Source organism: Acipenser ruthenus, chromosome 7 (assembly GCF_902713425.1).
Source record: "Acipenser ruthenus chromosome 7, fAciRut3.2 maternal haplotype, whole genome shotgun sequence".
NCBI classification, from domain to species: Eukaryota; Metazoa; Chordata; class Actinopteri; order Acipenseriformes; family Acipenseridae; genus Acipenser; species Acipenser ruthenus.
The window spans coordinates 58,896,545-59,184,902 of record NC_081195.1 but is presented as its reverse complement, the minus strand read 5'-3'; the positions used below and the strand labels follow the sequence as shown (position 1 = coordinate 59,184,902).

The following is a 288,358-nucleotide window of genomic DNA, read 5'->3' as shown; positions in this document are numbered from 1 at the left end:
ATTTATTTTATGTTACCAATAGGCTAAAGTCAAAAGAAAGTGTGCTAGGTATTCATTTGATTTTACTACTGTACTGTATACTGTATAGGCCTACTGTACAGATTTATATTCTTACATAATGTAATGTGCAGCCTACCTAAAACACATTAGTGTTATTTCAGCGCAGTGATTTATATTTAAAATACATCGAGAATTGTAAATATATGTGTGTGCGATTTTATTGTATTGTTTTTAAACCCGACACCTCCTTATATGTCGGACAAACATGTCCGGTTTAGCGTGGGGCTACTGTATGATTATGAAAAGCTTTTGGGGGGTGAAGGTTGGGGCCCCACTATAGAATCTGATGGGATTAAACTGCCTTTCATTTATATATATATATATATATATATATATATATATATATATATATATATATATATATATATATATATATATACTGTATATATAACAATATTAAAATAGGAAAAATGAAGACCAGAATGCAGTACAGATGACGTTTGCATTTAACAAAAACAATGTTGTTTTGATTCTTGCACCCTTGCACGTTATCCTTCAGGCTCTTTCTGCTGCACCAAACCACAACTCAACTCCCGCTATTTATTTGAAGAATGTCGCACGGCTCTCGCAATGTAAGCTAGAGATCTCGCTAAGAAGACGCAACAAATATTTACATTAGTATATTGTGGCTCTTTTAACATATTTTCTCTTCGTACATACGACAAAGTGTATACTTTGCGAACTGTCTCAACGCAAATGCAAATTGCGGTATGTTTGTGCTGCGACTGGCCCATCTTAGTACACCTACCCCTTAGTCTTTCAAACAGTGCTAGTCAGGATTCTTTGGTTTTGGTTAATATGTTTTTTTTGATTGATTGGTTTAAATATTCCCCATTTGGACTCTTACATTCACCAACAGGAACTGGTTCTAATAAAAATACAAAAATAAAAACTGCTATTATGATTACAATAATTTAAAAAAATATATTTATATTATTATCTAATGTTCAATGTAAATTACCCTATATGATAATGCTGTTTTACCAAATGTTCACAGGTAGATTACAGGAAATATTGTTGCTCAATTAATTTGATGTTATGAATATTTTTCTTGTGTGGAATGGTGTGCTGGTTTATCTGCAGGTACTTCCTGTTTGTCTTAAACCCTCTGCTTTAATGAAATGGTAGTTCACACTACTGCCTCTCCTTCCTGGGGCTTGGTAACTGATATGCTGTGCTCAAAAAAGGTTACTGCACCCCTTGGTGATCTCACATCCCATACATTTGCCCAAAGCCACATTCTGATGTACTTTTAACTCATACAAGGTACATTTTATTTTATTTCTTTTTTTTAAATGTTATTTTATAAACATCAGGAAAATGTCATTAAGTTGGCACAGCCAGCTTGTTTTCAAGAGCAATCTGTAGATCCTGTGTTCTAATACAGCCATATATCAGCTGGAGGGTAAAATCACATTAATCTATGAAGACAATATGCCTTTTTGAACCAGGGTATACCATATTTGTTGAGTAATTTTCTAACTGGGACAACATTACAGTTACCTTTTCGTTCACATAAAGTCAGAAAAAAACAACATATGAATCCAAATTAACATGTATTTATACTAAAGTATACAAAAATGACTACAAAAGATTTAGAAGTGAGTAGTTTTTCGAGATTTACGATTATACTGTAAATCACTTTCACGAATCAGCCCCCAAATGTAGTCTCCCATCATGTTCTCGTTATACTGTCCTTGGTAGCGGCGTTCAAAGTCCAGTATATCCTGGTGGAAGCGCTCGCCTTGCTCCTCCGAGTACGCTCCCATGTTCTCCTTGAATTTATCAAGATGAGCATTAAGGATATGGACTTGGAGGGACATCCTACAGCCCATTGTGCCGTAGTTCTTCACCAGAGTCTCAACCAGCTCCACATAGTTTTCGGCCTTGTGATTGCCCAGGAAGCCCCGAACCACTGCGACAAAGCTGTTCCAAGCCGCTTTCTCCTTACTAGTGAGCTTCTTGGGGAATTCATTGCACTCCAGGATCTTCTTTATCTGTGGTCCGATGAAAACACTGGCTTTGACCTTTGCCTCAGACAGCTTAGGGAAGAAGTCTTGAAGGTACTTGAAGGCTGCTGACTCCTTATCTAGAGCTCTGACAAATTGTTTCATAAGGCCCAATTTGATGTGCAGTGGTGGCATCAGCACCTTCCGGGGGTCCACCAGTGGCTCCCACTTGACGTTGTTCCTCCCCACAGAGAACTCGGTCCGCTGTGGCCAGTCCCGCCTGTGGTAGTGCGCCTTGGTGTCCCTGCTGTCCCAAAGGCAAAGATAACAGGGAAACTTGGTAAAACCGCCTTGGAGACCCATCAGGAATGCCACCATTGCAGCCTCTTGATGCCATCTCATTAAAATGCAGATATGTATCCACTTAGGCAGCTGGAACTAAACTGAACTGGTGGGCTTAAGGCCCCTGTATTTATACTACTATTTATATTACTGGAAAGTTCTAGAAAGTTCTAGAAGTTACTCCAAGTTTACTCAGCACTGAATCTATCTGGAATGTTTTGGAAAATAGGCAAATTTCAAAATATCACTGTCCTGGTCACAAAAGCAAAGTTTTGGGGGAATAATAGCCATTTTCTATACTTTTGAGGCATAAGCAATTAGGAAATAACACTTACTACCCAGGAACAAAAAAAAAAAAAAAATTGTTACACAGTGAAATCAATGACTCCTCAGTGCCTCTGGCCAGAACATTAGGAGCTTGTTTACAATACAGGAAGAGGTGTTGGTGAGAACACAGCCAAGGAGAGAGCATAGTCCAGTTTCATTTCAGACATGCCTGATGTATAAAGAGTACTGATCCTAGAACCTGGGCTCCAATGTTATCGACTCGGTCACATGCAAAGCAGAATCCACATTCACAGTCATGTAACCAGAAGAGTAAGCTACCCCTGTTCTTTTTCTTTAAGGGGGGCACAACTTAAAGAAAAGGTAAAAGGTCATGCAAGGGACACATATCTTTCATTTACCACTATAAAGCACTCAATAGTGCTCATTTTAGAAATGCTAACTTCACTGACAATGACAAATGTTTCGACCATAAGTCTTTTTTAATGTCTTTAAATCAATGTATTTATGGAGTTTCTTTTTACCCTGTGAATTGTGCTCATTTTTAAACAAACCCCCAAAATTGCAAACTATAACATACATATGTGAAACAGAAATCAATCAAAAGAACTGCTGAACATGCAACAGTGTAATGCAGGGTCTGTATATTACCTTTCATAAGCATTTACTAGGGACAAAGACTGGTGATCAGTTTTATTTATTTTTTTGTTTACTGCTACCACCGCCAATGCTTGAGTGCTTGAGGGCCCTCCATTATCAGCATTCTAGGGCTGTCCTCATTCACCTTACACAGCACTGCATTAAACACAAATATAGATATTGGGAATGGAAAAGGCTGGTTGAATATGTTTTTTCTTTTTAATTGGTCCTCCTAAGTTAATAACTATCTTTGGGTAGACAACTGTCTCAGTGGCTGGACAACGGTATGAATGTACCGGTACACAACACTGGTTTGTACAGCTCTTGCATTTTTAAAATTGTATTCTTTTCCACAGTAAAATGAAACATTTTTACGACCCTACACATGTCAAGGACAAGATAAATCAACATGTTTTCAAACACTGATTGGTTTTGTCCTCACAGTGGGAAATAATAATGTATGTATATACTTTTGCCTCATCATGTATGAACAGATGTTGCTTCATCGGAAACACTGAGGTCTCATCTTGTGCAGTACACCTTGATACATCTTGTACATCTTGATGGACACCTTGGTTTACAGTATCAAAGCTGTAATAGTCAGAAATTGATAGTCTCCCATTATTTTTGAATTTATATTTTTGTTTAGTAAGAGTTCATAGTATGTAATGATTTATTTTTAAAGTGTCATATAGGGCATAGTAGTCTATAAAATGCTACTGGTAAGTATTTGTGTTGAAGAGAACTGTTTACAGATGTATATCTCTTTGAAGAACATTTTCCTTTCTTATATCCCTATCTGGATGAAATGAAAAAAAAAACATGCTGGAGCTGAGGTAATGGAAAAACAAACTAAAATACATTTGAAAGTGTTTACTGTGTTATATTACTGAGAAATAAAATAGATTAAAGTATATGAAGTAGATTCATAATGGCAGTTTTAAGAAAGACATGCTGACATCTTCTCTATTTTTCCTATGCTCCAAGCAGTGGCTTAAGAAACATTTCAACAAAGAATGCTGAACATTTTGAGGAAATCTGTTAATACAACATTAACGTTTAGGTTGTGTGTTTCAGCATGTCATTTAAATGTACCCCTAATAAATAAATAACAGACATTCTACTTACATTGTGGGGAAATTGTTACCATACATATATATATATATATATATATATATATATATATATATATATATATATATATATATATATTTATATATTTTTTTCAGTGATGTAAGTAATGTGACATTGTAAAGTAGGATTTATATACTTTTTTTCTGTCTGAAACTGCACATATATAATCCTGTTCTTGAGATGACAGCTCAAGAGCATGCCATCGTTACCACATATGTGACACCACAGGTGTGTCTGCAATACGGGTGACAACTGCTGACTTCTGTGATCAACACATAATTAACTCTGAATACAGAAAGTGCATAATGAAGTGAGCTGGACATGATGGATTGTGATCCTGGGGCCAAAATCAGCATCACCATGTCATACAGTACCACCAGGGGGGCACAGGAGGAATTAGGTAGGCCGCTAAGCACAGATAAACCTTGTGCATGCTGGGATAGGGCCATTGTAAGGTCACAGTGGGTGTCTGGCGTGCCTGATTTTGGATAACAAAAAAAAGTCATCTAACTTCAGCAGGATATCACTGAGGGGAAAAAGCCCCAGTGCTTTTATCCAGTGATCTAGCCATATATCTCTCCTTCACAGCCTTTGGATAATTTGCCCAGTTCCCCTTCCCCCACAAGATAATAAATATCATATCACAAGGATGGCAGTGCTCCTTCATGGAACACTGACTGTTTATTAGAGGCAAAAAAGTTTAAGAGAAATGCTAACAATGTTCATTAATGGCCTGCATCCAGGTTTAATGAGGCGTGTCAGTATGCGGACTGGGCAGCATCAGTGGCATAATGGTGGTGGTAAATGGGAGTAATTGTGTCCAATTGTACAGTGAAGCTTCCAGGAATGAGCCCGAACTGCCAACTGACAATGACAGAGCAATTATGGCAAGGCAAGCGAGCTGTGTCAAATTAGCACTCAGTGAGAACTCATTTTTCAGTGATGTGCTTGCTCTACAACACCACAAGTGATAGCTACTTTATTGTGAGTGATAGGGAGACCAGCTTTTAGACTGATGTTCTGATTTGTCAATAGCTGTATTTGAAAGCTTAGTGTCACAAGTATATAGAGATATTCGAGAAGAGTGGAGCGTGGCTCATGATCCGATGGAAGGACTTTGCCGGGAAGGTCATCTGTCAATGTGGCTGTCAAAGGCAGATCACACAATACGAGCAGGGAATGTTCAGCCAACTTAAGTAATTACATCTGACGGAGATTTGAAGATGTCTTCTTTTGTTGGCCTACAATGGCTGCATAATTTATGTTTGACTGCAATCAGTGCAGTCAAATGATCTCTTTTTGTTTTATTCCCCTTGCCTTACAGTTGTGAACACTATGTTACATCATTTTTTATCCAAGAATCTAGACATTTCTTTATTAAATATGGATACACATGATGCAATATGAGTTATGCTTTAGGAATATGGAATAATTTATTCTGGGTTTTTTTGTGGGAGAATAGCGAGTGGGAAGGATGAGGGTCTTGTCCTGTTGTATGTACTGTATATATATATATATATATATATATATATATATATATATATATATATATAATTCTGTTTCTTTTTTAAACATGCATAGTATTTTAGAGGGAATTTTGACCTTCCATTTGGGTCTACTACTCTACATTCTTACAAAATTATTTACATTACTATTTTTATAACTACAAAAACATTGAATCCCATTTGATGAGTTTTTGACTCAGATCCATACAAAATCTGATTTACATGTTTTTGTAAATGATCCTGTATGTAGAACAGTCATGTCTAATCCATGATCTGTTGTATTTAAACTAATAGTTCAGATGGTTTGACGTTATGTATTATTATTTAAAAAAAAGCTAACAGGTTTGTTGTTGTTGTTGTTGTTGTTGTTGTTGTTGCAATTAAAAACACCACCTAAACGTATCTGGATTTGGTCAAACATTCACATTTAGTTTTTTCAAATTTAGTTGTTGTTTTCTTATTTTAACTATTAAAAAACTTCTATTTGGATAATCGAACAGGTATTATTAACAATTACTGTACACAAGTGCAGATTAACCCGTTTTATATCACCTTGCTTAATATCATACTGCGTTTATTGCATGGCGCTGAGCAGGTGGGGTCTTTATGCCCAAAGAAAAAGATTCTACGAGTATTGGTCAGTTTCACCCTATTCCCCTGTTAAACGTGGAAGGCAAGATTTTCTTCAGCATTGTTGCTCAGAGATTGTCAGGTTACCTATTGAAGAACTGCTTCATTGACACTTCAGTACAGAAAGCCGGTATTCCAGGTTTCCAAGGATGCTTAGAGCACATCAGTGTGATCTGGTAGCAAATTCAAACAGCTAAAAAGGAGAGGAAGGAGTTTCATTTGACATTCCTGGATTTAGCTAATGCATACGGTTCAGTACCACATGAGATTCTTTGGGCAACATTTGATTTGTTCAGTGTACCAAGGACAATAACAAACTTAGTGAAGGCCTACTTCAGAGATTTGCAATTTTGTTTTTCAACTTCAGAATTCACCACAACATGGCAATGTCTAGAAATTGGAATAATGGCAGGATGCACATTTCTCCACTGGCTTTTACCATGGCAATGGAAGTAATTATTAGGGCATCAAAATGGGTACTGGGAGGAGAACGCTTGGCTTCTGGAATGCGACTGCCACCAATTAGATCATACATGGATGACATGACAATCATGACTACAACAGTAGCCTGCACTAATCGGTTATTGGGCAAACTAATCAATAACATTGAATGGGCATGAATGCAATTCAAGCCCACTAAGTCAAGGAGCATCTCTATAATTAAAGGTAAAGTAGTGGATAAGAAGTTCTACATTAACGGTGAGGCAATACCAACAGTGTCTGAGAAGCCTGTGAAAAGTCTGGGGAGATGGTATGATGGGGATCTAAAGGACAATCATCAAAGAATACAATTTAGTACAACTTTGACAAACTACAGAACTTTAAGAATCATTAAACTTCAAAAAATCAGTAAAATGTTTCTATACTTTGATACTTGCTGTTAAGGCATTGTAATAACATGCAATTTAAATGAATAAAATAGTTTCTTAGCTACTCAATAACATAAACAGGATCTCCAGCCCTTACTGATGAAATAGAAGAAAAATCAAGAACGAGGTGACTGTTTTAATTTGCTTAACTCCAACAATTTAAAGCACACAATGCTCCAGCTAAGGTTTTGGTGGTCTGAATAATTCTGTAACTTTCATTTGCCTCGGTCTGCTGGTCCTTTTTTTGACAGCTAAATCTCGTAGCCATTTTAGCATCAGAAGGTGTGTGCGTAATACACCACACGTAATTCATCAAATGATTACAGGTATATATATATATATATATATATATATATATATATATATATATATATTACAAAGTTTTGAGGTGAGATTTTGTGTTGTTTTTATAAACTACAGTATTAAATGCACTAGGACAATGGATCTGGATTGGGACACTTTATATGGGCACGGTTTATAAACCTTAAAATGACTATAGAAGTTCAAAAAGAGACTCAACAAACAACAAATCTTTTCCCCTATCATATAAAAAAACGCAAATACTGTAATAATTCTGTCTTGAATAACTCCTGTGTCTACAATAAATATCCATGACTGATAAATAAGAGACCATTGTATTTTTGTTAAACAGTCATCAGCTCTCCTTCAACTCTGGATTGGAACATTACACAGTTTGTGGTGACTTAACGGGTCGGTGATTTGGTTGTAATCCCTATATTTGCCCATCAGTTGGTCTGCGAAGGCTTAAATACCCTAGTATTCTTTTTATGTATTGCACAGCTGTCCTTTCAGTGCCTTTTAAAATGTCCCAAGTAAAATAAAAATAAAAATGGACATGACCAGGCAGCGTCAATGAGTAGCATTCTTTTGGGCCTGAATATCTGCTGTGCCTGCGTTGTTGAGAATGTGTATGGGCCTAGGTCTTTTACTTTGGGTTGTTGTGTTTATGGCTTGCCTTAAGAAAAGTGCCCTAAAGTGAGTTGCTGTGGGATGGACTGTGATACTATATATGTTTATATGACCTCAAACAAGAAGGAGAACAGGACTATCCAGTACAACAGCAGTGTGGGAAAGAGGATCTACAGCTAGCACTTGGATGTGTTGTTTATAGATTTGAAGAATTCCAAAGCTGGAGTTATGCAATGACCTTTTTGCTCAGTTTTAATGTCTTCTTATACATCTACAGAGTAACAACAATTGGTCTAAATGGAATCTTATCCATCTGTCATCTTAAGAAAATCTTTGAGGGGCATATTTCTGAAAGCCTTGCCATTTTTGCCATTTTTGCTTGATGTCAGCCATTTAAAGGAACTTCTTTACAATATAAAGGATTAACATTCCTTCAGGCTTGATAGCCTTGCTTAATTCTAAGCCTATTGATTACCTAGTAGAGCTATCGACAAAATAATGAATTTTAAATGGATCAAGTCAATTGTTCGCTTGTGGCAGTGCAGAAGCTGTAAATAGTGTGTGTGGGAATGTAAGGTTGGCAGGGATGGGGTTAAGTCTGTCCCTGCCAGCAATCACAGGTGTGGTCATTTTTCAGTTAGGTACATGAGTGCTAACTGGGGAGTGGCCACATGTATAAAAGGAAGGAGAAATCCTTCCTCTGGTGGCGGGAGTTTGGAACAGTGTGTAGTGAATGTGCAGCTTGCAGCTTGCAGCTTGCAGCTTGCAGCCTACAGCGTACAGCCTAATATTGTTTTGTTTAATATTTTTTTTGGTCCTTGAGCCTTTTTATTTGTTCCTGTTTTTGTGTATTAAAAGTGGGCAACAGCACTGAAACGGCAGCTTTTCTTGTCTCTGAGTTTCATTCCTGATGCTATCCTGCCACAACGCTATTTAAGCAATGTACATTAACCATAAAAGCGGACTTCAATAATCTTGCTATCATGTTAACTTTGACCACAAGACCATAAGAGTTCTTGTGGTCTTGTGGTCAAAGTGTATCCAAGTAAAATATTAAAAACATCATGTTTTAAAAAAACAACTGTGAACACCTGACACATTAAGCTAAAAAAAATCAAGAAAAAAATAATAATCTTTTTATACTGATATATAATAATTTTAATAATATATATTATTTTTTGTTTTTGTTTCTTTGTTTGTTTATTTGCCCATCCACTTAAAACAAAAATATGAATCTACAGTACCTGGTCATTAGTTTTAAAAAAAATGAGATAGACGATGTATATGAAATTACAATAATTTTATGACCAACCCAAAAATATATGTATATAGTTATTAAAGTTATAGTTTAGACTGTTGTCAAATAAATAAAGAAATAAGCATAAATCAATCAGCCAGTGTTATTTGTTGAAATAGGTACAATATTTCAAAGGTAATTTCTATTGCATGTTGAAACTTTTCTTTTTTATGCTTGAAATAGAGTCCAACAGTTCATGTGTTTAAGCTTGAATAGTTTAAAAGCTTGAGCAAGAGCTAAAATCTATATTCTGTCATATTTTATAAGCATTTCTGGCGAACCAAAAAACACTAACTAGTATTTCATTGGATACTGAATGCATTTATATACATAACATGTATTTAAAAGCCTAAAATATCCTACAATGCTTTGAGAAAACTTGCCTGTTTTTAAATTATTCAGGAAGTTTGCTGGTTTACTGTAAAGGGGGTCAAAATAATAGTGAGAATTATTATTTCCTATTTATTTTATATCAAGCTACTAAAAATGCTATATAAGTATAGCTATTTTTCACACACAAGTCATTCATTCATAAATTCATTCATTCAGCCATTCATTCACTGGAGTGTAATTGTGTTACCTAAAAATTGAATAGTGCATCAAAGTGGCACTTAGGTCTCAAAATTGTAATATATAACTGTCAAAATGTTTAAAAAGGAAAAACCTTTGGTTTGTCTTAACTGGAGGAACGCATATTTGTCAGCTGAGTTTTGAAATCGCGAATGTATTGCTCAAGTCCCCTGTGAGATTTTGAGAACTTGACAGGTACATATTTTCCCTACTACAAGCTCTTCTATAATGAAAACTAAATACACAAATCTTTTTTTTTCCTCTTGACAGATGCATTGTTGCCAATGGGATTTGCTTCTCAGGTCTGAGTTGTCAAGAGAGAGAAACAATAAGCAATCAAAGTTGCAAGGCTAGCTTGTATAATTAAGCAACAGAGGAACCAAGGCCACTTAATCTTCCCCCTAATGGTAAGTCCAGCACATCACAGCCTTCCTCTTGGGGGGCAAACTGTAGCCTATTTTGCAGTCACCTGTGTCCCCAATTGTCATTGCAGATTCTCTTTTATCAACTAGAGAAGTCTTTGCATGGGTTCTGGCATTAATCCATTCATCATTGTTTTGTTCCTTTAAGAATTCGCAGGGCAAACCAAGGGTCCTTCAAAAGCACTATTTATCATCTTGTTTTAAAGATAGTGGATGTGACAAACAAGCGGAATTGTATAGTACTTTACAGCTACTTGTTACATTAGGGCCTGCGTTTTCTCTGGAGGAGAGCGTATAGTATCAGGTATATAGTAGAAATGAAAGTTAGTTACGCATTAGGTCTTTTTTTAAGTGTGCATTAATGCAAAGTGTGCAGGTGTTACCCAGCTGGAATTTCAGCAAGTGCTGCTTGCGAAATAATTAGGATCTGGAACAAACAATCATGGGCTTCATGCTGATTTATAAATATTCAATACAAGTTACAGTACATGGACTAGATGACAGTGAATTGATTATAGAATGTTCCAAAGCTGCAGGCAGTGTTTAAAAGGCTGGCTCCAGGCCCGGACATTACATCGTCTCCTTTCAGATTCAACATGGCTGAAAGTGCGGCACACGGTCTGCACTCGAGCGACAGCTGGTTTTTCCGATGCAGAGTTCTGAGACATTATTGTATGTTGTGAGAGTGATGTGGAAATAGAAGGCTCTACCGGAGGAATATTGCCTTATCAATTTGAGTCGGAAGCATCAGGCTCCTGTGTATACAGTACTTTTTTTTCTCCTTCTTATTTCTGTTGTTATTAGATGTATTGTTTTATATTTTCTAGGGTTAGAAATTAAAATGTAATATTATGTTACAGCTGCGAAACAAGCCTTATGTTTAAGGTGCCAAATGTTTTATTATTATTATTATTATTATTATTATTATTATTATTATTATTATTATTAGGGACTGTAATGTTTGTGGTTTGAGTTTTCATAATGTATCTTTGTTTGCATGTGGAGGTGTTACCAGGTGTGTGCCCATGAACCTTGAAGTTGAGTCTCATTGCTACCAAGAAACTTCACAGGTCCAGTGTATTACAATGCATCCTGGATTCCACATGGATATTTGGGTTCTGGAAATTGCTTGGATTGATTGTTGTAGACAGTAAGACAATCCTTAATCTTTATGGCTCTTATATTAAAACATATTGTCACATCTCCTACAAACAGTTTGTACAGGAAAATAGTGCTGTAGAAAAAAATGTGTTGTACGTTCATAAAAGCCTTCCTCCAGGCACGTAAGAAGATCACTTTACAGGATTTAAATAACCCCGGCTACACTTTTTGTTTTCTTCAAAATGCTGTACATATTTAATTTGTGCTTTCTCTAACTGGTAGCCCTATTGTATCAGTGTATGCCATTTAGATTAAAGGTATATAAATAAGTTGGCCTATTGGTGTGTGACAAAATGCCTTTTTTTACTGTCTAAAACTTCAGAATCTCCAAAAACTGTCAAAATTATATAATCTCAGTGCAAAAAATTTTCTTCAGATTACTTGGAATTCGCAAAATCATCACAGATTATTTGTGTTGTGTGATACTGGCAATAGTGTTTGTGCTTTACTGGGACAGAAAAATCCACAGCACACTTCTTGAAGGCTAACTAAACCAAAAAGTAAAAACTGATGGTAATAAATCTTTAAAAAAAAAAAAAAATCAAATCAATAAGACCTACCCACACGTGTTGCATGTTTGCTGGACAATAATTCATGAGCCACTTATCTGTATGACCACAGCAAAACATACAAAGTGTAAAAAGCTGCAAAAGACAGGTCTCAAATTATTATTATTATTATTATTATTATTATTATTATTATTATTATTAATAATAATAATAATAATAATAATAATAATAATAATAATAATAATAATCTTTATTATTAATATAGCACCTTTCACAATACAAATGGCCACCAGCAGCTTCACATGGATACAAATTTGACAAATATTAATAAGAAAACAATATAAGCCATCCGGATGACGAAGACTCGGAGTTGAACTAATATGATGTTTTTTTTTTGTTTTTTACAACACTGAAGATTAGTTTTATTGATCAATGGCACTGGTAAGCTTGTAACTTGCTTATTTGAAAGTGTAAAAAATTTAATTTTCACTGTAATATTTGTTATATTTCAATGCCTGTTATTGTGATTGTTATTGTTAATGTTAATGTTATTCTATAGCCATATGTTCGGTAATTCGAGAGAAGGGATAGTGCTAATGTTCAGTCTTTACTGGTAATGGTTAGAGACAAGAGAATCATAATAACAAATATAATAATAACGAGTAAACGATAGAATAGTTTAACAATTGTGTTTGTAAACAAAACAGTATTCATGCAGGTTAAACAAATACGTATAAATGAGAAGAAACATGTGTAATTGTGGCAAATTGTGTTGTCCGGTATTGTGATGGCCTGTAGCGACAGCTATGGATCGTGTCAACCGTCTAATAAATAACAAACAGTACAATTAGACTTGACAAAACAAGCAAACACTAAACACTCATGGTTATTTTACTTTCGTCCTTCAGCATTTCTCTTAACCATAAACAAAGGAACAGATCACCAAGCCCCGTCCCCTATTTCTACCTTCAGTCACGCCCCCTTGGTTAGCGAGTGTAGCCGTATCTCATCCAATCCGCGGTTGCCACATCGCTTTCCCTCTGGGGCAATGACTTAATGTACCACAGCTGAGCCCCCCGTTCTAGATGGCCGACTTCCACCTAACCCTGGGAATGAATTGTCAGGCCATGCAGTCCAGAGCACTCTGTTCCCTTTACTATTATTATTATTATTATTATTATTATTATTTATTTCTTAGCAGACGCCCTTATCCAGGGCGACTTACAATCGTAAGCAAATACATTTCAAGTGTTACAAGTAATACAATAAGAGCAAGAAATACAATAACAGCGCCCTCACAGGTCAGGAGGGAGGTTTATCACCAAGAATCATTCTGTCTCTGTCACAGTAATTTATTTAACATTATTTAATGCCATTTATTTCCTTAGGGAGCAGTAGTACTATTAGGTGGTCAGTCGTGAGTTTGTCTTGTGAATGTCAGCCATTGTGTACAACCTGATAGTCATTTGCAATCTGACTGAAGTATACATTATGAAAATAAATATTTATACCTGTCAACACTAGCAAGTTCTGAATAATTTTTAACAAACATCGGCTACAAAAGGATTACTGTATATCCCGATAGCTCGTCCATGTGTGTAGGCTATCGTTCCATAAAAATAAAAAATAAAGCAGTTCACCAAATTTTAGGCCTGCTTTTCAGTCACGTATGTGAACGCACAAAGGCGCCTTAAAAACGCAAATGTGAACGGGGTTGCAGACCTAAATATGGGGCGGCCCAGGGCCAGCCCAGGAAGAGGGTCTTAGTCCCGGTAAAAATTCTAGCTGCAGCATCTTGTATAAGTTGCAGTTGAGATATAAAAGAGCTATGAATACAAAGAATAGGGCATTACAATAGTAAATTCTAGAAGATACAAAAGCATGCATCAATCTCTCCGTATCTGAGTGGGGAAAAATACTTCTCAATTTGGCGATATTTCTTAGATGATAAAAATACATTTTAGTAATATTCCTGATGTGTGTCTCAAAAGAAAGATCTGGGTCGAAGATCACACCTACATTTCTAATTTTGTCTGTAAGTTCATAAGAGAAGCAGCCAAGGAGTAAATCAGACATATTTGTTGCTTGTTAGATCCCAGTCATCTTTTTTATCTGAGTTTAGCATTAAGAAGTTTTCAAACATCCATTTTTTTATGTTAGCAAAACAGGTACTCAAAATAATTACAGCTGAGGTGTCACCCTGTTTCAGGGATGAATATAGCTGTGTATCATCAGCGTGGCAATGAAAATTAACCCTGAATGATTTTGCCCAGAGGCAGCATATACAAGAATTGAGCCCTGTGGGACCCTCCTCTATTTTAACAAATTGCAACCTGTTCGAGAGATAGGATCGAAACCAAGACAGAACATCTGACAAACATCTTACCAGATTTTCAAGGTGATCAATTAAAACAGAAACCCAGCTGAAATTTCTCATATATGTCATGAACTGCAAGCAATTTGTTAAGGTGCTTGGCAACTACTCTTTCTAAAACTTTATACAGAAATTGAAGATTTGAAATAGGCCTGTAGTTATTAAGAACATTGTGTGAACAATCTGTTCTGTATTTTTGTGTGGTAGCCAACTGGCAGCATGAGAGGTGACACCGAGGCACTTGGTAGGGTTGAAGAATAGGCATTTTTATTATTTTCTTAAACAAAAGTTCAAAGTCTCAACAGAACGTTTATGAAAATAAACAAAACAAAAGAAACCCTGCCCACTAATCTCACTTCTTCAACCCTCTCTACTGCTTGCACGAGCTGTCCTCGTTGCAAGGAAAAACATGTTGCTTTAGCAAAGAGACCAGTCCAAGTTCCATCCCGACGCTGCTGGTAACAGTGAACCTGGTCTCGGAACAAAAGTCTTGCCAGGTAAGTGTCAATGGTTCACTTTCTTTATAATCCACAAGGGCTGTTGGGAAATGTAGTTTGTAATCCTTTTCCAGGGGAACAGGTAAGTCTTCCAAGTAATCGAACCCTTGGTCGCCCTCTGCTGGTGAACACTGACATTAACAGCCTGCTGCTTGGCTGGATCCTGACGAACTAAAACAAACAAATAAAACACAACTACCACCGTCCGTGTGGTTTGTTTCCTTCCTGGGATTAAGCAACCAGCCTCACTCAAATAAAACACAGTCCATGAAAAGAGTGTAGTTGCTTAAAATAACACGTAGACTAACAGTCCACAAAGCACAGGCTTTTATTAACTCAGCGCGTGCACACTATAGCGCTGGTATAAAACTTTGCCTGTTTAAACTTATTCTGTTTGGCAACAATTAATACAGCTGTAGAAAACGGGTTGAACACTGCATACAGCAGGCGAGTAAGCAGGTGAGTAACAGTCCATTTCATACGGTGACTTTCTTTTAAAACAGGTACACACAGAACGCTGTCTTTCTTTTCAAAGAAACCAAGCACAAATGGATCCCGCAAGTCTGCGGTCTCAGTTACTCACTGAAGAGATCTGTTTGGCGAGTGCACCAGCTCCACTTCATTCCAGGCTGCAGACGCGTTGCAGCTTCCTCCGGCCAGACCACAATATAAGCCCTACTCGCTTTTTATTTTGCAGTCACTCCACACAGGTACCTTCGGTTCTGGAATAAAGTAATCCTTTCTGGTCACCAACACTGTCGCCCTTTTTAATCTCTGTTCCCGTACTTCTGCACAACGAAGCACGCTGCTCTCATCTCTGTTCCACACCACTTAAACAGTTGCGGTACAATCTGTACCCAGCTAATGAAACGAACCGACAACACCACTCGGTCTTTCAAAGTTGCTGCTATACAAAAAGTACCTTTCACAATTACGTCCCCCTTTCTAATTGCTGACCTGCCTTTTAAACCCCCTGGATTCCCGCGGACATGTCACCTGACTACTGATCTTCGGAATCCTGGGAGTTGAAGTTTCTTTATTTATTATCCCGTTCTGCCAACGTAACGCCCGTCTCTCTAGTTTTGAGCTTTGGGGGAAGATATCAGTATCCCCACGTTCCCGATACCTTCCTCGTGCGCTCAACACTGACGGTCTGTTACAATTGTGATCTAAGGTAGATTTCTTGAGCAGTGGTTTTACTATTGCAGTCTTGAAAGAGTTAGGAACAACACCTGATAAAAGGGAGCTGTTAACAATATTTAATGCTGTGGTATTTATTTTGGCGAATACTTCTTTAAAAAGTGGAGTAGGGATAGGATCAAATGCACATGTAGCGGATTTCAACTTCTTAACTATATTAGCCAGATCCATTTGACTATTCAAAGAAAAATGCTCAAAAATGTGGATTGGTATAGTGCGGCCAAAGGTAGAAGTGGCATAGTTTGATGACACATCTAAATTTGGTACGAATATCTGATTCCTAATGTCAGTAACTGTTGAATATCTGATTCCTAATGTCAGTAACTGTTGAATATCTGATTCCTAATGTCAGTAACTGTTGAATATCTGATTCATAATGTCAGTAACTGTTGAATATCTGATTCCTAATGTCAGTAACTGTTGAATATCTGATTCATAATGTCAGTAACTGTTGAATATCTGATTCCTAATGTCAGTAACTTTTTTGTTAAAGTGATTCATGAAGTCATTACAAGTTACCGATGATTGAACAGACTGGGGGAGGATTAGTTAGCTATAGACATTAGCTAACAGAAGTAGAAATTTAGGATCATTCTGGTTTATTTCAATGAAATTTGAATAATACGCTGATCTTGCTCAGGATAGTGCAGCCCTATATTTAAAAACATTATCTTTTCAAATTAAATTATGGACCTGAAGCCTAGTAGCTCTCCATCTACGTTCTAGTTTGTAACACGTGTGTTTGTTCATAAGTGTTGTGTCATTAAACCATGGGGAGAATCTTTTTATACCCACTTCTTAATTTTATAAGATGAACAAGAAGAGTGAATGCAGCTGAGAGACGATGGGTGTAAATGAGACACAATATCAATCTGCGTATTTGGAGAAATCAAACAGACACATTTTTTACTGTGATGACCGCAAGGAGTAGAAAATGATCAATGATCAATAACCAAGCAAAGTTACCAGGATAAATGTTAAAAGCGCAATGCAATTACCAAAGTGTTATGGCAGGCAGTACACAATGCTTATATTAAATTAGATTTGAAAAGTCTATATAGGATTACATACTGCTGATATTGAATTAACACTACACCATATGAAAAGACATGAGGCCATTTTTTTTCTTTGAAGTTAATGATGATTAGACTCACATGCCATATTCTGTACAAGTGCTGTGAACTGAGTCTTCTTCAGATAACTAGAATTAAAGTGAGCAAAAGCCTGCTGCACACAGCCCGACTCAAGCCGACAGATTTAGTTCCACAGGTAAAATAATTAGTCTTGAATTGTTCTGAGTGACACGACATGTGTACATTTGAATTGTTGAATTTACCTTTTTATTATCAATCTACTGGCAGCCTATATTTTCTTACTGCACAAAACAGAAACCGGTGCGTCGATCTCCAGTAGGTCACAAATCACAAGCCCCTAGATCCACACGTTGAGAAAAAAAAAAAAAAAAGTCAAATAAAATTCAACAGGTTGGATTTTATTTACCACATGCTAAAGTGTAGTAGACAAACTATACAAAAACTCAAACACTGCCTGAAACCTAAATTAATAGGCTAAGCACTTCTTTTGGTTGCCTTGCAGCGCTGTCTCCGCCGTCTAATCAGCATACGATGCCATGCATAATATGAGGGTCGCTATGTTGGGCTAAGTTAATACAAAAATGTGTACAGGGCAGCATTAATTAAATCTGCATACATAGTAATCACCAGTATCTAGTCGTGATCAGTAATTCAGTCTTAGCAGTGTGCGACACCCAGTCGGGAAAAACTCAATTCTGACCTCAAACCAAAACTGATTACAGAATCTGTGCATACTCAGATGAGATGAGTCGGGGCGGCTTGAGTCGGGCTGTGTGCGGCAGGCCTAAGCTGTTTGAAATTCAGTTCCGGGTTTAGGCTCCCAGAAGTGCAGGCCTTCAGGATCTCAGGATCATGTCCATGCTTAACTATATCTCTCACTACTTAATTTTACACAACTGCCTTGTTTTGGATTTATTCCCTTTGTCTTTAACTGGATCCGACCAAGAGGTTTATTGTGCAAAGCAACCTTGCATGCCAATGCCCATATAGCCTTACAAAATAAACTCTTTATAAAAAGGTCAGTCTGATGGTATTAGACTAAAATCACCACTTGGCTCAAATGAAGTCTCATCTCTGCTATCAATAATAAGCCAACAAGACTTGTGTTGTCTTAATAATTCCAAAACCCTCTAGTAATTTAATAAAGCACTTGTGTCCCTCTGTCCCTATGCAGAAGGATAACCATGGCCTAGAACAGATGTTATGTAGTTAAAATGGCCCACTGAGATGAAGTTTGTAACAAAGACTATTACGTGATTTCACCATTAACACTAATGGGATGTTACAGCGATTTAGAGTGTTTTTAATGGTTCCCAGGTTGTGCTCTAATGGTGCTCTTTTTATTAGGCGTATACCATGAATCTGAATGGCGCTGTTGTGAAATCTCACTGTATGTTTTTTGTACTATTTACACTGTGCAAACACAGGGAAAGCAGTGTACTTGTTGATGCATGGTTTCTTCACGTTTTGAACTCAAATTGTTGTCTTTTGCTAATTATTCCCCACATGAGATGTGACAGGCTCAACCAAAATGCTTCACTGGAACATGTGTGCTAATTCCCTTCTGAATAATACAGAACAAAAAAAGACAAAAGAGCTTGGGGAATCAGAAGATATTTGCTTTAGACGAGACATTCAGAGACGCAGTCACATTACTTGTGTATTTCAGTTAATCTTTTTAAACTATTTCATCTGTCATCAAAGTTATTTAGCCAGATATAACTTTTGCAGCATAAAAGGCTAAACTAATCAGCTCTCAGTAGTTTCAAAGGTATCCCACAGTACTGTATGTGTATCGAGCTGACTTTCTCCATGAGAACAACTGGAAGTGCAAAGAGGGCTCTGTACATTTTTCTTAGTAATTGCTAAACAAACAAAAAAAAAAACACATTTACAATAATGTGTAGGAACATACAGGAAAATGTGAGACATGCGAAGCGATGCATATTAAAGAAGACTAACTGGAATTATTTTGTTAGCTCTTTTCCTTTAAACTGATTGTGCTGTATTACATATTTTGTATACATCTTCAATACTTAAATAACTTTCCATTCTTCTTAATTACCATGGACATTTAACACATAGGATTAGATACATTGATCTTCTACATTGAACAGCATGAGGTTAGGCAATTGAAGTTACGTTTTTTGTTTTAATGACATGTGCTTATTCTGTAAGTGTCCCCACTTAACTTACATAGTGACACTTTTGACCTACACTCATTTATATTAAATACAAATGACCCATTGAGGAATTTACCCAAATCCTTTTTAAATCCACTCCGAGTACTAAAGAATTGAGCAGACTCTCCAAGGAGCAGGGGGCACTTTTTGACACAGGTCTCAACAGATTGAACTATGAGGGGACACTATAGAATGTGTTGGACGAATAACATTACCACATCATAGCTAGATTCAAAGGCCCTCGCTCAGTTTTCTATCCCTTTACTGTAAGCCACAAGTAGCCATAGGCATTTAAAGAGAGAGCCCAGAGGATTGACAGGCTTGGCAGCCATTACACGCTGGATTGAATACTAGATTACTCCAAAGTGGCTTAGGGTCAAGAATCAGTGTGTTCCCTTTTGGCACTCAATGACTTTAATACCCTTACTGTATTAGTCAATTACTTTAAAGCTGCTGATCTAGCCCCCCTGCAGTTTACTCTGGACATTTGAATTGCTCCCATCTGCTTTTTAGCTGTCAAATCACTGCAGTCATTCCAAACACCAAACCAAGAGATATGCCTGCCACAATCATCAGCTGACCCCTTTGAGTGTATTTTTCAATAGCAATGTAATAATTACTGTGACATAAAATTGTGTATATTAAAATGCTTTTGGAGTTTTTTTTTTTTTTTTTTTAATGGATTACCTTTGGGCACATAACAACGTCAATTACAGAAACCAAGAAATTGAATTATTAGTGGTCTATAGAGGGACATAAAATAAGAAAAAACAGCTATTATTTGTCTAAATTTCTGTATTTTTTTCTTAAGGAAGTGAGTAATGAAAACTGAACTTCATTGCACATGACAATAACTTAAAAGTGTTGCCAGTTTCATAGGTCATTCAAGTGGCTCACATGAGTTTAGACCTTTGATAATTGGAGGGAGGAGTGTTTCATAAGCCATAAAATAGGAATAAAAAGGAAAATTGCTGTACAAATTGACATGCATTAAAAAAGCTGATGTTGGAAGTTCTGTGAATGTGGATTCTACACAATAGCAATCTTACCTTAAGTGTTTTAAGTAACGCAGACAAAATAAGTTTGAATGACATGCCAACCATACAACTGTAAAAAAAAAATGTTAATATAATAATAATAATAATAATAATAATAATAATAATAATAATAATAATACTTTTTAGCACTATGAATTTTGCATATTGCAAAGACAGGATACTGTACAAAAAAAATTAAATAATGAAAGATGTGCTGGGCACAACATATAATTACCAATAAGATGTTATACATTTCCATAAAACGCTTACCTTGTTTCACATTAATTGGTGGCTGTTTTATTGTGTAAAATGTTGATAAAGAGCATTTATTCTAAAACCAAAGAGAACGGCCCTGGGTTAGTAGCTTGCAGCAGAACCTGTCTAGCCTTTGGTTGCTTGTGGTATCAGATGATTTAGCAAACAGTTAAACTGTGGTGTAACTAATTAGGATGTGTTCGAATGGGAAAGGCCTGCAGGGTCTTCTCAAGGTCACATCAGCCTCACAGAAGCCAGGCAATAAATTTAAAGTTTAGAAAAGCAGTGAGCAAAGGGCCCAGTGAAAATTAAGATTAAAAATCCCTGGACTCTTCATTTTGTGCTTCTGGGAGCTACTGATCTAGACTTCCAAATCCGGTTGTCAACTCTACTCTGGGCATTAAGTGTTGTAATTTATGTTAACTTCCGAAGCAAGTGGAAAACATATATATATCTCATATCTCATCTCTCTCTCTCTCTCTCTCTCTCTCTCTCTCTCTCTCTCTCTCTCTCTCTCTCTCTCTCTCTTAAGTGTTGTAATTTATGAGAGAGAGAGAGAGAGAGAGAGAGAGAGAGAGAGAGAGAGAGAGAGAGAGAGAGAAAAAAGTTTACATACCCCAGTGGAAATTTATAATTGTCTCGAAAACAAAGAATTCTAGGAAAAATCCTTTGTAGCAAAAGTTTTGTTTTTGTGGATGAGGAAAAAAAGGTACAAGAAATAGATGTCTACAGTTATTAATTTCAGCAAATGTTTTGCAAAACTCCGAACATGCTAATTCAAAAGTATTCATAACCTGACAAGGAAAATTAAATTAATAGCTAGTTGAGGCACCTTTAGCAATAATAACCTCTTTAAATGATTAGGATATTTGTCAATGAGCTTTTGGCATGATTCTGTAGTGATTTTTGATCATTCTTCAGTGCAAAATTGTTCCAGTTCATTCAAATTCTGAGGACTTCTCTTGTGCACAGCCTTCTTCAACTCATACCAAATATTCTCAATTGGATTTAGATCAGGACTTTGACTAGGCCATTCCAGAACCTTGATTCTATACTTCTTTAACCATTCTGGAGTAGATTTTGATGTGTGCTTTGGATCGTTGTCGTGTTGAACGTTCAGTTGCGCTTTAAACCAAGTTTTGTAGCAGAGAGTTTCAGATGATTGGCCAATATCTTTTGGTATGCTATGGAATCCATTAGAACAATAGTTATTTATAATAGAAACCATAGTTGAAATTGGGATACTCAAATGCTTGGCAATCTTCTTGTACCCTTCACCAGCTTTATGACAATAAATCGTTTTCTGCCTAAGGTCTTCAGATGGCTCTTTACTTTTTCCCAAATTGACTTACTGATAATGACAGCAATCACCCAATTCCTAACCCTTTTATACATTTGACTGGCTTTTAGCTTAATAAAATACATATGAAGAGTACTTTTAGAGCAATTTCTTTAAACGTTCACCTATAATCCAGCATTTTCTAGACTTTTCTAGAATTAGGTTCTACATTATCATATTTACATTTCTAGCACCTTGTAGACAATACCATCATACCATGCTGAAATTAATAATTGTAGACATCTATTTCTTGTAACTTTTTTTCCTCATCCACAAAAGCTAAACTTTTGCTACAAAAGTTTTTTTCCTACATTCTTTGTTTTCGAGACATTTTTAGAACTTATAAATTTACATTGGGGTATGTAAAGTTTTCACTACAACTGTGTATGTGTGTGTGTGTGTGTATATATATATATATATATATATATATATATATATATATATATATATATATATATATATATATATATATATATAACCTAAAACTAAAGAAACAGTATCAAAAACCATTTGTGCTAAACCTGGTTTTCAGTCCAGAATCAATCAGACTGACTCAAGGTCTTTTAGACTGGCCATGTGTGAAATAAGATGCACCAGCCTTAGCTGTCTTCATTGTTTCCAAGAGTGCCAATCCCATGCTATCATAAAGTAGTGATTATATGACTTTCTGAGGTTTAGGAAGAACCGACACATCATCGGCAAGTGACATCAACCCATTCTACTTCAACAACTACTGTAGCAAAATTATTGTAAATAGTATCAACTCATTTGAATTTACAATTACAGTGCTTTGGTCTGGGTTTAGTACAATTGTTTGCAGTGTTCATGCAGATAAGATTAGCATGTCATTATTCCAAGACGTTGTCCCAGCAAAGTCTTGCATTCCAGTTCTGGAGTACAGGAAGTACATGCAAAATTGTGAAAAAAAGCTCTTTATATCAGGAATTCCAGGTCTGTAATAATGATCATCCACTAACAGGGTTTCAACCTGAGACACTTGTTACTAAAAGAAAATATAAAAACTAAGGACTAAATAATGCGGCTATGAAAACCAGAAAAAAACTGAAATGGTCAACGGGTAAAGTTTGAAGAGAAAGAGCCATGCTGAAAATGTATAAATTATCCTTATTTTGAGTCAAAAAGCATCAACACAAAGGCACTTGGCAACATAAACTTGACAAAGTACTGGCACACTTTCACTTATACCTACACACAATTTGTTTTTAGGATATTGCGTAGAAAGTACTGTAACTACCAAAAGGGAAAAACTGCAAAATGAATAACAGTTAGTTAAGGCATTTCCCAGTTTTGTGCTTTTCATAATTTCTGACACCCAAACTCTTCTATTTAAACTCTTTGTACACCCATTACCCTGGTGCCACCTTGCCCCCCCACCCTCATGCCAAAATAATATCACCTTCAATATCAGCTTCCCGCCTGTCCACCTTGACCCTCCTCAAGCTAAGCCAAATCAAACCCGACTGTAGAATCTCTTACTGTCTATGTGACTGTCAGAGCAGACGTGAGGAAAGCACAACATTTTGAAAATGTATAAAAAATCTACAAGACTTTCAGGCAGTTTCTAATGATTTTTGGTAACCGTTCACATCCAGTAATGCCCTCTAATAGCATTTTCATTGAAATTTTGAGCTGTTAAAGTCTGTGTGTCTAGTTACAGAAAAAAACCCTCTCCTTAACCCCTTATCTTCCTAGCCTAACTGAAGACAATACTTTTAGAACCTTATAAGCGTTATATATATATATATATATATATATATATATATATATATATATATATATATATATATATATAAGAAAATTAACAATTGACCCCTCAGTTGAATCCTTTTGTCAGGGTGTTGTTTGACAATTTTGCTGTTTGTCAAACAACTATTGATTTTATGGTAGGTTATGGTGAAATGCATTTAAATATGTTGTTTCTACAATACTGGAACAATTCTCTTATATTGTGTATACACACACATCTAAACGGTGGGGCCGATCTAAATGCTTCTGCCATTAACATCAATAAAATTTGACTTTTTCTGATGTTTCCCATATGTTTACAGACAGTAATACACTTAAAAAGACTCACATGTATGTTTGATTTTGCACAGCCTTGGAACCCAAAAGCACCTACACGTATTGGAATTAACTAAACAGTGGCAGCATTTACATCTGCACGGTTATCAATTTCATGCTGTAGATATTAAATAAAGCAAATCCTCTTTCCATCTTTAAGAAATATGACTTGAAATACATGCTTTTACATTTGAAATGATAGTGCTTCCACATAGTGTGTATTCACAAATCCACTGGATGTTTGAATACCCCAAGTGTGTGTAAGATTTGCTGTCATAATTGATTCACTGTAAGGGTGTACTTACAAACATGTTTAGTTTTGAAAGATCCACCTGCCACATGAGGCCTCAAGATTGTAAGCACACTGTGTTGCTGTATCTGGTCTATACGCAAAAGAAAACCTGAGTGTTAAATAGCAGAAAGCCATCTGTTGAAATGCAATAAGCAGCAGCCAAGTATGTCTGGCCATGTTGATGTCAACAGGGCAAATCTGCTGAAGGGATGTTCGGGCATAAAGGTATTAAATAGCTTGGCAATATTCATTATTTATGTTCGGTGGATAAAAACAGCCAATTGGCTTGGCCAATGATCTGCAGTCTTACTGATTGGTAAGTGGGCTGCTTAATTGAGGTCACATTCCAAATGGGCATTTCAGGTCTATTTTTACATTGGATTTTTAATAGTTATTATCATCACCAGATCATGAAAGCTTAATTACACTTTTGGTTTATCCTGCAAAAGGTTGGTATTACATTGGTAAGTTTGTTTTAGACATGTTATGGTATTGTGGAATTTTTCATAAGCATGAATATTACTGTTTTTACATTACAAACATAGTTAATATCAGTCTAAGCATCTAATTCAAATAACTTTTATCTGGGGAAAAAAAGCATTTTAGAGAAATAAGAATTCATACAATAAACAAAGCAACCATGGGCCATTTTGGTGATTTGATGAACACAATATTAATGATAAAATCTAAATACAAATAGATCCACATACACTATTTTCCCTCCTAAAAGTTAATTTAATTGGGCCCTAAAGTGGCTTCATGAATATCATTGTATTTTATTCATAAAAACAGACTTTAAATAACTCATGAGTTAAAGCTAATAGGGCCTAGTGTGTATTTATTTTGCAGGCATTTTTTATGATCACTTATGAATAACTGTAACCACTATAATGGATACAGTTATAAATATGCTCTTTGGATTAATTCTTAGATATACTAATGGTATTGCACAAGTAAAAAGTAAACCAGTTATTTGTTTTGCATGATCCTTGACTAAAGAATTATTCATATACAATTATTTGAACCTCTTGTCATATGTTAAATCAAGTTATGCTGGGGTTCTGTTTTTTGTATTCAATGAACACCCAGGACCTTTCACCCCGGTGTATGTAACCTTTTTTATGCAATAGGGATTTGATCTGCATTCGTTGTTGTATTAAGAATAGTTAAATGACCGTTTAGGAGAAATATTCCTTCAGCCTTTGGACCTGGTGGGTAATGAGTTAGTTGACACCCAGCCATATTATTTCTTTATAATAGCGAGTGGTAAAGCAGTATGGCAGGGGCACACTGTGCACATTAAGTCTTTCCATTCATGATAAGGTCACCGTTAGAGATGATTGTGGAGATCAGCTCCTTCTCAGACAGACACACAATTAAAGAGCATGTCTTGGCTGATGCTTGGATTTTAACAGCCACATGTCTTGCAGTATATTTAAATTGTAACAAAATAGGATATGCCACAAAAATTGCATGTGGATATAAAGGGTTAATTCACAGCAAAATATAAAGAATAATGAACACCAAATTGTTCTCAATTTGTTAATACTAATTTTATTTACAAAATGTAGGAAAATGTATGTGTATTATATACAGGTTGTGCATTTTTCACAAGATTAGCAGTATATTTAGGTCATTGTATTCTATGCAGTGTGCAATGGTGTTTTAATTGGGTAGAGTGTTATGCTCAAAGTGCAAATTATACAGGAGATGTTCTCTAACACAGGTTGGTGATTTGCCCCATTTAGAAATGCTACAGGAAGATTCCCAGAATTTTTTTTTTTGATGGAATAGATATACCTTATTCCTTCGAATTTAAGACACCCTTGAATTTAAGATGCAGCCCAAATTTCACTCTCACTATTTGAAGAAAAAATAAAACATCAAATAAATATGCATTTACAAAAATCCAACCTCAATTTATGCATACAGAGGCAGTTTGCGGCTGTCTGCTATCACACAGAGCATTACAGTTATGTGCTGCTTCTCATTTCAAGTTGTGATTACTCACACCTGTTTTTCTCCCAATTTGTGAACTGTGGTATTGACTGGCATGTTGAAAAATACGGGGGTCTGATCAACATTTCTGATCTGTCCAAGCTGGTACTGTTTGTTAGAAATGCTGAAATTGTAAAATTTCCTCAGGAAGCTAATGACGCTTCTTTGAAAATGGCTGCCTGTATGTCATGGATGATTTGAGATTGGGCAGTGACGTCTTTATTCGTCTTTCCTTGGCAGTCAGTCACATTGCTGTCTGTGTACACGTGTAGTCACATCTTTTGGTGATTTTAATACACGCATCACTATACTGTATTCGAATTTAAGATGCAGGCTATTTTTGAGAAGCAAAAATGGTTAAAGTGCTTCTTAAATACGGTATACAGTATATGGCAAATAAATAAAAAATCAAATTAATGCTTGAAAAAAATCATATTCCCAAACCAGATGTAAGCCCTTTTCTATACAGTGGAAGACCAAGATGGTATCCAACCCCCCCTGCCCCCCCCCCCCCCCCTCACCCCCCCACAGGGCATTAAAATGTTAAAGCTTAAAGGTATGAGTCTGTCCCCGTTGTGATGTACAGTTTAGATGCTTCTGGAGCCATCTGTTGTTTGTTAAAGATTTATCTCTGGACACACAACCTGTGTCTTGTACTCACTGGCTTGTTGGTGAATTTCTTCCAATCATACACAAATACAAATCTGGTGGCCATTGCAGTTTGTTTCGTCAGCGTCTCCAGTTGTTGGAGTATTGGATGTTTAGAGCCCTATTAACTGCAGTGTAACATATTATGCTTTGTAGTGACGTTCTTTTTCAGACAATAGAAGTGCTAAACTTGACACACGGTTTACAAGCGTGTAATTGATAAACATGCACATACTCAATTGCTTCATATCTTAAGCAGCTGAATACCACTAGGATTATACTACAGCCTGCCACATGTCATTTTAACAGTCATTTACTACTGATTCCACTCAGATTTGATTTTTTTCCTACAACAGCTGATAAACGGTGTTTGAAGAGTTTGCCGTTATTTATTGCACTCTCCAGTGTAAACAGTCTTGGTTTGAATGCGAGCCAAGCTTATAATTTTCTCTCGCAAGTGACATATACAAATAAAGGAACTAAAGCATGAAAAGTGACATATTTTTGTCTCATGACAAATGGTAACCTGACACTATTGAATTACTGAACTGTGTCTGAGAACTAATGAGAAAAATTTCCTAAGGGAATCTTTATCTGTTGCACTTGGAGAGCACCTTGGGGACTCATTCAGTGTCTGTCACCTTCTCCATCTCATTGACACTCAACTTCTTTAACGCTATTACAGAGTGCAACCATTTCACTTTGCACCTCGCAATTAAAAGAAAAAAAAGAATTGCTTTTCTATTCCTTAAAAAAACACAGATAAAGAATACAAAATTATATATATGCAGTACACTTCCGATATGTGAATAGAAGCATTTCACTGACATATAAATTAGTGAGAAATTACTTGTCTTTTTTCAAATAAATTACAGCACCAGTATGATAACGTTTAAATGGTACCAATGGATCAAGTCAAATTTAAAAGTGTCAACAAATTTATAAGAAGCAGCAAACTCAGAGCTTTATGGAATATGAACCAGCTCAGGTTCTGTATGTTCAATGTTTCATCTGAACCTGAAAACTGTACTTAATACACAGTATTTAACACAATGCTAATAACAGAAAATGCTGGTTATTGTTCAAGGTAGTTCAGTTTAAATATCACAGAATTGGTGACCTCCATTTCATTTAACCTTTATGGGGTGTTTTCTAGACTAGCATATTGAGTGAAATGATTTAATCTTTGATGTTGTGAATGCTGCTATGCTGACCTCTGCAGGATCCAGTCAGAGCATGTTATCATCTCCCCGGGCATTTGAGTAGTCAGGAAGAAGAGACTTAACATAAGCACACACCCTTTTCAGAGTATACCCCTTATCATTTCATTTTTAAATACATATGAACAAAGATGTAGCAATAGCACAAAAAATACTGCATTCTAAGGCCTTGGTAAAATCCAATATTCATTATTAATAATGAATGTATTCGGCATTGTTCATTATCCTATTTTACATATGCTTTTACATAGTCATTACTATTTGCTTGCATGAACTAATAATGTTTGAATGTGTTGTTCCGTGTTATGCTGTATAAAGATGATTTCAAAACAGACAGATAATTGTAAAATTCCTGATGTAACTAAATTAAAAATAGGAAATTAGCAGTTCTCCAAAAGAACTCGCCTAAAGTAATGGTATTGTCTAATTATTCATAGTATTACTGATAAAACATTTTAGGTAAAAACAAACAAACAAACAAACAAACACATTATTTAAGATTCACGTCAATCTTTTGATAAGGACTCCTCAAAGGACTCCAGAAAAGCCGGAATTCTATTTTTTATGACATGGCCTTAGAAGGGGTTATCTGTGTTGCAGTATTTTGCATTTTAAAAACTATTTTTTAGAATTGAAGTACTAACTCACATGATGGAGTTCTTCCTAGGGATCCAAAGAATCACAGGTTTGGCCTTTAATTTGGTTTATATGACGGATGAGAAGAATGGCACTGGCTTCAGTCAAGCACAGTGCAGGCAGGATTCAAGAGTCTCCCTTCATAGCGCTGTGTCCAGCACCTCAATACTAACTTTCGTTCTTTCAACTGGACTGTTGCTGGGAAGAAATGTACATAATATAATATTTAGTAGCTTGTATGCATAATAGAATGCACACAATTGTGATTATTGTCTTGTTCTGTTAGCAGGGTTAAATTACTGTAGGTTAAGTACCCTACAATTTACTCTATAAATCACACCCTCTTTTTAATGCTTGTAATCGCAGGAAAATAATTCAAACATCCATTTCAAGGGAAGTCATTTATAGGTACCATGAAAAACCTGTGAACTGTGGAATAGGTACTGATACGTAAGCTTCTTACTGGTTGTTTGTATGTTAACACACTAAAAAATAAGCTTTTTAAACATGAACCACATCAGCTACATAATACTCATTTCAATATCTGAAGGCTTATAATAAGGTGACAAAATAGGATTACATTATTCAATTTTACAGTTGGCTGCTACTATTTGCAGCTGGCTATTCAAAGATGAAAATAGTTGTTTTGTTTGTTTTGTTTTTTTTTAATGCAAGGCTTAGCTAACAAGATGATTTTGAATAACATATAATATCAATAGCAGGCATATACCTTAAATATAGATTTAGATTTTATTTTAATTTCCATTTATTTTACGCCTGCTTTTCTCACCCAGTTTAGACTGTCCAATTATTTTCTCGTACGACAGCAAGTCACCACAGCCCAGGAAAATACAAGGTCAGGGGGTGTCCTCTGCAAGGTCCTTTTTAAAGCAGATGTCAGGGAGTTACTGGCTCCCAGGTGCTTGACCAGTAGGAGCCACTGTCGTGTAGTAAGGTGAAACAGTCCCTGCCAGTTTTACATGCACTTGTAGTCATTTACTGGCTATATTTTTACTGTATTATCCACTGCTCTAATATAGCTGGATGGTTTGGGTTTACGGTTCAGGTTTGAACCACCTCTGCGGTTGGTCTCACCTCCATGGCTGGTCACTACAGACAGGATTTACACGGTCTAAAAATCATAACACCAAAGACAGATTTCTTCCACTTTTAACCAGAGTCTGTAGGACTAAGGAGATGTGGATTTGCATATTGCTGTATTCTCTTCGATACTGTATGGAAATATGATCTTTCTATTCCAGAACATACATTGTACTGTACCTAGTACTCCTGGTGTTTGAGATTCTTCTCCTGCTTATCTCCTCTTACTGTATGCATATACAGTATACATTTCTGTGTGAGTTGTGAAGTATTTGTTTAGCTCCTAGGCATAACCATATGGGCTAGGAATTTATGACTGCTATTGAGGTCTCAATTCAATGTGACATCTATTTTAGTTTTTCCTGTTTATTCACTTCCAAGAGCTGTATTTCAATTGATACTAGACAGTTGTTTTTTCAGATATCACCAAATAACTTCTGGCTCTGTTTAGCTGACATTTGCTACCATGCTCCATGCATTATTTATTTTAGGAACAAAGACTGGCAGAATCTAAGCCTGCACTAAAATCTAGGCCTGGAAAATATATTGCTGTCTGGTGTGCATTTGTTTTTCTTGAATCACATTTATTGTTATTTTATTTTTTATTTATGTGAGGAAGGTATAGAGGCTGTCCTTTTTAAAGATTTTGTAAAGCTGCAGTTTACCACAATCATGTTCAGTTTTTAAATATAATTATGTCTGCCTCAATCTTATCTGTGCACTCTACTTTATCAGTAAGTAGCATTGTTAACATTCTCCAAAAAAGGTTTTTTAAAGTTGTGACACAAATTTATTCTTTGATAAAAATAGGCAAGCTCTTGTTACTATTTGCTGGGTATCTTAAAATAGCAGGTTACCGTCAAGTCATAAATAACAATTACCCATAAGTCCTTAGTCCTATTCTGAATCTGGAAAAGCAGTCTAAGTCAACAGTACCCCTGTGCAGTGTAATATTGCCTGCAAATGCAATACTAACTTTGAAATTAAAGTATTACTGTAAATGTAAAAACTGCAAACGTAGTAATTCAGCCAGAATATGTAACGATTCCTTAATTGCAAATGGAATCGCATATACAATCAAACATTCCAATCGCAATTCTGTTCACAAGCGTGATCAGTGAAAATAAACATAACTTATGTGTTTGCATGTGTGTGTGTGTTCATACATTGCACACAGTTAGTAAATAGTGTCTCACAATCCGGTTGTAATGTTGTGTGCAATACCAATCAAGACCAATCAAGAGGTTTACATTCACTTTTGCAGCTGACATTTCTACAGTTGCAGTATAACATATGCAGGCAGGGTTTTTTTTAATTATTATTATTACATTTGCAGGTTTTGCAAAGAATTCCCTCAACAGGAGGTATAGTATCTGGTGATCCTTTCATCATTACAGTACACTTTTACTATTTGCTATTTGTCTCAACTATTTCTCTTTTTGGATTTACCAACAGACAACAATAATACATTTTTTGTTACTTAGAAACTTTTTTTTCCCCTGGGGTATCAGTAAAAATCACCTTGACATCAAATAAAATAGATCAGAAATGATTTGTGTAGAGATTCTTTGTTTTCTGTTCAACATGATGTCTTTTAGGTTTAAAAACATCCAGTCAATATTGTGCTTTATAAAATCTGTAATTTAAGCTTCTTTCAGAGAGCATCACTTCAGAGAAATCAGGATTGTAGATTGAGAAGTCCCTGTTCTGAAAATAAAGAGCTGGCAAGAGTTGTATTGGAGTGTTTACAATTTTACCATTGATTCATGTCCTAAAAAGATGTTCTGGTCTCCCCTCCAGTATACGCAGATGTGTTTTAAGAATATATAAAGATAAGATGATTGGCATTACATTTTTTAAGTTTCTTTTAAACTTCTAAATGTACGTCTACTGGGTGTTTTATAGTTTTAGTTGGAATAATCCACAAGAAAAGTGCTCTCTAAAGATTGGGAAAGAGCGTGCAAGAGCAAAAATGAGTTTGACAGGCTTCCTTACGAGAAGAAAAGAAAAGAGCAAAAAGTGGCATAATGAAAAAAATGGCATAAATAAATCTTCAGGAGAATTAATAATCATAAAAAAACACTATATTAATTAAGATGTGACTAGAAATTATGTTGAATTTAAATCAAATAGTTGCCTACAGTAAATGTACAGCATTCATTAATTCTCCTGCTGAGAAATATTGCATAACTGTTACATTTTAATTATGTGTCTTGTTTAAACTCCAACCTTTGCATTTCTATTTGTTGCCAAAATGAAAAGAAAAAAAAGTGTCAGGACCTGAATTAACACCCCATATTTTATACCCTGTGAAACTGCCAAGTGTCATAGACCTTGTCAGAAGTAGTCATCTAACTTGTTGTCAGACACCACTTCATTTCCTTTTTGGGTGTGTTTTTAACACAGAGAAGTGTGTAGCTTGGATGCACGCTATTTTTAAGTCTTGTATCTGTAATAAATCAGTATCCTATAGATATGCTGTAGAAAATGGAAAATACAGAGAGTGAGGATGGCTTTAGGGTGAATCCAACCACTACAGATCAATTCAATATATATTCACTATTTTAATAATTAGATACACCATTTTGGTTTCCTGCATCTTCAAATAGTATGGAAGGGTGTTTATGATATAATTATTTGAGATCACTACAGGTCATCACATTAAGTGGAGATTCTGAGATCCAAGCAACTTCTAAATGAAGCCTGGTCATAATGAACCCTAGTCATGTATCTCATGCAAAAGCTTCTGTAATGTCTCTGTATTATTTTTGTCATCCATAACTATAAAACACTCATTGGCTATATATATATATATATATATATATATATATATATATATATATATATATATATATATATATATAAATTCGAGCAATTTTACTTAAGCCTTTAGGTCACTCCTGTGAACTAATTAAGGATTTACTGCATCCATTTTCAGTCGAAGCATACAAAAAATGAATATTCCATATTTTGAACACTGCTTTGGATAACAAGTCATTCTGTCCTTGCTTTTTCAGTTTATAGAAGATCCACAGTTTAAAAAAAAACCATTGTCTGAATTATTGTGCTTATCGAACATCATGTCATGTGAATACAATTCATTGAATTTCCAGTCAGTACTCTATCAGTATCTGAACTTATAAAGGTGGGCTTAGTCTCCTCACAGCCGCAGTCCTTTTAAAAGTATGTGTAAAGGTCATTTTTTAAAGGCAGGATACTATTCTGTTCGGGTGACACACATTTATATCTGCTGCTTGTCTCGTGTCAAGAGAAAACTAGACAGTACACAGTGCACTCCTGCTTTAAGAATAGCACTGGGGAAAAACGTCAGATACTGGTACAATATTTTTTACAAGCAGAGTATTACAATGAGAGTATTAAAATAAAGAATAGAAAAAAGTATGTGTATTTGCACAATGTTTTCTATATTTATTTTGTTTTTACTAAATATAACACACAGTCAATTACATTTGGTGTGGCATTGTAGATTCTTTAATTATAAGTTCCATTAATAAAAAAAAATGTAATTGCATATAAAGTAACACATAATTACTGCCGTACTGTATTCAAGAATGTGTCTGTCCATGCAGAATTTCAGTTTGTTGGTGGTTAAATATGAACAGGGGTAGAATTCATCTGACCTTCATAAGAATGGAATTGTAATAAACACAACTAAAAACAGAAGTTATTTTATACATACGTTGATATCAATGGAATTTAAAACAAATCGTGACCCAACTACATAAAACAAGGTATTTACTTGCAAAGTGTTCTTTTTAATGATTAAACAGTGGCAAGTCTATACTGCAACCCTTTAACTTGATAGTAGTCTTACTGAGCTTTTCTATCTAGGGGGGGATTTATTAACCCCATTTATTAACATCACTACATTTCAGAAAAATGCAGTCTGCGAAAGAGACGGTTTGTACATTTTGGGACAGCAGTATCAACATTTCTCACTGTTTAGAACATAACAATAGACCATTACGAGCCCAATTTTGATCACAGGGCAGGGCACATCTGATTATGGGGCACAAGGTGGGCGCAAACGACCACAATCAGAATTTGCCCCGTGAAGTGATTTTGGTACCATGTTATTGGAGGAGGGGCCTCATTATCATTCTCACAGAAGAGGTTTTAAAGACGAGGCAAAGATGTGCCTTGGAATCCAAACAAACATCTTCAAAGCAGTCTTTTCAGGGAGGCTACTGAACACACAATAAATAAGCAGCTTGTGAGTACAGTCCTGGAATGGATTTAAAAAAATGATTAGTAATTAATAAAGCTCTATCTGTTTCTAAGGATATAAAGACTATATACATCCTAGCAGTGTACCTGACAGTTTTCAGGAACATTACATATAATCTGCACTTAGAGCTTTAAAAAAATGTAACATTTCAAATAGTAAGCATCTGCTTTGCAAGCCTAAAAAACAGTTTGTGTGGTAGTCAAGAACAGAGTTTCCGTAGCTCAATTAATATTGTGGTATCCAGTGGACAGAGGATTTTAACCCCTGCACCTTTTCCAGTATATTACAGAATACACTTAGACATACATTCTGCACATATAAAATGAGTAAATGCCACTGTATCTGCAGTTAAATATCACATGAATCCCTTGTGGGGTTTGTTGCACGGTACCCTTGGCCCATTTGCAAAATGCAGCATCGTATAAAAAAAAAGCATAGGGCAGGGTGTGACTTATTGCTTTACATGAGAGAGCCAGCATCCCTTCTCCAACAAGATTATTCTGAATCCATAAAGATCTCTTGCTACAATACTAGTAAGATAGTTCTGATTTAGATTTTCTTATGGCTCATTAGGGGTTAACTATGGAATAACCCATTCAGTATGAAAGTAACTTTCAAGTGTGGAATGAAAAAAAAGGTACACAGTTTCACAGATTAGCTTTGACAATAGCCTATATTACAATGAATTTGAGGCAGTGCTACTCATTGTGAATTACCACTTTGAACTTGAACAGTTTTTTTAAAGCAAATCTTGAATCCATATCTGAGGTCTCCTCGTAGTAGCCTGATAATACCTTGCTGGATTTCATCTTCCAGCCTGTTGATAGCTGGCACTGCCACATAGTACATGAGCTGAAAACACTTGCGTTAATCCCCCTTCATTTGTGAACAGATTGCTGTTAATATTTCTCAGTTTTTGTGGGAAGTGTTTGCAACTATTTAGCGATGAACACTAGTCAGTAAACTTCACATCACGAGAGGCCTCAAACAAGTGTGAGATCCTTATTTGTATTCGAGATGCATGGTTCGCTGCCTTAGATGGGAAGCTTGGACTGCTGCCTTAGCTATATACAAGGTGCTCAGTAAATTCAGCTAATAGTATAGTATGCAAGAGATGTGCATTTTACAAGAAGCACCCATGAGACAAAAGATGGAACTGAAGGTAGTTCAACTCATGTTTTTTTTATACACAGGGTATGCACTATACTCTTAATGTTACAGTACATATTGTTTTAATAATTATAACTAATTGCTCATTCACAAAGACACAAGATGAGACCTGGAAGCAGTATAGTCTCATTCTACTTGCTACAACTCTACAACAAGGGAATGGTTTGCAGAGACATTTTCATTGGAGTTGACTGGAATTCACCCACCACTAACTCTTTTCAGTCAAAATCACCCACTACTCAATGCTGCACATTATTACTATACTAGAGCATAGGTTGGTAGGAGATGATGTTGTAACTGTTTGTAATTTACATTGTTATATAATTACCACATTATTTTCATAGCTTTTAATTTTGAAAGGAGAAAAAGAAGTAGTTCAGAGTTTGGCAGTTTTGTAGGTGCTTTGAAAGTGTGAACTGGATAGCATGTGTAGGAACTGGGCAAGGACATTTGGAAGATGTTAAGGTAGTTTAAAGGGTCACTTGATGCAACTGCAGGTACATTATTATTATTTATTTATTAGCAGACACCCTTATCCAGGTCGACTTATAATTGTTACAAGATATCACATTATTTTTACATACAATTACCCATTTATACAGTTGGGTTTTTACTGGAGCAATCTAGGTAAAGTACCTTGCTCAAGGGTACAGCAGCAGTGTCCCCCATCTGGGATTGAACCCACGACCCTCCGGTCAAGAGTCCAGAGCCCTAACCACTACTCCACACTGCTGAAATAACTCAGAATTTAAAACTTGCCTTTAACTTTTAGTCTTTTCAGAAATTATTGATAGATAGATCCACAGTAACATCAAGTTTCCTAGGATTCAGTTAAAGCAACTTGGGTAGGTGGTGTCAAAAGGCCAGAGTTATTGAACTTACAATTTACATGTTGTCAGATACTGTGTTGACACTGCTACACTAGATGGGCATAGCATGTGTATTAGTAGATGTAATGACCAGGTAATGACAAAGCCTCGAACAACACAGTGCCCTGTCACCATTTTAAGACATTGAGTTAGTTCTGACAAAAATAACTGAACTCCTGAATTGAGGTAAATGTGGAATACAACAAGTTAAATAAAAAAAAAAGACTGGGTAACTTAAGAGACTCAATTTGTACCCTTAATAAAGACTTTGGCATTTTATGTCTGGGAAGTGTGCCCAGATCGAGTCCAGGAAGAAATGATTGAAAGTAATTTCTGACAGCTGTTTATGGTCTGCGTGAAATGGGTTCAGTTTGGTGAATCCTGCCAAGTTCCTTGTGGACAGGATTTCTCATTATAAAACCACCACTACCATAACTGGTTCATCCGGCTCTCTGAGCAGCTGTAAGTGCAAAGGACGAGCATGGTGCGACTGAAGGGGCATGTGATGCTCTTCAAAGACAGAAGGGTGAGGTCACTGACAGAGGAGTTGCTCAGAGTCGTGACAGAGCACATGACCCTGAGACTGCTGTTTGAAACTCAACCCCAACACCTTCATGATTAGAAAAACAAAGCAGCATAAACACAGAAAGAACTGGCCAGCCCCTCTCAACCAAAATGATTTCAATATGGTATTTTTTTTTATTTTTTTATTAAAATTGAATTTTTTCTTTTTAATGGGTCAGAACTGCACAAATGGTATTGAAAATTAAACAAAGCATATGACATTGTAAAAGTCAACACATCAACCAAAAATACATTTGCTGTGTGGCGGCTGTAGTCCAAACTGTTTTGAGAAGTTTGCATGTTTTAATTTAACATTGAATCCAGGTCAGTTATGACCAGTAACCCTGTCTGCTACAAGGCTTTATGCATGTATATATATATATATGCCATACTATCGTGTTTCAACTTTACAGGCTAATAATACAATTTTATAAGGAAAAATAAAATATTTCTATTTGAATTGTTTAAATGCACATATCTGTATTTATATGAGGACTTGGCGTAGCATCTTTAATGCATTACAAATACAGTTCATACATTTTACTGAGACTCATTTTCAAGATGTGATTTCCCCTGGGATATTTATATTCTTGGAATCAGCATATAACTGTCCATCAAAAGAACTGAACAAATATTTGTCATGTAAGTGCTCAATAACACACACTAAAGAAGTACTTTATATTTTAAAATCAGTTCATATGTCACAACTAACATGGAGGAATCTTTAATTTGACTATTGCAAAATTGTTTTCCTTTTTTTCCCTTCCTTTACAAAGAGATATAGGGGATGGTTTAGGGGATGAGACTGGGCTTATAGAACAGGAATAATCTTTTTTTAACATTTAAGTTTCAATTTCTATGGGGTATTTGAGATTCCTGTAAACTATGGAATACTTTTTTGCAGCTGGTTTGTGTGTATTTTTTCCATTTTATTTATTTATGTATTTATGTATTATTTATTTATTTGTTTGTGTGTGTGTGTATGTATGTTATTTGATTCAATTTTTTAAAAATCTATTAACACAGAGAATTTTAGTGAAAATGAAATTCCCTGTTCAGTTTGGTTGGTTTGTTCAGTTTTTTGGTTTTTTTTTAACAGTTCTTTGGTGTAGGCCCATGTGAAGGCAGATTCCCACTGCAGATTCCCCTTTGTTGTTTAGTTCCCATCAGTTTAAAGTTGTTTCATTTCCTTTGGGTTCTTGGGGATAGGATTTTTTCAGTTTGATTATTATTATTTTTTTTATTATTTTTTTTGAGAATTGGATGCTGTCAAGGATCACAGGTTTCTTTTAATTGTTTAATTATTAAGAATTAATATAATATTGCATCATTAATATTACCAGGACCATTAGAGGGCTGATATTTGCTGGGTGGGGGAGAGGTATGGAGCCTAAAGGCGGTATAATTTAATGTATTTATGTATTTCTTTAAATAATTTAAAATTGACAGCATTGTTTTTATTTTCCTGTGTACATGGATAGAATTGATAAACTATGTAACATAGGGCCCTATTCCCAAAGCTTTAACCCATGAGATATTTAATAAGCGTTTTTAATGCAGAACTATAACAGTGATCTTCTGATGAATTACATTTTTAAAAGAAACACAGAATTTGACGCCATTCAAGAGCTGAGCTTGAGATATACAAACAGTATTTTTAAATAAGTCAATTTAAGTTTGAAATGGTATTTCTAGTATATACAGCCCTATGATGCAGTATTTTTAGTGTATGTATTTTACCTTCAACTACTGTACAATACATTTCTGTTTTCCTTTTGATGGGGGTTTTCCCCTTACCTTTTTTTTTAATCAAGTATTGTGAGGAGAAACTATATCCAGCAAGAATGTTAATAATCTGTTGGTTTTCAAACAAGACAGCTGATTTAAATATTCTCTACATTATTTACATTTACATCTTGTATAAATGGTAAGCTATTTGTTTACGTAACATAATTAAATCATTGCAATAAATAAATCATATTTATTTGAATTATACTCATCCAAAACAATGTTGTAGTGTCAAGATTATCCCTTGGCATTAAAAATAAAGTAAGGTAGCATATTGTCTGCATGGCTATTATTTATTTAAACCTTAGCATTAATACTGTAGATAAAATACCCGTGTAGTGTTTCTGTGTTGCAGATTCCCTATTACAGAATGTTTGCCGGTTTTCTGAGCTCTGTGTTTTAGCTATAAATATGAATAATATAAAGGGGGTGTTATAGTTTTACCAAATTAGCCATTATTTCAACCATGCTGAATATTTAAAATAGATGCGCGCCCTTCATTCACTACCGGCATGCTAACAATTTAATCAAAATACCAATATAGACACAAAATAAATTATTGTTTCCTGCCAGAGGTACTGGCTAAAGATATCTTCGAGTAAAACATTGTCTTCCCAGCTCATTGTGTGTCTAATTAGAGTGGAAAGAAGCAGAAACTGGTGGTGTCAGTCAGTGTTTAGCATGCCCCGAAGCTTCAAGCTCCTTTGGGTATCAAAGTGCACTAATTAAATGAGGGGTTCACAATACAGCACTCAGCATCAGAGTGAGAGAGGGTCCAGTGTCCTCAGTGCCTTTGAGAATCCATGGCCCACGCTAATTACCCATTGTTGAATTGGCTTCCCATTCTGCAAGCAATGAATTGTCCCCCTTATTTTCCCACCTTCTCTTTGGCCGCCTAATTAATCTTATGGAAATCTCCTGAAGCCAGATTCCAGCAAGGTTGCCCCCATGTTTATAATTTGATTTGTGATGATAAAAGTAAAGGCGCCTGGTGATGGAACAGTGTCATTTCCAACACTCTGGAGATGGGAAGAGGCTATCAATCTTCCCACGTGCCCAGCAAACTGATATCTGAGAAAATTAACTTCAATTAATAAGAGAAATCCCCAGACGCTCCGTGAAGTTCAGCTGCTTTGAAGGAGGACCTTCAAAGATGTCTCTGGGTTGTCTTTTATATGCAGTCAATTTATTATTATTATTATTATTATTATTATTATTATTATTATTATTATTATTATTATTATTATTTGAAATTCACAGTGTTTCCATTTACATGATTCACTGTGAACAGTTAGTTTCAACAAAATTAGTCTTCCTTTTTTATTTCAATAAAATACTTAAAACATTATTAAATAACAATGAATATAAATCAGTATACTTTTAGAATCCAGTTTTTGTTTACTGCTGTGAAAAATGAAACAGCTTTTTCCTCATTTAAGAAAAGTGACTATGAAATGAATAACATAAATACTAGGAACATTTTAACAGACTCACAAAACACATACTGTAAAACATGAAATGTTTTTTGTGAGCAAGGCATTTTAAATATACTAGCATTGTTTAAACCATTTTTTTTAATTGTCTCGAACATTATAATGGAATCTTGCACTCTGTGCAGTACAGTAGTTGTTATCTCTGATGGCAGCAAAATACACAATAACAAGGTAGAGCATTGCAGAGCCTATACAGTTTCTGTGTAGTTAGTATTATACTGTAGATCTCAGTGTATTAAACTTTAAATGTAACCATGGAAGGGTGAGGAATTTACTGACACAGGAGACAGAAAGTTGTTGTGCTAACACCACGCAGGTGCACTATTTATTGTTCACCAGCAGGTGGCACTAAAGGTCCGCCAGTCCCAGATACCAGCAATGGTAAATGAGATACGACCAGATAGACACTCGCAGGTGCCTAAACAACTAATAATCAAAGAAGGTATAAAGAAAAAGAGAAAATAAAACACTTTTAATCAAAACTACAAAATAAAGTTGCTGCACTCTGCAGCGTTTCCCCGACGGTCACTAGCCGTCCGACCCGGGTCTCCGTCCGACCTATATGGTAACATTACCTGTATGGTAACAATATCCAGGAAGACAGTCAGCATGGTTTTAGGAAAGGGAGATCGTGTCTAACTAACCTGATTGATTTTTTTGATGATGCAACATCGACAATGGATAATTACAAAGCATACAACATGGTTTATTTAGATTTCCAGCTTTTGACAAAGTCCTGCATAAAAGATTAATTCTCAAACTGAACGAAGTAGGGATTCAAGGAAATGCATGCACATGGATTAGGGAGTGATTAACATGTAGAAAACAGAAAGTACTGATTAGAGGAGAAACCTCAAAATGGAGCAAGGTAACCAGTGGTGTACCACAGGGGTCAGTATTAGGTTCTCTGCTATTCCTAATCTACATTAATGATTTAGATTCTGGTATAGTAAGCAAACTTGTTAAATTTGCAGACGACACAAAAATAGGAGGAGTGGCAAACACTGTTGCAGCAGCAAAGGTCATTCAAAATGATCTAGACAGCATTCAGAACTGGGCAGACACATGGCAAATGACATTTAATAGAGAAAAGTGTAAGGTACTGCACGCAGGCAATAAAAATATGCATTATAAATATCATATGGGAGATACTGAAATTGAAGAAGGAATCTATGAAAAAGACCTAGGAGTTTATGTTGACTCAGAAATGTCTTCATCTAGACAATGTGGGGAAGCTATAAAAAAGGCCAACAAGATGCTCGGATATATTGTGAGAAGTGTTGAATTTAAATCAAGGGAAGTAATGTTAAAACTTTACAATGCATTACTAAGACCTAACCTAGAATATTGTGTTCAGTTCTGGTCACCTAATTACAAAAAGGATATTGAGTGCAAAGAAGAGCAACCAGAATTATCCCGGGTTTAAAAGGCATGTCGTATGCAGACAGGCTAAAATAATAATTGAATCTATTCAGTCTTGAACAAAGAAGACTACGCGGTGATCTGATTCAAGCATTCAAAATCCTAAAAGGTATAGACAATGTCGACCCAGGGGACTTTTTTGACCTGAAAAAAGAAACAAGGACCAGGGGTCACAAATGGAGATTAGATAAAGGGGCATTCAGAACAGAAAATAGGAGGCACTTTTTTACACAGAGAATTGTGAGGGTCTGGAACCAACTCCCCAGTAATGTTGTTGAAGCTGACACACAAGAAGCTGCTTGATAAGATTCTGGGATCAATAAGCTACTAACAACCAAACGAGCAAGATGGGCCGAATGGCCTCCTCTCGTTTGTAAACTTTCTTATGTTCTTCCGTCCCCTCCACCTATTCTTATACACTGTTGGGGGTCTGCCCAAGGGTTCCCCGCTCTCTATATTTTTATTTTCTTCTTTTGTTTTCTTTCTTAGTCTGTTCTCAGTCTCTTAGAGTAGCATTTCCACTAGCTCGTTGTCGGTCTAGAGGAGCAGATCTGAGGGAACAACAGAGTGTTATTTTATAGGTCCAGCAATCCTCCAAGGCCTGCCTCTCAGCCACTCAGAGAGAGGGAAATCCAACACACCCTCTTCCCCACCTCTCCGTGTCATTGCCATGACTGACAGGCGGATCTTACGAGGCTGCTGACCTCTTCCTGCAGCACCATGTATGCGCCAGACAGTCAGCACAGATCTCCCCTGTTACAGTAACACTATGGTGTGTTTCCATGATTTCTGTTCATACTGTATGTATTACTCACTTTAAATAAATATATGAAGCAAAATACGATAATTGCCCTGATTTCACCAAAAACACCACATAAAAAAATTAATTTTCATAAGTATTCTTTTTGACAAGCTATTCCCTTGAAGATCTGAATGCTCTTTTTTTTGTATGACTACTGCGTGTATGCAATACTTTTGAGAGCTTTGTGGATAACAAATGAACTGTAATTATTTTGAAAGGGATTACAGTACCTGCTCATGACGAGATGTAAGATATGTAAATATAATATACAGACCTGCAATATAACATGCAAACATGCATTATCTAGTCTAGCACCAACACTCCAATTTTATAAAAAGATTCATTCATCTGAAAAAGGACGTTTGGCACGAGCGATATTCCATGCCATACAAAACTCGCTTGAGTCGTTACATCAGCGTCTTTACTGAACGCTGAAAGAAGCATTGTTGACTGCTGAGGCGTGGTTTTAAAAAGGCTGTGCCCTATAGACTGGAGATTGCAGGTTCGAATCCAGGCTATGTCATTGCCGACCATGACCGGGGGTTCCCAGGGGGTGGCGCACAATTGGCTGAGCGCTGCCCGGGTAGGGAGGGCTTAGGTCGGCAGGGCAATCCATGATTCACTGCGCACCAGTGACCCCTGAGGCTGATAGGGCGTCTGCAGGTCTGCAGTGGAGCCATTCAGATCACTATAGATCTGATGGCTTCGCTGTGGATCCGCAGCCTCTGTTTCCCGAATCTACTCAATCCATAGCTTCTTTACAATTGTTACTCCAGGGACAAAAGCAGAGTTGCTGTTAATGTTTTTAGTTACAGTTAAATTAAATGCTTTTCTAATTCTATGGTCATATTGTTTTACATACATCAGTTTTGAACTCATGACAGTGCCCTGTAGGCTCGGCCTGGCGAGGAGGGCTTTTTGCCAACGTTCATATTCAAGTTATTTATTTTTTTTACTTGAAACCTCCCAACCAATCAGCCTGCTAGAACAAGCACAGTAATAAGACAGCAAAGATATAACATTCATGTGTACGATGTGGTCTCAGGCACAAGTCAATCAAACTAACTTCCCTGCAGTGTAGTACTGAAACTTCCAGCTCTTAAAGTCCCTATAATTTCCCAGTACTAACTTCCCCAAAGTCAATCAAAACTAAAAATAACAAGGAGTTGCAGGGAAGTTCAGTAAAGTGCAAAATATGTAGATTGGGTGTGGTTTGAGAGTGGAGAAGAACAGCCAACTGTTATGCATGTTTTTTTCCACAAACCACTTCCTCCATCCCAAGAGTACCATTCTACCAAATTGGTTCACTTTTGTTATTTTTTTTTTTGCTGTTTCATTCGGAATTCATCTTACTGTTATCCATATTAGCATTTATCCTTAAAATATTGGGGGGGGGGGGGGTCGGGGTTGGTGCCATGGAATCCCAAAAGAACCTGTAGAGAGAGTGGAAAACAGAAGTGTTAACTTTCATATATATAGTCAACAGTGTTTGGTTTATTATCACCTGTTAAGCTCTCTACCAGTTTGGTGCGTTAAAGCATGTGACAATGTTATATTTTTGTAATATGAATTGGATTTTTAATTTTATGGGCAGAATACATTGCAAAGCAATGACTATTGCTAAAACACATTTTTATATAATTTATGTATTTTAATTACATTTCTTTCTTTGCATTTGTATGTGCTTTCTAAGAAGTCAGCGTTTGTATTAGACCTGTCTAATTTCAGCACTTATGAAATCACAGTGATCCTCGGGAGATGAGCAGGTCAATATTATTAACCTTGAGACTGTGAATAATTGTTTGTTTCAATTTAATGTGTTGATAGAGAAAATACCTTTGCAGTTTGCATTATGTTTCAGTAGATGCTTAAATTTAGTTTAGCCAGTAAATAAAATTAAGGACAAGCCTAAACTGTTAACACTAGAACCGCTTTTTGAACTACCTAGAACTGCCACGGGGGTCACTGTGACCCATACATTATGCTTCGTTATGAAAATTTAAAGACATGCTATCGGATACAAATGAAAAGTTTTATTCATGAACATCATATCTAACATTTGCATCACAGAAACACTATTTAAATGGAAAATTAAACATAAAGGCATTATTTTTAAAATGAGCGCATATACAGCATGACTAACAAAAGAAACGGGCATGTACATATACCCGTGTACAGGTGTAAACGCGTACATGTACACAGAACACTATAAAACAGAAATCATTGTTTCTAATACTACATAAAAAGAAAATATAACACTACTTCCAGTATGACGGCTGCATTGTACTCTATGGAGGAGCGTACGCGTCTGCCAGATGACTGTGCCTGCATCCAGGAGCTGTGTACAGATGCAGTTCCATTGAACGCTATTGTGTAAACTGGTACATACAAACCTGTAAAACCATTTTTTTCCCTAATAGTAACATAAAAAAGAATATATAACATACGTTTCATATTAGGCACATAGGTTGTTATCCTGCCTGTCCTTTCAGTTTGCAGAGTGCAGCTTGCCTTATTCCAATGAAAATGACTACTTTCAAGATTAAATATTTCCTTCTGATATTCCCAGTTGCATTTGTGGAACAAAACAAAGGATTGTTGTCTCCCAGGTACATTGAAAAATAAGAAACTAGGCTAATCATACCAATCTCTGTCTCGTAGTCAGTCTTCAAACAAAGGCTTGGGAAAAAATAAAATAAATAATAAATAAATAAATAAATAAATAAATAAATAAATAAATAAATAAACCATGTGTGCTAGTAGGAGGAGGCACATTGATCCACATGGCATTTCTAGGTAGAACTGTTTATAACTTTATAATTTTTGCGATTCTGGCTATCAAACGCCGTCAGGATATTTAATTCATATTTAGGAAGTCAAAAACGGACACACATACGATTTACAACGGAAGTAATTAACATTTTAAATCCAAAATGGGCTAAATTGACCAGCATGGCAGTTCTAATGTTAAAAACATTGAGGTGTGTTTTGTGAATTGGACTCATTTTTTGGGAGACCTCACTGGCTGTTTTCCCCTGATTTTCCTTTTAACATTTAATTCACCACAGCTACCAATTCCAACCTACCCACGTGTGAATCTCTAGTGACCAATGCAGTAAGTAACCAAATGGTATTAGATATAGTTTTATCAATTCTGAACCTATGTGGCACATGGAGAAACTAGTGCTGATTTAGTTGGATATAAAGAAATATCATAGGTCTTTGCTGAAGGTGGTGTATATTTGAATGTGGTGAATATTGAGGAATGTAGGCCTCGAGTGATTGTCTGCTCCCAAGGTACATCGATCTACAACTCGGATCTGTTTTTTTTTGTTTGTTTTGTTTTTGTTTTGTTTTTTTCCCCTGGTGTTTACAGGATAGACACCTGTATTTGTTTTAGGGGTGGTTTTGCAGTGTTTATAATTTAAAACCTAAAATCGTAAAACATGAATCAGTTTAGTGGGTGTATCAATATACATTATGTTTTCAATGTATAGTGGTTTAAGTAACGGCTTTTATCATAGATACCTGGCATTATGAGTTCCTGATAAGACCAATGTTTTGTGTTTTTCAAGTCCCTTAAAATGTGTCTTAACAAGAGTTGTGTACTGCATTTGCATAAAAATGTATCCTGTTCAGTAGATGCCATAAAAATACTCAAACTTTAACCACAAAATTAAAATGAAACATAGATGTTCATTAACACTAAGTCTGGGCCATTTTAAACTAACAACAACTTGTTATAAAAATGATTAGCATTTTCAGAGCAGGTAGTCCCCAGTGTGCAAATAAACCATCATCAAACAAGGTTACAAGACATTTATTGCTACATGTCAAAAAACAATAATTGCCATGAACATTCAGAATGTCAAAGGAATATTAATGCAGTCCTAACAACACTGCAGCATGTGTTAGACTGCTGTGCTGTGTGCACCACAATAGCTGTTGCCATCTCTGGAACTTTATGATGTGCCAGAGAGTTTTGGAATGAGCCCATGTCTAGCCGAGACACCAACATGGTGTATTTGCTGGCTGTGGGATCAAAACACTGAGAACTATATTTGAAACAATTACCTTCTCTAAGTGAACTGTTCACTATTCACTGTCTCTTCTGTGTCTGGATTTGATTATAATCTCTAAAGTCTATATTTCAAACATATTTCCTTTTTATGATGTCTGTTCACATTTGCGGCGCATTTTACGAACACAAATCTTGATACTGTACTATTCTGTCGTTTTTTATGTTGTAATATATTTAGGCTGCAGACTGATGTGTGTGTGTCAATCAAAACAGTCATTTTTTGTTGTGCAATGATACAAAAGACCAATTGTATTCTTTAATTTCTTCCATGGTTTTTACAACAGCATTTGATGTGTGAGCTGAGCTGATTGCTGGAGGAGTTACTTCTCAAAGATATTCCTAACAATCCATATTCATTGCAGATAAGTAGGTATTGCATGGTTCAAAATGGATACCAACAGCCACTACTGTCATTTAAATACTCCAGTTTACTGTACTTGCCAGTATTTCTTTCTAGAAATGTATTTTAGATCCCCTCTCTTCCTCGGTTAGACACAGGCCAATATCTCCTTAAGGATGGCTCGTAAAAATGGTAGGCTATATTGATTGACCCTTTTCATTAATGTTTCAATGCTGTCTTGAGGTCTTTTAGTTCACATTTACTTAATGCTGTGTGATTGCTCCCAGTGGTACTGTATGATTCCAGTTTGGTTTTAGTCAGCTACTGTAACAGGCATGGTTTACAACTGGTCATTAATTAACATCATTGTTCACCAACTATTCTTGTGGCCTTTTACTACCAGTTAAATGTACTGTACAATAATGCCCCCCCCCCCCTTTCAAAGTATGTACATTGTATTGAATATCTCTTCCTGAATGCCTTGTAAAAAATAGATTTGTTGTACATTATTTTAAGATGTTTATGCTGGGTTGGTCAACTGACATCATAATCTTTCTGCAGTTGCAACTGTAACAGGTAGCATGGCCAAAAACACCAGTAGGCCGAATACATCAGGATACAGAAGTCCCAGGTCGTGTTCTTTACAGACCTTCATAAGTTCTGGCAAAGACATTGCATTGCCCGATTCCTGAGCGTTAAAATAGACTCAGTGTGGTGTACAAATAAATCGTACTGCATTTCAGGAACTCTGCATTGAAATTCTTGATTCAGGTTCACAAGTGCTTTCCCTTTAGTATATTAACAGTTTTGAGGTTTTCAGTTTAGCATAATTTTAAGAATGTGGGGTTTTCTACACACATTTCGAATGTCATTGTATAACAGATTATTTTGCTCAGCGTCTGAATTTGGCGGTCTATAGCATGCTCCTATTATTATGCCCTTTGAATTTTTGTCCATTATTCTGATCCATATTGATTCGGCATTGTTTTCTTTGTCCTGATTTAACACCTGGGTTTCAAGACTATTTCTTATGTATAGCGCTACCCCTCCGCCTCTTCTGTCCTGCCTGTCTTTCCTATACAGTGTGTACCCACTAATATTATATTCGTCTCCATCACTCACAGAGACAACCAAGTTTCTGTAACACCTATCACATCGTAGTTACTTGTTAGTGCAGTAGCTTCAAGTTCTAACATTTTGTTTCTGAGACTTCTAGCATTAAGATAAATACATTTAATAGTTGTCTTACCTGAGTTGTTGCCCTTGTTTTGATGTGGTCTCCCTTCTGTTTTTTTGTTTTCTCCCCCCTTCCTTTCTAGTTTAAATGCTTCTGGACCTCCTCAAGGATCCTTTCTCCGAGTAGATTGGTTCCCTTTCTGTTTAAGTGCAGTCCGTCCCACCTATATAGATAGTCCTTGTTGTAGAATGTGCTCCAATGTTCAAGAAAGGTGAAGCCTTCCTGTGTGCACCACGATTTCAGCCTTGCATTTTGATTTTGTATTTCCAGCTGTCCATATGGTCCTAAGGTGCCGGCAGTATCCCAGAAAATACCACCGTTTTGGTCTTGTCTTTTAATTTCCTTCCTAGCTCTCTGAATATACAGTGATGTGATTTGGAGCCATCGCCATTTAGATCAATTGAATAGACTTCTGTATCAGACTTGCTCACATAGTCTACCAGTGTGAAGCCCTTTGGGCACACCACAGGAAGTGTTATAGTACTGCTGTAGAATGAAAGATTTTAAATCTTTCTACTGTATATTTCCAATTTAATTAAATCAAGATAAACCCAACAATAAGGTGACCACTGTAATAATGTTGACACTAACAAGAGGTAAATATTTAAAATCTGTGTTAATCATTCCTTTAAGGTTAACCTTGCAACTTACTATTAAAGGTTTAAGTTGAAAGTAGAATGCATTTTGGTAAATTTCTATATCGGTTTCTATTTAATTTTATCAAGTGAAATTTCTTCAGGGAGTTTAGTTTACGAGTCAATAAACAGATCCTGCACACTCAATAAACTAAAAGGCTTGAGGCCAAGATGTTTGTAGCTCATCACGGGAGCCATTTTCACAAGTAGACCAGAATTGTCACTCGTATTTTGATTTCATGCACATTTAATTTGAAAGCAACACTTTTTTTAATGTGTCTGAGTGGTAATAATCAACAGTAATTACTGTTACTAATTTTCATACAGCTACACAAGTATTGTGTTAAAAAGTGTATTACTAAAGCTTATAGAAATTGGATTTTAAACTCATAGCAATGTACCACTGTGACAAAGTGGCTGAGTGGATGCAGGTGCAGGAGTGATGCAATGCATGAATGAAACAGACAGAGATGATTGTAATCCAGTTTGGAAAGGATTTTATTAATGGTTTCCAGGTCTGGCGACCAAACAATAATCCCCTGGCTCTACACACCAATGTGTACTGCACGGGGTAAATAACAATAGGATTGCAGTCCCAAATAATAAACAATAATATACACCCCACAATAATACTAACACGGTCACCAGTCCTGGGTGCGTGCAGTAGTACTCGTGGTGGGTGATAAAAGTTTATTTTGTGACAGTGGTGAAGTGTTGTTCCGGCTTTATGCTGGCCCAAGGCGACAGCTCCGGAAACGTGTTAGCCATCTGGTAATTCACAAACAAGACAATTACTAACAGACACAAAAACAAACAAAACACTTGCAAAACTGTTACGTTCTCTGGGGTCTCTCTCAATCCTTCTAGGTTAGAATAAAAAAACAAAACGAAGGAACAGATTACGATTCTCCGTCCCCTTTTATGCTGTCGCACATGACCCCTTGGTAAACGAGTGCAACCGCTTCTCCAATCTGCGGCTGCCATGTCGTTTCCCTTCCGGGTTAATGCGTTATTGCAATGGAGTCTCGTCCCCTTCCAGGCTGGCCGACTTTCTTTGAACCCTGGGAAAGAACTGTCAGGCCAGCCCATCCAAGGAACTCTGTTCTCGCTGCTTAGCGCCCTCACAGGTCGGGACGAAGATTTACAACCAAGAATCATTATATTTCTGTCACAACCACACATTAAGGGACTTGAATATTGTTCAACACTTTACATTAATTGTTCCTAACGACACTGCATGTTTTGTTACATAATTACATTGAGGCTGGAGCAAGGCGACAACGGTCAGCGGTTTAACCCTTTGAATGAAATGAGAAAGAAATGCTTGAGGGAGAAGGGACAAGGGCCTCGCATTGATCAGTACTTCTTACGAAGTCAGTCAAGTCAGTCGAATGAAATCCAGCGACAGAAAGCAAACCACAGTTCGCAGGATATCAGCACCCCTGTCAAAGATGTGAGGAGTACTTTCATGGATAGAGCTGGTGATGAACCTAATGATCCTTGTGAACCTGGTCAGACAAACCAGCATAAGAGGGAAAATAACCTCAACGGGCACAAGCCTGGAGTTAAATGGCCAAGAGCTTGTGAGAACTGCGTGGGACACAGTAAACACTGATCTCTGTTTTGCGTTGGAAAGGTTAAGTGGAACAGTTGAAAAGAAGCTGGATAAATTTGGGGACATCATCTACGCATATGGAAGTGAGAGGTTTGGAGTTGAAAAAAGGAAGGAAAAAGTACAAACTATTCCTGGAAAGTCTAGATGGCAGCAGGAGTGTCCTAATTGTGCATGATACAGTTGATTCTCTAGCTAATTTGATCTATTCTGGAAAGAAAAACTGATAACCTCACAGCCTCAAATTTACGAGTGACATGTTTGTTTTTATAATTATATTATTTGTATAATATTATTTATGATCCTTATTTAAAGCTCTTCTCTTAACAGGTTAGTATAACAAACGTAATATGTAATTGTGGCAGGACTGAGGCCTGCCCCTATAAATTAATGTATTGTTGGTGGTGGTTTGTAAATAAAATGTGTTTTTTGATTTAGAAATAAAATATGTACTGGATATGGCAGGGCTGGGAGGTTAGACTTCCCTCCCTGCCTAATTGAAATGGAATGTGCAGGAGGTGGTCACCTGCCTTTAAAAAGGAGCTGGAAAGCCAGCCCTTTGTTCTGTGTACAAACTGAAAGCCTCACGGAACCAGGGTGAGTGAACCAAAGATACGACCACTGTGTGTTTAACCAGGATAACTGCAACGTTTAGGTAGGGATTCATTTCGGAGATTTTAATCTTACCAAAGTTTATTTATCTTATGTTCGGAAGAAGGTTCCTGGTGCGGGACCTCCCTGTGTAGCGGGAGTAGCACACGGCCCGAGCTTGGCCACTTTTTGTTTCTTAGTTGTTTTTGTACAATGTTTTGTTTTGCCTTTTTGTAAATATGTACACTTGTGTATATGTCCTCCCGCACTTGGGTTACTATTACTAGTACCCTAGTGGCTGCAACTGCCTGTATTATTAATAAAACCTGGACGCCCGAGTGCCGTTATCAACCTCAAACCCTCTGTCTCTCAGTGGATACCCACACAGTAACAGAATTCCCCTGTTACAGTAATGCGTGCTTTATTAATGCTAAAGTGTGCATTGCATTCCTATGAAGTCAGTCTCTTAAGAGTTTGCAGTTGGATCCTTATACAGTTGTTTTAACAGCATGCATCCAGAACTGTATTAAAACCAGGTTCTTGCTTATGAATATTGTGTTTGGCATGGATTAATCTAAACTAACTAAATACAGACTCTGTGTTTGAACAAACAGGTGTTGTCTTAATAGCTCTATTTAGCTATTCCCAATATTGCAAACATTGTTTGTTTTGTTTTGGCATTTTTGTATGACAAATGTGTAAACACAAACAAAATAAACACAAATGTAAACATATTGAAACCTACAAAGTGACATTGTGTATGGCTGTATGTAGCTTTATATAAAACACAGGCATATTTCAGAGTTCATGACTAATCTCTTAAGCACCAGTGTATATAGTATTTAGCATGACACAGCATCAAGTATAGACTTTCTAATTGAATCTTTCACACTGAAGTTGGCACTATGAAGCCAGGCTAAAGCAATTTGCTAGATTTTTTTTGTGAATTTTACGGCTATCAAAATAAGTGACGCAAAAATTGAACTCTTTGACGAAGGTCCTTCCAGTTAAACAGTTACAGTGTTGAATGAGAACATCTGCAAGTTTATTTCCAATCAATGCATATACTTAGAATGTACAGGGTGATCAGAAAATAAGTTTACATCAATGATAGGGTGTGTGGATGTGGTAAACTGACTTTCTAATCACCCTCTACATTAATGGAAATTGCATGTGGAAATACAGCATGTCAAGACAGTGATCCTGAGGAGATGAGTTTGCTTGTTAGAGGGCAGGTGGAAAACAAATAGAGTATACATTCAGTCCCCACTGGGGATGCATCAGACTGTCTCTGTCACACTACCATTTGTTCATACTGTATATCTGGATGACCGTTTGTCAAATTGAGATGAAGCTTGCTAAGAACCTTCTTGTTTGCCTGTACATACAGTATTTATGACACACTTTACATGTTACATATATAAAAGCACATGTTATTGACAACATCACAATATGGGGGTATATGGAGGCATCTGTCTATTTGTATATATGTATCTACTGTATATCAAATGATTTTTTTTTATTTTTTTTACATGGGATGTATGATGGGTCTTCTAAACCTGTACAAAGGATATTGTGTGTGCCCATGGGCAAAAACTGCACTTGGCAACCCATTTACACCCTAATGGATGTAAATGGGGCTCAATTTTTTATATAAAATGCCCACAATGAATCTTCCCTACATTCTGGGGGCTAAAAAGATGTGCTGTTTAGTCATGTGTAGCTAGATCAATTGCGATATGCAACATTTAACACATATCTCATTGTTATAAAGTAACAAAACACATTACTCTAATAAAGAATGTACCTGTTTTAATATAGGCTTTAGAAAAACAAAAATGGTATTAAGGTTAAGCTAATGGAAAACGATTTGGAGTAAGTGAGAGTGAGGATCTCCTCCTTGTCGTAACGGTCACACAAAAAACAAAATGCCTCACAATAAAGCCAAGAAATAACACATTAAATAGAAATGAACTTTAAATGTTTAAAAAAAAAAAATCAAAAGGAGCGCTGCTTCTGAAAATCCTTTTTGTTTATAAATGATTCACTTTCGCTTCAGACCAAGGACTTATCATGGAGGAGAGTACATTTCAATGTATACACTCCTGCCCAAGAACCACTGTAAAATGTTTCATGAGAACATTGTCATCTAAGTTTCAAACCCCGATATCTGATTTGAAAGCAGTATGTGGCAACTTGTCTTTACACAGATCAAAAAAGAATGGAAATCAGCAGGTTCGCAACCCAAACAAACTTGGGAGTTTGCCCACAAGTGTGCCGATGTACAATATATGGATTTGCACTTGCCCAAAGAAAACTGGGCCCTTGACGTTTTGTGTATCCTAGTTTGGAACAAATTATGGTGGTGTCGAGTTGTAATACCCCTTAGCTACATGTGATTAATTATGACCATTCAGCCATTTCACATATATACAGCACAAAGTACCGTTTTTGTTTTGTGTTTTTTTCACTGCTGAATTAATGGAATAAAAATACAGTGTAGTGATGTGCATTGTAGTGTGGAATTGATTTCTATGGTAAAAAGTCATGGTGCAGCATGTGGACAAATCTGTCACGTAATAAAAAAATAGAATAAGATACCAAAATTGGAATTCTCCAACTGGTCAATGTGTAATATCTTTCTTGTTTTAAGAAAACTGTATGATATGTGTAGGCTCTCCTTTGGCAAAAGTGGCAAAAGGCTGATTAACTTATAAACTGCTTTGCTAGAGTGGGTCATAATGTTGTGTAGCAGGGCGGAAGAAAAGCCCTGCTGTTTAATGATATTGTTTGTTTAGTTTTAGATCGGGGTCTCCCCCTCCGCCCCTGTGCAGATTGTTTTGTTTGTTTATTTTTATGTCGGCGAGCGCCGTATGTTTTATTGTTTGTATTTAGGACGGCGTAGCCGAATGTGTGTTATTATTTAGTAGCGTGGATGGGAAGCCCCATCCACGCAGTATTTAAAAACTCTTGCAGAAGGTGGCCATCTCCCGAATTAATTAAGTGATTTAATTTGTTGCTAATCGGGAGATGGTCACCTGTTATAAAAAGCCTGCAGCTCTCTAGCTCGGGGGGGGGGGGGGGGGGGGTTGTAGTTGCGGAGAGAGCGAGACGGAGATTGAAAACGAAAAACGAAACTAAAAGAAAATAACATAGGAACAGTGAAGGCAATCTGCCCAGTCTGACCTGTGTTTGATTTATTTTGTGTCCGTGATTTGTTTTTGTTCAAACCTTTTATTTTCGCTCTGTGAGCAAGTGTTTGTGTTTTAAATATTTTATTTATTTTTGAATTAAAACGGCGCAAGCCTTTTGAACTGCAGTACTTCCCCGGTGTCAGTATTTTTGTTCCTGCTTCTGCCTGACGTCAGACCACTCGTCATCCCTGTCACATGTTGCGTTATAGCTTTTTGTTAGACAGCTGTAGCGTATGCAAATCTGTAAAATTAATTCTAGTGGGATTTCAAAATTAAGACTGATTAGCTGAGTGGTGAAGTGGTACGGTGGACAGAATCAAAGTAAAACTAATGAATGGTGTTTGAGAGACTACTGGATCACTGAACCTGGAGACAATTCCTTTGCAGAATATTTTAGCAACCAGAAGTGCCATGCAGAAGGTTCTTCACCATGGAAAGCTCTTAAGGGATGTATTCAGAAACCCCATTTATGTTCTTGGGCCAAATGGATTCATTAGTGCTGGAATCAACATGTTTATTTGGGAACCAATACACTTTTGTTTGCGCCAATGCCAATTTGTACTCGCATGAATATATTTACACTGGATACAAAACATTTATATTGGATCCGGTGCAGCGATGTTACAGCCAATAGATTTGAATTAATGTTACAATGTACAAAATAAATAATTTAGTTAGCAAAACCCAGATATGATTGTACTGGAACACATTTGATTGGGACGGGAACTTATTACTCAAGTTGAAAACAAACATGTATTTTTAAAATTGCGTTAATACTTCATCTTATCTAATGTACCTATGTAAACCATATAATGCAATATATCAGAAGCAACAACAACAACAGCAGCAACAACAGATTTTGACACCTCCGAGCGCTGTACTGTTAATATTTAACACAAAACTACTGTTTTATTAAATATTCTCAAAGGACAAATACAAACATAAAGCAAATACATACTAATAAAAGGCTATTCTACACAAGGCTAAATCACTGGCAGGGTTACAGGGGGCAGTTGCCCTCCCACTATTTACAACATGTGTTCGAGGGGTAAAAATGCAGTATCAATGTAACTACTCATTCCTGTATTATTAATATCTTTTAAACTGTGTTTTTGTGTGATCTAAATCAAGATGTAAGCCGTATCCTATCATAAATGTAAAAAATGGTTAAACACATACTTTAGATTCCTAGTTTATAAAATGCACTAGAGTCACTACTGAAGAAAGTAATACCAGTCTCCCAAAGAAGTGATGAAGATCAGCAGCTCCCAAACTGTGACTTGCAAAAGGTCTCGAGGTTGGTCTCTGAACAGGGATGGTATAGCTATGTAAAGGGCAGTGTTTGGTTTTTTTATTTTAATTTAAAAAAAAAATGCACAAAACTATCACTAGATTTCTTTTAAAAAAGAATGTGTTTAACAATCCCTGCTCCCCTAAAGCAATGGACTCAACCATAAATATTATGTGAGATATTATTAGGAAGCCTATCAGAAACTTCATCAGACAATCTTGCTTCTTTGACTGCGTGCCATTTGGTTAGTATTCGTTGTGGTGGTAAAGTTTTTGTTCAATTTCCCTGATTTAAAAAAAGAAATAAATAAAATAAAAACTTTACAGGTAGCCAGTGCAGCTGGGCAAGACGGGGGGTGATGTGTTCATGTCTTTTACATCTGGTAAGGATCCTGGAGGCAGCATTCTGAACTAGCTGCAGTCGGTTGATGGCACGTGCCGGATGACCACTATAGAGAGAATTGCAATAGTCGAGAGGAGACAAATGCATGACAGAGTATCTCCACATACGGGAGGGAAAGGTAGGCACGGACTTTGGAGATGTTTCGAAGGTGGTAGAAGAAAGATTTGACCACGGAGATGTGGGCATCAAAGGAGAGGTTTACACCAAGGCTTCGTACATTGGGGAAGGCAGCAGCAGACAGTTTCCGAGGTTCAGGGCAGCTATATTGAGATTCTTAAGAACAGTTTTAGAACCTATTACAAGGAGTTCAGATTTGCTAGTGTTGAGCTAAAGAAAATTGGCAGACATCCAGGCCTTGATGTCTTGAATGCAAGCTGAGAGCAGGACCATGGCAGAGGGACATCCAGGGTTGAGTTTTAAATAGAGCTGGGTGTCATCAGCATAGGAGTGAAACACAAGGCTATGTTGGCGGATGAGGTGACCCAAGGGAAGCATGTAGATGTTGAAGAGAAGAGGCCCAAGAACAGACCCTTGAGGGACACCACAAGTGACTGGGTTTGTGACACCACTTCATCCAACATAGAAAACAGACTGCATGCATCCAGATAGGTAAGATGACATCCAGGAGAGACAGGTTCCCGAGATCCCAGCATACTTCTGAAGGTGGTCAAGAAGAATGCTACGATCTATGGTGTCAAAAGCAGCTGTTGGGTCAAGGAGGACAAGCACAGAGGGAGCAGCAGCATCTGCATTAAGCAGGATGATTTACAAACTGGAGCAGAGCGGTTTCCGTACTGTGATGTGGCCGGAAGCCAGACTGCAGAGATTCAACCAGATTGTTCACTGTGAGATGTTTCATCAGCTGACTGGCTACAGCCCTTTCGAGAGTTTTGGAGAGAAAAAGGGTAGCAGTAATCACCTGGTAGCAGGAGGCGCTGAAGAAACTTTTTGTATGGGAGGCTTGTCAAATTGAAAAAAGACAAGTGAAATATTTAGCGATTACCAAAAAAACAGTTCACTTGTTTCAGTATCTGTGAATTTGGTTTGGCCCCTCCATACACATTTTTTTCATTACAAACATTCAGTTTATCGTGCATTTCCATTGTTTTAAACTGGTTTTCAATTTTACTACCCTTTGCTATTCTTTTACCATGGTATACTGCAGTAAACTTTAGATTTGGCCATAAAAGCATACACTATATTGTTAAGCCATTACAAAATCTAATGTCTAATCAAGCACATCATTAAAGCCCAGTATATACTGCCCCTAGTGATCGTTGAGTAACACACTAGCCGATGCGAGCCAACTGAAATGGCATAACACACTGCGACGGAAAGATGACGTCACAACTGATCGCGTCGAGCAGAGTGTACCGGGCGAAAGTCACTACTCCTCAGTATACAGTATGTTTGTTTCTGTATATGGTTTCATTTTGACAGAATTTAACATTGGTATTAACCAAACAATGGAAATTAATGCCTATGTAATTATGACAACAGACATAAAACACACTGATGTGATCTGTGTCCTTGGTAAAATGTCAAGTGTTTGCATAATGTACGGTCTTGACTGGAATTATTAATGACAGTGACTTCAACTTTGGCATTTTTTTTTAAATATAGATAATGCAATTAAAAGCTTAAGACTGTAAACATACAAACTCTGGTTTCTCTGATTTCCAGAGAAACCAGCACATTTATTTTCCAATTTGCACATAAGGTGTCGTCAAGCAGAAAAAAATGATCTGGCAGAAGTCTTGTTCGTAGTGTGTAAAGCTTTTAGTTCTTACCATCAGTGCAAAAGCTTTCTCTTGCTTGAAATTATTTAATATTCCCAGGAGATTACAGTATGTGATACATCTTAACCCAAGTATTCAAACATGTTTAATGCCCTATTCTGTTTATTTGTATAGTTTGTTTTTTCTTTATTACTGTTTTACATGAGAGGCAGCATTATTGAATTTGAACAAATGTGTGTATCGTTCATACATTCTTCTTGTTTCCCATAAAATAAGAGAACTGGACTGCAGTAATGCAACTCTGTTAGGGTTTATTTAAAATGTTCCTAGACTTATGTCCAAATGGAAGCAATATATACGGTTTTGATGACTAATGATGCTGAGACCATTGTTTATTTGCTTGTTCTGAAACAGGATCATATTTATTCTGTGCCCCTCTTTTCTACTTTCTGATATATAACTAATTGTTGGCAGATGTGGCAATATCTAAGGCCAAGACATATTTGTTTGCACAGTCTGATTTTTCAGACTAAACCGGTATCAGGCAGTTGCAGCTGGCTTTTATCAAGGCTCTGTACACTGTAGTCTCCACCTGGCAAAACAAGATGTGCACATGTGACTTATACATATAAGCTTAAAAAATGAGTGCTTAACTTTGGCAACAAAGACATATTGATACTTGTGTTAAATATTACCATTGTAATTCAATCTATATAACGCAATAGATAATACCTGGTAGATTTTATTTTTTATTTATGTTTCTATTATTTTGAAATACAATATAACTAAAAAGAAACTTAGTAATAACATTTTGTATTTGATGTGTAGTTGGAAGTTACCAGAAATATGTTCTGTTGTATCCTACAGTGTCTGTAATCTTTAAAGAAGACAACTTTATAAAACAAAAAACAGAAGGAAAACAAATTATCTGTGACATAAACAAGGAAGTCCTGCCTCCACAGCTACATATTCAGTACCGAGAGGGAACTCTCACTCCTGTTGTGATTCCATCTGTGTTACTAAAGGAAGAGTACTCTCGGAATGATGCATGTTCCAGCTATATTATTAGTTCTGATACATGCAGCTGGAAGAAAATGGTAAAAAAAAAAAAAAAACCACAACAACACAATAATGTAGTGTAATGAATCTCCTCCGAGCGGCTAATGAGTTAATAATACTGACATTAGCATAAGACCTGTACTTGCCTCTGAACTACAGAGCTTGTTCTTGATGGTAAGTCGTTCGTCTTTGAAATGTATGGTTTGCAGTTCATGTCCGGCCGTTGTCTTCCCATTCAATTCAGTGGGTGAGATGCGATTTCATTTCAGTAGAGAGTCAACTGGGATAAGCCCATTAGAAACACACAGCGATTGGCTGCCCAAGTCCCTGTCTCTTGTGTACTAGTATCCGGTTGTTCACAGAGCTATACTTGCTTGGTCGGAGGTGTACGATGGCTCCTGATCGTATTTTTGGTTGTTCTAGGTCACTCATTAGTGGAGCACATGTGGGTTGGGATTAGTCACTGAAGGGGATTGGACCAGTGAAAGCAGTCAAGGGGAGAGAGCCTAGGCTAGCATTTAGAGAGATGTGGAGTATGCAGGCTGTATCAGGTCTGTTATATCCCACACAATGCAGCCTGTGAGGAACTACTGTAGTCCCTGGCTCTGGTTCTTAGTTGTTTATTATCTCATAATAAAATGACTCTGGTTGAGACACTTCTAAGATGATTTTTCTTAATATCCAAATCAATAACCCCCTGGCTTAGTTATAATAATTTGAAAAAGTAATTTTTAATTATGACAGTTCATGTAAAATTTCAGATATGTTTTAAATACCAGTTAATTTATTTGAATTCAACTCAAAATTAATTTCTGCTACACATATCCTAATTAGGTGAGCAATTGTCAAATGGCAACAGGGACACCTGCTGGTATGGTGGGAGAATCGCAAGTCCACTGACCCACTGCTCCTTGATTTAGCGGCTGCAGGCTATTCCAAACTTCACACCCAAAATAGAACATCTATCTTCTTCATGAACTGAAGAAGATCATGATTGAAATTAGCAATATTAACATGTTTTCATTGCAAGCCGTTTGCCAGGAAACTCCAGCTTATGGAGTGCTGGTGGAAAAAGTGCATTGCTTACATTGAACCTAGAGCTGAATAATTGATTGGTACTGTACCTCAAATTCCATCTACATCAGACATTTAAGGAATAGGGTTTTTTTCTGCTGTTTGTATTCCGGGAGTTAAAAATGTATCAAACTGAGCATGTTGGTAATGCCAAGGATGAATAAAAAGAAGTATAGCTATTATTGGTAATGTCTATTACCAGGGTCCCACCCAGGTTGCCATAATAGAAACAACTAATTAAGGATTCAATAGAACCCATGAAGGTACGAAACAGCAGGAGCAGAAGTGGGACCCTATGGACATTTCCCAAGTGTTGATATAGCTTAAATGCATCAAGCCGCACCCATGCTGATGTAGGTTAGAATTTATAAATAATGTTCTCATCACTCGCCAATGAGGGCTCAAGAAATTATATTTCTGTGTACAGGTGCTTTTGGCCCACAAAAAAGCACATTGGTCCTATTTTCCAGGTCCTGAGTTTTTAAATATAGCTTAAATAGTGCAACATATAACTTTTTCAATAGATTTTGACTTGTTTATTCGAGTACTTTGCACATCAATCAGCAGATGGAGGAATTGTTTTTTTAAATTCATCAAATGAATCTGCGTTTGGTTGCTGTACTGTAGTTCAATGTGGTTTTATATTGATTTCTGTACAGTTGCTGAGCCTTGCTCGACTGTACACTGGCAGTGCCTGTGTGACGTCAATACTCGACAGGACTACCGCAACCAAATGTATTTGTATAGCTTGGTTAATGGAATTACAATTGCAAGCTCCACTACATTAAAATAAAAGCCTGTTGAGTCTTTGTTTCCCTCTGATTTTGTTACAGTAACATAATCTCAAAAATTATGATGCAATGGAATTCATTGTTGTACTACAGTATTTTTGTATTGCATACCGTATGCTCACTGACTGATTATTGGAAGTGAAATGAAACTGTTTCTGAACCTTAACCCCTTCTCTGCTGAGGCCCTGGTGAACCATGTGCTACAGGCATTTTGTGATGTTGGGACTCGCCTGTTTTACGTCAATTACTATATCTTTTTTAGATACCCCTGGCAAACTATATATTGTTTTGTTTGTTTTTTTTGCCAGACTCTGAAGAAATCTGGACCATGTACATGCCAAGTTTTTTGTACCATGCCATGGTCTTCCTAGCAGAATTGTACGGCTCCAGCACCTGGTCTGACTTCTCCATGGCTCCCATGTTTCTATTGTAGTCCACGACAGACTTCAGACTCCATTACGAAGTCAGCACTGAGCCACTGCCTTGCCATTTTACTGACCAAAATAAAACCTCCACTGCCCACTACAAATACAATTATAAATAAAAGCTGCAATAATAAAATGATACCGTTGTCACAAAGACGGCCAGAGTGGGTGGCGTCAGACCAGAAAAGGAATGCACAGAGACGGTGATGGTGATGAGCTGAGTGCAATGGCTGCACTCAGCGTTTAATAACAAATAAAAGGTTTTAAACAGTACACAAAACAGGACACGGCACTTGCGCCAAAATAAACAGACAAACAAAACGGACTAACACTAAACAAACGGTGCACGGACAGACAGACAGACACGGTGAGTACAAACAAACTTATCTTTACGTTTTTACTGATTTACTTATTTTAACTCTCCTCTCTCTCTCACCCGTTCTCCTCTTCCGAACACCCAACCCTGACTGAACGAAATGTGCGTCTATATATACTATTGTGCTGGGATTCAATTACTAATTAATTATTCACTTGAATCCCAGCACGTGAATTAATTCTGTGCAACCCCGTGCTCACATATTACATTTAACCAGCACGTGAAGTGATTTGTGCTCTCCTCGTGCCTAAATACAAATCTACAATTTAAACACACGTGAAACACAGACCTGTTTATATCCCGTGTACCAATCTATACACCGACATTAACACACGCAACATACAACACATATCACAAATGCACACAGGGGCGGGGCGCTTTGCCACATATACCCCCCCTTGTGCGCAGCACACATGGCCTCAACGGCCACCTCCCCCCTTAAAAACCCAGCAGTCCAGAACAAAGTCTCGGGCTGGGAAGGGAGGCTTCAGTGGGCCCTTGGCTGGCAATGCTGTCAGCACCCCTGCCGGTAGTGGCACGGCTGACAGCCTGTTGGTCCCGTCCTGCAGCGAAAAAGCTGCGGGGGCAGGTGGTCCCCCGACCTCCCCCTTCTTCGTAGCCGGCAGCTCCCTCCTGTGGGGCTCCAGCCACAAGAACTCCTGCAGCGAAACTGCTGCTGGGGAAAGTGGTCTCCAGACCTCCTCCCCCTTCTTCGTGGCCGGCAGCTCCCCTTTCTGGGGCTCCGGCCACCGTACTCCCTGCGGAGGTACGGGCAGCAGAGGCAGCTCCTGCTCCTCTGCTCTGGGCGGTGGTGGAGGCAGAGGCAGCTCCAGCTCCTCTGCTCCTGGCGGTGGTGGAGGCAGAGGCAGCTCCAGCTCCTCTGCTCCTGGCGGTGGTGGAGGCAGAGGCAGCTCCAGCTCCTCTGCTCCTTGGGGTGGTGGTGGCGGAGGCAGAGGCAGCTCCTGCTCCTCTGCTCCTTGCGGTGGTGGTGGCGGAGGCAGAGGCAGCTCCTGCTCCTCTGCTCCTGGAGGTGGTGGAAGCAGAGGCAGCTCCTGCTCCTCTGCTCCTGGAGGTGGTGGAGGTAGAGGCAGCTCCAGCTCCTCTGCTCCTGGCGGTGCTGGCTCCCTCTGCTGTGGCGGCTGGGCATGTGCACGCCAATTACTAATTAATTATTCACTTGAATCCCAGCACGTGAATTAATTCTGTGCAACCCCGTGCTCACATATTACATTTAACCAGCACGTGAAGTGATTTGTGCTCTCCTCGTGCCTAAATACAAATCTACAATTTAAACACACGTGAAACACAGACCTGTTTATATCCCGTGTACCAATCTATACACCGACATTAACACACGCAACATACAACACATATCACAAATGCACACAGGGGCGGGGCGCTTTGCCACACCGTATACAAATGCAATGTGATAATTCAATAAAAAACACAATACATTTTAAAGCCGTCGTAATATATATATATATATATATATATATATATATATATATATATATATATATAGCAAATGAATAATAAAATCAATCCAATAACTGTAACAAATCGTTTTTGGGATGTCTGGAAAGGATTTTTTTTTTTTTTTTTTTTTTTTTTTTATAGAGCTATACAGTAAAAATCAAAAAAACACCCCCCAGAATCCCTAATAGTTGCTGTGAAATCCTAGAGAGAAATGGGGAGAGGTGAAAAAAAACATATAACCTAATAAATAAATCTAAGTATTTTTTTCAAAAAAAAAGAGAAAGAAATCAATGTAGAACAGGAAAAAAAAATCTGATCTGAAATATACAATGAGATAATACATTCAGTCAATTATAAAAGTTTTTTGGCAAATCACGGTAGAATTATATAAAAAAAAATAAGACATATAATAAAATTATATTCTATACAATTATATGTGTTGTGAGGGGAGAGGAGATAATTCAATAAAAAAAAACAAAAAAAAACACAAATATAAAGCCAAGTCGTTTTCACAATTGCAATACAATATTTTTTTTTATATTATATATATATATATATATATATATATATATATATATATATATATATATATATATATATATATATATATATATATTTAAATGGAGCAAAAGAAAAATAAATTCAAACCAAGAACTCCAATCAAATCATTTTCAGGATATGGGGAAAGGAGAGAAAAAAAAAAAAGCATTTATAGTATAGATTGACCCCAGGGGACGGTAGAAAGATTACATTAGATCGAATGTAAAATTATAAAGTAAGAAAGATGAACAAGGGGATTACAAAAACAAGATACAGTAAAATATATAAAATGAGTCCAGCGGATAAGCACGTTGATTGCGCACTTTTACCTAGAAACCTGAAACTTTGCATACTTAAACAACTTTAGGTGCTGAACATTTTCTGCTATAGTGCCAACTGATCAGAGCCATGTGGCGGTCTGTAGCGCCACCTGGTGGCCAATTCGAGCAAGCACTTTACCAGTTGAAATGTTTTCGACCATGGTTTAATCAATAAATGTCCAATTAAGGCTCACGTTGGCTCAAAATGTTGGTATGAATGTGGGGATTATCATACAGTAATCAGCTCTTGGAATTGGCAAGCGAAAGAGTGACAAAGTGAGGGAAAATTGCTTCATAATATTACAGTATCTTTCATGTACATTTTGGCCGGTGGTTTTCTAGGTTATACCTCTTGGCACTTAAATTATAAATCTGCCTTTTATACTTGTGGATTAAAATTATATATATAATATTCTTATTTCAAAAGTTTCTGCACTGAATTGGAATTGAAAAATACAGAGCTACATATTTTTTTTAACTATGTTAAGAACAGTAAAGATGTATACATCATATGAATGGGAGTTATTATATTTTAATTAACTCAACAATTTTAGTATTATTTCAGGGACTGGTATTAGAATTTAATTCAAATTGATTAAATGGAACTGTCATTGGAATTGGATTTTAATATTTATGGGTAGAATTGGAATTGACCAGATTGAATTGAGGTGGAATTTTAATTGGAGTTGGAATTAAAAATAGGAATTGATCCTAACTCAGCATTGCAGTTTTTACAGTCCTGTATGTTTGTCAGTCAGTGATGCACTGCCTGTCACATGCACAGAGGGCAGTAAACTGAAGTCCTAATAAATATTCCCTTCAAGTTCACAGCCCCAGCAAGCAGGGTTGGGAAGTATTGGTTCAGCAACAGTACTTTGTCCCCAGACATGACCACCTTGATATACCGCACGCCTAACATGCTGTACCAGTGCCGCTTGGGTAGGAGGGATCCCTTCAGTAGATCGCATTTTCTTTGTTACCGGTAGGGTAACCACCCATCCCTAATTGGGAAGGACAGTCTCGAAATGTAAAGATCAAGTCCCGGTCTGGGGCTTAATTCCTCCGGGACGGCATTTGTCCCGATTTCCTAGACACACTGCAATCTTACAGTTTAGCACCAGTCAAACCATAGCATATCTGTTTATAACACATCATAGCACCGCCCCTGCCGTATTATTTTGCAATGCACTCGCTCACTCGCTCGCCAGTTGAAACAATAAAAAAAAATATATATATATACGTATCTTGATTCAGCACACGCCCACCCACCCGCTCGCTCTCTCGCTCTTTGGGGTTAACAGTAAAAAAAAGTTTTAAAAACATATGTAAACATACCCCAACATAACAAAGGCTGGTGTCCCGCTTTTGCATTTTGAAAATGTGGTCACACTAGTTTCCGGGCATCGTTCACTTGTGAAGTCAAACATACCACAATTTTACAAGTTATAAATTAACAGATAACAATGCATATATGAATGTGTGTGTTACAGGAATGTTGTTTTTTTTTCAACTTTCCTATAAGTGAATGTATACAGTAAAGTGCTTACTTGATCTAATTCACTGGTACAATCGTACAGAAGCACAGTCAATCTCTCCAATACAGCCAGGCAGTCATCCGGGATGTTATCCGGGGATACAGCAAGTTGCAGGAATGCAGCTGTTGCTTTATCGTAAGACATCCAGACATCCCATGCTGCCTTCTTGCCACAACCAACAAAGCCAGACACAGTAGCACAGTCAGTCATGGCATGGAACAGTGGAGGTGCTGCTGATGTTCTTGGTCCCACGGCAGATGTAAACTGATGTACTGGCAAGTATCTGAATTTATTTCCTGTCCCAAACGCAATCCACAGTTCCTGAACTAGTAGCTGCTGGTATGCGGCAATGGCAAGCATAACAACATCTGTGTCCACTGTTCTTATCATTATGTGCTTGTGGCCTTTGTTAGCAGCATCTTTACCATGTAGGATGATTCGTGCATCAGCCTCCTCATAAGCATGGTGAAAGCTGGGATAGATCCTTGCAAGCTGGTGTACATATGACATCTTGGCCATATGTTGAAAATATTTTTTTTATCATATACTTGGATCTGGATGACATTCTGTGACAGCAGATGGAATAGCTCATTTTTTTTTTGATCCACTGAAGAAATTTTTCCAGTTGCGAGGCAATGTCATCAAAGGCAACACTCTGCGCCTATTACCTTCACCTCGTTTATCTCTGGTTGATGATTTTAGGCTGTCTTGCTTGTAGATGTCCCAAACCACATCCACTGCTCACTTTTACCAGCCACAGTGCAACATAAGGCACAAAAACATCTTCACTGTATTATTGAACTGTTTTTGGTTTGAGAATCTGCACCATTGCAGCCCCATCAATGATAACTGCTGAAACCTCTGGCTCATCTGTTCTGGTTGCATGAAGATTCTCAAAGCACCGCAGAAGATCAAATTTTAGATGTCTGTCGTAGTTTACCACAAGCAATGGAAAGAGGGCATGCCTGGTTTTCGTGGGAAAAGAAGTCATCAAGATTGCAACCTTGATTCTGACACCCTATATAAAGCCTGGAGAACAATTGACTGTCATTCTTTGCAGGTCTGAGCTTCAGCTTAGCATCTGGATGTACTGACTTCTTTGGCCTATCTACGAACATTGCCAGCTTGCTATGAGGCAATGTCTCATCGACCTGTCTTTGCACATTCAAGGAGCCTCTCTTTTACAAAAGCTTCATATTGCTGGAATCCCACCTCTTTGATTTCTTCCAGCCAGGTTCCTGCTGCTTTCCATGCTGCCATTTCAATGTGCATACCACCAAACGTAAGCACAAATTTTTCCCACCAAATGTGCTTGGCCATGTCCGCTGAATGTTCTTGGCTATTGCATAAAGTGGCTGGTCACAAGCAAGAATGGGGATCTGACCAGGGTTCAAGTGCTATACTGCATTCTGTACAATTGCCATGGCATGTCGCATCATTGCAACTGAGTGAACTGAGTCTTCAAACAGTGGCAATATAATGTACTGGAGCTTATTTTTGTTTAATTACAGTTCGATTAATAAATTATCATTACACAACAGAGAGCCTGAGTATAGTTTTGTATTACTACTCTATTGTGCCTTATTACATGTTTTTCTCGATCATTTTCACTAAACGCAGTATATATTTACAGTCGCTACATTTTTAGTCATGTTTTTAGCCTGTCTAGCACGTTCTCGGCTGCGTGTACTCTCGTTTTAACTAGCTTCAGGCATGTGAGGTAAGTAGCTGGACAGGGCTACAATTAATTATTTTGATTACTGCTAGGATAAAATAGTATTCTATTGTATTTATTGTTGAACACCTCCAGTTTAACCGTGTCTGATGGACTATTTTTTCACCAAAGCGGAAGAATATACAAAAAATTGTTCGTTTTTTTTTTTTTTAAATAAGAAATATATTTATCCTTCCACTGAGAAAAAAATAGTCCCAGAAGACTGTTTGATTGTAACATATTTTCTACTTTATTTGCCATAAACATTGCAAAGTTGCACTTACAGTACCTCCCACACACTCGATACATTACAATGGTGTCATATCAGTCAGGAGCAGGAAGTATCTTCCTCTACCGTCAATATCAACAAAAGAAGATGTAGCCTAGACAAATAGCCAGATGTTACTTCAAAGCTGATTTCATGAAGCACAGCTCGATAAAACATCTACTAATCAAAGTTTTTTTTATTATTATTATGAATCCTCATTGAAAAGAAAACAGAAGTTACACACAGATTGTTTTAAATTCATTCGGGATGTTTCACAGTACAAGACAAAGATAGCCACCGCTTGCGTTCAAATAGGCTGTAAATTACATTTAACACCTGCGTCACATCAAATATATTTTATCAGTGTAATATAGTAAAATTAAAGCCACTGACCTAATATGTTATGTAATAACTCCTGGATGAGCGACCCCGAGTGAAAAAACGGCAATCCAGCTTTTTTTTTTTTTTTTTTTTTTAACCATGTTTTTAATCATGACGTACCAGGTACGTCTGTAGCACAGAAGAGGTTAAGGGAATTACCTTGAAACTGACACTATTTTCACTGTCATACTGAATTTTGTGCAGGCAACTCTGCATTTTGGCATAGCAATGATCTGGCAACTACCAGACCATTTCTTGAAAACCACGTGAAATTGACCAAAGACCACACTCTGAAATCTTGTTGCCTTTATGCTTTGAAACTGAAAAAAAATGATAGTTGGATGTGTTGTATGGAAAACCAAACCTTGGTGTTTGACATTCAGACTGTTTGAGACCATTAATGGTTTGAGGTCTAGTAAGTTGATTTCACTGGCTGACCAGTTAACCCCCATATACCTACCAGTCCATCACAATGATTTTAAAATCTTTCAACAAAAGAAAATCTGAATCAAAGATTTGTATCTTTGAAAGTCCAAGTATCTTAGTTACAACTAGAAATAGGTGTTTTTGTTCTTTGTTTTAACAAAAACAAAGAATTTCGGGTTATTATGTAACGTCAATAGCATATTGGATATTGGATCAAATGGTTTGTAAACCAACACATTCAGCATGCAGGGTTCATAAAACCCTACAAATATAAAGTTACCACCATAAATGGTCTCTGAGATATTTGACTGTGTGTCAGCGGCAGCTTTGTAAAGTATCAAGTCGACATCTGAAATGGTTTATAAAATATTAGCAGTTGGAAAAGGCAGTGACAGACCGTTTACAAAAACATAAGCTCTCCTCACAGGGATGCTCAAATATATCTGTATATATTCTTCATTAAAAATGTATAGTTACTGACTGAATTAAAACAAATCTGAATGCTTGAAAAACTAATGTCTATAGTCATAAATTGTAGACACCATAGTTACAGAACTAAAAATATAGCAATGACTAAGTCTGAGGGGCTTTGGGTGCAAAACCCCGTGTGTTATTAGAGTATTGCAAAGGTAGTTTTTCTGTGGCTGCTTTGGCAGTAATGGAGCTTGGCTCTTTCATAGTTAATGCCAGTGTGCCTTCTAATTATAAAACAGAGAGAGGAGGGACGGTTGCCATAGCACGATGTGTTTCCAAATAGTTGCCATAATAATTTTTTTTTTAAAAATGGCAGAAATGTTTCTTTTTACATTCACTGACAAGCAAGATCAACCCAAACAATTAAAATAATGAAAGCAAGTGTACAGCTGGAAGTCTGAACAGCACATCCTCTCTGTGTGGTGACACCCACCTTATATTGTATTCAGTTCTTTTATTCAGACCTATTAATTCTGTGCCCTTTGGGTGCTCGGTGGAGTGCTTAATCCCTTTTAGATCCTGGGGCAGTGCATCTTTCTACAGTATCAGTACAAAGATGTGTTGATACAGCTACTACATGTACATCAATAAACCTTTCCACAGACCACTCAGACCTGTAGAGTCAAGAAAACAAATGTGAAACACAAACTAAATTGGTCTGAAAGAAATTATTAACTAACAATTAGATCTACAGTGTTACATCTCCTCCTCTTTCCTGCCAATGGTCAAAATGGACAGTGTCTTCTCTAAAGAGGAGCAGAAGAAAATCATAGAGTGTGGGGTCATGGATTTAATTAAGAAATAAGTATTTGTAATCCACCGGGTGTCTAGCTGTTTGCATTTCTGAATAACATTTCTACAAGCCAGTATCCGCTAAAAACCCTCATTATTTACTAAACAGGTCTTCTAACAAGGGAAGACTGATTACCATGAAGACTGCAATAAAACCTCACGGTCGAGGAATATCAATCATAATTGATGTGTTGCAAAGCAGATTACACACATTAGCCTACACAGTTTTAAAAATGACAGCTGCAACTTAACGTGACACATGTTATAATATAAAAAAAAGGATTTATAAAGCGTTGCAAGTAATATACAACAGAAGTGTTTTATTTTTTTCCCCGTTGCCTTAATGCTTAAGTATTTTACTACCAGGGTATTAGAATGTGCTTCAAGTAACATTTAGCAGAATAATTTCTATTTGTGTTGCCTTAATCCTTAATTATATTTTATTTGTTACAATTCTGACAGTTAAAAGCATCCTGTAAACAGTTTTGGCTTGGCAAGGATATCCTGAGTATTATAAGATTGCATATACTATTAAATATGTGGACATGTTTCAACTCATGATGACAGTTGGAGTATTATTTACTGCACTGGCTGCTAAGGCAAGGGATAAGCTTGTTCAGATTGCTTGTTTATTTATTGAACGCTATTAAAAGCGCTTTCCAAGTTTCGTTATACGAACTGGCTGACAGTTATTAAATAAAACCACTTAGAAAACAAAATACTACAGCTGACAGAAATTTATATTTTGCACTTTTTAGCGAGTCTCTAATGTTAGAGGCTGAAATGTTGTATGAAGACAAATGCAAATGAGTTGGTGCTCAGATAATGAATATCATTTTGTTATCAGTTAAATAAGCTTTTTTTATGTGCCTGTATACTTTACAAACAGAACAGACTAATATCGCTATAATAATGCTGCCGTAAATCGTGTTTAGCAGCCGTAAAGTCTGATTTTAGCAGCTACAAAAAATGCGGTGTATGTAAAGAATGGTGTTAACCTGGAGTTCTGCACCCGCTATCAAATTAGCACTTTGCCATCATTAATCCATTAAAATGATATTGAAATGCATTCAGATGAAGAAAAGAGCATGGAATTGTGCAGGATCTGGATACTAAGCAGGCGCAAATATTATAATGCAAGGATTTTGCCTTGCACTTAGGCAATTGCTGACCCTCCAAAAACTTTACACCTCTTCTTACAAGGTGCAAACCATTGTAGAAGCGAGTAACTAAGATCTGTATAAAAGCACACACCTGCAGAGACTTCAGGATGGCTACTGTGGTACACTTCCTGATGCGGCAACACTTGGCTCTTGTTAATGAGAGGCAGGAACACGTTGGGAGGAGAAGGGCAAGACAGGAAAACCTTGCATATTCAATCCCAGGGTCACTTTGTTATGCGGTGCTAAAGCGTTATCATCTCACTCCACAGGTTATACTAGGCCTAATAGCTGAATTGAGGGATGAGCTAGACCCCAGCGTCAATCTAGGGACCGCTATCCCAGCACATGTGAAAGTGCTGTGTTCTCTGCATTACTTAGCCTCTGGTTCCTTTCAGAACACAGTTGGAATGTCTGGAGGGATAGCCCAATTCACCTTTTCCAGAGTGCTAGGCACATTTCTGGATGTCATGCTGAAAAGGGCAGACCAAAACATATCATTTCCTAAGGATACTAGCATAACTGATGTTGGCTGAGGCTTTTCCAAACAACTCTGTTTCATGCTGAGTGACCTCAGCCATAAGGACTCTCAGCTCCTTCTCAGAAAACTTTTTATTTTCTTTTCCGTGTGCCAAGAGGACTTTGCTGCCCTTCCTCTGGCATATTTTTTTTGTTTGTTTATTTTTGTGCTCTACAAATGTCATACAGCGCCTACTGCTCTGTACTCTTTTGGCAACTAAATAGACCAATGTGCTCATTGAGACCCTCATTATCAGAATTGCATTGCTCTTAAGCTTATATAGGGCTGTGGCAAAGTGGTTAACAGTGTGCAGGTGATCAATCAACAGACAGACAATTATAATCCAGGTGCAATGTTGTTTAATGGTTTGTAATCCATTTGCCTGATGGCGTAACAGTAAATAAATAACAATGTTAACAGGCAATGCAGCAGGGTTTGTTGCTCTGTTTAAATCCACAGTTGGTTCCCAAATAATAAACAGTCCCGTTCCTATTCACCCACACGTAACACAAACACAAAAACAAGTCCACAGTGCATGCTCGTAGTGGATATACAGTCCTTAACGAAACAAAGTGCAGTGATGTTGTCCGGGTTGGTGCTGGCCTTTGGTGACAGCTCCAGGTCGTGTTAGCTGTCTAAACAATAAAACAGTATTTTCAGACAAGACAAAACAAACAAAACACTCACAACATATTTCATAACACCGATCATCAGAGGGAGATTTACCACCAAAGATCATTCTATTTCCGTCAGAAGGGCACAGTGCAAAATAATTGAGGATGTAAAATTCAAAATTGCATTTCAGCCAGGTAATTATTTTCCACTGCGCCCTTGTGCAAAACAATAAATAGAATTATCTTTGGTGGTAAATCTCCCTCCTGACCTGTGAGGGCGCTAAGTAACAGGAACAGAGTACCCTGGACTGTTTGGCCTGGCACTTCATTCCCAGGGTTAAAAGAAAGTCAGTCATCTACTGCACCTATACTTATCTCTACCCCTTTTATCTTCATCTTATTTATTTTTAATAGAGCATATTAGAGTGGAGTCCCTCAGATATATCAGTATTATATTGATTTTCATAATGGTGTTCCTAACAGGAAATTAATTAATATGCACAGGGTGTTTAAATAACTACCCCTCCAGAGGGACTGAAACAAAAAAAGGGCCACTCCAAGGGTGTCCAAGTTCCTCAGGTCAAGAAGCATAAAGCACTTCAAGACAAAAATAAGACTGAAGTTCTGTCACATAAATATATTCTTACGCATGAATTAAACAAAACTGAATATTTCTGTAAAGCTTTGATTGGATGTAATTACATTTCTTGTATTTGAACATAAAACACTAGATATATATTTACAAGATTTGCAAGAAATCAAACATTTAAATTAGGCTATTTATATTAAATAGGATGCACAATTGTTCTCTATGAATAACATTCCAGGCAGTTACTACATTTTAAAGACTACATTATATTGCTTAAAAATGCTTTGTCAAGATAATAAACATGTGCAGTACAGGGATAACTAAGCATGTCTAAACATGAATTAATTTCAAATTAAGTCATCTCAAATATCATAAAAGACAGATGCTCCTTAAGTCTGATTTTAAAACTGATGTGGTTTAATTTGCACAAAGAATGTCCTTCAAATTGTGTGTGGAATGCCACAGTTTCATACAATAAAATATGTCATTTTTAAAACACTTAGTCAAATTCACTGTTTTTACTTGTATTTTATTTTTTTCCAGATTCATCTGTTTTTGAGCAGAAAGAAAATATAAGCTAATTTACATTAAAAACAACTAATAGTTAAAGAGGTTTTTTTGAAAAGATTTATTAAACTGCATACTCATTTGAAAGAAGGTTTGAATTCATTCACAAGGTCCTGAGTGTATTGTGACTGTTTAATTCTGAATTTCAGTAATTATGAGTTTGAATTGTGCAGTTAAGGTCGTAATTGACCTTTGATATAAAACTGTAACGAGAGAGACCTCTAGTGGTCCACTTTATGTACTGGTTTTGACCAATTAAATTAATCTTCAGTGATACGTGTTACTAATTTTTCCACATTACCGGAAACAGTTATATTCTGCTTTCCCTTCAGAGAAAATACATTGATAAATTCAGTGTGTCTTTTGTGCTAAAACAGCTCCCAAAAAACTGAATATATGAATTTAAATTCACATTTATATGTATTATGGTTGGGTCATATTTTTCTTTCAAGTAGGTTTGGTTATTTTAATGACCTTTAAAGTGCCATCTCAATACATAATAGATAATTATAAGATATATAAATGCAATTATGACTGATTTAATGTATGCATGCTTGAGAACGTTGCCATTAACACAGACTTATTTTTAAATGCATGAATATTCAAGTGAGGATTTAGCTTAATAGGGTCAGGGCTGTGCATTTAATAAACAATTATACATTAATTATAAATGAGTCAGTCTCAAAAGATTTGTTGGGTGGAGACTAAATTAATAATGCAAAATGATGCATATGAGGTCTCAAACGGCAGGGTCTGAACTGCAGCTTTATACTCCAGCATGTTTAGGTAGTAATAATGATCCAAAATCTGGCATTTACATTAAAAAGTTCAGTTAACTGAAGAGATCAAAATTAGAATGGGTTCCACAGCCATCATATTAAAGTTTGTATTTGCCTACATCCTCAAGTGTTTTAGGCTATTGAGTCCCAGTGCTCAGTACAGCAGACCTGTCAGCCCCATTTTACACTACAAATCAATCTGAGCTGTACAGCTGTCTCTCCAAGGTCATATGGTTTACCAAAGGTTACCCGCACATTTCTGGCAGGTGAAAGGATTAGCACAGTTTTTAGAGACACTTGTAAATTAAGCAAAAGTAGACAGTGGATAGGCGCTCTTTTCGGCTTCATTCAAATATACCCCCTAAAATATTAAGAAAGGGATTGGACCTTTGGCCTCACAGATCAGAAAGGTAATACCAGAACAAAATCTATTAACTGGCAAGCCCACAGTTCTATATCTCTCCAGACACCTATCCATGACCAGTGTTATAATAACCTCTCCATTAGGCATCCCTCAGGCAAAAGTACATAGGCTATAATAGGATCAGTATAAAATTCCATGGAGGATAAAGAGCATATCCTTATTGTCAGTCTCTGGGCCAAGGGTGCTCTCTGCTGCCTTAAAGCTGTCCTCGCATTTTATATGCTAACTATTTGTGCATTATTAAATGTGATTTGGTTGCAAGCCTGTAGTAGCTGATCGTTATACTGTACCAACTTTGTAGAGGACTAACTTTGAGGTATTGTATTAACCCGAACTGATTGCAGATTTTCATACATAGCATATTGCAGCAAATGATTGTTTTGAGAGAATTGTGGTGAAATACTGTACAGAGTCTAGTATCCAAAAGTCTATTTACCAGATAATTAAGTGAACCACTACCTGGGGACAGATTGTGCCCCGCGTCAGATAAATGTTGGTTTTAAAACAAAACTTTCCAATGCCTCCCAATTGCTTGGTATACAAAATAAAATTGAAGGCGCTGCACAAAATGGATTTTGCGGCTTCTCTAACATGGTGCCTCGTTTGGAGGTGTGTCATTTTATCTTAGTATAAAAACACATTCATTCAAGCGTTGTAGAGCCTGCATTAGGTAACTCAGGTCCTTTTTTAAAGACATCTTCAGAGTTCTTTTCTACAGCATGCTTGAAGATTCACATTTAAAAAACACTAACACAACATATAAATTATATATGAAATGGGCATTTTATCATTCTAAAGTACATCAAGCACAGTTATGGACTATACAAGTGTAAATTACACAAAATAACTACTAAGAAAATACATACTTTTTATTGTGTTTTTTATTATTTAAAGAGACTGTAACCAAATACACAGTAAAACCTGTCTAACTAAGCCTTTTACATACAGGCACTCTGTATTTGCATAATTTTGGGGTTCCGATCAAATCTCTATTGAAAATAATGGTGTGATATCCTGTACAATCCGAAAGAATCCTGAATGATTTGTAAGTCTTGTCTGTCTAAAACCAATGTAAACCTTACTGTGCAGTCTGGCATCAAGTCCCGTATTTCCTTTTCTAAATGTATAATGAAGCATATTGCTGGGAGAAGGAAAATATCTGAAAAGAAATCAGGAAGTGCAACAGGTGATTTTCCAAAATCACAATGGAAGTATTTTGAAGTACTGGATTTTCTCAAAAATGTAGAGTTATTGCCAGATGCTTAGCAGCAGTGTTGTCTTGTAATGATCGGACTTACTTAAGTCAACAAGTAAAAAAAATCTTAAATCCTGCAGGATCCTCCAAACTAAGCATGATATGCTCCATGCCTGTTTCTACGGCACAGACACTCTGTAGTTCACACTGTCAGTCCTTTCAAAATTATAGGCTGCACTTTGTTTTAAACCAATGTAATTATGTAGCATATCGGTTACAACCAGCATTATGTTTTAGGATTATATGTAAGGATTTTCATTGCAGAAAAAAATCTGCATTTTTCAAATTTAACAAAAAAAAAAAGATTTACTGAAAGTACACATTATTCATACACACATTGCCACTTGAAGCAGTAACTGAGCTTCCTATTAAATGGGGTTTGAAGTGGTGAACAAATGTGCATTTTCTTTTCCTTAAAGCAAATGGCAATAATCTGAAAAGCAGTTCCTTTGTTAGTGGGGAAAGGAGAAAATATGTAGAAATATGAAAAAAAACAAGTAAAACGAGCAAACTCTTCCTCTAGAAGTCGTATAAAGATTGAACAAACCCGAAATAACCTACTGCATCTGTACAAGATGGTAATCACACGAGTATTGTCTATAAGTGAATGAACTAAACCATATTTACTGAGTCAAATTATACAAGTTCACAACGACGCCAGAGACTTTCTAAAGGTCCGGTGTGTGTGTGTAAAAGTATACACAGTATAACCGAGTATAAGCACGTTCTTTTCTGCTGTGCATATGTTTCTCTTGTCAAAAAAAGAGGGGGCATGGCCTCTGGTAAATATATACTTCTGTAGATTTGGAACCATGTATGGTAACATAAATTCCATTAAGGGAATTATATTACATAACTTATAAAAGTGCCATAACAAGGCAGCACACAGATATATTTCATTGAATAAAACAAACATTGCTAAAACCTCTTCAAAAATGTTTTGTAGATTGATGATCAAAACCAATTGTGCAAATCTTGATTTTTTTTTTTTTTACTTTACAGTAAGAGAGAATTACTTTGTACTAAACTCATTTTTTCTTGGTTTCCATCTCTTGCTGTTTCTTTTTATATACACATAGTTCAGTAATTAAGAAGCCAGAGAGAGAGAGAGAGAGCTTGTGGCTGTTGCCCAAGCTACTTAGTGATGTTGCTGCCATCATTCCACTTGACTGCAGTTTTTCAAAATGTTCAGAATATTTGCAATAAATCATACCGATAATGGCTATAAAAAAAAAAAAAAAACAGATGGCAGGAGATTCCATTTCCAACTGCATTATTAAAATTAGGACTGTAATAGATTTCCTCTGTATTGCAAGATCCTAAGGATGGTTTAGCATTGCATTCAAGTTGTAGCAGCTCTGGATCTTGTGAATAGGTTGCCTTTTGTAGCATCTCATTATTATGTTGGATGTGCTTCAAAGATAACATAGCAGATTTCAAGAATGTGTCTATAGATGGGCAGTTCACTTGAGACTGCCTTGAAATGTTTAGACAAAAGTTAAGTTATTACCTACTTGGAAAAAACAACTAATCACTGAGTTTTTCTTTTAATTGGTCCAATTATGCTTCATTGATTTTAGCTTTGGGCCATCTACATATTTAGCTAAATAAAACAGTACTGTACTAGTAATCTCATTTATCGGTGGAAAGAGCTTGGACTACATGGTGGTTTTTTTTTACTTGCTATCAAAGTAGTTTTTATTCTTTACTCTTTTTTCCTTAATGTTTTTTCAGAAGCTTTTGCACAATTTCTTTGAGAAAAAGCAACAAAAAACACAAACTTCCCTTTGGGGAGCAACAAAAAAATTTTTATTTTATAAATGCTCTGTACTGAGAAACAGTAATTGTCCAGTTTCTTTTAAATCACATTTTAAAAATAAACTTGAAGTATAAAAACCTGTCAAGTACAAATCCATATAATATAATATAGTATAATATACTGTAGATATTGATTTACTATTGACAAATGTTAATTCTGGGAATGTACATTAACATACTAAGCATCCCTTCTTAATACATCTATAACACACAGTATATATCAGTATTATTTAGCAGACACCTCTATCCAATGCAACTTACAGAGACTAGAGTGTGTGAACTATGCATCAGCTGCACAGTCACTTAAAACAACGTCTCACCCGAAGGACGGAGCACAAGGAGGTTAAGTGATTTGCTCAGGATCACACAGTGAGTTAGTGAGTGAGCTGGGATTTGAACGAGGGACCTCTTGGTTACAAGCCCTTTTCTTTAACCACTGGACCACAGCCTCCTATTATGGCCCTAAAGGAGCTCCGCACCTTTTTTTTTTTTTTGTGCTGAACTTTTGGTTCTTCACATGTGTTTTTGTGTTAATTGAGTTGAAGTCTGAACTGTCCCAAACTCTCATCTTAATGTAAAGCTTAGCCTGTAGGGACCACCATCTTGTTTGGTAACGGAACAGGTATTTTACTGTGACCTCCAGTATTTGCTGTCTTTTTGATCACTTTCTCAGTGTCAGCTGTACGACGTGGTGGTGGTTTTGTAATGTGGACCACTGTCCACTAGGATTACTTTGAGACTAACAAACTCATTTAATTTTAACCCAGGTGCTCAGGGGTAAAAGGCTAGTGTATGAACCTGCTGTGCAATCTAACACCTATATTAGCTTAGGTTAAGTAAAATTTCAACTACAATAAAGTGTAAGAGAAGCTTTATTAAGCATATTGCATATCTGTTTATATTATGTAAAACTCTCCAAGTGGAGTGGTGTATAGGAATAAATAATTTACTAATACTGTGCTTGCACATAAGGCATACAATCATGGGTTTATCAAAAATGCATTTATTTTTCTTTTCAACAAAAAAGAAATGTGTTACAGGTTAGATAACATAATGAATCATCAATGTAACATTATTTCAAGCGATTAGATTAAAACATGTATAAATATACACAGATATTAAAATATACATATATATATATATATATATATATATATATATATATATATATATATATATATATATATAAAAGACAAAACACATACAAATTCTGAAGGCCTCTAATTTTTTGTGGCGCAAGCAGACAAAATCTCTTCTTGACTGTTGCTAAAATATGTGTACGCATCAATCTGACAGTTAATAACCTTCATTTGCCACCCTGTTTAACATTACGGGCAGTGTGATAACAGTATGCGCTCCCAGAACTTTGTGCCAAAGTTTCCTGAATCCTTACAGTTGATGTCTCCCTTTACTATATTTATATACTAGATATGCTGAAGTTTGCTTCTGTCCAAGTCATCAGTGCTGAAATTAGTCTCCTTGACCTGTTTGGATACATTCTTCACAAAGAAGTCTGATCAAAAGGAAATGATGGGACTGGTGCTCGGCAGGACAGCCCCAAAACGGGCCAAGATAGAGTCTGGCAACTGGCAGATTTGTGAAGAAATGTAAACAGCAGTAAAAAGCTGCACTGCTCAGCTATCATAAGTCATCCCCGTCATCTGTGCTAAAGCTGCACCTCCTGCTGCTCCCTTTGGATGCGACGGGCGACGTGGCAGACAAGAGAGGATCAGTCCCAAATGGAGACAAGTTGTCATCCATCAGAATCTTGTCCAGCCGGTGCTCTTCTTTTAGTGTGGCACTGAAGGAGAAGTCTGTGAAATGTGACAGTGGATCAGAGAAGGTCGTTGAGCCATGTTTGAGGTCAGTGCCTGATATCTGAGACATTGCCGCCTGCTGCATGTACTCTCCGTTCATGTCCTCCTGGTAAGGCTGCTGCTGTTGCTGCTGCTTCATGAGATGGGAGGCGAGGTCCACAGTCCCTAATGAAGAGGCCATGGTAGGGAGTCCATGTGCACGGGCTTGCATTTCCAGCTCCTGCATCAATAAATAAGGAGAAATTGTTTTTTTCTGTGTGCCTTAATGAACCACTTGTAAGTACTTTCCTCTATATCTTACAAAGGTTGTTTAAATGAACCCAGCCTAGGAGGTTATATCATAAACCCTATAGAACTTTCCAGTATATCTTCTATATCTTATGAGGGCCGTTCAAGTGAACCATGCCCAGGAGGGTGTATCATGGCACAATGATCTTAGGAAATTGTTATTGAGTATTCCAGGTCAGGTGACATCTGCTCCTTAAAAAGTTGGTGATGTTATTCAGAAGTGTTACACCTGCAGGTATTGCCCAGGAATGTTTAACCAATGCTTGTTCACCTTTCATAAAAAGGAGTTTCAGTCACACAACACTTGTAGTCCAAACCTGCCTTCATTGATTTCTGAAGCACCTTGCAGGATGTGAAAGTCTATGTCCTGGACTGGCCTTACACTGCATCCAGCTATTTTATTTGATAAAACATCAATGCTGTAGTACAACAATGGGACAATTGTGTACAAATATATTATCATTAGAAAAAAAAGTAATAATCAAAATATTACAACAATACTAAATATAGTGCCTCCTAGGGACAGGGGACTACATAAGGGATAAAGGATTACATTTGTAGCTTGACTATGACATTACCTGTTATACAGCACCGTAATTGTTAAAATGTAGTTAACACACCCAGTTAACTTTAAATATAAAGTACACACAGGTTCTTTGTAATTTGGCAATTATACAAACTGGAACTAAACAAGCAGTAAACTACTAAAATACAGCGCCATTTATAAACTTGAGCAAGTCTGTTTTAGGGCTATATTTGTTAAGGTCCTTGTTTGTATCAACCATAGCTGCATCATGTTGTTTCTCTAATGAGGTATCATTGGATGTGTGGCAGCATTTAAAAATACATAATTACACAAATATTGTAACCTGATTGTGTCAGCCTTCTCTGTGTCTGTTCCACCAAGGAAAAATTATAGTAACAATTTGTATACAATTGCATTTTTACTGATAACTTCAGCTTGAAGGGGGGAATTGCATGTCTTATCGTGACACGGAGTAATTCATTTTGTAAATAATTGGGATGCATCAGGAGGTGATGAGTTCTGTAATGCTTCTGCTGCATCATCTATAAATAGGTCAATATAAACCGCTTCATTTTAATGAATAATTTTGAAAAGAGGTAAGCTACATTTGTCTTCGGTAGATTAAGCGAATCAAATCCACAGCTAATTTCTTTCCTCCTGACACAACTGTTGTTTCTATTAATCAGGTAATTACTGTTACCTGGTGCAGTTAAAGGCATAGGGAAACTTGCATGCAAAAGAGAAACCCCCTTGTTTTTTTAGTTCTTTTAAACTGTTGGTGTTACTGCAGCCTCTACAGACCTGAATTTGCAGACGAAGCCTTCTGTTGATGTGTTCCAGTTTCTTTTGCCTGTTCTCAAGCTCTCTCACTCGCTGCTGCTCTTTCTGGAGCCATTTAATGTACTCCACCGATGCTTTTAGAATCGTTCCTTTGTTCCATCGCATATCACTGCAGGATGTAAAGATAACCTTTTCACAAATGTGCACATCAGCAGAATTTTTAAAAACTTACAAAGGCTTTTTATATTAATAAGAAATGATGATTTACATGACCATTATTCACTCTCGGACATTATTGCTTCTGAATGGAAATTTTAATAGAATAGTTAAGTATATCTGCAGAAAGTCAATTCCGGAGCCCTCATATGGTAAAAAAATTAATCCCAGAATTAAAATTGGTGTCAGAAGAAGTAAAAAAAAATGGGACTTTGGGAGGGAAGCTATATACAGCACATTCCTGATGTCATTACTCCTTTAAGAAATGAGTGGCTGTAAAATGGTCCTTTTCTTCAGAATAAGACGTTTGTCTGATCTTAACTAATAATCTCTTTTATCATGTGCTAATAGCATGGCAGAAACTGTAACCTTCACTTTAATTTCTAGCACAAGTTAAATTGCATTACAGTGCTGCCTGGTTTCTATAGTAGATAGGAACTACACTGGCAGATGCTTTGTGCACAAACTTTTTTACACAAGCACTTGCTTCTTTGCTTTGCCTCTGATAAATGCATGTGATAGTTTGGACTCATACAGTATATGGTGCATATAAGTCAGCGTGCCTACACATATTTTGTTTTTATTTATACTTACGGGTCATTTGACTTTGGAATTAGTGTGCCAAGTTCCTTGATTCTGTAATTGATATTGTATCTTCGTCTTCTTTCAACTATTAACAAAAAACACTGCAGGGTTATTTTGTAGGCTTGCTTTAAAATGAATATTGTGTAAAGTACAAACATTTTCATAGAGAAGGTACTGCATAAGCAGCTACCAAACATTTCCCAATACAGTGCCTGGTCAATGCTACTCACCCCTAGAGGGATGGTGTAACTTCATGGGAAGAGGGTAGTTCAGTCTCAGCGGCAATGATCATGTCATTACATTACATTACAGTAAAGCCTAGCATTTTTCAACTAGGCATTCAAATGTGCATCAGGAAACTAATAGACTTTGGGTAACATAGGGGCCGTCGTAAGACTTGTTTACAAAGACATTGCTACAGCTTTGCTTGTGAATGTTTCTTCAAGGCACTTTCCCATGCACTTACTGTAAAGGTTCTTACTCCTTGTTTGGTAATCATCTTTTGTTTGCATTGATGTGGCATTAATACCCCTTGATTTGGGCATTTTGGTTGTAGTACAGCAAGGTTAGCTTGTTGGTGACTGTAGGAGAGGGTTATTAAACTCAAAGTCCCAGATTTCTATACAGTAATAATACATAAGTGCCACTGGTTTTGACTTAAGCTGCCTGGTGATAATAAAAAAACTGTCTTGGCTGTTGAGACAGACATAAATGCTAAAACTGAGTTTGTACTCCTTCATTCCTGTCAGACACACTGTCTGTAAGACAACATTACCCCCTTGTGGACAAAGGCCCCCAGATCAAGCACCTCGTGTCAAAGGCCCTATTCACAAAGCCTTAACTCTGATGTTATTGCATTTTTCAAAAAGTTTTCTGTTGTTCAAAATACATTTTTATGAATAAAATAAACAGACTAGAATTGTGTTGTATTCATAACAAAGACTTTCATGGAAAAAAAACATAAACTAACTTAAAGCTTTGTTTAATCTTACAATGTACTGTTTCCCCTACTGTCAAGAACTAAGGACCTGATTCTACAAAACTGCTATTTCAAGAAAAACTTACAAAATCTATGAAATATAAAGTTTTCTTTTCTTTCTATATTGTATATGTATACTTAGTAAATTCAATGTTTTGTATGAGGCTACAACTTTAAGCAAATAACAATATCATGCAAAGTCGTATCCTATAATTCAACATTTAAAAGTGTGTAAGAAGGAGGTGAATATGTACAATAGGCATATAGATAGATGCAGATCTAAAACATAGATATACTGTAAAATGTTCTTACTTAAATTGTGGTTGTCTTTTTTCTGTCGTTCTTTGGTTAGAGCACGTGTGTCAAATTCTGAAAAACACCAAAACACAAAAATTGCAGCATGAAGTTTCAGTACATAGTATAAATGGTATTATGACTGGGTTACTGCTTCAGATGTTTTATCCAGATTAACTCGGATTCTTCCTCCACAGGGCATGCACAGTAACTCAGCAGCCTTGCATGACCCCCTTTGATATTTCTTTCAAGCCGTGTGCCCTCTGATACCAAATGCATTAACATTTGTTCACAATCAAATCAGTTTGTCAGAAACTAACTCGCAGTTCCAAGTTTGCTTGCTGACACAAATAAACTGTACATTCTATTTCAGATTTTTCTAAAATTATCTAATTGTATTTTGATTGAATTAATCAATTAGTTTTTGTTGATTTAATAAGGTCACTTGAACTTACTATAATGGCCCATTGTTCCTACTGCTCAGTTATATGAAAAGATACTAATTTACTTATATATTCGTTGAAGGGAAAAGATCTGGAGATATCGTTGCTATTTCCTAAATCAATTAGGTTTACTTGATGCATGACATTCATAAAAAGTCACAGTGTGCTTTGTGTCTGTGTTGTCAGACTGGGAATACAGGCATCCAGCTAATGTGTACTGAACCATTGATAATTGGTAATGCTGCTAATACATTTTGAAACCCAAACGTTCCTCGGTTTTAAACAATACTTAGTTGAAGAGATATATCAGTGTTCTTTGGCTCCCTACATAATGTCATTCAGTGTACTTGACTGGTTTTACATTTTCTTCAATAAGGTCTGACAGAGAAATGTGGTGTTTTCTATCATTTTTTAAAAAATTTTTATTGTAACATCAGTGCACATCCGTTGAATATGTAATTGACTTGAAATGGTGTTACTGGTAGTAAATTGAGCACATTCTGTGCACAATGTATTACTGGATAACTGTTGTCTATCCACACAGCTGTAGTACCAGAACTGAAAGTAAACCTGTCTTGCTTTTATAGCAGTGTTCAGTGTTTATAATGCAACCATGCAGTACAGTACACTAAGAGCTCTTTTAAGAAGAGACAGCATGCACACTATACTCCAATAGCACCGGATTTAGGTAACTTATTTGATTTCACAAACTAGGACTAATGCATTAAGCTAATACACTGACTTGTTTCTATGTGTGCTAAAAGACTTTCAATCCTCAGTAACATTCAATAGGTATGCCACGCTGTTTTGCAGTTGAGTGAAAATATGACAGAAAATGCAGGGTGCTGTTTCCGTGTGGTTTACTGTAAATGTGTGATTTATTTTTAGTAAAGCAGCCCATAATATTTCTGTAGAAATGTTTTTAAATTTGCCTGGATTCTCCTTAAGAAAAGATAATTTTATTATACCAGTGTACTAGTTAAGTAAGTATATGTGTGGTAAACATTCTTAACTTCTCTTTGAGATACACATTTAACTCCTGAGTTGTTGTGTTTTTTTTTCTTTAATGAATACCAAATAAGTTTGATATTCATGAAACTCTTTTTAAATGATTTGTTAGAAGTCATTCATATCAAACAGTATTTTAGTCATTAAAAAAAACATTCTGTAAATACAGCGACTTGTGAGTTAAAGCTTTGTGAATACATCCCACAATAAGTTCAGCTTGTTTTTGGTTTAAGTAACGTGTGTTGTGTTTCGTACCTGTGGCTTCCCTTTTTTCAATGAGGTTTGTGGGACATGAACCAGACGTCAGTTCATAATTAGTAGCTGTCATACCTTGGTCACCACCATACACATCCAAAATACTGCAGGTCAGTGGCAGCTTGTCATAAAAAAATAAAAAAGAGGACTATTAGGATCTGCCCAGCACATGTCTGTGAGAAAAAAACTGTCATGAAAAACATGCTACTGTATACAACTGGATTACAGTTAACATAAATACAAAGGTGTTTGCTAAATAAATAAATTAAATAAATAAATAAAAGAGGTTAAATACATAAACATGCCATTGTTTTAGAAGTTGTATTAAAAATGTATATTTCACATTTGGCACATGAAAGTATGTCCTTATCATAATTACTTGTATATTGCTTTTTATTAACTGAACAAGTACTTTGCTGACAGATAGTTTAACCTGACACAATTAGACCATATTCTTTTATGCTCAGGGTTTCACAGCAGATTCTGCTGCTCTTTCATCCCCTGAAACTCTGACTGAAGTCCAGACTAGCACTGAGGAAAGACCAGCCATGCAGGTCATTGCAATGCAGGCAATGTTTCTATATTGTAATAATCTTAACAGTTGAAAACCTAAATACCTCCATCGTTGAACTCTATTTTAACCCCCCTAACATTTTCCTCCAGGGGACCCGATATTAACACCACTAAATACAATAAGAAATACACTAGAATGCAAATAAGCTGGTTTATGAATTGTAGGCTGCTGTTAAGATCCTGCAATATAAACTAGACCGCTTCATCTTTAGTACAGAATAATGTCTTAAGAGTAAAAAGGGGCAGCAGTGTGTAGTAGTGGTTAGGGCTCTGGACTCTTGACCAGAGGGTCGTGGGTTTAATCCCAGGTGGGGGACACTGCTACTGTACCTTTGAGCAAGGTATTTTACCTAGATTGCTCCAGTAAAAACCCAACTGTATAAATGGGTAATTGTTTGTAAAAAAGAATGTAATTGTATGTAAAAATAATGTGATATCTTGTAACAATTGTAAGTCGCCCTGGATAAGGGCGTCTGCTAAGAAATAAATAATAATGAACAAAGCTAATTGTATAGCATGACTAGGCTAATCTCTGACTATAAGCACAATAGTACAAGCTTCACTAAATGCTGCCTTCTGATGTAATACTGATGGGGTTGTTAAAGTGCTTTTCCAAGCAGGAGCATACAAACTTTTCCCTAGTACTTTTCTTTTTTTTTCTTTTTTTTTTGCAATCACTTAAGTCACTTAAGTCTAGTGCAATTCGTATGTATATGTAAGATATGTTGAAAATGATGTGATGCATTCTATGTCTAATTAAAATTGATTGATCCATATGAACATCATATAATTTCAAGCCCTTGCACAGCTTGACTGAGCCATTCATCCTTGTACTTTTTTGACGCTACACCAGCTGCAGTTAACAAAATCTGCTTATAAATGCCACACCTCCAAAGAAATTCGCTCCAATTAAAGAATGTAAGGAACCTAGCACTGCTAAAGTTTCAACTGTGTTTAGTGTGTAGGATTACAGGGATTACGATATGTTAAGCACATTCCATTTGAAGAATTCACTTTGTTCTAAATCTAACCATGATGTTGCAAGCATTGTAACTTTCAAATACATTGAAAAGAAAAGCACTGAACTATCATAAAAGGTGTATAAAGTTATTATAGATCACTGTCTTGCAAAAACAACAGCAGATCACAGACAACCACACAGAAAAACCTTTTCTCACTAAAGTGTAATATCATGCTTTCAGATAATTACAAACAATAAAGCAGGATTTAATTACAGTTTTCTTGTAATTAACAAGTAGCCTGTTAACCCAGGGATATCAAAAGGTAAATAAAATGATTTTTAAATTTTATAATTAGACTTTTAGAAATCCAGTTTGATAATTTGTATCTATTGTGTAACAATAAGTAACACAAAGATACACAGTCCAACTGTATGAATGTAATTTGTGATAATTTTTCCACAGTCCTCATATTTACAGCTACTTTCAATTACCATGCCAATGCACATTTTGCAGAAAGTTTTAAGGAAAAATCCAGCTTGGATATTAGCTGCTAAATTGTAAATCGGATAACTATTACTATTTTTCTTACCAGCTTTATTTTCTGAGAGTCTATAATCTCCACAACAGCAATCGTTTTGCTTTTCTCCTTCATTTCGCCTTCCCTGCTCAAAGCTGACTTGCAAGCATTAATCAAGCGAAAATGTGCTTAGCTTTAGCTCATGTAAGGAGATGAACTTTGACTCCCTCTTGGACTTTAAGCCTAATCTGATCTAGAGTGTAATTCACAAAAGCATTCTCCGCTGTGCCAAAAGTAGCAAGTGTGCTTGTTAATGTTTACCGAACCTCCTCCTCAGAACCCTTTCATTAGTTACAAAACTGCATGACACCAAATGAAGGTTTGTTCTCATAACCCTTGAAATATTATGATGCATGCTCATATATGGTATTAGACTCTGTTTGCTGTTCTTTACTACAGTGAATGTTTCTTCTGTGCAGTAACAGTACCTCTAGGGATGTGACATGCTAAACAGCAACATTTCAATTAATGAAATCCTTTTTCCAAACAATTACATAAACTAAATACCCTTATAACATTATTCAGCAGACTATATCCCTGTAATATCCCCTATAGCTTTAAATTGTTTTTTTTTAAAGGATGTTTATTTTTCTGTTAAACTCAATTCTTAAGAATGTAATAGGAATTTTGAGGCATTTCAAATGTTACTATTGATGATGATGATGATGATGATGATAATAGTTAATGAATTAGTTTACAGTTCTTGTTACAGTTCTTCGAAATGTAATCTTATAATATTTAATACTGCAATTTCCTAAAAATCAGAGCAAAGCCTAGTTAAAAGTGTATCTTAAAGTACTGTTAACTTTGTAATGCATTGTACTTCACCAGGCAGTTATGACAATTCCTTTAGCCCCCATCACAAAATGTTCTTGTATACAAACTTCCATCTCATGGGTCTGTATCCTAATCTGTGTTAGAATCAAAAGCCATATTTTAAATACACTAGGAGGCTACTTGCTTTCATTCAGATGATGACATAATGAGACAGGATTTCTGCTTCAGGTTGAAGTACATTGCTAGTCCATTCTCTGTGATGGACTGCATGTACCTGCACTATGCCATATATTGGCAATTGCAACGTGAGATTGTATCTATGACTCATTGCTCTCAACAGCTACCAGATTTAAATGCATTTTGATGACAAACATTGGAATCAATGAAAAATAATATCAAATGAATATGATGACAAACAATGTCTAATGAAAAACATTGCACAACTTACAGTGTTCGGCATTATAACATTTGGCTCCATACACCCCAAACCATCATCATTGAAACCAGATTCAAGGCTCATTAAGTCGTCAATAACTTCATCCATTTGGAACTAAGTAAAAAAAAAAAAATACTTTAAAAAATAAAATTGAAGGTGCACTTAATCATTTCTTAAATGTGATTCTAAACAATACTCAGTTTTAAATGTAAACCTTACATACTATTATAATATACATTTAGGTTTTACGATGTTCACTGCAACTGCCTTTCATTCTTGACTCATTTTAAAGAACAAACCACAATACATTTGTATAGCATGTCACACATACAACTGCCATAATCGGACCATTTAAATAACAGATTTAAATAACAGTATACACATAATAATACAACAGCAGCAATTTTAAAGTTACATTAAGACCCACTAAGATAAGAAAGCCATTTTATAAAAGTGCGTTTTTAGTCTTGACTTGAACGGTCCCAGCTTCCCTGACAAACGAAGGCAGAGCATTCCATAATTTAGGAGCTCTACAAGAAAAAGCCCTGCCTCCTGTGTTGCTTTTGTTGACCCTAGGAATAACCTGCAGCCCCGCATCCTGTAATCTCAGAGTGCGGTTTGGAAGATACAAGGTCAGTAACTCCTGCAAATAACTAGGTGCTAATCCATTCAGGGCCTTTTAAGTTAACAGAAAAATCTTAATCAATTCTATACTGCACAGGGAGCAAGTGCAAAGAGGCCAAAACAGGGATAATATGTTCACTTTTTCTGGTTTTAGTCAGAATTCTAGCAGCGGTATCCTGAACAAGCTGCAAGCTGTATACCACACGTTTTGGGACACCAGAAAAAAAGTGCGTTATTAAACAATTATTATTACACAATAGTGATAGTCAGTTCCCTTTAATACAGAACAAAAAAGTCTGTTCCCTTTGATTTACCTCATTGTCATGGTTGGCCGCAAGTGTCAGTAGTGTCACTGGACTGTCTTGGGTACTGTTGTCGTTTACAGATGGCAGATGTCCATTCCTCATAACCGGCCCTGTACCAAGCGACTGTGCTGGATGGGGGTGAGAGACTGAGTGTCCGTGGTTGGCTAGCTTGGTACCTAATGTTAGGTACTGCTTCTGTCTCTGGGCTTGTTGTATGTGGTACTTTGAGTTTTCCAAGTGAGTCTGGACCTGTAAGAAAGAGAAATGTTTTTTTTGTTGTTGTTACATTTCATTATCAAATGACACTGCCGTACCAATCTTAAAGCTTCCTGTGAACTACTGCTGCTGTTTCATTCAACCTTTAGCAGGTCCTTTCACTGAATGTTCACCAAAAAATAAGTAAAAGAAAAAAAAAAAGATATAACAAGTTCTGAACAAAATATATTGTTCTGATATCAATAAAGCCACGGCTTGTTAGTTTCAGACTTTTTAAATTTAATTACACTTGGGACCTAGATTTTAATTTCCCCAAATCAATATCTGTATTTAAGTTTAAATCGTATTTAAAAATGTAATTTAAAGTTACAAAAAGTTGTCAGTTAAGCCCTCTTGAATAAATAATAAAATGAAATCATCTGCTGTTACAGAAAATGTTAACTTTCAATTCCTGCCCCTCACCTTGTAGTAGCTACAGTCTGTTAAATGTGGCATTCTTAAAACAAAAGCAGACAGATACTTCACTCCAGGTCTTATTTTAGCAACTTTAGTACAATCCAATGGGAAGACAAATCTTCTTCAGCCTGTACTAAAGGACTGCCGAATCTGATGCTCAGTGGTGACTTTATAAACTAACAGGGCATGCTTAAAAACTTAATTGGTTAAAGCCAGCCCAGGCCTTGATTGCATAGACTGATAAATACTTCAAACAGAAAGATGTCACATTACTTTGGTTTGATCACAACAGGATATCTGCACTTTGCATAGATCATCGATTCAACAGGACTGCCCTATTCCGTTGTTACAGACAACCAATGGCAGACATGTCTTTCACTGGATTTTCCTTGAGGGGGCTAAACATAAATACTACTTGTTCTTGAGGGTTTTTAAATAACTCTGCTGTCATTTTTATCACTGATTTCTGTAGCTCATTGTCTGCCTGTTCCCAAAGAAGAACTGCCATGAACTTTGCCTTTTTAACAGCTCTAATCTATTTGTGGACTTCTCCAAAATATGACCCGAGTCTATACATAATACATTTTCCATTTCATCAATAGATTTGATACAGTCTATTTTCATCATACTGTTGAAATTATTTATAGTTTTAGCTGTTGATTAACGGCAAGTTAATTCTCGGCAGCATAAAGTATTTATAGATGTACAACGATAAATGAATGGTAACTTTAAAATATCGGTTGATTTGCAAGGAAGACATCATAACGTTGTGATATATTTCACTATCATTTATATGAACCGTGTGTATTCCACAACATATGAACTGACACATACGTGGCTTGACTTACACATTAAAACCTCGTGAAATACTGAGGGCAGTAAATAAGTGAAGGGACCTTATAGAGTAAAGTGCACTGTTACTGTTCTACCTACATATTAAAGTACAGCACCACTGTACAGTGCCTATTATCTGCTTATTGGGTTGCAGCTACTTAAATTAGTGTGTCAGTGTTTTCACAGCTGGTAATGATTTGCTGAACAATCACTGGTCAAGTCTCTCAGCAGAGTGAGATGGTATGGTGCTCAGAATTAGACCTAGTACCATGTTGCCTGGCATGCTGTCTTACGGAGAAAGTAATGACTTTCTTATCTTTTCAATGCTACATAGCAAACAGAATGATATCCATGTCTACCAGATTAACGGTGATGAAGCAAAATATCCAGAGCCATCGTTTTCTTTTCACAAAAAGTGATGGACAATGGCACTGACTACAGTACAGCACAGTGCCCATCAAACAGTTCTGTATTGACTTGAACCGTGATTCACCTGCAGTGTTAGATGCTGTAATAGTACAGTAGTATTTCACACAACACTGTTACACATGTATGTACTGCAGGAGAGATAGATACAGTATTAAGACATTAGGCAGTCCAAGATTAGTAGTGCTTATTGTGAAACCAGCCATAAATGTTAAAGGCAACAGGCTTGATAATTTGAAACCCTTGCTGTGTTTGCAGTCTAAAGAAAAAGACTAATTACTTTAACAAAAACAGGATATACTGAAAATTAATTAGAATTTATTGTTTCTTTCTGAATGAATACGGCCCTCATTTTGTTTCTTTTATTCAATTATTTGTATGAAACAAATTGCAGTCTGTTGGTCAACTAGTCTGACTGACCTCACAACCAAATGCTTTAAAAGACTTAAACAAGCCAATGGAAAGTGAAAGCAGCCAGCTGCCTGAAGCTCACATTTCTATTTTCACAGCAGGGGTTATATTTAAAAAGACGCCTTCAAGATTGCAACAAAAATTCTATTCACTTTAAAATACGTCATTTTTCATCAAACTTAACCTTCTGACTCTGTATCCCTCACAAACACGTCAATGTTCTTTCAAGGGTTAAGAGACCACAAAAGCAGTATTTCAGAGCGGTCAAGTCCCAGGTGTCCTATGAAAATGTACTATTTTTGGGTTCCAAATCATTTTCGCAGCACAGTAGCACATAAATAGACGCTCTTAAGATTAAAAAAAAAAATAGTTATTTATTTCCAATTATTTTAGGTCATGATTAAAGCCAGTACATTTTCCCTATAATTAAAATAATTCATATATATATATATATATATATATATATATATATATATATATATATATATATATATATATATATATATATATTACACACTACAAGAATGTACACTGTATGACTATATCTGAATTTCAATGCACAACTTATTTTCCTATTTTTCTGTAATCCAACATATCAAAATTCAGTGCTGATTGTGGGTGGTTTTAATGTGTTTTTAAATAAATGCAATGATACATACAGTATACTTTAAAGGGGTTACAGCTAATAAAATAACTGTATACATCTTCCATGTCATACACTTCCATTCACTATGAAGGTCTCACGTGTGCAGTTGTGAAAGAACAGCACCTGACAGCACACATGTATTTAAGTGGTATTTATCTGGTACCGTACTAGTTCTCTCTTCATGCTTTACTATCAGGTACTCTTGCACTCCCAAGGTTATGCCTCCTTTCCTGTTAACTTGCTGTTTCCCCTAATGAATAGCATGCTTTGCAGCTACTAGTAACATGCTTTGAGGTGAAACGATTTACTGTAATGAATTCAAAAAGTTACAGACAACCTGATTTAAATAAGGCATGCAAACAGAGCTGCAAAGCGAATGGCTGTGCACAACAGCTTTCTGGAGTTATTTCATCAGCTGTAACCCCTTTAACACATGATCAAGCTTGTATATTTGAAAATATATTATGCTAAACCTCTCTGTTAAAATGCTGTTTTAGACAGTTCCACCTCCTTGTCATTGTAGCGGTTTACTGCTACTGACATGATGATATTATTTACAGACAAGTTTCTTGTGCAAGCGATGTCCTATTATATTAAGAGAGGTACTGGGTACGTTTTGAATTCAAGAATGAAAATGCCTTGCAGTTTCAGTTCTGCAATAGAAACCTAACTCTAGTCATTTATTCCTGTAAATACGATCATTGCCTGAACTTTGTAGGCAATTTAGACATACTATGAATTTTATGAAATAATGTTCAATTCAAAATGTGCAAATGTAAACAATTCAGTGAAAGTTACACTGACAAGCAACATAGCCATACTGTACTCTTCATAAGAGTACTGTGCTGTACATTCTTTCAATGGTATTTTACTCTCTTTCCTGTACACTTACAATCATACTAAACTGCCAGCGAACAGTAAATCAGAATTTACTACAGATTAAAATCTTCAACTTTGCTTCACTGTTACATTGCATATGCATGGATTGATAATAAGTATGCAGTTCAAATTGTGAAACACTTATCTTACACCCTGAAAAATGAGTTTTACAACCATTGATTTTTTTCCTGTACTGCCTCAGTACTTTCAGTTCACCAATATGAAGTAATCACACTGATTGCAGCAAAGTTTATATTTGAAATGAATATACCTCAGGCTAAAATAGTCTTGAGTCGTCTTTGGAATGGTCCTTTCTGTGTAGCCAGCTCTTCTCACCACCTTTGTTTAGTCTCATTGAACAGCACACAGTGTAACATAAAATAAGCAATTCCAGAAACCCATTGCTTAATCATGATTCAGAATTACTTCAGACCCAGTTTCACTTCCAAAAAAAAATAAAATACAGTGTTATGAAACAATTGGTTGGTTTTGAAATGAGAAATGTATATCTGTACACTAAATGGTAAAACAAATATAGTATTTCAAGCAGGGAATATGTGAAATCTCAATAGGTCAGTATAATAAATGTAAATACAATGCAGTGTCCATGTTGTCAATGAAAAGTTATGTTTGTTATATGATTTGATTATCAAACGGACTGTGTGCAATAAACTAAACTAGTACTATTGTATAATTGTCGTTGCTGTTTTTCTTTTTTCTTTTTTTTAACTATAAATAATATTAATGCTGAAAACCAATGCATAACAATGACTCCCTAAATGGCCTTTAAATACACCCACAAGTTATTCTTTTGTTTTCAGAAAATGTTATTGTACTTACTGTTGCTGTCCAAAACAATATTGCCTTGCATCACCAACTGAGATATGGAGACCTCCAGAGGCTGCACAACCAGTTAGTGATGTCATAGTTGGATTCTGACATTGCAAATCTCAACAAGTGAGAGGGTGTTTACAATGACACATTTCTGTGGCAGTTTCTTAACCGTCCAGTTAAACCATTTTAACCAAAAGCCTCTCTCGTGTCCTAAAGTAAATAGCAGTATATGAAATATATGAGCTGATAAATACAGGCTGTTACAAATACATTAAAAAAAGACTTCTGTCTTATGTTTGGAAAATGTGATAAAAATGTTCAATAATATCATCACGATCAATATCATCAAGGTAACTTACTGTTTTTTTTGGTCCACAACTCATTCTACTCACAAGTCAGGCAACTAGTGTGACCATGTGTATTACAGAATGCAGGTTTCACCAAAATCTAAAGGATACCCAAGTTAGATGCAAAAAAATACTGTCATGTTGAAACTACATTGCATATCTATATATTTTTTTAATTGAATCTTTCAAACAGGTTTCTATCCGTCACTTACGACGCACCCCCCCCCCCCCCCCCCACACACACACACACAGAGACCGCACCGATGGTTAACCTGTAATTAAGTTACAAACCTGAGGTAACGCAGTTATCGATTGTAAGAGACTAAGAGACATCATCTATTTAGTGGTGGGAACAAACCCTCCTAGCAGTGTTACCTACCGGTACTAATTGGATTTCTGTCAGTGTTATCACTTTGATAACACAGCATCGGCTCATAGTTCCTGATACAAAAGCAACAAAAGCAGGAGCTAAAAAGGAGCTTCAGCAGATGAAGGTTTCTGAATGAATTTCACTTTGATTTGGTTTAGCACTGATCTGCAGCGAGTCACTGTGGGGTGGGGGGGGGACGGGGGACGGGGGACGAGAAGTGGTAGTTGGAGTGCACTTCCTGAACTCTTGCTGGTAATTCCGTTCTAGAGAAAGAAATGACACAGCAGCTTTCAAGGAAAGAAACCTTTCTTTTTTTGTGATGGAGCAAGCAAAGCAAGAATTAGGCAGAGGGCCTGGGAGACAGATGGCAGGCTGACAGTGTTGCTGCCCTATTGACTCTGTTTTCCTTCTCCAGTGCAGAAAGTTTATATAATCATATATCCTCCTTCCTCTGTACTCTCAGCTTATCTACCCCTGCACTTGCTTCCTGCATGTTGTACACAAAAAAAAAAATGGCAGTGTGCATATTCAGCATTCTTCTGTTCTTGTGAGGCATTGAGTTCAAGGCAGTTCCTCAGTTTTTTGTATGCGTCAAATAGAAGTGCGCTGTCACAGATTCATTTTTTCATGGAGCTGTGACGGTTTTAAATTTTGTATAATTTTGTATATTCTTTCATTGATATTTAGAACTACAAATATTCACTCAAATGAGGGTTTCAAACATTTGAAAAACTGCATCTTTTAGAGAAAAAGTCTTACAAAGAAGACCAGAACATCAATATACAGTGGTTTGCAGAAGTATTCACCCCCTACCAATAATATCACATTTTGCTGAATTACAAATAATGTATGCGCAGTTTTTCAAACAAACTTTTTTTATTCAAAGCTGTACTGGTTAAACACTGTTATATGAGGAGGAGATTAAATGTCAGCAAAACTTGCAAAGAAAATGTAAAAAATAAAATGTACTAGTTAATAGCATAAGTATTCAGTCCCTTAAGTCAGTACTTGGTAGAAGCACCTTTTGCAGCAATTACTGCTATGAGTCTTTTTGGATAGGTCTCTACTAGCTTTGAACAGTAGGATGGTGACATTTCTGCCCATTCTTCACGGGAAAAGTTCTAATAAGTTTGTTGGGGATCATCAATGGACTGCAATCCTCAAGTCTCGCCATAAATTTTCGATTGGATTCAAGTCAGGACTTTGACTGGGCCACTCAAGAACATTAATTCTCTTCTTGTTCAACCACTCCAGTGTGGCTTTGGCTTTGTGCTTCGGGTCATTGTCCTGCTGAAATGTGAATTTCCTCCCCAGTTTCAGAGTCTTGGCTGACTCAAACAGGTTGTCCTCAAGGATTCGCCTGTACTTTGCACAATCCATTCTCCCCTCTATCCTGAACTTTGCAGATCTCTCAAGGTCATTGTTGGCTTCAGAGTGACATCCCGAACCAGTTTCCTGCTAGCCTGGCTGCTCAGTTTGGGAGGGCGACCTGATCTGGGTAGTGTCTGGGTGGTATGATGCATCTTCCACTTCTTAATGATGACCTTCACTGTGCTGAGAGGGATAATCAGCGCCTTTTGAAATGTTCTTGTACCCTTCTCCTGCACTATGTTTTAGTAAGGAAGCAAGTACCACTAGTTTTAGGCTTTTATAGTGTTCTGAAATATGAGGTGTGTTTCATGTTTAAACAGGTCCGCGAAATGTCTGTGAAATCCTAATTATAATCCCCCCCCTCTGCGATCGGTACATGCACTGTCGTTTTTGCTTTTTAGTGACAGGCTCCTCAACAACACATAGATGCAATGCACACAACTCACTCAAACAACCACGCCCTAAACCTGTAGAGAATGCTGTTGCACCGCGAGACAGTACAGCAGCCACTTATGCAAAATTTCCTGATGAGAAAATAAAAAATTCACATTTTACGCCTGGGTTTTCAGCGTTTATTCAAAAAATCGGGACAAATGACAAATGACAGTACCTCAATCAGGACGCGGGACAAAGCCCCTAATATCGGGATGATCCCGATTTTATCGTGATGTCTGGTCACCATAGATAAAGCACCAGAGGGCATTACACATTCATTGTATAAATTGTTTTCTCAGTCTGCAGGGCACCCATTGCTTTCATATCTTAGAGAGAACTTCAATTAAACATAACATAAGAATGAGAGAAGACTGCTCAGCCCATCGAGGTCCGTCCCTAAGCTTTCTCACACATCAGTGAAGCTTTCCAGATATACAAGGGAATGCAGGTTTTCTCCAGATCCAAGCCCTTCAGATGGGTTACTTTATATCCCGTTGCTTTTAATAAGGTTTTTTCCCATCGCTGCTTTCCCTCGTGTGCAGCGGATTATACACTAATGCTGCCCTCTGGTGAATTTCTGAATTTCTTCTCTATGAGGGTCCATGTTGAGCATTTTTGCCACAATGTAACCCACAGACAGAATGCTCACCTGTGCTGCTCTATGTATAAAACATATGAAGAACTTTCTCTAAGAGTTCAGTTGCTTCAGAAACAAGACTTCAAAGTGCTGCTACCAACATCTAAGGACTCCTTTTATCCAAGTAGGAATGCATAATAAGTACTGTACTTTAATCATTTATATATAAATTAAAGATTTTAGCATTTTCAGGATTATAATATGCCCGTGACCTTCCTCTGATTTGTACACTTCACATTTTAATTTTTTCATTGTTATGTATGCAAGACATGTAGACCTGTTAACACAATATTTGATAGATACATTACACTATGTAACATAATTTTTGTTCCTGGGTACTAAGTGTTATTTCCTAATTCCTTATACCTCAAAAGTATAGAAAATGACTATTATTCCCCACAAACTTTGCTTTTGTGACCAGACAGTGATATTTTGAAATTTACCTATTGCCAATGAGAAAACGGGCAAATTTGTGTCTTTTCGTTCACATAAAGTCAGAAAAAAACAACATATGAATCCAAATTAACATGTATTTATACTAAAGTAATACAAAAATGACTACAAAAGATTTAGAAGTGAGTAGTTTTTCAAGATTTACGATTATACTGTAAATCACTTTCACGAATCAGCTCCCAAATGTAGTCTCCCATCATGTTCTCGTTATACTGTCCTTGGTAGCGGCGTTCAAAGTCCAGTATATCCTGGTGGAAGCGCTCGCCTTGCTCCTCTGAGTACGCTCCCGTGTTCTCCTTGAATTTATCAAGATGAGCATCAAGGATATGGACTTTGAGGGACATCCTATAGCCCATTGTGCCGTAGTTCTTCACCAGAGTCTCAACCAGCTCCACATAGTTTTCGGCCTTGTGACTGCCCAGGAAGCCCCGAACCACTGCGACAAAGCTGTTCCAAGCCGCTTTCTCCTTACTAGTGAGCTTCTTGGGGAATTCATTGCACTCCAGGATCTTCTTTATCTGTGGCCTGACGAAGACACCGGCTTTGACCTTTGCCTCAGACAGCTTAGGGAAGAAGTCTTGAAGGTACTTGAAGGCTGCCGACTACTTATCTAGAGCTCTGACAAATTGTTTCATAAGGCCCAATTTGATGTGCAGTGGTGGCATCAGCACCTTCCGGGGGTCCACCAGTGGCTCCCACTTGACGTTGTTCCTCCCCACAGAGAACTCGGTCCGCTGTGGCCAGTCCCGCCTGTGGTAGTGTGCCTTGGTGTCCCTGCTGTCCCAAAGGCAAAGATAACACGGAAACTTGGTAAAACCGCCTTGGAGACTGTGGCAAAGTGCCCCGCCCCTGTGTGCATTTGTGTGTTCTGTGTATGTGTGTATGCGTGCGTGTGTAAATGTTGGTGTATAGATTGGTACACGGGATATAAACGGGTCTGTGTTTCACGTGTATTTAAAAAGTGTAGATTTGTATTTAGGCACGAGGAGAGCACAAATCACTTCACGTGCTGGTTAAATGTAATATGCGAGCACGGGGTTGCACAGAATTAATTCACGTGCTGGGATTCAAGTGAATAATTAATTAGTAATTGAATCCCAGCACAACAGTATATATAGATGCACGTTTAGTCACTCGGGGGTTGGGTGTTCGGAAGAGGAGAACGGGTGAGAGAGAGAGGAGAGTTAAAGCAGTAAAAACGTAAACGTAAAGTGTTTGTTCTCACCGTGTCTGTTTGTCTGTCCGTGCACCGTTTGTTAAGTGTTTAGTCGTTTTGTCTGTCTGTTTATTTTGGCGTCAAGTGCCGTGTCCTGTTTTGTATTCCATTGTTCAAACCTTTTATTTGTTAATAAACGCTGAGTGCAGCCATTGCACTCAGCTCATCACATCACCGTCTCTGTGTTCCTTTTCTGGTCTGACGCCACCCACTCTGGCCGTCTTTGTGACACGTGGTGTCCTGCGTGGGATCGACAGCGCCTCCAGGACTCAGGCCAGAGCAGGAACCGCAGTTTGGATTTAAAAAAAAGAAAAAAAAAAAAGAAAAAAAAATGGCAGAAGACGCCATCAAAGTGCGGGACTGGATGCTGGAGAATGCTGGGCTGGAGGCCCAGTCTCTGCCCATAGTCGTCCAGGCCCTGTGGATGATGGACTGTGAGAGATGGGAGGCCTATCAGGAGGAACACACCCCAAACACCTTGGAGGAAGGTGTGGAGTTTGTCCTCAGCTACCTGGAGGCAACCATAAATGGAACAGCAGCCCAGGTAGCAGGACCACCAGCAGAGGAGTACCTGCTGTCCCCATCTCCACCAGCAGAGGGTGAGTACCTGCTGTCCCCATCTCCACCAGCAGAGGGTGAGTACCTGCTGTCCCCATCTCCACCAGCAGAGGGTGAGTACCTGCTGTCCCCATCTCCACCAGCAGAGGGTGAGTACCTGCTGTCCCCATCTCCACCAGCAGAGGGTGAATGCCTGCTGGTTTTGCCTCCACAGCCCAAATGGGAGGAGCCTGAGCATCCACAGCCCAAATGGGAGGAGCCCAAGCGGAAGGAGCCCGAATGTCCTACGCCTGAGTGGGAGGAGCCCGAACGTCCTACGCCTGAGTGGGAGGAGCCCGAACGTCCTACGCCTGAGTGGGAGGAGCCCGAACGTCCTACGCCTGAGTGGGAGGAGCCCGAACGTCCTACGCCTGAGTGGGAGGAGCCCGAACGTCCTACGCCTGAGTGGGAGGAGCCCGAACGTCCTACGCCTGAGTGGGAGGAGCCCGAACGTCCTACGCCTGAGTGGGAGGAGCCCGAACGTCCTACGCCTGAGTGGGGGGAGCCCGAACGTCCACAGCCCAACAGGGAGGAGTCGGGGCGTCCACAGCCCAACAGGGAGGAGTCGGGGCGTCCACAGCCCAACAGGGAGGAGTCGGGGCGTCCACAGCCCAACAGGGAGGAGTCGGGGCGTCCACAGCCCAACAGGGAGGAGTCGGGGCGTCCACAGCCCAAAGGGAGGCAAGTCGGGGCTTCCACAGCCCTGGGACCCAAGCCACCAGCAGAGGGAAAATGCCTGCTGGTTCAGCCCCAGGAGCCAGAAGGGGAGGAGTTACAGGCTCAACCCCCTGAAAATTTTTTGGGGGGAGAAGGGCAGGATGCTGGTGTCCCCCAGCAGCCTCTCGCTATGCTGCTGAAGGCAGCACGGCGTGCACATGCCCAGCCGCCACAGCAGAGGGAGCCAGCACCGCCAGGAGCAGAGGAGCTGGAGCTGCCTCTACCTCCACCACCTCCAGGAGCAGAGGAGCAGGAGCTGCCTCTGCCCACCACCTCCAGGAGCAGAGGAGCAGGAGCTGCCTCTGCCTCCGCCACCACCACCGCAAGGAGCAGAGGAGCAGGAGCTGCCTCTGCCTCCGCCACCACCACCGCCAGGAGCAGAGGAGCTGGAGCTGCCTCTGCCTCCGCCACCACCCGGAGCAGAGGAGCAGGAGCTGCCTCTGCTGCCCGTACCTCCGCAGGGAGTACGGTGGCCGGAGCCCCAGAAAGGGGAGCTGCCGGCCACGAAGGGGGACGAGGTCTGGAGACCACTTTCCCCAGCAGCAGTTTCGCTGCAGGAGTTCTTGTGGCCGGAGCCCCACAGGAGGGAGCTGCCGGCTACGAAGAAGGGGGAGGTCGGGGGACCACCTGCCCCCGCAGCTTTTTCGCTGCAGGACAGGACCAACAGGCTGTCAGCCGTGCCACTACCGGCAGGGGTGCTGACAGCATGGCCAGCCATGGGCCCACTGGAGCCTCCCTTCCCAGCCCGAGACTTTGTCCTGGACTGCTGGATTTTTAAGGGGGGAGGTGGCCGTTGAGGCCATGTGTGCTGCGCACAAGGGGGGGTATATGTGGCAAAGTGCCCCGCCCCTGTGTGCATTTGTGTGTTCTGTGTATGTGTGTATGCGTGCGTGTGTAAATGTTGGTGTATAGATTGGTACACGGGATATAAACGGGTCTGTGTTTCACGTGTATTTAAAAAGTGTAGATTTGTATTTAGGCACGAGGAGAGCACAAATCACTTCACGTGCTGGTTAAATGTAATATGCGAGCACGGGGTTGCACAGAATTAATTCACGTGCTGGGATTCAAGTGAATAATTAATTAGTAATTGAATCCCAGCACAACAGTATATATAGATGCACGTTTAGTCACTCGGGGGTTGGGTGTTCGGAAGAGGAGAACGGGTGAGAGAGAGAGGAGAGTTAAAGCAGTAAAAACGTAAACGTAAAGTGTTTGTTCTCACCGTGTCTGTTTGTCTGTCCGTGCACCGTTTGTTAAGTGTTTAGTCGTTTTGTCTGTCTGTTTATTTTGGCGTCAAGTGCCGTGTCCTGTTTTGTATTCCATTGTTCAAACCTTTTATTTGTTAATAAACGCTGAGTGCAGCCATTGCACTCAGCTCATCACATCACCGTCTCTGTGTTCCTTTTCTGGTCTGACGCCACCCACTCTGGCCGTCTTTGTGACAGAGACCCATCAGGAATGCCACCATTGCAGCCTCTTGATGCCATCTCAGAAAAATGCAGATATGTATCAACTTAGGCAGCTGGAACTAAACTGAACTGGTGGGCTTAAGGCCCCTGTATTTATATTACTATTTATATTACTGGACAGTTCTAGAAAGTTCTAGAAGTTACTCCAAGTTTACTCAGCACTGAATCTATCTGGAATGTTCTGGAAAATAGGTACATTTCAAAATATCACTGTCCTGGTCACAAAAGCAAAGTTTGTGGGGAATAATAGCCATTTTCTATACTTTTGAGGCATAAGCAATTAGGAAATAACACTTACTACTAATTTGTTACACGGTGTTATTAATAACATAAATACATTCTTGAATACATATATACAACACACATACTGTATATACACACATACACACATGCATACATAGATACATATATACATACAACAGTACTGTTAAAAAAAACAAAAAAAAAACAGGTTTATTATGTTATTAGATTTTTGCAATTAGGGATTTTTCTATGATTAGATCCTTGTTTTTGTTTTGTGATTCTTATTCTATAATTTGCCAACAGTTTGTTGGATGTCATATATGTACATGTGTGGCAATGTGCCCCGCCTCTGTGTGCAATTATGTGTTGTATGTTGCGTGTGTAAATGTTGGTGTATAGTCATTGGTACACGGGATATAAACGGGTCTGTGTTTCACGTGTATTTAAAAAGTGTATATTTGTATTTAGGCACGGGATTGCACATCACGCACGTGCATTTAAAATATAATATGTGAACACAGGGTTTCACGTAATGAATTCACGTGCTGGGATTCAAGTGAGTAATTAATTAGTAATTGAATCCCAGCACAAACAGTATAAATAGATGCACGTTTAGTCACTCGTGGTTAGGTGTTCGGTGAGTGGAGAACGGGAGAGAGAGAAGGAGAAATACGTTTAAATATCAATTGCTAGTATTACGTGCTGGTAGGACCAGCACGATACTTGTTTATTTAAAACTCACCGTGTTTGTTTGTGTGTCTGTCCGTTTACTGTATAGTCCGTTTTGTTTGTCTTTTTATTTTGGCGTGTAGTGCCGTGTCCCGTGTTTTTGTCTGTTAAACCCTTTTATTTTCTGTGCTGTTTTATTAAATGCTGAGCGAAACCATTCGCTCAGCTCCACCAAACTCCAAGTCTCTGTCGTTTGTGTTCCTGTTTCTGGTCTGACGCCACCCACTCCGGCCGTCTTTGTGACAACATGTCATAGGCAGATAGTAAAAGATGTATGTTAACTAACTCCCTAGGCACTTAGCTACTTGCCAGTAAAAAACAAGAGAGATAGGAAATTACATCTGTTGGCTTTTTGCCTCAAAGTGTCCAACGGTTACCCTACTGCAGAAGATCATTTAGGCAACTGCCTAAAATATGATTTGGGCAAATAAAAAAAAACATGTATAGGGGCCAGTCCCATAGGGTCACCCTATTTAAATATACATATACAAAAAAAAACTATCACCACTATACTGACATTATCTAAAGAAATCTCTTTCATGCATTAAAAACATTCAGACACATTTCACCGATTAATTATGTGGTACCTGAGAAAGGGAAGCACCTGGCAATGTGTTTCCATTCATTGTACGGACAGATCCTCCATGGTGATCTTTCCCAAACAACCACACACATAACTGACATATGCGACAGGGCAATGCGGGAAAGATTCAGAAAGTGTGGGTGGTTCTAATGTTGTATAAATAACGACCGTAGTTTTCTTGAGGTTTTAATTCTTATATTTTTACATCTTTACAGCAAATAAGTATCTTGGTTTAGGCAAGGAAATGTCTAAAACTGTAACTGGAACATTTGAAAATAGACCATAAATCTCAGAATGTAAGCTTTGTAGTGAATCAGGAAACAAAATGTTCTATGCCAGTTAGTTATGAACTGGCAAGAACAAAATAGCAAACAATCACTTTATGTTGTCAACCCCCTTCTCTTCTAAAAAAAAAAAAACTGCTTACACAAGCAGTGGATGTGAAACTGGCAAAAGGCTTATAGAAACTTTTTCTTACATCTTAGATTACTGACTTCTGTGTTTTGTAAATCCTGATGAAGGTGCCTAACACCGAGACGTTGATTTTTAACCTTGATGTTGCACAGACAAAAGTTACAAATATTTTGGTGAACAAATGCTGAGCGTGGATACTCGTTGCTGCAGGGTATTATGCCAAGATATAAATAAAGCATGTTCATCCAGTTGCAAGAGATTATGCAATTAAAAGAAATTCAGTAATATAATTTCCCCTTTAAAATTAATTATGAAATTCCTGATAGACAAGACAAAGATGTCATGTACAAGTTTTAAATGATTTATCTCTTCAGCATCCAACCACTGATTTATTTATTTATTTATTTTTTTTATGTATTTAGTGTGCCCAATTATTTTACCCCCAATTTTCTCCCCAATATGGAATGTCCAAAAATGTTTCCCCTCACCGCAGGAATTCCCCACACAGCCAGCTTCCTCTTATAAACCCAGGAACTCAAAAGCGGGTGTCAGCGAGCTACCAACCTCTGGAGGACAAAGGCCAGCTCTGCATGTGTCTGCTTTTGAGCTCACTGGGCACCTGGCCAGCAGGGTTTGCTGTAACGCGATCAGGAGAAACAGTCCCTGCCAGTTTTGCCTCCCTAACATACGGGAGCACCAGAGCCAAGGTGATACTCCCTTTGGAATCCCCAGTGAAGCCTATCGACTTTGCACAGTCAGGACGTGAACCTGCGCTGCATGACTCACCCTGCACACCACACGGTTGTGCTTTTACCAGGTGAGCCACTCAGGGACCCCCAGTGCTAATATGTTTTATTGCAATACTGAAGATACAGTAACAGGGTACAGTCAGCCCTAGCCACTACAATATACAGTATGGCTTTCTGAATCTTTAGCTTTTTTCAGTGTCTCTTTTAAATTGTACACCTGCTCCATTGAAGACTGCCTTCGACTTTATTTTTTATTGTATTTAATAATTAAGTAAACAACCCTTGTTATGGATTAATGCAAAGTTTAACAGTACTTTGATCCACTCTTATTAAACTGCCCCTTCTGTTACCTGAGTGTATGGCTTTAACTTTTAAAATGTCATACAAAGGCAATAACTTAAAATCCATAACTTCAAACACTCAATCAAAAAAATACTGTAAGGTAAAACTTTTATAAGAAACTCATACCAAGTAGGCAGACATTTTTTGGCTAGTGCCTTCATCATTTCGTCATGTTTCTTATAGTTTTTGCCCAATATGGTAATATAATACTATTATCTATTCTTGCATGTTGGGGATGTAATGAGAAAAGAGGTCTATTTCAAGTGTTTAACCAGTAACAGTACAGGCTAGATAGATAGATGTCTCATCATTAAATATAATCTGTATTTAAAGTAGCAATGTACAGAAATTATGCTGGTAACAAAGGCAATGTTCTGTCCTCTCGTAATAAGTGCCTTAATCATTTTCCTTTTGCAGAGTATCCACTCGAGGCATCCTGTGGGTTATAGGAGCTATGTATTCTTGAGCAATGTTGCTCTGTGGTTGGTGCCTCATTTGGGTTTTATTCACCATGATAGCTGATATTATGAAATTAATATGACTGCCGTTTCTGCCAGGGCTGCAGCCATCAGTCTTGTATTTACTGGCATGATTAAATGACTGCAGCCAACTTCCCAATGATTCCAGCCAGCTTCCTACTGTCCAGCAATCCCCCATGCTGAAAATCATTTTGTTATGTGGAGCTTTCATAACCATCAACCTAGCTAGCTCAAGGCAGACATATTGGGGTGTATTCAATTGATCTAAACTGTGTGAGATACTGTATAGGTATATAGCACAAAAACTTACAAAAACAATACAGTCGATGAGACAAACTTGGCAACTGGTAATAATGATCTCAACCTAGATACAGTTAAGTACAAATGTGTTTAAAGCAAATCCACCATCAACACCTGGACTGTTTAAACATTTGATTTCATTCTTACACTTGTGTTTTTTTATTATTAAAAAAAAACACATTTTAATTTATCACCTTTAAATATTGCAAAGTTCGTTGTGTAAATTAGGTTTTTAAAAAAAAGTAATACCCTAGTTCTTTTCAGGCTGTGAATGACTGTATCATGATATGGAATTCCAATAATCCACTACCAGTATTTAAGAAAGTGTCGTTTTTATCACCTGGTGTGGGCTAAATATCTGTTACGTTTTTGTAATCGCATCTGAAATGCAAAATTACATTTTCACTGTACAGCCAGTGGACATGTAAAAGTAAAAATGTAAAAGTACAATCCTCTCTGTTTTGCAATCGCAGTTGCAATTACTTTAAGAGCTTTTTGCCAGCCAGAGGCTGATTTGATATTTTATACACTGTAAGGAGTGTATGTCTTGCTATTCCTGCACTTTAGCTAATGCAGATATATTGTGTGTTTCTTTCTATTTGAGGATTTTGGTTGCGTGCAATGTACAACAATGAGAAACAGCACCTTCAGCTTTGAAGTTCTGTTGAAGATATGTATACGTTAAAGGGTTTTTGACTAAAAGGACAAATGCAATCAAATAGGAAGTGATATCGTCAACAAAAATAAGATTGAGAAAGCAAAGCTCCTGTTTGAAACGTTTACTCATTAAGCTGGCCTGCTGGTTGCTACAACTATTAGCCTGTCAAAAACTGACCACCAAAATAAGATAACAGTAGAATATGAACCCATAGACAACAGAAATGTTTAAATATGAAATAAAATTCAATGTTATTCAAAAGGTTCAATTTTGGAGGAGGGAATATAAAAACCAGTTGATTTGCTTATTTTACCTTTTAAATCTTACAGTGAAAAGAGAAGGGAATCAACAAATACAGTCTGAAAAATGATACTTAAGATAATTACTATGACATAACTGCATCACTTTTATCCACAATAATATATTTTGAAACAGTAACCAATAAGTAACAGTAGGACAAAAAAAGAAAATGCTTCATTTGTATGATGTAACCAATACTTTAAAAGTAAACGTTTCTTGTTGGCTTTGAAAAGCCAATTATGGAAAGCAAAGGGGAAATTAATAATATGTCTAGTACAGTGCGTCGTGTGCAATGCCGTTTTGACAAATACCTTCCTCTTTAGGGTGTAGTAATTCTTCAGGGATTACTAATATACAGATTTTCAAGTTGCATTTCTTAAAAAAAGGAACGACCGTTAGAATGGCAAGCATGATCCAACAATTCAATATTGAGTTATCTGAATAAAAATGCATTATTTCTTTCAAATGTATTTACTCTCATGGCAATTACAGTATGCAGTCAGTTCTTGAAAAGATGCATTTCAAGAACAACAAAAAAGTCTTAGTATTTACAATTCTGTAACTGTGATAATGATAACACTCTTTTTATTAACTATGCGTATTTAACTTTAAAAGTACTATTAAACAAATATAACCCTATTTAATGATATAATCCACTTGAAGCTGATACTTCTGAAGTAGTGATATGAGGTTGGCTGAAAAATATAGCGTTATACATCCCCACTTGTTGCTACAACTGTTTAAATAACGTTGAAATAACATCCTGACAACTTTTTACACATACAACTTGAAAGTCTGTTTCAAAGCTCTTTTCGAAATGGCCGCTCTAGTGCACTGGGGTTTGAGATCTCTCCTCTAATACCTCGTTTCCATGGACAGCCAACGAGTCGACTCGAGTGTGCTCGAATTGGCCTGAATTCTCCCAGAACTCGAGATGATGGACAACGCGAGTTGGTGAAAAAGGTGCCGTTTCCATGCTTTTCCGGGTTTCCCGAGCTATCACGTGAGTTAGGCAGGAAATACTACTGATTTTCCACAGAAATATTTGCAAGTTAAAGGCCAAGGCGGCTATTCGCTGCAGATGGTATTATAGTCAAATTGTCAATGATTTAAAAGATAAAATCCATCTAAATATTTCACTCAGTACATATACACACATTGCTTTATGTCACTACATGATCTATATATATATATATATATATATATATATATATATATATATATATATATATATAACTGAGCTGATTTTACCAGTGCTTCCTAGTCTATTAACCAGTTTGAAATTATTTCGAAGCAAGGTAAAGTATTTTCATTTATGCTTTATATTGTTAACTGTGATCATTGCACTGTGTTCTGTAGTGAACCATCTTGACTGCATTTTTTGAATGTTTTTTTTTTCTTTAATGAGTCTTTGTGGGATATATTTAGCTTTTTTTTCCACACAGAGTGCATTGGGGGGGGGGTTGCTAAATTCACAAGACTTTGTTAAAAAGGTTTTCTGTGGAGATATACAATATTAGTAATAAACATAATTGGATTTTAGAAAATGCAATAATGTAATAGCTGTTTAATGAGAACTAAGCAGAAAATTAGATTAGCTTTGACCTTAGTTGTGCTAACCAAAAGTGAAGGAGTAAGTCTGTAAATATACAAAGGACTGTTTGTCATACATGTCTTTTCAACATTCAACTTGAATGTGGATGTTGTGTGACTTATTAACTACTTGAACAGTGACAGTATACATCTTAATATATTTACAAATGAAAGAACAATGTGTTTTTCAGGTTATACAATTTAAAAAATCTAAAAGGATTTCAATGACCTATATTGAACTCCCTAAAGCTGCCAAACATTAAAACCAAGCTCCAGTGCAAATCTCTCAAACACAGACCAGGTTTGGATAGACCAACTCGGGCATGTTTGCTTCAGTCAGGCCCATCAGAATTCAGCATTTAAGCCTTCGAGTTTCACTGAATTGTGTAAGGTAGTTAAGATTGCTGGGCACTGTCCAGCTTTCTTCAGGCATCAACTCAAAAATCACCTTAAGTGCTGCAAACAATGTGCTGAGACGAACATGTGTTTTACATGTCCAAATATTCTTTCAAAATGTAAACAAATGTTGTTGTTTTTTTTTTATTTTATTTGAGTTAGCAGGAAAATAAAAGTAAAATAAATCTGATCTATAGCAAAGTTGCCCTTTTAAGGTTCAGTGCCTTCAGATTTTGGTTTGTCCCTGTACAGAATTCTTACAGGTTCCAATGGAGTCAAACATCCCATATAGGTGGTTCTTCAGGATATCAAACAAGATACAGTCACTGGGTAAAATGGGGGGCGGGGGAGATATATACAAAAGGGCCAACGAAAATATGTTTTCCAGTAGATGACCAGAGCACATCAGATAGGCAATATTATTATTATTATTTATTTCTTAGCAGATGCCCTTATCCAGGGCGACTTACAATCGTAGGCAAAAACATTTCAAGCATTACAATACAAGTAATACAATAAGAGCAAGAAATACAATAATTTTTGTTCAAGTAAAGTACAAGTTTGACAAACCACAATTCAATAATACAGCAGGTAATAGTGATAGTTACATCAGGATATGATTAAATAGTGATAGTTACATCAATAAAGGTAAATGTATGTGATTCTGCTTTGCTTCTCTGTTAAACTTAAAACCCTTTAGTAATCATGATTTACTTCCTAAAATTCTTTTGAAACACCCTTTAAAAATGCCATTACATTTGGAAAAAGCAGAAACACGTCTGTAAAATTAAGTCAAATATTGACTGGCTTTTATTAGTTACATCAGCAATGTCTTGCTCTGTAACATTTGACTCTTAAGGGCAATCGTGATAGTCCTTAGTCATGGATAAATGGTGGACACCAGTTTTATAAAAGGTCTCTTTGTTCTGACTTTGGTATAGTACACATGACTAAAAATATTAAATGTGGTTCATTTATTGCCAAGTTTCAAGATGCAGTCACTTGAATAAAACATAAAATGCATCTTTAACAGAAGTCAATGAAACATATATCATTAATTTAACCCTCGAACTGTAAGGCTTCACTGGAGAGGTGTCATGAAAATTACTCAAGTTATTTCAGACTGTGTTTATTAAAGTGAAGAACTGTGCGTTCTTGAAATATATTGAATTGTAGACTTTTCAAGCAGCTACAACATCATAGTGATCTGAGTTTTTAAGAAAAACCTGTGCACCTAATGTGAGATGACAAATCTTCTTTCATCACAGCTGGCAACGATTTAGACCAAAAGAAGAACTTAATACCAAAGGTATGAATTGCTTGACATGGCATACTCAGGTATGGGAACCCTCTAACCAGCACTCAGGTTTATTTGAAGTTTGGAGCCAGTCTAGCAAAGCAAAATGTTGTTTATGCTGCTTACAGTGATGGTAAACTTTTTTTTTAATGAAATACTCTTTTCAATAAAATGATAGTGTGTGTTGTTTTTTTTTGCTAACCAAAATGTCAAGGATGATCCACCTTTGTCCATTCATGACTGTAATTTGCCTTAACCCCTTATATATTGGCCCTACAATGGAGCAACAGTACACACAGAGCTGTTTTCAGAGCATTTACACATTTGCAGCTTTTGACTGAATTCAATTGCAACTTTTGCACGGATGGAATTATACATGATCCAATTTTCTTATTGCTTAATTTTGTCACTTAGTGCAGCAATCTGTTGTAAATGTAGTAAGACCATTTAAATTAGATGAAAAGTTAAATAGATTTAAAGTCGTGTCTGACTTGGCATTTTTAACAGCTGCACACATCCTGAACAGGGCAAATTGCTACCCCCCCCCCCCCCCCCCAGTGATAAAGTATTCACTTTGGAAAGGAGTTTGCTGTGTTGACTCAGTTAAACAAATGCAGGAAGACAAACATTTGAGATAATGCCTTTATCTGTGTTAATACTGTTAACTTTAATCCAACAAGTTTCTGACTAACATATTGTATAATCTACCAATGATTGGTAAATTAAATCAATGATAAGATAAAGGTATCAGAAACCCCCATGTTTGATTTTGGGAGAAAATAGTGTTCAAAATATTGTAGTTTGCGATTACAGTTGGTTAAATAACAGCTGATGCAAACACAGGCACGTCATCTATCAACAGAAACTGACCCAGTGCAAGTTCAAATGCTTCAATTAAGCTTGACCTTTATAGCTTGAACTATTAACAGTAATTGATCTGCCCTGCTTTACAGATTTGACCATCTCTGATCCAAACTGACCACAACCAGACTGTTTGACAATCCATGGGGGCAGTAATCAGATATCATTTCAAAACAAGGAGAAATTAAAACATATCATATCACTTTTGGTTGACTCTGAACTTGACTACATTCAATCTATACTAGCCTGATTAGCAAAAGAGATGCTGAAAATATAAGTTGTAATGTTTTAATAGCCATGGATTGCATATCAAACTCCCAAATACAAAATTATTAAATCTTGTGATTTAAAAAAAAAAAAAACTATTCTGATCATACAGTAATTCACTATATGAACAAGATTAGACTTCAATTCCCTTAATCATTGCCACTTTTATCAATAAATAACTACAAAAAAAAATTAGTCCCAAAGTCTTTATTCTACTTCAACAAAAGATCAAGACGGAACAAATATCGTTTTTAATGTGCAAATCTGATATACTTAAGCTTTTAAAGCTATGAAGTATAAAATGTGCACACACTGAACATCTTGTCATTTAAAATGAGCACACACTGAACGTCTTGTCAGGTATTTCCTATTAAAAGCTGTATGTTCCCTCGCTGTTTGAGTAATTTCAAGTTCAGTTCTACATACCTGCCCATACCAGTTGTATTCCAGCATTGTGAGGATGAAGAAGCGTGGTGTTTGTAAATTCTAAACTTGCTCCTTAAAGTTTACTGACCGTCGTGTCAATACAATACCGGTACAAAACTTTGAGCTACTTTCCCTTTTTAAGTAAACGTGTATGCAAGTCTACAACTTGTACTTAGCCACCAGCACGGCCACAATTGGAGCTTTGTTGAAGTGTTGCACTTTTAGTGCTTAGACCTGTTGATAATGAACCTAAACCCATTATTTTGAGTCAATGAATTGAAAGAAATAGGGCAAAGAATGAAAGCCACAGGGCCAATTACCAGCATTCTTTGATGTATTACTTGCTAGCACTCACCAAATCACTCTGTGTCTTTGTCTTGATCCCTTGTGTTATTCATTAATTATTCTGGTGGGGTTAGAGTTCAGATAGCTAATTTGCGCAGATTGTCTTACTTGGTGGGGATTCTCCCAACACTGACACTTTCCCCCGGCTGTGCCCAGCCACCTTGTATTATACCAATTAATCCAATTCTTGGCATTTTTTTTTTTTTGCAGCTTCCCATTATTTTTTATTATCTCCTGCTCTGAAGTTTTCATCAGACCCTTACCACACTGGACAAGGGATTTAGAAGGACCATTGGTATGTAATAAAACATGTGTACCACCAAGTATCGCAATTTTGCAAAGAAACAGGATATAGCCGGTTCTTTTTATTAATCCTGCTATATTCTTGGCTCTAAAGTCTTTGGCTACGGGTCACAAAATTTGGTTTGGTTGGGATGGGAATCCAAAATGGAATCTTAATAAGTGTTCTTGTGTTCGTGCAGTAATCCACCAATCAACAGCTGGATAAAATGTCTCTGGATACAAGAAAGAAGATATGTCTGGGATTTACTAAGATTAACTAATGTCTTCACAGGAAGAATGGCAGCCTACCCATAGATATTTTGATATAACATTCTGTTACTAGTAAAAACCCATGGAAGCTACTCAGGCTCTGAGGTGCATCAGTGGGTCTACCATCAGAATTTGGAGGGTTTGGATAAGATTTAAACTGGGTTAGGGTTGGGGTTGGGGTTGTTTCAAGGTTTATGGATGTCTGTCTAGATTGTTTCACTTGAATCTGGAGTTTCAGCGTTCATATATGGAGGGTGGGCAGGTCAAGGGATATGACAAAAGTCTGCCTCATGGCTTTTAAACCAGTTGACACTAACTTGACTGGTGTATATATTCTTATTGAACACTGCTAATGGTAAGTTCATATTGAGATGGAACTTATCCCAGACACATTTTCCAGGTTGTGTCCTGTCTTTACTTTTAGAGGAAATATAAGAACCAGACTAAGCCAGCAAAAATGCAATCCAAACCATTCCAGAACCTCCAGCCTCCTTAACATTAGGAAACAAGCACTGTGGGATGTAGACTTTCTTAGACTGAAGCCTATCACCACTAATCCTTTATCCAAGTTTTATGCTTCTTGCACCACAGGACATAAACATGCATATTTAGATGCAAAGTGAGGGTTTTGGATTGCTGCCCTAGCTCACCATGTGGAACTTCCTCAGCATCTTCACCATAACCAGGCCCCAACATCTTACATTTAATGTACATACTTTGGTTGCTGTTGTATTCCTATTGTTGTGTCAATCCATCCCATTGGTCGGTGATTACAATCACAAAAGATTATTTTTCAACAACTGCAATATTTTGATACTGTAATTTCCTCCTTACATAGGAGGGCACCTGCCATCTGGGATCCTATCAGCCCTTTTTTAATCTGTGAGATTTGCTTTCTTGCCCATAGTACAATGAAAGTGGGTTGCAAATGTGATGCAGCCTTTTAATAGTATAGAGTACATTTCATGGTTGCATCTTGCAATTCTGTGACTAATTCTGAAAAGAGGGGTTTATCATTAAAGTTAGTTATTACTGAAAAAAAGTTGGTTGTGTGTATGTTTTGAAACATTTTTTAACACACTTGTTCAAAATACCCAGGCTGTCTCCAAAGCAAGTGCTTAAAATATGTGCCGATAATGAATACACTAATTAAAAATGTTGCCGGGAGCTAAAGAAGATATTAACTGGCAATTGTCTTTTCCTAAATAAAAAAGGGAGTCTATTTTTGATCTTAAAGTACACATGGCAATTGCTGCAACTCAAAAGGCCATGTGAAGCCGCTAAAATAATAATTACATTGTACAAGTTCTTTATTAGTAGAATGGAGCTTAACCTCTTCTGTGGTTTGTGCACTTAATTAACATGGATAATAACATTAATACTTTGTTCTAGTTTATGTAGATTGTTTTATGATGCTTTTGTTCTTTAGAATAAAATAGGTCTATGGTATTATTTGGAAAAGGCTGACAGCTGCTCTGAGAATTACATTTATTATGCTAATAAATGTTGACACTTTAGCAATATTTGAGTGAAAGTGGTGGTGGTGGAGGGGGGGGGGGGGGGGGGGGGGTAAGGTTGGCAGGGATGGGGTTAAATCGGTCCCTGCCAGCAAGCACAGGTATGGCCATTCCCCAGTAAATTATGCTAATTGGGCTAATTGTATTAAAAGATCCAGAAAGGTGAGGGGTGCCCTGTTTAGCAATGTTGTAGTGAAGGCTAATGCCCAGCCTACACATAATTATTATTTTGTTTAAACCTTTTATTTTGGCCCTTGTTCTGTGTTTGTTTTGTTAAATAAACATGTGCACACACGCTTAAAACTACAAAAAAAACAAAATTGAAGTTTTTTTTTTCTTTCCAAAAAAATAAAATTGGGAACAAACTTTGGTTCTTTTTGTGGTCAAATTACCCAAACAGAATTTAACAAGCTCCTGTTTGTATCCAGTTTTGAAAATAAAATTGAGGAAGAGACAAGATAAATCAAAATATTTCTAGTGTCAACATTTATTAGCATAATACATTTAATTAAGTAACGCGATACATGTGATGATCCTGATAGGCTATTTGTATGATTCATAATAAGATTGAATTGTCATTTAAGTATAGACTTTTTTCTTAAGACAAAAGATGCATGAGATAGAGACTATTTGTTCATACCAACTATAAAACATACTTCATTCATTTGGTGAACTACAATGAGCTAAGTTGTGCTTTTGGTCTTGTATCATAATACAAAGGAAACAAACCTCTATTACAATACAATATACAGTATCATGTAAAGAAAGTTTCATGATTCATCAGTACCCAGTGAATGGTTACACCTGGTTCTATTTGTGCCTGCTTATTTAATAAACTTCATGAGAGTGGTTTAAATCTCACCTGCTAATGTGGACAATATCGCTTTTTGTTACGCACACTCATACAGTATTTTGTCCAACATGTGATTACAGACAGTGATGAATTTTAGCATGTGGAAAAAACATTCTAAATAAGATTTCATAATACAATAATAGCTGGATAAAGAGCAACTAATTGTGGTGTTGAGACTCGGAGATGATAGTAAGATGCTCTGGGACTTGTCTGGAAATAGATTCCACAGGCTAGTTTTGGGATTGATTTAGTTTCTGACATGGTTAAGAACAGAAACATCTTATTGCCATCAGAGCCAACTTTAATCACATCTTTTTACGGCTCCTCTGCTAAATCTTTGCTCTTTTTAAAACGGCTGGAGACTAATGTCAATGGAGCCGGATCAGCTTTGACTTGAAACCTGCTCAGCATGTCCATTACATAGCTGTTGTAGCTCTTTTTTATTTGTTTGTTCTTTAAGCCATCCCAGGACATTGTAACCCACTGTAAGACTTACAGGAACAGTGCTGTACACTGTATATGTTGCAAGGATGCTATTTCAAGATCCCATAATGAATAATGCTACTAAACAAAGCTGTGTGGGATAATGACTAATGTAATATAACTTCAGTAATTAAATTATTACTTCAATGGTTTGTACTGTTCATAAACAGCTACACATTACTGATTTGACTTGCATTAATTTCCTGCAGACATTAGCCTATGTAATCTGTGTCAAATAAGATTAGAAACATCCAATGAATTACACCACTGATTTGTATAACACAAATAACTTAAGCATTTTTAGATAACAAATGAAGATCATTACAAAAGAGAGTCATTTTACATAATATGCTTTGCAGGTAAAAAAATTAATGTTTTTCATTCAAATCTTTGCCTTATGTTCTCTTTGCATCACGACTGAGTATCTATATCCCCTGGAAGACCTTGCATCGTCTTTGTTTAGTGTGAGGTTTTCAATTATGAGGAGGGCTTACAAAAAAAGGGAAAAAATCTCAATTTCTGTTCAACACACCTTGATTTTTTACAACCTTTTTATTTTAATAATCTAAACATCTTAATCATCTTAACAGGTACCTCACAACTCATTGTATTTAGTATTGTGATGTTAATAAGCAGTATTCCGATCCGCCCAAATAGAATTATTGGTCCCTTATACTGAGCCAGTTAATTAGCTTATTCATTTCTCCTTAAATTTTCTGTTAGCTTATTTGATGTAGTTCAGGGCAACTAAAATCTTTTTAAAAAATCCTTTAATTCCCACTTTAGTGTATCCTCTCAGAAATACAATTCCCTATTCACATTAAAATAAAACAAGGCGTTAAGGGATAAGTTAAAGAATTTCCATTTCCTAGTACGACTTGCATTAACAAACACTGTGAGCTCCTAATGCTTTAACTGCTCATTAATGGGATTCCATGGATGCATTTGAGAGAAATTAACAAAGGTTTTTACTACAAAGTGTCATTAGCACCATGTTTACTAAAAAGAGAAAAGACACCTATTGGTGACAAATGAGTAAAAAAAAAAAATAATAAAAATGTTTTGTAGTTTGGATGGGTGTTTTTCTCTGTTATTTATTCTCGTTTTCGGTGTTTATCTGTAGAAATGTTCAGATTTTTTGTAGACGACCAATACATCTGGGTTTGTCAATGCTTCTCATTATTTTTTTATGCCATTGGATCTTACAATTTCTTTCTGAGATAGCTCAGAAGTACTCTTCAGGAGGTGTGATGCTTTGAGGCTTCCTGAGACCTGCTCAAATCAAATAACAGCACAGCTGGGAATCACAGTGTATGACGTATCTCTGTTGTACCAAAATCAGGTGTCAGTGCAGTAAAACAGTACTGTAGGTCACTGGAATCACTGGCAAACAATGAAGAGTAATGCCTCTCATTTTTCTGCTTGTCTTTTACAGCAAATCTCAAGAATACAAACACTTTTGTAGACACATTGATTTAGTTTATGGTTACCCTTACGACTGGTTTGTGGGGGGCTTCATCTGTGGTGGGTGGCTGTTAAATTATGGTTTAGACAATCCACTCATAGTCACATTGACAATTTAGATGTTAAACAATTTTTTTTTTATTATTTTGGAAAGTTCTATTTTTCAGCACAGTCCTGACACAGGGTAGGGGAAGTTGTGGATGATTCTTTAGATCCTCTAAAAGTCTTGTCTTGAATATGAGATAGTGTCTCCATACAAGAAAATTCCACCCTCCTGTCACAAACATGAGGTCCTTACAAAGGCCGGCTTTATTACAACGCAGTGTACACAGTTGCCGCCGATGCGTAATAGGTGTAGCAGTGTTTAAAACGAGGAATCCACAGGATGAAGCTAAGGATGTTACAGTTAATGAAGGTCTAAAAAGGCCCAATGTAAACAGCCTTCTTCTTTGGCTCTCCATCCGCTTTCAAAGAAATGAAGCTCACCCTGGTTCAAAGGTCACAGGGGATAGTTAGATAACATCTTGAAAGGGCCTGTGTAATTATCAAGTCAGTCTTGTAACAAAGCTTGATTTAGGTAACAAAACAGCCCTTTTATAACAGCAATGCCTGTGTTTGGTGCTATTTACTGTTATTCACCATTAAACTATAAAGACCCACTGAGGTACAAACAAACCTTGACAGTTCAATGTCACTGTCCATTATCAGGCATATAAGCTAAATGCACACTGATAGTAATTAGCTGGAAAATGTCATATTTTAATTTGAAATAAACAGTACACAGTGTTTTTAGGTCTCAGTAAAGCATTTACATTTCTCTCTCTCTCTCTCTCTCTCTCTCTCTCTCTCTCTCTCTCTCTCTCTCTCTCTCTCTCTCTCATTTGTAGCCCCCCAGTTTTCAAAAGATACAGCATTATACAGCGTACAATGCCGCTGCAACCGGGAACACTCAATTAAAGAGAAAGGATGACTTCAGCTGAAAGGGGAAATGTATACCAAAATATATCCCTCCTCTCCCAGTCCTTACTATTTATTTTTACTGTCTCTTGATCCTTAACCCAGCGGTTTTCAAAATTGGGGGGCTGACAGTTTTTTTTTTCATTATGTTTGGAAAATATGTCCCCTTTTATTATTTTGAAGTTCAGAAATGCCATAATATTTATAACAATATTGAAATCAGTATATTTACATTGTCATAAGCCATCAGTGACACATTACTATATAAATTACTAACTGTGCCGCTGTCCAATTCATAAACCAACAAAGATGTGTGGCGCCAGTGTAGTCTGTGCAGCAGCTCTGGCTATATACCCAGGTGATGCTCTGTTTTGGTGGGAAGGGGTGCAAATGGGGAATATGCAGTAATGCCTTTCACACAGCTAACTGCTAAGAAATACTATTGACTTATTTAATAACATAGCAAAACAACTTCAGTTACAGAACATTAATCATGTTCTTGTTTTTTTGGGTTTTTTTTTTGCTGCTGCAGTTCCCAAAGGGTGAGGGGTGGATTTACTGGACACCGTTTTATTTATAGTTGCGTATTGTTACATTACTGCAAGCTATGTCTGGAGAATAGATGGTTTGGAAGTTTCTTTAAAGTCCCTATAAGATTTAATTTAATCTCATTTATGTCAAATTTTTAGGAGACAGTAATAAAACATACAGTATCCTCTGCAATGGCTATGCATTCCAAAATGTATGAAATAGTAGCTCATCATGACCTACATTCACATCATGCATAGATTAGCATATCCTAAGAAATATAATGCAGTTCCATGAAAATATAGCCTCCTTCAATGAGCTCGTGAAGGGTATACCAGCAAATAGATTTTAATAGTCAGTCAGTTCATTTAGTTAACCTAATATGAACAATCTCCAGGGGAGAAGCAAAAAAAGCCTTATTTGAAAAGTGTGTCCTGAAAATAAATGTCATCTAATTTAAAATAAAAAGAGATGTTTTTAACATGTACTTGCCCCTTACACATGTGACCTAATTACAATGGTTGAAACTGTATTTGTATTGGTCAAGCTGAAATATAATGTTAGATAAAGACACTGGAATGGCATATTTTGAATGCAACTACAGCCTCCACATTTCACCACTCCTGCTATTTTCAAGTAGCATCCATGAAAAATATGACATAAAACTGCTACGGAATTAAACCAATGGCAAGAGCTAAACACCAATGTTTATTACTTTTATCGTACCTTTCTTTTGAATCCTATTACAGCTTGAACTTTGTCTAACTGAAAAAGACTGCAGACTTCTCTCAATTAGCCGTAATAGGATTAAACGTTGGTATGGAATGGGAGGTTTAAATAGCAAGGAATCTTGGCAGACACCTGCTACAAGCAGTAAATGAATCTTATAAAGTCTGGCATTTAGCCTTGTTGAATGAACATGTATTTCAAACGCAAAATAAGACTCTTCTGTACTACTAATAGATGCAGCTGCCAAGAAAGCATAAGTTCTGTGTGGCTTAGAGAGGGAGAAACTGTATTCGAGGGTTCATAGAAACTTTTGTTTACCTAAACTTAGTTTCTTCTGCTATTACTGATACTTAAAGGTAGCCAGCAAGCACAAACATAAAAAAACAATGACTGGATCTGAAAACACAAAAGAGGATCAAATTGAAAATAGCATGAACTTATAGAAACTTTTCCTTTAGTTAAACATGCCTCACAAGTTACTTAATGTTTTGTGCATCTTTTTATAAGTGCAGCTTAGACAACACCACAATGCTTATATCTACCTCATTACACACCTTGAAATATTTGCTTTTTGAACCGGATGCTATTGCTTCTTGGCACTCGTGATAAGTAAAGTGATGATAAGTGATAGACCCCTCAGATTTCATTGGTCCCTGTTTCCAGGTGCACTTGACACCTGTCCTAATCTCACATGTATTTGTCATTAAATGCACTGTGTTGCAACCACAAGTAATCAAATAAAGGAAGAACTGCTATTCATTTTTTTGCTCTGCTGTCCATGGGAGATCGATAACCATGGCTTTGACAAATTCTGACAACGACATTGTAGTTAAATTGTCTTTTCAGTACTATCTGCAGCAGTTACAGCTATTTCTTTATTTTATTTGAAAAAAACACAAAATAAAAAATGCTCCGAACACACACCTTTCAGGGGGGCTCACGCATAAAAAAACAAATTCTCCATACTGAATTTTGTGTTACAGGGGCTCCCGTATGGTGCATCCAGTGGAGTGCAGGATGTGCCCTATAGTCTGGACATCACGAGTTCGAGTCCGGGCTATTCCTTTGCCGACCGAGGACGGCAGTTTCCAGGGGGCGGCACTCAATTTGTGGAGCGCCGCCCGGGGGGAAGGAGGGTTAGGTCGGCCAGGGTGTCCTCGATTCACCGCGCACCAGCGACCCCTGTAGTCTGACCGGGCGCCTGCGGGCTTGCCTGTAAGCTGCCCAGAGCTGTGTTGAACTCCGACGCCGTAGCTCTTGGGTGGCTGCATGGTGAGTCCGCAGTGTGAAAAAAAGCGGTCGGCTGACGGCACACGCTTCGGAGGACAGCGTGTGTTCGTCTTCACCCTCCCGAGTCAGCGCAGGGGTGGTAGCGGTGAGCTGAGCCTAAAAATAATTGGCCATTCCAAATTGGGAGAAAATAATAAAAAAATAATTGGCAACGACTAAATTAAAAAGAAAAATAATTTTGTGTTATTGTTATGGTTTTGACTCTCTAGCCTAAACTAAATACGAGTGGTCGTTCTAATTTGGCTGGAGGACTTCAAAGCAAATCCCAGTTTAAGTTTAAAGCTGTTAGGCTTATTACAATTCGTTCTTTTGTGTTTGACAGAGAAAAAAAAAAAGAAATGTCTGAACGTAATCTCATGAAACAGGGCTTTTCAATAAGGGTGGTCAATAAGTTAAAAATTAAGTACATTATTGCCAAAAATGTGTCACTTAAATCCTTAGTTTGGATGGGGGTTTTTTTAGGCTAGAAAAAAACAAGAAATCTGTTCTAAATACCTGCTCCTCAAAAGAACAGCTCTCTTAATCCAAGTAAAACCTATGAAAGTGGTTACATCATATCGGAAACGGTATGCATCACAAAGAAAGCTCCACTTTTACTTTGTGATAAGCCAAAACGAGGTATAAAATATTTCCTGTATGAAAGAACAGGTCATTGGGGTAAATAACAGAGCTGTAGAGTTTAAAAGAAATGAAATGTATATCTCCTAAATCCAGTCTGTTCAAAAGAGAAGCCCAAGACCTCTTTTCTTTAAAAGACACCAATCGTATTTGTAAAATACCTTTGGGTGGTATCAGTCCGCCAAGCCTTTTAATGCATCACCATGTGTTCCATAATAACATCAGGGTTAAGGATGGAACTAATTACCAGATCACAGAAAAAAAGGATAATCTTAGCCATTGCTGGTTGTCAATAGTAAAGGCTCACTTTGATCTCTTTTTCTATAAGAAGTTGTTTGATCATGTAGAAATCCAGAGCAACAGGGGTACGCAAGTGCATTGTTTAGAGTGTGCTGTGGGCAAAGTGGTTTATTTATTCAATTAGTAAACCAGACTATTGCGTTTTCAGAACAAAATTTAAAGCATGCCCTATGGCTCACCCTACCTTGCGGAAAAGAGATCTTGAAATTATGCTTTTTCAGTTGCTTTGAGATGGGGGGGTTACAGTTTGTTAACGCTCACTATAATTGAGTCAGCACACATTTCTACTATGGATAACTATCAATTTAAATAAGGAATTATATTATAATTTAAATGTATAGAAAATAAAAGCTGGCTGTCAGTATTAAGACATCTTTGATCAATCAATAATTAATGTCAATAAAACAATTACTGTCCAAGCTATCAACAATTAATTTAGACAGAGCTAATGTGGAAACACTTGCAATACATATAACCCCTCCCTCATGGATAAGCTTAGTTAGTTGTAGATATTTAGAGATTGGCTTCTGGTGTGGTGTAGGTACAAACAATTCAAATTGCAAAGCATCCAGTTGACAGTTTGTTTTGCTCCCATTAAAGTCATTCATCGCAAATTAACACCCATTGTTCGTGGGTTATTACATTTGTTAATGTGTGGAATGTATTCTGTATTATGAATGCAAACAGTTTCACAGCCTGTGTAAAATAAATGAACTGGCTGCTGCCAATATGTGTTCTTGTGTTTTTGGTCTCATTAGCCAAGAATATAGATTTGGCATCAGCATTATTTATGGACTGTTGTGAAATGGATAAACAAATTTCTTCACACTTTTTTTCCCCCCAACATCAGAAGCATCCCTGAAAGTTATTCTGGTGTTGTAGAATATCCCTGAAAGTTATTTTGGTGTTGTAGAATATCCCTGAAAGTTATTTTGGTGTTGTAGAATATCCCTGAAAGTTATTTTGGTGTTGTAGAATATCCCTGAAAGTTATTTTGGTGTTGTAGAATATCCCTGAAAGTTATTTTGGTGTTGAATATCCCTGAAAGTTATTTTGGTGTTGAATATCCCTGAAAGTTATTTTGGTGTTGAATATCCCTGAAAGTTATTTTGGTGTTGAATATCCCTGAAAGTTATTTTGGTGTTGTAGAATATCCCTGAAAGTTATTTTGGTGGTGTTGAATATCCCTGAAAGTTATTTTGGTGGTGTAGAATATAATCTGTATCTTTATCACTTGTGACTGTTAATACAAAGGAGGTAGTTTATGGTTCCTTTACCCTGTGGATATTGTTTGGCGTGTGTCTGGCAGTCTGTGGTTCCTCGTGGAAGGAGCTGGTGAAGGGGTGTGGCGGGTAGGGCAGCTGCGGTGTGGAGTAGTGTGCGCCGGTCTGTCCCTGCTGCTCTCTGCCCCTCCACTCCCGCTTCTCAAGATGCTCCCTCATCAGCTGCATGCGGAGCTCCGCGCGCGAGGGGAACATCGCCTTTCTCGTCAGTCCACTGTCTGTTGAGCTGAAAACAGCCAAATACAGAATCAAATTTAAATATATTAGATTTCAACTCTGTGAGGGTTAATGTACAGCGTCCTAAACATAATCGTGAAACTGATAGGGGTTAAATCTTACTTGAGTATCAATAGTTCATAGGAACTATTTTCTGTTGCGGAAGGTTATCCTTCAAATTTCTTAATAAATCTTCAGAAACTATCTATTGCTCTTGTATTTATTTATATTTCCGTTAGTAAATCCGTTTTATAAAAGCATTAAGGTACTTGAGGGCGTGGGTTACCCTGTATGTCCACGGTAACTCATGCCCTCTGGTACTTTAATGCTTTAATATAAACGATGTTTCAAAATTACCACTTTGGAGGTTTATGTGCACAAACACTATTACAATAAAACAGAAGCAGTGGCAGCTTATTCCACTGTGATTCATTGTGACTCAAAACTTGTGCAGAAATTCAGCTTCTATGTTTGACCACTTTTGATTAATAGTATCATAGCGATAGAAAAATTAAAATAAAAAAATAAAAAATGAGAGCATTTATCATATTACTATTATTGAATATCACCCGCCCAACATCAGTTACTGGCAAGCATTAATATATACATTGAAGTCATAAATGTTGATACAAAGTTATGAAATGGTTATTCAATATAATTCAGAAGCGTACACACTAATACACGTGTTTCAGTATTTCCACATCACAGTTAATCCACTGCGGCAGAGGTGCGTTTGCGTCATTTTTAGGTATGTTTTCAGGAGTCCCGCTAGCCATTATTTTGGACTCCCCAAAAAGTCAGTAAATGAAAAACAGATTAGTAATCCTATGTTGGGAATCCTTTACATATCCTCCCTTCTGTGTCTTAAACCTCACGTTGGACCTGCAACTGTGTATAAATGACAAAGGCTGATGTCACACTGATTTGAAAAGCCACTTTCTGCTCTAATTGGCTATCACAGACAGGTATTTTCTGAGTTTAATGAATGATTTACATGGCCCTTCTCAGACAATAGGATGAGGGGAGGGGGGGAGGGGGTGCATATGAGAATGACAATACAGAGGGAAAAATACAACTTGGCAGATTAGGACAAACTCCCAGGCCCTGCTTATTGTCTGTCTAAGTCTGCTAAATTAAGACACAGAGCATCAATCCGTAGAAAAATGGATTAGGCTTTTCCACAGGATAATCAACAAATATGGCTAGTCTTTGCGAGAACTGTTAACTTCAGCCTACTCCTTCAGTCTGTATGGATTTGCTTGAAATATCAGTTGTCATGGCTCATCAGTATTCAGCATTGAAAGTAGAACAGAAAGGGAGATTTCGGCTCTGTAAAAACATTACTTTGAAAAACAAACAGACCAAATACGCAAACAGTCTCTTAACAAGGTTGTGGTGCAGCACAGATACTGGGCAGTGACCGTGGTTTGAACCTTAGATGCAAGGTAATTGGCAAGCCTTAATTCCTTTCTCTCTGCAGTGCAAGCATCGTTTAATAGTGTGCTGGGTGCAGACTCCAGTTTCTGCTTAATTGCCCAACAAGCCACTGGTAGATTTTCTAAACAAATAAAGCTCTATGCATCAGTTTCCACTATCTGAGCAAACAATGTAGCAGAAGATGCTTTAGACTCATTTTGGTTGTGAAAGGAACCAAAACATTTCCATTGTGTACTATTATCTTATAGTGGCTAACAAAACACTACACCATAACCTGTTGTGCATTTCTATAGTACATAGGCCTACAATGAGCAATTGTGAAAGAAGCCCATAGTAAACATTTATCGTTTAAAAACATATCTGTTGCTACACTAGATTGAAAACAATTCTCAGTTTGCTGTCCTTACTTTGAGGAAGTCTGTTACTGTTTCACTTCCTCCAAAGCAGTGTCTTCTGGGTCAAATGGTTTAAAAGCACGTTGGTCTATAGGGGAAACAGCCGGTTGGTTAATGACAAAAAAGAAGGTGTTGAAGAAGTGGGGACAATGTCACTGTCTTGGTTAAATATCCAAGGAAGTGACTACCTGCAAGCAAGGCATGCAAACAGATATTATTTAACCTTCGTATACGCTCAAAAATCATGTTTGTAAAAGAAAAACACATGCTTGCTATAATATGTGTTTCTTTTTACCTTGCATATTTGAGACTTACATATAACAAATGAAAGTGATTTATGGAATGATTTTGTTTAGTGTATGGTGTTTCCATGGGTGGAGGTGCAAGGGTAGGCATGACTGTACAGGTCCGTGATCCACAGTATAAACACTCAGGCTTCACACCAGATTGCGGGTCATCACCATTCCTGTAACATTTATTTAGAAGAATAACCAATTCTTCTACCTGTAATAATTGATTCTGGAAATGTATAGTCCTTACACTAAGATTAAATATGTGTTAATTGAGATGTAACACACAAATGACAAATATGCATTAAAAAGAGTAAGAGGGTGTATATAACGATTCTGAATAGTAAAAACTATTAAAAGCATTTTCCAAAGCTGGTTGATCTGCAGGCAAAAAGAAAAAATGGCCTCACAAAGTCTGAGTAGAAGAAAATAAAGCCTTCCAATTAGGGGCTAATATATTTGAAACCAACTATGATAAAAAAGAAAATTACAAAATGTTTAAAAAAATTCAAAAGTGGTCTACAGGAGCACTATGAAGGAAAATTCCCAGTCAAAAATGACTGGAACAGAACAAGCAAGAATGTTAAAAGGAGATTTGAGAAAGCCTACAACCTAAAAAATAATGGGTTGTTGGTACTAGCTCCTATTAACTATCTTCTTTAGAATGACCTTCTGCCAATGTGGAACGTCTTGAGCCATTTTTTATCTCAAAGTGTCCTAGCTAGCGTTCCTTGAAAGACTGTATGCTATAAGGACTCATAGAAGAAATTCAGTCGCTTCAATTTGGTTTTTCAACTTCCCAGGCACTGGGTATCTGTGAACAAAGTTCTAAGAGGAGAACAAAATGAGCATTGTTCTCCCCTGGAACATGGTTCAGAAGTTGCACTTCTACTGTGAGGACAGATCTTCTTCTTTTTTTCTTCATCTTTTTTTCCACTTTAGAAACAGGAAGTCTGCGTTGTTCTTGAGGAACTTTGAAAGTAGTGTTACAGTCTGGTAACCTGTTCTCCTCGTTAACACATTCCCAGAGACAGCTCTCTGCATGATGCCATGAAGCTCCAGCAACCATGAACTCATTTGGACCTCTTGTTTTGATCACACACTGCTGAAAAGACCAAACAATATTTTCCTCTTTCAACACACAGATGTCTTTCAGCAGCTCGTCAGGCTTTGTTATTTTCCTTTCAACTAAAAGCACCTATTTATTTGCTCTTTTCACCACCAATTCTCTCTTTGTCCTCTGTGCCTCCTGCAAAGCTGGCAGTCAAGCTCTTCAAAACCTTTCACAGCTAAAGACCTGAATCAGTGAGCAGCGACAATAGCATGACTGAGATAGAAAGGTTAAAATCCCGAGATAAGCTGTAAATCAGTTATAAACTCCATATGCTGGCAAAAGTTTGAATGGTATGTGTTTTTTCGCTTTTAAATTTGTTTTGTAATTTGCAATTAAATATCATTAAACTGAAACAACATACTTTGGAGAGGCTGGGTATCTCAATAGATTAACAGTAGGATTAAGCCTCTCCCTGATCGGTCCTCATCCAATTGCAGTCCGCATCAGATTGGGAACATACAGTAAGTGGAATAAGGTTTGGTGGTCTCAGCCCAGTTCCTAACGCTTACTCTCATAAAAAAAAAAAAAAAAAAAACTAATTAAGAATCATCCTATGCTAATGTTATGCATATTGCCAGGGGAACAAAATGCTTTTGTTTTACTTGAACAAGCTGGTTCAACCTGTTAGTGACTTTAAAGAGCATTTAGCTCCCAATAAAATGACAACATGTACATGATCCCTCCTCACAGTCAGTTTCAAGTGTGCCATAGTGCTCCTGAAACAATGGAGCAATCCAGTACATGTAGCTTGATTCAATGTTAATTTAGCCCAGGGCCTCTTCAGGGGCAAAGACTGACAAAGGTGTTCAGTTGTACTGTGGTTTGCCACTGTGGACCCTATATCTATACTGATAAAGGGCTAAGCTGCAATAACCAACGCTATGAATGCTTCAATCCAGAGCAGATACATGATGTTCTGGACCACAGTCTATAAAATTCATACAGAACAATTGGCCAAAATGGTTTAATACATCAATTTTAAAAAAAATATTCATAGAAAAAAGGTACTTTACAGAGCGTTTAAGAGAGACCAAGAACAAAGTACACAGAAAGAGTACTTGGAACTGCAAATGCAAGTCAAAAAGGAAGTTAGAAAGGCCAAGAGAGAGATAGAAATGAACACTGCCAAGGGGGCTAAAACCAATTCCAAAAAGGTTTTCCAATATTATAACAGCAAAAGAACATTCAAAGAGGAGGTTAAATGTCTAAGAGATACAAATGGCAAAATCATAGATGAAGAGAAAAATACAGCAAATATATTAAATGATTACTTTTCACAAGTTTTTTTAGGAGGATATGGACAACATGCCCCACATGTCGACCTGTTCCTATCCAGTTTTAAATATCTTTAGCATAACAGAGGCAGAAGTGTTAAAGGGACTAGCAGCTATTAAAATAAACAAATCCTCTGGGCCGGATGATATCCTCCCAATAGTACTTAAAGAAATGAATGAAGTTATTTACAAACCACTAACCAAGATCATGCAACAGTCTCTTGACACAGGGCTTGTACCGGCAGACTGGAGAATTGCAAAGGTAATACCGATCCACAAAAAGGGAGACAAAACCGAACCAGGTAACTACAGACCAATAAGCCTGACTTCTATTATATGTAAACTTATGGAAACTATAATAAGATCCAAAATGGAAAATTACCTATATGGTAACAGTATCCTGGGAGACAATCAGCATGGTTTTAGGAAAGGGATATCGAGTCTAACTAACCTGCTTGATTTTTTTGAGAATGCAACATCGACAACGGATAATTGCAAAGCATATGACATGGTTTATTTAGATTTCCAGAAAGCTTTTGTCAAAGTCCTGCATAAAAGATTAATTCTCAAACTGAACGCAGTAGGGATTCAAGGACATGCATGCACATGGATTAGGGAGTGGTTAACATGTAGAAAACAGAAAGTACTGATTAGAGGAGAAACCTCAAAACGGAGCGCGGTAACCAGTGGAGTACCACAGGGATCAGTATTAGGTTCTCTGCTATTCCTAATCTGCATTAATGACTTAGATTCTGGTATACTAAGAAAACTTGTTAAATTTGCAGACGTCACAAAAATAGGAGGAGTGGCAAACACTGTTGCAGCAGCAAACATCATTCAAAATGATGTAGACAGCATTCAGAACTGGGCAGACACATGGCAAATGACATTTAATATAGAAAAGTGTAAGGTACTGCACGCAGGCAATAAAAATGTGCATTATATATACCATATAGGAGATACTGAAATTGAAGAAGGAATCTATGAAAAATATTATTATTATTATTTATTTCTTAGCAGACGCCCTTATCCAGGGCGACTTACAATTGTTAAAAGATATCACATTATACATTATTTCACATTATACAGATATCACATTATTTTTACATACAATTACCCATTTATACAGTTGGGTTTTTACTGGAGCAATCTAGGTAAAGTACCTTGCTCAAGGGTACAACAGCAGTGTCCCCCACTGGGGATTGAACCCACAACTCTCCGGTCAAGAGTCCAGAGCCCTAACCACTACTCCACACTCTAGGAGTTTATGTTTACTCAGAAATTGCTTTATCTAGACAATGTGGGGAAGCTATAAAAAGGCCAACAAATTGCTCGGATATATTGTGAAAAGTGTTGAATTTAAATCAAGGGTAGTAATGTTAAAACTTTACAATGCATTAGTAAGAGCTCATCTAGAATATTGTGTTCAGTTCTGGTCACCTCACTACAAAAAGGATATTGCTGCTCTAGAAAGAGTGTGACCAGAATTATTCCGGGTTTAAAAGGCATGTCATATAAAGACAGGCTAAAATAATTGAATCTATTCAATCTTGAACAAAGAAGACTACATGGCGATCTGATTCAAGCATTCAAAATTCTAAAAGGTATCACAATGTTGACCTAAGGGACTTTTTTTTTACCTGAAAAAAGAAACAAGGACCAGGCATTCAGAACAGAAAATAGGAGGCACTTTTTTACACAGAGAATTGTGGGAGTCTGGAACCAACTTCCCAGTATGTTGTTGAAGCTGACACCATGGGATCCTTCAAGAAGCTGCTTGATGAGATTCTTTGATCAATATGCTACTAACAACCAAACGAGCAAGATGGGCCAAATGGCCGCCTCTCATTTGTAAACTTTCTTGTGTTCTTATGTTCTAATTCAGAGTTCACAGAATCTGCCAATACCAAATTCATTTAGAATTACTGTTGCCACCTCTTAAATGGGCTAAGCAAGAATGTAATAGGTATTTTTGATGCATGCATATTTATTGTTTACTGCAGTAAAACTACTGGGTAAATCAAACAGGGTCTGTGTTTCTTCTGACTAAACACTGTTTATTTATTTATTTGTCCATATACTTTCTTTTTGCGTGTTAATTTGTTTTAGATGTGTTCTTATGCTTTCATTTCTTTGTGTTCCTGTTTATAAAATGTGTACTGCTTGCAGTTTCAAATGTAAACACCAGATGTCCCCATAACACCATGACAGTCAGCACACTAGATTTTTCTGGAGGGAAATATATCAACATAGAAAATACAAAATACAGAATTGATATTAATAATTCGTTGCTTGGGCAATGGTTCAACTATTTTCTGTATATGCTACAACATAGTTTTTTATAGTGATAAACAATAGTACCGAAATAGTGTATCTTAACTTCATGAACTCAGAAGATACGCACCAGTGCTAAAAAGAAACAGGCTTGGCATTGTCAGTCGTGTTATAATTGTTGTCTAACTAAGTTTATTTGTACTACAACTGGTTAGTATAGTACTGACATAAAATAATAAAAATAACTATTTGGTGAAAAAAACAAAAATGAGAAATAAAGATGTTCATGTTGGAAGCTACATCCACTAGGTAGCAGCAATAACTGGCTAATCATTGAATACTGAAATAATACATGCTAAATATATCTACATATCCCAATTAGACAGAATTATGTTTATTCCCTCTATGTTTTCATGAAACTTAGGGTTTTGCAAAAAAAAAAAAAATAGTGTATTTTATTATAGGAGGAAATTTGAAAAAGTAATCTATATTACAACTTAAATATATTTATTTAAACAAATCTTATGTATATTCCTGGTTTATTCCCTGCCAAAAGTTGATGAAAATACCTGATTTATTTTTATGCACAGTCATGGTGGGGTCTTCATTAAAATATATATATTATTTAGTGGGTGTCAGTTTCTGACCTTTGCTGCTGAATGACACACATACTCCCACACACCCAAATCAACTATTATCTAATAAACAGCTTTGAAAAGGAGGATTTTCCTGTCAGTCACAGTAGGTTCCTTGTATTTGTCTTTCTGCAGATCTGTGTAACCCGGATCACTATATTGCATAAAAAATGTGTCCAGTACATAGATAATTCTTCTGATAAACTAGTCTGTCGCAAAGTGTAGTAAAACCTAGTGAAACACTGGCAGATGGTAATGATAAAAATCCACAATGCATGCATGTGAGAACAACAAAGTTACAACTGCTCTACAAGGGAGACCATAGCCACTCCTTATTGTTGAGCAAAAGTAATGTGAGCGTGAGTCATGCAGTCATGTGTCTCTCGACTCCCCACCACAACCCACCTTTAAAAGCTTGAACGTGTTGCCAAATGAAGCGTGTATCAGCCTGGTAATTGACTGGATGGTACAATATGCTACCTATGTTATAACAGATTGGAGATGTTTAAAATGTGTTTATGTCACAGCATGTAGAATGTATAACGCTATATACCACCTCTTGATACGTGGTTATTACAATGCAAAATAACAATAAAAAGAAATACTGTGATGTTCAAAAAAGAGGAAGCTGATCTAAACAAAAGCTTTGTGGGGTATTCCTGCTTTGTCATCCTGTGGTTTTAAAAAGTTTTCACAGCACAACAAAATCCTTCACCTAAAATGCCCCATAAATAGGGTAAAGCCATGTTTTTAGTTAATTACTACTACTTACTTTTCAAAATGGTACAGAAATTGGATATTTAAACAATGTAATCCATTTCAAATATTTTATCTATAACTTTTTGAAATTAGCTATTAATACTATCAAATAATGTAACAAAATATAATGACATCAACCTGTTTTAACAGAGTTTTAAATATAAACATCAGCGCTTATCAATTACTTGCTATGCACCTGTATCTGCAGTTACAGTAAACCATGCAACATAACAAACAAAATGTGTATCAAAGACTTTGAAATGTAAGAATTTAAATAATGTATATATTTATAATAACTAATATGTGAAAGTATGTGCTAACAGCTAAAATCATTGTGGTGGTATAATTTTATATATATATATATATATATATATATATATATATATATATATATATATATATATATATATATATATATATATGTATATATATATATATATATATATATATATATATATATATATATATATATATATATATATATATATACCACTGTCTGGTAACTAGTTGTGACACATACAATGCAAAACACATGTTTATAGTTTATTATTCTAAAATTTTTACAGATCCACATGCCACCCTCCATATATATATATATATAATTGATCTATATGAATTGTTAATATTCACAGCTTTATGTATGTGTTCCCATAATTGACACCCAGTGTATAACATGCATGACTGAGCAGCCATAGGTTACATCTTCAAAATAGCATAGCTAAATACAGTTTTATTTTGTGAAATCACATCTTTAAAATTCTTGTCATTTTGACAATTAAAACTCCCTATACTGTAATTTGATATATTATACATATGGTTCCCTATACTGTAATTTGATATATTATACATATGGTTCTCTATACAGTAATTTTATATATTATACATATGGTTAAACAACTAAACAGCAAAGCTAATCTTAATGTCTTCTACTGTCTAATACAAACTATTTGATACAAAGACACTTCAGATGGCTGTATCTCATCAATATAAGGGTCTGATTATATATATGAATAAATTAGACCCTTTATATTAAGAAGGTATTACAAAGCAAATCTAGAAATACATGGAAAAGACCATAAAAGAATGAAAGAGAAGTAAGCTTTGTTATAACAATAACAATACAGTAACTAATGCAAAATATGTATTAGTTACTGTATTAACTTTTAAGAACTATAGGAAATCTATATTATAAAAAATGTCAAAGCATGAATGCATTGCGGCAGCTTTTCTATTCAGTCCTGTGGCCTTGCTGTGAGTTCATCAGGATTCTCTATCCTGTTCACCTTGTTCTGTATCAGTGAGGTGAAGACAAGTTATTCTTTACTATCCTACCAACAACACCATAGTATACTACACACCAAGTAAACTGTGCACCTTAAAACGTATATAATACAGCCCCTATGTAGCATGCAGAATTGCATTTTTATAAGAGTGTGCTTTATATTCCAAATGAAAAAAAAATGAAAAAAAATAATACAAAAAGAAATAGCTGATTTATGTTCAGATACTAAAACGTTAAATTGCTCACATCTCCAAACTATGATTTTGTTAGTTAAAACGATCTTTCTCTTAACCAGAAATATGTATTTGGAATTTAATTTATTGGTCGCTATTGTGATTGTGAAGTTCGGATGGACCGGGTTTCTTTTTATTTATTAAACATAAGCTTGACCTTTGGTATAAAAATGATATTCAAAAATTAACTGTACAATGCCTTCCATTGCAGCAACATATCAATACAAACCACATGCGACACACAAAAAAACAACAAAAAAAACTAAACACACATATATATATATATATATATATATATATATATATATATATATATATATATATATTGAATATAGATATATAGATAGATAAATATACACAGTACAGTAACAATAAGTATTCCTACAATGTAATTAATAAGTAAAAGCGTTACCTCAAATCAAGTGTCTTAGGGCTGAGGGGAGACACACATTGTGAATCTTCTAGGTGTTCTAGATAGCGGTATGTCCCTCTGCATTTGGATGTCAGCATTTTTAAGTGAAAGGGCTGATGTATATTTATACATAAAGCAAAGCCGGTTTCCTCTTTTTGGTTTCAGTCTTTCTTTTTGTTTTTAGTACTTATTACTTTAGTTCTGGGTGCAAATAGGAAGTTATTACATCATCAAACTCAGTAATGAGAGCAGAGCTTGAGAACTGCTTGCACATATTTCAGAATTCTTTACATTGGAGCCTTTCTTTCTATGTTTCTCTTTTTTGTGTTGTTCTGTAATTGTATGTTTGTTTCAGATGGTTTTACCTGGAAATCTAATGGGTTGCCATCAGTGCTAATTACAATTAGGTCTACTGATGTCAAAATCCCAATTTGCTTTCCATGAAGAAATGCTTCTTAATGCAGACAATACTACCTTGAGGCCCAGAATCTCATATTAATCATTAAATACAGTTTCTTGAACTTGAACTCAACACTTAATTCATTCTAGATGTGATTAGGTAGTCTGAAATGACAGGAACTTAAAAAAATTCTCCTAGTAGCAGATTTTCATAATGGAGCAAATGGTGATGTTACACTGGTACCAGTTATTTTTTAATTCATATGGCTACAGGATTGCTATCAGGGTAATACAAACGTATAGAGAGACATAGCCAGCTTACCCATGCTGATGTCACAGACACAGTATCGACACAACAGCCCATTCGAAGGTTAACTTTATTACACTTGTTCCATTTCAATTTTGAACAGCCTGTCTGTTTGTAGTGTTTGTATATTGTGTTGTTTCCAGAAGGAAATATCTTTCAGTCATCCCTGCCAGCACATCTATTGGAAATGGGGATTTCCTTGCTGAGTACCTATGAGTTGCATTTTTCTATTAAAATGCCACTGGATTTGTCAATGTGCTTGACCACACTGTGGTATATTAAATAGTATCAGTTCATGTAAACAGCTGTCAACATTGTCCACAATGTCGCCCTTCCCCTTCTGTAAGGATACATAATGTCATCTTAACAAGCTGCATGTGTTCTTGTATATGTAAGTTAAGACTTGAATACATGTTTTAACAACTTGCTTTGTTTGTTGTTTCTAAAAATAATAAAAATAAGACAAATATGGAAACAAAGGCTTTGTCTGGAATCAATACACAGAGAGACTGGAAATTCAGCACTTGTGGTTTTACAATAAAAACATTGGTTTTGATGAGTCATCAAATCATCTGATCGCACTATGCATATGACCGTAATAGCATATTGTTAGATAAACATAAACATGTAATAAATCAGTTATAATAAGGCAAAAATAAAAAGAGTCATCAAGTAAATACAGTTTGTCTAATTCTTGATGAAGGCAATAGTCTTATTTAGTTTCTTAAGGTATTGTAACTCAGTATATGTTATTGAGTTTTGTAGTAATTTTTTGTGGCTACATTATTTGTAATAGAAGTATTTAATACTCTGAAAACAGTTTTTGTCACGAGTTATGTTAGAGCTTCATTAAATACATTTCAGGTAGAGGAAGACTGAAACATTGGTGACAAAGTGGCTGGAGATGAAGTCACAGGATTTTAAAGCTGCAGTCTCCTGTAAATCTATCGGCACAGAAATGAGAAAGTATATAAATATATTTCTGTTATTATGAATCATCCCCACATTAAAAAAAAATCTGTTTGTTAGCAGACAAATCTCTTGGTATTCTGTTGATTTTCAAACAGAACTTTAAAGCAGCATATGCCATGCTACAGACCAATACAATACAGAATATTGTTCAAACCCCGAGATTGCAATTCAAAACACAATTGACTAAAATAGCATCACATGACCACAAATCATTTTATTCACCAAACTGAATAGTCACACTAGTGGTCATTGGTCAATAAAACATTTTTATTGACCATGATGTCATACACCGGTACTTACTGTAACTCTGTTATAGTGACCTCACAATCTCCAGAATATGTCATGTTTACAGTGCAGATGCTGTGCTGATTGGACGATACATTATCAACATTGCTGGAATTTCTATGAACAAAACTGACAAGAATAGAGCAAAGAAAAATACAGAACCAAAAGCAAACGGTATGGGTATATATTTTAAACCAAATGCTCAGCTTTTTCTCCTTCAAAATGGTTTTATAAACTAGTATTGTTATATTTGTAGGTTAAAACTGAAAATATTTATTTAAAGGTTTATTAAAACCCATATGTTTAAAATGAGGTTCATCAATACAATGGCAATGGACTTACAATTTAATGTCGAACTTTTAGTGACATGAGTTATCATATAGTCGTTTGTGTTCATTGTGGTTTGGCTTAATAAAAGACTCAAGTTAAAACCACAAAAATGACTAAACTGGTGTAAGGTGTAACTCTATAAAATGTCTGCTACTGCTTTAGTGAAACACATTTTAAGTAAATCAAAGTATTGATGCTCTGCCTGAGGATTCCTTGCATACCATGGAAGTGTTCATTCAGTATGTTGTCTGTTTTTTCAGTGTGAATTTCAGCTTGGGTATTTCTTTCAGAAGACTTAAAATTGCGGTGTTCCACACTGATTACATTTTTTAAAATTTAGTTTAAGTATTTTGGAAAGTTGTTTATTTATAATCCCACGTTGAAAATATGAGCTCTATGAAAATCACATATATAGCAAGCAAGGGAACAGTTTTATTAAGAATTCAAAATCACAAGAACTGTACTTCTGCAACATTTAATACCAAAAGGACCTTCACAACACTCATCGTGGAAAATATATGAACCAACATGAGACCAACCTCAATGACTTTTTTATTCATTTTTATTTCATTAATTTGTATTATAACTATGGGGCCCACCAAATTCTAAATCTTGTGTAAATTACAATACCACCACAACAGAAAAGACACATTGCTGTAGCATACAGTTTGAAGGTAATGGGGTAGTTTAGCTTTTGCACCTGAATCAAAGTTCTTAATATGGGTGAGCCTGTACATATTGCATGATATGCATAAGGGCTAGCCAGGTTTCTTGAGCTGTAGGAATGATTTGATTGGCTGGCAGGATGAAACCATATCGACCCGTGTCACGCAGCTCAAAAGCAAACGAGTACTTGATGCCATAGTTGTAAGACCAGTCAATGCTGCCTCCACTCGCTGGATCTGTAAAACAAAGCAACGAAATGCAACTTCATTAGATAAGCTTTCCAAAAAATATCATGAAGAAATAGTGTGGGGAACTGGAAGTCATGCTTCCAGCATCGCCTGCAAACACACCATATCTGAACCACAGACACTAACACAGAGTGGAAAGTTTAGAATTAGCGCTATCAAGTTATACTGAGTTTTACATTCTGGGCTGTGTTTGGATTTCTCAATTAACCAGAGAAATCTCACCGCTTTCCTTGGTGCTGATCTAGAACACCCCTATGATCTGTACAGATGATATGTATTCTCAATAAGTGGATAGTTTGATACTTCTTTGGTTTCACTTGGTTAAATGAAGCAGCCATAATCTGTAGGATGCCTCTGGCTCTCCCTTTCTGGCACTTTTAAATCTCACTCATCAGAAATGTTAACTTACAGATAATGTCACAGATGTTTCCAACCTGGTAGCTGGTTCCATACAGAGATTTCAAGGCACTTGCTGCTGATTTTCCGACGTTCTCCTATAAAATTAAAAATACAAAAAACAATTGTGTAAGATTACTTCAAAATATACTATTACAAGTTTATTTCTGTGTTTCTCTCTTTTTAAAGCACATTCATGTTTAGTTTTACACCAAGAAAATCACTTTTTCTGTGCACTGTATGGAATCATAAAGCATAGTTTGTTTGCATAACCCAGGTAGTTAGCTTCATCATTTGGAGAACTACATGTACAATCTTTAAATCTTAACTAGACAATTTGAACAGTATGAAACTATCAAGGAATTGCTCAAACCAGTAATTTAGCTGTTCCTAGCTGCAAATAAGTTCATTCTAAATCATTAATATAGATTTCTTTCTTTCAGACATGTCGCTAAATAGCTAAATGGCGCTGAAGGAATTTACACATAAGACAGATATGCCTCTGCTGAATAGAAAAAAGTGTAAAGAATGTACCAGTTCTTGGTAGTCAGCAGGTTTGTTGCATGTGTATCCATAGGGGACCATGAGGAGTTGAGAGTAACTGTGGACGCTGATGAAAGACTTGATCTGGCCATGCTGCTTGATGAAATTCACAATGTTCTTCACCTCCACTTCAGACTCAGCAAAGGGGCCATGGTAGGAATCAGAGCAGGGGTAGTTACTGGCTCCAGGACCTTTACACAGGAATTAGATGAAGAATGGTGAGTAGAGGATACCCAAGATGACATGTAGTGTCTGGGACCAGTTCTTAGATCCAGTGAACACATTATTGAAAGAATGAATTGGCAGCATGATGGGTGAGCAATACAGGGATGTTAATGCTGACCAGTGTGGAAGCTTAACAGCATGTGGTATGAGAAAAGCTTGAACCATCTCACACACCTGCATGCCATGCAGCTGTAGCAGAAACATTGGAGAAGTCCTACCCGCATTTGCACTGTTTCCCCTAATGAAAGTTTACCAACAGTAAATTTGCACAGTTCTTTAAAGTTTCCTATAGTATTCCTTTTGACTCTACAGTGTTTTATAATGTTTAACCAAGTGTTTTACTATCATTCACCACACTTATTTATAATTTGCCACACACCATACTTTTCTGTGTTTTCACCATGGTATACCACAAGTTAACTTTTGGCGAACTTGTGCTGCAAAATGATCTGTCGATCTTGTGCAGGTGTTGTGACTCTTGGTCTTCCAGTTTGTGGCCTGTCATTGACAGAGTGTGTCTGGTTATACCGTCTCACCAGGTTTGAAATTGCTGTCTGTGAGCACCCAAGACGACGAGCCACAGTACGCTGCCCTAGTCCAGCCTCCAAGATGCCGATTGCATGACGGCGCTGCTCTCTTGACAGACGTGGCATATTGTTTTTTTTTGTCTGTGATTTTCTTTATTTCTTTTATTCAAGCTTGCAATTCAACAGCTGAAATCACTCCATATCCAGTGTCCAATCAACTGTCTCACTAATTAGGTGATTAAGTGCATATGCTTCAGTCATAGTCACTCAAGCGTGTCATTGTCAATGATGAACGATCGAGTGATTAAAAAGAAACCAAAAACATTTCGTCAATGTCCATCATTTATATAATTTATTTTTTTTCTAAAATAAATGTGTTATAAAGTTTCTTTTGATGCTCAGTATAGTTATTCAATTGTTACATGTGTAATAAAGACATGATAGAGTTATCTGTAGAATTACTTTTATGGGTCAGTGATGTATATTTTAAAAAAATATAGAAATAAAATACCAGAAAAACCAGCATCCCAGTTTCTGTTTGGATCGACTCCAATGCAGCTTCCGGAAGTCTTGGAACGTGTTTTACGCCACATACGGTTCTGCAATGAGAACAGGGTTATGTTTGTAAACCTTTCAAATGGAATTGAGCTACACATGCCAATATGTAACTGTTTACTGCTCCCCAGACGACTGATTCATCTGTTATGGTAGTGGGATCTGTGCATGTATATTATAAAAGCTGCCTGTCCTAATTGCAGCTTCGTCAGGTCCTCAGATTCAGCAGATTCAGGTTCTTCTGTATTCAAGAGTGCACAGATGAATGGTGTTTCAAGAGAAACAGTCATCAAAGGATTGACTTTATTATGTTCAGGAGAACAGACTTTACTGTACCTTTTGTACTTACATTGGAGTGAGTGAATGCATAACCATCTGGGTTGGCCAAAATCAGTAAGAAAACATCCATGCTATTCAGCAGAGTTGTGATGGAGGAATCACTCCCATACTCAGTAGCTATCTAAATTAAAAAAGACTGTTAATTGATGTGGAGGTATAAAACTGGTCACTAAAAGAATGACAGGGGTTATTTCAGTTGAACATGTCATGCAAACATTGGGAGTTAAAAAAATACTTTACAAAATATGGCCATAAGACCCAAAAGATTGTTCTCGTCTTTTCTTGTCTTCTTATCTGAAACCTTGCAGTGGAAGGACACCATCACACACTGGGACACCTTTATTTGCAGCAGCATCCTCACTTTTGGCCAATGACAGTATATTTGACAGTGTTTGTTTTGAACCTTTTGCAATGTTAAAGATGCTGTCCAAAATAAAAATAAAATTAAAATCGACTGGGACATACACCATCATGAGATTACGTGGCGGAAAATCAGTCACTGGTTCACCTGACTTCTTCCGATTATGATCTTGCCAAGCAGCAAAATCAAACACTCATGTTCTGTCTGCTGGAGGCCCTTTCCATTTAGAACTCCATGATACTTCCTGTCTTAAATGTTAAATATTTCTTCTGGGACCAACAAAAAGACACGGGGCACTGCAAAATGATCTGGAGCTGTTTTTGGCAGGTACAAAAATATCAGTATAAAAAGTACACTACATTGCTTTTTACCAGGAATACTATAATGAACTTGAACTAACTGTAAATGTTTGTTTACCTTATTTGCTGTCCAGACTCCAGTAGCCTGAGTCACCCATTCACGTGAGTGAATACCAGTATCAATCCAAATGGCTGGGCGGTTATTTCCTCCAGTGCTAAACTAAAAAAATAATAATAATAATGATTGCCACACCATGTCAGCTTGGTATTGGATAAGAAACACGTGCTTAACTTCAATATTAACTTCTATGTACATTTTTAGGTAAATATTTTTAAGCAACATTATCTGCATTTGAAATGTTGGTGTACCCTGTAGCTAAACAAAAGTTCTCTCCTTGTTGAAGGATTGCATTTTTTGGCATTTAGGCACCTCAGTTTTAAATTATGTATCAAAAAAACAGATGAGAATAGCACGTTCTTGCAAGTAAGCATGTTTTCATACCTTAAGAACATACATAGGGCGACCTTCATATGTTGATCCAATATTGACTTTGGAGACGAGATTAGGATACTGAGCGACAAGGGTATCCATCCATTCATAGATCTGTGATAAAGACAGTGTTCAGGTTACTTGAGATCCTCAGTTTTTCTTTTTGTTTGCTTTAAAGGTTCCTGGTTTCCAAGGTGTACCAGTAAGTGGATTGATTTAATTTGTACAAACAGGTCAGAACTCCCAAATACTTACTGAAATGTTGGGCACTAAATATGAAAATAAATAATAAATATTTTTTTATTGAAATCTAGGAAACATATATAATATATATTTTTTTGCACCTAATTGAGATTATAAGAAACATAACTCATATATATTGCAATAATGTGGCATCTGTTTTATGGACCTAAAAACAGACACTCTTTAACTGTTTTAATCGAGCTAGAGTTCTTCCCCAGGGTATTGACTCATTTATTAACATTACTGTATACAATAAAGGTCTGCAAAAAAACAGTTTTCTACATATGTGGGTGGTGGAATTAAGATCCTCCACTGTTTAGATCATTAAAGTTGACCCTGTGTAAGAGGAATATAACAGGGAACTTGCTAAACAAAGTAACTGTAGTAAGCTTTTCAAACATACTGTCTCCAGCTTGTGATAGGCTGCAAAGTTAAAACTCTTTGTGAGGCGCTCCCTTCCTTGGTTAACTTCCAGCTCTTGTTGCTCTTCATCTAATACTGCCTGAAAACACATGTCATAGTCTGGATTAAAAAAAAGAAAACTTTTGTGCACATTTAGAAAATAATCGAAATACTGCATTTTCTCACTGAAACTCAAATTCAACATTTTTGACAATTGTTTTTTTTTTTTTTTTTTTTTTACTTTCGTATTAAATCTACAATCTCTAGGTTTGGATAGGTAATCTGAAAGGGGTTCAGATCAGAGCAATTTAAAATCAGGGTTGGGTGTTACACTGCAGTTACGAATTCTGACTCCTGTTGGTAAGATGATGTTAAAAGCTCCACAACCACACCTCCAGAGGAGCTCAGCTTTTTTGCATAGTGTTAAGATGCTCGTTTGCACCGGTTGGCACCCAACCTTTGCCCTGTTATACATATAGATTACCACTATGGAAGATAATAACCTAAAGATGTTTTACCTGCACATCATCAATCAAGACAGAATATTGGATATTGCTGGACTCCAACAAGACTTTGACAGCCTGCACATTGGAAAAAGGAACCCGGATATCTACTGGAAGCTCTGGGTTTGCAGGGTGAAGCCAGAAATCCAGCTAGCAGGAGACAGTGAAACACATTTTAACATCCACATCCCTGGGCTGTGCAGAACATATATATATATATATATATATATATATATATATATATATATATATATATTAGACTGTTCTAGGTTTGGTTTCTTTAGTAGAAGAATTTCATAAATAACAAAAAAGACTTAAAATAAAATGTCTCTACTCCCCTTTAAGGTGTAATCAATACCTTTTGAGTCAAATGGGATTTGTAATTAAAATACAAAGAAACCTGTTAATTGCACAAGAGAATTCAGACACTATATTCAATGAGATGTTTGAACACCCACTGTTTTGATAAACATCTATTTCTGTTTACATGCATTGCTTCATAACGTGATTTGAGCACATGTTGTTGTGTGATGTTAGATTTCCTTTAAAAATAAGGATGTTACCAATTGTTTTCCCAGACCCTGGTGGTTATGCAATAGCAGCAATCTGTCACGCACACACAAAAGAGCGTATCCCTACCTGCAGATGTTCTTGTGTTTCCAAGGATTGCAGAATGCTAATCTGTTCAGCATTTTCTGCTTTGATCCTGAGGACTTGATCTCTGAATAATAGAGGCATCACTTATATATAATCATATGTACCCATTAAAAACAAATCACTTTGTATGTGTTTAGTTCACACTCTTATTATAATTACAATTATATATTTTTTATTCCAGATGTGGTGCATTTAGAAATATGGGTTAAAATAAAGATCAATATAAAAATATATATATATATAATTAGCCTGTTAATGTCAGTATACTGTACATTCTAATACACTTTATAATAAATGTCACAAAAGTTTTTACAAATATTTTTCAAAACATTTATTTATTTTGTTATTTTGTTAACCTAAATAAATTAAACTAAAATACTACACAGCCTACTAAATAATAGCTGACCATATCCACAAATCTTGAGTTAGTTAAATAATGTTTTTTAAGTGCAAAAAACCTTTCCATGTCGTTAAAAGAAACTAAGATTTATCAAATCAAAGTAGACTTTAAAAAATATATACTTTTTACCTCATGAGTTCATTTATCATATGATGCCCATTGACTTCCAGCTTGTATTAAACTTGATATATAGATAGATAGATAGATAGATAGATAGATAGATAGATAGATAGATAGATAGATAGATAGGTACGTAACAGCAACATACCACCCACCTTTTTAAGTATTTATGTTATTCAACTACTGTTAAAGGATCTCATGAAACCACATCAAGTTTAAAACGAAAGGATATTTTATTTCAACACCCATTATTATTATTATTATTTATTTCTTAGCAGACGCCCTTATCCAGGGCGACTTACAATCGTAAGCAAATACATTTCAAGTGTTACAATACAAGTAATAATATAAGAGCAAGAAATACAATAACTTTTGTTCAAGCCATATGTGACGTTTTCTGTTGTTGTATTGTTTTATTTTATTTTAGTCTCTATCAGTACTCAGTTCCACTATTAAAATGTATTATGTGACTGAGTGTGTGTTGGTTTACCACTCTTACCAAGTGACGCAGGGCAGAAGTTGTTTGCCCACTAAAGAAGGAGCTGGAAGGCAGCTCCTCAAATCATTTGAGTGCAGAAGCTTGTGCTCATAGTCCTTTTCATTGTTTTGTGAGCCTGTGTTAAGCAACTTTTGTTTAACAGTTCTGTTTGTTGTCAATAACCCCCCCATGAATATTCAATGTAAATTAAATACTTGCCCAATGAACAGTTTCTGGCTATAGACTGCCACAAGGAAGACACTCAGAAACACAAACCCCCTCATGATGCACAGATGCAGAGGCAGCAGGCTCCCAGGAAGTACGATATTATGGGAGGGTACTGGACTTATATACTCAGAGCCCACAAAACATGTGTGGAATTCCCAACATGGTTTTGCAATATAATGACGTGAGTTTTTCCATTCTGTTACTCTTTAATCCGTTTTTAGATAAGGTTTTGGAACCCCGTTTTTAATGCTGCACTTGTTTAAACTTATCTAAACTATGTTAACACCACCTGTAAACATAGATCCCTATATCAATTTGTCCTTTTTAGTGTTTTTTTTTTTTTTTTTTTTTAATCTAGTGTTGCAAACTAACATAAAAAATGTAATACCTTGCTTTCATCTTACTAAACAGAGTTTACATTTCAGAGCTCTCTGCTGTATCTGTCTAGCTGTGTTGATAGAATTTTAGTTTAAATTAACAGACGCTTCCTCCCCTAATTCACATGCCACGCCACTGTGAGGCAGATATACAGTGAATATTGTTTGGAAACATTGGTTACAAGTCTTTTAAAGCGGCATGTAGGTCTTGTCACTGAACATTTTATTAGTGGAGTGTATGCTGGGTTAAGGTAATTCAGACGTTGCCAGTGTTTGTACAGACTGCATCTTCCTGCTGCAGGCACGTTTATGAAATAACATGTTCCTGCAACCCATTGCTTTTTTCAATAACAAACAATTAATTAAAACGTGTAATTTTGGCTTTCTGTGAGTCTATATAGGTAATTACAAGATTATTAAATTCGGTTTTTAAATGTTACTGTTATTATTTTTGTTCAAAAGATTTGTTTCGCCTCCAACTCCCCAATGTGGCCTTCTCTTGTGACAGCTGGTTTCGTCATGAATCAGGGTCCTCTGTGGTATTAAAGAGGCCACCAACCACACAGTAATACAACCATCTGCAATAACTCTCTTTGTCAGAAGAATTAATTTCTCTTAGATCAAAAGCTCATAGGAAAACATCAGCTTCTTACTGCTTTGAAAACAATTCACGTCCTTGAACAACTATGGTTGGGGCGGTGCTAAAACTTATTTGCACGGAACGGAAGTGAAATATTTATGAACAGAGCAGTTCCGGTGTGTAGTTCATGGCGTGCAAGTACCAGGGAAGAGAGCGGGATAAGTATGTTTTTAAAATATGAAATGCTATGTGTAGTTAATTCGCATTTTTTTAAAAAATTCACAGTATTTGTATTTAGTAGTCAATACACATCTTCTTAACACGTTGAATATTAGTAAAGGTACCATTCTTATCACCGCATACCTAATAGTATAATATTCAATTGGTGCCTTTTTAGGTCAAATAATTGTACCTACTGTTTTCACGACTGTTATTCTATTATCAAATTATATTTTGTTCGGACACTCAAAAGTTATTGTACAAACGCAAAACAAATGTGTATATGCATGGAGGATTTTTTTGTGGGTGTGAGCTCTTTACTGTTCGGCCACTTGCTGATTTGTACTTTTTTGTAGTAAATTATTTTTGTTTCTGCATCCGTAATTGCAAACAAACAAAATAGCAAAACAAACGGCATGTTCAATAATCTGCATGGGCGTTTCTCTCGTCTTCTGTCGGTATCTCTCTACAAGTTGTGTGTAATGTAACTGTAAGAAGATTTTTCAATCTTTAGACTTAGTATAGCAAAAAAACGTATTCATGCATTTCTGAGCCCGGACAAGTTGTGTATTCCCAGATGACTTTACAACAGAACCACTTCTCTCTTCTCTGTTGCTAAAAGATAGTACAGGTAAAGCTTTTATGTTTATAACTGCGCATATCTTTTAGCAATGTATTGTACTGTTTTTACCAGAAATGACACCAGTTAAAGATGGGTCAGGACCAGACCTTATTGACAGGACAATAAGAATGAGAAGGGAGGAGCAAGCAAGGAAGGTGGTCTTGGCCTGGGGTGTTCTCAATGTCTCCCTGGCGGGAATGATTTACACTGAAATGTAAGTTAATTTTCCATAAATTAATACATAATGATAGTTTTTTTAAGGTTTACCTGTATATAAGGTCAATGTACAATGCAAGTGTTGTTGTTTGAAACAGGTTGTAGCTTTCTGACTGTACAGAAAACAGCCCTATGTATTTTTGCAGAAATTCGTGTGTTTGTGTTTGTAAAAGGATATGGAAAGTGCTTGTGGAATCTCCTCAATCATTTACAATTAACAGTGCTAAACCCCCATCCCAAACAAAACATGTTTTCTTTCTTTACAGGACTGGAAAGATGTTGAGCAAATACTGTAACATCACCTACTGGCCTCTTTGGTATATTGGTAAGCTGCATCTTTATCGGGCTGTGTACAAGAAAAAAATTACTTTCCTTGGTTGTATTATTGTTGTTGTTATTATTATTATTATTTGTATTATTATTATTATTATTTGTATTATTTCAATCCAACAGAGCTTGCCTTTGCCTCTTTGTTCAGCCTTAATGCCTTGTTTGATTTCTGGAGATACTTCAAATACACAGTGACTCCTTCCAGCTTTGTTGTGAGTCCTGAACAGCACAGATTACTCGGTCTCAGGCACTCAGGTGGGTGTCATCACATTTTAACTAGATTGGAAATTTGCACATCTCTAATTCAATTTGTAATACATTTGAGTAAAGTTGTAATTGTGAGGAAGTATTTATGCTTGAATTTTCTCATAGGCATACAGGCATCTCCTCCTCAGAAGCCAGAAAACCAAGAGAAACCTTCCCCTACACAGTCCTCCCCCGTTCAAGGCCAGAGCGTGCTGAGTTACAGCCCCTCCCGGGCACCCAGCGCAAGTCCCAAGTTCTCCACAGGTTGTATAACAGGATACAGCCCTCCTTTGCAAAGTCCTTCCCCCACAGGCAGTGGCTCATACTCCTCGTCTGTGGCCTATTCAGCAAGCAACAGCTTTAGCAAGGTATGTGTCGTAGGATCTATTGAAGACGTAGCTTTCAGTTGAATAACTATGGTATTAAAATTATCTCTGTAATAATTGTATTAATGGATGGATCATACTTTGAATTAGATTTATTAGTATTTTGCATAGGTAGACTGCTGTGTTGCAAAAATCCACTTCTAAAATAAAAAATGCACTTATAACCTCTAGGTGGTGAGCTATAGTCCGACTCCAGGTTCTCCTCCATATCCCAGCAGTATTGGACCAGCAGAAGGCTCTAATCTTCGGTCTCGCTATCGCACTTCACCCACTGTGTTCAACTCTCCTGGTGGGAAAGAGGATTACATGGCAGACCTCAAGTCACTGGAGATGTTCCTACGTTCTGAAGAAGAAAAAAGGCATCGCAGCCAGCTCGGTCAGAAAATGTTTTTATTTTTTTAAAAGCATTCCTCAATTGCAAAAAGGTTTAGGAAGTGCTCTTTAATTTTGAATGCTATAATTCATAGATTTGTAAATTAATATGTAGTGTTAAATCTACACTATTCTTTAATACAGTGCTGAAAACATGATTGCCTATTTGCATCGCTGCATGTTAATTTTTTTTTAATTTTCAGGAAGTCCAGAGGCTGTTTCCCCTTCAAACAGTCCAACATTTTGGAATTACAATCGCTCTGTGGGAGACTATGCTCAGACCCTGAGGAAGTTTCAGTACCAGCTAGCCTGCAGGTCCCAGGCTCCTTCAGCAAACAAAGATGAGACTGATCTGGGGTCCAAACATGCTGCTGAAGAGGTAGGTTTTGAAAGACATGGAGAAGAAAACAACAAAAAGGGGCACGACAAAACTAAGAACTTGTAGTGCAATACAATCAATCTCAACCAGGCTGCTTGGGCATGTAAAATGATGATTTGTTGCTAAGTAAATATTTATTAGTGAAAAGAGAATAGTGTTCGATGGGTGTAATGTAATATCCAATTAATATTATTGGATTTCCAGGTTATTTGCAATAATTGAACTTTTTGTTAATATAGATAGAACAAGTAAAATGACTCCAGCATTAATATCAGGAGAAACTTCACAGTTTCCTAAGCAGAGCAGTTTTAGCAAATTCATGAATTAAAACTTTAAAATAGTTACATTTTGTTTAGACTTGGACTGTTGTGAAAAACCTTTGCATATAAATATTTTTTATTTTTATTTTAAAGGTCTGGGCCAGGGTTACAGTGAACCGTCAGCTGCTGGATCGCATTGATTCCTGGACTGCAAAGCTCAGAAATGTAGGTAACAATTATTCTCACAAAAATCTGACATCCCTATACAAGACTGAATATAAAAAACGCACATCATCAGAACATAAAAATGGTCTAAGATGGTTCTTGATCTTTAGTGTACTGTCTTCTTTTGCAGTGGATTAATGAGACTATTCTGGTTCCTCTGGTGAAAGAGATTGATTCTGTGAATACTCTGCTGCGGAGAATGGGGTGTCCTGAACTGCAGACTGGAGGTAATGACTAACTTGTTGTAATTGAGTTTTCACTTCTCAGCTTGTTAAAATGTAATTGATCCTTGTTTCCCTCACAATACAGAGCTAGTCAAGAACTAGTAGGGCAGTAAAATAATTTCTTATACAGACTACTTACTGTATTGGACTTTGCATTTGCTAAGTTGTCTCTAGGGGTATGATCAATTGAGGAGTTGATTGAAATATACTGACTGCATGTTTTATTTAATTAAAAACTATTTTGCAACTCATCTATACTTGCCTAATCTTCTGCGTGTATCTTTGTAGAGGCCAGTATCAGCAGTCTTAAACAAGCAGCCCTTGTCAAAGCATCCTTGATCCCAACATTGAATGCTATTGTGCAGTATCTGGATATCACATCTAATCAGGAATATCTGGTGGAACGAATCAAAGGTAAGGGATTTCTACCTTCAGTGGGAAATAAATATGGGTGGTGGGGGGTAAACATGTCTGCCACAAAAAAGGCCCATGCTGTATGAGTTCCTTCATAAGGTTTTTAGCCATAAATTCATCCTTGGACATCCTTTTTGTTTTTTATAGTTGGTATTAGGGATGCAGCAAATCCAGGATTCGGTTTCGGTTTCAGGCCAAATACCTACTTTTTGAGCAGGGTTCAGATTCGGACGAATACTTAGGATTCGGTGAACCGAATCCTATATCCGCCCAGACGCACATCCATTTTAATACATCCCTTCAATGTGTTTAAATAAGACATGAATCCAGTATTGAATGTAACTCTTGTAGTTCATAACAAGAACACATTTGATGAACTCTGTCGCAGCTCTCAACTCCCTAAATTAACTACTGGTGGCGCACGCACTAAACACGTCAAGCAGCTGCTGAATACAAACATACCCCCGTATGCAACAGCACATTCACATCACACTTTTCATGCTTTTGTGCTTTGTCTGAGACATGTTCCAGAGCTAATACTGAGAGTAAAAATAATTTTAAAAAATCGGTGCACAGAAATATATATTTTTTTGTAACTGTACGACTGTTAGATGTGCAAGACGTTTAGTAAATTGCATTTTACGTTACTTGAATATGCCAATACAAGTTAAACCATTTGGGAACTGCTGTGCATTTAAATCAACGTGGGTTTTATTTCGCTGGGAGATTCAAGTCACTCATCACGGTAATTTTTTCTCATAGCTCTCAGATAGGGTTGTCAACAGGCTCCAGAATCTTGGGACTAAGGCAGGTCAGGTTTTTTAACTCACCTCTCTAAACTGCAGTGTATTAGACATGTAAAATGAGTGTGAATTGCTTGAGCAGTTTAGTAAATGTACTTAATTGCTTAATTGTGGTGGCAGTTTAATCCGGAGAGCCTTGTAAGAATGATTAATCGTATTGCTTGAATTTTTTTATACAGTAAACAATATCTATCAAAATAACGCAACACCATTATTATAGATAACTTTGCACTCACCTGCATGCTTTCATTTAACCTTGTGACAGCAGGTAAAGTTTCTATTTGTTTAATATGTCTTGCTTCTACAATCCCGCCCAGTCAGAGACTCAAAGCCAATCAACTGCTGTATAGGTCTGATTGATGGAAACGGTCCTCGCAGGCATGTGTGTGCTTTTGGTAACAAGTAAGAAACAATTCAATTAATTTAGCGACAGTTTACACAGTTCACACTCACTTTACTGAATACGTTGCAGTTTAGAGAGGTGAGTTACAAAACCTGACCTGCCTTAGTGTCCTGAGATTCTGGAGCCTGTTGGCAACCCTACTCTCAGATCAGGTGACACAGGTTGACACGTCATTAAAGAAAATAGTGGGTTATGGCGAAGATGCAGCTCTCCTTTCTTGTAAAGGTAAAGTAAACAGTTCTGTATTTTTACGTTTCTGTTGTGGGGGGAAGGGGGCTAGCGGTGTATTGTGTAAGTTACAAAGTTAAATCTTATTCAGGGATATGTTTCCATTCGGTAATAAAAATACTATGACCCAAAAACTTGGATTCGGTGCATCCCTAGTTGGTATATTTTGAAGCCTTTCAAATAATGTCATGCCTAGGATTGTTTGACCTTGATTGTCCTAGAAAAAACACACACCGACATGTGAAACTTTTACTGTTGAGCAATGTGCTGACCAAGTTTAATCTTTTGGTACCTTAGTTAGTCCAGTTAACCCTTCAGCATCAATAATTGAGCTCACAGGGAAGGTGGGAAGGGATGCAAATGCACCCCATGTTTATAATTCAAAAGCAAAATAAAAACGCAAAACGGGTTTATATTGTTATTTGAAAGGCTCTGTTTTGCAAGTCGCACAGCAGTTTTTTAATAGTGTACTACAAGATGTAATAAGCAGGGTACTTTAAATGCTGTATTTAAATACAGTGCTGGAAACGTATGCATTATACACACATAGATGTTCGTTCTATGATAGGAAATTGATTACATGGGGCTAAAAAAAGTTATCTGTAGGGCAAAGTCAATAATTTTAGAAGTTGTACATCTTTACTACATCTCTCCCACCTCCCCTGCAAATCTCAGAACTATTTTGCAAGTAAACAGGAGCTGTGCATGGTAGCCTATACAGTATAAGACATGCCTTTTTTGTTCCCTGAAGACGGGGAAAAAATCATTTTCTGTACTGTATCAAGTAATATAAACAGAATACTATAAAGAATGCAGTTATCTAATACAGTGCTGAAAACAAAGGTATTATACACAAATGCAGTTTAATTAAAATGACTATTAGCTAGACAGATATTTAGGGATAAATCAGTAATTTTAGAAGCAATGTCCTGTTTCTACATCTCCCACTGCTCTCTCGCAATCTATATTCTGCCAGTAAGTAGGAGCTGTGATTCTGACATGTGAAAAATGTCTCTGTGCACTTTAAAGAAGGATTACTTCTGTTTCCTGGGTCAGACAGGGATGTTCTTGGTATAAAAATAAAGGTAAGTGATTAAAGTTGAATCGCATGGGAGGATATCCTGCAATCTTTAGCGAGTTATGAGATATGTTCATAAACATGATGGGGTGCCTTTGCACCCTTTGCTGCTGATGAAGGGTTAGTAAGGTTTTGGCCCAAACTTGGAACTTTATATGGACAATACAGTAAGCGGACGCAATTTACAATGCATGCGGTGTCCTACGTTTACTATCTTTCCCTTCCCTTCCAGACTTGGCGCATGGTGGGTGTATGAGCTCATTTCGATGGAATGGAGGAGGTAATTTGAAGGCAAGGAAATGGGACACTGACCTGCCTACAGATTCTGCAGTAAGTCTTGGTGAATACTCCTGACATGTTATAGCAGTTCACATGAGTCAAGGCTGCGTTTCCTTGAACTGTTCCTATTTGGTTGGTTATGATGTCCTGAAACCAACTCTTACCTGATGAAGAACCGTATATGAATGTATTTTAATTGGCTTTTTATAGATGTCCACACAACTAGTTAGCACAGAGTCAGAAATGGGGGTATCTCCTGATTTTGTCTTTCAGATAATTATGCATGTGTTGTGCACTTATCTGGACTCGAGACTACCCCCTCATCCCAAATACCCTGATGGAAAAACATTCACATCCCAGCATTTCATACAAACGCCTGACAAACCAGGTAAATAATGTAAAGAAAGAAGTTAAACATATGACTGAAACACAAGGTCTGCCATAGTACTAATTGTTGTGTGTGTTAATTTGTATTTATTTTTAAATAGATATGTCAAATGAGAACCTGTTTTGCATTCATCAAAGTAGTATTAACCCTCCACACTACCAACTCATCTACCAGGGACACATCTACAATCTTCCAAAGGTAAATACTTTTCACTTAGTTACACAATGACCAATGTTTTTAGAGGAGGCTGTGTGGTCCAGTGGTTAAAGAAAAGGGCTTGTAACCAGGAGGCCCCCGGTTCAAATCCCACCTCAGCCACTGACTCATTGTGTGACCCTGAGCAAGTCACTTAACCTCCTTGTGCTCCGTCTTTCGGGTGAGACGTAGTTGTAAGTGACTCTGCAGCTGATGCATAGTTCACACACCCCCTAGTCTCTGTAAGTCGCCTTGGATAAAGGCGTCTGCTAAATAAACAAATAATAATAATAGTAGAGTTTTGTCCTGTAACTTTGTGGTGTTAATGAAGGAATTGTATAGCAGTAACTTAACTACATGCTTCCATGTTGGAACTTTTATATTTCCTGGTTTGTTAACCCTTTAAGATACAAGGGACATATGTGTCCCACAAAATTAAAGTATGCTAACTTTCTTATTTTTTGCAATGAGGTGCACAAAACTGGGTTTAAAATGTACTGACTGGTGGTATCTGGTCATCCAAATAGTCAGTTTCCTTGTGATACCGGAGTCACTGTCAAATGTAGTTAAGAAGAAACTGTTGGAACAACCACTCAATTCCGTATGTACCTTAATGAGTTAATATGCCTTCCCTTTAATGAAAGCAGGAGATTATTAACCAAGGCCATAACATTTTTATTTGGGATAAAATGCATTAGACCGTTTACAAAGTCCCTGTGTATAGCGAACTTAAACTAAAATGAATAATTGTGGCAGCATTGCATTGTTAACTGCAAATTATATGCAACATAAAAAGGAGGCCAAAGAGGTGGAGACAAAGTACCCTTAAGCACCCTATTTGAAAGACCTGTGTAATTTGGGTGGACTAGATGAACACTACTAGTTATGTCTAATTTATTTTACAGGGTAGAAACAATCTGTTCCATACAGTCCTTATGTTCTTGTTTGTTATAAAGACTAAGGAATCTGGAATGTTAGGGTAAGTATGTAAATATGACTTCAATGTAACCTGTAATTGTTATAATGATGGACAATACCTGACTCAAATAGGTATACAGTTTAACATTGCAGTTTTATTTTGGATGTATATCTGCAGCACAGGCCGTTCGTATAGTGCTGTGGTTATTTCCCTTTCCCTATAAGGATAGCCATAAACAACCCACTTGATCCCTGCTGGAATAACTTGTACTTGCTGCTGTAAGGATAACACAAGATGCCACAGTTATGTTTTTATTTGTACTAGAGAACCGCTTATCTAACTGTAATAACTGTTTACCACATTCTTTACCATTAATTAGTTTTGGAATTGGGGATATACTGTCCTTATGTCACCCTTACAAGCAACTAAAGTATAAGCGTATTTTAAAATAACACTGGTAAAGACATCTAATGTACTATAACACACTTCCCAGGACAACCAAAAGGCTGTTTGTCTATGCAGTAAGTTAGTTGATCTGTTAACAATCTGCAAATACTGAAATTAATATTTACCTAATTTCTGTACTCTATTGTATATGTTTATCAGGTTCTTTATGGATTTTTTTTTTTTTTCCTATTCACAGAAGGGCAAATCTTGGCCTATCTGGAGTAAACATCCTGTGGATATTTGGTGACTAATGTACTCTGTGCTGCTGTTCCTGAGTTTGTGTTATTACTTGCCTATAATAGGTGGATTAGAATCTGTATTCATGGTATGAGTTTGTTCTTGAGATCATAAAGCGTAAGGAATGGAGATTTTCAAGGCAATTATTGCTATATAACAGGATTTATACCAATGTATAATATATGCAGCAACCTGCTGACTTTGGGCTAGATTCACAAAGCTATTCACTCCAAATCACATTTCTGAAAGGAAAAACACACAATAAATTTAACAAACAAGAAATGAACAACTTACTTTAGGGGCTTGTAAGTATTTGCAATGTTATGTTTTTCCTTTCAGAAAAAAGTTTTGAGTATTATTGGTTCATTGCTCTAAGATAGGTTACTTCCACATGTAAAGACATAAATGAAAGGTTTTCTTGCCATTTTAAATGTCACTTTTATCCAAGATTGAATTATTGCTTTTCAGTAGTTAATATTTGTATATACGAATGTAACTTTTACATGCTACTGGTACTTAGTATATTTATTGTATAGTTCAAGTACACCCATTTTCCTTAAGGAATAGAGAAATGTAACTAAACTTGATTTGAAGATAACCATAGGTCTGCTGTCAGTTTAGATTTATTTTTTAATAACAGAACTGTCAGTCTGATCTAAGTTAAGAACATTTAAAAGTGGGTGATGTAAGTACTTGTTTTAATAAACATCTGTTTTATTTTTCCTTTATTTTACGGAAAGCTTCATACATTTAGCACTGACGGAAGCAGACTTTTCTACAGAACAATATCAGTTTTTTGTTTTCTATATGGAAACATGGTACTTTAACTAAAACTCAAGTACTATTGAACTTGAGCTGTTGGTTACAGTTTGTTTTCTTTTGAAGTTTTGTCTGCTTCAACAAAAAACATAAAAGTCTGATCACACCAACTACAATACATGGGATGGGTTTGTTTGTTTGCTGGGTTAGTATCAAATATCTTTATTGCAACAACAAAAAAATATATATATGTAAACCAATTGCTTTGGAAATCAGGTCCTCTTCTGTTTGTGGAGGTTTCTGGTTCAGTTCATTCTAAATAATTTCAGATACTGTCATGAAATTGTTTAATCTTTGTGTGAACTTTGCTTTCATTGTATTAACAAAATTGCAACTGAAATAAGCATACCTGCATACAAACCTATTTATTTATATTCTTGGGAATTTATTAAAAAAAAAAAAAAAAAAAAAAAAATTAAACAGTATTCTGTTTTGTATGGATAAAATTGCAAACCAGATTTATGTTCATTAAACACATGTGAACAGCCATGTGGTTCCTTTTCAGTTTTTTCATCATCCAAGACCTATGTGCTTTGTGCAAATAGGAATTCCAGGTACCTGTGTACAAGGTTATGTTGTTGAAGTGTTGGTGGTGTGTGTACTATCAGCCTTATTCAGCTCAGTTAATGTACCTTTACTGAGTACTGCCACTGGGTGTCGATGTACTACAGAAAAACACTTCTTACCAACTAATATAATATTCTGTGGTCTTTGTGCATGTGGTCGTCACTGTGACATTTTTACTACTTGCTAAATATACAAGAGGTTTTGCAAGTCCTTACATTATATATTGCTAGCATTTAGCATGTGATCTTTGGTTTAAAAGAACAGAATGCTGCCTTTGTTCTGTGTCAAAACACTTACGAAGGCACCATTTTGTTTTGCTAATACCCTTCAGCTTCCTCTGGACCCCTGGGTATTTGCCTACTTCAGTGATTCAATTGCCTTCCGTTTGTCACACCTATGTCTGCCATTAAATCCATGCTCATGAAGAGTCAAAATCTTTACACAAAGATGAACAAATGTATTTTTCTTAATTGTTTCTGTATAATCCAGATAAATCTAAACCTATTTTTCTCATCTCTTGTATTGAGCAAACTCCTTAAACAAGGTGATTGGTGCATTCATAGTATAGCATGACCATGCACAGCAGTTTATAGTCTGTCTGATAAGTCATGTGAGTGGATGTTCCTTTATGAACTATATATGCCTTTTAACCAGTTTGGTTGGATATCTGGTTAGAATTAATGGAATAGCAACTGAAAAACTTAGCTTAGCTAGCTGGAGTTACTGCTGTCCTTTACTTCTATAGAAGTCTCACGAAAAAAAATAGGTTACTGTCAAGCTTAATGAGGCCAACCATACAATGAACAGTATCTGTTTGTGAATCAGTACTGGTAGCCAAGATGTATTAAACGAGGGGAGGTTGTTAATATTTTGTCTGCTGAATAACATATTAGAACATTAACGTAAGAGTACCTCTATCATTGAATTGTATGGAAAGAGAATACAAATCAGTTATTTACTGGCTGATTAATTAAGGTGAACATATGCTGTGTGTTCTTTGGGACAGTTCAGGCTTTTCAACTCACAACCCAATGCATTCTGGTAAGCGTAGTCCTGTTTCTCTTAAAGGAAACAATGGTACCTGAGACAGGTAAAACGGATCTGTGTGGGCCCTAGGCGGCGACACCCTCCCCCCCCTCCCAAAAAAAGCCCCCACACATTATGTCAATAAAAAGGTAGGCTACTGCTCACCTTCAGTAATCGCGTAGGCAAGCCAAACTGCAGGTGTGCTGTCACTTAAGTGGAATAAAAACTGTTTGCAAACGTTATCCTTTTTATATAAATCTAACATTATATTTGACCGATCTACTTATCAAATCCACGTGTAACATTTCACATTCGGATACTGCACATTCAGCTGCAGTTTTGAGTGCTCTTTAATTTTTGCTGTGTAAATTACACTAAACAACATGCCCAACAAAACATCATGACGTTTTTTTCTGAATATTCTAGCAAAGAAGCAGCTGTATTTTATACCACGCTGCATTTACGAGTGTACTTCCAAACATTTAATTTGTCTCAGATACCGATGCAGAACGTTGGTGTGGTGGTCCATCTTACTTTAATACACACAATCTCGATTTCATTATCGATTAATAGTAGCCTACTCACTTTAAGAAAAGTCTCCAGTGAATCTAAAAGACGATGCTGCATTGTCTCTCTTTCTAGAGCAGCAATATCCTTTTTGTAGCGAGGTGACCAGAACTGAACACAATATTCTAGGTGAGGTCTTACTAATGCATTGTAAAATTTTAACATTACTTCCCTTGATTTAAATTTAACATTTCTCACAATATATCCGAGCATCTTGTTGGCCTTTTTTATAGCTTCCCCACATTGTCTAGATCAGGGGTGCCCAATCCTGGTCCTGGAGGGCCGATGTCCTCCTGGTTTTTGTTCAAACTGTACACTAAATTGATTAATTGGACCAATTAAGCTTCTAATAAGGGCTTGATTGGTCCAATTAAGTAATTTAGGGCACAGTTGCAACAAAAGCCAGGAGGGCATCGGCCCTCCAGGACCAGGATTGGGCACCCCTGGTCTAGATAAATACATTTCTGAGTCAACATAAATCGAGTACACTCATATGAGGAAATGCATCCATTTTGTCAGTTACAAAGTGCAAATGTGGTAACGTTACGTTGGTAAGCAGAAATCAATATTTTGGAGATGATTATTGTGAAGAGTCTGAATCGGATTAATTTGCTTCCTGAAGCAGGTTTTTATTTGGTGGTTTGTCTAGATACAGCAGCAGAGCTCCTTGTTGCTGCTTGAGTTGAATTTCTTTATATTTTTTACTTTCCTTTTACAATGGCCCGTCTTGTACTTGCGAGGGGCCAACATAATACTCGCGAGACTGTTTAGACTCTGAAGAATTTTTGGCGCGCACGGGGCCGCCACTTTGCCCTAAGGCCGGCCCTGCTCCTTATGCAGGATTCTTTTAATTGGTTCAGCAATCCAGTCATGACATGTTGATTAAGACATTTCCAAAGGAAGGAATAATGCATTTGGCCATATTCACAAAGCATTTTTACCAAGTTTACACTACTTTTTGAGAAGTGAAAATCTAACTGAATACGTTAAAAGAAACAACTAAGGTGCATGCAAGAGCTGCTAAATTTGCCTAATGAATTACGTTTTTTAACAAAACAAACAAAAAAACAGGTGTTAGCTTAGTACAATGGTAACTTATTTTTAAATATGGCCTATTGTCATAAGCCGACGCTCGAAAATAAAATGAAAAATACAATTCACGTATCTAAATATATGAATTGTTTGTAATGCCATTCTACCTGAATCTGGTTCAAGATCAACTAACGAGGCCCGCCCTTCGTTTTACGTCAAAGTGCGTAATGGGTTGGAAGACATTGAGACTTCATCTCCCAGAAATCCTTTGGGGGGGGGGGGGCGGCATTCAAGTAGAACGCGCACAATTACCAGGGATATGTAGTTTTCTTCACAGTTCCGCTAAGACCATTCTGGGGTGTTTGCCTATATCACTGTTAAATATTTGAACCTTTTTAACACAACATGTAATCTAATTAATAAACAAATACGTTGGTAAAATTAACGGAGCGATTAATTAAACTTTTTTTTTTTTTTTTCGTACATAGGTCAGCAGTAATGGACTACATTTCCTATAACCCACTGCTCAACTTCCGTTCTCTACCACTCATATCCGCTGTATGTATATTGTGTGTGTGTTGGAAAGAGGACTGTGAAATTAGAGATATGTCGGTCCAGGTTGTCGCTGCGAAAATGGCCGAGGTCGAGCTGAAAGATATTAACAGCAAAATTCTGCCTGCTGCGATGCCAGTGGTACAGAAGCAGGAAGAAAAGTCGGCGGTTAAAAGCCAAACCGCTGTCCCTTCCACCAGTCCTGCTGTTTCGGCTGCAGCTAAGGTGGCTGCAGCACCCGAAGAGCCTACCCTTCCAACCCCGAGTCCGAACCTCATGAAGATGCCGCAGGCATCTGTATTGAAGCGGACTGAACCACAGCACAACGGCGGAGAGGCGTTCATCAATCCCGATGGTACAGTAACTGAGGCCCCGAAGACTGTGAAAAAGGTTAGGGATTGGATGTACTAGATTGTGTCATTGATTGGGTGGGGGTATGCTAAATTGTGTAGAAGCTGTCTGTATTACAGTAGCTAATCAATTAAAAAAAGATCGGGGCTTGACTACACTAACCCGACTGTTGCACCATTACATTTAGTAGTGATAGTCTTTTAACGGTGTTGTCTATCAGTGAAGATAACAGTGAAACATTTTTATAATAAAGATTATAATCTCTGAAATAAGATGCCGATGATTTACTCTCCTCGTTTTGACCGCACTGCGCTGTTGTGGCGCCATACATTTATTATAGTGGTGCTGAGTGTTAAGAAATGCGACATCTCCACTTCCAGAATTAAGAAATCACTACAGGTGATGTGAGTCTTGAGTTTAGAACTCTTTTAAAGTTCTGAAATAGTTTCTAAATACACAATGTGTATCTCAACACGTGATGACAGGCGCTTTACAGATGCACCGTGAAAAATAAATAGGTGTGAATATCAATCTGAATTTGTGCGCTGGGGGGAAGGGGGCTTTATAGACATGTTGACAGAAGGCTAATGTGAATATAGTGCAATCAAAAACTGATTAATAAATGATTACCAACCTGTAAGGCAAATTGACTGGCCTCTGGTGCAGTTTAATACCAGTTGCATTAAAGCTAAAGATTCATCTCAGTCTGTTTCAGTGTTATAGTTCAACAGGTTGGATAAAACATGCCCTTGCAAAAGTATTCAGAACCCTGACCAATTCTCATGTTACTGAATTACAAATGGTACATTGAAATTTCGTTCTGTTTGATATTTTATTTTAAAACACTGAAACTCAAATTCAATTATTGTAAGGTGACTGAAATATCTTGCTTACATAAGTATTCAACCCCCACACATTAATATTTGGTAGAGCCACCTTTCGCTGCAATAACAGCTTTAAGTCTTTTGGGGTAAGTATGTACCAGCTTTGCACACAGTGTCGGAGTGATTTTGGCCCATTCTTCTTGGCAGATTTACTCCAGGTTGTTCAGGTTGGTTGGACGACGCTTGTGGACCGCAATTTTCAAATAGTGCCACAGATTCTTAATGGGATTGAGATCAGGACTTTGACTGGGCCACTGTAGGACATTCACCTTTTTGTTCTTGAGCCACTCCAATGTTGCTTTGGCCGTGTGCTTGGGATCATTGTCCTGCTGAAAGGTGAATTTCCTCCCAAGCTTCAGTTTTTTAGCGGACTGAAGCAGGTTCTCTTGCAGTATTTTCCTGTATTTTCTCCATCCATTCTTCCTTCAATTAACAAGATGCCCAGTCCCTGCTGATGAGAAGCATCCCCACAGCATGATGCTGCCACCACCATACTTCACTGTAGGGATGGTGTGTCTTGAGGCATGGGCAGTGTTAGGTTTGCGCCACACATAGCGCTTTGAGTTTTGGCCAAAAAGCTCTATCTTGGTCTCATCTGAGCACAAAACCTTTTCCCACATCGCAGCTGGGTCACTCTCATGCTTTCTGGCAAACTCTAGACGTGCTTTCAGATGGTACTTTTTGAGTAACGACTTCTTTCTTGCCACCCTCCCATACAGGCCAGTGTTATGCAGAGCTCTTGATATGGTTGACTGGTGCACCATTACTCCACTCCCAGCCACTGAACTCTGTAGCTCCTTCAAAGTGATTGTTGGCCTCTCTGTGGCTTCTCTCACAAGTCTCCTTGTTTGAGCGCTGAGTTTTGAGGAACGGCCTTTTCTTGGCAGTGCCTGGGTGGTGTGATGCAGCTTCCACTTCCTGATTATTGATCCAACTGTGCTCACTGGGATATCCAAACACTTGGATATTATTTTGTACCCTTTCCCTAATCTATGCATTTGTATTACTTTATCTCTGACTTCTGCAGAATGCTCTTTGGTCTTCATTTTCCTTCAGATTCACAGCCTGACCAATGATCCTTCAACAGTGGGGTTTTTATCCAGAAAATGTGACCGCAACTTTAATGGTTCACAGGTGGAGGCCAATGGTAAGGTTATTGTGTCCTCGTTAGGGCAATTTCTTTCATCTGTGTAAACTGGGCGATTCCACAGCACAGGGGTTGAATACTTATGCAAGCAAGATATTTCAGTTTTTTATTTTTCTTAAAAATATTTCCCAACATAAAACCAATGTCACCTTACAATAATTGATTTTGAGTTTCAGTGTTTTAAAATAAAATATCAAACAGAACGAAATGTCAATGTAGCATTTGTAATTCAGTAATATGAGAGAATTGGTCAGGGGTCTGAATACTTTTGCAAGGCACTGTATGTATGTGTGTGTGTATATATATAAAAAATCTCCTTCAATTTTCAGTACAGTAAATTAAAAAAATATGTGCTGTGTTTTGGTGATGACAAAAACGGGCCAGGAAAGATATGATACTGATTCACTCTGAAAGTCTTCGCTGCGGCAGAAATGCCAAAACAAACCGCTACTCAACTTCACAAACACAATCATTCCAAAACGGAATACTAATACCTATACTACAAAAAAACATATTTGGAGAGGTACAAATATCAGCTCAAAATTAACTGGAACATTTTATTATTGTCCAATCCTATGTTTCAAGTTTAAAAAAAAAAAAAAAAAAATAAAAAAAATCTGATTTAAATATTATTTTTTGTCTCCAAGTTGATTCTCTTTGGGCCAGGAATGATGGCTCAGTGCCAATTAAAAACTACAATGCTTTGAAACAGTGACGTTATTACTGTATTATTCACAAATATCATTAACAAAGTGACACAATCCTGTCTTTGTATCTGTGTTTGTCAGTATCTTAGCACTGGTGGAATGTTATAAAGTGGTACATCGTCATAATGTGGTACTCGTACCAAAACTTGACCCATGTAATGTTAGAATGTGAGATTTTGGTACAGGTGCATTCAATTGCGATGTGTTTTCCTGTTGTCAAACAGGTACATTTGCCATTAATTATACATCATTTTTTTTGCAAACTTAAACAGGAGACAAACAACCAATTTCTCTAAAAAGAAAACAAACAATTCACGACCAACAAGACAAAATGACATGTCCACGGCAAAGTTGCAGAAGTAAACAAGTTACAAGACCCAATGTATTGCATATGATAAATATTCACATACTATTTTCTTAATGGTGGAAAAATATGATAAATGAAGTTAAAGATGAAGGCAGAAAACAGCATAACGTACCAGATTTGAATGGGCACTATCGTGTTTTCTAAGCAGAAGGTTAGGCATGCGCGAGGAAGCACAATGCGCTGCGTACCACTTTTTACCTCAAAATAACACTAAACCAGTCTTAGTGCTGCCAAAACTTAACAGAAAGCTAAAGAATAATGTTTTACATTATGGAAATGTGTATTTCAGGTCAACTTGAATTGAAATTTAATGTTGAGGGAGGGAGGAAGGAAGTTACATTATTAATAATAAACAGCACATTATCAATACCATATTTTTTTTGTGTGTGTGTTTATGAAACATGCTATCAAAGATGTGTGATTTAAAAACACAAAAAACCCTGCACCCTTCAAAGGAAATCTGTCTTGCAAGCAACAGTTCAACAAAACAAAAAAAGACTAGAAAGAACAGAAATCCTAGGATTTGTTTACTTTCTCTGCCTTTGTATTATTATTTATTTCTTAGCAGACGCCCTTGCAACTATACATAATGGTCACCTTTAACTTCCAATTCCAAAGCTGGCAATAGGAATTGGAAACTCAAACTATATAGATAGATAGATAGATAGGTATTACATTACACACACACTGTATTGTAGTCCTTCTCTATGTTTAATATCTAACGTTCCCCCCAACAAACTAGTCACATTTAATCAGCTTGTTGAATGAGCAGGCAGATATTAGCTTTGGATGCTTCAAGTGATCCTGACCTTCCTATGCCATATGGATGGTCATAGAATTGACACCCCTGGAAACAAAATTAGTAAGTAGTTCCTGCTGCTGTGGATCGAGACCTTGAGGGATGAACTTTATTTATGTTGTGTTTCCAAATCCACATTTCACTGTGAGCACTCAAGAGATGCAGAAGAAGGTTATATAACTGAGTTTTACATGAAATTCCAATCTCTGCTCTCTACATACTCAGCTGATGCATGTAGTACACTTGGGTGCTTATCTGCAGGGCGTGACTGTAAATGTCCCAAGGGAAATATGTATGTTATGTAGTACGTTTACGCTGTCTTTCGTGTAACAGGATTGAACGGTGGCAGAGGCTAGTTTGTTTTTTATTCGTTGCTTACAAGTGTTTAAACATTTTACTGTAATTACAAAGTGTTAGAACATTTAAAAGGAAGCACTATGCAATGTTCTCGGCCGTTCTGACCTCAGCCTTCCTAACTTCAGTGAATAGTATTGAATGGGCTAAGAATAGTATTTTCAAATGGTGAAGGAGCTAGTAGGCTTTGTATTATGTAGCTAATTGGTCCTGTCTGAAGTAGTACTGTATACAGTGTTTTGGGTCATGGTACCAAACACATCTACTGGAACTGGTGTAGTTTCTCTTACTGCATCTTCTCAGCATCACTGTTTTCGAATAACGGCACATTTTCATCTGGGTTTAAAAGACAATCGCATTTTTCATAATATGCAGTTATTTCTGTCTCAAGGCAGGGTGACTTTCACCTCTTGCCATTCGCTTCAAACAAGTGCTGGATTATCTGCTAGAAAGTACATGTTCAGAAATATTTCCACACATGATTACTTCAGTGGTCATGGCAGCTAGAAAATGGCTAGTAAGAACCATGAGAATAAATTGGCATTGATTGGGCAACCAGAGTTCTGAGTCATCGCTATTGTTTATTTTGTTAACTGTGGTGGAATTATGTGCTGCTTTGTGTGAGTAAGATGCTGTGTGACAGAGACCAAATTTCAAGTAGAATATTGAAACATTAACATTGTCCCACATTCTGTTGTACAGATATAACTGTCAATTTAAAAAAAGGGGAATACATGTACAACAACTTTACAGAAATAACTTTATAGAGTCTTTTTTTCACAAAACAACTTTGTAGTAAAATCAGATACAACCAAAACTCTATTTAAAATTAGTTGGATCACAAATACTGTAAGTAGGTCAAATCCAGTACCACAAAAAAATATTAGCTCAATAACTTAAGTACATTTTCACTGAAAAACCTGAAATTTTTAAGAAAGTTAGATACCGCTATGGTCCAATATCCTATTTAGAAGGAGCTGCATTACATGGAGGGGGAGTGAGGGGAGTCTTATTCCCTGCATCTCCTCTATGATGTTGGACTTTAATTAGATAAAAGGAAGATTTAAAGTAACTTCAACCCTGCTGAACAGGTAGTTGTTTAATAATGTATGCGTCAGGGCAGGAAGAAGCACTTGCCCCGTTCTTGTCTCTCAAAGCCAGTGAGAGGCCCTAGTCACTTTACATGGATTCTGCAACTACAGCATCGGTGCCTCACACCTCACACACCATTTGAGCTTGCGACTTCATATTGGCAGGGTTATATAAACCCTGATTGCTAAATGTGTTGGCCATGTTAATGATACAGAGAAGCACTCTTTTTCACATTTGATATCATGTTGACGAACCATCTGAATTGACATTCTCCTTAGATTATGCCTCCAGGAATGAGCCGGTTCTCTAGACTTACCAGTAAATGCACTGGTGGCCAGCTGCTATCATTGTTGACTTGCTGATGATGTCTTAACTCAAGATTAACAAAAACCAAATATTCCTAAACACTAACCTTCTCTCCGGTATAGAATCGGACCACACTGAGGTGTGACGAATCAGACCTTGTAGGGTAATTCATAAATAACACACCCTACCAAAAACATGCTTCTATTGAGCTCTGCCATTGGTGTAGCAATGGCAAACTTTTACTTTGCATCTACGTGAGACACTGTTGTCACTTGCTTCTGTCATTTGTCAATACATGGCTTTGCAACAGATTCACAAACAATGGAAAGCATGAGGTGGACCTGTCCTAGCCTTTTATGTATTGTGGTTATGGCACATGGTCTCTGTTGCCTGTTCTCTAAGGTCTCAAACGCACATAGCCAGTAAAGTGGTGAAGCATATTTTAATGTTTTTTAGTGAATTCAAAATTATACTCCAGTTGTTTTGCTTAATGCATAGCCAAGTCAAATTACAACAAGACAAAAAGAAGTCTAAGACCCCTTTGCAACAGGGAAGGGTGCCCTGAAACTTTAGAGAGAAAGGGGTTGCATTAACAGCACTGGCAGTAGTGTAGAAAGATCTGTGTCTATTTGTAAAAGAACAGCACATGTTTACTGTGCCATGCAAAAAAAGACATCATTTTTCTGAAATGTGTGTTGTTAATGAGATGAGCAGACTCGTATACAAGTTCAGGCATTTCTCTAGGTTTATTGCCAGTTCTCCACTGTGGATTTTTTCCACCCAGACAAAATCTGAGCTTTACCTTAAAATCCAGAGAAAGCTGATTAAACCTGCTTTTGTATACTTAATTTCTTGGAATTTGCTGTGTCAGTCACTGAGATTTAATGTTACTTTTTTTCTGCACTGCTTTATTGCATTCAGGCCTACAACAGGGAACTCGTTTTGTTCAGTGTCCTTGAGGGAAAATAGATACGGACTTGCAAGGAGCAGGTGATTTTACTGATGGGCAAGCAGTGGGTTCTTAAAGGAACAGCTCTCTCGTAGCTCTTTTATATTGCCGTAGAGAACAGTTGCGCAATATACATGGAAAAGTACAGGATTATTTTATTTATTTATTTATTTATTTATTTATTTATTTATTGTTTGTTTGTTTTTAAAACAATAATAAAAATAATTCCTGGATTTCATGACTTGTTAATGTTTAAAGCAGTGGTACTCAACTCTGGCACTCGATCCAATCCAGTCCAGGTTTTTACTCCAAGCAGATTCTAATGTAGTTAATTGAAGCTGTTAAGAGGCAATTAAGTAATTTAGGACCTGGTTGGAATAAAGACCAGGACTGGAATAGATCTTGAGTAATGTATTAATTTTTGTTGTTGACCCAGTCATTAATTTCTGGCCACCAGGGTACATTTGAAAAGAGTGGTCCAGTACAACAGGTTAAATGGGGGTACAGTTTTGAAATGCTACACACACAGTTCAGCATGGATAAACAGGAAATTAAGAAAAAAAAATACTCTTGCAACTTCATATTAATTGTGTTAACAGCAGAGCACTGTGACCGGACACAATGCAGTAGTTACAGTAGTTATCAGAGAGGCTGAATACAAGTTAGAAAATAAACGTTTAGTTTTTAAAACAATGAAGCTGCAGCAGAGCTGTGGTCTCAAAGGTGATGCAAAACCGAAACGGCTAGTCAGCATGGAGGGAGGGGGGATTTCATTGCTATGGGGTTTGGGTTCAGTAAAGCAGTACATTTTTGTTCAGTAGTGTAGTGTACATGTGAAACATGTACTTTTTAATGTGGTGTTTACTATTTTAAATTTTTTCCACTTTTGCGAGCGTCTTCCAAAAATCATGCATGGCTAAAGTTTCAACCACAAAACAGTAGTGCTCTATTCCTACCCATAACTCTTAAACAACCAGACATTTAATGATGCTGTTCATTGAATGGAACGCATGTCTTACTTCTGTTATAGTATAGCAAACTTATAAACGGAACTTCTTCTTTTAGACAACGATGTCCTTGTTTTTCTTTGTTTCCCTTGAGGTTGTGCCTCAAGAGTTTTAAGCATATTATGTTCTTAAACCTTTTGTGTCTTGAGACACTGTGTAATACTATTTTTTTTTTCCTTTCTGCAAGCAGTTTTGCCTGTTTTGTTAGCTTCACATGATTTGCCAGGTTCTTTTAGTTAAAGACAGTGATGGATTGGAAAAAATGCTGGGGATTGGCAACACCAGCAAAGAATATTTTAGGGGCCTACATTTTCTTGACTGCCAACAAATAAGCCTGCAGATTTGCAACCTGAAGAACTTGCTACATGGTTAAGTCATTTTAGGCACCTTGAAGACACAATGAGAGGATTTGTTTAAAAGTTCTGTTATAGTATACCATTTACCAAGTATCAAGCAAAAACTGCAAACTACCACTTGGCATCAATGGAGACCATGGAACCAAGGCCTCAGTTTGAAGGCAACTGCTGTAAATTTAAAGTGGTTGTTAACAAAATTTCTCACCTGATTTGCCATATAGGTCTTCATGTTGCGGTTTGGAAAGAAAAACATGATCTAATGTACGTATTTATTTTGTTTAATTTATTTTTAATTTGTTACCAATTATGTTACCCCTGCTTCTCTGCTCAATTTAGAATGCCCAGTTATATATTTTTTCTCTCACCGCAGCAATTCCCCGCACAGCTTATCTCTTTTTCACATTCGTCAATTTTCAGCCTTAGAATTCAACAGTCAATGTATGAATACAAACAGTGATGGCATGAATATACTGTAGCTATATCTTAACTTGTGCCTGTATTATTTTGTTTGATTTTAAAGGATCAAAGTGTTTGGGAAAAAAAAAACTAAACAAGCAGCAACCAGCATTCTCCCCAACAAAGAACCATTGTCCTACAATATGTTCTACATGACCCTCACAAAATCATCACTTTGCTACCTTTCCTGCGAGTTGGTTGGTAGAGCACCCCTGTAGATATGGTGGCGGTTCAGAATACATACAATCAGGCACTGAAGTTGTTAATGAATGAATTAACCAGGCTGTCTGACATTCAAGAGGAAGTACAGGGACTTGGGATAGCACACATGAAGTTACTCATCATTACTTCATAGATTTAAATACAGTACGCCATCACAGCAGCTACATCAAGCCAGGTACAGTTTGTGTACAAAAGAAGGCTACCCGTCAAATTCGGCTGACAATTTGAGACTGACAAGCAGTTGCTTTTCCAATGAGAATGGTAGGTGTGCCAGTGGAATAGGAGATCAACCATGTGCTCTTGTAAACAAAGTAAATTATACTGTGCACTATATAGTAACAGCTGTTTTCAGCATGTCAGCCCCCAAACCTGCAATTTTACATATATACGCCGTGGTGCCATGTGGTGGCAAATGGTGTTTTTTCACAATGGACACTGCAATTTCTTACTTGTAGAGATTATGTAAAGCCCATTATTTTAGTGGACCGAAAATGTCACGTTTTATATAATTAAATGTAGCGACTTTTATATTTAATGTTTTTTCATGATGTGGTTTTGCACTGGAAACTGCAGCTTTAAAATTTTAAATGTTTGTTTTGTGAAAATATTTAAATGACAAAACAGTGTGCATAGTGCAGCAGCTGTGAATTGTATTTCACCAGTCATTAAATATGTTGACTGCTCTTCTTGATTCTTTATCGTGACTTTGTGCTGTGCTCTACCTTTTGAATTAAGCGTGCCTAATTATAAACATAATTTATGTACCTAATGTTAAAAATACTCCCTCTGCAATAATGCCTCTAATTAAGCCCCTGCCTGCTGCCTGAGTCAACGCTCCCCTCCCCCCCCCCGATATGTGTGTATATCGATCTATATCTATATCTCAGCTGGTTTCACAATTCCTGATTTATTACTAATTTTTGAACTACCTTACCTGAGGTAGCATTAGGTTATTGGGTTCTGTGAAACAAGCTGTTTATTCTGGGTCAGTATTGTGATGCAGAACACATAATATATAATACTGGACATTTCCTCTGTGCAAAGTTGTTGTGATAGCTTTGTGGAATTCATTTGTTAGTGTTTACCCAGGGCTGTAAGAAATTAATTTGCAGTAAAGCACAAAAAATAAAACAAGATAGTAAACTGGAAAGTTACTGTGCAAAACTATTATTAACTTGTATAGGTACTCCTCAGCTAAGCTAACTCTTGTGAACCATTGATTTCTTAAAAATAAAAATAAATTGACTGATTCCCTCACAAATTATAGTCTGTTTCAAGATAAACCTTACTGAGTTACAGAAATTGTATGCGATTATTCAGCGTTGTAGCACTTTTGAGAGGGTTGACCAGGCACAATATATATCTGGTGATTTCCTAAATTTGTAAGCTAAAGCATTCGAACAGCTGGCACTGTTTTAGTAGAGTTTAATTTCATTGTGTGAGTTGCTCCATGGTTAAGTAAATGTCTCTCCAAATAAACATGGAGAGTAGAAAACAGAACAGAACTTGGCAAATCCTGAGGCTGTTAACCCTGTTAATATATGTATTTTTGTGTGTTGCTTTTCTTTATAACTGCTGGGGGAGAACACATCTTTAAGTTTCTCTCCATTCATCACAAACAGTTTGCAAACCTACAGTACATGTTGGGCAAGAGGTACGAATATACAACCATCCTGATAATGGGTCTTAATGATGCCCACTAACCTTTTACAGTGCTGTGTCTCAGTGCAAAGTCTACTGTTTGCAGGGGGAAATTTTTCACTAAATTGAACTAGTTGTTTTAACAGTACAGTGGCTTTTTATTGTGTTCACTCATTAAACCCCTGCTACTGTGTTAGTGCTGTTTGGGTTTTGTACTTTGTGGTGCTGAGAAGAGGCCCTTCGTGTCCAGCCTCGGTTTTTAATAATGCTGGTCAAGGGGTTACTGTATCTCCAGAGGGATTTAAAGATCATTTTTCTGCCCTGTCTGCAGTAACTGGCTGCTAGGGTTGTCTGCAGTATTCAATCCCAAACGCTACCCTCAGCCATTCTACACTCCACTGGTCTCTAACAACACTGGGCAGTCAGCATAGATTTTCATAGAGAGCCAGCGGATATCGTATACATGCCAATCAGTTTGCTGTTGAATTGTTTTAACATGTGGCCTACAGGTCTGTTGTCTCTAATTTAAAGAAGGCACAAGCAAATCCATCTCACAGCCATCCAAACTAAAGACTAGGCTGCATGACTGTGCTGTACCGTGCCTTTGATAACATTATTACCTCTCTACTTGTGGTCTTTTTTTTTTGTGCTGGCTTGTTGTTATGTTTACTGTAATGTGAAAACATGTTGACTTGTTTCTAATGGAGCAGAAATCTCAGTTCTCACATTCGACTAGAGTCCCAGTGTGAATTTGGCAAAGTACTGTAGGTGCAGTTTTAAATGTACCTCTCGTGTTGTTAAAGCAGTGTCTGAAGTATCTGCCTGCAGCGGTGCTGTTGGATTAACACCATCAAGGAAATATATAGTAACCGTTAATGTCGTCCCTGGGTGCCCTGGCTGATGATGGTGTTGTTGCCACGCTGCACTCTACTTCAGACTATGCTGGGGTGGTGGTAAAGAGGAGACAAAAGCCTGACATCTTAGGGATTTGTTGGTACACTTCACTTTACATATAAAATGATAGCATGCTGTAAAGAAAGAAGGAATACATTTAAAACAGATTTGAGGGATTGAACGTGCAGTACTTTAAAGGTCTCCTCCCCTGTTGTCCTTTCTTCAGTGAAATGCATTTTTGTAAATTTCTAACAGACTTTGTGTGATACCTGCATTTTCTAAAAGGTCTAACCCAGATACCGTGACACCAGATGTTTGTAACAGTAATACAGTGCTCCCATAATGCTGTAGTCGAGACCGTAGTTAAGAGACCGTGCTGTTTGTGTTCCGCCTTATAACGAGAATACTAGTGTTAGTGGAATGGCATTATGGGGCAAGTGAGAGCCATGAAAAAAAAAGCTTGAGCTGATACCCTTCTTCCAACTAACAAATCACCCATGATTTAGAAATCTGTAATCAAATAAAAACCTTTATTTCAGCATATATTTAAAATGGTGCTTTTTAATTGTTAAATACATTCAGTAAGAGTTGGGGTCAATTTCTGTTTTTCAATTTCAATTCCTTTTTAAAATATATTCCCAATTCCTTTGAGGGAATTAGAATTGATATTTCAGAGACATAATTGTTGTAATTGATCAACTGCTTTCATTTGAAGCCAATTTGATTAACAGTGACTGCAATTTAAGTAATTTGTTGCCACTGTGAGAAACTCATTTTAACAGAGTATTGCTAATTGCATATTTGATCAATGATTTGTTAGAATTGATTTAAAAGGGAATTGGAATTGGTTTATTGATTTTGAAAAGGAAATGTAATTGAAAAACAGAAATTGACCCCAACCCTGCACCCAAGAATAAAGTGCCTGCTCTAATGGTCAAACATTGGCATCGCACTTCATACAGCACTCCAATGGGATTTCTCACTCTCTTGAGTTTCTGTTGTATTATTGCTTTACAGTAGAAAACATTCACTAACAGTACACTGATGGGAAAAATACCTGTGCCTTTACACTTGTGTGTGCCGTAAAGCAGGGGTAGGCAATTCCGGTCCTGGAGGGCTGGTGTCCCTCCTGGTGTTTGTTCCAACTGACCAATTAAGCTTCTAATACGCACTTAATTGGTCCAATTCAGTAATTTACGGTACAGTTGGAATTAAAACCAGGAGGGACACCGGCCCGCCAGGTCCGGAATTGCCTAGCCCTGCCGTAAAGGGTACAAACATCTGCACTCCAGAGCCTTGAATTCCAGTCCCAGCAGAGGATGTTTGACGTGAATGAAATGAGTTTCACGACTTTATAATCGCACTTGCAAGTATCTGGAAAAACATCACATGTGAGTGTACCGCTGTTATTCCCTAAGAGCCACATCCAGTAGTAACAAGGGGAAAGCCACTGAGAAATCCCCTGCCAGGTAGTGTTTTTCATTAGAAATATCAGCTGTTTGCAGGATACAGGATTCATATTGAGCTAACAACACCACCAACAACTGTACATAGTGACAGCTGTAGCTGGTATGAAATCTTACGATTCTGACCATTTTTCATTGAATTTGCAGTTTCGCAGCCATTGAATTTGATCTTTAGAAACATCTGCAGTGTTTACATGGTTAGTCTTCTGAGATGCAAGTGCTACATGCTTAAGAATCCCCTGGTTAAAGGGAACAGGATTTATCACATCTGCTCATGTCAAAGTCCCTGGTAAATGGGGACTGTATAAGTGTATCTCTTGACAAGATCTCTAGTGTATAGTATATGTGAAAGATAGGAGGGGATGAAATTAGAAAAAGGTCTCAACTTTCACTTGGAGGCATTCACCCGGTGGTTGATTCCCTGTTTTATGTTTAATATGCCATTTCAATTAATCAGTTATGTCCCCAGTGGCTCCTCCCTGTGAGTGCAGGGAGAGTCCCACGATCAGAAGCTCACTGGTTTAAATCATGGTTGTGCGGAGTTGCCGATCTTGGCTTAGGGCCCACAGGAAGTGTTGCATTAGGCTTTGAACTCCTAGAAATTGAGATTTAAAATCGACTGGGCTTAGTTTACTTTATTGTGCTTCAGCGATCCCCTCAATTCAATCTGCCAGACATGTGCCCCGAAAAGCCTAAAATTCTACTTCTGGTATTTCATAAGTTCTTCAGTGAATTAAAAGCCTGCCGTAGAACGGTCATGCTGTGTCGTATCGACCCCTGACTACTTTTAATTTATTTATATTATTCAATCATCATTTTTATAAACCTGCTGGGAATTTCAGAATAATATCAAAATATATCTCTTTTTCAGGGATGGAAACAACACTCCCATTTTCGTATTGGTTTGATCCAGTCCTGTGTTTTTTGTAGTAGTGTTTTTTTTTTTTTTTTTTTTTTTTTTAAATGGAAAGGGGTTGAAGTCAATGTGAATTGTGTAACCATTTCCATTGACAAATGTGTACTATTTGTTTAGTTTTCTAATAACGTTGCTTTACATATGAACAATACAGATCATCCTGGAGCAAACACTGCATTTTATCAAGGTGATCATTTCTGAATTTCTTTTTTTTACAAAGTCAAGTTTAAATTTGCTTCTGAAAGTGGTCCAAAATGGCTCAGAATGCATCTGAGAGCATGTACAACCCAGAGCTTCTATATAGGCCTAGGCGAAAAGATTGGTTTTGCCCCAGGAGTTTCAGACAAAGTTATCATTTGGTCACTTTCACCCATGTGTACATATCACTCTTATTTATATCCCTGTGTTTGATTGCACAAGTCTTGTTGCATGCCAATATCCTGTATAAAAAAATGTGTGGAGTGGCATTTACTCATGTCTGAGTCTGCCAAATGGTTCATATATTTCAGGGGGTGTAACAGAGAGTCGATCCCCTCTTACAGAGTAGGCTATATATGAGCAAAATGTAAGTTATGTGCTATGCAACTGGTGTGCCACCATTTTGGAATGACTCAGCTTAAACCTGTTTCTTGGAAGAGCTCCATCTGTCCCCTCATTGCAGAAGCTGAGTAGCATTCTGAGAAATCTGAAATGTCAGGCAGGTTGACTTTCCCAAATTAAATGTTAGCTTTCAGAGTTTCAACAGCTCTAGTTTCATAAGAAAACACAATTCCTCTACCTTGACTATAAGAAGACTTTAAGAGGATCTGAGAATGTCTGACTACCTAGAGCTATAAAGCAGTTAGTTAAGTAGTCAGATAATTTATGAAATTACATTTTCCATTTTATACACTAGGCTTGATGATCAAACACTGTGCCTGAACTTTTTGCTTTTTTTTTCAGTGTGTGTGTATATATATATATATATATATATATATATATATAGATATATATATAGATATATATATATATATATCTATATATATATATATATATATATATATATATATAATATAAAATAATTAGTTGTAATATAGTCAACTATACAGTCACATTTACATAATTCACCCCTGCAAAGCATTCCAGAATGTACAGTTCATGTGGGCGGAGGGGCGTACTGTACATGTTTTATCACGGTTGAATACCATAAGGCACTACATTTGACATCAATTCTGAAATGCCCAAGGCTTTTATCTGTTGTGGGCTATTTTTTTTTTTTTTAGTTTTCACTCTTGTCTATTAACTGCTAAAACAAAAAGGGTATTGTTTTTTTTTTGTCAAATTGTGTACACTACTGCTCAATGGAAAAGCCCACATTCGTAACACTAGAACTAGGTTTTAAATTGGTATTCTGTTTGTGAATGGAATTGCAGCCTGTTTAAAGAGCTGACATTGGCATCAGACATAATCAATTGCTTTAACTACCCTTTTATACAGAGTGTTAGTATTTGTCCTTGGCCAAATGCGTATTGCATTTTTATCATGTTATCGTTGTTGTTTTATTGCTGAAACAGGCTGTTCAGTTCCTCGCTTTGTGTTAATAAGTAAGCTTCCTGGACAGGTTCTTTGTTATTTGGCGGCATGCTTTTTGTTTACATCAATACACAGAGGGCGTGTACTTATGAAGCATTTTCAAAACTGATTCACTGGTAATAGAATGAGAAATTAGGTTGCCGATTCAACCAGTAGTGGTAACTGATTTAAATGTCTGTGATTTGTAGACTTGGAGATTTTTTTGTAATATTTATGCTCTGTAATTTTCACAATGCATGGTTAAAATAAAACAGATTGCGGTTTGTGAATTATGCTTCTGGCGAATCTGCTGAATCCTTTCATGCCATTCAGTATTTAGTTTTGAAAAATAAACAGACTGACATACATGGTATTATGCGTTTGGTTTAGTAAAGTATATACAATGGAGGAATGTGTCATGTCTTGTCTTGTTCTTGTGCATCTGCAGTTTAACTTGTATTTTAGCTGAAACTGCTTTCTTTGTTTTCTGAAGTCAGGTATAACAGGGAGCCCCTTGCCTTAGGGTGATGATTTGTTCAGCATTTGCACACAGACGATAGTAACTGTGCCGAGCTGAGATGATCTTTTCAATTCTTTCTGTCTCTACCCCCTTAATCATGTCCTGTATAACAGGGTAGGATTAATATTTTAAAACCGTGAAGTAGGCAAACTCTGCATTATTTTAAACTGAAGATCAACTGGTGCGAGTCTGTGGCTCATCCTCCTGGTTTTGACTTGAAGAACTGGTTTCCTTCCCCTCCCCTGCCCCCCTTTTTAAGAAAGAGTGTAAATTATTCTGCACTTGGGTCACGTAATGATATGGTGCCTCTGAATTAGCAAGGCCATGGAAACGTACAGTACTATTCAGCATAGCCTACTTTCAGCCCACAAACAGCAATTCTAAGAGTACCGTCTTTGTTGCTTATGGGAAAAGATTTGGCAAAGGCTGAGTGTGATATGCAGTTACTCTAATTATATTCTGCGCACATTATTCCCTCTTTTTTTATAAAGCTCTTTCAGAACACATTCATCACTTTTGTGGCACTGTTTCATGGATCAGATTTTATTTTACCAAGGCAACAGGGAGAAAATTTGTGCTACTGCATGTGTCTAAAATAACAGAGTAGGCCCCTACTTAAAAGCTTAATGCTGTTTCAGGCAATAAAAGTGTATTGCAACACTGAATCCACTTAATTTTCTGTCTTGTTAAATGTGTTCTGTTAATTACAGTATGCATCAGTTTACAGCCATTTCTATCTTCTCTGAACCAAACATCAATATGCACAACAACTCTAACTTCTTTCACTACTGTATGGTTCACTGGTACTTTTGATATTTTGTTGTGTAAAGGGCTGGGTATTCTAAAGTGTGCTGTGCCATGGAGAGTATATTACCTTTTAGCTGCTTAGGATTCATGAGTGAGGTGAGAGACTGTAAGTTACAGTAATGTAGTTACAGTGGTATGCTATGCTAGGATAAGACTCTTCTGTATTACTGTCTCCATTCACTTGATTTTCAAGTAATTCCTTAGCATGGCATCACCCATTTGGTGTATTTTAGTTGTTTTGTGCCTGAGAACTAGCAATAGGCATCCCTTATCTCTGATCGTGTTGATTCTAGTTCATTAACCCTGAGCGGTGGATTGAGTTTGAAGCTGTATCTCCTTAAAGCAGCAAGCTCTACTGTTAGAAATCCAAAGTTTAGAAGATAAGACTTTTAGGCCTTGAAGATGGTAATTATTGCAGATTGTAATCTTCTGCACAACTTTGACTTTCCCACACACATTCCCACATGCAGGATTCCCATCATTAAACCAATTTAGTGTATTGAGAATGACTTAAGTTCTACTGTGAGAAGTGGCAGACGGGTTCCAAATAATACAGGATAGTTTGAAGTACTGTAAAGCAGGGGGAGGGGGGAGGAGACTAAATGGTATTTAAAACCTTTCTCTCTCCAACTGGTGTGTTTTTTAATATGTTTATGAAAGCTGTTTATTTGTTTTATAACCGGAATGTGTCCACAGTTAAAATTGCACTGCCCTCTAGTGTCCTAAAGTTGTAAATCACAGAATGACTTGCCTGTCTGGTACACCTCCTGAGAAATACTTACAGCTGTGGTGTTGATTTGAATGTGCAAAGATAGAGGGGGTGCCTAATTGGCATATAGTGTCCATAGCTTTGGTATCTGTTGCTGGAATTTAAGAGGATGGCTTCCACGGATTTGCTATGTACAGTGTGAATGTATGATTTATATTTTATTTAACCTTGTAATTACTGTATAATTGATATAGTGAACCTTATTACAGTGAATGTAAATGAGGCAACTCTTTGCTATAAACAGTGTGTTACAAATGTGAAATCTATGAGCTCTGTGCACACCCGTCATTCAATTCATTTTTGTCACTCCTTGGTAATGCTTTGCTTTGGAAAGTGTCCAGCAGCTTTCGCTTACCACGGGGGCTGTGATGCCATATCAACACACAGGAGTCATTTTCCACATTTACAAGTTGAGCCAGGAGCAGTGGGTCAACAGGCCATTAATGCAGTTAAACAAAGTACATTTTGAATTCTTTCAACAGGACAGTACAAATATTTCTACCGAGTATGAAGAAAGCTACTCTTGAATGCAAACATTACGTTGTGTCCTTTCAGTCTTTCATCTTTGTTAAACTGCATTTTATTCTTTAAAATAACTATTATTTTTTAATATGCTTTAGAGAGGCAACTTGACCTTGAAAAGCACAGAACATATACAGAGCGTCAAAAGTAACTTATCACTATTATAACACATTTATTTTTGAAAAAAATAAGGTATATAAATGATACAGTGACAGTGTTTTTGGTTTTCTTTTTAATTACTCGATCATTCATATATAACACGAGTGACTATGACTGAAGCATTTGCATTTAATCACCTAATTAGTTGATTGGGCACTGGATATGGAGTGATTTCAGCTATTGAATTGCAAGCTTGAATAAAAGCAATAAAGAAAATCACAGAAAAAACCCCAATATGCCACGTCTTTCAAGAGAGCAGCGCCTTCGTGCAATCGGCATGTTGGAGGCTGGACTAGGGCAGCGTACTGTGGCTCGCCGTCTTGGGTGCTCACAGCCAGCAATTTCAAACCCAGCGAGACGGTATAACCAGCCACACTCTGTCAATAACAGGCCACAAACAGGGAGACCAAGAGTCACAACACCTGCTCAAGATCGACAGATCATTTTGCAGCATCTTCATGATGTTAATTGTTAATCGGCACAATAAAATGTCACTGCACCTGTCATTTTTCGATCACATCTAGTGAATTTTATCCAAATATAAGTGGTACGTTTCTTTTGATGCTCAAATATAAGTGATAAGTTTCTTTTGATGAGCAGCATACTTTGGCTATCTTTGCAGTGACTAATTGTGACCAAAAAAAGCCTCTGGACTGTAGTCGGTTGCCTGTAAGAACAGAAACAAATCTCGTCAAACAAAAAAAACAATTTTATTGAAAATAGTGGTATTGTATTTTTGTAATGTACCAGTACTGTATGTATGTACAGTATTTGTTAATGTATTTAGCAGTGCTTGAGAGCTGATCATTCCTGTACTGTACAAATTGATAAACAAAGCCACTACTGGGTCTGGTTGTACCAATACAGTACTGCAAGACCAAAAGTATTGAGATAACATTTTGTATTGTCTCCTGAACTCTGGATTTCCTCTAGTACAGTAAGTCTTGCACATGAATATAAAACAGTTAAACTATAAACTAAAAATAGAAGAGCAGTAAAAACATAAATTATATTATGCTGTTTTTGGCATGTGCAAGGTGAGCTTAAAATAGTTCATGTCAATAAAATGTTAGATTGTGTGTTAAACCCCTTACAAACTTTCTGGGTTTGGCAATGCTTGCATCGAATGGCGTACTTTTGCACTGGATAGATAGATCATTGACACTTCAACCCCACCTCCCTTTTCCCTAGTGAAATGCAATGACCAGATTGTATGTGTGCCTGACCTAGGCTTTTATTAAGGACTGTTAATTATGTGTAGGTGCGGGATCATGTATTTAACTGCTAGGAATACAGTGCAGAACCATTGGACATTCTCTTTTGAAAATATTATTGCTTTTAGTCTCAAGTCCCTCCTGTGGGTGCCCCAGTATAAGGTGCATTCTGGGAGCACCATAAATATGTACAGTACAAGAAGAGCTGCAGAGCATTCTTCCATTAGCTGAAAGCCATTGGTGGGTTACCCCATGGGTGAAGCTGAGGTCTAGACATTCCTGTCTAATAAATGTGTTTTTATTTTTAATGCTGTTTGCTGAGGTCTTCAGCCATGGCAATCCTCTTAAGACTTGTCAGCTATGGTTTTAATGGCTGACTTAATGGGATTAAAGTGTGTGAGAGTGGAGACTTTATGAACAGGGATTGCAATGAGGCCAAAGGTCCGGGAGGGCTGGGAAGTGGGGTTGACAGTGGGACTTGTTAAAGTGGGGAGTTCATGAAAAGGAGGGCTCAGCGCACAGTCGTCTCTTGAAAGAGGAAGGAGGCAGCAATGGAGGCAGCAGTTGAGGACTGGACCAGTGCTGCCTTTCAGTTACCTCAGTGGATGGTGAGTTTCATAGTCTGGATAGAAGTCATTATCACTGCTACAGTACCACCAGACGATTTAAGACATTCTGGAGGCTGTCATTTTAAACTTCTGTATTGGGCCTCATCACTTCTGGGATATCTGCAGACATGCCAGTGTCCCAGAAGAGTAAGCTGTAGTCTCCAGTGTAGAGATGTTATACACAATGTAAATGTAGAACTGAAGGTCAGTAGGTCATAGCGATCTAGTTTATTCATGTTACTTATGGCTGTAATTTTACAGCCATGGCGGAGGATGTAGTGTGTGTGTGTGTGTGTGTGTGTGTGTCAATGTCATACAGTTTATTTATATGGTTGAGCTGTATTGCTTATGTACTACATTCATGCCATTTAACAGTGACATCTGCAATAATATAAAATACCACCTTAACTTGGCAGTACAAAATTGCTCCATAAAGCTGTCTGTGTAATACAGTGCTTCCTCGATATTGCAGACAATAAATAAAACTGTGACATTTCTACAGTATAGTACAATTTACTCTTATTTCCGTGCATTATCAAAACAACGATAGAGCACTGTATTTGTTTTACTTTGTCATGTTTTTTAAAAATACATTTCCAATCGTAATTTGAACAATGGTCTCTAAGTTAAGACCCTTCGTTTGCCCAAAAATAGTTTTCTGTAATCCTGTGTAATGTCACTGGCTGGACAGGCAATAGGCTTTCACACCCTGTTAACCCTTTCCCTGCCAGGTTGCTGCTCCTGCTGTCTGTTGTATCTTCAGTTTCAGAAAAGGTCAAGTCACAGTCACTTCAAATAAGTACTGTATGTAAAAATATGATACTGTAGAAAGGCTTCTAAACTGCGGCTGTACGCATTTTGTAAGGGTTCTAATTGTTGGCATCAATGTTTCCTGAAAAACTGACAGATAGCATTGCGTTCCCTTGTTAAACCTCCATTTAACTGGATTGATTATGAATTGCACAGGATTAAAACTTTCCAACAAGATCAAAACAAAATCCCACAAGGTCACAAAGAGCCAGTGTTTTGTTTTTGTTTTTTTTTTAAATTGGGTTACACATCGTCTCAACCGTTCAGACAATATATTTGAATTCTCAACTTTGGCACTAGAGACAGTAGAATGGCGACTTGCTAAAGGTTGTGAAGAGGTTAGGAGACAAAGGTGGATTCTTTTTTAATTCTGTTCCACACTCCCTTTTCTGTACCACAGAAACACTCCTCTACATTAAAACCTGGTTTAAAAGTTGTTTCTCTTCCCTGATGCGTATCTCTCTCTAGCAGCTGACTAAGTAAGTGCTGGTCATTTTGTAACAAAACACAGAGCTCTTGTTTCTTTTGAGATGGAATTACTTTAGAATTATGCGAGTTGCATTTTGGAACAACGCGCCTGTTGTATTTTCCTAAATGTAATCCTAATCCTCCAAACACTATTATATATTTTTTGCAGAGTGCAGGAGAAATGCTAAAACATTTTGTACATGGATTCTAGACTTGACTGGAGGATTTTGCAAATTGCACTCTGGAAACTCCTTGTAGGCAGTACCTTTCACTTTTTTGTTCTGTGATTAAGATGGCTGCCATGTTGTGGTCTTGTGACAGTTATGTATCCAGATGATAAAGACCTATAATAGGTATCCTCCAATAAATATATACTTTTTTTTTGTTACAAAGCTTCTGCCATCACCCACACCTTTTCACCAACATTTGAATTGCCCATTTACATGTACACAAATTAGTCACAGTAAACTTGTTCTGCCATGTATAACATTAGTAAACAGGCTGATCTGGAGCACCATGTGCCAATGCTAGACGGTGACATCTGTAATTGCCAGCTTCAGTTCATTTGCGTGTTTGCGCCATGCAATTAGTAATTGTCACAAATAGGTTTTACTGTAACCTCACATTAACTTTGTAGGTGCTAGTGTAGTGTGTTTTAAATATAATTAACCATGTGTAAGTCTACACCTATTCAAACGAGATATTCACATCCCATTGAGTGTTTTACTTGTTCAGTGAATTATCATTTGTAATCATTAATGTGCCTGGAAATTAATGGTGAGGGGGAGTAAATGGTGAAAACGATTCCAGCGAATACCTGCTGAAATAATAGGTGTGTTTCGTCAGCCAGTAAAAGTTCATTAGCACACTTACCAATCAGGCCTTGACATTCCATGATCCCGCTGGCTTTATGCCCCAGTTAGTCTTTTGTTCTGGACAGGAGGACACAAAGGGACAAATATGTGTTCCCAGATTTTCTGGCTGACGTTTGGTTAAATGTTAGGTTTCTGTTTCCAGACATAACGGGCATCATCTAATGAGCCTCCTCAGAGCTGCTGCTTTTGTCTTCCTTTGTAAAGAGAGACCAGCAGCTTGCGTCACTCTTATGCAGAGCCCAGTATGGTAACAGTACAGGACTGGAAACAGAAACGTTAGCTGTTGATCAAGTCATGCCAAATGAAAATAGGTTGTATCAGGTTAGTTCAGTTAGCTCTTCAAACATTCATCTTCCTTGTTCCCACATAGATCTTGAACTGATTCAGCAAGCAGAGGCGAAGCAGTGTGACTGCAGAATAGCTATGCAGTTGCATGCAAGTTGGTTGTGTCTCTTAAATGGCATATGTTCTGTATAGATTTAAATGTGCAGAAACAGGTATTGGTTTGACAGCCACTTGCACCCCTACCTGAGACTAAGTCACACTAATGGAATTTACATTTTGCTGGCTACTTGGTTCCTTCTCGAGATGTAAGACGTATGGCGTTGCCATTGTGATGTCCAGGCATTTTGTGTTGTTATCTTGAAACTGGCTTTTGGGCCAGTTTGTATTGGCAGCCCAAATTGCGTGGGTGTAAACTCCGCTTGTACCATCACTCCCTGCACATGTCACTGTGTGTGAAAGGTGGTGCCATTTCTGAAATCCACTTGGGAATTAATTTGAATTGCGTTGCATATATTGCGATAGGTATAAATTGCCAATCTTGGTAATAGTGTTTGAATCCTGTTGTTTATCCTTGAACAGATGTAGTACATAATCATTTTTTATACTTCCAGACGTGCTTTTGGAATATTTGAAAAGTTTACATGTTACTAAATTAGATGTACAATCGTTTGGCCGTTAACAACTTCGAAGCCGTCTTGAATTTACTTCAGTAACCAAAAGGTTGGTAAGGAAGTTGGGTAACAACCAATTGCTTGCCATCTTCAGTGTATAAACTAAACAGAACTTTCTGTTTCTTTTTTTTTCTCCACAGCAAATCCAGTTTGCTGACCAGAAGCAGGAGTTTAACAAGCGCACCACCAAGATTGGCCGTCGCTCCCTGTCCCGCTCCATCTCCCAGTCCTCCACAGACAGCTACAGCTCAGGTAGGGCCCTTCAGCTGCTCCTCCTGCAGGGGCTTGGGCTGGGTGTACTCTACCCAGATGGTATGTGGTACTCTAGCTGTTACATTTTCACAAATATGATAAGTGACATCCTACAGTAGGTCAAATGACAAAAGAGCCCTTTAGAACTGAAGAACTTTAGAACTTCTGGATGACCAAGACATATTCAATTTTAACCATATCCTGTGGCCATTTAGAGCTTTATTATTGCATCTTGGATTTATTTATTTCGAAACATGGAAGTAGTTGATTTTACATTGACTATTATATGTACAGAGGAAACACTTACTACTAAATTGATGATAATGGCCTGCTGTGTTTGGCTATTTTTATTAAAAAAAAAACAAACAATAACTTTAGTGTAGGCCCAGTCTTCCTACTTCTAAGTTCTATGTTTAGAAATGAGTGGACATATGTCATTTCTGAAATCAACTTGAATTACAGTGCTTGACGCTTGTCATTTTACAATTGTGTAATTTTTTGAAGGAACATTTTAAAATAAATGAAAGCTATTTACTCTAAGGTCTTTAGAAATGAGAATTCTCTGCATGAGAGAAGCTCTTCAGTTTATTCATAAGATTTTCATAAATACAGCCCCACGCTGTTACTCAACAACAATGACGGATGGCATGCACAAACTTTCCCCTGAAAGTTTCTTAGCAGTTAAGCGGGTAATCGTCAGATTATTAATAAAGCAACATGGTTAACATGGGCGACTGTGTACAGTTATGAATTTCCAATGAGCCATTGTGGAGAGCTTAACACTAATACCACAGTGTGCAGGCAGCTTAATTCAATAAATAGTAAATTAACAGCTTAATTTAAATAAATAATGCATGTTAATGCAACTGTCACATTTTTATTGGCCAAAGAAACTAAAGTCAAGTTTAATAAGACACATGGATTTAAGTAAGGGTCTTTTTAAATTATTTATTTGTTTGTATCACAACCAACCTGCTATTTTTCAGATGTTCAGATGTCTGTAACACTAATAGCTGGTTTCAGCCATAAAAATATTTGACCTAGAAACCCTAATACCAGTGCCTTGATTTTTAATTTTTGGAATTTTAAAATATCCTTTTTTTTTTTTTCCTTAAACAGTTTTGGTTTGTACTTTTTTTTAAATAAAAAGTAAAAATAAAAAATAAAGCCTATAGAATTAAACTACCTTCTACAGTTTCAGAGCCCCTCACTCTTAAATAATAGCAATACTGTATATTTTTCAATTAATCACACATCAGGGTTCTTAAATCAGCCAGGTAATAAGTTTCTCAACCTTTGCTCTAGAGTGTTCTTTCTTGTAAACACTGCAGGGTGTTCTGTAACACAAAGCTGCAGTAGATTTGATTTTTCAATTTCATTTGAAGTTGAGTTTTTCATTAGTTTCTCAGGATTTAATCCGCTTTTTCAAAGACGCTGGTGTTCAAAACGTCTTAACCGCTGTGTGGTTTACCTTTTCTAATTGGAATGGTCATATTTCTTATTAAACTAATTACACTTTCAGCATAAAATGTTTTAGATCAAAGTAATGGAGGCAGCAAGGTATGTAATGAGCTCCTGCTTTTATCACTCACTCGCTGAACCCCAGGAAGTTGAAAACAAGCCTTTATTGGCTGTATTTGTCTTCACACTTGACTAAACTGAATGGTCAAAAGCAGATTACTTTAATAAGGTCAGGATCCCATTGAGTGAATAGCCTTTGGTGGAAAAAAATATTTTAAGTTCTGCATGTTTTTTGTGGTATTTCAACTACAAACTGCAGTTCTGAGGTATTTAATGTTTGTCTCCTGACACTGTCTGCATGCATCCATTTAAAATGCATGGCAGAGGATGCAGGATGATGCAGAAGCTGTGTGTAGGCGGTGGTGGTGGGGGTTGCTGCTGCCTGGTCGTTTCTGTATCAAGCCTGTGTTGGGGCTGCATTGAGACCCCAGTGTTGAGGCCTTGTTGATTAACAGTTGCCTGTGCAGAGATGCCTGCCCTGATGGCTTGGTCAGAGTGCACGCAACCAAGTTTAAAAAATGAATCTACCATGTAAATCTATCATGTGCTAATCCCAGTTCTAAATCACTACAAGAATGGGGGAGAAAACACCAAACTGTAAGCTGACAAACCACTTCAGTTTCTAAATATAAGCCTGTTTTTATACCATGAACGTAAAGCAAACATTGCATCCCAGGAAATAGGGGGCACTGTTTTTAATGAAAACTGAACCAACCGATATAGGAAGACCAGATATCTAACATTGTGAGTAAATTCTACAGTTGGAAGTTGGCATGTGATTTGTTGGTGTTTTCCTGGTGCGTTTCAGCCGCCTCCTACACAGACAGCTCGGATGATGAGACCTCTCCGAGAGACAAGCAGCAGAAGAACTCCAAGGGAAATGGTGACTTCTGCATCAAAAACATCAAGCAGGCAGACTTCGGGCGGAGGGAGATTGAGATCGCTGAACAAGGTACAAGGAGAGGGCTGAGAACTGCCTCACCCTCACTCCAGTGGGGTCTAGGGGAAGTTACTCAAGTCTGTTCAGGCATGCAGTAAAAAAATAAAAAAAATAAAAAGATCTGTGTACTTTCGAAAAGTTATATCTCCACAGTAGAAATAACAGAATGTAATTGTTCAGATTGGTAAAATCTTTATATACTCAATAAAAGACAGTTTAAAAAATAAATAAATAAATAAAAATAATAATAATATATAATGTGCACGCCTGAAATGTCACATTCTGGGATGCTGGTTTTAAATAGTTTTTCTTTTTTAATTTGTTTAAAAAAAAAAGGATGAGTTTTTGTGAAATCCTCCTTCACTATAAACTTCTCCCAGTGAATTAAATGCAGTTCTTGAAGGGATTTGTATTTTTGTAAAATCATTTTCTCTCAATATCTCATGTTAATGGCTCTTTACCCTTATTTACTGGCAATTACAATATACCAAAATACATAATTAGTTGACTAATTATGTTTAAATGTTTATTTTTTAGCATTGTGGAATACTAAAAAGCATTGTCATAATGTAATTGTAAATCAAATGGTAAAAAAAGCATAAAGAATTGTTTCTTTGTTTGTTGAAATTATTGTGGTATTGCTGTTTTAAAATTGTGTAAGATTACTACTGAAAAATACTAATTTACAATATTCAAGGTTTTAAATTTAAGGATTTGTTTCTTCCTTGTTCTACTTTTCTTTATTGGATTTTTTTTTTTTACTCTCAAATTTATTTTAAACTGTAAAATATTAAGTTTATTGTGTCTGTAAGGAGAGATGTAATAGAGATTCCTATAGAGACCACACCAGTCTGAACACTGAAGAAAATATCAGTATAAATCAGAAGTGAACAGCATACCGTACATACCCAGTATACAGGCTGGCTAGAACACGTACAAGAGATTAAAGGGAGTCATGTAAAGATAGCCTGACTGTCTGGTATGAGCCCAAGCTGGAGGTCAAACCAAATTCCTTCATTATGATTTTTTTCCCCAAAGTCATGAACTAAGAAAACTATCAAAGACTGCATTTGTAACCTTATTTTTCTTTTTTTAAGCACACTTTAACCCCTAGCTCATTATACTGCATTCTGGCTCCAGTGTCAGAATATTAATAGTGGCCAGCCCTGCTGATCGGTTTCATAGCACAAAATCCACTGTGCTTTAGGTTTATGAAAGGTGTATGGCATGGCAGTACAGTGTAGAAACAACAATGGTAATCAAAAATGGCATATCGTGACATTCAAGATCATTATTGATGACTTGAGCCATTCTACAATCCTAGTGTCCACTTTCCCACATGTGCATGATTATGTAACAGGTGTGTAATGTGTGTCCGTGCATCCATTTGCATGGCAGAGGATGCAGGATGATACAGAAGCTGTGTGTAGGCGGTGGTGGTGGGGGTTGCTGCTGCCTGGTCGTTTCTGTATCAAGCCTGTATTGGGGCTGCAGTGAGACCCCAGTGCTGAGGCCTTGTTGATTAACAGCTGCCCGTCCTGCCTGTGCAGAGATGCCTGCCCTGATGGCTTTGAGGAAGCGAGCTCAGGGAGAGAAGCCACTGGCTGGAGCAAAGATCGTGGGCTGCACTCACATTACTGCACAGACTGCTGTAAGTACAATAGATCCCCTTATTAACCAGCTGTTTTTACAGGAATAGGCTTGATTTTTCCAATTAGAAAGATAGAGATGTATATTCCATAAACTATAAATTACATTTGTTACCCGTTAGTCGACACACTCTGTTGCATTGAATTTCTTTTTCTCAAAATAAAGGAAATTGTTGTATCTTCATCTAGTAAAATCGTATTAAGGGTCCAGTTAATGGGCATATTTGTGTAAAGCCTACAGCAGCTACAGTAGAAACAAACCCAAATGCACTAAATGTCCCACTTTACTGAATGTATCGTTTGCCTCAAAGCTAAAAATGAACTGAATTAAGGATGTGTTTAATATTTGTTACAGCCCTTCCCATAAGAGGAATGTGCACGCTATAAAATAGCATAGGACCGTTTACTGTGGTGTTATCTACCCTAAGAGGGACACTACTCACAAAGCTTTAACAACTCACAAAGCTTTAACTTCTGATGTATTTAAACTCTAAGTATAATCAAATGTCATGATTTTGCCCAGGCTTTGAGTAAACCTTCTCAAAACACCTTGTGGTGTTAAGCTTTGTGAATGGGGCTTAATATAACCAAATTTACTACTTGTGTATTTTTATTTATTTATTTATTTTTTGTCCAGCAGGCCACAGTGTTGCTTTCTCGGTGCACTACATGATGAAATCTGCTATGGTGTTTTATTTGTACACTTTGCATGAAACCAGTCAGTGTTTAGTAATTTTAAATATGCTGTTGCTTGATCATCACACAGAAATCCAGCTGGCCATTGTAATCCCTGTTTTCCATGGAACAGTGTAACGGCTTTTGGCTAATTCACTAAGGATCCACCAAGCCAACTTGTATCAGATCTTTGAGCTGCACCAAAAAACATTCCCCGCTGACAAGATGTTAATTGAACTAGTTAAGCTGTGTTTTCTCGTTGAGCAGAGTCACCAGACGAGTCTTTATTCTGGAGTGGATCCCATTAGTAAAACTGGGTCCTAGTGATTTTGATTCATGTTGGCTCTCCAAAAGCGATCGGTGCTCTGTATCCAATGACGTGTGTGTGTGTGTGTGTGTGTGTGTGTGCCTCCCTCCCTCCCTGCAGGTCCTGATGGAGACACTGGCTGCCCTGGGTGCTCAGTGCAGGTGGGCTGCCTGTAACATTTACTCCACTCAGAATGAAGTTGCAGCTGCCCTTGCTGAAGGTGGTAAGTTTCCCTTTACTTTCTCTTGCTGTCCACCGACTCTCATCAGGCTGGAACTGAGAGTGGTGAGAATGGGCCTGAAGCTGACGCATTAGGGCTAAGGTTGAATATGAACTCTGGCCTGAACACTTATTCTGGGTCTGCATAAAAAACTTGGATGTAAAGGCTTTTGGGTGTCGCATCTTGGCTAAGTCATTCCTATTATTGTACTAAAATAACAGAAAGAAGCACCTCCTACCTACAGGTCAAGAAAGGCAATAAAAACTTCACCTCTTTCAGTACTGAACCTCACACAGAAAAGTGCAAGTTGTTCATATAATACACTCTCCAGTCATTTCAGATTTTTGTCTCAAGTTTCTTCTTGGTATAATTTTGTAGTTGGTAAACTGGACTTGAAGTGTTGGAGTACCAAATTAAGACATGCTTCAATGTGCAAAGGCACTGTTGCTGTGCTGTGTCTTGTGCATCTTGCATACTTGTACTCTGTCCCTGACAGTATCCTCCAAAACCATTATCAAAATGCAGTAATAAGTTTGCACTAAATTAAAATAAACTGACTGTGTTGCATTTCGTAGAGCTATGAATAAGAGAATAAACTTTGCATTACCTTTTCTTTTATTAGGCGGTATAAGTATAATAAACTCCTAATAAAGTTGTCTGACATTTAAATCTGAATAAAAATTATGTTTCACCGACAGTGAAGATTAGAACCTTAAGTTAAGTGTATTTTTGCCTAACTTCTGCTCTTGAAGTATTTTTTTATTTTTTACTGATGGCGATTTGTATTTCGTTAGTTTTGGCTGTGAGAACCTGCGTACAAAGCTGTTTTTGTTTTTACCGGTTATGCAGGGGCCACGAGGAATATTCTCATGGTGTAAAATGAACGAGAGACCAGGGGGCAACACTACCTCGGGGTACCGCGTGGTGTCTCATCTGTTGTGCTACGTTCCTGTTGGTCATCACCCACTTTCCAATTTCTGTGTGATAGGGTTTGCTGTGTTTGCGTGGAAAGGTGAATCGGAAGACGACTTCTGGTGGTGTATTGACCGGTGTGTCAATGTGGAGGGGTGGCAGCCCAACATGGTATGTGCCCTCAGAGCATGCTGTTTTTACCCAAGCACCCCTAGGACAGTAATTCTGATATTTAGTAGTTTTGTTGTTGCCTTTTGGTGGTAGATGCTTTTGTTGCTGCACTGTAATGCCCTCTAGATCCCCAACATTGTCAATGTCAGAGTTCATAGTAGAGGATATGCGTGACATTTTTGTCCCCTCAATGTTCAGATTCTGGATGATGGAGGTGACCTCACTCACTGGATCTATAAGAAGTACCCCAACATGTTTAAGAAGATCAAGGGGATTGTGGAGGAGAGTGTCACTGGAGTGCACAGGTGGGTCAGAACAAACTAAACCAGCAGTGCCTTTGCTGTATCATGGAGCCAAGTCTTTTCATTGGACACTGGTTTTCAAATTCATTTGTAATAATACGCCCTGCTCTTTTGCGTGTATTAACTATCCAAGTTGAACTGAAATAAACAGTTACTTGTGTAGCAAATATCCATGTTATTGATAGTTATAGTATTATTAGTCATACTATTAGTAATATAGATACAGTGGAGGCAACCTTGCATATATCCTTATCGGTATGTCACATGAGTGTTTTACATATGTAGAGAACTGCTTATTCTAAGTTGTGTAAGTACATATGTCACACTTTTTATGTGTGTCTATGAAAATGCTTATTCTATGTCTATGAAAATGCTTATTCTTTCCTTGTTTTGTTTATTTTTATTTTCACTTTAGGTTGTACCAGTTGTCTAAAGCTGGGAAGCTGTGTGTCCCAGCCATGAACGTGAATGACTCTGTAACCAAACAAAAGTTTGATAATCTTTACTGCTGTAGGGAGTCCATCCTGGATGGGTAGGTACTGCTCTACTTGAGCATCAAACATTTCAGAGCTGGCTTTGATAGCAGCAGGCATACTGCAGTGAGCATGTGTGTGTTTCTCACTGAACTGAGAGGTATTGTTGACTTGGATCGAGAGCATAATGTCTCTTGGCTACATTTCAAGGTTAAGACTACAACATTAATCACAAACAGTGGCTAGGTTAACTGTTCAGAATGCCAAAATGTGTTGTGGTGTGTGTTTTTTTTTCTGTCTGCACTTGAAGTCTGTTTGTTTTTTGTTTTTTTACGTCAGCTTGATACCTCTTTCCTTTATGGATTTTCAAGCATGAATCTGTTTGCAGGCAGCTGACATAGTGAGGTGATGCTGTGGGTGAGGGAATCAGTCAGACCCCACAAAGAAAATCAACATTTCCAAACACAATAATGTCTCAATTTTTTTCCCCCCAGTCTTAAAAGAACGACAGATGTGATGTTTGGAGGAAAGCAGGTGGTAGTGTGTGGATACGGAGAGGTAAATGCTCTACAACAATATATTGTGGTTTTAAAGAACTCAATACGGCCAATAACACACACACATCACATCAACACACACGTCAACTAGCAACATGGTCCACTGATATGGCTGGGGTTGAACAACCAGCTTTTGATTTTGTTCCCTTTTCTGTCTGCTGGCGTTGACTGTGCTTAGCTTTTATATTTTGAGATTACTGTGAAAGAGCGTACTGGCCATAAATGTTGATAATGACATTTGATAAAATAAGCAGTAATCATCATAGTTGGCTATGTGTTAAGATCACTGCACAAACTGGGAAAAAGTAGAGCATCTTGCTTTTGGTCACTAGATGGCAGTGTATAATAAGGCATGGACAGTTCAGCTTGTGTGTTTTGTAAAAGGAACCCATTATAATCTGCCCTGCCATTCGCATTCAAATTTGAAGAAAGAAATTTGATGCATTAGGGTAGATGCTTTATGCTTTTGCCTATATATATATATATATATATATATATATATATATATATATATATATATATATAAATATATATATATATATATATATATATATAAATATATATATATATATATATATATATATATAAATATATATATATATATATATATATATATAAATATATATATATATATATATATATAAATATATATATATATATATATATATATAAATATAAATATATATATATATATATATATATATATATAAATATATATATATATATATATAAATAAATACACACATACATATATATATATATATATATAAATAAATACACACATACATATATATATATATATAATATACATATATAATACACACATACATATATATATGTGTATATATATATATATATATATATATATATATTATATAATACACACATACATATATATATATATATATATATACACACACACACACATTATTTTACATTGGTTGGTCCCAGAATGAATTGGTCCCAGTGGTTTTGATCACTATATGTGGTTGATTCTTATATTAGTGAATCTTATAAACGGAGTGCACTGTGTATTACTACATGTAATACGGTACTATATCGTGCTCGTATAACAAGTTGCCTAAACCACTAGGACTTGTTTTGATGTATAGTCCTCAGTGAATGAGCACCACTGACATTTGTATTGTATGTATGTATGCTGTATTTAATCTGCTGATGCATGGAGGCGCTTTTCCTAATTGTAATGTGACGTGGCCGAGGGCAGTGTAAATGATCAGGCTGAAGAGTCTTGATTTACAGTTTAAAACCAGTGTGGGTTTTATTTTTGTTACAGTGCGGTGGGGAAACAACCGCCAATAAAACAGACAAAGTAATCCTAGCTCTCAGTTGGTGCACTAACTAAGCATGTGGTCCCTGTGCATACATGCAGGAACTCATGACATCTAGTGGTCAACCCATTACACTGCAGGGAACAATGCTTTCATTCTCAAAATAACAATGATTCTGCACCACAGTAATCATATCGGTCCGCTTTTAAAAATCAACCGCTTATAATGTGTGTGTGTGTGTATATGTATATATAAAATAAAATAATACACACACACGAAGATAAAGATATTTTGACACTTCTAAACATGACATGGACTATGACATTTCCTTGTGGTCTTTTCATGTCCCTGCAGGTTGGAAAGGGGTGCAGTGCTGCCCTGAAAGCCATGGGCTCCATTGTGTATGTCACTGAGATAGACCCCATCTGCGCTCTGCAAGCCTGGTAGGTATTTTATTGCAATAACAAACAAGCCAGGAAATAATCCGAGAGGGAAGAGGCGAGATCACAGGTGTATGTTTGAGGCTTCTCCAAGAATGAAACAGCATTGCCAGCAGTTTTGAGTTAATATCCAAGACTATTTGGCTCACTGTGCTGCAGGATAACTAAATGCATAGTACTGTCTCCAGATGGCCGAAGGATCCTTCTCTATGTTGGTCTTAATGATGTGGGAACAAGCAGTCCAGAGAGAGATGATGGGAAATGCAGTGGGCATTCTCAGTATTTTTATATTGGTTTTGAAATTGACCTACATTCCTTTCAGAGCCTACATACTTAGAAGTAAATATACTAAGGTAGCTTTTTTTTTTTTTTAAAAAAAAAAAAGCTCTTTCCTCATTTGTGTTCTATTCCTTGAGATTTATTTTCTTTCAGCATGGATGGTTTCAGACTGGTGAAGCTGAATGAAGTCATCAGACAGGTGGACATAGTTATCACTTGTACAGGTAAAGTGAATATGTTGAGTTATCAGTCGCGCATCGCTCATTTCAAATATTTCTGGATTAAAGTAAGGTCAATGCCTTAAAGCTAGCTTTCATCATAAATATAGTAAACATAAAGGTTGTGGCCGTGTCTCTATCGGTCCACCTTGGGTCCCACTTTGGGTTTTATTGGTTTTAGCAGGAACACAATCAATTCTATTCTTTTGAGGGTACTTTTGGGGCTCTTTGATGCAGAAAAGGTGTCACATCTAACTGTGATGAAGCAGCATGTTCCTATTGTCCTGTTCATTTTATTTCAAAATGTTGAGCTGTATTTGTTTAAAAAAAAAAAACATAAAATGCATAGTTAAAGTGTATTTTTAATACAGCTTCTACTGAAGTAATCTACACAAAGCTTATTACCACAGTTGATCCTTAATTAGTTAACAGAACAGTTAATCATAGAACATTTATTTTAACTGAAGGTTCCCCAGTGGAATACCACCCTCTACAAATTAGAGAATAAATAAATTCAGTCACCCAGCTGGTTTTATTCATCCCCAAAGATTAGTGTATAACAAAGCAGATTGACAGCAAGTCCTAGATCTTGAAACACATTTATTTAAATAGATTTCATGAAAAATGAAATTGAATATCAATATTCTATCTAGTAGAGGTGGGTTGTCAGGGATTCGTTGTGCGGTCCATGACCCGGCTCCTCGGAGATACTGGGTTTAGTGGACAGGTGTTGCAGCCTATAGTGAAGTAACAACTGGCTTTGGTTGAGGAGGAAAGAGCTCAAAAGGTGATTGGGGAAAGTTAACATCAATGAAAAGGAATGGAGGTCTAAGGTAAGTAAACTGAGCTGGATTGGGTGGTGTTGGAGGAGAGGAGAGGAGTGGTGCTGGGACGCCAGCATCACCATCGAGCCTTCCCAAGGTGGTGTGGGCTTGCCGACGAAACACCAAAGACAGAAAGTGCCCCACCCAGCCCATTCCAGATGGTTGCCCTGCAGAGACGCATGGGATGCATCACTTTGGTTAGTCCTTGGAGCCAGCATCGCCACACGCGTTGTATGTGCTGATGCACCAGGAAGGGTGCAAATAGATCCCCAGAGTCAGCATTACACTTCAGCCATCAACAGCGTGCCAGTAAGAAATCCTCGTTACTTGGCAGAGGAAAAGCGCTGACGGCTCATATATTACAGTGAAGCTACGTCTCGGTTGGTCCCCACCACTACTGTTATATATTTGCGAAAGCTATCTCTGATATTAGCATGAAGTAAATATCAGCAAGAACGCATATAAAAAAATAAATAAATTAATTAATAAAATTCCGTAAAACTAAAACCAGTGTTTTTCTGAAATTCATACAAATATTTTTTCATTTTCAGTTCGCTGAAACAATGTGTCATTAGTGACAGTAAGAAGAAAAGGGCCCGATCAAAAATGAGAGAATCCACCGAAAGTGTCAGCTTACCCAATCAAACTACACAGGAGAGAAACTTCTGTACAGTAGAATATGTATGATTTCTTTTAGAATTGATTAATCTGTGAATTCTGATATTAATAAAATAATGTCTTCCTATGCCTCCAAATACATATCAAAAAGTGTTTTGTACTGCAATTATACAATATAACTAGGGCTTCTTATTTTCGGTTTTAACCGATAAAACACCCCAGATACAAAAATATCGTATATTTGTATAGCCAATAAACACCGGAAAACACTGTAAAAACTGTGGAAATGGTTAATCTATTCATGTTGACTTTACCCTTTTCAAATTTAAAAAAATAAAACCTACTACAAAAATTATAATAAATACATTTCCCTGTGCTACTAGGCAATGTCCTGCCTTCCTTACTTGTATCTATCATTGATTAGTTCTGAATACTTTAAACCCGCCCCAACTACTGAGTGACAGCACTTTCCTATATTTCTATTGGAGACGCCGCTTGCAAGATTTTAAAACGAGATTACAATCAGGAATAAAGGCTTGTTAACAGGATTTAAAGCTGTATTACAGTTAAAACACAGAGAATTTAAAAGAGAATTGTGTCAAAATGTACAAAAATGCGTACACACAAATACCCCAGAAGAATGTGCTCGTGACCGTAGGGATTTCGTTGTGGAAGACAGCAAAGGAAAGAAGGTATAAATTAAGTATGCAAGTACTGTCGAGTTACTATACATATTTTGACACGCACACAAAAAAAAAAAAAGCTCAAGCATTTTGGAAAGTAACTGAAACCACTAATTTCATACAGTATATAAAAAACGAAAGCCCTGAAAAAAACGATTTACATAAAACTCGAAAATAGCTAAAAATAAGCACCGAAAAATACAATTAATAAAACCCGAAAAACAGAAGCCCTAAATATAACGTTCACCCCTTGCATTGTGTGCTTCACTGCACAGTTTTATTTAACAGCCCTCACCCCTTAGAAAAATCCACTCCTCTGCTACAACAACTCCCCAGCTATCCTATCAGTCGTATATACTGTATATATATAAAATGTAGCTGTAGATTGAGTAAGTGGAGGGACAAAGGCATGAGAACACAACCCAGAAGGAAGCAAAATGAGAGACCGAGACAGAGTGAGTTTGCAACACATTAGCAGTTGATTATAATGATGATGTTCGGAGGTACCAGAACATAGCACCGGTGGTAATTAATGAATTTTTTTTATTGTTTTTACTTAGGTAATAAAAACGTTGTGGTAAGGGAATACTTAGACCGTATGAAGAATGGTTGCATTGTCTGCAACATGGGACATTCCAACACTGAAATTGACGTGGTAAGCACTGGCAGCTGGCTGCTTGAAAATGGATTTTGTCTGTCCTAGATTTGAAGGTTATATAAAGATTATTTTCACACTTGGTTAGGAATAAGTGTTTAATTCTGGATTCAGTGTTGAACACGGTTAACCCTTGTGTGTGTGTGTGTGAGATGCGATGCTGTGGCTCATTCATCTTTTGCTCTCTGTGTGTTTCAGGCCAGTCTGCGCACTCCTGAGCTGACCTGGGAGCGTGTGAGGTCACAGGTGGACCATGTGATCTGGCCTGACGGCAAGAGAATAGTGCTGCTGGCCGAGGTAATTGCTTGCATTTAGCTGAAATGTGCAAAAAATCATGTTCAGATGGGAAAAACTCTTGTCAGATATAAACAGTGTTTCTATTAAAGTACTGACATTTTAAAAAGGAATTGGCATTACAGATATGGGACGGTAAAAGGCTAATATGTAATAACAGGTTTCATTCAATTACAGTTTATAACAGTATTGAAGACAGCTGGCTTCTCCATTAGAAACTGCTAAAACAAAAAGGTGTCTCTTGAGAAGAGTGACCAGAGAGCAGGGTCATCCTAGCCAGGCTTTGAGGGCTGCTCTCTTTAAACCTTGTTTTCATTTACAGTAGTCATTTTTCATCAAGGACTACATCAGAAAACATATCTTATCTCATTCTCTATCAAATTATTCTTCAAAAAATTGGCAACTATTCTGTACTGTACACAAGACTTGCATTTACTAGTTTGTCTACATCTTTATTCAAGAACATGAGCAGTCGACCTCTCTGTCTGTTTGCAGGGTCGTCTGCTGAATCTGAGCTGCTCTACAGTTCCTACCTTTGTGCTCTCCATCACCGCAACTACCCAGGTATGTACTTTTCAACCTGGGTACAAAAATGCATACACTATTAATCCTGCACAGCTTAATGTTGCAATACATGCTACTGGGTCATGGTGGAGAAACAGTTATTTGTATGTGTGTATTTTATCGATGTTTTCCTTGAAACACAGTAATTTACAGTATGGTAAACCTAAATTGCCAATGGAACGGCAAGGTGAGTGCCCTGGAAATATGTATTGCCCATGTAATGGGTGGATGCTTGTCTTAAAAGGTTGCATACTCCTAAATTCTGGTGTTCCTCCCCTTCTTTCCCCAGAACCGTAGAATATGACCATCAGGCTAAGGTGACTGAGGTGTAGACATTGGCTATTGTTTCAGCACTGGAGCTTGGTGGTGGTGCTACCATGCAGCCCCAGAACTCAGTGGAGTCAGTGACGCTGCTTTTTTCTCAAGCTCTCTTTGTTCCCCAGGCACTGGCTTTAATAGAGCTGTACAATGCTCCAGAGGGCCGTTACAAGCAGGATGTCTACTTGCTGCCGAAGAAAATGGGTAAGAAAGTGCCTTGAGACCTGTTTCAGTAATATAGTAGTGTTTGACTGTTTTGACATTTTATTAAAACAGAAAATAGAACTGAATTTATTTTGTATAGGAATATTTTGTATATATTTGAATTTTTTTGGTTGGAACAATAGACAAGCAGGCAGCTGCATGCCCGCATTAGCATGTCTAGTACATTTATTAATAAACTGAACAGAGACTTTCACTCTTAACTGAACGGTGGTAAGGGAAAGGGTATCTGAAAATAATGATTTTATTTTTTCTCCAGATGAGTACGTGGCGAGCCTTCATCTTCCAACATTCGACGCACATCTAACTGAACTGACAGATGAGCAAGCGAAGTACCTGGGCTTGAATAAAAACGGGCCCTTTAAGCCAAATTACTATAGGTAAGAATACACTTGCTGATCAGAACAGGCCTGCGCTGTAATAGCTGTATAAACAATTGTTTACAATCATATTTATATATATATATAGATATAGATATAGATATATATATATATATATATATATATATATATATATATATATATCTATATATATATATCTATATATATCTATATAGATATATATATAGATATATAGATATATAGATATATATATATATATATATATATTGTTTTCGATGACCTTGTGGTGGCCAGAAATTTACAGAAAACAGTAATGATAATGTCAATACAGACTTGTTTGTTATACTTGTAGGATAATGTGGACAAACTTCAACTACCAGTACAGCAGCACATGTTTCTTTTTATCAGTTGTATCCTAAATCCAGTATGATACAATTGAATTCATTTAGCACTGCTTACTAAGAAACCTTTCAAAGAGCTTCACAAACAAGAACAACGTACAGTACAAACTGAGAACCCTGCTGGTGTGTGCTTGTTAAAGATTCATACAGAAGCTGTGCCAGGTCTCTGGTGCTGTGGCTTATTTTTCTCTGAGCAGCTGCACTTCACTGCTCCAAGCATGAATGTAATAAATATAGTATTGTCAATTTTAGTATTAAATACTGTTTTATTGGAGAACAATGATTTTATAGTCACTTTGTTGTAGATGTACACAGTAAGGATTGCACAGTGGCTTCATTTTTAACATGTGTTTTTTTATGCTTTTTGTTAAGTTAAAAAAATGACTTTTTTTTTTTTTCTTTTTATTTAAGATATTAGCCTTCTGTAAAAATAAAAAAATAACAGACCAGAAGAACAGTAGAGACCAGAACAAGAAAAGAAGCCTTTCAGAGCTACAGTACAGGATTTAAGAAGCTCCTGATTTTAAAAAGCTGGACTTCACGGCGAAGCAGACACACAGCACATTGAGAGCTTTATTTATTTTAACTGGAATATTGTAATCTAACCTGGCTGCTGGGTCACTCCTAGAAGTGGCTTGAGGAGGTTACATGAATTAATTTTCTCTTACGTATCTTGTCAGTTGTAAGTAATCCACTAGAGGTGTTATTGTAACCCTAAAGAGAGATATGGGGGGGGGGGGGGGGGAGTGTGAGGGTGATTATTTTTTAAATTGATGCACAGGTTTCAGTCTTATTGTCTTTATTTTCTGTTTGCAGGGGTGGGAGGGCTACATTCTTACTGTCTGAACTACAGATCAATAGATTCAGATTGTATTTGTTTTAAAGCTCATGTTCTGTTCCAATATATTTGAGAGAAGTTTGCACAAGTAAATTGGCTGATGATATTATTCATGCTTTGTTTGTTGTCCCCTCCCCTCTGTGAGACCAACACTAAATGTGAAAGGTACCTACCGACAGCACTACATTTTTAAAGTTCACTGCAGCTTTTAAAACCTTTCTATGGTCGTATATGTCATTTTTAGAATATATCCAGATTAATATAAAATATATTTAATATGTCAGTGTTCAACCAACATGATACATCTCGCTCTCCCTTGCTCTCTCTCTATATACACACACACACACACACAGAAAACATGAACTGTACAGTGGGGGATTCTCTAGGTGCTAAAATTAACATTAGTATGGCTAGGGGTGCTGCCTTCTCTATTATAAACTGGATTTTCTCTGTTATTAACAAAGATTAGTGTTTTAAATGGAAATTGTTCCGAAGTGTTTTCCTTGATTTCTTCAACGTGATCATTTTACCTTTTTGTTAAATCATTTGCAGTATCTTTTTAATTAAAAAAAGGAAATACTTAAGGGAGCTGTAGTTTGTACGTAAATGGTAGCTTCCATAATGCATTAGTTTAGTATAACTAATTACTAGCTCGGATGAGCAACTTCGTTTGCATTTGACATAACCCATCACCTAACTGCAACTATTAAACAGCATTTGCACTACATAGTATTTTTAGTAAAAAGGTTTTAATGTGTTCTATTTACACCAGAGGCTGGGCATCAAGACAAAACAAAACCAGAACTGCACCAATTGGTGCGACCTGCTATTGACATGTATCATCGTTTCCGATTAAAATCATCCATTGTGAATGGGACGAAGACCTTCCCATTAAATTATAGAAGTGTGCACTGTCCTCTATAAAACTTAGTCTACTATAAACAACATTTGTATAGGTACTGTCCCGTTAAACCTTTTAAAGTAAGTTTTAAACTTATGTAAATTAATTTATATGCATCAATACACAATCTTGTTGCTAAAGCAATGGATTTTAAAGCTTTACAAAAGACATTTATTATCAGTATTAGTGTTACAGCAAGAGTCTTTAAACTTTAACATTGTCTTTTATTTAGGCTCAGAGTACTCTGAATTCGAAAATAATAGTAAAACAAATGATAATAATTATTAGTAAATTTACTTGTGCTAATTTTAACTCATTCTTATAAAGTGGATAAAGATTATTTCTTTGCAAGTAAAAATCCCCATTGTCTTAACTGATTTTTTTTACGTTACATCGTTCACTCCTATTTTTTTTTTGTAATTATTATTTTTGCTTTAATTGTCTCAGAATCACACTCTGTGTGTCACCAGTAATCTTTTATGTAACATTAAGCAGTGAGGGCAACACCAGCATCTTGCAGTACAAAAATAACAAAATTTGACATTTTAATTTTTTGAATGATGTTTTAAATATTTCAAGTGATTGTAGTAGATGAGCAATAATGAACCTGTAATCTTTAAGCATAATAAATTGTAAAAAAAAAAAAAAAAAAAAAACTCTTGGTATTTCTCTGCACACAGATATATAAAGATAGATACAAAGATGACCTCATATTACCATCCTCTTCTTTGGCGTGCATGTTTTGTTTTGCTTCTTGCTGTACTGTTGCAGTATATCTTATAAAAACAGTGTGTTTATAAAACTACACATCATAGGGAAAAAAGACATTATTACAGAGACATGACAAATAGCAGGACAACATTAGGACTGAGTGTTCATAAATTTCCACTGACAACGTTCTTGTTAATAAGAATCCAATAATTCGAGCATGTGCTGTGTTAATGTAATTTTTTCACATGGTGTGTTGTAAATGTGTGTATGAACTATTTGTTTTATCTTGTTTTTCTAAGTCCAGCAAATACCATAACACTGTATACTGCACAGTACAACACTTGTACTAGTTGATATTTGTCACAAATTTCTAACACACATTATGGTTATCGGTGGCTTTACAGAGCACAGTGATTCTAGTATACTGCCCTTCAACAAGTATTGGAAGTTGCTCTGTTGCTACTTAGAGCAGGAGTCTCCAACCCTGGTCCTGGAGAGCTGTTGGGTCTTCTGGTTTTCAGTTACTTAATATACCAATTATTGGCTTAATTAGTTAAGATTACCAGGTGTTTCAGATCTTTAGCCATTGATGACATAGACCTATGAACCCTGAGGATTTGGGGCTCTACGAGACCAGGGTTGGAGACTCCTGACTTAAAGGGTAGTATGTGTGTCATATATTCAGTATCAAATGATCAAAATCTCATTTATAATGCAAAAACATGAAAGTTAGTCAACATTCCTAGAACCTGTTCTCCAAAGGGGCCAGAAGAGTATCATTCGAAGAAGTGGCGAACTCAAGAAGCAGCGGAGTATTTCAGCAGAGGCAGTGCCACACTACTAGAAACCCAAAACTGGGCTTTTCCATGGTGCCCTGAAAGTACAGCCATCAGTGCAATAGATCTGGTTAGACAGATACAAGAGATATATTTTTAAAAAGGTGTGCAAGATATAAGATTTGTTAACATTTACTGTATAAATAACATTATACTTGACCAAGGATGCTACATTTCAATAATAATTTTAAAAAATCCTTTCATTTAAATGAGATTAAAATGAAATGCTTTTCCCCAGTCACAATATAGATATCTAAGCAGTAAAGTTAAATAACAATTAACAAGCTTCTACAATTAAACATGTCTGTTTATCTAAAGCATGACAGGAACGCAATCACGTGGTTCCCATTATTAGTGTCGCATGTCAATTCTAAAAAATTAACTTACTCTGGATGTTTGTGATTCACATTGACGGTAGAAAAATGCCTCTCTAAAATGCCTCACTAATCTTCAATGTGTGTTCTTTCGCCATTGATTCAGTATTTTACACTTTTCTGCAACTAAGCTAAGGATAACAGTAAAATAACTCGTGTATAAGAGTGCTGACAGTAACATATTGTAGCAATGGGGGAAAAATACTAATTTTAGGGGTTCAAAATGTGCCTTATCTGGCCCTACTGTATTTGAGTTCTATCAAATTGCTACTCCTCAGCAAGAATAATCTTCAGGCAAATGCATTTATGATCATCACAGGTGAGCAGAGCTCAGGTGAAAATACTGCAGCAGAAAGACTATAAATATATAGTATGCTGTATATATGGTGAGAGAGAAATAGAGGATACTTCATGAACTTTCCAAACTTTCATTGAACACTATTCTTACCCCATGAATGAGGAGTCCCCAAATAGGTATGTTTATAGGATATTCTATTTTTATAACAAGTTCAATGCTTGGAAAAGTACTATATGCAATGCAGCGAATTCGCTCAGTGCAATTCACCCAGTGCATGTGTTGTGATTTTTTTTAAAATCCATTAAAAACAGTAAGGGGTTGAAATATCTTTCCATAACATTGCACCATGTATTGCTCTGAATTCCCTGACCACAGCTGCAGTGACCCCAGTAGCCTGTCCATTATGCAGGAATAAGGTGGGCTTTGTAAGGGCATCCATTAAACACACGCTAAACCTTTGATTTGCGGTATTAGTGATAAACATGTCATTTCTGAATCTGTTTATGCATTGTAGTGTTTGACAATGCTTCCCTTTACCTCTACATCTGGTCTTAACCAAAACACTGCTACTAGCCACAGCTGAGCACGCTAACTCAATAGTGTTGGGTTTGCACCATGACTACAATTGATTCAATTAATAGATATCATACATTACAGTACATAAAAACATAAGAAACTTTACAAATGACAGACGTCCTAAATCTGTCTCTGTCCTCTCATCCCATTTATCAGCGCATTATACAATTCTAACATAAGCGCCATTGATTTTTTTGGATACATTTTTTTTTTAAACATTCCACAGAACTATAACAAACAAATAATATACATATATATATATATATATATATATATATATATATTCCAACAATTCAGCTAAAAAAAAACACAATATATAAAGCTGATTAGATTAACATATAGAAAAACCATGCATCCAAATTAAAGTTAAAAACTGTTATACTCTTACATGTATAAATAAACCAATGAATACAAATACTACTAATAATAACGGACTCAAGCTGCTTCCAAATAGGATGGGAGACACAGAGCCACCCGATACTTGATTCCGACACTGGAGCAACTGAAAGCCATAAAAAATGAACTGCTTTGTGCCTGTGTTATTCCTGCAGTCCATATCTGAGAAAGTTTTGGTTTCATGCATGGCTGATATGTCATGTTGTCTTGAAGTGTAAGTTGCCTTCAGGGAGATACAACCTGTAGCTATGTGTGACCTATGCTCTACATTCACCCCTCGCATATGGCAACATCCCTGCCATTGTCTGGAATGTCTGAAAAGAACATTGGAATCTGCATGAAAAACATTAGACAAAACATGAATCCAAGAGATAGATAGGTGCCCACTGTAAAAACAAAATGCTTCTGTTCTCCGATGAGACACATTCTGTGGATTACCTCCAGAATGAATTATTGATTGGTATGACAAAGTACTTAAAGTGAATTGCTTTATATTCCCCATCTTTTTTCAAATGCACTTTACATGATAACATGATTAAAGCCTTAATATTATGTACAAGCAATCCTGTATCACTCAGCTCTGCCCCCCTCACCCTCCCCCTCCCCCCAAATCATCATTCAAATGAATCGCATAAATCCCACCTACCATGCACCTCAAGTCCATATATACAGGTCTCCAGGTTTAGAATGAAATCCATCTCATAACAAACATGTACAATTTTGTTTTTCATTTTGAACATGATACCTGGACCTCATTCCATGTATTAATGATGTTAATAAAATGAGTCAGTCAGACAAACGGGTAGATCAGATGCCAATTATTTTAGACAGCTTCCTCTCGAAATACCAACCAGCATCATTGTGTATTGAGGTCTAAATGTGTGGGTCCTGTATATATATATATATAAAAAACACAACACTAAATGAAACGTCCAGTCAACATATTGGGAGATATTTCCTCTGCTGTTGCAGCCCTTTTAATTCACGTGATGAACTGTTTGTGCTTTATTTAGTCAGGAGTTATGTGGAAATCAATAAGAAGCAGCAAATCTCACCTAGCAGTTCTGTACATTGGGGTCCTGTTTACACCTAGTTTGGCTGCTTGGTGGCACTCAATCACAAAGAGGGGAAGTGACCTGCTCAAGGTCACTCAGGGAATCAGTTTTGTCTGCTGCAATTTAAACTCAAGATCAAGATGTGTTTGTTCTTAACTGTTAAACTAAGCTGCCTCCTGAAATTCAAATGCAATCTTAAGGGAACTGGGAAACATCTATTCCGTGCAGTGCATTGTAGAGGTCAGGTGAATGGAAGGGTTGTGGTGCTTAAGGGTGGTTAGCCTTGAGACCATTAGAGTGCACACAGCAGCTGAAGAGAAGAAACTGCTGCAGTGCAATAGCAACAACAATACATCTGTATGTCATCTTTGAACAATGGTATGGGAAGTCAATAACATTAAAATGTTTTACAGTGCAAACAACAAAGGACTGCCTCCAGACTCTTTCAGTTACAGTAGAATAAGTAAACGAAAACCCAGACCGTCCGAAAATAGAAAGGACTGGTTAAACGTCATTAATAAACCACAACCTAAGTGACACCAGCTCTGTTTTTTGTGTAAACTTGAAAACAAAGTATATTGAGTGTTCAGTCTCCCAGTTATAATGTAGTAATTCAGTAAACTGCTACAGCAGTGTGGAGTCTTGGTTAGGGCTCTGGACCGGAGGGTATTGGGTTCAATCCCAGCTAGGGGACACTGCTGCTGTACCCTTGAGCAAGGTACTTTACCTAGATTGCTCCAGTAAAAAAAAAAAACTGTATAAATGGGTAATCGTATGTAAAAAATAATGTGATATCTGTATAATGTGAAATAATGTGATATCTTGTAACATATGTAAGTCGCCCTGGATAAGGGCGTCTGCTAAGAAATAAATAATAATAATAACATTTTACCATGGTCAATAAGTGTCCCACTGGGCCCTAATGCATGAAAGTCTTATACATTTACTGGCTAGTGAATGCGTTCTGCTTTTCAGCAGACTAAAGATTCTAAGGATGTAGGCAATTAACAGCAAGGGGTTCCATTTTAGTGTGAAATGAAACATTCTCTTGGGATCTTGAAATGCAATAAAGCATGCAAGAAAAAGTTTAATTAAATCTTCTTCTACAGGAAGACTGCTTTAATGGGATTTGTTTCCCCTTGTCATAGACCCCACGGCACCGGGACTATTTAGTGCACTGTAGCTTCTCCATTCACAAATGATGACTAGTACAGACGGATTGGTACATACAAGCAGATTATTGCTTATTTCATGATTGACGTCTATCACAATTCACAACCTCTGCTGCCTGAAGGCATGTGCATAGAAGAAACCCAAGCCTCCAGACAATGCCTCCCGTACTTTATTAGACCTAACTGACATTGCAAGCGACCATTTGCAACCGCATCTTTTGCAAGCCCTGTCCCACATTAGTCATGGTCCCACCAATCCCGTGAACAAGGAGGTGTTTCCTGGACTTGAAGTCCCCAGCTAGCTACAATGTGACCGTTTCAAGTATCCTAATGCATAGCAGTGACAGATCAGACACATGCAAGCTGCCCAAATGGAAGGGTCGAACAATGACAACAACAGCAATAAACAGAAAGTCCTGCCTAAAGTCAAAGAATTATTCAAGAACCAGCGGAAAGAATCCGAGGTGAGGGGGATTTGTTCTGCGGTGGATGTTATTTCGGCGTATTGTAAAGCTATGTAGTGGGTTTGGTGCCGCTGAGTTTCGTTTATCCTGGCTCTTTCCAAAGCATAAATAATCTGAGTTGATATATGACCTTTCGAACTACAGCTAAAAATAGATATAGGAGAAGTGTGGAAGCGTCAAATGTGATGTGACGGCTGTGTGTGTGGGACTGTGTTTCTTGAGCTGATTTGTCGTTAGTAGCTAAGTATATTGTTAATACTGAATTGGAAGCCAGTGACTTTTTAAAACTAATGCTGTGCCCATCCGCAATCAGCTGTTAATAATATTGATGCAAAGTGTAAAAGACATGGGCACAATGTGTTACGAACTATACCATTTCCTTCTGCATATTTATGGAGAAAGGACTGAAAACATTTTTCAAAGACCCATCTTGATTTTTGCTGCCGTCAAAGTTTATATATAAGTACTGTGTATTATATTCCACCATATGGTTAGGTCGGCCCATAGTCTAGTACAGGTCTTGACATTCCTAAATTAAACTTAATTTAGTTTAAATCCACTTTTTTTTCTTTATTTTTTTCTTTTTCAGTAATGTATTTGGTGGTACTGTACTAGCAGCACAACATCTAAGTTAAATACGACGGTGTACACTGTGAAAAGGGTGACAGTTAAAATGTAGATCCGTCCTATTGAAGTGGAAATAATAATAATAATAATAATAATAATAATAATAATAATAATAAAAACAATAGCATTGTTAAAAATAAAAACGAAAGGCACATTTTTTAAAATAATTAGATTAATTGCATATTCTGGTTGGAGCATAAGTTAGTCAAAATTGGAGCACTTTGTCCCTCGGGTCTTACTTTTCTGGGTCAATGAAGAAGAAACATGACAAGAAATAAACACCCTTTTGAGCTCCCAGTTAGTTAGTTAGTGAGGTGATGATTAAACATGAATTCTATAATGTGTGTGTGTGTGTGTGTGTGTGTGTATATATGTATATATATATATATATATATATATATATATATATATGTGTGTGTGTGTGTGTGTGTGTGTGTGTGTGTGTGTGTATATATATATATATATATATATATATATATATATATATATTGGACCCTGGTATTCAGCCGTTTGAAATGTCTTTGTATCCGATAGTTTGTATTAGATTGTATCAGACAGATACAATCTGTCTGTAAACCAAGTCATTCTTGTTGTTCTGTGTGGTATATATTGATTAATTAATAAGCCAAATGTCATACTCGTTTGGTGCTTCTGTATCTGTCCTTTACACAGAAATGAGGGGAATCATTGGTTGATAGATTGTAATTAGTATGCTTATTTCACTTCAACAAATCACTTTCTTGAGCCTACATATCTCCTGCTTATAGCACGATTTGTTGAAAATGGTCTCCTGTCACCAGTAAGCCTTGGATTCTTTTGCTTGTGGAATACACAGCCATGACATCTCTTGCAAATATCTTCATTGATGTATGTCATGTTGGCAAAGGAATAGGAAATAGCAGGCACAGCTAAACTGTCCTGATGTTCTCAGAAACTGCAAATGTGGGTTGAATACCAAGACAGTTTTAGTAGGGTTTCATGCCAGTTTTGGGACTTTGACAGCCTGTAAAATAAGCTTTCATATTGGTACAGTATATTCACTTTGATGGCACTCCAGCACAGAATGCAAGGCTACAACAGCCAAAGAAAGTACAAATTCACCCGTAGAATGTAATTGCTTCTTACCTTAATGAATGGCATACGTTGACCTGACAGACACTGTCGAGGCAAAATGACCATAGGATGTCAACTGTAAGAGATCGACAGAGTGATCTGCATGATAAATTCAATTTATGGGATTATTTCATTAACAATAACCCTAAAGGTGCCATTCTGAAATCCATAATGCAGTATAATACACATGTTTTTTTCACATGATTAATGTAGGTCATTGATATTTATTTTTTTATGAAACAAGATGTATGTTACTTTGCTATTTTTACACTGTCTCTAAAAATCATTCTGGTCTGCTTTTCTTTCCAAATAACTGAACTTGAGATGCTTGAATGCTTTGGTATTTTTTACATCTTAGTTGAAGAAACAAAACTTTTTCAAGTACATATGACATATCCTCTCTATTCTTCAATGATGTAGATGAATTACATGCTGGAAAAGAGTGGTTTACAGGAAAGAAGTAGGGAGTGTACACAAATACCGTCTGTAATACGATAAAATCATTAAGCAATATTAATGTGTAATGTAAACGAAGCTCGAAAAGAACCCAATAACCTTTATCACGGTAGAACTGTCTCCATTCAGTGCGAAATCCCCAGGATTTAAAGACTGCCAAATGTACCAGATTATGAAGAGATTATGTAATGTACAGGACAGTGCTTATTATACAAAACTGGATTAACAATTTTGAGAAGCATAAAATGGGGCTTTAGCCAGATACTTTTGAAAAAAACTGTAAATGTGCAAAGAACTAGATTCTTAAAGCTATTTGCTCCAAATCACCAGAAAAGGCACCCAATAAAGTTGCAACAACTCAGACATTTGTTTTAGAGGCTTATAAGTGTTTAGGTTATTTCTTAATTGTTTATCAAAAAAAACCTGTGCTAATAACACATTTCAGAATCTAACCCATTGCAGTTTTAAGAACCATGTGTCCTAATTGCCCCAATATCCTAATTCCTACTTTAAAAACAATGTAAATATAAACGTTGTAGACAGTTTTCTGTGTCCAATTTCAGCTCACTGTGTCCTCCCCTTTTGAAATTTCCACTCTTTTGGCATAATGGTATTTGCTATTGTTGAGCCTATAAATATCTGTATAAGGAAAGGGATGACACGATATTTTCGTAATGTTAGGGATTTGTTTGATTAATAGTTATTTTGTGTTTGTGTGTGTTTTATTATCACATGCAGTAGCTGCTCTGGAGCATGACCAAAATGTTCCATTTACAGCTGGTAATATTTCCATATATATATATATTGTAAATAATTAATGTCATTCCTTTTTTTGTTGTTGTTCTTTTGTCCTTCGGTCTGATTACAGGACATTGCATGCAGTGTGTGTATCTCCTAAGGAAATCATGATCCTAAGATGATGAAATATTTGTGGTGAAATCTTGTGATTTATGATTGTGTGTTTTCACCAACACCATCTCGTATTTTTGTCAAATCGCTGGATAATTTTGTGCCTCCTTGACGTACTCTGGGTGAATGTAACACATTTCCAAACGTTGCTGATCAAGCATTTTTTTTAGCATAGCTAATACAAAGGTAAATAAAAGAAAATAAAAAGCGAATATTAACACTGTTTATGTGAACTAACTAACACTGTGTGTTTTAGGGTTCTGTGGAATCCCCAAGCCTGGAGTTTGAATATGGAGACACTGACAGCATCACTGCAGAGCTTTCAGGTGAGACAAGACAGATGCCAGACTTTATTTGGTTTGCTTGTTCCTGATGGGCATAAGCAAGGAGCCTTTCTATGGCCTCCGTCTGAGTGCTCTGTGTTTTCAGCGAACGGTTTTCTGCTCAGGCATTTCATGCCAATTACACATATCCAAAGGCTATTTCTATCCAAGATTTAATTCCATATGACATTCTTTTTTAAAGGGCTTGAAAAAAATGCAAATTAACAGACCTTGAAGCTTGATTTAGTCAGAATACTAAACTATTTATGTGGAAAATAAATACATTAAAACAATTCTAAAACTGACCAATATTAGCAGCTTTCTCAAAAGACCTTTGACAAAGACTAATCTATGCAATATCTGTTGAGATGAAAAAAACAACTTTTTAGTGGCTACTTATATTTAGAGCCCTGGTACTCAACAGAAGGCCCAGGGGCCAAATGTGGTCAGTCACTTTGTTAGTGGCCCCACAGCTGACCCACAATTGTTCATCAGTCATAAAATGACTTAAAGAATATGTAATCGGGCTGTTACATACAAAGAAATACCAACTGTTGCAGTTAGTGAATTAAAACCTATTGCTTGGATCTATGATTCAAGTATTCCATTGAACGTGTTATTTGTGGCTTTCCCTGACACCATAATATATTATGTCTGGCCTGTATTTTGTTATATGATTCCTAAAAAATTAAACCCATGGGTATCCTATCCTATGTAGGTGAGAGTTTTGCAATAACCAAGAAAGATGCTGATTTCCCTGAGGGTTTCTTCAGGCTGAACAGTCTTAATATGTGGTCAAATTACTGTGTCAGTGTATTTGTCTCATGTGAGGTTGCTGCTAAATATTTGTAAGACATGCCCTGTGTCCAACAACCCATACTTAATGTAAAACTTCTGCTCTTACTACAGTAGCAATGAAACAACATTGTGAATAATTTTCCATAAAGAGGCATGCAAAGAAAAAAGATGGGTTTTGAGGGAACTTGAGCACTTTTCACAGTAACCTGCCACTTAAAATAAAACTTGTAATGAGAGACTATACAAGCCTTCTTCACACGCTTGCAAACAACTGTAACAGGGAATGTTGCTTCGGGGTTTTTATGTCAGTATTGTTAAAGGTACTTGTGTTGGTCTCCTAGTTCAGAATGAAATATTGAATGCAAGCAGCATGTCATTTGCCAACACTGATCAAGTATTTAATGCATATGTAGAAGTAGGTCGTTTAGTGATTTATACTCCTTGTATAGCCTTGTTTTTCTCTGCTCTTTCCAGAACTTTACAGCTACACTGAAGAACCTGAATTTGCCTTAAACAGAGATTGTTTTGAAGAAGATTTCAGGACCCAAGGTAGCTGCGAATTAAAAAATCTAACTGTATTCGATTGTCTTTTATATATACAGAGGTGACGCTTATTGTTTAGCTCTGGTACTAATGGAGTTTGTTGTCTCTGTTATAATAGATCTGCAAAATCCCCTGCCCTTCACACAGACCTGGGCTTGTTCTACTCTCTCAACTGTAACTCCAGTGTTGCACAGGTTAGCTTGTTTAGAGTCATTGCCCACTCAATCCGTAAATACATCTCCTAACTACAGCTAACTAATGACTAGCCCAGATGGTCAGTAAGTAAAACAAACAAACTGTGATCTATACTAAGAGCATACTAATACTGCCCTTTAGGAGAGTACAGCTTATCCATATATTCGAACAGCGCAGTTCTGCGTGTTTAACAACGATTATCTTATCGTACACCATACCATTGAAACTAGAGCAGGGTAATAAAAGTAAAACACGATCTTGTAATGTGAGAAATGTATAAAAATACATAGTATAACTTTAATATTATAAATGCCATCTGTGATTAAAATCAGAAAACAAACATACCGTATATTAAATTCAAATGCGGTCCTTATTATTATTATTATTATTATTATTATTATTATTATTATTATTATTATTATTATTATTGTTATTATTATTTATTTCTTAGCAGACACCCTTATCTAGGGTGACTTACAATTGTTACAAGATAGCACATTATTTTTACATACAATTACATTATTTTTTACACATTGTTTTTACATACAATTACCCATTTATACAGTTGGGTTTTTACTGGAGCAATCTAGGTAAAGTACCTTGCTCAAGGGTACAGCAGCAGTGTCCCCCGCCTAGGACTGAACCCACGACCCTCTGGTCAAGAGTCCAGAGCCCTGACCACTACTCCACAGCGATACAGCTATAGGCAGAATCTCTTAATTTGTCTCAGAGGATTACTCTACAGTTCTTGCAGCTGTCTTATTGCATCAAGAGGATGTGCTACCTCAGTGTGCTCCAGTTTTCATTCCCCCAGTGCGGTTTGGCTTTAAGGGCACTTGCCAAAGAGCAGTTTGTTCATACCAAGGGACTTGGCAAGCTCACCTCCAGCCTAGGAGTCTTCTGCAGCAATTAGATTGTATCCCCTCATTGTTACTCCCAGCAAGTGCTGGTTTTGCAGCAGTGCTTCTTACCAGGATTAAATAAGGCCTGTTTTTAAAGTTCTGTGCCACAATGCAGTTTTCTCTTAAAGATACAATATGGTTATCCTGACAAGTTGGTATATTTGTAATCCAAAATGATTCCCATGTATGCAGTTGACATTTGTAACATATTCTTGAATGGCTTTGTTCAGGAAAATGAATAATCTGTATTTTCTGATTTTCGAATTTTGAGGCTCAGACAGTTTTGTGTTTTATTATTTATTTTTTTTGAACATATTCTACAATAATATGCTTAGAAAAGGGAAACCAAGAACAAAGTAGTTAAAAATATAACCTTGGAAGCGGAATAAAAAACATTGCATAATTACCCTGCATTTTTTGAAAAAAATATTCTTGAAAATGCAAGTATTGCTGAACCAGTTTGTGATTCAGCAAAACTTTTTCTTGATCTACAAGATCACCATTCCCTGGGACAGACAAACTGCCAGAGAATTAGAACTGGCTTTAACTCTTGAGGTGCCAAGATCCTTTTGAAGAATGAAACTTGAGTGTGACATAAAACTTAGCATATTGTGTTTAGAACATGCAGTAAAGAAACATACAATATATCTTGTTATAACACGAAATGCAATTCGGAAATAACCCTCTCTCCTTAACAACAACACCCCCCTCCACACAAAATACAAATAATACATAGAATCTTAGTCTTGGTTCACCAATCTAGACTGTTGCTGTACAACTATGTGCAAGGCATGCCCCATCCCGATAAAGGACAGTTAGATATGTTTATACATCGAACAATGCTCCATTTAAAGTAACCAGTCAACACTGGCTTGGTTTACGTGCAAAAATAAATATAACTCACCTTTTTATTACACTATTTTGGTAGTACACTACCTGTGAGCAATTTGGGCTTACATGTAGTTTTCTTTCAGGGAATAAATACATCCTTCAAAATTCAAATGCTACTTGCATCCACTGGGGCAGAGAGTTAATGGTTACACTCTCATGTACCAGCTGAACGTGGAGACATATTTGTGACGAGCCCTGATGAAGCTACACGGTTGCTTTAAACTTCAGAGTTTTAAAAAGTCACCAGAATGTGATGACTGAAATAGAATATGATATCTTAAGTGATTCTAAACAGCAAGAAGAAGATGTCTGTGTTCATTCCCATACCAGGTTGCTGTTTGAAACTGGACTATGTGGTTCTGGTATGGTTTCAGAATGAAGGGCAGTAGCATATATTCCACTTGTCAAAAGCTTTGAGGATAGTTTCCAGTCAAGGGGCTGTAAGGGAAAGGAAACCCAAGTTGTTATAGTTACTGTATATGCTCTTGAAGCTGCAAAGGGGAAGGCAATACTAGACTACAAAACCACTGTGTTAAGATAAAACTATACTGCACAGTTTACTTTAGATGCCACAAAAATCCTCCTTCATTACTACACTAATCAACAGAGCGGTCTAATTTAATAGGCAAGGATAGAGATAGCACCTAGGGATCAATTTGAGCTCTTAATATAAAATATTTGTATATATTGAGTCAACTTCTCAACATGAAAAGCATACGGTGCAGTTATTGGTTTATTATAAATGTACTATAGCATGCTGCATTAAATTTTGAAATTATGAAATAGAACCCTTGCTAGAATTTTCCATGCTTTTTTTAAATAGAAAAGTAGAGATTTACATGCAATGTTTTTTGTATAACCAAATGAAATTATCTGAAGGTGGCAATATTTAGATCCCCCGCTGTTCCAGTAATTAAAACAGGCCCATTGCTTTCCATTTAATATTGTGCTGCAACACATATATTGTTAATTTGATTATCTCTAATTGTTTCTTTTGTCTTCAAACAGTGAAGGACAAGAGATGGATAGAACTGGACATCTCAGATCAGAAGGCCTATGTGATGAGGCTGCTGGATGCACTGGAGGTTACTAATAGAGATAAAAGGCTGAAGGTGTCGAGAGCAATTCTCTACCTAGTACAAGGTATAACAGCTGATAGCAGCTGATAACTCGCTCCCTTCGGCGTTGAGTCACAAAGCCAGCACATACTGCAATGCCAAAGCTTCTCTGCACGAAACATGCATGCAACAAGCAAGCCAAATCTCTTTGAACCTGTAGTATGAATTGTTCGCTGTGCCCCTAGGTGTGTTTGGTGAGTGCGATTGTGAACTGGACGTGCTGTATTGGTCTCGTCATAACACCTTCCTTCTATATGAAATGGGGACCTTCACTGCCCTCTTAGAGCTGCTCAGCATGGAAATAGAGTAGGTGGCTGTTTGTTTATTCTTGTCTTTTTCATGTATTTATAGTGTAGCTGTAAATCTACTATGTTTAACTGAATAAAGTTTCTACTTTAAAATGTTTGTTTACCATTTAGACTGCCATATAGATTTTCAGTAGTAAAGTTCACTCGTCTAGTACATATAGTATTTATATTTTGCTTTTGTATGTATTTTAAAAGTTCTTATTTACATGTCCTAAAAAATAGATAACTCAAAAAACAAAGTTTGCACTTTGTTGTTCGAATTTATGGCTTCTATTTATGATTTTATTCAAAATCACAGATAAAAGGACTATATATATATGAAGGCATTTCCAGTATTTACATGCTGCTATAAGCGTCTGACTCTTTTAAAGTTTAAGGGCTTGGTCTTAGACCACGTTTCTGTTCTACATGGTGCCACTGAGAACACATTCAAGTTTCAGAACCTTTACCTCAGTAGTGGCCCACAGCAGTTTTCCAGCAGTGTCTATTTAATTGGCCAGAATGATTATTGCACCCATAAGCGATACTACAAAGCCCATATATTGTGGTATTCTTAAAAACTTTATAATTACAGCATGGTGTATTAGGCACTGCTTGGGCTGATTTGAAACAGTTCCGTAGTGTTGAGAAAGAGCCTGGATTATAAGTATTTTGGTGGTCCCGCAGGTTTTTAATGAGAAGGTTGTAAGTGCTAATTTGGTTTCAGCTGTGAAATTGCATCCCAATCTGTCTCTACTGAGTAATTAAAAGATGTGGAAGAAAGAGATTTATCTGCCAGTCTTCCCAGCAGCATTACTAGGCAGCAATGACACAAGACGTTTCTGGGCATCATCACATATACACACTATATTTTTACATAGTGCCAATGAGTGGTGCTAATCCGCTATTTTAAGTTTTTTTTTTTTTTCAGTAATAACCAGGCTTGCAGCAGTGCAGTGAGGAAGCCAGCTATTTCTCTAGCAGACAGCACAGAGCTCAGGTAAGGATTACACCTGCACGGTGGTGAACCTGTTCAGGTGAGGGCCCCATCTCTTTTGTATTGGCAACAGATGTCTGTTTCCAGAGGGTTCCCTTTGGCTCATCTTGTAAAAGTACTGGAGTTCTGGGTGAGCCATGTGACTGTAGTTCAGATCCCACACGTCAACTTGACGATATTGGTTGGGGGGTCCATCATCATTGATAATTAAAAAATGTGGTCTGTTTATCCTGTGAGTTTTCCTCAACCCCCCTTTTTTCTCAACTAAAAGTTAATTGAATTGGCTCCTGGAAGTTCTTGACAAAACCGTAGGTTTTTCTTCAACAGAGGTTAGCAGGTAAACTGGCAAAAAAGGTGAAAGCTTTAGTAATATAGAAGGCCACTGTCTAGCTTGACTGTAGAGAATGCCACTTAAAAATAAAGGATACCAGTGCTTTCAAGCTGGCACTTTCACAGTGAGACTCATTACATTGTGAAGATCACATTGTGTGTCAGTATGGCTCTCTTTATTAAAGAGATGAAGGACCAAGCTGTTTTTTTGGGTTGGGTGGGGGTGTTGGGGGTGGAATGTCATTCTCTAGGAACTTTTTCCATTTCAGATAGACCATTTATTACTTTTGTCTAACTGTTTACCTCTGTGTGTATAAAGTTGTCTTTTAAATATTGGAATTTGTGGTTCTATTACATTTCTAAATACTGTCCAGTTAAAAAAAATAATAAAAAATGAACAAGGCTCAGTTTTAAGTATAGAAATACAGCGTGGAAAGTGTTCACATGTTTGTTATTACAATACAGGCCCAGGACCTAGAGACATGAGTTCAAAATGTTTCCTCTCTTACACACTAATGGCGAGATAGAGCTGCTGTTCCTCTGACTACCTAGTACTGACGTCTTGCAGAGTCCTCTTGAACAACATGTACCTCATGGTGGAAACCATTCGCCTGGAGACTGAAGATGAGAAGACAGAGTGGCGGTCTGTCAGAGAGACCTTCAGAACAGAACTGAGTGAGTGTGTGCGTGTGCATGTCAGTACGCAATAGTAACAATGTATAGATGGGTAAGATTTCTCTCACACTTGCTGGGACGTTCCTTCTAGCCCCAGATTACATACTGCACTCTGACAGGATGCTGCCCTTCCTTAGCATTTCATCACACTAATTTCAATATGTCTCAGGGTGGTGGCGCTCTGCATGGCCCATTGATTATGATTATGACGATTATTATATTTTATATATTTTATGACCTTTTAAACTATATAGAAATTAATAACCTGCTGTTAGGGAAGTGTTTACATAGTTGTACCTACATAATTAAATGTCCCATAATTGGATTAGCTTTATAACTCTTGCTTGCAAAGTAAAATCATGTGCAAAAAAATGTATATTTATAATCTTAAGATGGTTGGTATAGCTAAAATGCAAAAAAGTGAAAATATTTTAAAAATGTAACTGAAGATGGTGTTGGATTAAAAACATGCACCAGCACCACAATAATGATTATGTAAGCAGGTAGATTGAAATAGATGAATTGTCTTGTTTAAAACAAGAAGGAAGTATGCCTGGATCATGATTAATAACACCACAGTTGAGATACTTTTTCTCAACTGTGGTGTTTTTTAATAACTGGTCTTTCTCAGTAACCGGTCCATGAAAGCTTCCTTCTGGTCCCTGGGATTTCTGCTTACTTTGCACTGGGATAAAATGTAAAAAAAAACCAACAAAACAAACAAAAAAACAAAAAAACCCAGCCCCATAAGGTTTGCTTTGCAGTGGGCCTTATTATAAAGAGGTCCAGCAGGACCACTTGTATAACAAGGACCCTGAGCCGGTCCCTGTTTGCAAAAGGTTGAATAACAGTGTCCTAGAAAACAGCTTGTCACATTCTGATCAAGCTTGATAAGGGCGTTCTTTATTATTGAGTGCATCATAATCTGGGGGGGGATATCTGTCCATGGTGATATTTTTTCATGTTACTGAAAACATTTAAATGTATAGCCTTGGCATGGGACATATGTCACCGACAGATTTGTTTTACCTAAACTTTGCCAAGTTGAAAATGAAAATGAATAGACTTGCCTTGGTGCTATGTACTTTAAAAGACAATGGCTTCCCTTATAAAATGGTAATTCTGCAGTATACCATTGCTAACCACGGTGTTGAAAATATTTTATCATGCTATTTTATCATGCTATCATACATTTCTCATCTGTTTGTTTCCAGTGAGAAGCAGTACTGCTAGGTCCAATAAAACCTCTTTCCACCCTCCCAGGTACCCAGGTGTACAATGGAGAACCTTTTGCTCTGCTTCTCTTTACAATGGTTACCAAGTTCTGCAGCATGAACGCTCCTCACTTCCCCATGAAGAAGGTCCTTCTCCTCCTCTGGAAGACATTGCTGGTGAGAAACTCTTACTGATAGAAATGAATATTTTACAGCAGTCTGTTATAACACAACCCCAACAGTGCCTTCTGTGTGTCTATGGGTTGATCCATATTGGTACATATTGGTTGATGCCTGATCACTAGACATCACTGTTATTGAACTAAAAAGAGATGTACGGAGGAACCTGACCATCTGTCACCTGTCTATTATAAACATACGGTTTGCGTTAATGGCTTCATGGACTTGGTCCTTTTCAAAGGCCAGTTTGGCAGCAGTATTAGGTAGGCAGTTTGAAAATGTATGTCTAAGTTTCACAGACTGAAGTCTCTTGTCTGTCTATCTGCAAGCAGCTGGCTTTGCTCTGAGAACAGAAGTGACCCAGGAAAGTATTTTGCCTGAGGATGCAGAAACTGATGGTAGAATTACAGAAGTGTGCCACATTATCTATTCAGTATATTCAACTGACGGTACATGAAAAATTCAAACACCAGTTCAATTGATAATCATCCTTCTTTGACTCGCACGCATGTTTTATCTCTGAGAGTCTCGTTGTCCTGTTTGGCCCATTGTCCCTAAGAGAAGTTAAACTCATGTATGCAATGTTGATTCATTTACCTCCATGCAATGTGTGCAGACCAGTCATGAGTAGACACTGGGGGAAAAAAAGGCAGACAGGGGTAGGGGGTGAGAGAACTCCTGTTTCATCTTAAACCTACTGTAGTGCAGTCTAATGCAGCCAAGCATGGTAAAATCCTAAACCAAACAAACAAAAGCAACAACTGAACCAATATCGTAGAGCCGCTGGGCAGTGTAAGCTTTAAAGTGGTTTGTGTATTTTTTCAGTTTACTCTCGGTGGCTTTGAGGACCTGCAAGCCATGAAGGTAAAGACCCGGGAGACACTGTGCCTGCCTCCCCTCCCTGAGAACAGTATCAAGGTAGTGCGGAGCATGAGGGCAGCCTCCCCCCCGGCCTCCGCCATGGAGCTCATGGAGCAGCAGCAGCAGCAGCAGAGACGGGGGCGCAGCAGCCGCAAGGTAAGAGACCCGTGCACTGGACTCCGAGTCAGTGTCGCCTGCTTTCTTCAAGTTATTCCAGATTTGTTTTGGGTAAAATTGTTCCTCAGGTTGTTAATAAGTCTCTCTCTTTTGTTAGTGTAGAATTTACTTTTTGCTATGTTTACTGGGCCTAAGAGAAACTTTTAAATTTTTTTTTAATTTTAGAAATCAGAAATTGACTCAAATACTTTTCTTTGGTTGGCTAAGCACTTCTGTTCTCAAATTAAACTTATAAGCTTAAACAGTATGTATTGTAACGTAATTGAAAGATTTCTGATCATGGAGTGTGGCTTCCAAGCTTTTCAACAGGAATACTGTACTGTAATAGCTGTAGGACTGGCTTAACAGCAGTTAAACAAGCAGCATTACACCACAAGCGGCAGCAGTTTTAATGAGAGCCCTTCTTGAGAGGAGCATACAAAACATTAGTCATATCCTCAATGTGACAAACACACCAAACAATTCAGTCTTGCCTTATGCCTGCCAGACAAAGGAATGTATACTTGTGGAAGTGTGTGATAGGCCACTGCTTATTCAAGATGCACTGACTTGTACTGATAAAAGAACAATTTGGATTCAGGCTGGTAAGAGCAGATAGTTTTAAATTACCTTAAATACAGGTTTTTCTGTGATATATTTATTTATTATTTATTCTCAATATCTGTTTTTGTTGCCGTGTATAGAATACATGTCCAATGCTCCTTTACATATTTATTTAGTCTTTTAAAGCTTGCATTTGACTGGCTGCCAGTGCTGCTTTTCACATTGAAAAATACTGGCCATGTTTTTTGAAAGGTAACGTTTTATACGTCAATTTAAGGATGATCATTCTAAGTTTTGTTAAAAGGCGCAGATTTTAGGGATGAGATCATTAAAATGATCACAGTTCCATAGTCAATAAACCATTTTTTTTCCCAACTGGGTGGTTTTTAGAGGGCAGTGTGAAAAATGTGTCCGCTTGGCCCAGTTTCCTTTGACTGGGATCTAAACCATTATGCACCATCTTCACAAGCCTAACACAAAAGAGCACAGGAGGTTTACAGATCATCCTGTTGCGCATATAAGCAGATACATTGTTACCACTGGGATTTAAGATGGTATTTAATGATGTCCACATTGCAGCCCTTGGTGAAACAGGATAGTCTGGACACCTATAATGAGCGCGACCCATTCAAGAACGACGAAGCGCGGGACGATGAGGAGGACAACGACGATGCAGACAGCGGGATTGAGGGTGAGGTGGGTCCCCTGGACAGAGACGTCATCATCCAGCCCCCTCCCCCTCCCCCTCCCCTCAGACCTCCCTCAGAGAGAGTGTCCTTCCCCAGGGGGCTGCCTTGGGCACCCAAAGTCAGGTAAGAGTTGAAGAAGAACTGCAGTCAGGCTGTACGACCATGGAGAAAGATATTGTCAAATAAGCGAAGCTTGGTTTAGCCTGGTGAGTAAATGGATGGGGAACCTCCATGGTAAATCTTCCCTCTGGGCCAGTCATTGACCCAGTTCTTTGGATGAGACGTTAAACCAAGGTCCTGTCTACTCTGTGGACATTAAAGATCCCATTGGGTGTTTCAATACAATACATTCCAATACAGGTCAATAGAATTTTGGTCCCCACTGGTTGATTCTCAAAAATAAATACAAGGCTACATGTCCCTGTATTCAGAGACAGGACATCCTGGAAACACAGTGTTGCATCTCACACTCCAATATCTTCTGGCAGTAACTTCAGTAGTGGTGTAATGTATGTTTTCACTGTTGTCAAGTTGACATTCAGAACCGATGAAAACGTTATGAGGTATTCGTTAACCTTTATCTCAATTTGTTTAAAATATTCCTTCAGGAATGAATGTCCTTGTGCTTAACAACACATGTCCATTGTCCCATGAATAACAATGGTCATTAAATAAGCGTCTATGGTTGAAATCCAATCATGTACTCCTGTTGTCCCCTTACGACAGCCGTTAACCCTTTATGAATAGACCTCTATGCGAGTAAAATGTATTTTGGGTGAGTAAAATGCAATGTGACCTTGAAGTCATGAGTACTTTCAATAAATACTGTACATACTTTCATGTTAACCGACAGGGTATGCATTAACTACAGCCTTATGTTTTAATTGTAATGTTACTTTGGACAGCTGTACAAAAACTTGGTCTTACAATAAAAACAAAAACAATTATTTGTATTTGCTTTATTGACCACAAACAATATCACTGTGAAGCAAACAAACACAAAACTAGCCTTAATAATGTATAGCCTGTTGTCTGTTTAATAGTTCAGTTTATAAAAAATATATGCAGATACATAGACAGAAATATTGTGCAAAAGAGGAGCTCAAAGCTCTAATATATTTTGCATGAAAATAAGTTAGACTTTATGTGACTTATCTGTACTTATATATATATATATTTGCAAGTCAAGTCATGCAAAAATTCTGGTTCTTCCGTGAGTCACTGAACAATATGCTAAATTATTTAACTCAAGCTTTGTATAAAATGCCAGAAAGTTAAACCTAAAAAGCATTGCCTGTGCTTATTTATTTATTTTTTTGACTGCTGGGAAAGTCATTATAACTGTAAGAATACCGATTTATTAATTAAACGAGGTATGTTTGGGACAAAAATAGCTCGTCTTCTTGAAACCATCAAAACTGTGTGTTGCTTTTATTGTATAGACGCTAATGATCGTACTGCTATATATGGTGCTAGTAGAATTGTGTTTTATTAAAGACCAAGTAGCTTCAAACGTCACTCCGTTTGAACACAGGCTCTTGCTTCTATAGCGGCTGATCTAGCTTAGGGGAAATGTTGATGGCATGCAGAAGCAGCTCCGGACATTAACACTGTATTTGAGTAGTTTGTAATTAGAAACATTATAAATACTGTAGGTAATTCAATTTGAAGGTACTTCAGGCTGCCAGACACTAAACGAGATGTGATTCCTTGCAGGGCAATATGACACTGTTGCTGCGAAATGGTCTTACTGTAAACTAGTTTATTTTGATACGCTGTATTTTATATAGCCACTGGTATGTTTCCTCTGTAATATTAAAATAGCTGAATAACCTGTGTAGATTATAAAAATATTTTTGTGGAACATGATTTCTGTGTCTATATATTTCATATTCAACCACTGATGTGAAGAAACAAATACACACACACACACACACACATAAGAAGTAAAATTCCACTGGATGCTTATACAGGCTTCCATGCACTAAAAACTTTGTACTCTTTTTTTTATAACAGAGAAAAGGATATTGAACACTTTTTGGAAACAAGCAGAAACAAATTCATCGGCTTCACCTTGGGAAAGTAAGTTTTGCAGGAGTGCATTTATTTTTCATCAGTAGGAATGTGTTTTCTATATAGATTCATTGTACAGTTGCAATTGAGAGTTACGTTGGGTGTGTTTTGAATAGTCTGATAAAGTCACAGTGTTTATTTCTATGATTGGTAGCCATTTCATCAGTTTGTTGTCACCATCAACACTTTCTCATCTTCCATGCTGACAATTGCATTGTGATGGACTAGTAGAGTTTGTTGGTGCTGTTAATGAGATGCATTGAATCTGTATGTATTGAGTTAAAGCATTGCCCCTGAGTGGTAATACAAAATAAAAAGCAGCAAGTTAATATGAAATAAAATGAATGCCACGTGGGAAAGAGAAAAATCCATTATTTTTGTACCTCCTTTTTTATTCCACTTTTAAGTCCGTTGATAGCTTTCCTGTACAACGCAATACTGCAGCATCCCATATTTCTCCATAGATCTAATGCTATTTGAGAATGTCCTTTGTCCTTTATTTTCCAAAGGCACAGCCCATTGCTTGCGTGTACATGCTTGGAAGTTTTGCTGCCAAGTTGCCTGTCGGTACTTCCCCTGCTTGGTGCACGCTGAGCAGCAGCACTTAGCATGCTCCAGGGGATCGCACTGCGGCTGGCGGCTGTCTGCTCTGTAGCTGGAGCACTGAGACCAGACACTAAACCCTGGTGCCTGTGTTTTCTTTGAACATGATAATGCTTTCCCACCACTGGACAGACTGCTGCCTAGCCTACCTGTAATGTACTATGAGTACATTCATTTTATTCTTGATCCAAATAATATTTTTACAGAAAAGAATAGTGGTCTGGCCTTTGCTCACTTACCACAAGCTACACATAAGCTTTTCCTCCCTTGTACTTTAATGCTGCTTGCATGATCAAACTGCCTGTGAAGAGACTGTCCTTCGTTTGTGATGTTTCCACCGTCAGATACCTATGTGTAAGTAGGTTTTGAGTATACAAGGGTATGTTTGTCTCCTGCAGTGATATTGACACCCTGGTCGGGCTGCCAAGACCCATCCATGAAAGTGTGAAAACGCTCAAACAGGTATGTGAGAGAACTCTGAACTAAGAAATGTGTTCCGTGCTAAAAAGCAATATGACTTGGCATTGAACAAACAGGAACACATTTGGCTGAATTTCCAGACCTGGTGGCAGTGGTTATGTGATGGTCCACACTGTTGCATATGATGAACTGTATAGTTTATTTGCTGGCAGCAGCTGTGCTGAAGGTCTAAGTCCTTCAGTAATGTCTCAACAGTCCTGTGAAGAACTCCATTAGCTGCACAGGACTATTAGATCACACGCGAACATGAACTGCAGACCGATACTGGATGTGCTATTGCTGTTGCATTATGGTCGTCGGTTCTTCTTTTTAAAATCAGGTTTTCGGCTTACTCAATGTTAACATAAGCCAATCCTTCATATGTTTCTTGTTACCAGCACAAGTACATCTCCATTGCAGAGGTCCAGATCAAGAAAGAGGATGAATTGCAGCAGTGCCCAATGACCTTGGTCAGTATGAGCAGTAATGGGGGTAAAGTTTACATTGTGGCAGGGTCACTTTAAACTAGAAAATCCCACAGGTTTCTGTTCCTGTTTTTAGTATTTACTGTTGTCTTTAGAGAATGGAGATTTCACTTCATTGTGACCCTCTTCAATGTGGGATCAGAAGATTATTTTACTCTTGTAATATGAACGATAACAGATGTATAGTATAGGGCCACAAAACCATTTTTTTTCTTGTCAACAAAATAGGACACGCACAGCACAGGAGACTCTCTTCCTAAGGCACCAGCCTACTGGCACTAGAAGTATTCTGTTCTGCCCACAACCTCCATGTCACATACTGTAATAGGCTACAAAGAGCTTTGGTATACTGCAGTTTGTGCAGTGCTACTGTACTGGAGAGAACTTGGATTAATAGATGTAAAAATATATGTATTTCTTGGCCTCAAACCAGTGAAAAATAGTGATTTCATGTTGATTTGACAGGGAGAAGAGGTAGAAGAGAGCCCAATTGAAATTCTTTACCAGGGAATGTTATCTAACCTGTCTCAGTATGTGGTAAGTTGCACTGGGAGTGTGGATAATGCTTGGGACAGACTCGCATCTTGGGATGACCTAATGCTACCTGAAGTAAAGTGTTACTGCTTATTGGGGTTTGTGAAATCATAATCTGCACCATATCATTTTATAAAGCTCAGTTAAACAAGTTGTGATGTGAGTTTAAAATGCCTGAGTAATTTAATTTGAAGAAAACAAAGATTAGTAGATCATTATGCAAAGTGTGGCTTTTTTTGTTTGTTTGGTTTTGCAACCTGTCCTTGTTGTGTGTATTCATCAGAGCAGGTAGGCAGATGAATAGGGCAAACCGTATTTACTGAGTAACTGGAATATTTAAACTAATGCAGTCCAGAATATTTTCTACTGCTCTGGATTTGACAGCTAAAATGAACCTGCTAGTGTTCGAGCGCAAAAACTCTCACCTTCCACAAGAGGGAGCACTGGAGCCATGTCTTCAGATAGAGGTGTGATGTGAACTTCTCAGCTCTTTATTGTGCTTGTATGAATATTCAAAACATTATTTCTGTTTCTGCAGATTGCCCTGTTGAAACTTCTGCTTGCTGCAGCCCCTACCTCAAAGGCCAAGACGGACTCGATCAACATCCTGGCTGATGTGTTACCTGAAGAAATGCCGTAAGGGTTTGGCTATGCTGACCACATGAAAGTGTTCAATGCTTCAGTTCTCTTGGTAGAAAGTTTTTAAAAAAGGAGGCTGTTGTTTTTGTGCTTTGTTTTTTCTGAAGCTTTAAAGTGATGTTTTTGGGTCAACTATCTGATTTGCTTCAAACAAAGATAGATCTAAAAAGCAAATTGATTTTCTGTTCATCCTGGTTCAGTGATAAGTGGGGGAGAAAAAAATACCTGTACGAATATATGAAAAGTAAAATATATTTTTCATTGGAGAAAGTTCATGTGTAGTAACAATTGTACGTGATAATTGCAATTTTAAGGAAACAACATTTATACGTCAAATATAAATTCCTAAACATAATCTTAGGTTTAAATATTTCTTTCAATACAATTACCAGTATGAAATTGTACATATTCTGACAACATGATACCAATGCATTATTATTTATTTCTTAGCAGACACCCTTATCCAGGGTGACTTACAATTGTTACAAGATATCACATTATTTTTACATACAATTACCCATTTATACAGTTGGGTTTTTACTGGAGCAATCTAGGTAAAGTACCTTGCTCAAGGGTACAGCAGCAGTGTCCCCCACCTGGGATTGAACCCACAACCCTCCGGTCAAGAGTCCAGAGCCCTAACCACTACTCCACAGCGATACAGCTATAGGCAAAATCTCAGAGGATTACTCTACAGTTCTTGCAAAATAAATTGTCATGTTTCCAAAATAAATTATATATATATATATATATATATATATATATATATATATATATATATATATATATATATATATATATAATATGTAATTTGAAGGTTATTGAGGTGATGTATTGTGTGATTGAGCACTGTGTTATTTTCTCTATGGGAAATAGCATCACAGTCCTACAAAGCATGAAGCTGGGAATCGATGTGAACAGACATAAGGAAATTATTGTCAAGGCCATATCCGGGCTCCTCCTTCTGCTGCTAAAGCACTTTAAACTCAACCACATCTACCAGGTGAGAACCCAGGCCCTGACTATGTATCTCTATTGCTGCTTCACTGGCTTTCATCCTGTACTGGAAAAATACAATGCATCATGGGAAAGTATTGGGTGTAAATTTCAAAAACCAGTGCAAACATTTTTGATTAAAAGGGAATACAAAAAATGAATTAATATTTTGTTAACATATTATTGGTGGTAACAATAAAGAAAAGCCAGTGGGTGCTTTTATGGCAAAAATAAAGAATATCCGTATTTACTGTGGCAGAGAAGCAACACTGATCCATTAGCAAATTGACTGATGAGGCACTTCTATCTAACCAAAAGAAAACTGAAAATGCATGACACTGACGTTATTTAATACAATTCAAGGGACCTTGTTTCATAATGTCGTAGTGGATTATTTTTATTAACAAGATACTTAAACATTTGCACTTTTTATTAGCTTGTTCCTGTTATTCTTTATTTATTGCAGTTTGAATATGTTTCCCAGCATTTGGTGTTTGCCAACTGTATACCTTTAATACTGAAGTTTTTCAACCAGAACATCATGTCTTACATCAGTGCTAAAAACAGGTACTGTGAAACTGCAAAGTACTGAAATAGCTTGGAGTGCAGTATCAGTAACATCGGCATTAATCTAGATTTCTACAGAGAAATCAATATGCACAGTAGCTGAAAAGCAGAAGGCATATAGGATTGTAGTCGTCACACACTCATCATGCATATTTTAGTCCGGTACATACTATACCCATATGTGTATTTGGGGTTTTTCTTATTAAATCTACTCAGTAATTTCTATAGACATGTGGCAGTAATTAGAATTGTTTAGTCTCTGCTGTTAAAGTGGCCATCGTGCCTGGGGTGATTGGATAAGCTTGTATGAACTGATCATCCAGTTGTGATGATGACTGTTAAGGACATGCATTAGCAAGTGTCTTTGGGAACCATTTTGCTTGGGCAGTTGTTACTATAAGGTACAAGATGATATCCACATGCAGACCGTACACCAGCCTTGTATCCTTTGCAGGAAGAATGTATGTGACGTACATTTCCACCCCACTTGACTTGACTCTTTTTTTAGTGTCTGCTTTCTGGATTTTCCACATTGTGTGGTTCATGAGCTGCCTGAGTTAACTGCTGAAAGCCTGGTAAGAAACTTAACCACTCCAGGAATTACATTTCAGTTTTCGTTTCTTTATATTTTATTTGTATTTTATTATCATAAATGGTACATGGGTTTCTCGATTTTATAGATTTTTTAAATATTTAAACTACAAAACATGTATAGTGTGTTTTTTCTTTTGTCAATTCCATATAATTTTAACAATCCTAAATAAAAAAAGGATATATTAAAAACAGCAATAATAATAATAATAATAATAATAATAATAATAATAATAATAATAATAATAAAAAATATATACTGTGTGTATGTATATGTGTATATATATATATATATATATATATATATATATATATATATATATATATGATTTACCGATTTGATATATAACGCACAACAATAAATCTGTTTAGTGTTTCACACAAGGCACTGCTTTTACTGTGAAGTTGAATCTCTCCTTATGCTGGTAGGAAGCTGGAGACAACAACCAGTTCTGCTGGCGGAACCTCTTCTCTTGCATCAACCTGCTGCGGATTCTAAACAAGCTGACTAAATGGAAGCATTCAAGGACAATGGTAAGAATGCAAGCAGTATCACAGTGTGGGGCAGGACTACCACAAAGGAAGGAGTGCATAAAGTGACAACCCTCTTGTAAAATGAAGGAGGATTGCAAATGAAACAAAGTCTCTGAAATGCTCTGTCCTTGCTTTTTTTTTTTTCAAAGATGCTGGTGGTTTTTAAATCTGCTCCAATCCTGAAACGTTCCCTGAAGGTGAAGCAGGCTATAATGCAGCTGTATGTTTTAAAACTGTTGAAAATCCAGACCAAATACCTCGGCCGTCAGTGGAGAAAGAGCAACATGAAAACCATGTCCGCCATCTATCAGAAAGTACGCCATCGCCTCAACGATGACTGGGCCTATGGAAATGGTATGACATTATTTCTAGGTAAAAGGCGGTCACAGTTTGTATAGGTTGCTAATATGCAAGGTTTCAATGCTTCAGTAGTAGTAGATGTTATTCTTTTCTGTTCTCTCTTAATATCATTATTTTTCCAGTTAAAATATCCGTGTCTGGCTGTTTGCAGATATTGATGCCCGTCCCTGGGATTTCCAAGCTGAGGAGTGTGCGCTGAGAGAGAGCATTGAAAAGTTCAACAGCCGCAGATACGACAAGAACCAGAACACAGACTTCACCCCGGTCGATAACTGTTTGCAGAGCGTGCTTGGACAGAGAATGGAGCTCCCAGAGGACTTCCATTTCAGCTATGAAATGTGGTTGGAGAGGGAGGTTTTCTCACAGCCAATCCAATGGGAAGAGCTCCTGCAGACAGAATAAGCATGGAGGATCTTTATTTCAAAGTTAAACATTTCTATGTCTTAGTTTTTTTGTGAAAACTATACATTTTACAAAACTTGTACCCAAAGCAGCTACTGGTTTGACTAATTTAAGAACCCCAAAAGAGTGTTTAAATTGCCTTAAAGTTTTGTAATATTTAACATTTTTGGATTTTTCCTGGATTGAAATAGCACTCTGGCTTAAAACCTTTGATAAATCCGGCCCATGATAGTGGCATGTCTCACTTTAAATTAGTCTGCCTTGGTGTGCCTTTGACACACAGGATTTGATATGTTCTCTTTTATAGTATATTAAAAAATATTACTGTTGTTGTTCCTTGAAACAGGTCTGTTTTGAACTAGTATAACTGAAACCATAAGTGTTCATGTCGTATTGAGTTATAAAGTGGTTTTCTTACTCTTTAATTATGTTCACAGTCGCTCTGAGTTCTGTGGCTCCCTTACTGAATTAATAAGGGAATATTTTGGAGAGCTTTCTCCAGATAGAAGAGAATCATTATTTGTGTTGGTGCAATAACAGATGTTGTTTCCACAGTAAATACCTGCCGAATGAACAACTCGCTGCTTCTAAGCAAGACTGTGAAGAAGATTTGCAATAATCAATAAGACGCTGAGTGGACTTAAAATGGTTTCATGACACAAAGTCGGACATGCACCAGTGCACTGAAATGGAATTTCATGTTGATCTTATGTGATTCAACGATCATTTCACTTAACTTCTGGCAGGTAAAAGTTGATTTGTTGACCACAGAGTCTGAACTCCCTTTAGTTTGTATGTGAGGTACACAAAATGGTCTTTTGTAGTCCTTGGAAGGGACTTACTGGGTTTCAGAGCTGTAACAGGTCTAATAAAGTGTGGTTACACCGTCTTTCATTTCAATTCTCAGTATCAGTATGGCAGTTTCCTGAACTGTATTTGGTGCCAGTATCAAATTGCTTACTCAATAGCAAAACTGAAGGCTATTTCATTACACAAAGAAAGCATCAGAAATGATGATAGGCCGTCACAGTCAGCCTTTGATAGCTGCAGTATTTGTATTGGTGGAGCACTGAGTGACAACAGGGTTTAGTTACCACTATGAACTTCTGCTTTAAGTGCCTGGGTTCAATTCATCAGGCTGTAAGATATTACATATCCTCACTGTCTGGCCTCAAAGTGAGAGCCCTGTGCTCCATTTTAATCACTGCTAGTCACACTTTCATGGCAGTTTCAGTGAATAAAATAAGTGTGTGTGTGTGTGTGGACACTTGGGAGGGCTGGTGTTGTGCCTCTAAACAAGCTTGAACATTTAAGAGGCCTTGGTGATATTATATGATAACTATTTATCCAAACAATGATTCACAAACTAGTGCTCACTCCCCCCACCCCCCAAAACTGTTAGCAAAGTATATAAATTATCCTTATGAAAAGCAACAGCTGTAAATGTTTAGCTGGTCTTTTCAGTGAAGCATCATTCTAAGCAATATAGTATTCCAGAATTTTTTTGCGTAGTGCATGGTTTATTTTAAGGACTAGCACATGCTTTAAAAAAAAAAAAAAAACCACCTAGTGAAACAGCTGACAGGAACTCCTTACCACATGATGTAGTTGTATTTTGTCTCGATGCAAGCCTTTCACCAATCACATACTTTACATGAGGTCAGTGTAGATATTGCGATCACTGTATGCACAAGTTCTTAATGAAATACTGCCAAACCTTTCTACTACTTTTAAATGTTTTTTTTTTTTTAAGCAAATTAGTTTATATGTTAAACTAGCTTGAATAACAGCCAAAATACTATATATTGAAATTTTGGGTTTGTCTGAATATTCAGGTTTGACCAAGAGTCTAAACTTTTTACCAGTAGTGTTTTACTATTCTGTTGAAGCTATCGTGTGCTGGTGCAGTGTAAAATTATTTTTCTTTTTGAGGTGTGTGTTAAAAGAAATACTTAACTTCCATTTAAGGTTATTCTGCTTTTTATAATTTCAGTCTTCCATGATAAATAACATAACGTAATATAGAAAAGCTGTACTGTGTTTTGCAAGTATTCTCATCAAACTCACTGTATTGTTATGCAAATAACATTTTTAAATACCTGGTCTGCCCAGCAGCCCAATTTACCAACAGTAGTTATTACAAAAGTTACTACAAAACACAGAGCTAGTTTTGCAACAAATCCCTGTATATTCTTTTAAATGTGTGGCGGGTATCGCCATGTATTTTTCTTAGTGAATAATTTCTGTTTAGAAAACTTGTTTGAGACATATTGTTTGTGTTTACAGTGCCACATTTCTTTTCCAAAACATTCAGGGTGTTTTAAGACATTTTGCTGTTTTAAATCTCAAATGTGTTAATACAAATGTGTCATTGTTTGACTTGATTGAGGTCCTTATTGTACCTTTTATATAATGTGATCATATACACTGTTGGAAGCGTGTTTTCTTACTGTGTAAATATAATTATGCAACTTGGAATTACGGTATCATATTTATATAACTTTGTATTTATCTGTGGTTTTCTTTTTTTATTTGTTTTAACAGATAGTTCACCAACATGTATAACTTAATGTCACTATCGTGTTTTTTCTGGGTTATGTGCAATCAATGGTGTAATAAAAAAAAAAAAGATTTAATATAAATTAATAAAGTTGCCAAAAATAACTAAATGATGTATTGTTTTCTGGAATCTATTGTTTATTTTAAAGTAAAGTAAAATCATAAACTACAAACAAAGTTGCTGATGCTATCGAATATTGTTATCTAATAAAACAGTTACGCTAACTCCTCTGAAATATAAAGTATATGTTCAGTTTCATAAAAGTTGTCAATACATTTTGGGATTCTGCATATTAGTACGATACCACAAGTTTGTCTACAGAAATTGCTAGACTAACTTAGTAACCTCTACGAGGGCAAAAGCAGCTATTTTGGGTTTTGCAATGGAGACAAATTAATATGCAGCTGGTGACCATCTTGAGCTGCTTAGTTTGTTGCAATTGGTATTAACTTGCGTACTAGTTTAATACCGTCCTCTGTGTTAACCACAAGATCATCCCCAGTTGGTATGCTCCTTTCAGTTCACAGCAATTGACCCAAAAGGTCTATAGGTAGCACATGCAATGATATATCCAACAGAGTCATCATGTGTCACAGCACCTTCATCAACTGAACAAGCAGTTCAATACAATGGTGGCACCTTTCAGGTCACAATTCATGCAATTAGTTCAGCCAATGGAAACACAGGTCACCATGGCCTGGCCCAGGCCCAGATTGATTCAGGGATGTTGCTGCCACGCCTTGTCAACATGTTGAAGAACCTCCTCAAAAATATGACTACATTTGTAAATACTAATGCTTCTAGTTGTTCCACAGGAGTTGACATTGAAGCAGAAAATCACAAATCGATAGCATCAGACTGAAGAGGCCGGCAACTAGGATCCCTTAGAATTAGTTGACTTGGGAGACAAGCTGGGGACAGATTCCACTTTCACAACAAGAGCTGCCTTAGTTCCATTGGTGAAGCAATCTGAAACACAGCATTTGGATCCAGGTTAAGGAAACAGATTATAGCACCAATATACTGAATGCTTGGTCTGCAGGATATATATATAGTTACCAATCATCTTTGTAGGGAAACTGCAGGACAGAGAGAAGCTAACCACCGTGACAATGGTCTCAATATCCTTCAAGGTCAAGTCAAGCCTGCTTCTGATGCCTGAAGAACTGATCACCTACAGGAGACAATACATCAGGTCAGTAATGTGTTGAACCCAAACAGCTAGATCACATATTTTAGAAGTTCCAGCACTTACTTCAAATGTGGCTTCCATTGGAGTTGTAAGGCACAGTCATCCAGAAATTGGTAAAGTTGGCATTATACTTGTACAGGGCAAGCAGACTTCCACCAAGTTCTCTGGAGCCCACAAAAGGAATCCAGTTGCGACCCATGTTGTCATATGTTACCATGGTATAGAAGGCAGCATTATCACAGTAGCGAGTTACTGGTGGAACTGCAAGAGGAAGAGCATTTCTCATTCCAATGGACTGGATTGGTTAGAAAAGGGTAGTTGTAGACCAAAATTAAATCACTTACTGATGTCTTCGACAATGGCTTCAACTACAGCAGGATGAGTAAAGGGTGTTTTCTCTGGCACTATATTCAGCAAGTAGGTCAGGGGCAGAATGTAGGTTCTGGTGTCTGGAGGAGTTACCTGAAAGAAAAGCAAGGTTTGTAGATTAACCCCCCCCCCCCAGAAAAAAAGTCAGACAGCAAGCAACACATCTATAGGAACTACAAGCTGTTGCAGCAATGGTCATGTAGGAAATGTTTTCAAAGGGCAATTGGATGGTTGAACAGGTGGGATGTTACCTTTTGCTTCACATTGGGGTCCTCAAATGGCACCTGGAGAGTGTAGGTCTTGGATCCATTGGGAAAGACATGCTCCTGGACATTATAACCTTTTAGGTTGCTTTCTGGCACAGTTAAAGTTTCTGGTCCAACTGTAATTTTTTTTAAAAGCTCCACATCAAGCAGGAATGGCCCCAGGGTCACACTGAACACTCTGTCTTTAGGAACAGTGTCTGAAAAGAAAGCATGCAGTTCATGAAGGATATGAAGTAGAACACTACAACAAACACCTTTATTTGCTTTACTGCATGTGGACAAGTTATACATACTGTTTGTGACAACTGGTGGCCGAGGTATGAAAGGAGTGGTTATTGGATGAAGTATTGTGTACTTGGTCTTCTCAGGCCCATCTTGCCAGGTATGCTCCAGCATTAGTTCAATAGAGTAAGAGATCACATAGGTGTTGTCCAATATATGGCTCTGAAAGCACAGAAGCATTTTAGAGACAGACTTTAAAATGAAAAGGATTTAAAAAAAGGTTGAACTTCTACATACTTTGTAATACCCACCATCAGCTACCACAGGAATTTTTACAGCGATTAGCTGGGGACCGACATCCAGTTTATAATCTCTTAATTGTTGCAGGGTCAAGCTTGCGGCCATTTGAGCTCCCATTTGAACATCACAGGTAGTAATTTGTAGTGTAGGAACAAGGGGAGGTAGAACACAGCGAATGTTCCATGTAATCATCTGTTCTGTGAAAGTTGTACCATCTGACAAAAAAGGGACACCATAGACCTGGTATAAAAAATTCAGACTTCAACCTAGAACAGTTCTTGAGCACTGTTACCCTGCATAAGCTCCACCATCATAACCATCCATCTTTGCTTATAAAATGTGGCTGACCTTAGCACAGCCATTGGTACAGTTTGGATCTGTTGGAGGGATACATTTACTACAACAAAAGCAAGACTAGTCTACCTTCTATAGTTTGCATATACTGTACTAGGAAAAAAAAATTAAGCCTAGACTACTTGCCACCTGAGGCTGGCTTTCTGTGGAGTTGTATACAGCTCTAACCAGAAATCAAGTTGGTGTAGTGTTTATTCCATAGCCATTTTTCATGGCCCGAGCAACAATCAGAGCCTTCTTTCTATTTTCTGGGAGGTGGAACACAACTTGTCAACAGCAGTTGTCTAGCAGGAGAAAATCTCATTAGAACAGGGAGTCTGAACACAAAGCATCCCCCAGTCTAAAGGATATGTCATAGAAGGTGTAATGTTTACTAAACATGAACTGAAACTGAAGTGTGAAAGTTTAAAAACAATGTAGCACTGAAAACAGTTATATGTTCACTGGGCATCTCTAATGGAGGTTTAGTAAATCCTCAAACAAAACACGTACAAAAAGAGCCTTCGTGAAAGCGTGTGTTCTCGATCATTGATACAGGCAGAGTTTACAGACATTTTTACTGGACAGTAGTGGAACTTAATACATCATTGTATCAAACTTTAGGACAATACCTAAAATTGTACCTATGCAGCAGTCTTAAAAAAGGTAAATATCATGACAACACATTTAGCTTGAAGGGTTTATAACCATGCACATAAGTCACTACCTCATATGTTGAAATATAAGGCTTACACACTGGCTGCGATAGCATCGCAAAAAAAAGTCAAGAAAGTGTGAATTTCTCCACAATCAAATTTTACTGAAGGAATCACAGAATACCCATATACAGAGTATGAAGCCAATGCCTCAAAAATGTCACACAATTCCTATATGGCAGCCATCTTGGGAGACAGGTTAGTGAAGGGGGCCGTTACATTTTGCTTCAACTAGATGACAGCAGAGTAGACTTAAATAGGCAAGACCAAGGGGACATGAATGAATCAAATGCAAAAGTCACATGATTATACCTCAGGGTACGCAAGGGACCAATCAGGACCATCTTGAACAAAGTTTGGCTCAACAAGTGGCACACCTCGTCTAATTGAAACCTACAGATAATTGAGATTAGTCAGGAATTAACCACCCCACAACCCAAGTTATAACGAACATTATCGAATCCTGACAACCCTTACCTCCATGTAGTTTCTTTCACACAGAATTTTCCTCTCGGCCCATGGAGAATAGTGGCATGTCATGCTCTTAACATAGGAGGAAGCGAAAGTCATAGCACTGTTTGATACAACACCGATCTGCACTGTCAGTTTGTAGGTCTCGTCATTCTATAAAACAAAAGCTAGTGTTAGTCACAACACGTCACCATTAGAAACACGTTTACAAGAAATTAAATGAAGAGACTTGCTGTGTTCTGAGCAAAGCAGCTCAGCACAGAAATCAACGGTAAAACTATATCCACACTGTGTGGCCAGTCTTGGAGAGAGGGAAACAAGCACCCCCTTATTGTCTGTGGAAAGATAGAAATTCAGTTGGCCTTTTAAAGAAACTCATTTCAAGCAAGGTAGACAGCGATGACAAAGTTAACACCCCCACTGCCCCCTTCCACCTACTTGTAATTTTGTAAGAACGATTTATGTTTGTAGAAATAAACACCCATTTGGAACAGTAAGTTTAGGGTAAATTTAGTGGGATCAGCAACATGCTTTTAAAGCCAACGGAACAACATTTCCTAGAAGGCATTTTGCAAAAACAAAGCCTGGTTGATGCCATACGGTGCAGGAGTACTCTGGACTTAGCTTAGGTCATTAAATTACTAATCAACAGGCTTTGTACATCAAAAGCTTTCCATTCAAGAAAAATGGTCACTCAATCACATTGATGAGAATATTTTCAGTTAGTAGTTGAATTTGGTGTTCCTTACTGCACAGTTGGTTTATAAAGAGGCGCAGGTGCTAATGTGAGCTACTTAGCTGCAATTGACGCACACACCTGTTTCCTCTAATTTTCAATCAGTACGCTTATTTAAAATAATAATAATAATAATAATAATAATAATAATAATAATAATAATAATAATAATAATAATAATAATAATAATAATAATAATAATACTTTTGAAATGCTATTACAACCCATTTAGAAGATTTTACTTTGAATTTAAGTTTGGCAGGGATCCCTGCAGAAGTGAGGCACTAACTGAACTGTCACCTCAGTTTGACGGTATGATAATGACAACTCCAGTTCTGATGTTGCCATCCACAAGTCAATTGCCCATTTTTACAATCTTTAGCATATCAAATTTGCCATGTCAGGGGCAGCCCCCGTAATTAAGCATAGCACGGGAATAGAATGACCAAGTGGCAAATGGAAAGTACAACTTAACCTGAAACCGAATGCTCAGTATTGATTTAGAACAGACTAAACAGAAATCGAATAGTAGTTTGGAAATTTGAATTGTAATCAATTTATTTAAGAATTTATGTTCCCAATTTAATTATTGAGCTTAATTGAATTAATTATTTGATGTATAATAATTAATTCAATTAGTATGTTGAGCATTTTCAATTTGGCATATTGACTTCGAGTGTTGAGCTTCTATTTGACAGTTGTTTAAATTAAAATGTTGAACTTTGTTGTTGATGTTTGATGCTCCGGCTTTTGCAATTAACATTTTTGTTACATTTCACCTCTCATAGGTTTCAACACAAACGGGTTTATTTGGGAAATTGACAGATTGATTATTGTGTATCCAGCAATCATCTGGAACTAATTGGTACAGTAGATTGTTCCCGTGAATAGACAGCAAACGCCCGAGGGTGTGTATCTGATTCTGAGTAAAGTTTGTCGCGGAGTTTTAAAGGTTCCCATGGCAACTGAGTCAACAAAACAAACTTCACCAGGCATTGAGACTCAAGCTGTGGGCGAAAAGTAAACTGTAAAAAGTGAAAGCAGTGTGAGTACATTGGTATTTTGTTTATTTTATCAAATATTCACGATAGTAATCTCGTTTTCTTTAAATGCGGAATGCAATTATCTGATATGTAAAAAGCATGAACAAATGAATGGTGGATATTCCTAACTCATCGGTAAAGTTTAGTATAGTGCAGGTTTTGTGTAGCCGCAATCAGGCTTGTTCCGTCGCCTTGATATTCTTTCTTGTGCTGAATAACCGCAATTCTACTTTTGGTTCTGTGTGAACACAATTCAGATATTTTATTTAACATCATGTAATCAAAGAAATTACAAAATGATATCGCAAAAGTCTACCGGAAGCCATAATAGTAGTACAGTGTCATGTTAGATTTCAAAATCTCACGTTTCAATTTTTGTCAGTTTTTCGTTAAGTATGTAAAAAACTACAGAGCGGTATGTAATTGAATATGTTAACTTAACATTATGAAGCAAAATTAGTTAATTGTATATAGTGAAGCAAAATTAGTTAATTGTATATAGAGTGATGCAAAACGTTTGGCCAGAGCTGTACAGTGTATTTTAAAATATGCATTTTGGAAAAAATGATAACTGAAAAAACACACAAACAAACAAACAAACAAACAAACAAACAAAAAAATCTAATGCATAATGAAAAGAGAAATGATAGCAAACTTTGCAGGGTTCCTTGATGTTTATCATTACAACTTTATGTGGTACACTGAAGCAAATTTGCCTTCAACAACTTAACCAATACTGGATTCCTCTCCTTAGGACCTGAAAACAACCAATTTAGTCTTATGAACAGAAGCAGGACCAGAAGAAGGACTGGTGCATAACCAAAGAAACAGTTCCAATGGTACTCCATATTAAAGATGTAACAATACGATACCCTTCAGAGTTAATACAAAGCCATACTTAACATACAATCAGCTGTGTCTGTAGCTGCATAAAACATGTTTACTCAGTAGTGTATAATGGGAAGGACTTTTTACTTATGTATAAGAATGTCTGCACCGAATTATGGAATAGAATTATAAAACCCTTAATGTTTCTGTTTTGAACCGTATGCTTTTAAAAAAATGTAATCTCAATATGCCCTATCTATGTTTTTAAATACACAAAATACCCATGTGTTTCACAGCTTGCTTCTTTAAATTGTCTTAACACTATTGGTATAAAAAGATACAAGTAACGTGTGTGAGGCTTGTGAACAGTGACAGAAGATTTTGAAAATAAATAGCTGCATCTGTCATTTCAGCCTCCCAAAAGTGGAAAAAAAAAATCTCATAGCGCCAATCCAGGCAAAAGGAAAACGTCATCCAAAAAGCGCTCTTTGAGTGGCAAATCTCCAAAGCCAGAGGTGGATATCCTTGGCCCTGTTGCCATGGAGAATCTGTATTACATCTCCCACAATGCTGCTGACTGCTTGGCATTCCGGGGGTTTGGGTGGTCTGGTTCACCTAAGAAGAAGGGAAAGAAAGGCTGATGCTAATAAAATTGCCAAATAATCACAGAAGTGCCCAACATACAGAAGAGTAAAGATAAGGTATTCTAACTGTACATAACTGTCTGAAAATAGCATCTATCATTTTTTCCCCCTGTAATTCACAAGGCATACATTTCTGTGGTAGTGGCACAATAGCTCCTCACTATCTGTTCCAGAACTGCTTGAACACATCGGAGAATCACATGATCACATGCAACTGGAAGTTCCAGAGGCAGCTGTTGAGATGGAGTTTGTTGGAACTAGCCTATATACTTCAGCCACCTTTGCATATTACAAGAAATGTGTCACCTAAGTCACATATTAGATTTTCTTGTGATTCAAGCAACTAGGAATCAGAGCCACTAGAGTAATGTGTTTATATCAAGTCAGAAAATGTATTTCTTTACCAAGGAAATCCATTGCATTTGAATGGTATAATGTAGCCTGAAACGTGTGGATTGTATATTCCAGTATCATGTAGTCCATTTCAATTCCTTTTTAACATCAGTTCCCAATTCCAATACCCACTCCTTTTTAATCAATTCCAATTCAAAGGAGGGACTTGGAATTAGAATTGATTTTAAAAAGGAAGTGGAAATGGAACTGGAATTGAAAAACAAACCGAATATACCCTGACCCTGGTAATATCATTGTTAACCACAATTTCAATAATTAAAATGCAGTTTCGATCATTTGAAGGTCAGTTTACTTCGTGTCCATTTTTAAATGTGAGAGCCATCTTAAATAATGTAATAATATTCTTTAAAGATAGAGCACACATAGTCATAATTTGTGTTTAAAAACTAGCAAAACTGACAAGTGGTCCTACATGTGGCAAAAACAACAAGTGTAGAAATCATGTGTAAATACTGTATGCCCTTTTATGGGTCCAAATTGTGTAACTGGATATATATTTTTAGACTTTTAATAAAGACTTCTGGTACAATTATGTCTTCAACTTCAACTCATTTTATTGATCAAAGAGATTCCTTTTTAGAAAAAGGTGGCTATCATCTCATTATATTAGGATGTGTATTATATTACCCCGAGGTGAGTATTATTTAGGCTTTAGATGTTGCTTTTATTTAAATGTTAAGATAATGTGGGGGACTATTTAATAATATTTTAATTGTATTTAGTGATGTTAGTCAGGGTGGAAATAAAACACCACTGGGGGAAAACACAGACATTTTTAACATAGTTACAAAGTGGCTGCACATGCCTCAATTTAGATAAGCATATTCTATAGACCCCCCATATGCGTCAATAATTTCACAATTCAAAACTGATAATCATCTAACATAAGCATGTGTTTTTATATGCATATCATTATACAACTGTAATAACACTAACAAATGAAAATCAAATATCAGTTAATTGTGCATTTCAGCTTGGAACCCCTGCACTCCTACACCATGTGCTGGTGTTTTAACATTAAACTAGCCTTTGTTTTTTAACAATGCACTGCCATTATGGTTATACTTTTGATAATTATTCTTTCTTACAAAGCATTTATAAATGTGCAGATGACATGCAAGTTTTTGTTATGGTTCGATAAAAAAAAAAAAAAAAACTGTCCTAGATGTGAACATTTTTTTTTTTTTTTAATCAAGCTCTAGATTTAGCATTGAGATTGGACTACCGTACCCAAGGTTACATTGTGTTATCCTATTGCTAACTGGGATGTGTCAAACTAGCTGCAAAATGTCTTGGGTATGGTTGCCTTTATATCAAATCTGCTAGGAAATGCAATTATTTTGGCAGAGACCATCAATGTGCAATGGTGAAAAAAATCACCTGATACCATCTGCTAGTAATGCATAAGAGGCTCCTAGTGCCTTCAACAGCTTAGCCAATCAGGTGTCAGTACTGTAAAAAATGAGGTTTGCTTGTGGCCAAAATGATATGTCATCATGAAAAAAAACGCCTGTATTAATTAATGATTTAGCAGAAGCTTTTATCCAAAGCGACTTACAGATACTAAGGGGTGAACTATGCTTCATCAACAACTGCTGCTGCAGAGTCACTTACAATAGGACCTCGGTTTTTACTAGTGGTGGGAAACGTGAAGCCTTTTGAACCACTGAACCCTATGAACCATTTGTTTCATAAAAGATTCACTGAGCCGAATCACTTGAAGCGCTTCGTGCTCCATAGTGACATCTATTGGTAGAGCCGCGTCATTGAACATACTTGAACTTGAACATACGAGTTACACACAGGCTGCTATTGCCTGGAACTTGGCATTTAGAAATAATGATCTGTAGCCTGTAATGTACACGATAGACACCGTAAAGCACGCTTTTTACAGGCTCTGTCAGTGTCATTTGTGACTTACAAAATGAAGTTACTTTTTTATAATTTCTGTTATCTGGTTATATATCAACCACACATGTGATTACCCAACAAAAAAGCCAGTCACGCATACGCATTATCATACTTGAAATGTAAAATTGTTGTACAATCGAAAACACGATAATGTTGCTTTAGAAAGGTAGGCATATCTGACCTCAGATCCACTCGGCTGGGACATTAGTGTTGGAACAAGTAAGATATTTGATATTTCATTTGTGACCTAGTTTCCCGGTGGCGCAACAAGTTAGTAAGTCGTGAAATTAGAACTGCTTGTCAGTGCGTGTGCGTGTGCGTGTAGAGAACTTGTTTTAGATTTTAAAAAATAATAATTACATTTTCCAAAATGCAAAACTAAAAGAATCATATTTGCTGATATTTTTAAATAAACAAATTGAAAAAAAAATAGAAAGAAATAATAAATGCTTCCTTCCAGTAGTAATCTAGGCTATATTTCAACGAACCATTCTGGTTCACACAGTTCACGTGATGTGTTGCTTCATGCAGAACACTGTTTGCTTCAGATGGTTCGAGGCGGGTTACGTCATTTGTTTGCTCCACATGAAGCAGTGGTCATTTGAATCACATGAAGTAGTGAATCACTGAATCATGTGACTGATCCGAAGCCTCAATGAGCTCCTGTGAGCGATTTGAAGCATGAGGCAATGAACTCCGTGTATGATTTGAAGCCTCAATGAAGCAATGAACCTCGTGAATGATTTGAAGCTCCGCACTAACGTAGTTGAATCAGTTGAAGCCCCTCTCCAAAACTCATAGGCATTCTAGTATTAGGTATAGCATTAATGGGTCATTAGTTGGTGTCTCTCGGATGGCTAGCTTATTTTTAAGCATACAACATACTTGAAGCGTAACCCCAAGTCAATTAAAGCCTATTGGACATTTTTTGTAAGTGTTTTTAAAGTGCATAATATATAGAAACATAACATAATAATAATGTTTATTTTATTACACTTCAGTAAAACATACTTGAATGCAAAGATTTCTACATATACATCCATATATATTTTTTTTATAAAAAAAAAAAAAAAAATGCATATTACATATATGACTTGGCGGACGCGAACCCGGCCCTCCGGATTGAGATTGATTATTTCATCTCACTAAACTCATTGAGCCGCCACGAATCCCAGTCATAACACAAACCCTGGGCCCCCTCATCGCATCCTATGGTTTCTCATACCATTTCTATGCTGATGATGCTCAGATTTTCCTCTCCTTCCCCACCTCTGACTCCACCATCTCCTCCCGTATCTCTACCTGTCTGTCTGCTATTTCCTCCTGGATGCACTCGCATCACCTCAAACTCAACCTCTCTAAATCTGACCTCCTTTTCTTTCCCTCCTCCTCCCCCTCCTCTGATCTCTCTATCTCTGTTCCTCTGGAATCTACCACACTCTCTCCCTCTTCCTCAGCTAAAAACCTTGGAGTCACCCTGGACCCCTGCCTCTCTTATTCCCAGCACATCTCCACTCTGGCACGCACTTGCAGATTCTTCCTGAGCAACATCCGAAGAATCCGACCCTTCCTCACCAACTATGCTACCCAGCTCCTGGTCCAGGCCCTGGTACTCTCCCGCCTAGACTACTGCAACTCCCTCCTGGCTGGCCTCCCTGCGTCCGCCACCCGTCCGCTCCAGCTCATCCAGAACTCTGCTGCTCGCCTGGTGTTCTCTCTACCTCGCTTCGCCCACGCTACTCCACTACTCCGCTCGCTCCACTGGCTCCCGATCACCGCTCGCATCCAGTTCAAGACTCTTGTACTAGCCTACAGATGCCTTGATCAGACTGCACCCAGCTACCTCCAGACCCTCATCTCTCCCTACACCCCCACTCGACCTCTCCGCTCCGCCTGCACTAGAAGACTGGCTCTACCTCCGCTACGCTCCCCTGCCTCCCGAGCCCGCTCCTTCTCCACCCTTGCTCCGCAGTGGTGGAACGACCTTCCTACAGATGTCAGGACTGCCCAGTCTCTGACCACATTCCGGCGCCTCCTTAAGACTCACCTCTTCAAACAGCACCTGTAGAACTCCTCTGTTGTACCCTGGGACACTATCACCCTTCATTTAAATATGCTTTATTTTGCTCTTATCTGCCCCCTATTTTACTGCATTTAATCCTGTACCTCAGAATATTGTAATCTCCCAAGTGTTTAATCTGTAGTATTTTGTACTTAATCATATCCTGATGTAACTATCACTACTTAATCATATCCTGATGTAACTTTCACTATTATCTGCTGTATTATTGAATTGTGGTTTGTCACACTTGAGAATTATTGTATTTCTTGTTCTTATTGTATGACTTATATTGTAACACTTGAATGTATTTGTATTTGCTTGCGATTGTAAGTCGCCCTGGATAAGGGCGTCTGCTAAGAAATAAATAATAATAATAATAATAATAATAATAACAAACATCAACAACATATGGTGCTTTAAGGTGTAATGGTGTTTTCAATAGTATAGCAATTTGATATTTATATTTATTTCGTTGATGTATCACAATGAAATAATATTGAATTCAAGACTTCTTTGACAAAGGTTTGAAAAGACATTTTATTAACAATTATTTCTGGGAAAACATCTCAAATAATCATTACATTTATTTTTATAATAATTAACAATAATTATTAAACATCCCCAATTTCACATAGTAGTAGCCAGCATATATATATATATATATATATATATATATATAGATATATAGATAGATAGATAGATAGATAGATAGATAGATATATACTGTATATTCTTCCTTCCACTTCTAACCTACGTCAACGAAGTATTATTGATTCAAAGTAAAGCATTGTATTAGTGGTTTGTGTCTTCTTTTGTAACAATCAAAACGTTTCGATAGTGCATCTACGACACCTTCAGCAAGACTTTACTCCGTGAGGGTGCGTGACTGAATACCCCGAGCGTCTGCAGCTTCAGAGGATCCGTAGAAAATGTTGGCGTTTGTTGTCACGTGATGTATTGCTTCATGCGAACCAATTGAACCTTTGATTCACAACACTGTTTGCTTCTAATGGTTCGAGACGAGTCGAAGCGGTGAGGTTTTGTACCCATCACTAGTTTTTACATCTCATCCGAAGCGCGGAGCACAAGGAGGTTAAGTGACAAGCTCAGGGTCTTAAACTGGGAACCTCCTGGTATCAAGCCTCTTTCACTAACCTTTGGACCACCAAGCCTCAGAGTTATGGCATATACAAATGGTAAGATGTTAGTAAAAACAAAAAAAAATTACAGAGCCTGGAGGCAGTTTAAAAACAACACAATGGAGGCTTTGTTCTTACATGAATAAATACTTAAATAGAATTTCATAAGCCCTTACCCAAATGGCGCCTGTAACAGTTACGCCTTACGCGATGACGCAATCCTGGTTCTCCTTGACGCCGTGGCCGCGCCCGGTTTGTGTTGAGCTCGCTTGCTCTTTGTCCTCCATTATTGCTTGGATTCTCTGTTCCAGACTGTACGGCGCAGGCCCGCTGTAGCGCAGCCGCTCTGAGGTTAGTGCCCTACCGCGCAATCTCCAGCTATTTCAGCCCCGGCGCAGCCGCACCAACAAACCCGGCAGCGGTGGGGTGATAGGGGGACAGGAGTAATCTCGGTGCGAACCGAGAACGAGGGGTTTGAAAAATAGTATTCTCCCATTTCGATAATAGACTGGGTTAAACCGCCAATTAGCCGGGATTAAGACACAAACACAAACCCGGTGCTGCAATAGGCCGCACTAGGCCCGGGTTGCTGGTTTAATGATCTTTAATACTGGTTGAGCTTCGGGTTCCAGAGTAATTCGGGCAGGCGTGGAGGATAGGCGGCACAGAGGGGTAGCATATTGGGTAGTAATTTAGCCACTTTAAACGAAACAAAAAAAGTAGTCCTGTGTTTACGGGTAAGACCAACAGTTAGCAATATGGCAATACGTTAAAAGGAGTAAATAACACCTGCTTTGGAAGTACGATCTGTTTCAATGAAGCGGGAACTGATGACGATATAAATATATGTACCAAGTACGTGAGCGTGACGTGTACGTTATACTTAACTAACAAAAAAAAATCAATTCTACATTTTTCAGTTCATTTGCTTTCAGGGTTGTTTTGTGAAATGTATGTGTTGTACTGCATCTGTAGGGGAAGTGGACAGAACACACAATCATAAACAATGCGGTGTCTTATAAGAATAATATGAGTAGGGAGTGTTAACTTTGCAAACCGTATTTTCTATCAAAGAAGTGTGTTTGCTTCCACTCTGAAGTCCTGATAATTTTGATTGCTGCAGAAACCTCAAAAGTACTGTATGTGTGTTATAGTATAGTATTAATAAGGTGATGTCCATTTGTTTGTTTTGGAACACCCCCCCCCCCCCCCCCCCCCCCATACATACCATATCGGAGCTATATTAGCATGTTACCAAGGTACCATTTAATGTTGAAAATATCAGCTATATATGAAGTTTCCTACAAAATGTTCTGTGGAAGACTAAAATGCAATCCTACTTAAAATATGTATTTGCTACCTGAATAATAACAAATCTCAGATGTAATGGCTGACGCACATTTGTTGTTGGTAAACAGGTGTCAGGAAGCAAAACATTTTGTTGAATTTATTATCAAGGGCATGTTCTGTTGAGTTAGCTACGGTGGCCCTGAAGTGCAAAACACAAGCAAATAAAAAATACAGACAAACAAAAACATGTGTACCTGCAATTAAAAAAAAAAGCTTACCTGCAATTAAAAAAAAAACAAAAAAAAAAAAAAAACGCCTGCATCTTAAAATTTGTGTACAAACACAAAAAACCGCTTACATCTTAAAATTTGTGTACAAACTAAAAAAACGGGTACATCTTAAAATGTGCGTACATCTTAAAATGTGCGTACAAACACAAAAAAACGCGTACATCTTAAAAAAACAGCACCATACATATCAAATCCTATATCGGAAATGACATAAACAAGTGGGCGGGTGTTGGTTGTGGAAAGACATAAATCAGATCTCCGATTGGATGAACATTTACTCAGTTACTGTGATCCTGGACCGTGGAAGCTGTCGTCTACACTTGGGTCTCTCTCCACATTTTTTTTCTTTCTATAAAAATATAGAATCACGTATTATTATTTTTTTTTTATATTATTACCGTGGTAAAGGTGGGACTGAGCAATGGAGCATGTTCACTGGGAGGACCCATCACAGCAAACGGTGCTATAAATACTGTATAATCAAAAGCTTTCATGGTAACCTACCTGGACAGTTGTATTCATGTTAAAAAAAAAAAAAAAAACATCTAACTGTGTTATTAAAACAGCTTTTCATAATTAGGAGGAATCGAAGGGCAACTCCTCCCTGCTTTGCCCAAGTTCAGCTTACACTCTACTTATACGCTGCTCGTCCAAAAGTTTACACATAGGAATATTTAAATTCTTAAAAGGAAGACAGAATCCCTCATACAGTTACAGCATTATGTAATCACTCAAATCCATAAAATAGCTGCTGTACATAGACTGTAGTAGTGGTGTGGAAGCTCAGCGCTTTTTACACTTATAATGCAGGCTACTATTTTGTATGCTCCATTGTTCAGTCCACGGTAATAATATTTAAAAAAAAAAAAAAAATCGTCATTCTATATTTTTATAGAAAGAAAAAAATGTGGAGAGAGACAGACCCAAGTGTACAAAGACGACAGCTTCCACGGTCCAGGATCACAGTAACTGAGTAAATGTTCATCCAATCGGAGATCTGATTTATGTCTTTCCACAACCAACACCCGCCCACTTGTTTATGTCATTGATTTGTATGGTGCTGTTTTTTTAAGATGTACGCGTTTTTTGTGTTTGTACGCACGTTTTAAGATGTACGCGTTTTTTTGTGTTTGTACGCACGTTTTAAGATGTAAGCCTTTTTTGAGTGTGTACACAACATTTAAGATGTAAGCGTTTTTTGTGTTTGTACACACATTTTAAGATGTACGCGTTTTTTTGTGTTTGTACGCACATTTTAAGATGTACGCGTTTTTTGTGTTTGTACGCACGTTTTAAGATGTACGCGTTTTTTTGTGTTTGTACGCACGTTTTAAGATGTAAGCCTTTTTTGAGTGTGTACACAACATTTAAGATGTAAGCGTTTTTTGTGTTTGTACACAAATTTTAAGATGCAAAGTTGTTTTTGTATTTGCAGTCGTTTTTGTAATTGCAGTTAAGCTTTTTTTTTTTAATTGCAGGAACACATTTTTTTGTCTGTATTTTTTTATTTGCTTGTGTTTTGCACTTCAGGGCCACCGTAGTTAGCATATGTATTTATTACTAACTAGGAATACTGGCCACACCAATATATGTGTTATACATTTTGAATAAAATCACACTAAAGAATCTGAAGTGAAATACTTCAGTATAGTGATAACATATTGTTGGTATGATATATTTTAATAAGCAAACATGTTTGTTACAAAATTGTGAACAAGGTGTATCTATAGTACTGTCTTTAATGCTTTGTGAACTGAATGCAGAGACATAGTCTCAAAAATGTATATAGATTACAAGAGGCCCTTTATTTAACTTTCAAAATATGACATTTCAGTGATAAAAACAGCATCCCACATGACCAGTGGTGGTATGAGCATCAGACTTTGTTCATTTATGCTAGTACAGTACAGTCTTAGGAGCATATAAACAGGTATTATTGTAGTTCATCTTCATTGACACAAGGGGGTGGCAACACATTGACTTTTAAGTCCTTCACCTTTTGATACCGCAAACATAATATGTTATTTTGTAGCATATATTTTGGCAAATTGATAATGTTCAGTCTGAAATATGTTAGGGTTTAAACATACATTTTATATTTTTTTGCAAATTTGGCTAGCCACCCATTATATCACCTGATAATGCTGATTTTACTGATCTGCAGTTGACAGCTCTAATGTAAAACCTTTTCAGTAATGCATATCATGAAGTTCCTTCATTTTCTATCTACTTTGTTGGTAGTAGAATACCCTACATAATTTAGGTAGTGCTGCGGTGGAACACATGTTTGAATTTCCCTCAAGTAGGATGTGTTTAATATTTGATCAATTATGGTAGTTCAGTGTGAGCTGTACACCCCACATTGTTGCACAGAGCACAACCAGCTACTGTAGTTGCAATTTCATTTTTATACAGCTTGGAAATCTGACCTAGTTTCTGTTAGCTGGGTTTAATTATGACTAGTGTCTGCTGATTTTCCAATAAGTAAAGCAAAAAAGTGGGTTTTGAAGGTAAATTTGGGGAGAATTGAATCCCAAGAGATTTGTGAAAAAGTAATGTAGTTTAAAATTTTAACATCTCCTTAAAGCCAACAATCATGGAAAAAAATAAGTAAATAAATAAATTAATTTTTGTTGTACGTTGAGACCATTTAAACCATTTTTATTTTCATACTTTTTTCACTAACTAAAAGTAACTTTCCAGGACCTCCCCTAAATTCTCAGAGAGCTAGTGTCTCATTAAAACTCGGATTACACAAAATTCCTTTTAACACAATTTTTTAACAATGGCCCGGCCTGAATGTAACAATATCTTACACAATACTCCTTATAAACACAAAATCACTTATATATTAGGGCAGCAACGAAGGGTACATTTTGACTTTCGATGGTACTCCTTTACTGGTGACGTCACCATAGCTACTTGTTTATATTTGATTGAAAATCCTATTATTTTACAGTAATCCATATAAATGGGATAAAACATTAATTCATTCTTAGTTTAAAAATACGTTCTATAGAACAGTAACTCATACTCTACCATAGCACTTGTCTTACACTGTCTTGTACACTAGGTATTCAGTACATATTTTACTGAAGCACTACAACCGCTATAGGTACCCCCGTGCTATGCCCTGCTCCATACACAGCAGTGGCGCCATATAGAGTTGCTTGGATCATTGTTATTGTGGAAGCAGGAAGTAATAAATAAATTATGATTTACAAAGTACAATAAACCAAATAATGCAAAAACAATAAATGAATAATTACATCAATAAAATACAAGGGTTACAATATTTAGAAATGCAACCAGAAACCACCAAGAACAAATCTAAACTTTCCTAGCTATAGAATTGGAGAAATGAAAATAAAACTAATATTTAATGCAAACATTTAATGGAACTTAGATGCATTCATTTTCAAATATAAGATCTATTTAAATTGGATTAAATTGTTGATCTGTATTACAAATAGTCCTGTGAATTCTGCTAATTTCCAGGATGTTACCAAATCATGTTATACCAGTTAAGGATTTATCAATGTACTGTATATAAAGGGTAACAATGGGGTTGGTTATTCTAATTAAAGTCACTTGCAAGAACTATGCATGCACATTTGTCATTGAATTGGTTTTTCTTCAATAACATAAGCCTACCAAACAATACATGGAAGTACATATGTATTTGTGATGTAGGTAAAATCACAATAATGCACTGAACCATTACTGTTGAAACTGCAAGGAAGTGTAGAATATTCAGTATTGCAGACTATGGTAAAAAGTTGACCTTTAAAGGCATCTGCAAGAATATTTTTCAGACATATTTGCAGGTTATTTGTTGAGCCAGCGGAGATCCTGCAATAACTGCAAAATGAGTATTGGCATGTCACAAGTCATCATGCAAACTGAATACAGAAAAACTGAATTCCTTTTGGTGGAAAGCAAATGGTTATGGTTAGAAAGTTCCATGTTTCTTTATTTGTCAAACCCCCTAAGTTGTAAGTAGTTATCAGAATACAGCAGTACATAGTAACATCAATCAAAACACCATGTAAACTGTAAGGTAATGTTGCAATAAAGGTAACCAATTAGTTTTGCTCTTGCTAATGAACCCAATGTTGGAGAAAAACACACATTCTCAGTTGCTGTTAATGAGCTTGTTTCAAAGTCCCTGGTGTAATGACTGTGGCGCTTAGGGTTCCCTGTAAGAGCACATAGAAGGAGATTACCTGCGATCAACATGGTTTCACTTCTGACTACCTTTGTTAACCCCCAGTTACATGTCAATGTTGAATGGCTCTACAGATTGTATTTACAGAACTTGCAACAGTGGAACTCATTTGTATTTACATTTAAGATTGCATTATTGTGAAGATGTACCTAGGTGGCGGCTGAAGTTCACTTACACACTTTACACATCCGTTTCAAACAGACACATAATTACATACAGGTACAGGGAAATCTAAGAAACCCTTTACCCCTTAAGGTACACAAGGAATTGAGCAGTTGTTAAAACAGTTTCTTAAAATACATTTGATAGTGACTTAAGTATCACGAGGAGACTGACAAAACAGTACATTTTAAATCCTGTTTCGTGCACCTCATTGTTAAAAATATGAAAGTTAGTATCATTTTATTTGCGGGACACATATGTCCCTTATACCTTTTAAAGGCTTAAAGGCTTTTTAAAATAGGAGGTGTTTAAATTTTAGCAGATACAGGAATGGTAATTAAAACTGTCTGACATACTTCTTTGTAACAAGTAAAGGTAAATGTTTTTATTATTATTATTATTATTATTTTAAAATAAAGCACCAATGATTTCATGACTTGTGCTATGTGCTTTACTCAGTAAGAGGTTTCCATGAGGGCATAAGGAAATACTCAAATGTAGTCTTCATGTATTCCAGTTTTGATACTGCATAAAAACTTTCTAACAGCACACACAAATAGATCTGATGTTTCAGCTGCTGTATCAACCACGTGTGCTTTTATGATGCCAATATGTATAACATTGTAAAAACATATGGGAGGCTCTGTTTGGAAGTATAAATAACCTTAAACATAATTTTAAATACATATCATTTTTTTTTAAAAGGCTTACATTTGCTGTTGTGTGCAGTGTGTTCTAGATTAGCATCCCCCAATGGAAGATCACGGAGTGGGTCAGGTTGAGCATATGGCCACCATCGAGGCCCATGCGGTGGCCCAGCAGGTTCAACAGGTCCACGTGGCCACCTACACGGAGCACAACATGCTGAGCGCAGACGAGGACTCTCCCTCCTCACCCGAGGACACCTCTTACGATGACTCGGACATCCTGAACTCCACGGGCACCGATGAGGTCACCGCTCACCTGGCTGCTGCAGGTTCTGTAGGGCTGGAACATGAACTGGGTCATACTGCCATGTAAAGTAAAGGGAAATAGGTGGCATTGTACAATAAATAACTGGAGCCAATTATAATCAGTCTTCCAAATTCAACAATCTATTCTGCTGTGTATTACGCCTACTACTGAACAGCCTTGAAAGATAGTTTATGCTGTGTTAATCAAGGTTAGTGATGAGAGATTTAGAGAGTTGATACTGTTTGTTAGATTAACTGTAAGAAACAAACACTAGCTTTCAAGACCTCAAAAGTCTTCTTCAGGCCTATGTGGAAATGCCTTTAAAGTTTCTTTAAATTTCCACATACGCTTGGGTTTGAAAGACAGTGTTTGTGTATCACAGTTAAACCTAATAAACAGTAGTAGCAACTCTTCAAATGCAGTAGATACTAATCTACAATATACTGAGGAAAGACATTTCATTGGAGGCTGTTACATCACCTTGAGGTACTAAATTGTGCCCAGCAGAGGGTGATATAGGACCACAAAGTGTACAATTAAACGTCGCTATTGAGCAGATAATGAACAAAAATACAGAGTTTAGCATACATTTGTTTACTTACGGAAGCATTTTATGCTTCAGTGAGTAAGGATCTTTTGTATTGGTTTAAAGGTTTGGAGTTGTCTGAAGATCTAAAAGACCTTGCTTTCAAATCCTACCTCAGCCCCTTGTTTACTGTATTCTCACCCTGGTACACACTCTTTAGAAATGATAACATATACTATTCAAGACAATTTTATGCTTAAAATGTTTTGTTTTGTCTAAATTCAAACTTATTAATTGTAACAGTATGGTTTGACTTTACTTTTGGGTGGTCTATAGTATTATCGCTGCCACTTGAGCAAGCACTGACCAACTTTCCTCTGGCTTTGATTTCAGGTCCAGTGGGAATGGCAGCAGCTGCTGCTGTGGCAACCGGGAAGAAACGGAAGCGACCGCACATCTTTGAGTCAAACCCCTCAATCCGCAAGAGGCAGCAGACTCGATTGCTGAGGTGAGGATGTTTGATTGTTTGCAGGATCCCCTAAGTGGGTTGTTGGGGATTGAGACAACAAAAACAAAACTAAACAAAAAAATCAAACAATGAGCGTAATTATATCAGAATTTTGAAACTGATTGGTGTGTCGTGCATTCAGAAAAACGCAATCTGCACTTCTGGGCTCAAGGAACAAAAGCCTATACCTTTGTAATCCAGTAGGTGGAGGTGAATCTAAAAGATGATTTTATCACCAACTGAAAGCAGTGTGTTTGTTTTTCTAGGAAGCTGAGAGCAACTTTAGACGAATACACAACTAGAGTGGGTCAGCAGGCAATAGTGCTATGTATCTCTCCCTCCAAGCCCAATGCACTTTTTAAAGTGTTCGGGGCAGCTCCACTGGAGAATGTGGTAAGTCTCAAACAGGTTTCTTATATTTATCAGATAGCCAACGGTATGAAATCTTCTGAAAAGCAATGCCCAGACAACAAAGATGATAACTTTTTTTTTTTAAATGTATTTTTATTTATTTTTTTAATTTTAGATGATGTAAAATCACCATACGTTTTCCAGATACTAAAGTACAATATGGGCCTGCTTTATTTTAATTGCATTTTCTGTAATTTTGCCACTTAATAGTGACAAGTTGTTTCTGAGTTCCAGCTGTGGCATCATTCTTTCATAAATATGCTTCCCTCTTTCTTTAAGTTTCATCAGCTTGTTCATTAAGTCATTTTTGAAAGCGATTGCCCCAGCAGTAGGGGGGTGGGGGTGGTTAGGGTGCGCTGCTGCCTTGTTTGCAGCGAGCTCTGATTCCAGCAAGCACTCCTTCTCCCCTTTTTACCTGAGCTTTATGGTGTCCCACAGGTCAGGAAGTACAAGAGCATGATTCTGGAAGACCTGGAGACAGCACTGGCAGAACATGCTCCTCCGCCCTCAGAAATCAGCTCAGAGCTGCCGCCCCTCACCATTGATGGGATCCCAGTGTCCGTCGATAAGATGACGCAGGTGAAATCACTCATTTCAAATATAGATATGCAGACATGCAGAAAACATTAAATCATAAGACATCATAGATGAACATGAGACTATTCATCCATAACATAAAACAGCATAAAATCTGTAATGATGCCAAAATGAAGTTTAGATAAAATAATGAAGCCAATTATTTATTAATTTTAAAATGTTTGTTTGTCAGAATTTACCAGCAGTCCATTTTAGTATTAAGGATTTATAAAATGCTTACACATTTATAAAAACATTGTTAAATGTATACAATTTTATAAAAATATGTTAAATAATGCTAATACCTTTTAAAAAATATTTTAAACACCATTATGCTTTTAGGGTTCTTTATTGAAAGAATATCAGCTAGTGCTTTTTAGGTCACAGTGTTGGGATGAGGTTAAATAGCACAGTGATCTTGTGAGCCAAGGAGCACATAGGATAAAAACCACTGGCCATAAGGGCAGGCAAAGCGGCAGAAAATCTGAATTGTGGAGCCAGCAAGCAGGTGTCAAGGCGTTCAGGTACAAGTTGTTTTTCTCACAAACAAATTACTATCTTCCATTTAATTGTCCTGTGCCACTTGCATCCCAGGAGCCCCACGGCCCCACACACCTCGTCAGGTAGTTATGGAGGTCTAGGGTGTTGCCAGGTGCGGCAAAGCACAGCATTCACCTTTGTCCTAAAGTAGCTGGTGCTTAACAAACGTTGGGGAGTGCAGGCTTGTCACTAGCATGCCAGGTGAAGCGCAGGCCTCCTTGTTCTGCTAATTAGCGAGGCCCCACTGTATTAGAGCTGTCATTGTTGATTGGCTCCCTGGCGGATTAGAGAGGGACCTTCTCAAGTGCCTCCAGCAACCCTGCACCTCTTAACTCTAACTACTATAATTGGGCCATCTGGTAAAGAGAGGCGCAGATTGAGAAGGAAGGAACAAGATAATAAACTCTTGGTTTAGCTTGCTGTGCTTCCTGACTATATTTTTTGCCAGTTATTCAGTTATTTAAATATGAAGTGGTTTGTTGAATAACAGTATATTTTTAAGCTAAAATAAATACATACTGTTAGCAGCTTCACAGGTGTTTGCCTAACACAGCAAATCAATACAAATTTGCTCTCGTAAATGATAGTGGGTTTCACAGAAAGAAACATGCATGCATTCATACTGTACATACCTACAAGCTTATATAAAAAAAACAAACATAGAAACCCCCATTCATACAAGAAAGCGTATAGAAACACCCTTAATCTGCTAAGAAATAAATAATAATAATAATAATAATAATAATTTTTCAGCATTATTCTAAAACGGGGGGAGGGGGAGGGGTTACAGCTCAGTGCTGTTGTTTTTTTGTTTTTTTTTCCCCAGAATTTCAAATAACACTTTTGAGTAATTTCTCCTGGGATGACCTTCAGGTTTCATTTGTTCCTTATATTCACTAAGAAGAAACAGTGAGCAAGAGCAAAAGTAAATAGACATTTTTTCCACTCCATCTCTTCAGTGTGAAACTGCAGGAAGCATTATTTAATCATTTCAAGAGGCCCTCATATCTGTTAAATCATCAGGCCCTTGAAAATGGGCACGCTTGGATCCAGAGAGCTTTCAAAGAAATTGTTTAAATGTTTCAAATTCTTTTAACGTTTCTCAATTTTAGAAACAATAATCTCTCATGATCTCAGATCTTTATTAACCCCTGATACTCCTCTGTAACAGGTAAACATTTTAAAAAGCAAGCCTGTTCCTGACATTTAGTTGTGTCTGTTTGATAAATGAGACTGTAGGTCAGTTGGTAGCAGGGGTTGGCAAGCGAACAGTGAGCTAATAGCAGGCGATTTGTTTCTTCGATTCCAAATATAGCATGTGATGTCATGCAGCAGACGCTGCAGAGCCTCGGTGTGCAATATAATCCTGATCAGGCCTGCGAATTATCAGAGACACTAAGGACATGGAGCTTAACCCCATTGCTACTGACAGTAAACGACAGCATTTCCAGAAAGCAACCACTGTTTGATTTAAACAAACCTCCACCCTATCAGCCTATTATGTAACCCTTGAGGGTGCAGTAATCAGTTCCCATTGTAGTCATTTAACCTTGAGACTGCGGCCCAAAATCTGTATATGGTGCAGTACTGAAGGGTAGCTATGTAGTCAGGTGTAAGTCAGCTATTTGTGTTTACGTGCTGTGTGAAATTAATAATTAATTATCTGGAGTGGGGAGTTCAAGTAACATTTTACCACTTGCGCCACAGGATTAAGTGAGATTTTCTATAAATATTTTGAGTTTTATTATTATTATTATTATTATTATTATTATTATTATTATTATTATTTAGCAGACGCCTTTTATCCAAGGCGACTTACAGAGACTAGGGTGTGTGAACTATGTATCAGCTGCAGAGTCACTTACAACTACGTCTCACCCTAAAGACGGAGCACAAGGAGGTGAAGTGACTTGCTCAGGGTCACACAATGAGTCAGTGGCTGAGGTGGGATTTGAACTGGGGACCTTCTGGTTACAAGCCCTTTTCTTTAACCACTGGACCACACATAAATATTTACCCAAGATTAGGGTCCTATCCATGAACGCTGTTTGGAGATGTATTTTTATGAATAAAATTCATGATATTCATGAAACTGCCATAGACTGTAGTTGTTAATCTTACCTAATATGTATTGTCAGAATTTCTTAGATCTCACATTTTTATCATATGAAACACGCAGATATCATGGTAAAGGTGAATTCGATGTTTTAGTGGTAATTTATTTTAAGCTGTTAGTGAAGAAAATGTATAATGTTTGTTTTTTTATAAAGTTTTTTTTTGAGAAATATACTTTTTTATAAGCTAAAGTAGAGTTGTCTAAAAAAAATGAAACTATGAATTTGTTTGTTAAGAAATGCTATGAAAAATACTATTAAAAGCAAGTACACAATTCACATAATGTGTGCATCTTTTATGTAGTAAAATGTAAGATCTATGAAGTGATGGTAATACATATTAGGATTAGGTAACATTTACTGGAATTATTTTGTTAACAACAGGTACTTCAATTGTCTGTGCGTTTGATTCAATTGGATCTATATAGGATCTATCCTAATTCCAAGATTTCTATAATCGCTGCTATGTACAATAGGTGACTAAAGTATATTTGTAATAGTAGCTAGGAGTCCACTGGTTTCTGTTAAACAGATTAGGATAGCACTTGGATGAGGAGAATTTAAAAGGTGCTGATGTTTCAGAAATTTAGTCTGGGACAGATGGGCTGTGGATTTTCCCATGATATCGAACCCTGAAATAAAGCACTCTGACAGCTAATCTACTCAGATAAAAAAAACATTGCTAATCTACTGTCATTTACTTAAATATCACCTCCTGGATATCCAGTGTTCTGAAGCATAAAGATGTTCTCAACTCTAACTGGGCTATGTCTTTCATGAGGTTTATTTAAACAGCCTTTGGTTTAGTTTTTTAGTTTCAAATTGTTTTTATTGAAATGTTCCAGTAAAACATTGTTAGTATAAAGTAACATATTATGAATACTAACATGGATAAGTTGATAAGTAAGATATATGTATAGATGTATACATATCTATTTTAATATACACAAACAGATGTAATATTAGTGAAGGTAGAGTCTCTACAGTAATACAAAAGTACAAAACTCTTTGAGCCAAACATTCAGTTCTATCTATCTATCTATCTATCAATAAATAAATAATATATCCCACCATGCCACTTAACCTCCTTGTGCTCCAAACCAGAATTATCCCGTGTTTTAAAGGCATGTCGTATGCAGACAGGCTAAAAGAATTGAATCTGTTCAGTCTTGAACAAAGAAGACTACGCGGTGATCTGATTCAAGCATTCAAAATTCTAAAAGGTATTGACAATGTCGACCCAGGGGACTTTTTCGACCTGAAAAAAGAAACAAGGACCAGGGGTCACAAATGGAGATTAGATAAAGGGGCATTCAGAACAGAAAATAGGAGGCACTTTTTTACACAGGGAATTGTGAGGGTCTGGAACCAACTCCCCAGTAATGTTGTTGAAGCGGACACCCTGGGATCCTTCAAGAAGCTGCTTGATGAGATTCTGGGATCAATAAGCTACTAACACTCAAACGAGCAAGATGGGCCGAATGGCCTCCTCTCGTTTGTTAACGTTCTTATGTTCTTATATAATGCACAGTTCACAGCCTACCTCTGTAAAGCGCTTTGTGATGGCGGTCCACTATGAAAGGCGCTATATAAAAATAAAGATTATATATATATCCATGCATATATAATTTTATATGTAATATTATATAGCCTAAATGTGATACTTATCTATTTCATCTAGATTTTGAGCATTGTGGTAAAACAGACTTTAGAAGTGATTGTAAGGAAGGCTAATTTGATGTTTGCGAGTGAGTGTGCACAATACCAATTGCTCTGTTAGTTTCCATTTATTGACTCCAGTATTCAAAAGTTACATATACATATAGCTACATTTACTCCTCTAGGAACAATGAATGGCTATTCTGAGATGTCCATTTAGCCAAGCATTCTTACATTTTCCGTGAACCATTTTGCTCTTCCTGAAATGTGTTTAGATCTCAGGAAATTTACCTGTATTTTTTGGCTTTTCATTACCTGTATGCTTCTTGATTGTTGCTTCAGGCCCAGTTGCGAGCATTCATCCCAGAGATGCTAAAGTATTCAACAGGCAGAGGCAAACCGGGTTGGGGCAAGGAGAGCTGCAAGCCCATCTGGTGGCCGGACGACATCCCGTGGGCTAACGTGCGCAGTGATGTGCGCACAGAGGAACAGAAACAGAGGGTGAGGTACTGGCTGGACAGTAAGTTTGCTCCTTTGGGTGTCTATTGAACTATGATGAGATGTGTCAGCCATAGGGTATGTTTGATGGACTGGTTTCAACGCACTGCATTTTTAAAGGAGTGTTAAGCAATGTATTTAAAAAAAATGAATTGAGCTGGAACTACAACACACAATTGGTTGCAGGAAACAGAAGCAACTTTTCATCTGTAGCACTGTCTTTGAAATATCTGCATATTCCAAACTGAAGTATGAAACACAAGCACCAAAAGATTTTCAACACAATAAAAGGGGATGGTGATATTGCTATAAATAGATAGATAGAGAGGTAAATTAATTTTCAGTCCTTTGTTTGCACTCCTTTATGTAAAATTTCTTAAATGTATTTAGAGCAAACAGGAAATGTATGCACAATAGCCCCTTACACTTTTAATTGCACTGAATCCATATTTCGATGAAATAGAACAAAGTATGCAAAGATTCACAGTCCGACTATCCACCCTAAATTATTTTAAATAAAATGATATTGGATATCAAAAGTGCTATTGTTCCAGTTTGTAAGTTTTTTGTTATGGTGTGTTTGTAGGTTTCTTGGACACAAGCTCTGAGGACCATTGTAAAGAACTGTTACAAACAGCATGGCCGGGAGGACCTGCTCTATGCATTCGATGATCAGCAGCCACAGCAGCAGCATATAGCAACTTCAGCCACGCACAGCATTGCCCACCTCGTTCCCTCACAGACTGTGGTACAGACCATCAGTAACCCCGACGGCACTGTGTCTCTCATACAAGTGAGTCCCTGCAATTGATAGAGTCAAAGAGCTGCTGTGACCTGGGATTGAACACTAATTGGTGGCAAGACCTTCATAGCATATGTGTATCAATTTAGTTGATATAATTAACACCTATTCAATGATGAATAATAATGAATTAAAACAGAAATTAATCCATATGTACTCTCTATTGCATGAATGTGTGTTTTACTATAATGCTTCCTGTCTAAAAGTTAATTGAATTGGGTCCTTGGACCTGAATTTCATATACATGGTTCTGCCGAGTCAACGCCCAGGGGGCATAAAGTTGTCGTTAAGCAAAAGTGTGTGTGGGTGGTGCGTAATCAATCAGACTGTGGAATCTGTATCATCTGATCCGAAGCCACCGAACTCCACGTCTTTTTTTTTTTTAATCTGAACTGAAGACCACCCTAACCCTGAGTCATTCAATGCACAGAGCAACTACTTCTAGGAAGTTTTTTCTACTCACATGAGCTGCAACATTTCCCCTCAGGTATTATTTGTGTATAGTTATTAAAAAAACAGAAATGAATGGTGAAAATGTGATTGTCGGCTAAAAGTTGGGGTTGGGCAATCGTTCAAACCAGGGAGTTGACTCAACAGAATTCGGTAATTATCATCATAGCTTCCTCTTTTTGTTGCGTACATCATCACCTAATATATTGTTGTTGATCATCCTTGTTTTTTTTTTTATATCTATTCCATAGCAGGAATGGCTAAATCTGTAAATGATATAGTCTAACCTGTATTAAAGACCACTTTAATACAAGACTGCAAACATTCCAGCAGTATGAAAGCAGAATTGATCACATTAGGCAAGAATAAACAAACCCCTATCACTTTGTAAGTGTCTATGGTGTAGCTTTTAAATTAGATATGTCTTTGCCACAAAAATCTTGGAATTCAATGTGAAATTGTCTTTGAGAATGACTTAGTATAAACACTATGAATCGCTGTTAATGAGTGGAAAGGTTTTATTTGAGTCTTTCTTTGTTCCCATTACTGTATTCGCAGGTCGGTACGGGAGCAACAGTAGCGACTCTTGCAGACGCCTCGGAGCTGCCAGGAACAGTGACAGTGGCACAGGTCAACTACTCCACGGTAACTGACGGAGAGGTAATGCTAAAAAACGTCTTCAAAAAATAATGTTCCCACAACTCTCTTTTGTTTTGCTGTTGATCTTTTTATTTTCACTTTGAGTCAAGTGAAGCCAACTTGCCCTACCACTTCCTGTGCTACAGGCTATAGAACCCCACATAGTTTGCTCTGTGCAACATAGAACACTAGTGTGTAAAAAGGAAGTTAACTTACATTGTCATGGCAGGAGAAATTGGCTTGATTTAAGTCAAAGTGAAAATAAAGTTTGGGAAAAAAACAGACCCTTAAGGGACTTGTGGGGATGTTGGTAAGCTAATGAGAGGTAAGAATTTTTTTAAATATTTTTTTTAAAGGCCTTTGTTATTACCCTCTTTCAAAACCATTAGCGGCAAGGCTGAAAGACTTGGCAAAGATATACTAAACCTTTTACAGGAATTGTCGCCATATTCCTGTAAAAGGTTAAGTTGTGTGATCATGGCTCAGTTCTTCTTGGATGGGTTGAAATCGATTGTAGAAATAAGGCATGAAGTAAATTTTAGCAGTTTAGCTAAACAGGCCGACTCTGTTAGGAATTGTGACAGATGCTTATACACAGCGCATTACAGCAATATTACTAGTTGAGGGAGCTTCTCGCAAGATTGTCACATTAAGCAAACTGCCAATGTAGTCAACGTCAAGTGGTCCTTTTGTTGGCTGGTTCCTCGAAAGGTACGAATTTTAGGAAAAGGGTTTGAGGAGCATTAGTCATGTGTGGGAGCCTACAGAGCCGCTATCCTGTCTGCACTTACCTACTGAGAATGTTATCAGTTTCAGTTAGTGCAGTTTAACTGAAGGAAAGGGATCATGTTACACCGAACTGCCATCTGCTCCCCATATTCTTGCACCCCATTATAGACGATTGTATTATACTGCCAGATAGCAAGCTATAGAAATGCATCAGCAGGGTTTCACTTCCTATAAGAGTATTAAAAACCTTCATATTCAACACTTTATACTTGCTGCACAGGAAGTGAATCTATACTGTACTTGTAGCATAAATGGTCTAAAGTGAGAATAAAGGGGCTTGTAGTTATTACATTTAAATCTTCAGCACTTGGTCACCTATTTTAAATTGAGGGAGGTTCATTTTTTGGCTCCTATTTTTATACATGTTCGTTCCTGCATTAAGTTTTATAAAATCTCTACTTCTTAAGCATACATTGTGAAGTGAATATAAAATTTCACTGCACCAGCACTAAGGGAAGGGACAAAAAAAAAAACATTATTTATTTTAGTGAATGTAAAAGTAATTGTTGATTAGGACTATACTATATGTTTACTGTGGTCTTCATGACTGTGCTTTAGTAAGTATTAAACAGCGATTATAAGTGGAAGAATGGTGAAAATTTGATTTATTATACATCTTTAACTTGGAGCATTTGTTTTTAAAGCAGTTATTATAAAAAATAAATATGATTTGTGTTTTCTCGATTTTTGTTTGAAAATGCATTGAAAGTTAGTTGGAGGCTTTGCTGTTTAAACACTAGTTTATAATTCTCCGCTGTATCAGTGTTCAGTGGCATTGAATATAGTCAGAACCTGAAGTGGATACTATGTTACTTACACAATATTGGCACAACACATAATCACGGATGGCAAAAATGTAACTTTTTGCATAACACAAAATAACTTTAATAAAAAAATAACATGTTACAGTATGTTTATTTCTGTGTTCTGAATTCACACAAAATATTTCACTGCTCATCTGTTGAGTTTGCTTTACGGTAAAGCCTACAGTTTGCAGAATTGTTTGAGATCTTTCATGAAACTAGCACTGTTTGGCTGTTGTAGCTAATGGTAAAATACACTTTGCAAACTGCATCTTTACAGTCAGGCTTTTTTTTCAGATTTTTCAGAAAGGTCGGCCTTTGACGTGCTACTTTGGGGTTCCAACTGAAAGATCCCCTTTAAGTCAGGTAGTTAAACTTTTATGAAGCTGTACAGTTAGTTATAAATGTTTATATGTTTCTGTTTTTGGAAGAAAAAAAATAGTACCCAAAAGGATGACCAGAGGAGGAGCGAAGTTCATGACCCTTTTCATGAAAAAAAAGGCTTTTATTGCTCCGTTATGGGTTTAAATATCCATTCATCTTGCTGTTTAGAAGGAATGTATTTTTATTATTGTATATGTGGTTGATCAGATTATCAGGGCATTATTGAAACCCTAATGGTGGTAGAGCAATAAAAGTCTTCTCTCCGAAAGCTTCTTTTGGGATTGTTTTTCTTTTAGTTGACTTGTAGGAAGATCTTTTAAATAATAAAGTCCCAAGAGCTGAAGCGTTTCATTCTTTCATTCCACAAATTAATGATTTTCAATGTGTGCCATTCTGGAGGCTGGTGTTCTTTAAAAGGAATGCTGTGTTACATTTCCTCGCAAGGTTATAGCAATACTACCGACGCCATTTGCAATTACAATGTACAGCTATGGTCAAAAGTATTGCATCACATATAATTTTAGGATGGAGACATTCATTTAAAAAAAAAATAAGATCTTTAATTTAACATCATGTAATCAAAGAAACTACAAGATACACCAAAAGTCTACTGGAAGCCATAATTGTAGTACAGTATTTCCTGTTAGATTTCAAAATGTCACATTTTTCAGTTTTTCGTAAAGCAGTATGTAATTCAATATGTTAACACAACATTATTCAGCAGGTTTCAATCGACTTTATGAAGCAAAATGTATTCATTCTATAGGGTGATGCAAAACTTTTGGCAATAGCTGAAGAGGCTTTCAAGTTGAACCCAATGCTGACTTTAGACAGTCTAAGAATCAACCCTACGTTCTGTTTGCGTAGAATGTAGTTCACAAAGATGGCCCTTGCAGTTAATTCCAGGGCTGGGCTTTAAGGTGGTTGGGGGACCTCTTCCATATCCTACTAATCTGCAAACATTTCCTAAGAGAATGTGTGTTTGCCTTTGAAAGCTGCATACGCTTTGCTTCTATGGCGTTGGCTTGTTTTTTCTTTGTTTTTTTTTCCCTTGCTGTCAGCGTAGTTAGGCATTCCCCATAACATTTTTGTAAATCCACCCCTGTACTTTCAAAGCCACAGACTTCCTATTGGTAGAATTATAGAAACACTTCAGGGAAAACTGACCTACGATCTTACCTAGCTGCTTTGCAATCTTAATATCTTGGGAACCGCTGTCTGGAAACTGATGAACATTAGGAGTTGTGAGCCATACCTGCAACGTGAGGTGGGCAGGTGGAGGGTTCAAATGCTGCACTTCAAGCAAGCATGTAGGTAAATGGCATGTGTGTTCTACTTGTTGCGCAGGTGGAACAGAACTGGGCAACGCTCCAAGGAGGGGAGATGACAATCCAGACCACCCAAGCCTCTGAGGCCACGCAAGCTGTGGCATCATTAGCAGAGGCAGCAGTGGCAGCTTCCCAGGAGATGCAGCAGGGAGCAACAGTAACCATGGCGCTCAACAGGTACGCAGGAGGAGGGCATTCTCAGGGGAATTGCCATACTTCTTAATTAAAACGGTTCTCTCAAGCTGCTTCTTGGGATGCTGGCGTTATTGGCTCACTGGTGTCTTATTTTGTTTATTAACCCCAAATGATTTTCTCAATACGTCAATTAGTCAGTTTAATACTAATATATTAAACTTTAAAATCAGCTATTAAATTCCGGAGACAACAGAGTGTGCAGTCTTCATTCCTCTGGTCTAACAAAGGATATATAAACAAGCCTTTTTATACTGAACCAGTGGTTACATCATTCTTAAACAATTGTTACTTTTTGTAACTTTTCATTATAGCTAATCCTCATGGTCCTTCTAATAAATATGCTTGTAATTCACACATTAGACACACATACACCCTGCTAATAAGACCTATTACTACAAAAGATTGCAACAGAAGAGTAGACATATATCATACCCAGATAAGGAATCTGTCCTTAAAAGTAATGTTCCACAAGCTTGCCTTTACATTGAATTTAAGAAAACACAGACACGCGTAGCAATATATAACAGAAAAATATTACAAAAACATCAAATATTACAAAAACACCTCAGCAACATTGGCTGCTCGCATGTTAGACTGTCTAGTTATGAAAAACAAAAACAAAAATTGTGTTTCTGTGACAGAAAAATAAATCTCCTTTTTAAAATTCATTTCAAATCCAAATGTACCTTTTTGTACAATTGAAAAACATGGCCTCCACCACTCATCAAACAACCCTATATTGTTCTGAGGATTTTTTTAAATTATTTTTATTTCTCTTCTAAAATCTGCCTTTAAGCTTGCTTCAAAATAGGGGTTGCTGTATAATTTAAACATTTATATTCATTTTCAATAAAAAAAAATATATAAAAACAGTTTTTTTTATTTTCAAATTAAATTGAAGAAACAGAGAATAGTGAATGAACCTAAATGGTTTACTGTCACAAGATCCACAAGTTAGCCTTTCCTTCCAGGAACCTGTATTGCATGGAGGTAACAGCATCCTCCAAAGACAGCACAGGTATGAGATTAATGATTTACGTGATTGATGCAACAGTGCTTGGGGATGTGGTCAGCACATTTTCCAGCACAGTACACGCTTAGTCCCAGCACTGTCCTATTACTGTAAACACTGATTGCACCACATGCGTTCTTCCCCTGGAGAGCTTGTTACTAACTTTGAAAACAGCTGGGTAGCTGTTTTGATTAGTCAGTATGATGTGTGGTCGGAAGGGTTATTAAAAAAGACAACGTAGCTGTATTTGTTATATCGATTGTACTTGAATCATTTCGTGCTTGTTTTTTTTAGATGTGGAGAATATGACAAATGGACTACAGCTTTAATAAGTTTAATTTGCTTCCTAATGTTTTTTGCCAGAATAACATATATTCTACATATGAATTATGTAGAATATGTCATTTATAATAAATCATTTATTAAATGTAGAATGGTAAAAGTGATTCAGTTTAAAACATTTTCAGATAATTAGCACATATTTCTGTGACTTCGACCTAAAGAATACAAAATTTAATATATATATATATACCAGGGGTGGCCAACCCTGGCCCTGGAGAGCCACAGTCCTGTGGGTTTTCTGGTCTCTTTAAATTATCAATGGCCAAAGAACTGGGAAACATGTTAGTGTTGACCAATTAAGAAAATAATTGAATATACCAGGCCACCCCTGGTATATACAGTGAAACTTCACTTTAAGCCACCTCAGTACAGTTATGTGTTTATTTAGCAGACGCCTTTATCCAAGGCGACTTACAGAGACTAGGGTGTGTGAACTATGCATCAGCTGCAGAGTCACTTACAATTATGTCTCACCCGAAAGACGGAGCACAAGGAGGTGAAGTGACTTGCTCAGGGTCACACACACTCACACACACACGGACACACACACACAATGAGTCAGTGGCTGAGCCAGGATTTGAACCGGGGACCTCCTGGTTACAAGCCCTTTTTTATGATGTAAAGAAAGCATCACGATTGATCCACACACAATGAAATCGGCACAGCCCTAAACATTAAGAACATAAGAACGTTTCCAAACGAGAGGAGGCCCCATTTGGCCCATCTTGCTCGTTTGGTTGTTAGTAGCTTATTGATCCCAGAATCTCATCAAGCAGCTTCTTGAAGGATCCCAGGGTGTCAGCTTCAACAACATTACTGGGGAGTTGGTTCCAGACCCTCACAATTCTCTGTGTAAAAAAAGTGCCTCCTATTTTCTTTTCTGAATAGACCTTCAACATCAAACCCACCGACTATTCAGGCCATATTTTGTTGGTCCCTTAACAGAGGTGTCACTGTAATTTGCAAGTACATATGAGTTCATTTTAGTCCAGATGTCATCATCCAGCAGTATTCTTCTCTGTGGATAGATGTCAGGGTGTGCATGTGCGTGGCTCATTGTCCTGTCAGAGGCAAAATCCTTCTGCTGAGCTGTCTCCCTAGATGCCTTGTTAGGGATTGAAAGTGCACTGCACTTTTGTGTAATGCTCACCTGTTATCACAATAAAGGATATACTAATATTTAGGTTTTATATCAATATTTGCAGAAGCATTTACCGTCAGGCCAGGACAGAACACGTTTTGTAGAAGCTTTGTGATCATATTGATAGCACACAATTGACAAGCAGGTGTTTGGACCCTTCAGTGTAAATAGCAGGTGTTTTGCTGATGGGTTGTGAGGGCAGAGAGTGAATAAAAAGTAAGTGTGTGTCCTGGAATAACATTCTGTAAAGTTCCTCTCTGCTGTCTGACTAAACAGGCATCCGAGAGAAGCAGTGAGCAGAGAACGATGTTCTTCTCCTGTATCATTACTTTACCTTTTTGTAAAACTGCTAGTTCCATTATGAAGAACATAGCCGATTTTATAATTTTATTTTATGTTTGCTTTCCCTGATTCCTAGTTTGACTTACTGTGTCAGCCCCACCTGTAACGTACCTCACCTTGTACCGTATGTCTCCATTGGCTTTTTGATTGAATATTCCTCTTAATAGCTTGTTGGTTCTCTGTGCTCCATTTTAACAGTGCTGTGAGGTGCAGGCTGGAAAAATCTGTAGCCTCCACTAATCAAAAGCTCAAAAGGGAGAGTAAGCAAGAGCTGTTTTTTTCTTTCTTTCTTATCACCAATAGGTACCAACACCATGTGTTGTTTGTTGCTGCTATTGAAGATTGTTTGCAGTTGCAGAGAGATATAATTATTGATTTGAAAGACAGTGTTTTCTTTTTAGGTTGCTTTCTGTCCCACATGCAACGAAAAAGGCTATTCAGTAAAATAAGAGTTACTAAGCTGCAGTTGTGATTTGCCCTTAAGGCCATGTGAGAGGAGTTCATTCATGTGTATTTACAATTTGAATGAGTGAGTTCATCACAGCTGAAAAAGCCTTGTTGTATAAAGACGGTTTGGCACACCTCCTGCCACTCCCGCCAGCAGGACAAAAAGAACGAATTGTTCATGAGAAATAAACTCCTAGCAGCTTTGAAGTGAGCTTAGCACAGGCCAATCGCTCAGGAAACTAAACCACAGTAATAGCTTGGCTTTGAGAGGTTTTAGTAAATTTACTGTTTTCTAAACAGACTGCTTTGTGCGACTGAATAATAGACCATCAAAACAAGTCCATATAGACAATATCACTGCACCACTGATGTAGTTTTGAAGGACAGCAATGTTTTGGTTTTTATTTGTTAACTTTGCCCTTCAGCTGCTGAGGTTATCTTACTCATGTTCTCCTGTGTCTTCAGCTGCATTCCGACTCTTTGAAGAAAAAAAAAAAACATTTCCTTACTCGTATTAAAAAATAAAAGTCTCTTTGGACCCAAAAGTAAATGATTCAAAGGGATGGAAGGGCTGCACAGTTTAAACAAGCTTTTCTAAGAGTGTTTTTAAAATTTAAGCCAGTAGGCCTCACAAAAAAGGAGAGTTACAGATGGCTTCAATAAATACTATAATTATATTTTTTTATTCCCCAAATATTGAAAATGACTCATATAATATTATGAGGACCACTGGTTAAAGGCAATATTATGAGGACCACTGGTTAAAGGCAACAAGCTCCTGTGTGTATCATATATTAATATCAGCCAGTCCCATGAGGGATAGCTTAAGGATAAACTGCAGGTTTATCATATTCTATGGCCACATTACCCTAGAAATGCCCTTGGTTTTGAGACTAAGCCAACTGAAATTTCTAAGGTGGTAATTGTAGAGTGCTGTAAGGAGATGTATAATACATACTTTTTAGTTATTTTTTCTTTATTACTTCCCACTAAACATGTATAAGGGCACACCTCTTGCTCATGGCTAAACTGTTGGTCAAATTGGCATTCCAAATTCAGAAATACTGTAATGTAGTGAAGACATTTTAGAAATTACCAGTGTAAGAGGGAGTTGTTCTAGCAAAATGTAGTGTGCAATTTATTGAAAGTTTAGACTTATTTTCTATAAGATGTTTTGGAACCATCGATGGAGTCCTTAACAGGATGATTAAGGTTCTGCCGTTTCCACTGATTTATAGTATTTTTACAGAAAATAAAATTAATAAAATAAATTAATACATAAAAATAAATTATCAATAAAAAGCTTCTTGTGCTTCGATATTAAATAAGTTACAACAGATTTTGTTGGTGTTATACTTCCTTCCCACTAGGTGGCATGACTAAATCATCAGTATGTCAGTAAATGGGTGTGTCATGAATTTCTCTGAAACTAATATAACAAGCTTCAGTGGACCATTTTCTTTCAAGAGCCATGCTTTTAATTTGAATATAGTCTTCAGTTTTATTGAATAGCATGTTGAAGCCCCTGGGTATTTGAATGGCCTTATACATCATTTGGGAGTAGTCTTATAAGCCATATTCTTTGTGGACTGCTATTTCAAGATATCCAAGTATTGTATATAAATATGTGGTCACTGTCATAGTGGATTCACTGACCCTGTGGAGAATACTACTGTACTGTGCAGTGCTGGCATCCTTGCAGACAGTATTGCTGCCCTACTGAGGTAGTTTTGTAGGACAGTGTTGGGTGTTTGTGTCTTTGACCTTCATCTACTATACTGGACTAGATGGCACCCAATTGTATCAGTACTTGCATCTTCTTGTACTTGCACTGACCTGCTCCATAGTTTGCCATATTCTACTACTGCTCTTAATTATAACTATTTTCTGTATCTTGTAGTTGATTTTACTCTTAAAGGTATCTATCCACGCTTTCTGTAATTGCTCTTACTTGAAATCGTGTTTAACCATTTATCGTACTTACTACATGCTCTTAATGGAAATATCTTTACTATAAGTTTAACTGCTGTTAGTCAAATGCGCTCTTAAAGGTAATTATTTACTGTACTCTTCATTTTGCTCTTATTTTAATTTGATCTTATTTTCTATTGATTTTACTGTACCTTATAACTGCTCTTATCTGTAAGGTGATATTTTGCAATGTGATATTTTGCAATATGATACTTTGTAACAACTGTAAGTCGCCCTGGATAAGGACCTCTGCTAAGAAATAATAATAATAATAATAATAATAATAATAATAATCAACTGAGGTTATCTTACTCAAGTTTCTTCTATGTATTCAGCTGCATTCTGACTCATTTGAAAAAAAAAAAAAAGAGGTGGAGGAAAATGTTGTGAATGGGAGGGACAAGGTGCTGAATGTTTTGTGAGACTGCACTGATGTAGGGTGTTAGTCTGCCTCTTGTGTATCACTTTTGTAATTCCCAGACCCAGTCTTCTCTGTAGGTGGTATCTTTTGGTTCTGTGCCAGCTCTAAGCTTAAAGCGATACAATTCCTTTGAATCAGCCTTGGAATGCACAAGTCTCTGTCTGCCACAAGCATGCCAGGCCTGATCTCTCCAATACCAAATCTGCACTGACATGGCAGGCAGCCTCACAGCACGTGACACACAGACGTCAGGGCTTTTGACACACTGCGGGGGCGTCCATTGTCCAGTTCATAACTGCTGATTTGCAATAAAGTCCCGTGTTTAAAAATACACTGCTGCTGAACACAAATAAAGCTAAAAATACATTTCAGCACTGGATTATTTATAATCCTGGAAATCGGTGACTAGGGTAGTGCGTTCTAGTGAAGGGCTAATGATGTCCGGGTGATACCTCCTGGTTTTTGTGTGTGTGTGTGTCAATGCCACTGATTTTACTTTTTATTATACCTGCTTACTTTAATGTGTTTAGTTTCAATGTGCGTCTTTCAAGTTACTTTTGAGTCCTTTTCTCAGATGATTTAGATTAAGTAGTTTCTCCACTTGTGTTTTTCCTCCTGGTCATAAGCCTTTGGACTGCACTTTGTTTAACGTGATTAGCTGTGCTGTTTCACCTGCCTTTGCTTGGTGTATACATAAACATCCTTGTGCAATAATTGGTATCCAGCCAGGTTTTCAAGTATGGTTCTCCAACACATTTAGCTCAGTATGTTTATTTGTCAAACCTTTCCTCAAGTAAATTCTGATGGAGATTTTATTTAATCAAGCTAGGGTCTCTCACACATTGTTAATTAACCAGTGTTGTAAACTAACTGTATTGCCTGGCTAATTTCTCTGCTTCCAAAAGTCTGTAAGTGTTTGTGTGTGCTTTTCTTTTTTCAGTGAAGCAGCCGCCCATGCAGTAGCTACACTGGCTGAAGCAACCCTACATGGAGGGGGGCAGATTGTGCTTGCGGGAGAGACTGCGGCTGCTGTTGGAGCGCTTACAGGCGTCCCTGACGCTAACGGTACACTTTGATGTTTATATATTTTTTGTTATTGAATTTACACAGCTGATATAGATTGTAAGAATAAACGCAATCTAAAGTGAAGTCTTCTTAGATGTTCCACAGTTTGACTTACAATTGGTCACATCCTGACAGTTTTTGTGTTGCAGTTGCTCCACTCTAAGCACACTATAGGTGTAAAGCATTAGCATTTTGAGACGGGAATGGGGATCAAACAGGAAGAAACCGACATGAATAAGAATGGTAGTAGTAAAAGAATGATAACATGTTATGCAAAGGGTCATCACAGGCCTAAACCTTCATCCCTATTACTGTACATCCTTCTTGACAGAATACTGCAAAGAAGGGGAGCATTGGTATCTTAATTAATTATGTATAAATATATTTCCTTATGTGGGGTAAGGGTTACTGTATTGGTCTGAGGTTTAATAAACTACTGTCACACTGCATTAGAATTGGAGAGTTTACAGCCTTCATGAGTCACACCCAATCACTACACAAGGAGCTCCCAGGTTCCTATGCTGTTTGAGCCTACCCATCTTATGGGTGCTTACAAAGAGGGCAGCAGTGCCCATGGAAATTCATGCAGTTAACCTGCTTCCAAAATAAATACAAAAATACCTCTTTTACTACTAGGCCGCCAACAGCATATGGCAATAGTCCAGTTTATGACGGTTTTCCTCCTCTGCTGTATACTCTGCTAAAGCAGTAGGTAATGGTGAGAATTGTTTAGAAACGCTGTGTATTATTTTGTTATAATCTACTAATATTGGTATACCTGAGGGACATGGCAGGGGTGTATGCAATCAAAATGCTGTACAGAATTACCAGTAATTTATCATGTAGCTTCGCATTCCAATTTAGTCAACTTGTCAAAGTAATGGAATCCACAGAGGGCATTGCAATACAAAACAACAGATTTATTGTTTTTCAAAATCCTACAAAAGCAAGGATTTTTGTGGATTCTTTATTGTTTCAGACCATGACATTTGCAGTGGTTTATCTTCATAACCTTTTTTTCTGTGTGTTGGTGTTTCAAGTTCAGACACATGTAGAGTTTTGTCTCAATCCTAAAACACTGTGCATAAACACAATAAGATGCCGTTGACATGCTTTGGCTGTTGGTCAATCTGAGACCTACTTTTTTTCTTTTTTTTTGTTACTTCCACCAGTTATGTGTTATTTATATCCATAGTGAGGGATGTGCGTATTACTAGCATATCTTATTTTGATTATCATTTTGTGTTTATTAAAACAAAATATTGAACTGAAGCTGCAATAATTCCTAACTGTACAGAATGGTGCAACAAAAAGTTACATGTCCTGCTTTTCCATTGAATGGATGCACTTTATGCTTCTTGTATACTTTAGAATTTTGGCTGAATCCATAGAATGTTAAGCCATAACATTCTTAGCCACATAATTGCTTTTTGCTAACACGGATATCTAGGTCCACTTATAATATGGCTAGATAAAGGAAGCATTGAATAGAAATGTGCTGAATACCCAGTTTGGAATGTGCATTATCCAATCAGGTCGCTGGATAATTCTGAACCATTTTTATAAAATATTTGATATCCCACAAAAAAAGTGAAACCATGGAGAAACAGAGGACAGTATATACTGTACAGCTCCTGGAACTGAAATTGACATGGAATCTTTAGCTGTAGTAGAGCCATAGAACTGGAACACCCCAGTCAATGTCCTTCTCTTCTCCACATACTGCCAATTCCCCCCTACGATCGTCCCTGTGAGGTTTGTAGCCCCGACAGGAACCCACCTAAACAGCTTTGATCCACTCCATTATCAGTCCATAGACTAATCACCCTACCAGCTGTCACTGCTGGTACTGTAGTTGTTTAATCAGGAGGCCGTCTGCACATCACGTGTGCTGAATTAGGGGAATGAACAGGAACTGAGGTTGTATTTAAAAATTAAAGCTGATTAGCGGGTATTAAAACTACATTTAAAGAAGTGGACATCAGGACCCCTTGTACCATTAGTGCAATATGTACAGTAGTTTGCATACCCAACCCCCCCACCCCCCCTCCCCCCACCCAAAAAAATATATGTCTATACAAATATTCTTATACCAGCAGTAATCTATGTCTTTTGGCTCTGGATACATTTTATAGATTGATTATTCAACAAATGTGATATCTGGTTCACGCAGCAGCATTAATGTCAGTTCTGCCATAGAAGGACCGTCCAGACTCCTAGAAAATATGCAATTTGTGAAGGTGGGTCTGTGATGGACTCCTGTTCACAGGGAACTGGCCATAAACCACAACAATCAAACCCATAACTACATTTATTGTAAAAATATTTTTTTTAATCACTTCGATAAATGGAGATCATGAAGGTCTGTGCAAGTTGTAACATTTATATAAATGTTTCCTGATATTCATATACCATTTACCGGTTACTGTTTTTTTTCTTCTTTTTTTCCCCCTAATAAGCCCTGGCCTTGGTCTGCTGCAGAGGGCAACTGTATCTCTCTCTTTGCTAAAATCTTCCAGTGACCTAACCTTAGCCTGCGACAGCTTGTGTTGCTCTAAAGAAGCTCATGTGACTGCAGTAATCCACAAGCAGTAAACAGCTGGGCTGGAAGCTGCCGGCTCAATCGCACGATTGTTCCGCACTGCAGGCACGGTCTTGTTGACAACATGCCCTGGGCTACTATCTTTGATTCAAGACAAACTGCACCAGTCGGGACAGCCAGTAAACTATCAAGTCATTACAGAAGTTATTGCCTCATAGCCATGTGTCCTGTAACTTTCAATAAAAAATAGCAAGTTGTAAACCTTTTTTGTTTTGCATAGTAATGCATGCATTATCTGTTATATTCCTGAAATACTTTTTTTTTTATCCTGCACATGTTCTTGTTAGTTAATTAATATTTTTATTCATCAGATTAAATCTCTGTAGATCATAACATTTTTCAGTACTCAAAAGTACTGTAATTTTCTAAGCATTTCTTGTTGTGATTACATTCTGTGTGTTTTGATGGTAATAAAAAATCACTGTACGTTACTATCCCTGTCCTTAAAAAATATATCTGAGTCTCAGCCCTGCTGGGTGTGTGCGAAATTTTCAATCTTATATTCGATGAACATGTTAAATGAAAAACTAACATAGTATAGTGTGTGTATTAAGTATGCTGTGTGAAATAAGTATGCAGTACACATCGACACATCCTCATTGTTTGATGATGATGGTTGCAGTCCATTGTTGTACCTGCAAGGTGTAGTGTTGCAATGTGCAAGTGTCCTTGTTTTGTAAGAAAGAGTTGTTTAAGCTAAACATCTAGTAATTGTTAAAAACCTAGGAGGCTGATACAGTAAGCTAGTATGTGCTGACAACATACTGTAAAACATTAATTAAAGAAAAGGGTTAAGAACAATTTCTCAATAAAAATGAATTGGTCTGCAATATACACTAATTAGAGAAATAATATTAAAACAAGAACATTCCAATTTACACTAATCATTTAGGTGTGAGGTTAATTGGACCTGGAGAAATCCTATTGCCCTGTTGCTGCCGCCACAGACTGTCACATAGTTCATAATAATAATCAACAATAATAATATTAATAACAATAATAATTAGTGTATTGATGCTTAGTACTGCATTGAAATTTCTAATATTATAGCAATACAATAAAATTAATTAATGACATTAAAAAAAGATTAGCCTTATCGTAGGACTTGTCAGACCAGATGCAAATGAAAGACACCCTTGTTGTATCTGTGCAATTTAATCAATGATCTAAGAGGAGGAGATGAACAGTCTGCATCAGCAAAGGGGAATCTGTAGTGGGGATGAAAACTATTAGGAGAGGGATATTGGTCAAATGTTTTATTTTTAATATATTTTTAACCTATGTCTTTTCCTAATTAGCAGTGACAAATAATACAGAATATTCCCTTCAAGCCGTGGGGTTTCTCTGCACACAGCGATCAGGACCCTTGTGTGGAATAAATATACTGTTCTTTATATAATTTCTTTGGATTTATTTGTTGTGGTGTATATCCTTACTACTGTGTGTGAGAAAACAAAATTGGTTCACCAGAAGATAGTCCTCTTAATGTGGCTGGGGGCTGCCATGAATAAATGGTTAATTATTCCCTATGCCAGGGATTCCTATCACTGGCAATGGGGATATAGTGGCGATGTCCATGCATGTATGTCACACTTCATTGTTTTACATGTAACTATAGAACTGCTTATCCAATTGTGATAAAACTTCTAAAAGATGCTATAGGGTGGCGTTGTGTATGTATGTATGTTACATTTTTACATCCCTCTTGTTCTTGTGTGAAGGGGTCCAGGTAACTATTCATTTCAGGTTATATATTTTATCATTGTGGAGTAGCCTCTTTTTATTTGTTGACCTGGGGGAGTCCGAGGGTTTTCTGATTGAAAGATCAGCAAGACTTTGTTCCACCACCTAGGATAGTGAAGGAAAGCTTTTAACAGGTGTGGGACACCTTCTGTAAATGTATTTATTTTGTATGTCTTTTCAGGTCTTGTCCAGATACCGGTGAGCATGTACCAGACTGTGGTCACCAGCCTAGCCCAGGGAAACAGACCGGTTCAGGTTGCCATGGCGCCTGTCACCACCAGGATAGACAACAACATGACTCTGGATGGACAGGCAGTGGAGGTTGTGACCTTGGAACAGTGACATCTTGTTGGTGCTCTCCCTCCCTAGAAGCTCCAATGTGAAGTGGTGCAATCATAGAGGATACGAAGGTGTTGGACTAAAGGGCTCCTGGTGCAGGGTTTTATAAAGTTTATTAAAAAAAATTAACCATGTGCAGGGTAACACAATTGTCATTGCATATTGTTTGCTGTGTAAATAATGTTTTATATATTTTTTTGGTGGCTGAATTTTGGCAGTTTGTGTGGAGGAGGTTACATATTTATTACTTCATTTATGCATTTCCTACCTGTTCAAAATAAAACTAAGCAAAAAAGTTAACCAAAAAAAAAAAATTATGTATGGGCCAAGCTAAACAAATTGTTATAAAAAAAAGGAATAATCAAGGGCCAGATTTTAGATTTAAGCATATTTACGACAAATAGCAATCTGCATCTATTTTGTGAAAGAAAAATAAAACAGTTTATATTACAGGACTAGTAACAGACAACTTGGGTACATCTTGGAGTACTTTCTTGCTTACTTTTTTGTATCATTTAACAGCTTGATTTTCCTTTCACAAACAGTAGTTCAGATTGCCCAAGGCGTTTCTTTATTATTATTATTATTATTTTACATTAAAACATTTCTGGTGGCTATTTCGATTTTCAAATGAACAAGGGTTAGCATAAGAAGGTTAACCAATCACGAAGAAAAAATGAACTGTCCACGAGGAACAAGAAGGGTTTATTATTTATTTTCCCCTGTGCAAATTCAACATGACTCACTCAATAACAGTTAATGCAGAATTTGCAGCTCCTTTCTTCTCTCTGTGATCACCTGTCTTTGAACACCTTGCTCAGGGACGGCACATTTATTAGAATCGGCTTCCACTGGAAAGAATAGCTCCAGATTTTTTCACTGCAGTCTACAGTAATAATAGCGAGTCATTTCCCTTATTCTTGGTTGGCACATTTGTTGGCTCTCCATTGTGACTAATAATGTTCCATATCTGCAGGAATTACATAAGCTGCCAAATAAAATAATAATAATTGAGTATTGAAAAAAAGTGCATTGCATTTGTCATTTGATTCCAGTATTTGTCTACTGGTTTTATGTAGTGGTAGGTCAGCCAGACAAAGAATAATGGTATTTTATTATTTTTGTACAGTTTGTACCAAAATTCAGTGGGATTTGCTCATTTGCATTTTTATTTAGTAAGTTGTTTTTATAAATGCAGAACCTTTTGCATTAGATTGCCTTAGCCATCCCTCTACACACTGTATATGTAATTTTTTAAATGATCAGTTAAAAAAGTAAAGTGTTGTATTTACTGTTTTATATTTTAAAAAATGTTATTTGTATACATTTCTCTGTCTGTGGAAACGTATTTGCATATATAATAGGTCTTGCCAATAGAAAACTATTATTATTATTATTATTATTATTTTTATAACTGTGATAACCTAAGTTTGAGTTAACAGTTCATGGTTTCCTGTATCTACAGTAAATAAAGCTGTTTAAAAACACTTAAACACAGTCATTGAAACAGCACAGATACAAAGCATGCTGAACATGTAATACACCACCAGTGACACATTTGATAATAAATTGCTACTTGGATGAATTGTGGGAATCTTGGTTTATTGTCGCCTTTATTTTAAAATATGTATTTCCTTATGTAAGCCTTGTCACCACCGGCCTGTATTGGGGACATAAATATAGACCATGTCTTACCACATTGTCATACCTAGTTCCTCATGAAACATAAGCAATCTGTGCAGTCTTGGACACAGACTGTTCAGCGCCTACAGTAGTCTTCTGTCAAAGTCTATCAGACCAGTTGTCTTGCTCATCGTGACTAGTAATTCTTCCTTCAATGTATGGATTTACATGGTGCATAGTTTGTTTCAAAGCCAAGGCCTTGCTGAGAAGGTGTGCCTCACTGCAATGTAGCAGCTTCCTGCCTGAAGATTTTATTTCACCTACCTTTGTATAAAATCGATGTCCCATTTAACATTTCAGCATGCCTTTATAAGCCATACCTAATATCCTTCTTGTTGTGGTAAAGTTGTAACAGGATATACCTCCTGTAACCCCCTCATTTGTATTAAGACCTGTGGTAGACATTTAAAAAATAAATAAATGTGTAGTGTACACACAATTGTGTTCAAATACAGTTGAATTAGTGTCCCAGATGTAGTGAACATTATGTAGTGTAGTGAACATTATCTAACCAGGGATTAACTGAATTCATGTATTATGGTATCATTGTGTATGTACATGTACACAGTGATTTTATAAATTGTGAATTTGGTGAAATTACTATACAGTGATTCCATATGATTTTGGATAAATTATGCCTAGCCTACGTTGACTAAAATGGTTTCATATGTCATGAAATAACGAGGAACAGTATTTGAGTTACCTTAAGTGTGTCAGATATTCAAGTCTATTATTTTAGAGACTTCATATATAATAGTCTTCAAATAAATTAGTACTTGGTATTTAAAAAAAAGTCTTCACGGAAACGTTAGACAACCAGAAAATGTGTACTCCAGCTTCGTTAATGATAGCTTTACAGCAGTGTTTTCTGGGAGAGGCTTCCTCTGGCAGCCAGTGTGTCTCCATGCTTAGCAGTGCGGCAGCTGTGTGTATTCTCTGCCTCTGCCTCTCTGACATGAAGCCAGTCTGACCTGAATCCATTTCATCACTCCCCCCCCTCCTTCCTTCTCTGCAGCCTGCTGTGAGGGAGGGGGATGGGAAACTTGTTGCATCATAAGCTCAGATCCCATCCCAGTTTCTAAACCTAGAATTTAAGCTTGCAACCCTTCTGGTGCAAAACATATATTTGTATAATCCAACATGCATGCCTCATTTACTTTGTTGGATAAAGAAAGCCACCTGTTTTTATTCTTATTTTTATTACACTGTTACAACAATAACGTAATATTAGACATCAGGTCAAACTAGGTATACATACTTTTATTAAAGGTGTTATATACTTTGATACAGCAATGGTGTTTAGCATCAACATGTGTGGTAGATACCATAAATACAATTTTCATTCCTCTGCATTCCTTACTTTCCTTTCACTCTGCCGCCAGTTTTTTTTTTTTTTTTAATACTTGCTGTATACTTCTCCAGTATACCCTTGTGTGCCAAATCAGAATAAATCAAATATTTAATGTGAGATAATTCTAGGACAGTGAGATAGCCCAGGACAGTGGTTATTCTGGGTGCAATGAAGGAGACGGGATCCAAAGCATCTTTGACCATTGTTCCATAGTCCAGTTTCTGTGTTGTTGTGCATATTTTATGTTCCCCTTTCTTAACAGAGGTATTCTTACTGCAACACATCCTTTAAGTCCTGATTTCAAGAGTGACCTTTGTATTGTTCATTTGATTGACAATGACACCTGTGCCTTCTGCCAGTTCTGTTTTCAATTCAATGCTTTTCTTTCTATTCTTTAAGGATATTCAAGTATTGCTCATCCTGCTTTTTTAAGTCTTCCAGTCCTGGGTTTGTCAATTACAGATGTTGTTTCTCTGTATTTGTTGATTATTCTTCAGATACCACACCTTGAAACTCAAGTGATGCAAGCTATTTTACTCAATGTTTTTCCTTATGCAAGTCAAGGTTGTTATAATAGTAAAAAAATAATAATAAATAAATAAATAAACACTAGTGGAGGCTTTGAGTAAATTGTTGATACTCATAATGCATGAGTAGAAAAATGCAACATGTCTAAGACTTTTGCAGTCCAAAGGACTAGCACCTTTTGAAACTTGCTAGTCCTGATGTAAACTTGCTAATACATATGTGAACTGCCTAAGTTGGAATCAACAACAGTTGTGGTCCCTAAAAATAGGCTTAGGTTTTACTTAGCTAGTATCTAGCTAAAAAAATAAATAAATAAATAAACACTTATAAATTTAGATGTACATTTTTTTATTTTTTTAACAAAGCACCTTCGTAAACGCTCATACAGATCGATAAATCACCTGTTTGCATCTCGTTACTGAGCGACTAACTGTACTGTGTGCTGTGAAACTGACGCTGACGGAACCAGACCGTATAACAGAGGAAAAAATTCTCTCTGCTGTGTCACCTTGCCGACCATGAAGCTCCGCCTGAAACTGACAGCGATGACACAAATAAAATGTTTATTTTATTGTACATTAAATGTGTTGCTATTTATAAAAATGCTGTCTGGCTTTGAATTACTATCTACAACAATTAATGTACTCACATACACATGCAATTTAAAGACAGTACGTTTCACTGTAGCCCTCGGGATGAAATTGTTAGCTAGGTGGCAAGTAGGCCTGCAGTAGAATCTGCCAGAGCTGACGGACGCTGTATCTATTAGGTTTGATACTAATGAGAGCATAACAAATACAAAAGAAAAACGAGGGAAACGCAGATCTTTTCAAGCAAGCTGGGAGACTTTGTATAAATGGATTTTATATTTTTAAACTATGCAATAACAGTTCTGCTTGTGAAGCAGCGACACTATAATTTGACAGGACCTGTGATTTATTTACACTGTGAGGAACCTTATTTCCCCCCATTGGTGCTTGAGCCCCGGATCGCTCACGGAATTAATCACCGCCTTTGCACCTAAAGCCTGGGTTTCAAACGAACCAATACTGTATTGGTATAAGAAAAGTGTGTTTTTAAAAAGTAATTTCAGGTTCCAATCACTTAAAATATGCTGACGATAATGTAAACAACCCCAAGCTACAGACAGCGAGTCCCAAACTCTAAACGTGTTACTGTTTATAGATAACAACGCAACTTTATTATGGATACATTGTGTTATTATGTTTAAGCAACATACTACGATAATGTTCGTTATGGTAATTGTTTGTTTATTAGTTTTGAAATGTTTAGTAAAACGTGACCTATTGCTTGATCTCGTTAGTACTAGGTATACAAACTACTGCGCTTGCCCAGTTACTGGTCATGCATGCGCAAATCATTTTTTGACTGAATACAGGGACCGCCCATTTAAAATTATGGTACAAAATGATTTTTTTGAACTTATTGATTTAATTATGTATTGATAAAGATGTTTATTAAATGTGCATTATGTTCAAATTGCTTTCTATAGTAAAATATAGCCAATGTTTAATGTTGGACTACTCGACGGCTAATAAAAACACATTTAACACGTTGTTGTAAAGTTATTTCTGATTATTTTTGTAAATGCAAACGAAATCATGCGAACGTTGCTAGCCTACTACTGTTGAGAACAAAAAATGTCCTACCAGACTCGCATTGTTTTTTTTAACTTATTGTGATACGTATACAAGTATCACAATAAGTTGTACATTTTTAAAAAGTTTCTGGATCAGCTCTGTTCTTGGTCATACACGGCCCCAGCCCGTGTCTACGAATCAGTGAGTAGAATCCTTAGTGTTTATTGGCTGTTGTGAAGTGTCAATCAATAAACCCTGTCCAGTTGATGATAAGCTTTCTTTTTTAAATTGAAACAAGCCAATTGTCACACCAGGAACCTGTGACGTATAACGGTACTTATACTTGAATTGGATTATAGTGCAGGAGGAAAGTAGCTAGCTGCATAAAGGAAACCAGGTTTCACGTTGCGGACTAAGCACTTTACGTGGCTGTGAAATATCTAGGTACCTATCTACGTTAAATTGTATTAAAAATATTTTCTCTCTGTTTAGGTATTTGGTAGTGTTAACAACAAAAAAAACTACAAATTAACACTAGAACCGCCAAGGCTGTCAGTTTGTCGGTTTTCACTTTTAAAATTGAAATTATTTTGCGTGTGTGAATAATACGCGGTTGTTCGTTTTTGACTTTTCGGAAATATACGTGTATTAAATACCCTGACGGCGTTTGAAAGGCAGGATCGCAAAAATGAAAAAGTTATAATCCCCTCCTACTTAGAACCACCAGACGCTGTCAAATTGACGGCTACATAGAAAACAATAGTATTTCGCTTATAGTATTATTATTTTTTATGTATCAGTCAGGACCATGCCGGCGATGTATTGAACTGATTAGATCAGTCTGCAGCCCTTACACGAATGAAACTGAATACAATGAAGTATGGAGTTGACATTTTAGACCAGGTGGCATGGGGTATTGATGCTTTTATTCTTTTTAAGAAATGCACAGGCAGTAATAACTAGGAGAAACTATACTGTGTATACTGTACAGCCTATTGCAGCCAGCCAAAGAATCATTTTGTACAGAAAAAGTGCAAAACATGTACGCGCATGTCGATCACATGGTCTATTTTCTATGCATCTCAGCTGCGTAGCCTATACTGTATGAGCTATTTAGGCCTGTACGGGTATATAAACCCATTTTATTTTCAATTTCGTGTTACTTATTTACAGAGTTTCGGTTGTATAGTATAATGTCTTCAGAAACATTTTGTACAGAAAGTAAAATGCAAAGCAGGTGTGCGCTAAAGAAGGTACTGCTGTATCGACCCCGGTGCCAGCCGACAAATGCAAGACTTAGCTGAGCCCAGATCGTAAGCAGACAGTGCACTGCAGGCAGGTATTTGATTGAGGAGAGCACTTTGGCTTCTTTGAGAACATGTTGTGATTGTAAACCCCATTCCTTTTATTTATTTATGTTACCGTATTTCAATTATGTCTGTATGAAAGCAGTTTTGTCCAAATGTTTTTTTTTTTTTAATTTTATTTTATTTACAGTTTGTTTGCATGCTTTTTTTTATGTCTATAGGCTACACAAACATTATTTTGTTTGTACAGTTTTGTACAATCATAATATACCTGTATATATAGGCATTTCTGTTCAAATGTTGTTTATTACTTTTTTTGCAGCTATACAGTGCATATGTAGTTTGTATGCAGAGTAAAAGTGTAATTTTCTGTTTAAGAAATCGCAAAAATCATTAGTGCACAGACGCTTTACCAAAGATGGCAAATGTGAAGATAAACACACTGGCTAAGCTTCCATTTAGTAACATTTTAAGAGACTTTTTGCTCAGTTGTATTTTAAGTTTAAAACTGCACATATTTTAAAGTGTGTTTATTTTGTTTTTACATTCAGTGTGACATGTGTTTGGGATGGGCCCATCTAGACTGCATTTCCAAGCAAGAAAAAAAATCACTACACCTGTAATAAGTGCTGCTAGAGTTCAGTCTAGGGGTGTGCCAAAGCTGTAGTATATACAACAAATATGTATAGTTGTAGATATTTGTTAAATTATAAATGTTGTTTCTCTTTTTTGTCCTCATCTATTATAGCACACTGTGCACATGCAGTGTAAAAAATAGTAGTTTAAATGGAAGCACACTGTGCAGGCACATTTGAGACACCCATCAGCTAATTTTTGACAGTAGTAGAAACGTACATGCATGAGAAATTGTTTAAATACAAATGTACCACTTTTTGACAACAAAATGAGCAAAATACTCATCAGAAACTGGTATGTGCATGAAAACTGTTTAAATATCCTGCTCCTGATCTCAGCAATACATTAATCAGCAGGTCATTTTCATTAATCATTAATTTATCATATCCAATAACGTTTCTGGGCATCTGCATAGTCAGCTCTCTGAAGTCACTTCAATTGGCAAGTAACCTAATGTATTGTATTCTACTTCAGGGTGAACTTTAAATGAGACTGTTTCCAGCCAAGCAGTGTCATTTTCCATGAGATCCAGGGCAAGAGGCAGCTGTTACATTAGCTTAAATAATATCTTTAAAAATCAGTAAAATTAAAAAGACTAGCGAGCACTATTTCAATGTGTTGTCTGCAAGCTTTTTTTACATCAGCAGTTTCTGAAATTCACAGGATGACCTTCTTTGTACTGTGTTTGTTCCTGTTTTGAGTCCTGACACATTCAAATAATTTTTTTTTTCTTTAAAACTGAAGCAAATTATGGTTAGTTGCGTTGCTGGTTTCCTGAATCACTTTGTTTGCATAAATTATAAGATAGGAAAATATATTTCAAATTTACAAGAACACTTAACCTAAATTGTCTATATGTGAATATATTAATAAAGAAAATTTTTACTAAGAAGTTAGAAAAAACAATTAGTACCAGTGCGTAAATATTTTTTTGCTTTTTCAAAATTGCTTCTGTTCATTTTGTTTTCTATTTTTTGTTTTGTTATTGTTTTTAAATCAAGCTTAGCAACCAATGTATTATACTGACAATGGGAACAGATCACTGAATAATATACTGCAAGCATTCCATTAGCTAGTTCCATAGCTTCAGGCAATAGACTGCACTATATGAAGAGCCATGGAGATTTGTAAGATTTTGTAAGTGAACCCCACATAATCTTAATGCACTTTGTATCTACTGCCTCTTTTCCAATGATTTGCAAGACAATTAGACTGCATACATTTTAGCCATGAACACTAAAACTGCTGTATTATGCTGCAGTCCATTCCACAAACAGCGTTCATTTTAGTTATTAAACTAATAGACATACACTGTAGTGACATTATTGTTGCACAAATAAAAGGGTTTTTACAGTGTATTGAAAGATACAACTCAGTAGTGCAGTTTTTGATGGAAATACATCAATCCGTTACTAAAAAGTGAGGCTAATATTGATCCTCTGGTGTAGCAACACTCACACCCCAGCATGGGAGCTCCTCTTCTTGACACAGACCCAGCAGACGCAGGAGCAGGGCTTTAATCTCTGCTAATCGTTTCTTAATACGAGAGCCTGTCCCCCCATGCTGTGGCCCTTGTCCTGCTCATTGGAGCATAGTGTTTAATCCTAATTCCTGCCTCAATACAAAATCAGAGATCTAAACAAACAAGAGTACCTTAAACATATCTAGGGCTTTCAGCACAGATAAGCCCCCCATCATTTAAACATTTTAAAAGCTATAGTTTTATAATATTTCAAATATGGTGAACCAATACATGGGTTTATATATTAGATACCAGTTTTTTCTTAATTGGTTTACAAGTCAAACATATATATATATATATATATATATATATATGGACTGGAGAGGAAGCTAATACTAGGAAACTATGGTCCCAAGGGAAGAACTATAGTTTCCCCTGGAGGTAACTATAGTTCTTCTCAAGAGCCTTTAGTTTCCCACTATGAGCCAAGGTCTGTAGTCCATATTTGTTTTATGAATCAGTCAAGAAAGTAATGTTTTTAAAGTCCATAGCGCATAGTTATTAAGGTTTTTGGCATAGAACTGTCCTTCTGATTTTCCCACTGCGGCATAGAATTGTCAGAGGAGTCCGTTGAGTTTGTGAACATCTAATTTATTTACATCGTTGAGTTGGATTAGTTTGAATTTTACGAAGTCAGAAAACACTGAAAGTGAAGTTTTTATGATAATTTTAGTGATGGTAGTATCTTATGTTTTGTAGTATATTTTGAAATTCATTTTCTGTTATGTTACAAAATCGCTGTCCAGGAGGTCCAGATGTGGGTTTGTCCACCATTTTGTAACGTTGAGTGAAGAGAGGAAGGATGCTCAGCATGGTGACGTAATTTGAGGGAGTTTATAAAAACAATATTGACCATAGGCAGTGTCAAAGGGACAAAAGGGACAATATACCCCCTTGGGGGAGCAGAGTGGAGTAGTGGTTAGGGCTCTGGAATTCTGACTGGAGGGTCGTGGGTTCAATCCCAGGTGGGGGACACTGCTGCTGTACCCTTGAGCAAGGTACTTTACCTAGATTGCTCCAATAAAAACCCAGCTGTATAAATGGGTAATTGTATGTAAAAAAATGTGATATCTTGTAACAATTGTAAGTCTGCTAAGAAATAAATAATAATAAATATAATTGGATCTATTTTTGGTCTTGTGATGAGGTTTAAACCAATCACATGTCAAATTTTCTAAGGACTGCTTCACAGACGTATACATACTATATATATATAAAGAAAATACAGTATATAATGTAGTTTAATAAATGGACATAGAACATCCAAGATATTGGAATAAAAAAAGAAGGTATTATTATAAGGTTTTATATATATATTACTGGTAATATCACAAATTGGGGAACTACAATGAGCCTGCTAATCTTAAGATTACCAGCACATGCTGGATAAAGTCCAAAATGTCATACTTTCATATGCTAAACTTGAAATCGTTTCTAGCTGTCATATTCCCAAGACACACTCTAAAGAAAAAGGTATGTTACAGGAGTGTTTACAGGCACCTTATAATCCATTTTACTTGCTTTATTAACAGTATTACTGGCTCCACTTTTCTTGTGCTGAGAATCTTTTCAGGATATGCAATATGTTCACTTCAATGTGATTCTGTAGATAAACTACGAATAACAGTGCCCTTTACTGAAGGGGATATGTTCTGATTACAGCTAGACCAATGAAGTGAATAAGTACCAGGAAGCAGCGGCAACTTTTCAACAGTAGCATTGTATTTCAAATATCTGCATATTCCAAATTAAAGTAGAAATACTGAAATGCCAGTTATAGATTTATAGCAAAGGATACCTGGAAAGTGGGATCACTTGTGACTTCTGTGCAGGGTTTATTATTCAACTCCCCACTCTCCTGGTATTAAGTATTAAGGAAATATTGCAGATTTAATGATACAAACATTGCAATGTTAATGACATTTAAAACTGACTGCACTGCTTACTGTAAAGTACATGTTTATCAATTTGTTCCAAATAGACAACAATTTAGAAGGAGAATGATAGGAAATGTAGTTCTGAGAGGTCCATGCGGGTACATGGGAAGCCATCTTGAGGCAGGGAATGCAATTTAAAAGTTTAAAAAAGTGGTCAAAATGTAAAAACAAAAATGAAAACAATACACACACCTTACGTAAACAGTTGTAGCAACACATGGGAACATGTAACACAACAAAATAAAAAAGTCCTTTAAGGTTATAACTGAAATGTGGACTTGTTACCATGACAACAATTCAGCTAGTTCTTGTGTTAACTCCATAAATATTCTAAGTGGTTTTTACTGAAACCTAAAATCCCCTGGGACTTTTATTTTTTCTTTCTTACTTTGCTTGGGGTGCTTCTGGGGGAAGGGGGAGGAGTTCTCAAGTCATTTGACTCCAGCTTCTCCAAGCCAGGAATTCTAGCACCAAAGAGAGAGAAAAAAACAACAACCAACTCCATTCAGCTCACGAGACAAGCCTACAAAAAGCACTGCTGTATATAGTCTTTAGAATTTCCTAACTGTTCCATGCTGAGCAGGTCATTGTTCCACTAGTATCAAGTGATGTTAAACCAGTCCCCTGAGTGCTCTAACAGATGCTTTCAGACCTCCCTTTAGTCTCTAACGATTCCAATGTTTCGCTTGTGTGAGGAGAGTGCCGTAAAACCAGCAGGACCAGTTCCACTCAGACTCACAACCTCCAGGTTTCTAAGCATGAACTTAATTAACCATTCCAACTCCACTCACCCACTAACTACTTTATAATTGTGCTGGCTAACAGGAGGTCAAGCAGGTAACTGTAAAACACACACACACAAATGTGTTTCTCACTATGTGAACTCCAGTTCATTAACATTGTTCACTCATGTGCTCTGTGTTCTTTGTCATATGTTCCAATTAAAAAATTGAACATATGCAGTTTTTAAGGGACTGTCAATCCAGAATGGAACATATTTGCTCTGTATGTAAAGTAAAAAACATTACACAACTGAGCAATAACTGTAGGTCCCTTATGCATACTGCATTAGCCGTAAAGATTGTCTATTTGTTTTATCTGTAAGTAGCTTATTAGGTCATTTGATTGTATGCTTATCATAAAACAATTTCAATAAAGGGTTCTGTAGGGTACAGACGTCATAAGATTTTGAACAATAGGCATTTGATATCTACGGAATATATTGTAAAGAATCCAGACTACAATAGTATAATCTGTTACATTAACTCCAGTTGTGTCCCTTTTTGATATGAACCAACAAATGTGGTGTATGGTAGTCCTGTACCCTGAGGTCTGCAGTTTCTTCAAATAGCGCTTCTCTGAAACTGAAACTAAAAAATCTACAGTTATGTCAATGTGTTTGATTAATAATTCATAATTTGATCTTCCTCCTCTAATGACCTCCATGCATTAGGAGTTGAGGCCAAGGAGAGCGACTGAGAAGCACTCCAAAAAGCAATTGGAAGTTATTTCAGTTGCAAGTGCTTTATAAAGCAAGTGGAGAGGTGTTTAATGCCATTTTAAAAGGGAGACATCAAATCTATCCCTGCTTAAACAGATATTGATAAGAACAAGAAATATCCTTGTGGAATTTTCACAGTGAAGTTTTATTTTTTAGATAAAAAATAAAATATATTGTGTGTGTATATATATATATATATATATATATATATATATATATATATATATATATACACACACACACACACACAGAAAGAGAGAGATACAGATAGATAATTATTTAAATAAATAATTTATGAAACTATTATAGTTTCATACTTTTTCAATGTCTAGAATATGTATTATCTCAGCTATATATATATATATATATATATATATATATATATATATATATATAAAACACAGTTGCAGGTATATAATTTTTAATGCAAGTAAACTTTAAATAGGTTTCAGATACAGAAAATCTGCTTACAAGAATCTACTTGAAATTCATAAAAAAAAAATCATTGAAAAATGAGTAAATACATAAATACACAAATAACACTAAATAACTAAACATGTTAATTTGACTTGCATAATAACATAATCAAACATACTGATTGAAAGACATAATCTTAGCATTACATATAGCAGCTACAACAGTATGCAGACCATTGATGTAAAGATAATAATGGTACAGTGATGTCCCTTTGGTTATAGCATTTCACTGAAAGAGTGATATCAGTCTCCACAAAGCATTTCAAGGTTTTGGCTGATTAAAATCCAAGAAGGTACACATTTCCTTAGCAAAGATACTGATAATAAATACAACTCCACATTCTTTTGACAATTTGAAACACTATCACAGTGCATATTAGGGCTTTTAATAGAGGTATATTCATTTAAAACAGCACTCTAAATACTGGACAAATATAAAACAGCAGTATGCTAGACAGATAATATAGGCTGCCCAAGAAGAGACACAGAAAATACACTGGTAGATATGCTTATCTGTATCCTTTTGAAATACAGTCCTAAGCTCATCGTCACGGCGACCAGAGGATCCTCCATCAGTATGTTTAACACCTGTGACCACAGATGTGCAGGGGACATTGGATTATCATCCCTTTCTGCACAACCCACAAATCACTGACAGGGAAAGTCTTCAACGAACTCTGATGCTTTCCTTTTTTGTTCATACAGTTCAGAAGGATTCAATATCAAATCTCTAGGGACATTTCTCCATCAATGCACCTCTGGTTAAATTCGGAAGAGCTTCTAATGAAAGCACATTCTCAAGGTCATGGCTGGAGAGCAGAGCGCAGTGGCAGGTTCCTCGTACGTGGAAAGGCATTGCGTGCAGGACTGCAGTGGATATAGCTCTCAGGAAGTAGTTGGCAAGTCTAGAACCACCGGATCCAGTAACCTCACCAGTGTGAGTTCTACCATTGCCAAACACTGCAAGACAGCCAAGCATCCGCCAAGGGGCCCTCTCCTCCATTCGGTCCTTCAGGAAAAAAAGGCTATGCACTTTACAAAATAACAACAACAAAAATAATGTAACATATCTTTATGATAGTCATTTTTTGCAGCAATAATATTATAATTGTATTATTATTAGGTAGTCTGTAAACATCAAAATCTGAGAAATACTGCTTATTAAATTGTAGGCTGGGTTCAGTTTTCCATGGTGTTGGTTTAAGTGGATTTTATTATTTGCTCCACCTTTAATTATGCTATTTATTATTGTTAGACTGTTGTCTGAGTTGGGGGGTCACCTCCATAGCTAATCAAATTGATGTCTATAACCACATCCTCCTCTCAAGTTGTGCCACCATAGAGAAAACTTAGGCATGTAGTTTTTATGGTCACTCCATATGTCAAGTTTCCTTTCCAAATAAAACTGCTTTCATTATTCTTCATCTAACTAACTAATATGATATGCCAGTGTTATGAATGTATTCTGAGTATACTGCTAGCCATATTTACCAATTTTCACAAAACAAAAAAGATCATGGGGCATTGTGTCAGAAGCTCTCCCATTTTGTAGTGCTGGCTAGAGGCGTTCAAGCTGCTAATGTTCAGTAAAATAAATATGAAGAATTACCCACTTAATCTGTCATTCAAGATCAATCAGTTCAGGGATTGAAACCATTCACAAGCAGTGCAGTGCAGTAAAACCTCAAGTCAGCTTGTTTAAAGGGTCAAATATCCATTAAAATCTCAGTTCTCAAATCCGCAGCTCCATTTTTAACTGGCAGGTGACCTCACCGAGTATATCAATCAAACTGATCTCATTTTCTCTTCATAAATTTATCAATGTACAGCAAGAGAATGTTATTATCAATTAAATATGCATGCGGGCAGAATAGAAATAGGGGTGGGAAGAAATTTGCTTGCCTTTGGCAATTCTGGTGCATGATATCATTTATACCAGTACGCAGTCTGAGACACATTAAAATACTGTTTTTTCTTTCAAACCTAATGCAGTGAACATTTGGTTCTGTTATCTGCAAATGGATAAAGAGTGGTAAGTCTTTATCTATTGGAAGTGGTAAGTTATGTTGCTAGTGCAAACCTTAGTAATCTCTACAATTCATCATATCTACATTCTACGTTCTTTAAAAAAACATACTTTTTTGTTTTTATTTTTTTTAAACCCTGCAGAAGATTATTGACCGCAAAGGTATTTATTCTGAACAATCAAAGTAAGGGTTTGACTTATCGACATCTTGGAAAAGATCTTGATTTTCACTAGATTTGGAAAAAATCTTGACCAGACCAGTGAAGTTGCCAAGTCACAAATGGTGCAATAACCGGGCCTGCACAACAGCTCATAATCATCAACCCGACATGAACATACTGGCAATGCCAGTGGGGTTTACATGATAAGCACCCCTATTCATAGCTTTAGCACTGAATCATCCTTTCTGATAAAACAAATGGAATACCTTATTGGCCTTACAAATCACTTGCAACTCATTTCCAGCAGGCTTACCAGAACCAGCCCAATTAAGGCATATTGTAGTTTGTAAGGACTGCAGTATTCTGAACGAGCTACAAACCAAACTGTACATGCACATAATTACTGACCACCACTAACCACTAAGTCAGCAGGAGAACATTGTATTAGCTCAGATTATTGTGTTTGACAAAACACCAAAACCAGCAAAAATGTAACTACATGGAACATCCCTTTAGAAATAATGGGCAGGCAGCATGTAAGCAAATATTGAGTAGTGTGTATAAAAGAATGGGTTCGTTGCTGGTCTGTCTTTTCCTATATTGGCACTACACATAATTGCTCAACGTATATATACAAAAGCAAAAATGTGCTAGTGCCAAAATGGGCAAAGAAGAAAGATGCACATGTAAAAGATATGCTGTATACAAAATGTGAACAGGACCAGAGAGAGAGAGAAAGAGAGAGATCAGTAAAAAAAAAAAACTGGTGTAGCCCATGTGGTTATTTCTCTGCTCTGTTTATGGCCCTATGGTAATTCACTGATAGTTTGTTTTCACAGTGAATTCTACCAGTGCCATACACAGAACAGGAGTCAGTATCACCCCAGCTAGCCACTCAAAGGTAAAACACAGAAAAAGAAAACGTTTAGAAAGTGCACCTTTTGATTTAAAATATCAGGATGAATGAGACCCATAAAACAAGTTATCTAACGTACTGAATAGCATTTGGGAAAACTAGTACCTTGGACAGCTTCACAACCAAAAAAATGTTTTTATGTGCTTAACAAATAATTTTACAAAACAAAAAAGTAAATACATAATTATTGGTCTAATACACACCTGTTTATTGACTATACATTCATATATTAACAGTTGATATGCAAGAAAGTGAAAAAGATGCTACAAAATACAAAAATGAGGGGTGCCAATGGTATACCAGGTATTTGAAAGCCAGTACATTTGCAAAGCAAAGAGCCACTGTGTCAACCAGCTAACAAGCATATTATACCCATGAGTCAAACCCCAGGATACTCTGGACAGAGCCTCAAACAACCCAAACAGCTCCACATCCAACATCATGCAACAGCCACATAGAGCCTACTATAGGGATGTGTTAGACAAATAAAAGGGTAATATATTAGGAGAAAAAACATTGAAAAGAGGGAACACAGGACACTGGCCTGTAAACTCCAGAATGATGGAAAACCAAACAACCCAATAATTAGCCATTCGTTTACTACATAAAATAGTAATAAAAACTTAACTTTGAATATGCCTCTGGTTTTTCAATTGCCCTCTGCACCTAAATATTTTTTTTAATACGTGAAATGGATCATAAAGAAAGTTTGCATTTCTTCAGAATGTGCCACTTACTGAGGGTTACACCTCTCACCCCTGCCAGCGTCTACCCAAAGGTTTTGAATGCCTGGATGTACATTCCCCATCAGGGTCAATGATAATTATCTCTCTGTCTACGGAGTCAGGTGCTGTATCCATATCCTTTTGGAAGTAGCTAGGAGAGTGTTCTAACACTGCTGGATCTGTTGATTAAGCCTGTGTGAATGAATCTAATAAAAGCCTCTATTCTGTCAATCTGCGCAATACATTTTAGAAAGCTAATTCTGTTAAGGTTGGTTTGTAAATATGTGCTAAACAGACATTTTTACAAAATTCCAACAGTTGCCCAAATCAGCTTTTTGCAGAATTTTCAGAACTAATTAACTGTCACATGAGTGACAATTGGGCTTCCGCCATTAACCCATTCCCGCCCTCGAGCGGATTTAATTCAATGAATACTTCAGTACAGTGTAATGGTATAATTAGCAGCACAAAGTGCACCTGCCTAATTATTTACTTACTTCTTGATACAGGAGGAACACTTTCATAACTCCAGGGTATTAAAATCTATTGAAACAGGGCGTTGTAATCAGGCATTTATTGTCATTTTTATAGGATGCTGCAGCAGAAGGTAAACATTAAAGAGCGTGTTCTCTAGGACATAACTAGTTACCGTAATATTTTGGGAAATTAACTATAGCCGTTTTTTTTGCTGTTATCTTTCAGGTATATTTCTTATCATGTCACCTACTTATTAAAATCTATTTTCAATCTTTTGAGCCATCTTTTCTAAAGCTGCTGCTTCGCCAATGGCACAGCAATGTCGTATTTCACAGTCAGCCCCTCCCGGAACCTGGCAGACACAATGCCCCATAATCTCCTTCTCTCCGAGTCGCGCAGTATGGATTTGAACTCTGAAATGATGTTCTAAGTGATTTTAGACGCCCAAATGGCTCCCAGAGCTGCACTCATCTTCTCGTTTCCTGAAGAAATCGATACCTTTAAAAAGCTGCTGAGGCAGTTGGGTATATAGGGGACAAAAACCCATCAACTAAAATCTGTAGTGGCTGTCACCCCTCGCTCCTTTAAAACTCAAGAGCGAACCTTCAAAGCATCATAAATCGGTCATTAGGATAATAATATTTTCAGTACTACTATCCTAGATTAAAGGCAAGCGTTTGGATAAGACTACCATTACTATGTATCCAATTCAAATGACATCATAGTTGTATTATGACCCCTTTGTATTTAAATTTCTGGCAACGATATTAAGTTTAATTTTACAGCAAAACATTGAAGCTTTTAGAAATAATATTCCGAATAAGCATCAGCCCAATATAGGTCTCTATATATACTTTCTAAAATGATACTTAACCTACCCTGCACAGACAGGTTACAGATCACTTACAAATCATAACCACATACAAACACATATATAAATTAAATACAATAATGAAACTAAATTGTATGTGCTTTAAATGTATTTTATCTGAATTCACATTTAAATAAAACGCACAACAACCAATAATACGATTTTGTATGCATAAAAAGTTAAAATGTGTTCAGAGATTTCATGTGTGCATTTGTTTGAACAAATTTTGACAGACTCAGTATCTTAGAAAATGCTGTTCTTAGTGGAACATCATTTCACAGGCTGACATGAATTTCCAAACAAAAATCATTCTTGCTATATTAACGCGAGTGGTTCCGAAACTGCAATAATTGTCGAAATGTGTTTAAGAAAATAAATAAATAAATAATAAATTAAAGAGTAATGCAAAGAGACATAAAAAGGGGTTCAATTGAAGTATAGTAATATTTTGAATTGTCCTTATTTTAAGATACTGAGCTAAAAAAAAAAAAAAAAAAATCTCAAAATCAAGCACAACCGGTGAGATGGATCTTTAACCTGCAATAACTCCAGATGCAAAATGTACGTATTTGACTATATCCTCACCACATTAAAATGTCCTGCGTGCGAATGCATATTAATAGGCTACAACAACTGAATCTAAAAACCGAAATACAAACGAGGTTTGGGTTTTATTACAAAATCTATACAGTGATATTGTACTTCCTGAATCCTCCTCACATGACAGGTAAGTAAAATCCAACTTTACTGGGGTCTC

The 288,358-nt window shown here is 37.0% G+C and overlaps 8 protein-coding genes across 29 annotated transcripts; 5 read left to right on the top strand and 3 right to left on the bottom strand.

The window, feature by feature from the left end:
- Positions 1-78,274: 78,274 nt before the first annotated feature.
- LOC117415210 (transcription factor EC-like) lies at positions 78,275-131,838 on the bottom strand. 5 transcript variants are annotated; one of them, XM_059027430.1, is made up of 9 exons: positions 131,754-131,838; positions 121,427-121,658; positions 88,569-88,808; positions 87,643-87,744; positions 84,306-84,426; positions 82,618-82,674; positions 81,336-81,411; positions 80,547-80,694; positions 78,275-79,151 (listed from the first exon to the last, which is right to left on the bottom strand). In XM_059027430.1, exons 2-9 carry the CDS (start codon positions 121,625-121,627, stop codon positions 78,756-78,758), a joined length of 1,341 nt encoding a protein of 446 aa, XP_058883413.1. In that variant the 5' UTR covers positions 121,628-121,658; positions 131,754-131,838; the 3' UTR covers positions 78,275-78,755. The 5 variants fall into 5 exon arrangements, with proteins under 5 accessions (XP_058883413.1, XP_058883414.1, XP_058883415.1 ...); XM_059027431.1 differs by having other exon boundaries at positions 78,276-79,151; positions 84,381-84,426; XM_059027432.1 differs by lacking the exons at positions 121,427-121,658; positions 131,754-131,838 and adding an exon at positions 93,988-94,099 and having other exon boundaries at positions 78,280-79,151.
- A 2,667-nt stretch (positions 131,839-134,505) lies between these two features.
- Positions 134,506-141,830, bottom strand: LOC117416143 (carboxypeptidase A1-like). Its single transcript, XM_034027210.3, has 11 exons — positions 141,718-141,830; positions 140,483-140,564; positions 139,859-139,993; positions 139,342-139,440; positions 138,708-138,809; positions 138,324-138,425; positions 137,556-137,666; positions 137,163-137,250; positions 135,891-136,090; positions 135,370-135,454; positions 134,506-134,948 (listed from the first exon to the last, which is right to left on the bottom strand). The coding sequence occupies exons 1-11, from the start codon at positions 141,780-141,782 to the stop codon at positions 134,761-134,763; spliced, it is 1,257 nt and encodes a 418-aa protein (XP_033883101.3). The 5' UTR covers positions 141,783-141,830; the 3' UTR covers positions 134,506-134,760.
- Positions 141,831-142,693: 863 nt separating this feature from the next.
- LOC117414981 (transmembrane protein 209-like) lies at positions 142,694-152,859 on the top strand. Of its 3 annotated transcripts, none has more exons than XM_034024875.3 (15): positions 142,694-142,905; positions 143,597-143,738; positions 144,007-144,065; positions 144,194-144,325; positions 144,443-144,684; positions 144,874-145,078; positions 145,278-145,453; positions 145,867-145,938; positions 146,069-146,165; positions 146,451-146,576; positions 149,321-149,418; positions 149,641-149,755; positions 149,856-149,953; positions 150,856-150,929; positions 151,513-152,859. In XM_034024875.3, the coding sequence occupies exons 1-15, from the start codon at positions 142,842-142,844 to the stop codon at positions 151,565-151,567; spliced, it is 1,755 nt and encodes a 584-aa protein (XP_033880766.3). In that variant the 5' UTR covers positions 142,694-142,841; the 3' UTR covers positions 151,568-152,859. The 3 variants fall into 3 exon arrangements, with proteins under 3 accessions (XP_033880766.3, XP_058883411.1, XP_058883412.1); XM_059027428.1 differs by lacking the exon at positions 142,694-142,905 and adding an exon at positions 142,959-143,023; XM_059027429.1 differs by lacking the exon at positions 142,694-142,905 and adding an exon at positions 143,267-143,392.
- A 3,227-nt stretch (positions 152,860-156,086) lies between these two features.
- LOC117415487 (putative adenosylhomocysteinase 3) lies at positions 156,087-196,594 on the top strand. 6 transcript variants are annotated; one of them, XM_034025927.3, is made up of 17 exons: positions 156,088-156,506; positions 179,430-179,541; positions 181,871-182,014; positions 183,553-183,653; positions 184,754-184,856; positions 185,842-185,936; positions 186,135-186,241; positions 186,654-186,770; positions 187,206-187,269; positions 188,912-189,000; positions 189,430-189,500; positions 192,180-192,274; positions 192,473-192,571; positions 193,064-193,132; positions 193,576-193,654; positions 193,932-194,052; positions 194,826-196,594. In XM_034025927.3, the coding sequence occupies exons 1-17, from the start codon at positions 156,171-156,173 to the stop codon at positions 194,830-194,832; spliced, it is 1,809 nt and encodes a 602-aa protein (XP_033881818.2). In that variant the 5' UTR covers positions 156,088-156,170; the 3' UTR covers positions 194,833-196,594. The 6 variants fall into 6 exon arrangements, with proteins under 6 accessions (XP_058883408.1, XP_033881818.2, XP_033881817.2 ...); XM_034025926.3 differs by having other exon boundaries at positions 183,532-183,653; XM_059027426.1 differs by lacking the exon at positions 156,088-156,506 and adding an exon at positions 176,066-176,180 and having other exon boundaries at positions 183,532-183,653.
- A 5,235-nt stretch (positions 196,595-201,829) lies between these two features.
- Positions 201,830-225,863, top strand: LOC117414816 (striatin-interacting protein 1 homolog). Of its 3 annotated transcripts, XM_059027415.1 has the most exons (21): positions 201,831-202,035; positions 205,397-205,466; positions 206,736-206,810; positions 209,801-209,935; positions 210,096-210,216; positions 211,129-211,197; positions 212,093-212,199; positions 213,463-213,590; positions 214,419-214,610; positions 215,754-215,986; positions 217,880-217,945; positions 218,938-219,001; positions 219,397-219,468; positions 219,949-220,020; positions 220,556-220,653; positions 221,533-221,659; positions 222,119-222,219; positions 222,728-222,794; positions 223,240-223,344; positions 223,494-223,698; positions 223,856-225,863. In XM_059027415.1, the coding sequence occupies exons 1-21, from the start codon at positions 201,928-201,930 to the stop codon at positions 224,104-224,106; spliced, it is 2,466 nt and encodes an 821-aa protein (XP_058883398.1). In that variant the 5' UTR covers positions 201,831-201,927; the 3' UTR covers positions 224,107-225,863. The 3 variants fall into 3 exon arrangements, with proteins under 3 accessions (XP_058883399.1, XP_058883398.1, XP_058883400.1); XM_059027416.1 differs by lacking the exon at positions 223,240-223,344 and having other exon boundaries at positions 201,830-202,035; XM_059027417.1 differs by lacking the exons at positions 201,831-202,035; positions 205,397-205,466 and adding an exon at positions 206,923-206,998 and having other exon boundaries at positions 206,730-206,810.
- A 149-nt stretch (positions 225,864-226,012) lies between these two features.
- On the bottom strand, positions 226,013-232,209 carry LOC117414817 (uncharacterized). 3 transcript variants are annotated; one of them, XM_059027423.1, is made up of 9 exons: positions 230,542-232,209; positions 230,377-230,457; positions 229,013-229,230; positions 228,787-228,937; positions 228,479-228,690; positions 228,203-228,320; positions 227,922-228,119; positions 227,726-227,840; positions 226,013-227,635 (listed from the first exon to the last, which is right to left on the bottom strand). In XM_059027423.1, the coding sequence occupies exons 3-7, from the start codon at positions 229,205-229,207 to the stop codon at positions 227,923-227,925; spliced, it is 873 nt and encodes a 290-aa protein (XP_058883406.1). In that variant the 5' UTR covers positions 229,208-229,230; positions 230,377-230,457; positions 230,542-232,209; the 3' UTR covers positions 226,013-227,635; positions 227,726-227,840; position 227,922. The 3 variants fall into 3 exon arrangements, with proteins under 3 accessions (XP_058883406.1, XP_058883405.1, XP_058883407.1); XM_059027422.1 differs by lacking the exon at positions 230,377-230,457; XM_059027424.1 differs by lacking the exons at positions 229,013-229,230; positions 230,377-230,457.
- Positions 232,210-232,267: 58 nt separating this feature from the next.
- Positions 232,268-234,732, top strand: LOC117415390 (small lysine-rich protein 1). The gene is made up of 3 exons (XM_034025670.3): positions 232,268-232,316; positions 233,069-233,153; positions 233,556-234,732. The coding sequence occupies exons 2-3, from the start codon at positions 233,151-233,153 to the stop codon at positions 233,781-233,783; spliced, it is 231 nt and encodes a 76-aa protein (XP_033881561.1). The 5' UTR covers positions 232,268-232,316; positions 233,069-233,150; the 3' UTR covers positions 233,784-234,732.
- Positions 234,733-239,259: 4,527 nt separating this feature from the next.
- LOC117415389 (nuclear respiratory factor 1-like) lies at positions 239,260-271,468 on the top strand. Of its 7 annotated transcripts, none has more exons than XM_059027418.1 (12): positions 239,260-239,369; positions 246,012-246,258; positions 247,156-247,270; positions 247,537-247,663; positions 248,120-248,260; positions 252,913-253,071; positions 253,655-253,861; positions 254,870-254,980; positions 256,849-256,917; positions 258,283-258,440; positions 265,075-265,199; positions 269,726-271,468. In XM_059027418.1, exons 2-12 carry the CDS (start codon positions 246,036-246,038, stop codon positions 269,884-269,886), a joined length of 1,596 nt encoding a protein of 531 aa, XP_058883401.1. In that variant the 5' UTR covers positions 239,260-239,369; positions 246,012-246,035; the 3' UTR covers positions 269,887-271,468. The 7 variants fall into 7 exon arrangements, with proteins under 7 accessions (XP_058883401.1, XP_033881557.1, XP_033881556.1 ...); XM_034025666.3 differs by lacking the exon at positions 239,260-239,369 and adding an exon at positions 239,556-239,663 and having other exon boundaries at positions 254,879-254,980; XM_034025665.3 differs by lacking the exon at positions 239,260-239,369 and adding an exon at positions 239,556-239,663.
- Positions 271,469-288,358: the final 16,890 nt, after the last annotated feature.

Coding starts and splice junctions, on each gene's coding strand:
- LOC117414816 (XM_059027415.1), top strand. CDS start 201,928: ATGCAAGCTGCCCAAATGGAAGGGTCGAACAATGACAACAACAGCAAT. Junction 209,936..210,095: donor AATTCTCTACCTAGTACAAG/GTATAACAGCTG, acceptor CTGTGCCCCTAG/GTGTGTTTGGTGAGTGCGAT. Junction 222,220..222,727: donor TACATCAGTGCTAAAAACAG/GTACTGTGAAAC, acceptor CTCTTTTTTTAG/TGTCTGCTTTCTGGATTTTC.
- LOC117415487 (XM_034025926.3), top strand. CDS start 156,171: ATGTCGGTCCAGGTTGTCGCTGCGAAAATGGCCGAGGTCGAGCTGAAA. Junction 156,507..179,429: donor CCCCGAAGACTGTGAAAAAG/GTTAGGGATTGG, acceptor TTTTCTCCACAG/CAAATCCAGTTTGCTGACCA. Junction 183,654..184,753: donor ACATTACTGCACAGACTGCT/GTAAGTACAATA, acceptor CCCTCCCTGCAG/GTCCTGATGGAGACACTGGC.
- LOC117415210 (XM_059027430.1), bottom strand. CDS start 121,627: ATGTTCCCCTCGCGCGCGGAGCTCCGCATGCAGCTGATGAGGGAGCAT. Junction 84,427..87,642: donor ATGTTATAATGCCGAACACT/GTAAGTTGTGCA, acceptor TTTTATGACAAG/CTGCCACTGACCTGCAGTAT. Junction 79,152..80,546: donor GGCTTCGTCTGCAAATTCAG/GTCTGTAGAGGC, acceptor TTATTGATGCAG/GAGCTGGAAATGCAAGCCCG.
- LOC117414981 (XM_034024875.3), top strand. CDS start 142,842: ATGAACAGAGCAGTTCCGGTGTGTAGTTCATGGCGTGCAAGTACCAGG. Junction 149,756..149,855: donor ACAAACGCCTGACAAACCAG/GTAAATAATGTA, acceptor ATTTTTAAATAG/ATATGTCAAATGAGAACCTG. Junction 149,954..150,855: donor ACATCTACAATCTTCCAAAG/GTAAATACTTTT, acceptor TTTATTTTACAG/GGTAGAAACAATCTGTTCCA.
- LOC117415389 (XM_059027418.1), top strand. CDS start 246,036: ATGGAAGATCACGGAGTGGGTCAGGTTGAGCATATGGCCACCATCGAG. Junction 248,261..252,912: donor CCGTCGATAAGATGACGCAG/GTGAAATCACTC, acceptor TTGTTGCTTCAG/GCCCAGTTGCGAGCATTCAT. Junction 256,918..258,282: donor AAAGATCCCCTTTAAGTCAG/GTAGTTAAACTT, acceptor CTTGTTGCGCAG/GTGGAACAGAACTGGGCAAC.
- LOC117416143 (XM_034027210.3), bottom strand. CDS start 141,782: ATGAGGGGGTTTGTGTTTCTGAGTGTCTTCCTTGTGGCAGTCTATAGC. Junction 137,667..138,323: donor GAGTCTGGACAGCAAATAAG/GTAAACAAACAT, acceptor TTTTTAATTTAG/ATAGCTACTGAGTATGGGAG. Junction 137,251..137,555: donor ATGCATTCACTCACTCCAAT/GTAAGTACAAAA, acceptor TTCTCATTGCAG/AACCGTATGTGGCGTAAAAC.
- LOC117414817 (XM_059027423.1), bottom strand. CDS start 229,207: ATGATTACATGGAACATTCGCTGTGTTCTACCTCCCCTTGTTCCTACA. Junction 228,938..229,012: donor CTGATGGTGGGTATTACAAA/GTATGTAGAAGT, acceptor CTGTGCTTTCAG/AGCCATATATTGGACAACAC. Junction 228,691..228,786: donor GCCACCAGTTGTCACAAACA/GTATGTATAACT, acceptor CTTTCTTTTCAG/ACACTGTTCCTAAAGACAGA.